This window comes from Aythya ferina, assembly GCF_964211825.1.
Source record: "Aythya ferina genome assembly, chromosome: 3".
In the NCBI taxonomy this organism is placed as follows: domain Eukaryota; kingdom Metazoa; phylum Chordata; class Aves; order Anseriformes; family Anatidae; genus Aythya; species Aythya ferina.
In genome coordinates this window covers 44,562,802-44,851,159 of record NC_140298.1, presented here as the reverse complement: position 1 = coordinate 44,851,159, position 288,358 = coordinate 44,562,802, and the positions used below count along the sequence as shown (strand labels likewise).

General features: G+C 39.5%; 5 protein-coding genes across 10 annotated transcripts; 3 read left to right on the top strand and 2 right to left on the bottom strand.

Moving 5' to 3' along the window:
• Positions 1–10,913: 10,913 nt before the first annotated feature.
• On the bottom strand, positions 10,914–24,314 carry DACT2 (dishevelled binding antagonist of beta catenin 2). The gene is made up of 4 exons (XM_084512789.1): positions 23,980–24,314; positions 18,891–19,023; positions 16,976–17,263; positions 10,914–13,524 (listed from the first exon to the last, which is right to left on the bottom strand). The coding sequence occupies exons 1-4, from the start codon at positions 24,226–24,228 to the stop codon at positions 11,735–11,737; spliced, it is 2,460 nt and encodes an 819-aa protein (XP_084368915.1). The 5' UTR covers positions 24,229–24,314; the 3' UTR covers positions 10,914–11,734.
• Positions 24,315–54,244: 29,930 nt separating this feature from the next.
• On the top strand, positions 54,245–67,554 carry LOC311433694 (sulfotransferase 6B1-like). Of its 4 annotated transcripts, none has more exons than XM_084513106.1 (8): positions 54,245–54,517; positions 61,626–61,731; positions 63,133–63,269; positions 63,941–64,030; positions 64,673–64,799; positions 65,632–65,726; positions 66,271–66,427; positions 67,108–67,554. In XM_084513106.1, the coding sequence occupies exons 2-8, from the start codon at positions 61,674–61,676 to the stop codon at positions 67,236–67,238; spliced, it is 795 nt and encodes a 264-aa protein (XP_084369232.1). In that variant the 5' UTR covers positions 54,245–54,517; positions 61,626–61,673; the 3' UTR covers positions 67,239–67,554. The 4 variants fall into 4 exon arrangements, with proteins under 4 accessions (XP_084369232.1, XP_084369233.1, XP_084369231.1 ...); XM_084513107.1 differs by having other exon boundaries at positions 54,258–54,517; positions 61,655–61,731; XM_084513105.1 differs by having other exon boundaries at positions 54,258–54,517; positions 61,488–61,731.
• A 2,756-nt stretch (positions 67,555–70,310) lies between these two features.
• LOC311433693 (sulfotransferase 6B1-like) lies at positions 70,311–75,760 on the top strand. Its single transcript, XM_084513104.1, has 7 exons — positions 70,311–70,589; positions 71,667–71,812; positions 72,268–72,357; positions 73,058–73,184; positions 73,604–73,698; positions 74,088–74,244; positions 75,436–75,760. The coding sequence occupies exons 1-7, from the start codon at positions 70,388–70,390 to the stop codon at positions 75,564–75,566; spliced, it is 948 nt and encodes a 315-aa protein (XP_084369230.1). The 5' UTR covers positions 70,311–70,387; the 3' UTR covers positions 75,567–75,760.
• A 15,318-nt stretch (positions 75,761–91,078) lies between these two features.
• LOC311433235 (uncharacterized protein) lies at positions 91,079–94,184 on the bottom strand (the record flags this gene model as incomplete). The annotated part of the gene is made up of 5 exons (XM_084512157.1): positions 91,079–91,221; positions 91,507–91,631; positions 91,790–92,022; positions 92,510–92,716; positions 94,074–94,184. The coding sequence occupies 5 exons, from the start codon at positions 94,182–94,184 to the stop codon at positions 91,079–91,081; spliced, it is 819 nt and encodes a 272-aa protein (XP_084368283.1).
• Positions 94,185–128,750: 34,566 nt separating this feature from the next.
• On the top strand, positions 128,751–275,621 carry SMOC2 (SPARC related modular calcium binding 2). 3 transcript variants are annotated; one of them, XM_084512787.1, is made up of 13 exons: positions 128,751–129,131; positions 172,454–172,625; positions 187,802–187,908; positions 188,996–189,095; positions 195,966–196,013; positions 200,063–200,113; positions 200,869–200,943; positions 230,696–230,906; positions 236,010–236,092; positions 267,358–267,460; positions 268,392–268,666; positions 271,035–271,078; positions 273,913–275,621. In XM_084512787.1, the coding sequence occupies exons 1-13, from the start codon at positions 129,057–129,059 to the stop codon at positions 273,934–273,936; spliced, it is 1,368 nt and encodes a 455-aa protein (XP_084368913.1). In that variant the 5' UTR covers positions 128,751–129,056; the 3' UTR covers positions 273,937–275,621. The 3 variants fall into 3 exon arrangements, with proteins under 3 accessions (XP_084368913.1, XP_084368912.1, XP_084368914.1); XM_084512786.1 differs by having other exon boundaries at positions 128,752–129,131; positions 200,030–200,113; positions 230,720–230,906; XM_084512788.1 differs by having other exon boundaries at positions 128,753–129,131; positions 230,720–230,906.
• Positions 275,622–288,358: the final 12,737 nt, after the last annotated feature.

The following is a 288,358-nucleotide window of genomic DNA, read 5'->3' as shown; positions in this document are numbered from 1 at the left end:
TCTGCAGAGATGCAATGGCTTTGTTCTCTCTTACCCTGCACCTGGCAATTTGGACTACTGCAAACAGAATATGAAACACAGCAAAAATATGAAGGAATTGGAATCCAGGCTACCAAAGACACTCTCTGCTTCCACTCATCAGTTCGATGCAGGCGGAGAACAAAGCTTTGTCCATGTCTTGGGTTTAGGTTTTGGGCAACCTTGACACAGCTGTAGATCTCTTTCTTCACGTGCTTTCATGAAGAATTTATACTGATTTTTAATTTTTTCTTCTTTTGCTCTGAGTTAAAGATTGTTTGGTGATTTAACTGTCATTCAGAGAGAAAGTCTCTTTTAGCTCTTTTGTCTGTGGGAAGAATGGAAGTTTTCACACCTTTGTCCTTGGAACAGTGGAAAGTCATATGAAAAATGGTCATTTTAAGAATCAGCTGAGCTTCTTGAAACCTGTGGAAAACCAGTTGTGTGCAAATTCTATTTGATTAGGTTTAAGTTACTACATAAGCTGCACAGGTATGGTAATGTACTTTGATTTTTAAACAGAACATTAAACCAAATCTTGAACAGACTCTTAAACAGAACAGTAACTAAAGTCCCAAAGAAGGAGGAACACAAGGTTACATGCTGATGTATAAAAAGGAAAATTCTGCAACTTTCCAGGCATTATTAGATCTTACTGTATTTTTGCAAGTCTGTTCAAGCTTTGGTGTCCTCTGGAGTAAAAATAATTTATCATCTTGCCGGGTCCTGCACCTGGGACGGGGAAACCCTGGCTGCATGTACAGACTGGGCGATGAGACGCTGGAGAGCAGCCTAGAAGAGAGGGATCTGGGGGTCGTGGTAGACAGCAAGTTGAATATGAGCCAGCAGTGTGCCCTGGCAGCCAGGAGGGCCAATCGTATCCTGGGGTGCATCAAGAACGGCATCGCTAGTAGGTCAAGGGAGGTGATTGTCCCGCTCTACTCTGCACTGGTGCGGCCTCACCTCGAGTACTGTGTGCAGTTCTGGGCACCACAGTATAAAAAGGACATGAAACTGTTGGAAAGTGTCCAGAGGAGGGCTACGAAGATGGTGAAAGGCCTGGAGGGGAAGACATACGAGGAACGGCTGAGGTCACTGGGCCTGTTCAGCCTGGAGAAGAGGAGGCTGAGGGGAGACCTCATCGCAGTCTACAACTTCCTCGTAAGGGGTTGTCAAGAGGCAGGAGACCTTTTCTCCATTAACACTAGTGACAGGACCCGCGGGAACGGGGTTAAGCTGAGGCAGGGGAAATTTAGGCTGGACGTCAGGAGGGGGTTCTTCACAGAGAGGGTGGTTGCACACTGGAACAGGCTCCCCAGGGAAGTGGTCACTGCACCGAGCCTGTCTGAATTTAAGAAGAGATTGGACTGTGAACTTAGGCACATGGTCTGAACTTTTGGGTAGACCTGTGCGGTGTCGAGAGTTGGACTAGATGATCCTTAAGGGTCCCTTCCAACTCAGGATATTCTATGATTCTATGATTCTATGACCTTTTCAGAAGAAGAAGAAGAAAGAAAAGCACAGGTTTAAAGGATTTCTAATGTAGCAATTTTTGACTGATAGATTCCTGTTTTATTTCTTTATTCTCAGATTAATCCAGGGTTTGGATATCACTTACAACCATGTCACAGCTGTATGCTGTCTATGTGCTATGGCTTGCCCTTGCTTGTACTATCTGTACGTTTAAATGCCGTGCCTATCCTGAAACTTGTTACCAGCATTACCAGTACTGTCTAAAATAACTCCTTTATAAAAAACAAAGTGTATAAATCCCCTTAAATTTCTTCTAACAATTCCTTAGGTATCTGTAATGACAGATACTAGTCAGCAGTGGCTACCCACACCCTCCGAAATCAAGTGTGTCTAATCTGATGTTACATATTCAAAAGTTTGGTATCTACTGAAGTGAGTCATTTCGGCTCCTTTGCTGTTGGTACTTCCCGAAAACGATTCAACAACTTATTTGGAGGGAGATAATTTTGCTGCTGGAGGTGCTACTCATTCTGTCCACTGACAATATGAGGTGCCTACAGGACTGGTTTAGCCCAGATTCCTAAATTCTAAATGCCTCACCATAGACGTAGCAAATTCCATCCTAAATCCATAGATATTTGCCTCTAAGGTATTGGAAGATACCTTTTTTTTTTTTTTTTTTTTTCTTTCCCTCACTGGGAAATTTTAAAATTCCTTTGTGGTTTAAGGAATATTCTCCTCTTTGAACAGAAATACAGTGTAGGAAACAGAATGAAAGGTAATAAACTCTAAAGCTCAAAAAGATTACAGGAGTATTTAGTCTGATCTCCTGCACAGTACAAGCCACAGACTATAAATGAGATGAAAAAGTTTTTTGTTTGTTTGTTTGTTTGTTTGTTTTCAGAATGACATGGAAAATATTGTTTTATAGCAAAAAGAGAATTCTACTGAAATAATGGAATAATTTCCAGTGAAAACAAATTCATGGCAAGACACAACTTAACTGTAATCTTCTTAATTTTTGATTAGGAAAAGCATTATATTCTTGTAGAGATTTGTTTTGGTCTGGCTTGAACTCATAAGTGCTTATTAAATGCTGGAGGTGAGTTTAAAACAAAGATATTTTGATCTCTGAGTCTCTTTAAAATGTTTCAAGGAAAATTTAATCATCTGTTTGCTTCTCCAGACATAGCTTTATAACTCCATAGATGAATATTCAAAGCAAACCACAATCGTTATGCATTTTTTTGTTTTATTAAAGGAATAACAGAATGTCTGCTAATTCAGGCAGCCAGGTAAGCCATAGAGAGTAGGCTCTGTGTTTCAGGGAAAGACCTTTAACTTTACAGGAAAAGGGTGCTTTCCTAGGGGTGTTTGAGTAAATGGGAGCAATTAAAAGTGATGTAGCATTATGCAGCCAAACAGGTCTGACCTACAACGGCTGTATTATACCTTACAAGGGATGCTTTATTTCTGTGTTCATACGGTGGGTTTGTCTTATCAATATGTGACTAATGAAGACAATAATTATCCTTGCTGCCTCCCTTATAGTCCTATTATGCCTGTTTATTTATATTACATACTTACAGTATAATCTTTATAGTCTGGATACAGACTTGGCCTTCTTATACTTGGAAAGTAGATGTGAACTGAATCTGTAGGGGAACAAGCAGTGACTCTGTTGTGAACCACATCATCACAGCGGGTTCTCTTACAGAGTGCAGTTTTATTGAAGGCAGACTGCTCTCAAGTTAGTCTTGGAATACACAAAAAATAGCTCTCTTCATCAGCAAATCATTAAGCAAACTCTATTGAGATAGAGGAGACTGTGCACTAGGACCAATGCACCACAAAAGGTGTGAAGCCTGACTGTCACAGGGCACATCATACACGAACAGGCTGCTGTGGTCATCTTGAAAAAGTCATGAAAGAATTGTAAGGGGGAAAGTGAGAGACATTAGCTCTGTAATCATATTACCTAATGATATGTGATGGTGTAGAGAAAAGTTTGTATGAAAATAGCCATATTTCATCTCTATTCATTTTCATGGCTGCTTACAGAGCTTTAAACGTATATCAGCCACACAGGCCTTGATCTTCCTCTTGCTTGTCAAGGTGAAACTCCTGTATATTTGTGCTGAGGAGCTAAAGTGATGCTGTGAGTGAGGACTCTGAGTGCTGGTGTGGTGAGTGGGGTCACTCACTCTGCTCAACGCAGGCTAGATGCAGCCTACCATGCGTGGTGTCTTCCTTGCATTGAAATGCACCCAAAAAAAGACAGTGGATCCTCTGTTTCTTGGCTTTTTTGATCCTCTGTCTCTTCTCTGGCTGCAGATGCAGTTCGCAGCACTTGGGAAAGTGACATGGGTGGGAGGTAAGGGACCCCCCAGCACCACTGGCTGGGTGTTTGAGGGTGCTGCAAATGCGTTCATCCCTCTACAGCACTGGGTGCTTAGCTCCCAACCCCATGTGTTTCCTTGGCACACGCGCCTCCCTGACAGCCTCACCGGCCGTACCTCGCGTGGGAGGCTGCTGTGGTTAGGTACTAACCACAGAGCTGGAAAATTATTAACCCCTCTGTAATAACCAGGCTTTAAAACATCCCTTTTTATCACTTGCCCTGCCTGTCTTGCAGCCTGTTTCTGTCGTCTATACTTATTTAACACCATCTGTGGAGGGCTTTTCCCCTTGGTTTGCCATAACTTGTCATAAGACTGTGAAATTGTTTTTCTCAGCTCAGCTCTCCTGGAACTCCTCCTAGTCCTGGCTTTATGGATTCCTTGCTTGGGAGTCCTCTTGTCCTCTTTCTCTCAGACATTTAGGCCACAATATGTGGTTTTCAGGCTTTTTTTTGATTTGTGAGCTCTGAAAAATTTGAAATGAGAGTTGATGCTGTGGTACAGTGAAGCTAAGCCTGCTGGCATTAGGCTTACTCTTCACAGTTACCTCTCTCTGACCTCCCAGAAGCAGACCGTGCTCTATAAATACTAGTTATAAAGCTGTGGCTGTAGGCATACAAGTATTATATCATTTCCAATGCCACAGTGGCAACAAAGGAGACTCAGAACACAAACAAAAACCACCGGATCTAAATGTAGCGTGAAGTACTAGAAAAGCCCTTCTACAGTCACAGTCATTTTATTAGAGGTACTTTGTACTTGTGCAATATATACCTGTCTTTTTGGGGCAGAGTTATCAAATAGGTAGTTATGAGTACACTTTAGGTGATTCATAACTCAGGCACATATCAAGTAAGCACATCTGAAGCTTCCCCAGACATCTCGACTTAACAAAGAACATCATGGAATTATTTTTTTTTTCAAGGAACTCAGCCCACTCTAATGTCAGATCAGAGACAACTCATTAGGTTCTGCAGGTGTGATTAAAAAAAAAAAAAAGGAAATGTTCACAGTACTAATTTTAATCAGCAGTATTTTATTCTCAATACCTGTCCTCTATTAAGACCTATTTTCTTTGGAAAATACAGTCACTCTGTGACAAGACACAGAAACAGCAACATAGCCCAAAGCCCTTTCTGCTTCACTTCCAAGACAATGTCTGTGAACATAATTGCATCCACCCATCTGCTGAACTGCCTCTTTTCAAATATCTTTGTATACGTCTAATGAAATGAAGATGTATGGCAAATTTCCATTTAAAAAATAACCTCATAAATCTCAGTCCTTACAGAATATATGTATTTCTATGCTAAGGTGAGATGCCCAGCAATCAGTGCAGCTGATGAGCTCTGTTCTTCCATTAATGCCACAATGAAATAGCCATACTGGGGAGCCAAGAGATACTGAACTGGTTACATTCTGAAGCATGGTAAGCCACAGAGTGAGTGAGCGCACTGTACAATGAGGAAAATCTTCTCTTTTCAAATAATTTCTCTTCACTATCCCTTTCCCATAAAATGCATCGCAGATAAGGCAACTGTTTAATTCCAATGAGCTCAGCATGGGAGATTTTGGGTATGCCCTAGCTATTAACTTCTTCCATTTCCTTGTTGTTGAATAAGTTTAAAAAATGGTTTCTGCACTACAGGTTTAAGACAGCCAATTTCCATCCTGACTGCAATTGTCTCTGCTCTTGCCCTTTTGCATGTCCCAGTGCATCAAGGCAGGGTTGAGTCAGGTGACCTTCCTAATGAAGAATGTGAAAATGAACTTTCATCATTCTTCATGTTAATAGGAAGGACTGGAAACTTATTAATTGCTGAGGGCACAAATTAAGAAACACATGCTGAGAACCTCAGGATTGAACAGATTTTGCAATGTATTGGTTTCTTTCTAAAATTGACCCAGCACTGTAGGCTGAAGTATGGTAGTTCCTAAACCAGCCTGTATTGGCTGAAGAGGTAATGCTTTTGCTTATTAAGAAAACAGAATAATTGTATTTTTCTTCATCTTCTGCCTTTTTCCTAAAGGTCTTCTTCTCTTTTCTGAAAACAAACTGTGAGAAAAAGTTTCCAAATAACTGCATAGAAGGATGGGCAGCTATATTCTAACAAAATAAGTTGTTTTTTAGCCTCTACTTTTACCTTAAAGTCAAGCTTAAGCAAAGCCTTTTGGAATATTTTAGTTATTTTTTGTTTTTTCAACTTCATGTATTTTTTCCTTCTCCTCTTCATTTTATTCTTTAAGGAAAATTAAGTAGAAAAGTGAAAAAATATGTATAAAAACCTATCCTGCTGTCAAATTCTGTATTCCTGGAGAGTTGTCAAAATCAAAGACTGTTTTCATAATTGAACTTTCTGGCTTTCATTAGTGAGTGAGCTACTAATCTTACAATAATGAAGGTTTCATTGTGTTTTATTCTGGACCATTGCAATGCAAAGTCTTAAACATTTGTACATTGAATAATAAAGCTCTTGGTGCTACATCTTGTTGTGTGGGTGAAAGTTTCAATTCTGGTTTTCTGATGAAGGGCACATGCAGTGGTCTGGAGACTAAATGTATCCATATAGCTCAGTCTTGGAGGTTGTAAAAGAGTTTCGTACAGAATCTTGAATGTAATAACTCACTGAGTCAACCTTTCACTTTACATGAAACTTTGGCTTTTTGGACTCTTTTTGGGGTACTAGGAATGGAGAGAAAGTATTGCATGTAGGAGTAAAGATTTACAGTAATACACATTTCTCAGAGCAACTTGTTAGCCTCACATTTCTGTCTTGGATGCTGAAAAGCAGGCACCAAGAGTGACTTGACAGAGCTTTTGAGCACATCCAGTCACTCAAGTTTTTTGCTGAAATTGCCATTCTTAATTTGGGGCTTGCAAATCTGCAGTTGATTTCAATATTGCCTGCTCAATCTGATCTATGCACTGTCTTCTCTCTCAAAATATAGCTTTACCGGGACAGGGATCACTAGATTGCTGATACTCTTTTCAATTTTTTTTTTTTTTTTTTTTTTTTTTGAATCCAGAGTAAGCATGAAAAGCCATTGCTGAACTCAGCCCTACTCACTGCTCCTGTTCCCCCACTAACACAGATGTACCACTGTAGTAGGATTCTCCCCAGGCAGACGAGCCACAAACACAGTTACTTCCACAGCCTGCAGCCCAGCCAAGAATGAAAGCAAGGTCTGAAATCCTCCTTATATATTTCATCTGTCACTCCCAATCATCCCCCTTGTTGACATCTTGAGAGTGGCATGGGGGTATAATGGAATCTGTGGGGTAGCTTCAGCGACTTCCCTGAAATTGTGTAATTCAATGCACTACATCCCTAGTTACAAATGCAGAGCCAGGGACAGAAAGGAAAAAGGCTGGAATGCTTGAAAAAAAATCAATACTAGCTAACAATAGTCTCCAGGCTTCATTGTAAAGATAGCACATGGAATTAACAGAATTGATGATGGCTGGACTTCTGCTCATTGCGGCTGTTACCTTGCTGATGTTCTGCACTGCCACAGTGGTTTTGAACCTGAAATGTACAAACATGAAGAAACTGCCCATAGCTGAGCATTTTCCTGTTGATTCCTATTCACCTGTAGTGAAGTACCACAGCAGCTCTCTGTACAGAAAAAGAGCTATTGGTGGCATCCCAGATGTCCCTCACATCTGTATGAGTTATGAGGCTAAATGCTGCTTCTGAAACATTTGGTCATTGTAGGTTTGCTTTCCTCACAGGCAAGCTGCAGAAACTGGAGTGCTTGTCTTCCCAGTCAACATATGTTCAACATACGCCAGGTGATTCCTTCAGCCCCTGAATGGTTGAGGGGGGTTAAAGGGGCTTGAAAATGAAAACTGCCACCATTGCATCAGAGTAAGAATTCTTCAGACCTTCCCTGGCAAGCTGCTCTCCTGTCCCCTGGCTGAGACAAAGGTCACAGATGCCTCGTTTTGCTGCATGCCTCCCTTGAGCCTTGGGTAATGCATGTGGACTAGAAAAGTTGAGATTGTGTCAAAGCCAAGGAGGCTGGTAATCATCCAAATTCCAAAATTATTAGAGTAATAAAAGGATTAATGAAGTTTTGAAAATCATAAGGCCGATCTATTCTGCAAATTGCTCTTAAAGTTTCCTTAATGCCCTTTCTATTCTCTCTCTCCCAGTTTCTTTTCTCACTTTTGTGGTTAAGGAGCAATTTGCTTCTAAACCAAAGCTTTATCATTGGTTTTTGACAGAAGAAAACTGCTGGTATGATGCACACATTTCAGCAGTGGATGATTTTGATTCACTAGAGCTTGGAGGAGCAATGATGACAGATGTTAGCTCCTGCAATGGGGACGCTGCATAAAGCTGTTTCTCAGATAGCTGTCAGAACTGCACACTTGCTAACCAAGTCGCAGCAAAAGTGCTAAACTTCTCACTCCTGAAGTGTGTCAGGTTTGGTGCTAGACTTTTAATTGAATCACCAACTGACATTTTTTGCATTCTTTCAGGCCTTTATAGTCCTTGTCACAGCAAGATAAAAGGATTTTGCGGATTGTTTCTGAAAGGGAAAATAGGTGGGGAACATTTTTGTTGTGTACTGCCATGGCCATCAGTAAGGTTGGGCATCCCTGATTCTCACTATTAGGCTGCATATGGAGCTGAAAGCTGTTTCTGTGATGTTCAGCATGCATATATAAAATAGTATTGCATCAAATTATTTACAGATATTTATTGTTTTTAAATATGTTTCAGATCTGTTTGCTTTGGAGGTAGGTATTCCTCAGTGCTGTCAGCAGTTAGCCCATAGTCTCAGATGGGCTGAGCACCAATAGGCATCACACTCTTACCCAGTTATTTAAATTCTTAATGTATGTGCCACCAAAATATACCACTTTTTATCAATGTATGGAGCCACAACTGTATTTTTTTTTTTTTTTTGGCCAGTATTGCTGCAGTATTGGCCATCTGAGTCTCCCACTTTGCCTTGTGCTGTCCTACTTCTTGCCTCCAGGGCTCAGATCCCAGCAGTTTCTGCTCCAGCAGAGGAAACCAATGAATTTCCAAAGGAAGTGCCAGGGAGAAGGTCCACTATCCTGGAGTAAGGTGGCTGAAATAGATCCAAGTTCCTTCCAAGGGACTTTGTTACCATCTCCACCACTGTGGGATGAAGCTCCCCAGAGACAGCACTCAGCCCCCCATTGTACCAAGAGCTTTGGGAAGCAAGAACAAGCAGTGGTTGGTGGGAAAGCTACTGTCCACCCTGCCCTGAACACCACCAGTGCCGTCCTTCCCAGAAAGCCACAGCTCAGTGGCATCACAGTGCATGATGAGGCATCATATATGATGATACCTCAACACGCAACAGCAGATCCTCTGCACAGCTGGGGTTCTCCAGGCTTGCTTTGGATCAAGTGTAGGCACATAATCATATTTCTGTCAAATTAGCTAGGGCATAGGATGATGAAGTTTGTGCCAGCTTTATGCTTTTATGCTGGCTTTTTGCTGGCTCTGGGAGGAGAGACGTTATCTGACCTGGCAGAAGGTGTGAGCAGTAGAGGCAGCGATACCTCATCTGGCATAAAACCTGTCAGTATGAAATTAAGTCATCATTTTTCTTTATTTGAATTGGCAGTGTGAGTTCACTCTGGATCAGCACTTTCATCATATGTCTGGCAGCATTTCTGACGGAGTATTAACAACCCTAAAGCAGGATTTACTGAGTTGTGTGATCACAAACTTATTGTTTGAGCTTACTCTGATAAAAAGGCAGGGAGCTACTGGGTGGTGATGTTTATTAGGTTTCAGAATGCTCCTACCCAGAGCAGTTTTCTAGTTAGGAACAATTTCCTCCCCCATAAAAAAAAACACCCTCCAAGTTCCCATCTAACCAGAAAACCCCACCCGAGCACAGAAAACCCATGGATTAAAGGTTCATATGTAACTTTTGACACACTCCCCCAAACCAAACCTTTTGTGTAAACGGGAAAAAGAATCCTTTTGTAGTGCAGAAAGTCAACATGGCATAAATCACTATTTTGTTTGTTCTGTTGCTTGACATGCTGAACAAGAAACCACCACCAGACCTGTGAAATTCTCCCATTAATCCTACTGGAGCAGTTACATCCAAGTATTCTTGGGACCATGAAAAAACACTTAAATGTACTCCACTGGCTGAAATATAACACTTCACTAGCTAAAATAAAGGATGGTGTTAGGCACTAGCTCCAAATATTTGAATTACTTCATGCAGCTTTTACTTTTCCCTATCTCATTTTCAAAACATGGTTTGAAAATAGAGTGGTTTAAAAACATAACATAGCAAGGCATTGGTTAAAAGTTTAGTCTTTCAATACTTCTGTTTGCTAATGAATCCTTGGAGTAAACAAACACTCTTTTACCCCCAGTTTCTGCTAAGGCACTTGCCTTTTGTTTCAGACCCAGTACATGGGCTGAATGAGGTAATGCCTACATCTCCTAGGCCAGGAATGTATTCAGGGTAGGAGGATAATACCTGATCTTTGGTAAACACGGGGTGAATTTCAGCTCAGCTTCCAGATTCCTGTGCTCGGAGGAAAGAATTAGGACTGCTTGTCTGAACACACAAAAAAAAATCACTTCATCAGTTTAGCAACTGATTCAAAGCCTCAGATAGGTGCCTTCAGATGTGTTCAAAATATGTTGTGTATACATACATAAACCTTTTAAATGAGGAGTGTCTTGTAGCAAAATTGCATCAATATAAGTGAGACAGTTAAAACACCACTCTGTCCTCAGTATAAATATTGCTTTCAGATTCACTCAGTCAGAAGCAGATGCTGAGGTAGGTTTCTTGAGGTAGAGGCTGAAAGGGCCCTGGTTCCTACAGAGCTATAGAGACCCTCTGAAAAATAAAACAGAACCCCTCTGGCACAGTGATTATGAAAATGCATATCTGCTCTACCAGAGACCGCTCCTCCTGCTTGCCTCATGCAATGTTAGAATATTTACATTTCCTCAGAATCATTTTCTTTAGACATGAAAGTCAGACAAATATAGCCTTTAGAAGTACATTAAATAGTATTTATTGAGTCTGCAATTTCAGGGGCAAAGCTATAATCTCAGTCCCAGCTATCCACACACCATGGTACTGAGCCCTCATGTTCTTTCACTCATTCAATAAATGAACAATAACATAGAAAATCATATAGAGAAGGGGTTGAAGGAAAAACCCTATTCTCTCAGTTTTGAAAACAGACTTAAGTCTTGTTCTCATTTACAAACATGTCTTTGCCTTTTGAATAAGCATGGTATGTTTCTATTGAAGAACAGACTTGTCCTCCTGTGGTTGGGAGATGGTACATGAATGGTTGACATGAAAGAAAGAACTACAGACAGCACTGAGAGCTTTTCCATAGGTGGGTGGTTAACGCTCCTTCAGACTGCACAGAATTACTTACAAGAGGGAGGGATGTTCCCAAATCTCCAATTGGAAAGAGCCCCTCTTCTTAGGAGGCTTTTATGTCTGAGACTGATACTGTGGGTGCATATGTACAAGAGACTGCCTGCAAAATCTTATGGCAGAGGTTGTTTGAACATGTCATCTCTTCCTGGCATTTTATTTTTACCATGGTGACCCTTCTGCATAGTAAAAAAAAGGCATCACACAATATACACAGATCCATATTTACAGAATAAATGGCAAAAGAGGAAATTAGATAATGTGACATTTATGTCCAGGCATTAACAAACAAAAAGATCCCTTGTGTTGACTCAGGGATTGTTAAAAGTTCGTTTAAACAGGTCCTTTTCTCTGCACATCGGTCTTCTTGTTTTGCAAATGAGAGCCAGCAGGATGTCTCAAGGAAAGAAACAAATGCTCACTCTCCCTTAAACCATGGTCATAACCTTCAGAGAAGCGGGTTGGAATCTCCTAATCTTCTTCTTTAGTGCCTTTGAAGCTTTGATGCGACAGATTTTGGGCACTGGGGGAAGAGGCCTGGATGAGACCTGGACAGTCCCTGATTGTCTGACTGAACCTTCGGGCCAAATCAGCTCACTTTCATCCCCCTCATCATAGTCAAGTGCGAGGCTGCTGCTGTTACTGCTGCCATCCGAGTCACTTTCACTGGATTCACTGTCCCCAAAACGGTTAGCTGTGAAATCGCTGACCTCCCCTTCGCTGGTCTCCGCGATGGTGGAGTGGAAGAGGGAAGCACACTCTGCAGAGTACTCAGAGTGGTCTGACTCGCTTCTGGCGTAAGCTCCGTGGTGATGACTCTTGGAGCGAGCCCTCATGCTGAGGGTGCGCAGGACACTGGCTCTCCTTGCTGGCTGCTTCGCTGCCCCTAGGCCAGAGGAGCTGGCCCCATGGGCCTTGGCAGAGATCTCCACCGTGGACTGCCACTTGCGCTGCTGCTTCTTCTTGTTGGCTGTGTCTGCAGAAGCTCCTTCGAGGGAATACAGCACGTTGGCAGAAGCTCTGTAGAGCTCAGACCTGGATGGTGTGGTGGGCAGCTTGACCTGTGCAGGGAACAGGCTAGACTCTGAGCACGACCTGCCACTCACATCACCAGAGTACGAAGGTCTCCGGATGAGGCTCTTCGCTGCGTGTGGTCTTTGGGGCTGATTCCACTCAGCAGGCGGCCTGGCAGCCCCATGAGCCCCTCTTGCCTTCTCCACACAAAAGGCTTGCTTCCCAGGACGTAGCACCTTTTCGCTGTTCCTCCTCTTTATCTTCACTGCTTTTGTTTTGGAGCTGGCAAACTTGACTCGGACTTGGTGGGATTCTGCAGGGACAAACTGGGCGTGAACAAACTCACCTCGTGCAGCTCGCTCATGCCCTCCAGTGCTACCCAGTTTGGCATTGCCACTTCTTTTGAGGGGCAGCTTTCTGGGAGGGACAGCTTTAGCATTCCAGTTGCCCAGGCTGGAGTCCTCCTGGCACAGCTGCGAGCAGGATGAACTGCACTCTGCACTGCTCTCCATTGCCTCTGCCAGCGGAGAGCCCCTAGCCGCTGACTTGGCAGGATAACAACTATTCACAGCTGATGGCTCTGTGTCAGGGAGAGTGGACGGCTGTTCCTCATTCACACAGCGCATGGTCTCCTGCTGCTTGGCACATTCCCCCTCAGGCATCTCTCTCTGCAGCTTTCCTTCAGCTTTGTTACTTTCCAGAGAACTTGCTTGTTTTTCCAGCTGGCTACCGCTGCTGTTAATTTTCACTCCACCAGCGCTGGGGGTTATAATGAGTCTCTGGTGCATTGTGGCTGGCTGGCTCTTTGTCGAAACCCGCTCACTGGCATCAGCTCGATTGTTCCCTTTGCATCTCGTCAGCTGCAGTAACTTATTGATGTAACCCCCCGGCTTGGCCTCAGCGGTTGGCCTAGTCCTAATCAAGCTGGGACCTGTCGCATTAGGCATGGGTTTGCTGGGGGAAGCCTGGAGGTCTGCTTCTGGGGATGTCCCCATCAGGGAGAAAAGGGGACTTTGTAAAGCCACCGCATGAAGGGGGCTTGGGTAAGGGTACACATCGATGCCATTCTTGGAGACCAGATCATTCTGGAACTTGGGGTCCACGCTGTGCAGCTGCAAGTCTGCATGGCACGGAGGCAATGAGGATTTGTGATCTGTCTCTGTCTGAAATCTACTGTCTGCTGGAATGAGTCTTTCCAAGTCACCTACACAGTGGATGAAAATAAATAACCTAATTAAATCACAGACAATTACACTCAAGCTGGCTTATATTAAAAGTGTTATTTCAGAGGGATGTGCTAACTTATACTAAAATCAGTAGCAGGAATGCAGAAAGCCTTTCAGTCCTCCAAGAACACTGAATTAGCTCAGGGCTCTTATTCACCTCAGCATAATGGAGATTAGAATGCCTTTTAACACCAATGATAAAACTGATGCCTTCGCAGGAAATTTGAACTGTGCTACTTGGATGACAGTAAATCTGTGTATATATAAAAATGTTCTCAAGCAACACAGACCAACAGGAATCCAATCAACCAAAAATAAGAAGTTGTTTTTATTTCTTAGTAGAGAAAAAAAGTGAATCCAATAGATTTTAAGCCTGAAGCGTCTAACCAGAATTATCCAATACAACAGATATATTTTTTTTCATACTTTTCCCCCAGGATGGGATAAAGACTTCCTCTGACTAAATAACTTTTTGTTTGTTAGCTTGAAAAAGCAAACAAAACCAAAACCAAATCTATAACTTAGAAAGAAATTCCTGGAATTTCCAGCATGCAAGAGTCTACCAAATAGTCAACAGTATCTTTATTGTTTTTAAAAGTGGTGAAATCTGAATTCCAGCTTCTCCTCCAACCCTTTTATATCATGCATTTTAGAAAAATCTACAGTACTCAACCAGCTTGTTTAAGAAGACTTGAACAGACACCAGGTATTTCTTAAACTCTTCACAGTTGCAAGCTGTAGCTGTGTTTTTTTTGCATCTTGCTTCAGTAAGGCATTACTGAACAGAGGCACTCAACCTACAGTGCAGAGACATTAAGACTCAGGTGTCTTGACAGGCCACAATGAAGTGATTCTACTTTTCCTCAACCTGAAATCCAATAAAACCTCCTAACTGAATCTCTAATTTTATTTGACAACATCACCAGTCAATGCCTTTAAGTCTCCAAACTTCTTGGAGCATTTAATTTCAGAACAAAATATTCTGAGCTTTTATTAAAAGGCACAAAATCATGTCTGCTGTAATTATGTGTGCAGATTTTAAAAAAGTCAACCTTAAGTGTGTAGAAAAATGGGCTAGAGAACCTTTTAATTTTGACAAAGAAAAAAAAAACCTAAGGACAAGTTACACCAGATTGCTGGACTTTCCTCTCAGGAACATCTGCTCTGTGAGAGCCAGGTTGTGTTTCATGAGCAGGACTGCTCCATCTGGACAAGTCAGCCGGTAGAGCACCATGGTGCTGTGTTACCTCCGATAGATACCAAGAGTGCTGGAACCATCTGCAGTCTGCTTGGATTTCTTGGTATGACAGTGCAGGCTGCAGTGTCAACAAATCCTCTGCTAGCTACTTTCCTGGCTACTTCATGCCGCCAGGAAACCCAAACATTAAATCCAGGAGTGACTGCCTCTCTCCTGTCCAAGGAAGCTTCTGGGAGACTTCACAATTTGGAGCTGTCAGCAGTTTCCTACCTAAGGCACTTAAAGAACTGCTTCAGCAGTTCAGGATGATGATGTCTCAAACAACATAAGTACAACGTGAAAATTCTTTAGGAAATTGGCAGTGTGTAGCAGTGTTCTCTTTTCCCTTTGCTTTTTACCTTCTGTGCACAGCATAGAAATTCCACAAAAAAGGACATGGTTTTACCACAAACTGATTTTTCCCCAACATTACGTTAAAAGGGAAGACACTCTAGCACATGTTCTAGCTCAAACGAAGGATGCTTTCATGTAACGGTAGTCCAGACTCATTATAGTGAGGTGAAAAAGGATCAGAATCACAAGCTTTTAACAAAAATCACTTATTCTACTACAAAATGAACAGCTATGCAAAAAATCAGTCAAAGGAGCAGTGACTCAGCCACCACAAACAAACCAGGAAGGGGTCAAAAGAATACTGTGCGTGTGTGGTGTTTTAGCAAGCTTGCCTTTTCTTTCTGTGGCAACAGGAAATCTGTTTGTACCTGCAGTTTTCAGCAGGGACAAGCTAGGGGGAGGAAATGAGAATTTTTTTCTCCTTTCCAAACAATGCTTTTTTGAAGTAAAATCTTGACTCACTTCTCTGCAACATTGCCAGCTTCACAGAAATTGTTTCTTTCTCCACAGAGGCAACAATCCCACCACTTATGGTTCTCACGCTGAATGAAGTAAGAGGTTGTAGCCAGGAAGAAAGGAGTGGGACGTATAAAAGGGGAAGGAGGACTAAAGGAGGTCTGTGCCCTCACTCCCACACCTCTTCTTAACATTACTTATCCCTTTTTCTGCTAATCTATCTCCATACCCTACACGCATAAAGCCACATTTGCTAAGAGCAAAACGTTGCACGTTTCTGATACAATACCAAGTCTGTAATCTGAACTTGGAAGCCACGGATCATTAAGATCAACACTTCTTCCTCCCCAGCATCTGAGAAGCCTTGAGAACAATTTGTTTTTATACTGCAATTTACCACCATTGCTTCAGGTGTGTCTGCACAGACTTGTACATAACAGGGGGTCTTTGTTTCAGCTCTCAGCAAGCCAGAGGTGAGCTAGTTCAGGTAAGGAAGGTGTGGGAATGACTCCAGAGAGATGTTGTACTTGAAAAGACGTTCTCTGTGACTCCACTGTTTCTATAATGGAACAGCAACACGTCTGACTGGGTCACCCTAAGAACTGTACTAGCACGAGGCTGCTCTGAGGATATGGAAGGACCAAAATGGAAAATAATATGATGGCACTTCACAGCTACATGAACAAGGGACTCAGAGAACTAGTAGGTTTGTCTATTATGCATAAAGGTGTGAGGCAAATTTACGTTTGGTCCAGTATTAGGCTCAAGAGCAGTTCATAGATAGGTGATTAACCTTTGGTGTCTGTTATCCCTAACTGTACATTTTAAAGTATGAAGAATATCGTGTGTGCACATTACTTTCAGTAAATATGGCTAGCAAACTAAGTCTTATCATGCTATTTTGGGGCAGATTGGGAACACTGACACTAAGTCTGGAAATAGCTTTTTCTCCTTCAAATTCTTGGAAAATCTTTCTCAGTAAAATGCAATAGTTCTAATACTGAATTCGCCCTATATTTTTCATGCATCACTGTACTTTTACATAAGACATTTCAAGTATGCAATTTTACTGATTTCTCAAACAGATAAATTAAAAAAAAATAACGAGACATTCATTACAATTTTACCTCATGCACTTAAGTACTTTCCCATCTCTAATTGCATACCTCCTCATATTTGCTATTATTTAAAAGTATCTGAGTCTGAGACAAGTGAAAGTTGTACAGTAAATGGCAAGGCTCTGTGGTTTCAATTAATTCTCACTTTGTACATTTAAAATGAATGCTATGTATTGATTACACTATTGGTGTACAAGGTTCTAAGAGTAATAGCCAGGACTCTGCCCTTCTCTTGAATGAGTACCCAGCTCTGCAATCAATTACCTGTGGAAACTGGCCTCGGTCTGGACCTGGCAGGAGTCCCAGAAACGTCTGTGCTCGCTGTAATCCGACATCCATCGCTGGCATAGGTGTCCTGCTGTTGGAAGCTGGTGGTATGCACAGTAGTTTCATCTGCAGACTTGGGTCGGTAATCAAACACACTGAGCCTTGCCTTAGGGTGTTGAGAGCTGGGCAAGAGACTGGTGTGGGAGGAGGAGATGGACTCACTGTACACAGAGGTACAAGAATTGGAGAGTGAGCAAGAACCACCATCACTCAGGTCGTAGAAGCCTGCAGAGGTGAAATAAATAGGAAGATATTTCCAACTTACAGTTACTAAATATGCTCTGTAGAAGAAACGTGCAGAGAATAAGATAAATCTCCATTTGCTATTTGCCCCAGGTCTAAATTTGTCACCATTTTTGGGGGGTAACTTTTGCAAAGGCATACTCCAATTCAACTAATTCAACTACCTTTTATTGGTCTTCTGCATATTTCCTTAGGCCCTAAGCCAGCTCAGGACAGACATGTGCACTTAGTTCTTAGCGTGAGGTGGGGTGAAGTGCAGCACCATCATGCTCTGTTCTTTATTGAAGAACACCTTTGGGGACTATTATGCAACTGGTGTAAAACAGCCATCATATGCTGTTGCAACTTGTGCTAGGTGCATACAAGCACAGCTCATTTGGGACAGTAGAGCAAAACTAGCCTGTGATCAGAGCTGCCAAGTCTATGATAGCTGGAATATCTGAGGGCACAGAGTGGAGGTTATCTTGTCTCTCCAGGTCCTACCATCATTGCTAATTAATTATGGAACTACGAAATAAGGCTCTGTGTCAGTTCAATGTGGGAATTTTTATAATTCTTCTCTATATAAAGCAAATTGAAAAGGATGCTGTTTCCTTTTAAACTGTGTATATGCCTAAGTGAATAACTCCTGAACTTAAACACTCATGGAAACTTGAACTTTTATACACACTGTAAGTATCATCCTGCAAATTTGTATGCATATCCACATAAACTGCATGTGGAACAAAACTGTTGGAAGAAGTAGTTAGTGGTAAGAAGCTTTATTCCTGCTCAGCTATTTGTAATGCTTCAGGAAATTACTACTATTCAATGTATAGATACAGATAAGACATAAAAAGATTTTCTCATATCGTACAAGCTTTCAAGATTCAAAAAAAAAAAAAAATAAAAATTCTTTCCTTGTATCAAGGTAGACTTAAGGCTTTTCAAAATTTTGTTTAAAAAGAGGTGTTCCCTTTGTCCCAGACTAGATAACAGAAACCGGTTTTAACAGACATCCCAGCTATAAAAGACTTCAGTTCAGCTCTCCCTGTGAATCACAACAGCAACCTGAAACTCCGTCTCTCTCTTGTCCATGAGAATGTTACTCAGCAGACTGCTGGAGTGTTGTTACTCAGTGTCTTTTAATAGAGCTTTATTCATTAACTCATTTTTATACAAATGATCAAACATTCGTTAGGTGAGAGCACTGCAGTGGTTGTGATCTTTAAGGCTTTACTGATATTCAAGACTGCAGGTTTAAGGTATTGGTCTCCTTCGCTTCTAGTAAGTACTTTAGACCTTTTGCCAATGGCCATTTTGCACTGAACATGGTAATTAATTAATAAATTTGTCTTCTCCTTCTCTTAGTTGCTAAAATGTCTATTTTTTAATCGAAAATTTCCAGAAAAAATCCTGTTGAGTGAAACAGCATTTTCCAATTAAATCCACTTTGCAGGTGAATTCTCACCAGCTCAGTGTGTGTGCTCAATGCCACATCACTACTCTCCACCTCAGCCCTGGGGCACTCTTTCTTACCAAACATCACACAGAGTTTTGCTCAGTGGTTGACATCCTTCAGTTCTACTGGGACCACACTCCTGGAAATAAAGGACAGGGTGCACGTTACCTGAGCTGGGGCGGCTGTCACTGTCCAGGTATTCACTGGAGGTCTTGCTGACATCCAGCTTCAGCTCGCTTATTCGCTGGTCAAGCTGGTCCAGGTGGCTTTTCAAGCCGACATCCTGTCTTCTTAAACGAGACTGATTTGCAAGTCAAGGAAAGAAAGGGAAAATGAAGAATAATCGCAGTTAGAATCTCAGCAGCAACACGTGAATTCAGGCCATCTGTGCCGGACAGATTCTGCACTCGTGAAATGTTTTGCTTAGCTAGGGACTGTTGCAAATGGATCTCTGTAATGAGCCTGACATAACAGGCAAGTACAAAACATTTTGTTTCTCAGCATATATTGCCTTCTGCCCAGCTGAATGTTTTCTCAGAACTTCTCATACTGAATATGCTACTTCAACTTCCCTTGTTTTGTTACACCTATAGCAGGGACTGTCTAACTAAAGAGGACGGCAATCTCCTGACTAATTATCACACTAATATATGCACTGCATTTTGCCATACACCGCCTCTGGGCAGAGGATGAGAGAAACATTATGGATTGCCTGAGTGAACTCAAAGATACGTTCTGATGAAAGGAAATGACTGTGTATAGAGGTATCTTATCACCACATGGAGCACAGGTAGCTTACTGCACTCTGCAAAGCCCTTAGCTCTGGTAGCATCTCTTTACAGTAGGAAGGGTACACTACATGAAATACACCATCTCTGCTGCTGAGAATTTCCCTTGCATGTCTCATGGCTAGCTGTTTCCGCACATTATAAGTAGGAAGAATGCGTCTCTTGAATTTTCTTGTGGAAACGTCTGTATTTAAAAAAAATGGTGCCTTCAAGCTTGCAAATAACCCCTCAGAAGCCAGCAACGAGGGCCTTTGCCTACTGTGGTCACTGACCAGACTGATCTGTGGTAACAGCTCCTGCAGTTGCTCCCCCCAACACTTACACGGACAGCGTAGGGGGACAGATGGCCAGGAATTAGGGTACCAGCCAAAGAACCACAGTTGCTTTCTGTCACCAACTTCTCACATGGCACTTGGCAAATTATGTAAGCCCAGCCGCTATTTAGGCAGCTTTTAATTATATCATGCCTAACCATGCATCCTACAATACTTCACAGAAAGGTATTCTCTTCAGGGTGGCTGTAAAGTTGTGCTCGCAGCCCTTGTGAGGCCAGGTTTCTGTTCAGTAACAGCGAGAAAGGCACTCTTCTTGAAAAAGATTCTTTGTGCCTACATTTCACATATAAAAGTGCAGCTCTAACAGCATTTCCAACCTCAAATAAATAATATTTAGGTCCCCTAACTAATTAAAGTATATACAACATTAAACAACATACACAAAATTAAAATCAGTATGTACATGTATGCATTTTCAGCTCTACTTTCCCTGTGTTATCATTATTCAGCTTTTAAGATCTGCATTTTTAGGGTTCTCCACAGCTACAAATACAAAATGCAAGGAAAGCTAAGATCCTGAGCTAATCAGTAAGTGATTAGAAACTGAAAATCAAAGAAGAGAGAAAAGACAGATGTTTCAAGTCTCACAAGACAACTGTTACGGTTGTTGGTGCTGTTGGGAAAACTAAAAGGTATTTCTAGCACACTGTTTTAGGGAACCGGAGGGACATATAACACACAAGAAGTAAAACCCCATTTTATCAGCGTTGCATGTCTAGAAATGTTTAAGCTCAGCAAGCTCATTACTGCTCCCTAGGAATACAGGTGGTGATTTTCACTCTTCCTGTTTCCTACAAACAAAAGGAAGACCTGGATAATAAAGGATATTTTCTATCCCGTCTGAATGATGAATGCATGACCTCCTCAGTACTTCTTTATTTCCTTTATGGTGAAAAAGCAAAGACATGCCATGCTTCCTTCAATCTCACCTACTCAGGAAATCACAAAGTTTTGTTTTCACGGCTGGAATTAATTGCTTAATGATTAATGTTTCGCCAGCCAATCCCTCAGTCTGTGGTTTCTGATTAATGACGGAGAGGCCACAAGGCTCTCAGGTATTCAAAGATTATTTATTATACCTCCAGGTTCTGTCTGCGCTTTCACAGCATTTTAACCAACACACATGATTTACATCATCGTTTTAACCCTTTTATGGTGCCTCACACCATTGGGTTTTCATGTTTCTGGCAGACTTCATAGCTTTGATCTTTCAGTTAACTCCTTCTGCTCTCCAAGACAACAAGCACGTCTCACTCTGGCTGGGTAAGGACAGGTTTTCCAGCGTGCTGCTTGAGGTTGTTATTGTTCCAATAACCACACTGAGCGGCACCCAGAACAACAAACCCCGAACACGCTCTTTCTCAATTCACAACATGAATTTTACATGAGACAAAACCTTGCAGGTGAAGCCATCTGTTTGCTTTGGGCAATGCAGCTGTGAAGACTTCTGCACACCGCACAAAGTAGGACCAGACTTCCAAATCAACTCATGCTATCGATGGACTATGGTTTCTGGGAGCCAAAAATATTGTCATACCATCCATTTTTCAGAAGAACACCCTCTGAAAAGCAGGTTCCTTTGAATCTACAGAAACTGGCACCCCAAAACAAGGTACCAAAAAGCACTGGTCATGTTTAACTACTCCGCTCTGCTATTAATCAGCTCACTTCAGCTAAAGAGGGTTTTGACGTTTCTTGCTGTGGTTGTAGAATGGCACCTGATAATTTTATTAATCCAACTGCATTTTGGAATGGACAAAAGATAGCACTAATCTTACCTAGGTCTGTGCATCTAAAATCCATTCACCCTTGGGTCTTTTTGTAACTGAGTCTGCAAAGTAGCCAGTTTCAGAGGAAGGTCAATTTCACCTATCTCAGACACTTATTCTGGTGTGACATTAATCCCTTCTGGAAGCACACGCTTTTCTCAGTTGAGAAAAAACAAACAAACAAACAAACAAACAAAAAAACAGCTGAGAAAAACTTTAAGTTATTTTAATATATATTAAAAAAAATAATCTCCAGGATGTAAAAGAAGCTTTCTTCCATTTAAAAATATTTAAAGGGGAAAAAAATCTGCACAAAAAGCATGGTACCAATCATTTTTTTTCCTCTTCAGTATAATTTCTGTCCCTTCTCCACATTTTTACAACATTGTAAGCCACACGAAAGCTTGCAAAGTAAGATCATTGGACTCAAATCAATGAGGTTTTATAAATATGTTCCCTGAGAAAACATGAACAATACTGTATGCTGCTGCCTTAGACATCTACCCACTTAGTGGAAATGTCATAGAATTCTTCCTTTGCCTTAGCCTGAATATGCATCTCTTCTTTGTCCTCTAGGTCACCACAAAAGAATTTGGCCGAGAGACCTGTTTAGCACCTCTGGGATCACTGAGGGTAGATAGCATCACAGCTCTGCTTCTCTTCCCAGTCTCTGCTACAGACTCGCTGCCTGCACTGCGGTAACTTGAAGCTCTGCCAGAAGAGCCCCTGGACACCAAAAAGAGCCACTGACTAGGGACAAAAAAGGATGTGCCTGCTAGGGGCAGCAGAAAGCCTGTGGCCTTGCTGCCTACAGCAGACTGCTGGAAAGGTTAGCTGCTGGCTGCTGCAAGCACCCGCTGCTGGGAAAGAGATTGGGATGCTGGAGTGGCATCTGCAAGTGGTCCCTAAAAGATTTGACGGCTCCACTCCACCCATTCCTGCTGGTGGCATTTGACACCTCAGGAAGCTTCTGTGCTTGTTACTCACCCTCCCAGCACAGAAGAAGCCTGGTGTGACTCTTATCTGTCTTGCTTCCACTGCTGAGAAGCCTCGAGCCAGCTCCATCTGATACAATTTCCACGTTTTATGTGACAAGGACCAAACTTGTTATGAATGCAGCTATGACCACACAAAAGCCTAGGGCTACAGCCCTACGTGAAACTTGGATCAAGATGCACTCCAAGGCAAAGCCACGTTTACATTGTTAATGAGTTTCTCCATCTGAAAGCCTATAGAGCTGTGATCACAGACTCTACCATCCCTGGGCCAAGAACAACACTGGTGAAGACACAACACTCCCTGAGCAATGCCGTGCTTTGCATTCTCTATTGCTTTTAGCTTTAACTTCACTTCCTGTGATCGTGAACACCATTTTCAAGGGGTTTGACTGCAATGTCCTGTTCACAAGGCACCAAGAAACTTTTTTCAGCCTGTGGTCTCTGAGTTCCTAGGACGTGTGAAATCCTACTTTGAAAAGTCTCTTTTCTCTCAGGTTTATTTTAGTCTTATGCAAAGCCGAGGTCTGCACCTATGCTTAAATATACGTCTGAAATTTGCAGGGAAGAGACCAACAGCAGGTATGCCCTGCTGGAAGGCTTCCAGCAGCCGCAGGTCCGTCGGAAGCGCGCTGTACCGCAGCTCCAGGCGCTCGCACAACCGCAGCGTGGCTGAGGATCCCGACCCTCGGTTTTACACGTTTCGGAGCCGTCCCTCGCAAGCTGCAGGCACCCCCAGAGGATGCTTCCCAAACCTGCACTGGCACCTACTGGTGAGACCCGTCCCTCTCCGCCGTGGAGCCGAGTTACTGCCGCCCTCCCAGCTCCCGCACGTCCCGGGAAATAAATCTAATCCCAGCCCCTTCCATTTTATCCGCTAGTTTCTCCCGTGTCCTTGAAAGCCTTCCGAGGTGCCAGCGAAGTCCTAACGAGATAATCTTCTATTTTCAGACCTTATTTGAGATGTATATAAACAAACCAGTAACAAAAGCACACCAGCTGACATAAGGAAGAAATGATAGCCGCTACGGCCAGAGGTCACCGGGTGCTGCTGTTAACCCAGTGGCCCCAGACCGGCAATAAACGCTTTCAGTTCTTTTTTTTTCTTTTCTTATATATACACCAAGCGGAGCCATTAGCTGGAATCATTACTGACAGCCAACCAAGCGGCCGGCAGTCCGCTCGCCGGCGTTTTCTATGCGTTTAACCATGTCCTTTAATCTCGCCATGCCCGCCGCGGCGCTTTCCCACCTGGTGGGCACTTTCTGCCAAGCCCCGCAGGCTCCGAGGAGCCCCGCTGTCCCCCACCTGGGCTGTACGGCTCCCCTCCGCACCCCGGGGGACCACCGGGACCCCGTCCCGTCCCTTACCAGCTGCTCCTTGAGGGCGCTGAGGGTTGCCTCCAGCCGGCGCTCCTTGCTGCGGGCGCACAGGGGCTGCTCGCCGGCGGCGGCCGGGCCCCTCTGCGGCATAGCCAGGGCGGCCCGCACCAGGTCCCGCTGCTGCTCCCGCAGCACCTGGAGCTCCCGCAGCCCGGCCAGGGCCGCCTGCAGCCTCTCGCCCACCCGGCCGCGGTCCCAGCCGCCGCCCCCTCCCGGCCGCGGGGCGCCCAGCAGCATCCTCAGCGCTGGGCCGCGGGCTCGGCCATGGCAGGGAGGCGGCGGGGAGGCGGCGGGGCTGCGGCCGGCCCCGGGGCGGCGCGGAGACTGCAGCCGGGCCGCGGCGGCTCCGCAGGTTTTGGAGGAGAGGTGGGGAGCGGGGAGGGAGCAGCAGGAGGAGGAGGAGGAGGAGGGGAGGAGGGAGGAGGGCTGCGGCTCCGGGCAACGCCGGGGCCACCTCTCGGGGCGGTGCGCTGCCTCCTCCCCGCGAGGGGGAGGCTCCTGCCTGCCCCTGCCCCTGCCCCTGCCCCTGCCCCATGGGGGTGCTTTCTGTCCGGAGCATCTCTGCAAATGCTGCTGGTTTCTGACGCTCTTCAGGCTGCTCAGATCCCTGCGGGCTGAGGACGGATCTGATTTACCCCTCTGCGATGCCCAAAGTGCGCCCGTGCCCGTCGTCGTGCTGAAGCCTCCTGCATATGAAGATAATGCGAGGATATTGGTGCAGTGAGTGCGCACAGGTAGAACATTTCCCTCACAAAAAATGCAGTTCTCTTAACGCTGTTCCTTCCCCTGTTTGCTAGTGTTTCATGTCAGACACACACAGGGCTGGCACTCTTCACCTTGCCCCCTGGAAACCAACTCAAGTGTGTTATCTAATCATGGCCATTCACTTTCTAGTGCTAAATTGTTTGTTGTTGGCTTAAAAGCATGGCAGAGAGTCATTTTGTGAGATCGAGGTGTGTCTCAGCCTCCCAAAGTCACTTGAAGGGCTCAGGATTTGTTTTAAATGGGGTCTGGAAATGGTTGGTCACAGAAATCCAAGGTCGTGTTGCTGTTGCTACCCAGAAAATGCCATTTAAAGCTTCCAAGACAGCTTCTTAGGAGCTGCTCAGTTATCAGGCAGAAAAGCAAAGTGAATACTACCAATATGTGAAAGTGAATATCCTAATATAATGAATATACTAATAAAGTGTATAATACTAATATGTAGTCTATAGTGATGCAAAGGGTGAGAAGAAACCCTGATACCAAGACTCTGGTGAACACAGTGGAGACCGTACAACACAAAACTAATATTCTTCTGCCTACACCAAAATAGGAAGCATTTGGATCCCACAGGTCCTCAGATCACTTTGTCACATTCAAGGAGATTCTAATAGTTTCAGGAGTGTGTATGATTCTCTGCAAGGCAATGTACACAAAGCATACAGCCCATCTGTCTGTGGTCACCTCCTTCTGCCCATTTGGCATATCCTTAAAAGCTAGCATACCTCAAATTGAATGCCACTTGACTTTGTGCTGGAATACACAAGTTGGGTGAGTGGGAACAAGTTGCTCTGTCATCTGTTCACCAAGTGCCTTCTTTCAACACCATGTGTGGGTGGCTGTTTCTGCCTCCAAACCTGCAGCCAGCCTAGCTTTCCTGGCTGCGGCCCCTGTAGGAGTACCAGATGCGCTAGTGTAATGTCAAAAACAGCACCTGCTGGGAGGCCAAGTTATTCATGTCCACCATGTCCACCAAGTTATTCATGTACACCACCTCCGGTACAACACATTATTTAACAGCAGGACCAAGCCTTACTTTCACCATATCACAGACTTCATGTAGTTTAATGGTTTCAGAACTGTATTTACCCTGAAAAAAAATGAACTACATCAGAAGGGGTCTAGAGAGATCCTGTTCTGGCAAGTTGTAAATATTCACAGTTCTAATATTCACATATAAGATGGAACTGCAGAACAGTATGACCGATGATCATGGTGCTTGGTTAAGGTGTGTAAGGGGTACAATATGAACAATATTATCTAAGGCTTTTTTTTTTTTTTTATTATGAATATACTTCTGCTGTTGCTTTCCCTATCCATCCCACTAAAATTCCCTGTGCAGAGCAATGCCTCAGAGCCAAGATGACTGGGCTCAACCTACGAAGTGGAAAGAAAAACTGCCTTCAAAAACTAAGATGCTTCTGAAGGTGCTGACAAAAGACAGCATGAAATACTGTCACCTCTTGGGTGGAGTGTGGCAGACAACCAGTAGTGTGCAGCATGTGGCAAGAATCTTGCAAAATGCCATGGCAGGTATGAGGAGCTGAAGCGTTTTTGTAAATCACTTGTCTTGGCACTTGTTAAAACAGACAATACAACACTGCTCCTTATTTTATTCAAACCGTGTTCTAACATGACCAAATACAAGTCACCGAAACAAATACCAGTTAGTATCTACTTGCTAGGAGAATTAGTTAATCTAAGGTCATATATCTTTCTTTTCCTCCTTCCCTTGCAAGGAACGGTTATCCCTTGCACTTTGTTCTTCCTTTTCTTTCATCTTTTTATCTTTTTGTGCATTAAATCCCAAATGGGCTATATCACAGCAGTATCTTTATTTTAATCAGCTTCCTGATTATCCCCTGTGTTGTACTGATTAGTTTTCCCCGGAACCCATGCGATGTCACTTAATCTTTTCAGATAACTCCACAAATAGCTTGTGCTATCTGATTTGTTGTGGAAAGAGTAAAAGGTATGAATTGCCACCAGTTTTAAAGCTATGGTATTATATGGGGCAATGGTAGTGATAAAGGTGAAAGATTCATAGTAGGAAATGGTCAAACTTCCACAATTCTTGATGACTGACAGAGAAGAATGTTCAATGCTGATGCTCTGTGAAGTTTCACTAGACTGTAGGAATGACTTGAAAGAAGGGGAGAAGAGTACAGGTAACACCCGATTTTGCTGCCTAGCTTTAGTACACTGAATATAAATGCTGAAACGTAACTTGCACTTTTCAGGAGCCAGAAGTTTTGACTTTTCACTTATGTTGCTTTGATTTCATTAATTTCAAAGACATTATTCTCTATTTATACAAGAGTCAAATTGACACTTCTGTTTTCCATCAATGGATTCTGAGGTCATGCATAAATTACATTGGAAGAGAAACCTGTAGTAAGGGAATTATGTACCTGCAAAATCAGACACCAAACCAGTAAAAAATAACAATTATTCTACATAATATTACTTTGGGCCCTGTTTTTTAAGATATGATTACACAATGTTGTTCCCCCTGTTAATAAATGTTGTTATTTCTCATTCAGTGTGAAAGATGTGTACAATGTAAGATGCGTACTCAGTGGGTGACTACTCTACACCCTCTTCTCTCATGCTCCAACCTCATGCCTTATTTACTGCAGATTACTGAAGCTGTGCACTAATGACAGAATTTCTTTCTCTCTCTCTCTTTTTTTTTTGTAATGGTAATTAGCATTTTAGATTGTAAGTACCTTACAGTTGGAACTCATAATGTCTTTATGATGTCCCAAAAGCTGTGAAGTTGTTTTTGTTTTCTAGGAGGGGACTTGAGACACTGAGTTTCATTTGAGAGATACTCACTCATTTTAGGTGCCCATTGGAGATGCCTTTGGTTCAATTTTTCCAGAGTACTTAGTATCGTATTGTCAATATATATAAATTGCAGAGTTCCCTTTGACTTCAGTTGCAGTTCTGAGCACTCAGCACTTTAGTAAATTGAATACTGCATATTTTAATTTGAATTTGAATCCCTAGAAAAATGAGGAACAGAGTTAGTGCTCCTCATATGGAGCTAGCTTGGGTGTGCCTTGCACCTGTGGTATAGAAATGCCCTCAGAGCCTCATAAAATACCAGAAAGGAGGCAGGTGTTATTTACCCTGTTTTGCAGATGTAGATATACAAAGAGGTTAACCCTTTAACCAAGGATCGAACAGGAAATCTGTGGTAGGACTTGAAAGTGAAGCTGCATCGTTAATTTGACCACAAAAAAATGACTTCACTCCCTGTTTTGTGGGTGCATATTAGCCAGTTTGTGTGGGACTAATGTTAATGGTAAGACAATTTGTATTGACCTCCAGATGTGTTTAAAAGGAAAATAGTTGAATATTTACTTTGGATGAAGTCCAGAGTACACAAAATACAGCGGTAATAACAGGCAGCTTCAAGAGTGAAACTACAGTTTGTTTCCCACATTTGCTTATGTTTTGTTTGGAAAAATCATTCAGAATCTTTCTGGCAGTATTACCATGTGAAGAGACAGAGTCTCTCTGTATAAGGTTTGGCTTGTGTATATTTTAACTGTAACTTTGGCCTGAGTTGGCACTAGCACGTGTAGCATTAGTTGAGGAAGAAATTCATCCAATGCTGTTTAGGACTATCTTTTGGCATGATGGAAACTCAGTGGGTGCACCAGCACACTCATGCTACCAGCCTTTCTATCCCCTTTTCTGTCCTGTTGTTCCTAGATGCTCTGCAAACCTCTTGCCATTGATCCCACTAAAGGTCTGATGGAGAGGTACTGCCTAAAGGAATCTTCCAAGCTGTTAACATCTGGCAGATGCTGAAGAGGTTATTTGGAGGATGCAGAGCAGTCAGACGTGGATTGAGCCAAAACTAACAGAAGCCACTATCCTAGTCATGATATGTGGAAGTGTAGTTCTTGTATCTGTGACCATTGCTCATTGCATACCCAAGAAGGCTTGTGCTGAGCATATCCTTCAATGGAGAAGGACTGAGGCACCACACAGAAGTATGGGGTTCAGCCGTGAAGTGGGATGGAGCCTTTTGCCGTTTTTTGGAAACATTAACTTCAGCATTAAGAGCATTCTGAAAGTTGATTAAACCCTCATGTTGCCTACGCTGGGCAGTGTTAGTTCTGTGCTGTCACTGCTTGCCAGAGAATGCATAGTATTGTGTGTGCCTCTATGAGGTGACTGTAAGTAAATTGCATTCATCCGGGCATTTTGCCTAATTAGCAGAGCAGCTGCTTTTGAAAACATTCTTCTTAAAGGCTGATATCTCAAGGATTACTTTAATTAGAAAGAAACAAATCGCTGGTGAGATGGTCTCTTTCTAGAGAGTTCAGAGAATTTGATTTGAATTGAAAAAATGACTTTTTGAACTATAGCTTACAGGGTAATGGATGGGAAAGAGGAAGCAAGAGTGCAGCTGACATACAGCTTCTGCTACAGAAAACAGATTTGAGTTGATGGTGGTCTTTAGAGAGAGGAATCTTCTGAAAACATGAGTAAAATCCTGCCTTCAGCTACTGGGGATTAGGAGATGTCCATCTGTTTTTGTGATTATTTCTGTTTATTTTTCGCGAGGCTGCAGATTGAGTCTCTCTTGTGATGCTCCCAGCACAATGGTGGGGGTTGTAGGGATGGGAGGAGGTTTCCCTCAGGAAACCATGAAAGCATGAAAGCATTCAGTCTTGCCTCTTTCCAGTTTATGCCTTCCAGTTTAAATATTCATGTCTAAAAGGCCTTATTTTGGACCATGTGAAAATGTTTGTTTGTTCATAAATCTGTGGATAGGCAGCAAATGGGAGAACGTGAGCAATTATTGCATAGATGCAGACCCAGGAACCACGAGCGTGCAGGAGAATGGAGAAGATGGTGGGGACCAGAAATCCAGGGAGGCAGGAGGAGTGGCACAGAATAGCTAGGATGAGTCTGGGGCCAGAAGCTTGAGAGTGAAGCCAGAAAACAGATTCAGAAAGAATGGGAGGTGTGGGAGCATAATAGAGAATGGAAACCAGGAAGAAATTTATACGATTTTGTGTCACTATAATGGCTTCTTTGCAGGGATCTTGAAAGCATTACCATCATTTAACCGAGAAGAAGCTGAAGCACAAGGAAATTGTTTCAACTACCAAGGTCTAAGTTTATAACAGATTGCAACCATGCCGGGGGGGCATGTGGTAAGTACAGTTGGGCTGGGGCCAGCGCTCAGTCACTGCACCTCCACCTGCTTATGGGACTGGGCACAAAATGGGTATTAATGCTCTTTGGAAGTAAGTGAAGATTTTCATCTGGCTTCTTTAAGAATAAGACACCAAAAGTAGCTGCTGAGTGCTTCTGCCATGGAGTGGAGAGCTGGGTCAGAAGACTGTCCCACAGAGCTGGGGTAGGGCAGTTCTTGAAGAAGGGCTATCAGTAACTTGCTGCTGAGAGGGGCAGTGACCCTTCCCCATCACTTCAAAACCTCATCTGTGGTCTGGTGGAAGGGGTCAGGCTGGCTGAGGAGAATAATGATTATTTCTCCACATCTTTTGGTGTGGAGAAATTTATAGCTTTTACTTTTTTTTTCCAGCAGAACCTTATTTTCTTCCTGTCCTCCTGATTTCTGTAGGCCCTGCAGCATTTTTTTTCTGCCCTCATTAGCATTCATAATGCTTAGCAATTTCATATCACCTGGAGATTTCGTTAAAATATTGTTAAAATCTCTTTTCCTGATCATTAATAATAAATGAGAATTCCATTCATTTGCTCTTCATTTTTACTTTCCCTTTACTTCCTTTCCCTTCAACAGCTTTTCAGCATAGGTGACCATGTTTGTGTATCCAAGCTGCCATCTTTTCTGTTTGTATGCCTAGTTATTCCAAGTTACACGTGATTCATCATTGGAGGGTCTGCTCCCATCCTTATAAGCTTCATTTATTCTTAAGTATGTGTCTTTCTGCTAATATTTAGTACATTAATATTACATAATATAATATAACATATTATATAATAATATATGTTTTCATATAATATAGTTATATAATAATATAATATTAAGTACTTCTGGACTGCAAAGCTGCCTTCTAAAAATATTTTGAATCTATGCTATTATGTTGTTTTAATCATTTGTCATTCTCATTTTCTTCTAGTCCAAGGGACCCCAATTTTCTCCTTTCACTTGTCCAGCATTCAGAATAAATGGAACCATCAAAGCCTTTAAAGTTATACCAATACGAGAATTGTGTACCATTGCTTCATATTTCACACTGGACACATCACATCAGATTTTTAACTAGCATTTGCATATGGATTTATCTTTTCACCATTTTGTTTGTATGTGTGATCTATGATCTTGCTGTTTTCAAAGTTCCATACTTTTCTGAAAAACAAAGCAAAAACAGCTGTGTGCAAGGCCTTAGCCTACTTCCTTAGCCTACTTCTTACTCTACTTCTTTGAAAAAGGAATGTATCTCCAACAGGAAAAACTGAACATCAATGTGCAGTTCTGCAGTATAAATATTCCTTCTGCCCTACTGCAGAATTCTACTCTGAAGTCCTATAAATGAAGGGCACTACCTATTTTTTCAGGGAAGATGAAAATTTAAAGTTTGTTTGTTGCAAAATAATCTTTTTTTTTTTTTTTTTTCCAGCATGAATAAAGCTCAATGCCAGGGAAGAAGAAGAAGAAAAAACAAAAACAGAAAAGCTGGGTCCTTTCATAGTAATGTATTGACAAGCATACTTAAGGATGGCAAAGATTTTCAAGACGTATGGTTAGAAAGGCACCAATTCAGCAGGATGCTTACACACTCATCTACCTCAAAATAGGTGAGCGGTCCCACTGAAGTCAATAGTGCTACTTCTGTGCTTAAAGTCAGGCAAACGCTGTAATATCTTGACTCACTACTTTTAATCTTGCCAAATGCTTCTGCACATTCTGGATCACAGCATGCAGAATGAAATGTCTTTTGTTAAAAATAGATCTGCTATCTTAAAGATATCCAGGAGGAACAAAGAAAGAAAGAAAAAGGAATTCATCTTAGAGTTTTACAGCATGCTGATATAGCTGATGTTTCTATTTATTTGCATTGGAGATCTGTGCAGGTAATGGAGGTTAGACTGCAATGCAGAGGATGACATGCTAATGTACTTTTATTGACTAACAGGAATTGAACGCATTCAGATAATGCACTCTTAGCTTGCTGGATGCTAAAAGGTCTGCTCCGTTTGGATTCTTTCAACAATAAAAAAACAACAACAACAACAAAAGCCAACAGCCTGCTGACTTGTGAGGGCTGCGAATTTCATTGGGCATCCTTTGAAATGCCTTCTTTTTTCTAGGAAAGAGCAAATTGGACGGACCCAGTTTGCTTCTCTGACATGTATAGTTAGTGGGAATATGTTTGTGAGTTTTGTAAGCTAACAAGATTTATATGATGATGTGTAAGAGTCATACTGAGCATTGTGGCAACTGGGAAATGTTTTCACTTAAATGACTTCTATTAAAAATGCAGCTCTGTGTATCCCCATAGAAGCAAGTCAATGAGATGGGAGAAAAAGCCTTATCAAATTCCTTGCTTCATTCCAATGATGTTAAATCCTAATTCCACTAGGATGGAACTGTATGGAAACCCACATACTGAATCCTCTGTTTCAGCCATTACTTAGCCTCTATTTATAAGAAGGAGACCCACTGTGCAAAACATGCCTTGGGGAGCATGCTTTCCTGCTGAGTCTACCCTGAAAGAATAATTCACAGAGCTTCAATTGCATCTCCATTTTCTGGTAGGTAGGTAGGTCAGTAATAAAGCCACAGCAGAAATTACTTCAGCATTGTAAATGGGCAAAAGTTACTGGTGTACATCACATCACTGCAGTATTGCTGAATGCATCTGTGGAGCAATATTATGGAAACCTTTTTCATCAACAAAGCCTTTGCTTCACTTTTCATGACTAAATAGGGCAGTAGCAAACTAAAAAATTATGGTTCTTTCACTTTTTTATTTACTATAAAGGTTAACTAAACCTAGCTACTTAATAAAATTGAATTATTTTACAGACAATGGTTCTTTGTTCATAGGATATTGCAGCTCTTGTCATTTGAAGAAGAGCTGTGCTGGCAGGAAGGTGGTGCTTATTGTATGTATCTATTTTTTCAGCATACCATGCAACACCAGCAGGTTTGCAAAACTCTTGGTTGCATACCAGTACTGACATCGTCTCTCATGCTTTGCCATTCACATGTGGAGTCTGCTAAATTCATCATTTGCAGCAGGGTGGTGATCAGGGGCAGTTATAAGTCATTAGCGAACTGTGAAAAACAAATGGAAAACTTACAAGCATGCTGAGATAGCGGCTGTGTGCTCAGCAATGGGATGGGCTAAAGCACATATTGCACATTCCAGGACAGAAAAGAAGAATGGGAGACACATAGCTGATCTCTAATTCCTCTGCTACTGAGGCTGTGGCGTTTGTGCTTTGTTTAACATTGCTGCTCACAAATTTTTCTGTGAACAGGATGTGAAAGAGCACACACATGCACATATGTTACCTATGCCCTCTGACTTCACCATGTCATCCTCACTTCAACTTACTGCTCTTCAGCAAATTTGTATTTATTGTCAGGTGCCCAAGAGGATTCCTTGTTTATGTTCTTAATTGCATTTTTTTAGACTGATTTGATTGCAAAGTACATTGCCATATGCACACCTGGGGAAGAAAGAAGACAGCAATTTGTAACCAGAGCATTTTATAAAATACTAGGTTCTTAAAATCACTCAAAGTAGCAGATGTCAATATCAGTAAACAAAGAGACAAAACAGTACCAGTTAATTGTGCATGAGATGATCTGATGTAAAATACATACTACAGTACATGATGTGTTCTCCCTTACCATGGCAGACTCATATGACCTTTCCACGTGCCTTTCTGATGTAAGAACATGAGCTTACAAGGCATCTCTTACTTGCCTTACTGTACTTTTGGCCGCAGTGATACAAGGTATTCCTTCTTCCCACCTGTGCCAGGCTTGGAAATAAGCACCTTGAGTCTTACCTCCTGCTGAATGTTCTTATACTCAGCTTCAGAGGTGTTGTGCAGGACTTGCTTGAGTGGACAGGTTACAAAAGCTTACAAAACTGAGGAGGGACTATGTGAAGTGAATGCCAATATAAATCTGCATAAAAACTGATAAAGCAGAGAAGTTCTCCCATGGGATGCCCCTCTCTAAATCCTGGAGAAGCACAAATAATACTAGAGTGCATTTCCAGTCATGGCTGGAAAATGTTGTGTTGTAATGACTCAGTATTTCCTACATATTAGTTATCTTGTCTATTAAAGCTTCAAGCCAGGGTCACTTCGAGTACACCTGAATCCAGCTTGAAAAATGTCCAGGCAACTAAGTTTGGTCTGAGCTTGACCTATTGCCTGTAAAACAGTCTCCTATGACTGGTAACAGGTTTTCTGGATGTCAGACATGCTTCCATTAGGAGCGGGAGCAGCACAATTGCAAGAGTTTCTACTGCTCTTCTTCCACTGACAAAGGGAATTGTGTGTTAGTGCAATGGGCACGTTTCTGGTCTTACTGACCATGGGATTACTGTGCCGTTCTGGAGATGTGGAATGAGCTGCTACATCGATGCCATTATATGTGCAGAGATGCTCCTTCAGGTTCTGGCAGGACTGTGTGAGTGTCACTGAAATGGTGTCCCTGAGCCCTTTTGTGCTGCAGCACCATTCTAGCCCACATTGTTTGGTACTGTGGTGCTAGCTCATGGCCCTGCATTGTAGCTTGGGCATCCCATGAGTTCATTGTGCAAGCCTGCCTGAAGGACACTCTAGCTTTCTTACCTCTATACATTCTGCAGCAGCTGTAGATTAAAGCGCTATCAAGAGGCACAGACTCTTTTCATCACTTTTGCTGAGCTGAAATTATCCATCTGGTTGTTTCCATTCCTGTTTCTCAGATTCTCCTTCCCTGCAACACTGACAAATTTCCTCTCTTTTCTGTATAGAGCCATTTTTAAAAGCTCTTTCTCAGCAAAGCAGATGCATGGTCTCAATGCAGAAATCCTTATCCAGAATTTACCTTGCAAAGCTGGATAAGTTAGTGCCCAGCCCCACAGCATGGTAGATTTCTTTTTTCCCTATTTCTCTGACCTTAAGTGAGACACTAGTGCTTATTTATTTATTTTCTAAACCTCATTAAGTATGCCAGAAGACCTAAAATCAGCCCTCTGTCCAAGCATCAGTGTGGATCAAGTTTTCTCTACTCTCTCTTGAAAAACAGGGGCAGCTGCTATACTCATTGTTACGATGAAGAACATCTGCCATCTCTTATCAGGAGCCTGAAACCTTAGCTGGCAGCTACCCTGCTGGATGTTTTTAATACCTGTAAAACAACACTGATCTACCAGCTGCAGTACAGATTAAGGACAAACACAGAAACATTTGCAAAAAAACAAGTATCTCCACATGTGTGGGCACCCAAAGAAATACTTCACAGAACAGGATGTTTTAAATTAGATGCTCAAATCTCCTTTCCTGCAAGCAAATTCTTGTGTAAATCCTGTAAAGCTGTTCCTAGAGAAAATTTGGAAGACTAGATTTGCTTTGTGTACATTTTCTGTTTGCTAATGAGCGTATTCCATTGCAAATCCATCCTGGCTAGCAGACAGTAATCCACCCCTCCCAGGAAATCGAATTAAGGTAGCAACAGGCAGTTTTTGTCTTTATTGTCCCCTGGAAGCAATGTTGAAGTGAATGGCATTGTCTGCTCTCCCCACCATGTAAGGTGACATGCAGAGATGGCAGGTGTTATTTTGTGGTGCCATAACAGAGACTGGGATCAAGTTCTGGTTGTTCCTTGGATTAATGTGGGAAACTGAGGAAATATGAGACTGATGAGGATGTTATGGAGGAGGAGATGCTCACTTCCCTTTCTAACATTGCTGAAGAGAGGGAAGATGGGACAAAAACCCATTTGCTCTCTTGCAAGCTGAGAAGACAGCTGCTCCAGACAAACCCTGTAAGGACACTAGCTGAATCATACAGCAGGTTTTCTGGAGAACAGCAGTGGTGCAACTTCAGCCATCCTTTTTGCATCATGTAGAGCAGCAGCTTGCCCCTTGTAATGGTGAAGGTGGTGGTGGTGGGCGGTCAGAAGCTGAAGAGTATTGGTATCCCACCAATGAAATGCAACAGCTTTACTTGTACCCCAAAGACCACTTCTCACGTGATGCTGGTCTCAAGTCAGTGTTTACACACCAGACTAGGCTTGGAACACATCAGTAATTTTCTCAGCTCAGCTCTGCTCCACCCTTGGTGTTTGTGTTCAGGTTTGTCACTTCATCTTTCTCAGATGTATTGGGAGCCCCCCAAAACAACCATGTGGTGTGAACCCTAGGAGCTTGATCTCTGCATACCTATCTCTGGAGGAGAGATAAAGAGTTGCTTTCATGGTTTCTGGGCTAAGTTCTCCAATGAAGGCTTTCATTTCTGGTCTGTGAACTCTCAACCTGGCAGTGCTGTGCTTCTCCCTTACTTACACACAGGGCTCATGCCCAGAACCCCCTTCCTTTTGGCTTTTCACCTGTGTGCGTAGTCTGGTTTCTTAGAAGATTAAATGCTGCTGCTGTCAGAAAGCAGGGTGTAATATATATATATATATATATATATATATATATTTATAATTCTCTGTTTCATTTAATTTTAAATTAATCCATCCTGTCTTGCTGAGATGTAACAAGTAGTCTGCCTAAAAACATATAAATATGGTTAGATTACAAGGGACTTAAAAGATGCCCCACCTTGAGCTGTTTGTGAACTGCTTAGAATGAGTGGAAGTACATGGCAATGGGCAAAGTGTTATCCCAAGCAGGACTTCTCCCTTTGGCTGAAATTCCAGGATGGACCACAAATGACACAGCTGTCTGTGTCAGCAGAAAACCTGGGGATAGTTTGAATTTGTCCTGTTTTCACGTGGCAGCTCTGCATAAAATGTCGTGGTGCCCTAGACCAGAGAGCTGGGAACATAATAAAAGCTGTAAAGGCACTAAGACTGTGATCATGCTGCCACAAGAAGTCAGTGTGTGTGGGGAGTGTTTCTCTGGATTTCAGCATCAGCAGAATCCACCCCACTGATGTGGGAGTGCTTTACCTCACCACTGTTATCTCTCCTCCAAGATCAAAGTTACCATAACTCCCCACTTCCCCTGGGGGAGTAGCAACAAACTGATGAACTGCTTTGCTGGTAACAACTCAGTCAAGATAAAACAGCAAACAAACAAACCAAAAAGACGAAAGGAAGATGAACTCATAAGAAGCGATGCAAGAATAGAGCAGTTAATCAGTTGGCTTCAGATCCAATCTACCAAACATCCCATTTGCTGGATTATTTGCCCTAGGCTCAGACACCATGCTTGGCATTGCCCTTCATCCCTCCAAGAGGCATCCCACGGCTGTGTTTTCTTATGGTTCTCTACCCCTGTGTGATTGAAAACTCTGGCCCTTAGAAATTGGCACTTTGTGGAATGAAAGGAGCACAGTACCAAGTTTGTGCTAGTTGAGGCCTAACTGGCTTTCCAGTACGTGCTGTTGTGTCAACTCAGCCAGTAGTCACTGAGGAACGTGAAGGTGGAGGTGAAGGTGTATGTACTGGAGACGGTCCGTGGATAAGGTGCAGCCTTGAAAGATGTATTTCCTATTTTGAAACTGTTTATTTCTGCTGCTGATGCTAGTTCATATACTTGGTCTTTTGCATGGTCCAGAGTGACATCTAATGGCACAGTAGCAGACAGCACCACATCTAACCAGAGGTAAGTGGGCAAAAAGCCATAGTTGCCTATCATTTATGCAGCGACAAGGGCAAGGTAAATTTAGTCAGGGGTGGAAAAAAAATAGATTATATTAAACTAAACTATAATGCTCCGTTTGTAGCCATACTTCAATATTTATTGCCTGAATAAAGCTGGTAAATTAAGTAATCTAAAGTTAGGAAGTAACAAAATTAAGTTGCCTGTAAAAATGTATTTCATATATGTTATCTTAATGAACTATCAGTGAGTTTACACATATGCTATCTTAATGAACTACCAGTGAGTTTAAACAATATGAAAGGACTAAGTCAGGGCAATATTCCAGAAATGAGTCAATCCAAATATTCTGTTTTGAGTAAACATTAAGTATATATAATTGCTTTTATCAAAATTGCCAGGGTCCTTCAATACAGTTTGTTTTGAAGAAAACAGCATATTCTAATAAAAGATATTCCATTTTCAATCATTCAGTGCTGTGTTGTGGCATCATTGTTTTGTACTATGAAAACTGTAAATCTGGCAAGTCTTACTAACATAAAAATACATTTGCATATACTGTATAAATTCAGTTATAGGCACCAGTAAAGGCACCTTTGCATGATTAATGTTGCAAGAAATATACTTTATGTGCTGTGTTCAAGTGTAGGAGGCTGGCATTTAAAATGCATAGTTCTAAATACGGGATAACAATAGCAAGAAAATCTGTGGAATTGCTAGAGCTGACTTTTTAGGGAAATAGCAGTTTATCTGTTTACCTTGAAATGAATGATTTTGATTTGCAGTAATGGGCATTGAATGATATTGCATTGAGAATAGTTTCAGAACTACAAAATTAAAAGGAAAAATTTAATATTATATGTATGTGCATATATGGCTATCTGATATATGTGTGTATATTGATACATAAAGCAGTTAGTAGGCTGTACATAGTACACTTAAAGAGTGTCAATGCCTAAGAGGCATTAGAGCACACACAGTAAGGTAAGTTTTAAGGTAAGTTTTCAAGTCTGCCCTGAATCCATAAAACAAAACCTCACCTAAAAACACTTTATGCACATTACTATGCATGTGCATAGTAATTCACTTTGGTTCCATCCTTAAGAAGGATGACCAGCATATGGTGAAGCCAGGGACAAGGTGGCTTTGGTGTGTTTTGCATCCCTTTAATCATGACGTGCTGGTAGCATGTTTTTCCTGTCATTCTTTAGCTTTCTGAATTCATGATAAAGGAATTAAATTTTGCCTTTTAAAAATAGATTTGTAAAAGGCATAATATATAAATATATATATTATAATAATTATAATAATATATATATATAATATAAATATATATAAATAATATATATTATTTTCAATTATTTTCTTTATGGGTTTTTACATTAGAAAGTTGAGTTTCTAGCGACACTTCTGCCTAGAAGTCTTTATAAGGTGATGGAAATACTATTGTGCTTGTGGTAGTGAAGAAGCAGTATAAAAAAATCCTTTTTGTACAATACAAAATTGAATTTAGGATCTCATTGCTGTGGAGACAAAAGTTCAAATACTTAGACAAAAGAGAATTAGAAAAGTCATGAAAGATTTGTCCACTGGTGGCTGTTAAATGTACCTGGAGTGCATCCATCATCTCAGGAAGCCAGAGCTGCTGATGGCTGAGGAATGAGAGTATAAACTGGGGAAAGTATTACTCTCTGATTGCACCATTTCATATGTTTTTTCACTTAGCATCCAGTATTAGTTACAGACAGAAATCTATTTCAGCTAGTTGCACTTTTGCTCTCTCCCCTATGGCTGTTGTGATAGTTTTTTTTTTTTTTTCCTCCCCATAAAGCGTTTTTTTTTTTTTTTTTAAAGTATTGAATATTAAGTATTTTAATTCAGATTGGAAAAGCACTTGTTTATCGTTATCAACATACAAGTGGGCTGCAGTTTTAAAGGTAAATGAGTTACCATTATGGCCGCATCACTTTAAGCTAATATCCAGTGTCCTGTATGATTATTAAGCAAGCAAATCTGGAAATGTAATGCTTTTGTTCATCTCAAGCTTCCTGTCACTGTGTATTGATTGTGCTCAGAAGGGGCTTTCAGCTGAACATCTCTACCCTTCAGGCAAGGAGCCTTTCTTTAACAAAGCATTTGGTATCCAGCAGCTGGAGGCCTACAGTTTTAGACACTGGTCCTTTCTTCAGCTCTAAGGAAGGTGTTTAATTATATATCATTTCACATCCAGGAAGTAGCCTGGGAATGCATTGACTACTTTGTAGGGTCTCTGTGGAAAAACAAAGAATGTTATTTTTTCATTGTGTTTGCTTCCTTAAAGACTTTTCCATCTCAGAGAAAAACAGTATGCTATTTGGGGACAGAAGTCATTAGCAACAAGGCATACTTTTTGGAAGCTGGGATAATTAAGCATTAGAACATTTTAAAACCAAAGAGAGTTGACTTATTGAAGGGCTGAAAATAGTTCAGGGAAATTCTGAATAGGCTGTAACCTACTGGAGGTCAGTCTGACTGTGATAATGGCACCTTCCATCAGCTGTAGGAAAAAGTGGGGTTCTGAGCTGATTGTTACCTCTCAGGAACGAGGTCATGCAATTATAATCGACATTTCCATAAAAACATCTAAGCAGCAGCAAGCAAAAAAAAAAATTGAGTTGGATGCTAAGATATGTGGAAGACAGTAGATGGCGCAAAGATGTAAGAAAACGTCTTGGTTTTCTTTCAGATTAGGGATAAGACTCCAAAGAGTTTTAGGGCGAGTAGGATAAGAGCAAAAAAGTCTCAGCTTTATTGCTCAAAATCCAGCAGGGATTGTGTGTGGGAAGAAATGAAGGAAATGCTATTTATACCACTGCATTTGCAACTATGAAGTGAAGTTTGCATATGCTATCTACTAAAGTAGATTCCAGTGTTTTACAAACATTCTGCTCCCACCTAGACCTTTGTAACTTTTTTCAGTGTGATTTTTGTAGCTGTCTTGTCCTTCAAGTTCGGACTTTTCTCACTCTACCCTGAGATAAAACAAAGCCTTTGGAGCCTTCCAGAAAGCAATAAATTACCATGCCAGTATTACCTGACACCCAAGCTATAAGAGAGACTATGCTTAACTCCTTTGTGTCTGATTTCCTATGTCATTTTTTTCAGGTTCTATACCTTGGATGTCCTAATCATTAGCCTGTTCAAGAAGGGCAGGTCTCTTTGTGTCTTTCGTTTTTAAATGTTTAATTCTGGAGCTGAGAAACTTTCCCTAACAAAAATGATGTGTGAATGTTTTGTTGCAGCAAGTGAATCTTTGTGAAAATTTATGGTGATCCAGAATTTCCCAACAAAAACACTCCTGGCATTTTTCAGAGCAGTGTGGCATTCCTCTGTTTTTGTGGGATGCCAAAGGTGGCATTCCAGCCTGCCTCCAGCTCCTGGCACTATCACTGTAGAGCTGTGGGTAATGTAGCTCCATGGACAGACACTAGAGCTATCATTAACCCAACCTAGTGCATCTACCTGATACACTGTGATGATGTGCAGAGACAACAGGTTGCCAAAATCATTGGTGCAGGATCATATCTGAGGTAATAAATCCATGCTTTGGCTTTCATGCTTACACAGCTGACCAAGGAATCACTGAGGCCTCCTTCATAGTGTGAGGTGGATCTCCTTCTCAGTGTTTGCTGACGGCTGTTTGCATGGCTGCAGTACAACCATCCAACCAGTATCAGGATAAGGGTTGTGTCATTGCCTGTACTCTGGCTACAGGGGTCAAAATCATTTGAACTTGTTGCAAGTCCTTAGAATTATCCATGGTTGATTTATAAACATGTAAGACTTTATTTATTTTTTTTTATTTTTATTTTTTTTTTATTTTAACTTACTCGTTGAGAAACAGCTAGCCAAAGTGCCCCTTTATGCTAGCACAGGCTCACACAGCCATACAGAAAAAAGAGTTATGGATTGAAAGAGGTGTGAAGGGTATGGCCACTGAGGAGAACATTGCTGTGGGCTGTGAGTGTAGCGTACTGAGATATCACCTTGAGACAGTTGCTTCCCCATGGTTTGTGTCAGAGATCCTCATGGTTTAGTCCAGCAACAAATCTTGCCAACTACATCTTGGTGAAATAAAATTAGAGAACTAGGTGACCACTGTCAGAAGTCCAGTCCACAGCAAGTTGTTGGTCTTAACAAAAGAAACTAGGTAAAATTCCCCAGTCTGTATAGGTGATCAGACCAGATACTGAACTGTTCCTTTTGGACTTAAGAGAAATGCATGAGTTTTATATACTACTGAGACTAGATTCGTTGTGTAGAAAAGGATCTGGGGGTCTTGGTTGACAGCAAGTTGAATATAAATCAACAGTGTACCTGGCAGCCAGGAGGGCCAACCATATTCTGGGGTGCATCAGGCACGGCATTGCTAAGCCAGTTGAGGGAAGGGATTGTCCTGCTCTTCTCTGTGCTGCTGCAGCCTCACCTCAGGTACTTTGTGCAGTTTTGTGCACACAACACTATAAAAAGGACATAAAGCTATTAGAGAGTGCCCAAAGGAGGGTTACAAAGATGGTGAAGGGCCTGGAGGGGATGATGCCTGAGGAGCAGCTGAGGTCCCTTGGTTTGCTCAGCCCTGAGCAGAGCAGACTGAGGGGAGGCCTCATGGCAGCCTGCAGCTCCCTCACGAGGGGAGCGGAGGGGCAGGTGCTGAGCTCTGCTCTCTGGAGACAGCGACAGGACCCGAGGGCACGGCATGGAGCTGGGACAGGGGAGGGTCAGGCTGGGGGTTAGGGAAAGGGTCTGCACCCAGAGGGTGCTCAGGCACTGGGACAGGCTCCCCAGGGCAGTGGTCATGGCACCGAGCCTGCTGGAGTTCACGATGTGTCTAGACAATGCTCTCAGACATGTGGGTTGATTTTTGGGTTGTCCTTTGTGGAGCCAAGAGTTGGACTCAATGGGTCACAAGTTGGACTTGTGAGTCCCTTCCTGCTCAGAATATTTCAGGATTATATGAACAGGAAGTCTCTGTAGAAATAAATAGACTCAGTAGAGACTAGGAGAAATAATGAGTACCTCCAGCAGTGGAAGGTCTGGGAGGAAATCAAGGGCTGTGGATGCCCCATCCCTGGGAGTGTTTGAGGCCAGGTTGGATGGGGCTTTGAGCAACCTGGTCTAGTGGGAGGTGCCCCTGCCCATGGCAGAGAGGTTAGATGTAGATGATCTTTAAGGTTTTAAAGCCTATAATTTAATGATAATACTTCTTTAAAATGAGTATAAAAAATAATTTACACAGATTGTTACAGCACAAACGTAAATGGCCTTCCTTGTTGGGAAAAACAAACACCAAGATGCCAGGTATTCACAAAGGATAAAATATATATTATTCAGTGTAGTATAAAACTAGAAGGACAAAGGGTTTTCAAACAAAATACAGAGAAAGCCATGTAGCCAATCAGATATGTCTTTCTCTATTTCTTTCTCCACCCCACCCCTGTCAAAGAAAAAAACAAAAAACAACTTTAGTAGTATAATGCTGCAATTATGAATTTTTACACCTAAAAGAGTTAAGAAAGGAATAGGTGAGTCCAATAGTAAAAATAACCCTCTTTATAAAACATACACATAAATGCAGAAGTGTGTGTAGTTCACAGAATGGGAGATACATGTTTCACACGTTTTTTCAGAAGTTTTCTACTGTATTTCCTTGGGGTTTTCTTTCTTTCTTTTCTTTCTTTTTTTTTTTTTTTTTAATATATATAATTATTATTGTTGTTATTTCTTCTGAGATTCTTCCTTTTATAGCTTCAGTTGTCCACAAAAGGAACAGGACGTCATTTTTGGGTCTCGTGGCATGCCTCTTGGCATGATAATTAAGTGTCTTCCAAAACAAGCAATGTATGAGGTAACTAACTGCAGTTGTTTTAGGGTTTTTCCCATTACCATCTGAAGAGGAAATGTTGGGTGTGTGCTGATTATACAGAATATCAGTATACTTAAAGCACAATGCACATCTGAACATCAAAATAACAGCCCCTAGATATTTGGCTGGTGTCCGTATGTGAAGTTGAAAAAATATATATATAGCTTTGTATTCCAGGCTTAAAGATAATGAGAGCTTTGAGACATAAAAAATGTGAGTTGGGGGTTGATGCAATTGTAACAGTCAGTCTTAGAGCTCTGAGTGACATTTTGTGATTGTCAGCTTGTACCATAATACCCATGTTGAGAACATGGAACATATGAACATGTCACTTCGGAAATCTTATTTATTGTGTCTATTTTTTGGTTTATTTATTTTTTAAATAATTCTTCTTACATATGAAGAATTCATATGTCAAGAAGGGGAAAGACCAGAAACAGCTCTCCATTGGGGGCAGCAGCAGATACAGAAATGTGATGTTAGCCAGGGCACTGTGTATAGCGAAAAACTCAGAGGAATAAGATGGGAAATACTAAAGTAGATATAATAATGAAAAAAAAAAAAGTAACTTTAATGTACATCATTGTCTTCTAAGACATTCTGTATTTGAGAAAACAGATGGCTTATCATTGAAAATATCTGCATAATCATGTTCTCCTCTATCATATAGAAACATCAATGTTAACAATACAATATTCGGTCTCCCTGTGTGTTCGGTACAGTATGAAAACTTCACTGATAGGAACTAGGATTGATTAATACAGGAAAAGAGGAAGTGTTCTACCAGGTACTAACATGTATCTGTCCTCCACAGCAGGAAGAAACTTTCTTTCTGCAGACACAAGTATTACCATAGATTATATAGCCAATCTGTAAGCCAATCTGTACATTATATGACCTGTAAGAAGTTTTGAACAAAGAAAAGCTGAGAATATTTTTAAAGTTATAATACAATATTCAATGTTATTTAAATATAGTTTATAAATAATCCTAAAATAAATAATAATGTTTAAAACAAATTTGGTTTCAAAACTGAATTTACTTGCAAGAAAACTGTAACATTAAAATTTCTTGCCTATTTTGCTTTAAATTTTGTTAACTATTTTTATAGCAGATTTTCCTCACAGCGCTTCCCTCCCTCAAACATCTACAAGCTGAACTTTGGAAAAGCTGTTCATCTTGAGATAGAGGAGTCTTCAGGAACTTCTCTGACTTCATTTCATATTCATAGACTAAGAAGTAGGACAATATTGATTGCTGCTAGACAAAGAGGTTGTACTGAAGTAAAGATGCATTTACATAGGAACACAATTTATTTCTTACATCAATGAATGGCCTATCAGGTGACCTTGGCTGAGTTTCCGAGTTGTGCTTGTAATGTGTGCTGGCCATCAGCTAGACTAGGTGGCACTGGTAACATCACATCGGTCACATCAGACTGTAATGGAGTCCTTAGAAAATTAACATATAGAATTGTAGCTATGCTATAACTCTTCATAATGATATCTACTGAAATTAATCTTTGTGCCTGCATCTTAAAGATGGTATAAATAGAAACTTTATTATACAAAGAAAGCCCTAAGTTTAACTCACTGTGGAGGGAAAACATATGCATGTGTCAGTTCTGGCCTATCAAAGGTTTCATAGCTTGAAGAAAATACAGTCATTTGCTCATAGATTGTCAGATACAGCAGTAGTAACTAATCAGATACACTTCTTTTCCTTTCCTTCAGTCATATTTTTACTATAGTGATGCAACTGAATGTAACAGATACAGAAACACATATAGAAAAAGTATTATGGCCATCAATAAGGAAGCACTGAAAAATGTTAGGCTAGCGCTCCGTAAGAGATGCTTTGTCTTTTATTGCAAATGATTTGTTTTCTAAATTTTTCCTAATTATCATCTTTTGATTAATGTCAAAGTGACAAAGAAAAATACTAGTGACCAGAAGAGCTTTGAATAAATACAGGACAATTTCTAAAAAGATGGATGTCTTTGTCATGGAGAGTTATGTGCTAAAGAACCATTTATGCTTTTGGAAGAAAAAAAGTCCATCCTCTCCCTCCGCTCTATTTGAAAGCAGTTCGCCACACAAGTCCTGTGGTGAGGAGCTGCTTGTTCCTGCTGAAGGACATGTGTGGCATATGGGATTTTTAACAGATACACTGAAACATAAGATAGATATCAGGGCACAAGAACTACCAGGTGGAATTCTGTGGCTGATCTTAAGCAGGGTATCAGACGTGGTGATCTCAACCTTTAGTCCTTTCTACCACTGACTATTTGATGATTAGAAAGGCAGAATGATAGAGTCACAGAATGGTTTAGGTTAGAAGAAACCTTAAAAAACAACTAATTCCAATCCCCCTGCTGTGGGCAGGGACACCTCCCACCAGACCAGGTTGTTCAAAGCCCCATCCAGCCTGGCCTTGAACACTTCCAGGGATGGGGCATCCATAGCTTCTCTGGGCAAAGAGAACACTTATCAGTTAGGATGTCTTTTGCTTGCTTTTCCTTGCCTGGCCTGCTCTACCCAAAGTCTAACTCATTAATGTAAATTGTTTATGGCTGTCCAAACTGGCCAAAGACACACAATGGTTTATCTGCCTCATGTCATCCAGATGACAAAGCTGTAAGTGACTTTCTTGTTGTGAGTAGCCCCAGCTGGAGGAGAAGATATGCATGAAATAAAGGAGTCACTTAGTTCCAGTCACCCAACATTCTGTCTGAACTCTAAGCTACTAGTCTTTGTTGAGACAGGAGATGGATGTATCCTATAGATGAATATATAGAATTCTGATGATAACAAAATATTTATTAAGAGGTTGCTTCACTGACCCAGTTCCATTTCTTCCTTCCTGCAGTCACCACCCTAGGCGACTGCACACCAATATCTGTTTTCTCAGACTCCTCATGAAAACTCATCATCTCTGTCTCTCTAGCATCAGCTATTCTCTTCCTTCCCTTGGGCATTGAGTTCAGTTTCACAGATACAGTTATTCTCCTCAGTCTCTTAACTCTGAGACCAACCCAGGCCTTGCAAAGAGGCTCCATTTTCATACATCTAACACAGATGATACCAAGAAAGACGAAAAAGGGGGAAGTCTTAATTTATTTACTTGAAGAAAGAAGAAACCAAAGTTTCTCTGGACATCAAGTATGTGTTTTTTTTTTCTGGTCTTCCTCTGCTGATGGAAAACCTTGGTTTGTTTCTGAAAAGGATGGAGTAAGATGTGATTGGCTTTGAAAATTCCTGAATGGCTCAATGGCTCCTTTAGTCAAAAAAAAAAAAAAAAGAAAAAAAAAAAGAAAAAAAAATAGTGGACAAGCAACTAGTTAGAAGGGACTTTATATGATGTAAAGATAGTGTTGATCTTGCCAAAATCCTGTCATTCACGAGACATTTGTGAGAAGTGTACTGGCTCTCTGTGATTTTCAGTAATGCAAACAAACACTCTGTGTGCTCAGCATTTCTGAGCTCCAGTCTGGTTAATATCTTGGAGCTTCTGTTTTCACAGTGAAAACAGGGATATGAAATGGGAACATTCAAACTACTTTAAAATGTTTTGGAAAGTATACTTGAATTTCCCATAACTCTGTTAAAGATATTTCTGGCATCAGACTGGTCCAAATACCAAGGGAAAAAAAAATATGTTCAATGCCAACAACTTTCAGTGTATCACCTGTTACTTTTTAGAAACAGATTCTGGGGGTCAAAAAATAGTTGATTTTTCAGGGTGTTCTTAATAAAAAGGAGATATATTCAGACTATTGCTGAAAATAATAACTTCTGGACTAGGAAAAAATGTTGAGAAAAGCCAGAGAGAGTATGAATATACTCTCTCTTCTGCAGACACAAATTCCCAAAGATACAACTGGCGATACATACCAGTATGTATCTGGTGAATCATACCAGTATGTAACTGTCTTCTTGAACATGTGATATTAACCATGAAGATGTTAATAAAATTAAAGTTTTTGGGACAGGATTTATTTCAAAGATGTGGAATTTTAAAAACACTAGTAGCAGTCTTGTTATTATGGTGTTCTATATAAATGAAGATGAAGAATATTTGTAAGAAGAAAGGTAATATTTTACTGGATATCCTTATTATGGATAAACTTTTGGCCAGAGGGAAAAAATGATGAAAACTAAGAAAGATAAGAAACTAAAATACTTTTTTTTTTTTTTTTTTTTTTAGTTAATGATGGAGTTTTATGTGTCATAAATATTTTGTCTTCATTGTTCCTCAATATTGGCTTCAGGGCAATAATGAGGTCAAACAAAATCATTCAACTGAATTAGTTTCCAGAATGCAGTGCAGTCAGTGAAAGGTTTTTTAGCCTACTTACATCAGCAAGGTCTAAAAATTATTCACTTTCTGTCAAGATGCTTTCATCAGAATTTTGTCTGGGTCCAGGCAGTATTCTCAATCTTATACCAGTTTACTTTTTAAATTCAAAGTGCCTGAAACTTTCTTCAGCCTCATAGTCTTCACTATGAAGGACAGGAGCAGGTATGGAGCAAACAGATCTGCTCTTTCAGAATAAAAGATTCATATGTGATCCACAATCTGTTTTTCCCTTTGCTTTCCTTTCAATTCTGTTCCATTCTGTTCTTAGTAATTCAGCTGATGAAAAGTTTTCAAGTAAGCTGGGTTTTCATAAAGATACATACTTTTTTTTTTTTTTTTTTTTTTTTTTTTTTTTTGTGTGTGTGTGTGTTAGGTGGTCCAACACTGGAATAGGCTGCTCAGAGAGGTCATGGAGTCTCCCTCCTTGGAGATATTCAAAACCCAACTGGACATGGTCTTCAGCAACCTCCTCTAGGTGACTGTTTTAAGCAATGGAGTTGGACCAGATGTTCTTCAGAGGCCTCCCCAAACCTCAGCTATGCTGTTACTGTGATAGAGAGTGGACAAGGCTAGCTAAAGAAAATCACAGAATCACAGAATTTCTAGGTTGGAAGAGACCTCAAGACCATCGAGTCCAACCTCTGACCTAACACTAACAGTCCCCACTAAACCATATCCCTAAGCTCTACATCTAAATGTCTTTTAAAGACTTCCAGGGATGGTGACTCCACCACTTCCCTGGGCGGCCCGTTCCAATGTCTAACAACCCTTTCGGTAAAGAAGTTCTTCCTAACATCCAACCTAAAACTCCCCTGGCTCAACTTAAGCCCATTCCCCCTCGTCCTGTCACCAGGCACGTGGGAGAACAGACCAACCCCCACCTTGCTACAGCCTCCTTTGAGGTACCTATAGAGAGCGATAAGGTCGCCCCTGAGCCTCCTCTTCTCCAGGCTGAACAAGCCCAGCTCCCTCAGCCACTCCTCATAGGACTTGTTCTCCAGGCCCCTCACCAGCTTCTTCACCCTTCTTTGGACTTGCTCGAGCACCTCCATGTCCTTCTTGTAGCGAGGGGCCCAAAACTGAACACAGTACTCAAGGTGTGGCCTCACCAGAGCCGAGTACAGTGGGACAATCACTTCCCTAGACCTGCTGGCCACACTGCTTCTTATACAAGCCAGGATGCTGTTGGCCTTCTTGGCCACCTGAGCACACTGCTGGCTAATATTCAGCTATCAACCATCACTCCCAGGTCCTTCTCTGCCTGGCAGCTCTCCAACCATTCCTCTCCCAGCCTGTAGCTCTGCTTGGGGTTATTGCGCCCCAGGTGCAGGACCCGGCACTTGGCCTTGTTGAACTTCATGCAGTTGACCTCAGCCCATCGGTGCAGCCTATCCAGATCCTCCTGCAGAGCCTTCCTACCCTCGAGCAGATCGACACACGCACATAACTTGGTGTCATCTGCGAACTTACTGAGGGTGTACTCAATGCCCTCGTCCGGCCCCAGCACCGAGCCCTGGGGAACGCCACTAGTGACTGGCCTCCAACTGGATTTGACTTCGTTCACCACGATTCTTTGGGCCCAGCTATCCAGCCAGTTTCTAACCCAATGAAGCATGAGCCAGTCCAAGCCAAGAGCAGCCAGTTTCTTGAGGAGAATGCTGTGGGAAATGATGTCAAAAGCCTTGCTGAAGTCAAGGTAGACCACATCCACAGCCTTTCCCTCATCCACCCAGCATGTCACTTTGTTATAGAAGGAGATCAGGTTTGTCAAGCAGGACCTGCCTTTCATAAACCCATGCTGACTGGGCCTGATCGCCCGCTTGCCCTGCAAGTGCTGCGTGATGACTCTCAAGATAATCTGCTCCATGAGCTTCCCTGGTACTGAGGTCAAACTGACAGGCCTGTAGTTTCCTGGGTCTGCCCTCCGGCCCTTCTTGTAGATGGGTGTCACGTTTGCTAGCCGCCAGTCAACTGGGACCTCCCCCGATAGCCAGGACTGCTGATAAATGATGGTAAGCGGCTTGGACAGCTCCTCTGCCAGTTCTCTCAGTACCCTTGGGTGGATCCCCTCCGTCCCCATTGACTTGTGCACATCCAAGTGCCGTAGCAGGTCACCAACCATTTCTTCGTGGATAGTGAGGGCCACATCCTGCTCCCCATCCCCTTCCACCAGCTCAGGGTACTGGGTATCCAGAGAACAACCGGTATTGCCACTAAAGACTGAGGCGAAGAAGGCAAGACTGGGGCGAAGAAGGCAAAATCTTTTTTCTTGAATGGGTTTAAATATCTACCTTAACAAAAACACTGTGTCAGTGCTCCCTTATTGCTTCTAGCTGTTTTTTCTTGCAGCTGAACATTGAAATAAGGACTCATTTTCCTTAAGAACTAAGTGTGAGATGAGAAATTTAATGTCTGATTGGATTGTAACTGTGCCCAACATTGCCAGGAGGCAGTGCTCAGCAGTTCTGCTCTTGGCTGCTCCCGTGCTCTGCAGTGCTCAGTGCTTTCATGCAATGCTCTATGTCTGATGGCAAATAATGGGGTCAAGTTTCTACTCCTTACTCCAGTAATGTACTTCAGCTCAGCTACCTAGGCAGGTAAGGCAACAGTGATTTATACTATGCCTGTTAAAGTCCTAACTAGGGCAAGGCTTGAGTCATGACTACAGTACTGAATATCTAGTCATAATGGCCATATTAAGGAAGAAAGAAACTATTTTCCTAACCATTTTTCTCATACTCAAAAGTGGCAAGATCATTTTCACTTAAAGTCTCATAAAAATATAGCCTTTGGCAACAAGTCAAATTCTTAACCTGTAAGTCTTTGGGATGATTGACAGTATTGACACGATTCATTCTACGTAAAATAATATGAAACCATATTCACAAACCCTACAAGTACATACATCAGTATGTATGGCTAAAATCCTCTGTTTTTAAGTATAATTGTCAGCTAAGCAAACAGAACCATGAAATAAAAACTGAAAATTGATCCTTTCATCAACTGCAACCTGAGAAAGAGCTTAACAGTGCACTTTAAACAAACATTGCATAACATAACATATATTGAAGCCGAAGACATATTTTAGATTAGATATTTTATTTGTCCATTACATAATAAATATTGGTTCTGGCCAGCCTCCAGTGAGGGGAGTCCAAGTTAAAATGAAGTCTTTAAAGAATATGAGACCCTAGCGTCCCATCCTAGAACAGGCCAAAGGTGCATTTAACTTCATCCTATGTACAGAAGTGGCTGAGAGAATATAACAAGAATAATGAGGGAATATTCAGCATATAATGATAATTACTCAAAATAGTTTCCCAGTCTCCAATGGTCTGTGACCTAAGGACATCTTGAATCTGGAAGAACAGTGCCGGAGAACTTCTCTTCCATGAACTTGATGGAAAGCTTCTCATCTTTCAGCATCACAGCATCCTACAGCAGGGCTTTGCTTTAGCTGCTTAGATACTTTGAAGATGAATCAAGACCTGTGGCTACTAAACTTCTAGCATGGAAATTCTTCATTTGTTTAACAGCCGGAATGATAAAATTGTGGCAGTGCAACGTATGTTCAGACCATCTGACATCAAATGAGGATGCTCTCAGATTGACCAGTTCTGAGGACCTCCTGCAGTTCATCTGGCTCATCTGAGTACTGAAGGCATACCTTTGGGAAAACTCCATAGTCAGTAAGGGAGTCTTCACTAGTCACCATTGCTCTTGGTTATTAAAAGTTATCCAATCATTATTTCCAATTTTGAGAGTAATACTGTCATTTAATAATAGAATGTTTAAGGATAAGAGAGTAGTGATAATAAAAACTCAGATAAACTGTAAATATCTGTATGTATAACTATGTTATGGTTAATATGCAATATTTATTTTGAAAAGAAATTATCCAGTGGATGAAATGTACATGGGTATTTTGTAGTAAAATGGCCAAGGCTAATCATTCCAGGTGCATTTTCTGGGTAGTGAGGAGACAACTTCTAAAGCCTTTTCTTGTGGAACAAGGGCATGGTGTTACTTGGACAGGAGTTCCTTCTGTAGTTTTCATGTGGGTTCTAGATTGGAAACCATGTACTCAGTCTTCACTAATATTTCATTGTGCAATTATCTGCTTTATTTTCATCTACTGCTGTGGGGGTGCAATTTTCACTGTCTTTGAATGAAACGCATGCTTTTGTCGATGTTTCTGTAAATGAGCTCTGCTCATTATTATAGGACTTTAAATATACACAGCCTGATTTGAGTAATTTGTTGAATTGTTGAACAGCTGTGTTCATCACTTTGTCATCAATGTGGTGCAAGAAGAGACACCCTGGGAAGGCTATGAGGAGGAAATTCTGTGTTTCATTGGATAATATCTACTATGCTACTTTTTTTTTCCCAACTGAAATACATATTTAAGAGTGATACATATATTTGATTCCCTTTGAATTAAAAAGACATTCATGCTGTTGTACTGGGGAGTAGCTTCCAATCTATGAAGATCTCTAAGTGGTATTTAGTGATGTTTTCTTGCATACAGGTGAATTTTCTAGCCATTCTGAAAACACTATTCTTAGCATTCCTGTCAAATAAAACAACAGAGAAATTTAATTTTCTTTTCATAAATATTAACTGACTATTCACAATGTACAATGTTGAAGAATCCAATAGATTTCCTAACTTGAAGGGTTATATAATGACTGTCTTACAACTGGTTTAGCACACATTTTTTTTGGACACCTTTATTCTTTTGAAACAGTATGCATCTGACTTGCCTAATTCTGCTGACCTGAGATGGGAAGAGCAAGGGAGCTGGTGATATGGTAATGACTTCTTTCCCCCTCTGAGGCTAAAAGAATGAGATCTTATCCCCCTGCAGCAACAGCAGATATTAGATGACAGCATGACAGGAACTGTCCAGCTATTAAGACCACTGAGTCCTTCTTCAAAGGTGGCATTTGCTTTGGTTTTGAAAAAGATTTGGGAGCTTTTTGAGGGCCCATTGGTTTTCTGGAAAGATTTTCTTTTCTGGCCATGAGTATCTGTAAGCCTTATTCTCCAGACTGTCAGTGCCATCTAAGGGTGCCATCTAGGGTTACTGGAGTAACCCTACAGTTACAGCTGTCATGGCAGGAATAAATAAGCAGCTAGTGAAGAGTTTGTGAAGTGCAACTGCTGTCCCCCTGGTGTATTAAGGTGTTCAAAAATCAGACCAGTTAACTTTATTTCACCTGTGTCACAACCCAGGAGTTAGTCTGTGGCTATTTGCTCATCTGTACCCCAAGACTGGGACATCTATTGCATATGTGAAGCGGAGAGCTGTTGACAACCACGTCACCAAGTGATCCCTGCAGACTGGCAGAACTCCTCAGGTTTAAAAAGAAATCCAATTTATTATAATTTAAAAGAGCAAGGAAAAACACTTCCTTGTCATGTAGAAGGATTTATATGATGCTTCCTGAGAAAATAAATACACTGAATAGTGTATCAAAGCATGTGCATTACATCTTGTAGTGTCAATACTGCTTCTTTGGTGCTAGTGACTGGAAGAATTTTTTTTTTTAAGGAAAAGCATGGTTGGTAAATCAACAAAATGTACAAGAGACAGTTTGCAGCAACCACTTTCAGAATAAGGTTAAAATATGTGTGTTGCAAAGCCTGAGAAATAAATAGAGCTGTTAAAGCAATCAGTTTCTGAACTCTGATCAGGACAGCAGTTGTGTGATATACAGGAGAAAAATCAATGTTGCAGATAAGTGTTATAATATTCATACTACAACTGTCTTTACAGTGATTGCAGTGTATGTCAGATTTTAATGTTAAACATAAGACTTTTGGCATACTAAGAGTGTTCATTTACTGGGTGGCATTTTAATTAATCTCATACAGAGTAATCTAAGGGCTCTGCTTCACAAGATGCTGTCTTAAAGAAATATTATATTTCCCCTTTTATTGTCAAATTCTCTTGGGTCTCTCTAGAAGGCTAAAGGGGTATTTGACACACAGAAACTGTATCAATTCAGGCCACTTCTTAGGAGAATGATTTCTGCATATTTAATCTCTCATCCAACTATGATTCAAATTAATGGATTTTTTTTTTCATTGAATTCCTTGGAAATTAAATTAAATCTGTATTAAGTACTGATCAGGAAAAAAAAAGCAACAATCAATCATCAACAACAAGAACAAAAAACAACCTCAACATATCAGACACAGATTTGTTTAAAATGTTCTTATCTTTTTATAGACAGTATATCAGACTCGCTCTCCACAGCTTTGGGTAATTTTGATGCATAGCTAGTGCCAATGTTTGCTTGGTAAACTCTGTGCCAGACTTTGTGCTTTTTTTATTTATTTTTCTTATCAGCAGAAATCTGAACCTTGTTAACACATAAGATGCTAGCTTGAGCCTCCTGTTTTCTTTTTTTTTTTTTTTTAGCCTGATAAAAATGGTTGTAATAAACCAAACAGCTCATGTTTATATGCACTGTTGTTATTGGTTTAGTCACTATACAGTAAAGCTACAGTTTACAGCTGCCTTTTTTTTTGTTTCACAGGTTACTCACACCTCCCTGACCTGCCTTGCTGTGAAATCCTGTTCTGATTTGAGAGAAGGCACAAGGGGCTGTGAGGAAAACAGTTGGAGAAGGAGGAGGTGAACCTTTAGCCATGGTTTTGCTGGTTTCATCACTGAGTGGTGTCCTTCAGTTACTTACAGGTAAGGGCTTTCTTGATAATGTTGGTAATATTTGCAATCAATGAGGGCTGCTTTACACATTAACCCACTACTGTAAGGAACAGAGTTGGAAAAGATGTTTACCTGACTGACCTGAGTGTGAAAAACTGATGGTTGGAAGTTCCTGCCTCGTTTTGGGTTTTAGTTACTTTTTGTCTCACACGTCTATTCTGAAGACAAAAGTCAAGCTCTATTCTCAAATTTGGAGACTTTCACTTGAGAGCTCCTGGTAATTTAAGGCACCTTGTTATGCCATGTCTGTGGTAGACAGATAACTTTTGTTGGAGGGATGTACCTTTGCTCTGGCTGTGGAAGTCTGCTGAGTTGTGGTCAGGGTATTAGCATCTGGTGTCTTTCACAAAAGCTCAGAAGTAACTTCCCAGCTAAACTTCAGTTACTCTTCCAGAAACACAACCTGCCTGAACACAGACTGTTTGCTAAGGGTTGGTACAGCAGGAACCATGGAGCCAGCCTGGGTCTACTGCTGCACCCAGAGCACTAGGAAACGCAACACAAACATCTGGAGAAGCTTTGCATGTAGACATCTCACGTTTTTTTCAGGGCTTGTTAGGTATGACGCTGCCAAAAATATTTATGCTGCTAAGCTTACCCTGGAAGCAGCAGAACAGTATTTATCACACAATGGTGTGTGTGAGCTTTTAACTCTTACTCTTGCACTAATGACCATTAATCTTAATCTGGCTAAAATGAACATAGATAATTGTGAACTGAGTATTTCTAGGGACGAGGTACCCAGATGATTGTTTCCCTCCCTATTTCCTTTCATCAACTCCCTCTCCTATATCTCCATACCCTATGATGATAGGGGGGCATGGACACAGAGACGTATCTTCCTCCATGTCTCAACCTTTCTTCCAGCAGTACACCACAGCCCTCATCCTCTCCAAAACACACAATATGGAGTGTGTTCAGCTCAGTCCTTTGGAGGGAAACAAGAGGAAAAAGAAAGTGGTATAGCATGGACTAGGAGTAAATAGGATGAGCTACTGCTGGTGCCCAAGTTGGCTTGGTAGCAAGCTATTCAGCATCTGAATTAGCATACAGATTGGCAGTTCATGTTTAAACTTTCTGAAGGATTAATTTTCAGTTCCAAAGATGTCTGAAGGATTAATTTAAAGTGTCATGACTGGGACCAAATTCCATGCAGAAATATGTTCTGAACAAATCAGAGAAAAACACTCCACAGTTCATTTTGCATGCCTTTCCAATTCTAATACTACAATATTTGAATAAAACTAAATGTCTTTGATGTTACATGAAAACAAAACAAAACAAAACAAAACAAAACAAACAATTAAAATATGATCTTCAGGCAAAGAATTTTTATCTCTGTCAAAATACACAATTTTGACTACATGTTTAAGACCTAAATTGCTCCCACAGGGATATATCCACTTAATCTCATATGTTCTACTGAGCAATTTATGTTTGCTTTAATATCCTGATTTGTATATTAGAATTCATAAACTGAAAATTAAAACTGTGATTTTTTTTTTTTTTAAGGATTGTTTTTGTGTGCATCTGAATAACCTGTTTCAATATACATCTTTAATCAGCTTTATTTCACTTCTATTACTTCTGCATTATATATTTGGCTTCATTTGTATTGCCACATTACACTTTGTTTGTATGACATAATTCGTTCTGTACTAAAGTTTCCAGAAATTTGACTACTTCATAGGCGTAGACCATAGTGGGATTTATAAAAGGTTTGCAGGAAGTAGGATATTTAGCTTATTACCCAAAATAAGAAAGTCCTCCAAAACATCAGGTAATGTTCTGTAAGTCTTTGATATTCTTCTTTATCCCCTTCTGCCCACTTCTTCCCCTTGTTCTCTTACTTTTAATGTCAAGTTGTATGGGTAGACAAGGATGTAATGAGTTACTTTTGTGTGTGTGTGTGTGTGTGTTTGTGTGTGAATCAGGTCATTGACTTGACTCTCCCTTCTACACATTTACTTGGTAACAGAGCTGTAGTCAGAGTTCTCCTGCTTTTCATTGTTTACTTATGTATTTTAAGTTAATTTCACCAATATCAATGGGAAAGATCAGACAAAACAGAGTAAACCTCTTCTGGTGATGGTTTGTGGACTCTGTTAACATACACCTTTTATATTTAGATTAGTGTAAAAAGATGATTTCTCCAGAATTGTGTGTCCTGAGATGTTCTTTCTTCTTACCTAGTGGAGTATTAACAGGATGGAGGGAATAGTTAACCTTTGCATCTGTACTTTGGCAACTAGCCCATGCATTAATAAAGATGATGAAAGCTGTGGAAAATTGCTTATTTCCTACCTTGTTCCAGAGAAGGGATTAGAGAGTGGAAACTCTCCAGAGACAGCAAAGCTGAGGCTGAAAAAAAGCTGTGAGACGAAAGCTTAAAAGAGACACATGGGAAAGTTTGGGTAGGGGAAAGATAGGTCTGGGTATACTTTTGTAGACTAGGAACTATTGTCTAACCTGGTGGTGAGACCAGCTTTGCTCTGTTGAGGAAAGGTAACTGTCACAAAGAAGACTACAATTCAGGAAGAAAACAAAAGGTGAAGGTGGATCCTAGATAATTTTACAGATAACACCCCAGCTCAAACAGCTTTGTAGAGTACTGAAGAAAACAAACCTGGATCCTGTACTGAGGATTAATTCTTTTTCATCTCTGTTTCAGTATTTTCCTGTATTTTTAAGTAAATAGCGATAGTGTCATGCAGTCTGGTAAATAGCCTGTTTTGTGTCTGTTCACATGTGTCTTGTATTCCTGAGGAGTGATACAGTTACCCAAAATATCCAGCCGGTTCATGTTTTGGGAGAATATAGGTGTAAACTATTGACAAGATCAAGAATTCAGCAAAAGGGTTCACATGGACATACCACTGACCCATAATTCCTGGATTTTAAAAGAGAGGGTATGGCGAACATGCATCTGGAGATGAAGAATGTTTCTGGAATCCCATAAAACTGTAAGGCATTATAATCTTTCGAATCACCAGAACTGATAAATATTGAGATAAGGAGATTTATACAAATTTCATAAGCTAATTTTTATCTAATTCTACACCTAATACATAGAAGATTATTAGGGAATTAACAGAATAGCACGTACATAGCAGCAAAAATATCATGCAGTTGCTAGAATAAGATACTACACCCAGTACACCCAGGTAAAAATGCCTTTGGGGACCCTGCTCTTTTGCTACTACGTTTGAGTGGACATGTAGAGCTGTGCATTTTTCTTCATGGTAGTTCACCAGACCTTCAAGGCACACTGACTAATATGCACTTTCAGCCAGGACTGGATGTCTGGAGATTTTGCATCTAGAAGTGCAGTTGAGTAAGGATGGCTGATTTTAACAGGAAATGTTATCTGTTTTACTGAATGAGTAAAAAGTGGTTTATTCTTGTGGTAGTCTCAACAATCAGCTTATCAGAAGGCACGCAGCACTCTGCAATCTTACTGTTAGAGGCACACATGCCTCGAGGTGATTTAACTGGCACATCCGTCTTGGCCTTTGCTAGCATTCAGACCCACGCTCATGCACCCGCACTTGCTCCAGATGCATAAAGGCTCTGAGCCCTGGTCCCAGCTCAGGGGCTGGCACTTGGTGCCACTTGGGTCTCCCCAGTTGCTGGCACCCATGCACATGGGTGCTCTGGCTCATGGTCCCAGCCCACTTAATTCGGATGCACTCAATCCAGATGCTGGCGCTCAGACACAGATGCCTTCCCACACAGGATCTGACCCCTGCTGCTGGCGCTCAGACTGCCCTACACACACGTACACATTTAATAGAGTCCCTTGCCCAGACAAAAAGATGGAAAGGAAATTAATTAGAAGACAGGACATACTGTGATGGTCAGGTGCAGGGCAAAGCAGACAAGCATTCTGACCAGCCAACAATTTACATGTAGCTGTCCCTTTTTTATCACTCATCCCTCTATTTTCCCTCACTGTTCCTCCCCAAACTGCCTAAATCCCTCCCTTTCCCTACCTTTGGTCCCCTGATGAATCCTGTCCAATGATGAAACCTTCTTCCCTCACAACCCTTAACGTGCCTATGTCCCCAGGCAGCAGCCCACCCAGCACCATATGAGCCCTGGATTTGGACTGCCTTTGTGTGCTCCTCTGTGCTTGTGGTGGTGATGAGCTGATGGCTGCTGTCATGGCCCTGGGAGTAGCTCAGCAGGACATTATTTGGGCTGCCCACCCCTGCCTGCCATTGTCTCTGTGCTTCTTTGTGGACAGGCAGACAAGCTTTTACCACATAACCTAACACATCCTACCACCCCAGTCGCTGTTTGGAGACTTTGACTCCCCTCAGATCTGGCACACACTGGATTATTCAAATGAAAAAAAATGACACAAATGGTGTTTCCATCGTAGAGAAAATTCTACTTGGGGCCCAAATTTTCATGGACTGATTTATAGGATCCCAGGAAACGTTCCCCTCTTGAGCTCTTGATTTTTTTTTTTTTTTTTTTTTTTTTTTTTTTTTTTTGTCATATTGATGGTCAGAAGGAGTTTAGGGGGGTACCTTCATAAGTGGACCAAGATCCCTTTTAGGTCATTTTGGAAGGCTGATTTACTGAAGCCTTTTCTAGAGTCTGAATGAGATAAATGCAGATCACAGGAACAGTTATGGAAACCCACCTCTTCTTACCTACCAACTGAGAGCACATTCCCTTAAGTTTTGAGGGTATGTTTGGGGATTGTGTTGTTGTTTCATTTAACAGGCAATGGCTCTGCACAAGCAGATCAGCTCATTGGGTAACTGTCAGCTGGTAGAGTCCTGTAGCTATCACAGCAAAGGTCACCAGACTCTTTCTGCAAAACTCCACAATCAGGAAAGACCAAGTCTGATATCTATGGGAAGTCAGAAACCTTTAGAAGCACAGTGGTGGTTTAAACAACAAACACCATTAATCTGGAGATTACCAAATCCTTTAATCTGTTTTTAATCTCCATGTTTTTAAAGCTGCTTTTTAGAAACTTTAAACCAACTAATGTTTTCCGTCAGTCTCCTGTTTCAGCATTTGGCAGGATCAGAGTCTTTCTTATGCAAGACGTACCGTGTGAGGTTTATGCCCCCTCTCCCAGCTACAGTGTCCTGGCAGATGGCTGTATCAAAGGCTCATGTTACGAAATCTTGATCCTTTTTTTTTTTTTTTTTCTCACTCAAGAAATTTAATTCCCGTCCAAATCCCTCCTTATGACTTACGTCTTCTAATTGGTTTTTCTTCAGTAATACTGTTTTTTAATTAATTTTTTTTTTTTTTTTTTTTTTTTTGGGGGGTGCTCAGTTTCTAAGTATAATACATGCCTCCAATGAATAAGTGCCCTGACTGCCTCCTCTGGCAAATATACACCAGAAATCCAATGGTTTTTCACTCTCAAATTTTCTCCGGACTGTTCTGCAAAGATTGAAGTATGGGAATGAATTATGTGCTTCTATTATGAAAACCCCAACTAAAGGAAAAAAAATAAGGCAAGCAGCTTTTGTGCTTTGCTAGAATAGCTGGTTACATGTTAAGAATCAGCAAAGACTCTATTTCATGGTACAGTAATTTCTAGCTAATGTAAGTGAAGCGATGCAGACGGTGCCAACTGGATGTGCTTTGGTGCAAGCTCTGATTCAGGAAATGGACTGAGCAGGAGTCATGTGGTGTCCACTTGGTTCAGCTGATGCCTGCTCACAGGTAGTCTTGTATACATGTATACTGACAAATTTTTACAGAAAGGAAGAGATGAAGGTAAAAGCAAAAAATTTCCATAGACTGAACAATATTTGCATCAAAATGCAAGAGCTGTAGGGCCAGGTGATCCTGTGAGTGCTGCAGGGTGCCTCAGTGCCTGGGTGTGAATTCACCAGGGCAAGCAACTGGCAGAAGCATACAGGTGTGCCATCGGTGGACCTCCTGATCGAGCTGCCCAATAGGCAGCTTTCAAAGATGGAGATGGGAAAGAATGGCATTTAGACACTTGGCACAATTTATTTTTTATTTTATTTTTATTTTTTGGGGGGGAGAATGGGGAACTATTTTCTACTTCCTCTCTGCCTTGTGATCCATCCTCTTGTCAAAGATGTTAATGTTAAACCTGGGCATTACTTTAATTTTTGTACTGAGATCAGTGCAGTCTGAAGTTCATAAATTAAAGTCCGTTATAAATAATAATCATTATAACTGAGGCTATATTTTTACTAAGTCAGTGATCATTGATCAGCTGTTAAGCAATGATTGAGCTCATTAAGGGAAGAACATGTAAAAGTAGTCATTTTCATGTAACCATCAGAGAGCCAGACCTTTCTGTTGCAATCCAAACAGAGAAGAACAATGATCAAAGAGCATGTTGGTCCTTCTGCCCTCCTGGGCACCAGCTGGAGGGAGAAGTTGGCCACCATTACAGGACAGCCACTAATGCACTAAACACTCTCCCAGTCCCAGTGCATTTTATCACACTTTTTTTTGGGAAAAAAAAAAAGGAGTTATATAAGAAAATATCCCAGCAGAATGAATGCTGAAAAGAGCAGAACAGCCACAAGGAATGTGCTTATGCCAGTTAAACCCTAGCCTGTAATCATGTCCTTCTTCTATCTTGATGTACTTTGTTTATAAATTTTGTGTTGTGATTATTTGCATATTTTTGGCATATGATGTTTTTGAGTTAGATAAACCCTTTAACCCAGGATGCAATTACATTTGCTTGTTTTTCTTGTTCAATTATGTCCATATTCTGTTGATATCAAAGGGTTCAAGTGACTTAAGGTCTTTGTCTGCAGTTAAGTTGTTTTTTTTTTTTTTTTTTTTTTTTTTTTCCAGTTTCAAAAAGAGTAGTTAATTATTGCTTACAAGGTCCACCCCCCTCCCACCTCCTCCTCCCCAAAACCCAAAAAAGTAAGAGCCCTATTAAAAGGCACACTGTGGCTCTCTTTCCATGTAGCATTTCTCACTGTGACGGAGCCTGTGTGTGAGGCAGAGAAGAATGGAAAAGCCCAGGAAGAAATTTATTGATGTGGTAGATAAGGCAATGGTTGCTGCTAACACAATGGATCGTGATGAACTGCTTTTTTCTTACAAGGGGATTCTCTACCCTGTTACTGTTTGCAGTCCTGAAGTGTTTAAAGCTATGGAGTCCCTTGAAGCCAGAAGTGATGATGTCATTTTAGCAGGATACCCTAAATCTGGTGAATATAACTTGCTTTCTTTGTAAATGAATTTGTGTGATATCAAATAAGTGGATTCTATTTACAATTTTTAGAGAAAAAAGAAAAGGTAGAACATTTTTTTTCTAAAAAAAAACAAAACAAAACACAACAAAGCTAGTTATGAGGACATTATATAGGAATTTTGCAAATGACTGACAGACACCTGATTTTCTTAGCTATAGCGTGTAAAGCTTTTGTTATCTTTAATTTTTGTAGTTATGAATTTATATGCACAAATTGAAAAGAAGAAAAATGTAATTCTCAAACTGGAGGCAACTAGATTTCCTTCTCTTGCAGTTACGTTTGTAAAGACAGTAGCTTTGTATTTCTACACAGAGTGAACCCATTGGTGCCTTCACATGCAGTGCTGCATATATATATATATATATATTTTTTTTTTTTTCCTCATAAATGTATAGAATATCTAAAATCCATGACTACCAAAAATTATTTTGCAACACTTGGCAGTGGCCACATGGATTTTTATTGGGAGATGGAGAGCAGTTCTTTTCTGGGGTTGCTAGTTTACCCTACATCTTTGCTGCATCTCCCTGAAAGCACTCTACGTTGGCTCTTGGATGTGTTACATATCCATTTTAATATAGCTATTTTTCTCCTTCAACAATAGGATTCACAGTGCCTTACAGCAGATAGCCAGAGCTGACAGGTTTATAAAGTTTTTGCTATTTTTTTAGCATGTTTTCTGTTTGAAGAAATGTTGTACACTAAAATGCAGTTCTTGAACTCTAATGACAAAGACATAGGAACCCAGTGTCCACAGGTCAGGAAATGGTAAACTAAACATGAGAGATCTCTATGGGTTCTCTTTTACATTGTGAAAAAAATATATCATATATATATATGAAACATTTTAGACTTTTTTTTATATACTACATATTGGTAAAGAAAATGAGCATACAAAGCACAATTTTTGGATCTAGTACTGCAACTATGCTAAAGTTCTGTGACCTGTCCTTCCACCCAAGATAATCCTGTGCAGCACATCAGGAAACATTTGTAATTTACTAGGTTTTGAGGTACAGGTTCACCACCCCTATTCCCACTTGTAACAATTAAAAATTATTACTTTAATGCATGTTTAGTGCATGCAGTGGTTTTTCTCCTTAATTAGTTATTTTACAATTTACAAGTTAATTTATGATGTATTTAGCCATCTAAGTTGGAGAAGTGTAACCTTCAAAGGTGCAAAGGTAGGGCCCTGAGAGGTGATTGTCCAGACAGTCAGCTGTGATATTGTATCACAAGAAAGAAGATCAGGCAACTCACCTGCTAGTACTACCTACTTCCTGGCTGCTGGCAGATACATTTCAGCTTTTTTCTCAAGGCTTTACAAGCAATTCTGTATTTTTCCCCTCCCAGGTACAAACTGGGTGGGTCAGATCTTAAGTGATCTGGTAGCCACATTTGAAAAGAAAACGCAGGATGAAGAAAGTGTTAATGATGAAGACCTAGAAGAATTCCCCTACCTTGAAGTTGGAGATGCTGGGAAATTTGAGGTGGGCACAGAATACTTATTAAAATTTTAAAAATTTGGTGCTTCAAACACTGAATATATGGCGTGTGAAATACTCCACTCTTTGATAAGAACTCTTCCATGTCTCTGTAGGCTTCATCTGGCCAGGCTGAAACTCATTTATGTTGCAAAATGCTGAGGGATAAAGGGACACTCTACAGGGCCTGAGAGGAGCACATACTCATTAGAAATACAAGCACTACAGAAATTCGGCATAGCATTTTCTATATTTATGAAGAGTTTCATGAAAAGTTAAATATTGAAAGAATGACTTTTGTCTTTTCTACTACCTCTTCTTTATCCCCCCTTCTCTCTTGGGATCATTCATCTTTCCCATGCTCCCGGTTAGATTCTGGATATTACCTTTCAGTTTCATACCTTGTCTAGCAGAACATATTAAATTCATTATCACTAAAGAGAATTAGTAATGGTTAATCTTCCTTCCAAATGTTCATTCTCAGGGGCTTTTGAAGATTATTGCTACTCAGGGTAGACTGCTAAGATCCCAGGATAACACTCATAAAGCATAAGTGTTTCTGATCAGCCAAAAACTGTTGATAAATTTAGCAAATTAATGTTTTATCACAGGCCAATGGAACAGAATACTTGTAGTAATTGAACTGTCTACTTTCCTCCTTCCAATTCTTAATAAAGCGAATGAACAAGTTACCTTCTCGAAGAGTTATATTTACTCATCTTCTTCCTGACAATCTTCCCAGGTCTATCTTCAAAAGTAAAGCCAAGGTGGGTGATGATTTGAATGTTTTGTAAGCAAACACTCCTACAAATGCTTTTGAAAGCCAATTTAGTGCTTTTAGGCCAAATTTCAAAATCATTCTTATACTTACATAGTGTTTAGCCTGGCCATTTTTACTTGACTGATAGCTACCATTTATCTCAGTAAGTCTCAGTTCATCCTTACTGACACATTTGTTTCAGTATCCACAAGGCAGGTGTGGGGGAAAACAAAACCTCCAGCAGTAAAAAAATGTATTTGTACACAACTTCCTATGGAAGGCTTTCCACAATGTTGTTACAAATGTGTTAAGTTCTGGAGATAATATGTATTTGTGTGATTTTTTTCCTCTCTATCTAAATGATGAATAATACTCGTATTGGGCAAATCATACTTAGATTCTGCATAATTAATTTGATTAATCTGGAAAAGATATTTTGATAACTATAGGCAATCATATTCACAAGGTGCTGAAGTGAAGCAAAATATTTCACTTACTGGATTTAGAAAAGAATTGTTACTACTGCAAATAGCGTATGACATACTAGAAATTCCCCAGACTGCAGTTCTAAAGAAGAGTATTGTTTTTTTTTTTTCATACTATGGTTTGTTATTTTTCACTGTAGAAATAAAATATTTTTATTTTGTAGATATTGCTGTTGATTCGCAATCCAAAAGACGTGGCTACATCTTTTTATCATTTTTCCAATGGCATGTCTCTTCTTCCTTCCTATGAGACCTGGGATGATTTCTTCATAGCTTTCATGACAGAGAAAAGTACAGTATATTCTTTTATGTTAATTATTCAATGTTTTGACTTTATCTAAAAACCTTGCATTTTGTAAATCAGATTCACTTGCATTTTTTTAGTTTACAGCAAACAAAGCAGTGATTAAGGAAAGAAAGTGAGAAATTTGCAGTGAATTTAACAGTATTTGTCTTACTGACTGAAGACAGATATTCATCAGAACTGCACTTACACAAACTGCTTTAATTTGCACAAACTGTTACTTTTGCTGGAAGAAGCAGTTCCTCCTTATCTTGCTCTTGGATCCCCTTTACCCCTCCTCCTCTCCACTGTCCATTATCCTGTGCTCACACAGACATCTGAACACCAGCTTGCCAAACTGGCCAAAAAAAAAAAATAATAATCCCACTAGTTTAAAACTGCATAAATTCTCCAGTTTTTGTGTTGCACAGAAATGCACAGAAATTTTGTTGCACAGAAATGGAAAGAAGCAGACAAGGTAGGTTTTGCTTAAAACTAGCCACACTAGAGAGGAGCGTTTCTGTGGAGGTGTTTGCAGAGGTTCTGAGCCAGACCCCCTGCTCCCTTGCTGGCCCTGGTGAGAAGGCAGATCCTTCAGAGCCACACTGGACTAGCTTTGGTCCAGAGACTATGACAGAAATCGGAACAGTCTGGAGCAAAACCCCATAGATCCCATAAAGAGGGATTTATGGGGTTTATCCCAGAAGGGGGTAAACTCAGGCATAAACATAATGGCTATGGTGGAAGGATCAACCCAAGGACAAAAAATTGTTTAATATCATAAGGAGCTTGTCTAATATTATTTTATTCTTCATCTTAGGATTATTTTGTTTTATTTAGTGCCCTGGGGATCCTACTTTAATTATCTTTCTGAATGGAACAAGTATGCTGCTGATGAAAATGTTATGACAATAACTTACGAAGAACTAAAAGAGGTGAGGTTACCTCTTGAGGTAACAAGTATTTTATACTTCAAAGAACAATTGTTCCTAACCAATAAACCATTATATTCATATAGTGTATTCAAACTGCATGATACATACAGTATGAGAAAGATTATTGTTTTAGGAATAGGGTAAAATGAAATTCCAGTTTAAAAACTTTTTAATATATATTTGTGTGCGTGTGAACATGATTCTTATTTTCTCTTTAGCTGCAGCATCAGCCCAAATCATTGTAAATCAAAATCCTCAGTAATTATTTTTTTGGAGCCGTTATAGCTCCAAATGGTGTAGATTTGTCTCAACTGTAAATTATACACAGCCTTCTGTAATCTATAAGAATACAGCTCATATCTTATCTGAAACAGTAATGGAGAATAAAAACACTAGACACCATTCCAGTCTTGATGAACTCTGAATACTCTATACATGTATATGCAGCTAACAGAGGCATGCAAGGCCATGAAAACATCTTGAAAAAAAAAAAGCAATGTAATCTGTTTGAATGTCATGTGGTATGTTGCCTTCCTCTTTTCAGAATCGGGCCCTGGGAGTGAAAAATATCGCTGCTTTCTTTGGGATTTCTCTGACTGAGGAAGAGCTTCAGGGTGTGGTGGAGAGGAGCAGCTTCCAGTCCATGAAGGAGAACTCGCTGAAGACCCACGGGGCGCTGGGCAGCATTCTCTTTCGCAAAGGTAGGGAGCTCCAAGAGGCCCAGAGGCAGAAACATCATGCTGTCAAGAACTAGTCAAGGAGCATTCGTGAGGAAGGGACTGCAGCCATCATGGGAGAAGCAACAGCATACAGCAAATTTTAGAGGCCCACAGATGACTGGCAGGAAGGAGTAGTCATGTGTCTGAATTACTTTCCCTCTATGGGCCAAGAGTCTTCCTCACTGAGTCTTCTTCAGCCACCATATGCTTACCTGGGGAGGGCAGGCGTTTTAAAAGAAAGGGGCCAAAACTCAGCCTAAATTTTTGGGAGAGTGTAAGTGCCCTGAAAGGGCCACTGTCAACCCCTTGTTCATGCTAACAAGTTAGAGAAAAGACAAGGATCCAAGAATCGGTAATAGAGAGAAGCAAGATAGTAGAAGACTACTTTTGTAGTGCAGTGTAGGTGATGCAGATATGAGAGGGCTAACCTGGTTGTCAGAATCTATTTCTACATTTGACATTAAAGGTGTCACTGGATAAAATCAGAAGCTGACAAGGGAGCACAAGCCCAGTTCTGCCTCCAGACAGATGATTTTTAATCAGTCCTTCCTGATCTTCCATTTTGTCAGTCATAATTGACTCTGGAGTAAAGAACTGCAGAAAAATAGGACCTTATGCTGTTTTTTCTTTTTTTCTCCAATAATTTCTTTGCTTCTTTGAAGGTGGTGTAAGTGACTGGAAGAGTCTTTTCAATGAAGATCAGAATGAGAAAATGGACAAAGCATTTGAAGAACATATAGCAGGAACTAAACTGGGGAGGAAGTTGAAGTATGACGAGTACTGCAAAGCCTGAAGAGCAATTAAATGTGGTTATAGGAAGAGCTTTCCACTGCATTTTCAGATCATCTGAATAACATATACTAGAAAGCTGGAATGATCCAAGAATCTTGGAATTATCGTAATAATCACATTAATCACACTGCATCAGCCTTTACAGCGAGAGTGATGAATAGTTGTTTTGTTGTTGTTCGTTTTTTTCTTTTATATGTTTGTTTATTTTTCTTTTAATGTTCTTTGGCTTGCTTTGGCTACATTTATTTGCTGAATATGATGATAACTAACTATATTCAAATAAACCTGACAGCCTTGTTTCAGTAGCTATCACTGGATTGAAATGGTCCTTTTGTGCTTCCAGCCAAACAGTCATTCTAGACTATTTAGAAATTATTTAGTATATGGAGATTTTTTTTTTTTCCAAAAATTCCTCAAGTTAGGCAACATCTTCACAACTAAGATCACTAGCAAAATATGGATCTGATGCAACCTTAAATAATGACAAAGGATATCTTTCCTGTGACTTCAGGACAAATGCGATGAAAGCTAGAAGAAATAGAATGAAGAAGCATGGAGATCAGAATTTTTAAGTATTTTAGTGTCTTTGAATGCAGAATTTCAATCTGGAATTCAAATTACAGACTGGTATTAACAGCCATGATCCAATCATAGGCACTGGTTTTACATATGATCACAAATAATTATCTCTGTAGAACACAAAAAAAATCCCTATTTTTTTTTTCTCATATATAAATTTGCACTTGGTTCACTGAAATCAATGTTTCTATCTGTATAAAGGTTAGTAAAAAGCAAAATTGTGATGTTAATATTTGTGTAATTCTGGCATCAGACAGGTTCTGAAATTACACCAAAAGAGAAGCAACTTAGATCAACAGATTTATAGCTTCATATGTAGAGATAGCAACTTAAATGGGTTATGTAAGGTGATTAAAGTACTGAGAGTAGATTTGAGTTCCTAGAAATCCAAACAACAGTCATAAAATGCATCTAGAGTCAGCAACACTTGCAGGAATTTCCACTTGTTTACATGGCTGTTATGAAACTAATTGCAATAGTTTGTTCAAGGTACAACTTCGTAAACTGGATCAGTACAAAACTGGGAGGACAGTTAAAGCAATATCCTTTAGTGGAGAGGCCTGGATGTATTCAACATTATTTTAACACTCTTGTGGACAAACTAGTATATGTATAGTATATGAATTTAAGTTATTTGATATTTAAGTCTGGGGACCAGAACAGAAATGAGACAGTATTGGGGAAAACGGGGAAACAATTCAAAAGATCATGACAAATTAAGAAGAAGGTTGGAAAACATAAAGTTCAGTAAAGGTAAGTGTGAAAATACAAACAAACCAAAGGCTGAAGTACTTAATGGGGGAAAGCCAGTAAGAGTGAATTGTAAGAAAAGACGAAGAATCACACTCAGCAAGGATTAATTTGGTGAAAGTGGGGGGGGGGGGGGGGGGGAAGTCAAACCTTATTCTGGTTTACAGTAATAGGAGGTTCATACATAACACAGAGGCAGTAATTGTTAAAGCCACTGGTTGCAGGTCATTCTAAACTTGAGAGTGCTGCTGCTTAGGGAGGCCATGAACTGCCTTCCTTTTGTGACATTTTTTCCTCAGTTGAACCCACACCAGATTTTAGAGTTACCTTCCTCATTCTCACTGGCTGAATCTTACAGTAGTTTAATGGCAGCTTTGGGGTTTTCAGACAGATACTGCACAAGAGCCTTGAGTTGCACTGAGACTTTCCAAGCACACAGGGATTTGAGAAGTAAATGTAAGTATCACATTTACTTAGTAAGGGGAAGCGGTTGAGCTTCAAATAGTATTACCATTGCAGCACTATTGGATGAGAGATTACGTATGTGGTTGTTATTGAGCCTCACAGGCTCTGAAAACAATCTCTGCAAAGACTGGGTGCTACAGTGTGCACAAGGGAAGCTGTATAGCTGCTACTCTGTTAAACTAATTAGATTAAAACTAATTTGAAAGCACCTGGTCTGAAATAAATTGTAGACATGCCCTTGCTTATCTGATGGAAAACCAGCCAATGACCTGTTTATGTAGTTTATCCTCTCCTGTGTTATCCCAAGGTTAGGGGTTCAGTTACTGTCTGCCCTTAAAATCTCACCCTATCTGTTTTATAGCAGTAACACTTCAGGTGCTTTTGCTTCATTAGAGATGCTCTGTGGGCCTGTGCATTCAACAGGGTAGGGATGTGTGTGAGGGGAAGACAGAGAAGGCAAGCAGCCATGTTGGGCAATGAATGTGGACAATGCGACTTTTTGCAATGATATAACTTGTCGAGATACATATTTCTCCATCTTAGTACTACTTATCTTCTGAAAAGGCAGCAGCCAGAATACCAATAACTCCCCCACTAAGAACGTTTTCACCCAAAGATTAAATTATGGCCAAGTATAGACACAAAAAGAACTAATGTGATACAGGTGAACTTGATTCATGTTAATGCAGAACCTAAGTATTAGAGTTTCACATGAAATCAATGCTTCTGAAGGATATGGTGAAGTAGAAGGTCTTGAATGTGAGTATTCAGTCATGAGAAGTATGGCTTAGATGGTACAAGTCCTTAGTGCTGAATATATTACCTGGAGTGATAATGTTACAATAATGGGCTGAAGATAGCACTGGCACCTGGAACAAAGTTGGACCCTTGGGTATGCATCCATTAGTGAAGTCAATACCAAAGTAGGCTGAGATCCACTGCCCTCATAGTTATGCTGGTTATCTAGTTTGCAAATTGTACTATGTAGCTCAGCAGTTAAAAATATTTAAAGTAGTATCTTACAACACTTATAGGTCTCTCCCTGATTTCATGCAATATTTTGAATGCTAGCAGTATTAACTGGAATTGCTGTCCCAACAGCAATGCTTTGCAGAGAACAGACTATTGTTGCTGGTATCAGGCATGGCAGAGAGACTCCATGTCACTACTGTGAGTCTCCTGTCCTGCAGTTTCGAAAGGAGGTAACAGAGTACAAATGGAGTTAATCAGTGACATGTATCTTAATCTCTGAGTGAATGCCCTTTCTGATTTCCTAACACACTGTATAAAGTTCTTCTGCATTGTGGAAAGACAGTCTGTATCTCTGCTTGAAAAGAATTCCACAGGGATACAAGCATGAGCAGAAATAGAGAAAGAGTCATTGAAGCAGTGGAAAGTTGCTTTTCAGAGAATGAAAAGACTTCCCCAGAAGATATGCTGTTTTCTTACAAAGGTATTTTGTACCCTACTGCATTTAGCAGCCCAGAAACTTTGGAAGCTCTGAAATCCCTTGAAATCAGGAGCGACGATGTGATTCTAGCAGGCTATCCTAAAACAGGTGAGTGTTCACTGGATAAATAGTTAAACGTGCAATGCTACAATCCAGAAGCATGTGCCTTCATTTAACGCAGCAGTAATACCTGAGAAAAGCTTATGGTGACACCATTCTCCATAGGATCATTAAATTAAGTTGTAAGGCATCTCTGGAGGTCTTCTAATCCAACCTCCTTCTCCTCCGTGCCTTTTTTTTTTTTCTTCCCCAGCCTGAGCAACCCAAGCCTTTCCATGTGTTTCACTTGCTGCAGCTCGCAGTGGTTTCAGGGGCTTTCAGCAGGACCCTCCTCTGATTCTCAAAACTTCTTCTGCTTCAGTGCATGAAGTGCATGCTGTGTGCAAGTGGCGAAATCACCAGTGTTGGATAAAGCACAATAATCACATCCCTTGACTTTCCGAATACAGTCTTGTTAGTACAGGAAAATATGATGTTACCCTACTTGCTGCAAGGGTAATACAGGGACTATTTCCTACTAACGAGGGCAGAATAGCAGTGTTTCCACAGATCTACTGCATTGCAGAATGCAAGTAATTCCCATGCATCTAAGTGGAGGAAAAAAGAATGCTACCAGGACTCTTAAGTTGTTTCCTTTCATGTGGACATTTTGGATTCCTTCACATTTGTCTCTAATCACTTTGGAGAGATACATTAACAGGTCATATACAGAAAGAGGAGTTGGTGATTCTTATTACATTGACTTTGAGTGCAGCCTGTAGAGCTGTGCATGGGCAGAAATAGTTTAGACGTGTGAGGGTCCACCTACACGTCCCAGAAGAGGTTAGATGAAAAGTGAGAGTTGGTTCTTTGAGCCCAGTGCCTCACATACCAGCTGTGGCAGGTCACAGAAGCCAAGACAGCTGAGCCTGGTGCAAAGATGCTGTCAGAGTTTGACAGTCTTTTGGTTTGGTTGAAGAACCCTTCTTCAGTCAGTTATGGGAGCCTAGCTGGGGGCTGGGTATGAGACCAAACTGCTTACGAGTAAAAGGCCGAAAACTGAAGCTCCTCTCAGCCAGGCTGAAAGGAAAAGGTGGAGATGTGCAGCCCAGGACGGACGTTCTCCTGGTGTCTTTATCATTTCAGGAACCAACTGGCTTGAAGAAATGGTGAGGGAGCTGGAATCAGCAGATGCTAAATATACAGAAGAAGAAATGAAAGAGAGAATAAATGCTGAAAAGGAGCAACAGATGTTTCCACGTCTAGAGTTTGGAGATCCTGGAATATATGAGGTGGGCAGGGTTTCGAAATACTGGCAATACTCTTGCTACAGGTAGTAACAGTTGAAAGACAATGTTTAATCTCAGGAGCAATAGACGACTTCAGAGTAGTAACAAGTGTTAGGGTCAGTGCAAACAGCATGTCCTATTGCCCCTGGTGTCCCAGTGCAAGGGTCTCAGAACACCAGCCAGTGTTGGAGGCCTGGGGGCTCCAGGCCTGGAGCCAGTTGGTTGGATCTGTAAGACTGTTCTTGTGGGTGTCCTGTCCTCAGACCTGTCTCATGTGAAGTGATGCTCTGTGGCAGAGGCTAGCAGAAGCCTACATGTATGCCGCCAGTGCCTGGGATTTCCCAAGGGATAAGATAACTCTCGTCTGGTCTTACATTTTCCTGTTACCCATGACTCCTGAAAAGGCTCACTTCACTGAATAAGCTACTTCTGTCCTATTTCTCCCACCTGCCTTAAAGAGGATGAAGAAACTGCCTTCCCGAAGAATCATTTCAACCCATCTGCATCCTCATCTCCTGCCCTTCTCCATCCTCCAAGGAAAGGCTAAGGTGAGTCTTCTCTTTGAGTCACACTGCAAAAGCATTTCCACCTCAAGCTAGCTTTCCTCTGCCTGTGTGAGATGTCTTTTTGCACTTTCACCTGTGCTGTTCAATGCATAGGCACATTTCCAAGGGTGAAGAGGCAGAGTGCTGCGTGCTGAAGTTGTGAATAAGCATCCTCTCCTGGCAGCAGTAGCTCTGCTGACTCTAATTTCTCTCGGTGGGCTAGTAGCCCCTAAGATCTCAGAAAAATGCTTCCAGATTTTTGTGTCAGAAAACTGAGCATGGCAAGCAGTTACCCTGTTTGGATAAGCTTAGAGGCTTGGACTTGCCTCTAAGACCAGTACTTGTCGAAAGCCCAGCAGGGCCTCAGGAGATAAGATGATCATTGATGAGAACTGCTTCAAACAGAAGCATGGGTGCACCCACAGCCTGTTTGTAAATCTTCTGGTCTGTAGCCCTTGAGCTCATTTCTTTGGATTGGTGCTAGTTCACAGCTGTGTCCCAAGGGCATCACTGAAAAGGTATCTCTTTTCACCTTGAAGCTGCCAGCAAGTGGTCTGCCAAGGCTCTGACTTCTTACTAAACCAAAGGAATTAGACTGGCATGTCATTGTCTGGTGGGTGTTTGTGGACTTGTGATGTGTTGAGAAGATGGTGTCTTGCTCAGTCACCATATCACAACCAAATCATGAATATTCCTCCTCCAGGTCCTTGTGCTACTTCGGAACCCCAAAGACACGGCCGTCTCCTATTACCACTTCTACAACAACATGCCAGTGCTGCCATCCTTTGCCTCCTGGGATGAGTACTTTGCAGCTTTCATGAATGGGAAATGTACTTTTCCCTGTGTTTTCTGGGATTTCTTTCCACCTAGAGTGCATATACAGGATTCTGGGCTTGGGAATCTTACCCCAGCATATCTTCCCAAGGCAGTCATGGGAAGACGGGCCCATGTTATGGATGAATAGCGGAGTAACAGAGAACTAGTGTTACTTTTGTCTCTAACTTAGAATGGAGAGATTGTGGCAAAGCCTGAATCTTTCTATTCCCGTAATAGAGCTGGTGGTTCAGTGCAACCTAGTGACAAGAACTGCGGGATCCTTCATTGACCTCAGCCAAAACAACAGACATTACCTAGTCCCCACTTCACCATTCTGGTGCCATGTTTAGATAGCTGTATGGGCTGACTCCTCTAGTTTGGTAAAGGCTGTTTTCACAGATATCCTGCACAACTATTCCTCTTTTCTTTGCAGTGGCCTGGGGATCCTACTTTGACCAGTTAGTGGAATGGAACCAATACATTGACCATGAGAAGATCATGATGATAAGCTATGAGGAACTGAAAGAGGTGTGGTACCTCAGCCAGTTCTTCCTTGATGGATGCACTGTGCAACTGTCCTTATATATGTGGGGGCTATGGGGAAGTAGAAACTATTGGGTCAAGCCTGTCTGTCCCTTTAGAAGAGCACGCTTTCCTGAGCTAGTCTCTTTTGCTCCTGGGCTGGCCCATGGGGGCTTAGGAGGAGAGCAGGCTTGTCTATTTGTGGAGGGAGTCTCATCTTACTCAGTTGCTTTTAGGGAGAAGAAAAGGCCTTGAACCGGAGGCCACCATGTATAGGTTCCCCCTCTGTGAGAGACCTTAGAATTCCTTGGTGACATCACTGGATGCTGGCTTTGTAACCTAGCCATGGTGCCCAGTCTTTTGACTTCACCTTTGTGCTGTGTTCCTTTGGCCAGAACCCAATACTGGGAATGAAAAAGATTGCTGCCTTCTTTGAGTTCTCCTTGGATGAGGAAGATTTTCACAGAATTGCCAAGAAGACCAGTTTCCAAGCCATGAAGGAGAAATCCAAGGAAACCCATGGTAAATTTGGGGACATCCTCTTCCGTAAGGGTAAGTCTTTGCAAATGAAAAATCTGCCTTCTAAAGTTGTCTTCTGAGAGTCACTGAGCCATGAGCTTGCTAGCCCTGTTGTGAATGGCAGGTATGGTTGGGGTGTCTTCTGTAGCATCCTGTACAGAAAGCTTCTGCCATTGGTGAGATTTTGGGGCTGTTTGTGAGTAGCATACCGGAGTGCCTCAGCTATCCATGGTCCTCAGCCATTGCTTCCGTGTTGCTCTCTTTCCCTGTGGCAACGCTGGTCAATTAGGCAAGTGAGGTGTACAGGTGGAGGCTACCATTACGTAGGTTACATGTATACCAGCAATTATGCACTAAATCTGCTTGGGCTGGGTGGTTTGTCTTTATGGGTGGCTGCTGGTGTGGCCTTTGCCCAGGAGTTGTGCGATGAGGCTGATGGTTGATCTGGAGGGGAAGAACAGTGGGTTGGTGTGATGTGGAGAAAGGCTGTTTCTGTCTTTGGAGTTGAATTTCAAGTAGGCTTTTTGACATTTCTGACTGCACGTGTCACTTCATACAAATTCTCTTTTGGAGGAGGTGTGCTAATGGGTCTCAGGAACATCATACTCAATGCTGTGTTGGCCTCCTGGGCATCACATTATTATTTCCTCACCAGGAGATAAGAAATAGTCTCAACATGGTTTCTCTCAACAGGTGTGCCAATAGTGGTGATCACTTATAGACCTGAGGCCAGGGCCGGGCTCTTGTAGCTCAGTTGCTCCCCAGTGCTCAGGAGTCTCTGATTTCTGACTGCTGTGGACACGGGCTTGCTTTAGCCCCTTCCCATTCCAACCCCTTGGAGGAAGAAGGATTTAACTGATCTCCTCTCCACCACTCACCCCATTTCCCCATATAACTTGACTTTTCAGAAGGAGGCATTCACAAATGCATATTCCCTTGTGACAAAAACAGGTTCATCTCTTTTCAGTGTAAACTCTGCATGAAACCACCTTGGAAATGCCTCTGGGGAGGGAAGGCGTGCAGGCAGCGCCAATTCTCTCTGTGGTCTTGCTCCAGACTTTATTTTCTTATTTTTGTGACCTTGCCTCTCCTAGGCAATTAGCCCTCTTAGGGGCATAAAACAGACGCTTCTTGCCTCTGTGTGCAGTGAGTCTGCATCACTGTTGTGTTATCCTCTTTCAGGAATAGCCACCTTCAGTCCTTGTTGCTTCTTGTTGTACACAGGCATTGTTGGAAGCTGGAGAGACCTCTTCTCTAAAGCTCAGAATGAAGAAATGGACCGAAAATTTGAAGACTCCATAGGGAGAACAAAGCTGGCAGCAAAGATTAAATACAATGTGTACTGCAAGGCCTGAAAATGAGCAGAAGAGCAGCAAGTTCTTCCCCAAAAATGATTCTCCAATAGTGGCCGGTCACCATGAGAAAAGAGGAAACCCTCAGAGATTGACCTGGCACCTCTAAACATTTGGGCTGTAATTCTTGGGCTTGTGCTGTGCCTGGAGCCTGGCTGTTGCTTAATACAAGCAAATAAAATGAGCGCATTTCTTCAGTGAGTGCCTGACATCCTTCCAGGAGAGAGATGGTGCATGGGCATCATAGCACCCATCTGGTGGTTTCGTTGTGGCTGCCTCATGGCCTGAGACTGTGAGGGAGGCTTCTGCAGTGCTCATTGGTAAGGGAGAGGAGTCTCCACATAGACCTTCCTCCCAGGACGCAGTGGGCTTGACTTGCATTTGTGGTGTGGGTCTGAACCCACAAATGACTTTGTAGAGAGAGAGCACATGGTGCTAACTGGAAGGGTGTCTATGTTGAGAGTTGTATGGAGGAAGACAGTCCAATGCCATCAGGTTGTGGCCATAAGCAGAGGCCCCAGAGGTGATCCTGTGTGGTACAGGCTCTACATCTTCTTGGGTCTTGAATGCCACAAGCTGTCTCATACACCTTGGCTGGCTTCATACTGAAGTTCCTGGGAGGACCGAAATCCTTTGCATCCTTTGCACTTCCTGTACTTGCTGCTCAGCATGGTAGGCGTTACCTGCTTTTTCTCACTCAGACTTCCCTTACAGACAGGGGCTGATTCTGGAAATCAATTTATTTCTTATCCCTTACCATCCCTTCATCACATAACCCTGCCTGATAGACTGCTCTGGGCAATGTAAATCCTTCGACATGGAGGTTCCACAGAACTATGGCATCCCCTTTAGTTCACTGAGGCTGACTCTGTGTTAGGTTATGAATAGTCAACAGACTGAAGTTGTTTGATGTGGAGTTAGGAGGGAAGCAGATGTCGAAGGGAAGTTTTGAAAAGATGAGAGGGCTGCAACCCTGAATGGTAACTCTATATTTGCATTCCTGATACAGCAAAGTGATTACTTGCAAGAAACATTTGCAACTGCTGTAGGAGGGACAGCAGAACAGGGCATAAGCAATCCATGAGGCTCCTGGAATGCACTGATAAGTTCTTCATCCAAGTGATACAGGAGACAAGGAGAAGTGCTCTGCTGAGCCTCCTTCTCAGGAACGAGGACGGGCTTATTGGGAATGTGAAGGTCAAATGCTGGCTTGCCTGCGGTGACCAAAAAATGGTGGATTTAAAGATCCTTAGGGCTGTGAGGACGGGACAAACACCGTGGTAAACAATTTTCACAAACTGTCACGCGTGCTTGTTTGAGTTTAAAGATTTTTATTCAAAGCATTGTGGTACAACTGTGTTGTGTTGAAAGGGGCAGCAGCCGCCTCCCCCACGTGTCCAAGGAAGCCCCCGAGGAGCGTGAGCAGCCAGGAACAGCGACTGGGTGCAGTATGGCAGTTTGACAGAAGGAGGGAGGCAGGAAGACTCATGGAGCCACTCCCTGCCTGCCCTGAGACAGCCGGCAGGCAGACAGGACGCATGATTGGAGGACTCCATATTGTTCCTGGAGACATAAAGGAGGGCGTCTGGACACCCAGACCGTGTCTCTCTGAGGCTACTGGACACTCAGAGTGTGATTTGGGATGTTCATGAACCTTTCTGCTGCCAGCAGGCCAAAAGAGGTGAACTTTCTCTTCTAGGCAGCACTGGGCAAACCGCACCTAGAGCACAGTGCCCAGTTCTGGCCCCCCCAGCATGAGAGAGACATGGAGAGACTGAAGGAGTCCAAGGCAGAGCCACCGAGATGCTGCAGGAGCACCTCTCCTGCCCGGAGAGGCTGTGAGAGCTGGGGCTGTTCAGCCTGGAGAAGAGGAAGCTCAGGAGGGATGACGTGGAGTTGCCCAAGCCCTCTGAGGAGGGCAGCCCCCCAGCCAGGCCTGTATCCGTTGAAACCGTTCCAACCCTTCCAGCCGAGGCTGGGGCCAAGACCCCTCTGCCGGGTGCAGTAGCCTGGGCAGGGTCACGCTGCCTTAGTGCCGGGGAGAGCCCCCAGGGACCCTCCCCAAGGGCCAGGCCTGGGCTTTCTACAGATCTGCCCCCAGCCCGGCAGCAGGTGGCGGGGTGAGGGCCTGGCCCATGGCACTGTGTGGCTGAGGAGTGTCCCTGTGGACATGTCAGCATCCACAGAGCTGTGATGGCTGCAAGAGCCCACAGCACCTACATGGAGGTCTGAGAAGCCCTGAGAAGGAAGCCCTGGGAGAACAGCCTTGCGGAGGCCCGTGGCATTGGGGCCAAGCCTGACAGCCGCTGCACACTAGGGAACTGCACAGACCTGCCTGCAGGGACGGGAACGTCCCCAGCAGTGCATGGGGCTGAGCAGGGCTGTGGGGAGCAGCCGGTGACCATGCAGCCACAAAACCTCCTCATTTTGTACTCTCACCCGTAAGCAAGGGCGCTGGAGCCAGCTGCCTTGATGGCGCCTCTGCAGCCCAGTTGGAGGCAAGGAGAGTCCCAGGAGCCTTCACAGCCCCCCAGGGCCCTGGCAGGCAATGTCCAGCCTCCCAACACAGCGTGTTACCCCCAGCCACCAGATGGGCCTACCGTCTCCCTGCAGCATGGACCAGCCCCAGCTGCCAGGGGGCTGGTGTCCCACTGAGCACAATGTGTCAGGGGAACGTTCAGAGCAGTGAAAAATGTCCCCGCGTCCTCAGCAATTTGTCCTGGGGCTTTCTCAGGCAGAAGGTGTTGCACAGCTTCCAGCAAGTCTCCTTCTGCCCACACCAGGCCCCTCGCAGGCCCAGCACGGCCTGGAACTGTCTCAGGATTTTGGGGGATATTGCGTCTCCATCTGTCTCCCTGCACTGGTGCTGGAGGCAAATGACACTAGCATCGGTCATGGTCTCCTGGTCCTCCAGGAGTGTGCCCCACACGCCTTGAAGGGATGTCTCACCAACCAGAGGGGATTCAGAGTGACCTGGATCCAGAGAGATGGGAAGTGCCCTGAGCCCTCCAAGGCAGGCGGGAACCCTCCATCCCATAGGGTGTCTTGTCCTTTTGACAACCACGTGGAACCTCAGAGCTCTCCTGTCTGTATCTAGCCCTCAGTGTGGAGGAAGAGGACAGGAGCTTTCCAAGGCCTTAACTTTCTCCAGCCACTAAACCTTGAAGAGAAATATGCTGTTATTGCTCAGGAAGGCACAGCAATGGGAAAACCGGGCAGGCTGGGTTAAAAAAAAAAAATCACACACAGTCACGAGGGCTTTTTTTTCAGTTTAAAAATTCTTGATTCAAATCATTGGGGTATAACTGTGTTGTGTTGAAGGGGGCAACCTGGACTTGGTTTACTCTTAAAGATCTGCCAGGAGTTATCTGAGAAGTCCCAGCAGATCTGAGTTGACGCTCGCTGGTGACTGGAAGAGAAAAAAAGGGGTCTGATGTTAGTTCGAGAGCAGAGCAAGTGTAAGAAATCAGTGGAAAAGTCTGTAGTGTGACAGGAGAGTGCAAAGATCTGGAGAGATGTGAAGCCAACTAAAGGGAAACAAAGGATGATAGGGACACACACAAAGCGAGATTTTTCATGTTTGACCATCAGGCCTTTTTAAAGCCCGTGATGGAAATTCTGGAGCCTGCAGCCAACCAATAATCCCATCTCTGAAAGACTTGGCTGTTGAAGAATGGAAGGTAAAGCTGCTTACCTGTGCCCAATAAGTCTTCTCCTGTTTTCAAGGTGTTTCTCAGAGCTGGCCTTGCAAGTGAGGAGTTGCTTGGCAGGTGCTCTTGAGGCCTTTCAGCACTGACATCTGCCAGCAAATTATTAGCTCTGGGAAAACAACAGAAGCATGCTTGAACTGCTGTGCATCCAGCGTGCGGACTGGATCCAAAACAGGGATGTTGGATGGAATAGCAGTGAAGAGAGCAATATCGTATAGTTTAAGATTGAAACAAAAATGAACAAACAAACAAAATGGTCGTACTCACCTATTGAACTTATTTGTGAGGCATCTTCTAATGTCCTTCTGCATCAAATACTGTTGGTCTGACCTGTCTAGTTTTGCTTCTACACGTGCTAGTTGCAGCAGAGTCTCCTGCTGCAAGCTTTGTGTTCTCTGCACTTCTGATTTCAGAGCTGCGATTTGCTGTTCCTGATACTTTCTAACAGCCATTTCTTGGATGTTGATTTGCTCTGATTTGGCTTGAGAGACTGCCGGCATCTGAAAGATATAATGCAACTTCAAGAACCAGGAAGAGAACGGCATTGCCGCCCCAACATGTCCACGCCACACAGCCAGTTCCCATACCCAATGGAAAAAAGACAGCCCCACTCAGTGAAGGAAGCATGCCTCCTCCCGACCAACAACAGTGTCGGAAACAACGACATGTTTTTCCTTTATTTTACTTCAGAAAAAACACTGTTCTTCCTCTTATTTTTAGGTGAAAGCTAGTATGAACAGACTTTCCCATCTCTGTATTGAAGGGGGTGAGGAGAAGGCAGCATATTTCTCATGCACACAGATCATGCGACGCACCCGGAGGCACTTTCATGCACCTATTTTCAGCTCTCTAGCTTCCCTATAGGGAGGCCAAAGTTACTGCATGACCAATGAGAACTAGCCGCCTAAAATAAAATACCTAACAACAATGACCCCAACAACAAATGAATGCAATGTTGATACAGATCCAAACAGTACATGAATTTACCGGAAAAAGATGACTGAGTTCTTGCTTCTGTCTCATTTCTTGGGTTCTCTCTTTACTCCATCTTTGATGGCGTATTCTCTCAACCACCCTAGCAGTCTCTAACTGAAGCTCAAGGGAAGCCACCTGCTCTTGCAGCTTCTGTTTATCATCTTCAAGCTGCAGCAACAGTTCATGATGCACTTCCAGCTCCGCAGAAAGATCACGTCCCTGTATGCAGTAGAAAAACAATCTCCCTTAATCAGAGCGCTCTAAGATCTCTACATTATGGGAAACTTAGACAGATGTATTAATGGCAGTCAGAGCCGAAATCCACCCAGGTTGTATTTCAGCCAAGGAAAAGACATCTAAAGTAAGCACAACTTTCAAACCCTTGCTGACAAGACTGCTCCGGTTTCCATCCTTACTTTCTTTCTAGAAAGGCCTCAAGGCAAAGGCACTCAACTCCTTCTACATCATTATACAGCTTCCGTGCCTGTGAAACACAATGATTCTCACTCACACACACCTGTGCGAGAATGTCCTCCCAGCGTGGGGAGAAGACACAAGAGGCTCGAGGCCTTGTGTCATCCTTACCTAAAGGGATAGCAAGCCATGCCTTACCAGGCTGCAGGAAACAAAAGGTTACTTCTGTTTCTCAAGAACTCCACTAACAGAGAATGAGGGCTTCATCTTTGTGCCGAGACTGAGAGGAGAAAGAACTTGCAACTAAAGCAAGCCCGGAGACGTTGTGGAGAGCGTGCCTTGCAATATCACAGAACAGCCAGCGGGTGAGATCATTGGAACAACAGCGAGTCTTGAAGGAGCACAAGCTGCTTCGTTCTTACTCCTCCAGATGCTACTCCCGACCCCACAGCCTTCTCCCTAAGTCTCAGAATGAGCTTCCTGAAGAGCCATTTGTTTTGCAAGGCAAAAGGGGAGAACGCAAGAAGAGAAAGGAGATCACTGGAACACTGCTCTAGGGCCTGAGTAGTAGGGTAGTAGTACTGAGTAGTAGTACTAGTAGTAGTAGTAGGGCTTCCACTCTGCCGTGGAAGCACGGTATCGCCTCCTACGCGTGACTGAAACCTGTTGGCTTTGTTGATGTTTCAGAGAAAAGCTTGCTGTAGTGGAAAATGAGTGTTAATGACAATGTAACTTTTAACATCTTCAAACAAATCTGTCTGGCATTTGTTCTCAGATTATTTCTTCTCTTGCAGTATTTAGAAGAAAAGAACAGCTTCACCTCTAATAACCTGTTCACAGATGGTATATACCTTAGCATTAGCCTTGTCCAAGTCCTCTTGCAATTTCGAGTTTTCTTCCTCCAGGTGACGGCATGTGTTCGTAGAAACAAGCAGTGATGTTTCTGCCTTCCACAGCTTTCTGGAAGCATCAGCAAGTTTTTCTTGCAGCTGTGTGACTGCTCCCTAGAGAAACAATGGTAGGAGGGCGTGAAGAAAAATGTAAGAAGCTAAAGGCTGTATTTTACTTTTACTTCCTAGTTCCTATGCCTAGTTCAGTTTTCTAAGTGAATTGCAAAGGGACATAAAACTGTAGAGGAGAATCACGTGATGATCCTCATCCTCGCCGAGGTGACTGCTGACCAGGACGGGCAAACAGGGTGTGGCACATCAGTCAGGACAGGGCTGAGCAGAGCAGCCCTCTGCACTCGGGAGAATCGCTTGTCTACCAGCTGTCTACCTATAGCTAAACCAGGCACGGTCTGCGCTAGGCAGAAAGCTCCTTCTAGAAAGTCTGTGGCCACCCAGACTGAGTGCCTGCTCAAGAATGCAGCAGTTCAGGTCTCTGGATGCAGGGAGTGCCTGAGCCTGTTGCTGCCATCTGAGGGCAGCAGAGACACCGTGTGTGTGAGGTGTGAGCAGGTGGATGGCCTGGTCAGCCTGGTGGCAGAGCTCAAGGAGGAGGTGGAGAGGTTGAGGGCTATCAGGGAGTGTGAGCAGGAGATAGACAGGTGGAGCAACTCCCTGCCAGGCCTGAAGGGAAGGCACGGGGATGAGAAACCCCAAATAGTGGTGGACCCCCTGCCCTGTCGCTGTTGGGCAGAGGGAGGGTTCCTTGGAGGTAAAGAGGAGTGGAAACAGGTCTCTGCTTGGCGTCGCAGGCAACCCCCCTCCCTACTGGCCCTGCCTTCCCAGGTGCCCTTATACAACAGGTTGGAGGCCTGGGAGCTTGAGAGACTGGTGGGTGAGGACGTGGCTGGATGAAAGTCCACCCAAGAGGTTGCCTAGGGCAAGGAAGTTGACTCCACACCTCAAGACTGCCTCTTTCTTAAGAAAGCAGAGTAATCATTGTAGGCGACTCCCTTCTCAGGGGAACAGAGGGCCCTATATGTCATCCTGACCCTACCCATAGGGAAGTCTGCTGCCTCCCTGGGGCCTGTGTCAGGGATGCTGACAGAAAGCTTCCCAGCCTGGTTCGCCCCTCTGACTATGATCCTCTTTTGAGAGTCCAGGCTGGCAGCGATGAAATTGCTGAGAGAAGCCTGAAGGCTATAAAACGGGACTTTAGGGGAGTGGGATGATTAGTAGAGGGAGCAGGAGTACAGCTGGTGTTTTCGTCTATCCCTATGGTGGCAGGGAGGGGTACAGACAGGACACGGAAAGCCCACCTGATAAACACGTGGCTCAGAGGCTGGTGCCAGCACTTTTTTTTTTTTTTTTTTTTTTGACCACGGGGTGCTTTCCTTGGTACCCGGCCTGATAGCTGCAGACGGGTTCCACCTATCTCTAAGGGGAAAATGGATCGTAGCCAAGGAACTGGCGGGGCTCGCTGAGAGGACTTTAAACTAGGTAAGAAGGGGCATGGGGATGAAATGAGGCTCATTAGAGATGAGCCTGGGGGAACACTGTCAGGGCTGGGGGAGCAGGCAATGGCCCAACTGAAGTGCATCTGCACTAGTGCACGCAGCATGGGCAACAAACAGGAGGAGCTGGAAGCCATCGTGCAGCAGGCAAGCTATGACTTGGTTGCCATCACTGAAATGTGGTGCAACCACTTCCATGACTGGAGTGCTGCAATGACTGGTGATAGGCTCTTCAGAAGGGGCAGGCAGCACAGAAGGGGTGGTGGTGTGGCTCCCTATATTGGAGTGTCTTGATGTTGTGGAACTCAAGGCTGGGAATGATAAAGTTGAGTCCCTATGGGTTAGGATCGGTGGGAAGGCCAACCAAGCAAGCGTCCTGGTCGGGGTCTGTTATAGACCGCCGAACCAGGATGAGGAGACAGATGAGGCGTTCTACAAGCAGCTGGCAGAGGTCGTGCAATTGCCAGCACTTGTTCTCATGGGGGACTTTGACTTCCCAGGCATATCCTGGAAATACAGTACAGCTCACAGGAAGCAGTCTAGGAGGTTCCTGGAGAGCATGGAAGATAGCTTCCTGGCACAGTTGCATATTAGGAAGAACTTATTTACGGAAAGGGTTGTTAGGCATTGGGTGCCCTGGGCTGCCCGGGGAACTGGTTGAGTCACCATCCCTGGAGGTATTTAAAAGATGTTTAGATGTAGAGCTTAGAGATACGGTTTAGTGGAGGATTGTTAGTGTTAGGTGAGAGGTTTGGTTAGGACTTGTTAGTGTTAGATGATCTTGGACTAGGTGATCTCTTCCAACCTAAACGATTCTGTGATCCTGTGAGTTTGGAGCAAGGATATGCTGGTTGCCAAACCATTCTGGAGTACCAGCAGAAATGGAAGAAAACAGAGCCAACCCAAGTGATGGCCTCCCATGCAGGTAGCTTATACCTGCTAAATTCTCAAATGTCAAATGACTTTGTGAGCTGTTCCCCTTTATGTTATTCTTTGTCTGTGTTCACTTTTTCTTTTTTTTTCCCCCACTTTGTCAGTCTTGCATTTTAAGACATTACTCACTGTTTCTTGGATGGCCTTGTTCCGCATGTCTTCCAGCTGCTGACAGAGTGAAAGGTTTGTCTTTTGGAGCTGGGACAGTTGCTCCTGCAGTTGCTCCTTCTCCGCAGCCTCTTTTTTCAATTGAGCTTTCTGAGGGCATAGAGCACGACATTTCTTTGCCTGCTTCCTGACCTCCTCTATCGTTCGTTCTGCTGATTGTAAAAACAATGTCTTCTCCTGGAGCAGTTCTTTCAGTTGCTCCACTTCCTTCTCAAGCCTACTAGCTTTTCTTTCAGCTTTGCTCAGCTGCTGAGACAAGCTCTTGTTGCTTTCTTGCATCTCAGAGATGTCGCGATAGAGCTTTTCTTGCAAACACAGCCATTGCTCATGCTCTCTCTGAAACATTTGCTCAGCAGCACTTTTGGAGGTCTGATGAATTCCGAGGCTCGGGGAGAAAGCGAGCAAGTCAGACTTTGGCTCCACTGTTCTTTCTGTGTCCTGTTCAAAGTCAAGGAATAAACATTGACAAAACTTAAGCAAGTCCACTCAAAAGAGGATATAATGGAAGCATTTTATAAAACCAGAAGACTGACACCAGCTTGACTTCAGACTCTAAAGCAGTTTTCATCTACACAACTCTGAATTTGGCATTATTCACAGAAAAGTCTTATTTTACACCAGCGCATAATATACACCAAAAATGAAGATGCTGATTTAAAGCCCTTGCTTTCACATACCTTGCTCCCAGAGCTTTCGCTACTATGCTGGACAGCTTCTTCTTCATCTAATGGCAACTCAGAGACAGCAGCCTCTGAGCGTAGATCAGGCTCTGAGTGTACATCAGGCTCATCTAGGTTAAAACCACATATTTTTGGAACCAGTGTGAGTTAAAACAACTTCTTGATGCCTACAGTGCTTTCTGAATCGTCATGCTTTGAGCAAAAATCTTATCACAGACACATGTCTCCAAGCTCATGGAATCTTGAAGACAGGACTATTTCAATACAGGCTCAAAATGCATCTGTCTTCCTGCTGGGAAGCTCTTTTCGTCTGGTGCATACTTCTTTTTCATGCACCAGGGAGATCACTCCAAGTGATCAGAAACAAGACAAAAGGGAACGACTGTCTAAAGAGCTCTGCTGCTTTCCAGGGACAGTGCCTAGCAGTCCATTTTTTTCTGAATTCTACAGCGCAAGACCTAATAATTTCCAAATATCATGTCTCCACTGTGCTTTAGACTGCCCACAGAAAGTGTACAGTTCTACGGGTGTAGCTATTAGCATCGAAGTAGACAAATAAATGTCCCCCTTTTGTTGTTGCTGTTGGTGGTGCTGGTAGTTTGCTTTTTCACAGAATCACAGAATCACAGAATTTCCTAGGTTGGAAGAGACCTCAAGGTCATCGAGTCCAACCTCCAACCTAACGCTAACAGCCCTCCACTAAACCATATCCCTAAGCTCTACATCTAAACGTCTTTTGAAGACTTCCAGGGATGGTGACTCCACCACTTCCCTGGGCAGCCTGTTCCAGTGCCTCACAACCCTTTCAGTGAAGAAGTTCTTCCTAACATCTAACCTAAAACTCCCCTGGCTCAACTTAAACCCATTCCCCCTCGTCCTGTCACCAGGCACGTGGGAGAACAGGCCAACCCCCACCTCGCTACAGCGAGATTCTCCCAAGGGGAATCTGAGAGGCAGGCCACGGCTCTCTGAGTGGACACTGAGCACACAGAGGAGTGCCCACGCAGCCTACCAAGCTACGTGTCTGGGTAGCAGCAAACAGGTGTCTTGTGCTGGCCCACTCAGCTCCTCCACTGAACACAAGCGTGAACACAGCAACCCACCACAAGGGCAGGTGACAGGCCTTTTGCCCATAGCCTCCTCCGTGCTGGAGAGTCCTACCTGCTCTCTCCAGAGTGGATGCACGTTGTCCGGCTTCAGCAGCTCCTGCCCCATGGCCAGCACCGGATGCTTGCGACCCTTTCTCACTGCATGGAGCAGCTTCTCTCTCATTTTCCTGCTCTCTGCAGCCCACGGGTTGCACGCAAGACCTGTGCCCAGAAAGAAAGAAGGCATGTTTGTTCAGTTGCACACGATGCCCATTGGCATTAATAATGGCCCTTCATTGGCCACTCTTTCCAGATTGATGGCAAACTGTGAAAGAGCAGCACACACTTCCTAGAATTAATTATCTTTCTCCTGTACACTACGGTTTACCAGCAAGCAGTTTCTCAAAGCAAGGCTGCTATGCAAGATGAGGCATTGACAACCCATTTCATCTTTGGCTGGAAGTCTGGCTTGCATTTTATTTATTGTACAGAACCCTCTAAGGACGCTTTACTCCCAGAGGTGCTGACGGCCCACAGTGGACCTAGGCACCCTTTTTGCTGGTTCCACTGGACACTGGCAAAGAGAGACAGGGGCTGCAGGGGAAAGAAATGACGTCCAGATCTGGCGCCCAGTTGTTCTGGGAGATGTCTGTGGGCAGCACAGGGTGTGCAAGGAGGCATCATGAGCCCAGCCGCCGTCCTCAGGGCATGTGCTGATTTTCCCTGATTTGTATGTATTAAGCACATGCAGCTGCCCTTGAGATCAGATACCAACAGGCACAAAAATAGGCACAAGAGGTGGGACACAGCTGAGGCATGTCCCAGCGAGTGCCTGCCTGCCCAGCACTGCCCCGTTACCTGTTGTCCTTGTCCTGCTGGGTGATGCCATGCTTCTTTGCCTGTAGCTGCACTAGGGCCGAGTTGCCACAGGCAGCCATGGGGTGCTGCAAGTCCATGTGCGGTGCCTGGACCTCATTCCTAGTATCGCTCCTCAGCCTGCGTAGCAGCCGCTGGATCTTCTTCATGTTTCAGAAGAAGAGGGCGCTGTAGCACCTCGCCTCGCCGCTGGGCTCGGCAGATGCTTGTGGGCGCAGGCGGCCAACAGAGGAACTGAGCCCTGGGGAGCAGCAGGGCCCAGGTCACTGCCACTGGCTGAACCTCCAGCAGCAGCAGCAGCAATACCACCACCAGCAGTAGCACCAGTACCTGCAGCACCAATGCAACCACCACCAGTGCCAACAGCAGCACCACTACAACGAGTAGCACTGCCAGCACTGCCAGCACCAGAAGGCACTGTGCCCATGGGGGCTGTGCAAGTGCCTCAAGTCCGCTGAGCTCTTTATGGCATCATCAGGGGCTTGGTGACATCTTGCCGACACCTTAAAGTGCCAGCAGGCTGGGCTGGTAGTGGCCATCTTCTCCTCGCAGAGGGGGCTATGTGTTTGTAACCTCTCTGCATTCACACGGGCCTCATGGCCAAAGGAGGAACCCCTCATGTGCCTCCAGAAGCACGGGGCTGCCCAAGGCCGCTGCTCCAAAACTCTCGGCACTCTGCATGCCCTGCAGACCCATCATCATCATCCCCTCCTCTCCCAGCATCTGTGCAGTGCTCATCTGCAGGGTGTAGATGGATGGTCTTAGTAGAGCAGGCGTGTGCTTGCAAGGCTACTTAGAGGCATAAAAGAAGGCACCTCAACAGCCACACCGTGTCTCTCTGAAATGACTGAAGACTCGGTGTACGGTCTGGGACATTCACAACCTTTTGATGTGTCTCCCCGTGCATTCCTGCATGTCAGGACAAGAGGCAATGGCTGCAAACTGAAATACAGGGTATGCCATCTAAACATCAGGAAGCACTTATTTACTGTGTGGGTGAATGAGCACTGGCACAGGTTGCCCAGACAGGCTGCGGAGTCTCCCTTCTTGGAGGGCTTCAGAAGCCTTCTCAATGTGGTCTTGGACAGAGGTGGATCTAAGTGGCCACGCAGCATAAAATTCTGTTTCTCCCTCCTGCCCTGTCTACCAGCCCTCATGTAGCCCTTCCACATGCTGTTTGGAGAGACCATCCAGAGAAAAAACTGTACTGTCAGAAAGCTCCTGTATTTGGGTGCAAGTCCAAGGAGGAATGCACGACCGCTTGGGTTTAGACACACCAGGACTTCCCTGGTACTGACATTTGTTCTGCGAGGCCAGAAAGGCCTTTGACACTTTGCCAAAGTCCTCACTTTGCTGCAGGGTGACAATTCTGGAGGTCTTACGGACCTGTCCTCTTAAGTAATGAACAAACACATGTTGTCCGGTGTTTTGCCCACACTGGGGACACAGGCAAGTGGGAAGAACCATGACACTTGACTGGAAGGCATGGGGCAAAGAGGCCCATGATGACCCCATAGCTAAACTAATTAAAGCTGTGCTTTTCTACAACAACTGCATTCGTGCTGCGTAGGCTTGGTTTCCACACCCTCCTGGCTGGTGCAAATGTCCTTGCTACAGCTGTGCAGAGCATGCTGCATAGTATCTTGTCACAAGGTAGTATCTTGGCACGGTGCTCTCTCCAGGAAGACGGCATACACCCAGACCGACTGCCCGTCCAAAAATGAGGCAGTTCAGGTCACTGGATGCGGGGAGTGTCTGAGCCTGTTGCTGCCATTGGCGGGAGGCAGAGAAACTGTGTGCGTGAGGTGTGAGCAGGTGGATGACCTGGTCCGCATGGTGGCGGAGCTCAAGGAGGAGGTGGAGAGGTTGAGGGCTATCAGGGAGTGTGAGAGGGAGATAGACTGGTGGAGCAACTCCCTGCCAGGCCTGAAGGGAAGGCACGGGGATGAGAAACCCCAAATAGTGGTGGACCCCCTGCCCTGTCGCTGTTGGGCAGAGGGAGGGTTCCTTGGAGGTAAAGTGGAGTGGAAACAGGTCCCTGCTCGACCTCACAGATGAGCAATCCATGAGGCTCCTGGAATGCACTGATAACTTCTTCATCCAAGTGATACAGGAGACAAGGAGAAGTGCTCTGCTGAGCCTCCTTCTCAGGAACGAGGACGGGCTTATTGGGAATGTGAAGGTCAAATGCTGGCTTGCCTGTGGTGACCAAAAAATGGTGGATTTAAAGATCCTTAGGGCTGTGAGGAGGGGACAAACACTGTGGTAAACAATTTTCACAAACTGTCACGCGTGCTTGTTTGAGTTTAAAGATTTTTATTCAAAGCATTGTGGTACAACTGTGTTGTGTTGAAAGGGGCAGCAGCCGCCTCCCCCACGTGTCCAAAGGCAGCCCGCAAGGAGCGTGAGCAGCCAGGAACAGCGACTGCGTGCAGTATGGCAGTTTGACGGAAGGAGGGAGGCAGGAAGACTCATGGAGCCACTCCCTGCCTGCCCTGAGACAGCCGGCAGGCAGACAGGACACGTGACTGGAGGACTCCATATTGTTCCTGGAGACATAAAGGAGGGCGTCTGGACACCCAGACCGTGTCTCTCTGAGGCTACTGGACACTCAGAGTGTGATTTGGGATGTTCATGAACCTTTCTGCTGCCAGCAGGCCAAAAGAGGTGAACTTTCTCTTCTAGGCAGCACTGGGCAAACCGCACCTAGAGCACAGTGCCCAGTTCTGGCCCCCCCAGCATGAGAGAGACATGGAGAGACTGAAGGAGTCCAAGGCAGAGCCACCGAGATGCTGCAGGAGCACCTCTCCTGCCCGGAGAGGCTGTGAGAGCTGGGGCTGTTCAGCCTGGAGAAGAGGAAGCTCAGGAGGGATGACGTGGAGTTGCCCAAGCCCTCTGAGGAGGGCAGCCCCCCAGCCAGGCCTGTATCCGTTGAAACCGTTCCAACCCTTCCAGCCGAGGCTGGGGCCAAGACCCCTCTGCCGGGTGCAGCAGCCTGGGCAGGGTCACGCTGCCTTAGTGCCGGGGAGAGCCCCCAGGGACCCTCCCCAAGGGCCAGGCCTGGGCTTTCTACAGATCTGCCCCCAGCCCGGCAGCAGGTGGCGGGGTGAGGGCCTGGCCCATGGCACTGTGTGGCTGAGGAGTGTCCCTGTGGACATGTCAGCATCCACAGAGCTGTGATGGCTGCAAGAGCCCACAGCACCTACATGGAGGTCTGAGAAGCCCTGAGAAGGAAGCCCTGGGAGAACAGCCTTGCGGAGGCCCGTGGCATTGGGGCCAAGCCTGACAGCCGCTGCACACTAGGGAACTGCACAGACCTGCCTGCAGGGACAGGAACGTCCCCAGCAGTGCATGGGGCTGAGCAGGGCTGTGGGGAGCAGCCGGTGACCATGCAGCCACAAAACCTCCTCATTTTGTACTCTCACCCGTAAGCAAGGGCGCTGGAGCCAGCTGCCTTGATGGCGCCTCTGCAGCCCAGTTGGAGGCAAGGAGAGTCCCAGGAGCCTTCACAGCCCCCCAGGGCCCTGGCAGGCAATGTCCAGCCTCCCAACACAGCGTGTTACCCCCAGCCACCAGATGGGCCTACCGTCTCCCTGCAGCATGGACCAGCCCCAGCTGCCAGGGGGCTGGTGTCCCACTGAGCACAATGTGTCAGGGGAACGTTCAGAGCAGTGAAAAATGTCCCCGCGTCCTCAGCAATTTGTCCTGGGGCTTTCTCAGGCAGAAGGTGTTGCACAGCTTCCAGCAAGTCTCCTTCTGCCCACACCAGGCCCCTCGCAGGCCCAGCACGGCCTGGAACTGTCTCAGGATTTTGGGGGATATTGCGTCTCCATCTGTCTCTCTGCACTGGTGCTGGAGGCGAATGACACTAGCATCGGTCATGGTCTCCTGGTCCTCCAGGAGTGTGCCCCACACGCCCTGAAGGGATGTCTCACCAACCAGAGGGGATTCAGAGTGACCTGGATCCAGAGAGATGGGAAGTGCCCTGAGCCCTCCAAGGCAGGTGGGAACCCTCCATCCCATAGGGTGTCTTATCCTTTTGACAACCACGTGGAACCTCAGAGCTCTCCTGTCTGTATCTAGCCCTCAGTGTGGAGGAAGAGGACAGGAGCTTTCCAAGGCCTTAACTTTCTCCAGCCACTAAACCTTGAAGAGACATATGCTGCTGTTGCTCAGGAAGGCACAGCAATGGGAAAACCAGTCAGGCTGGGTTAAAAAAAAAATAAAAATAAAAATAAAAAAATCACAAACAGTCACGAGGGCTTTTTTTTCAGTTTAAAAATTCTTGATTCAAATCATTGGGGTATAACTGTGTTGTGTTGAAGGGGGCAACCTGGACTTGGTTTACTTTGAAAGATCTGCCAGGAGTTATCTGAGAAGTCCCAGCAGATCTGAGTTGACGCTCGCTGGTGACTGGAAGAGAAAAAAAGGGGTCTGATGTTAGTTCGAGAGCAGAGCAAGTGTAAGAAATCAGTGGAAAAGTCTGTAGTGTGACAGGAGAGTGCAAAGATCTGGAGAGATGTGAAGCCAACTAAAGGGAAACAAAGGATGATAGGGACACACACAAAGCGAGATTTTTCATGTTTGACCATCAGGCCTTTTTAAAGCCTGTGATGGAAATTCTGGAGCCTGCAGCCAACCAATAATCCCATCTCTGAAAGACTTGGCTGTTGAAGAATGGAAGGTAAAGCTGCTTACCTGTGCCCAATAAGTCTTCTCCTGTTTTCAAGGTGTTTCTCAGAGCTGGCCTTGCAAGTGAGGAGTTGCTTGGCAGGTGCTCTTGAGGCCTTTCAGCACTGACATCTGCCAGCAAATTATTAGCTCTGGCAAAACAACAGAAGCATGCTTGAACTGCTGTGCATCCAGCGTGCGGACTGGATCCAAAACAGGGATGTTGGATGGAATAGCAGTGAAGAGAGCAATATCGTATAGTTTAAGATTGAAACAAAAATGAACAAACAAACAAAATGGTCGTACTCACCTATTGAACTTATTTGTGAGGCATCTTCTAATGTCCTTCTGCATCAAATACTGTTGGTCTGACCTGTCTAGTTTTGCTTCTACACGTGCTAGTTGCAGCAGAGTCTCCTGCTGCAAGCTTTGTGTTCTCTGCACTTCTGATTTCAGAGCTGCGATTTGCTGTTCCTGATACTTTCTAACAGCCATTTCTTGGATGTTGATTTGCTCTGATTTGGCTTGAGAGACTGCCGGCATCTGAAAGATATAATGCAACTTCAAGAACCAGGAAGAGAACGGCATTGCCGCCCCAACATGTCCACGCCACACAGCCAGTTCCCATACCCAATGGAAAAAAGACAGCCCCACTCAGTGAAGGAAGCATGCCTCCTCCCGACCAACAACAGTGTCGGAAACAACGACATGTTTTTCCTTTATTTTACTTCAGAAAAAACACTGTTCTTCCTCTTATTTTTAGGTGAAAGCTAGTATGAACAGACTTTCCCATCTCTGTATTGAAGGGGGTGAGGAGAAGGCAGCATATTTCTCATGCACACAGATCATGCGACGCACCCGGAGGCACTTTCATGCACCTATTTTCAGCTCTCTAGCTTCCCTATAGGGAGGCCAAAGTTACTGCATGACCAATGAGAACTAGCCGCCTAAAATAAAATACCTAACAACAATGACCCCAACAACAAATGAATGCAATGTTGATACAGATCCAAACAGTACATGAATTTACCGGAAAAAGATGACTGAGTTCTTGCTTCTGTCTCATTTCTTGGGTTCTCTCTTTACTCCATCTTTGATGGCGTATTCTCTCAACCACCCTAGCAGTCTCTAACTGAAGCTCAAGGGAAGCCACCTGCTCTTGCAGCTTCTGTTTATCATCTTCAAGCTGCAGCAACAGTTCATGATGCACTTCCAGCTCCGCAGAAAGATCACGTCCCTGTATGCAGTAGAAAAACAATCTCCCTTAATCAGAGCGCTCTAAGATCTCTACATTATGGGAAACTTAGACAGATGTATTAATGGCAGTCAGAGCCGAAATCCACCCAGGTTGTATTTCAGCCAAGGAAAAGACATCTAAAGTAAGCACAACTTTCAAACCCTTGCTGACAAGAGTGCTCCAGTGGCCATTCACAGGCCACTTCTCCGTCAGAGTTTCTGAACTTCTCTGCAAAATGTGAAATCGCCCTGTACAAAGAGAGTTGTTTGTTGAACCTGATGACTCTGTGTTTGTAGGTTTTCATTCCCAAAAGAACAGAACTTCATCTAAGTCTGGGCTTCCATGGATGAAAAGAGACAAGTCTCCTAGGAAAATTATTTTAGATCAGCAATGCTTTTTTTCTACTCTTTAATACATGTCCTTTACTATTTCCTGAAGTGGTAACATGAAAAGCCAGCTAGATAAGATAAAGCAGTGTGCATTTCAGTGTCTGCAAGGAGACTGTCCACAAGGGGAAAGCCTGACCAGAAATGGGGAAAAAAATGCTTAAAATATCAAAGAAATGCACCTTAGGATCTTGTTTTGTTTTGTTTCTTTGTTTGCTGAATTCCCCATCCCTGGAGGTGTTCAAGGCCAGGTTGGATGTGGCCTTGGGCCACCTGAATTTGTGGGTGGCATCCCTGCCCATGGCAGGGGGATTAGAACTGGATGATCTTTAAGATTCCTTTCAATCTTAACCATTCTGTGATTCTATGATTTTATGATCTGTCAAAGGACCTTGTGTTGTCCAAAGCTTAGAGGTGAACCAGACTTGATCTTTCCAGTACAGTGAACACACTGGAATCACACAAAAGGCTGTGAACTTCTAAAGGCTATGCTTAAGTATAGCTAAACGAGGACAATCAACTTTTAAAATACAGAAACTGATGTTCTGATTGAGAACAGAGTAATATGACAGACCTTTAAAGCAAGCAACCTTTCTTCTCACATTTTTTCTTTGTCTCAGTCCAGCAACATCTAGTGGATTTTAGGTTGCAGCAGGCTCATCACAGGCTGAATATTCCTGAGAAATTTGAGCTAGTGGTTGCCCCAAAGGCTAGGCTTACTTCTTTGTTCTGACTGTACTTGCCTGATCCTTTTGCCCTAGCTCAACTAGAGCTTGACTGACACTCACAGCTTTTTGAAGCAGCACATAAAATACTCACTTTTGGTGGCAGCAAGCTGTTGGATTGTCCCAGCTGTCTTGTGCAACCTCAACCCCAGTGCCTCTGGGTCTGTAAGAAACATTTTTTCTGTTGATTCAGTAGCTTGGCTTGGTCATTTGCTGGTGCTTTCAGGCATCTCCTTGAATTTTTACCCACCGCAGGCTCCCTGCCTGCTGGGTCGTGCACGCTCCAGACAGCTTTCCCAGCTCAGGGCTATCCTTCAAATGGAACAGAGCAGGCACAGAAAGGCAAAGCGGCAACATTGCCCCACCATTGAAAGGGAAAAGGGCTGACACAACACACTGTGTGTGCACTGACAGCATCCTTCTGCCTGATACCTGGAGAGTGGCAACTGTGCTGGCCTGTTGTAGATCTGGTAGAAGTTATAGCCTCTTAGCCTGAGGGTGGGGAGGGGAACTGGGTGTGTTTCTGTAAAGGGAGCTTTAGCCCTAAGCATGGCAATAATAATTTAAGGTTTATTGCATTTTTTTTTTTTTAAACTAGAAACTCATTTATAATTTGACAAATAATGAATGTATACCTTTGCTATCAAGAAGCAGGGAAGGCTGGACTGAAACATCAGGATAGGCTGGACATAGTCCTTAGACATCTTGTTGGGCAGTGTTTTCTAGCTTTTATTTATTGCTGATATATTTTTTTATAATCTGGACAAAGCACAACATAGCAATCACACTGGTGCAATTGCCTGAAGACTTGCTTATATTGGGAGAAAAAATGCTAGCTGTGTATGATTCAGTAAAAGGACATTAAAGTTGTGGTATTAAAAGGGAAAAAATGGCCATTTAAAACTGGTTTATGAGTTGGACAGTTGCATTTATTTTCTTTCCTTGTAATATGGAGAACATACCTATCCGGATTTGAATACCTATTCAGATTTGAAGAAAGGTTGTTGCTATTTGTAAAACAATTCAAATGCGAGGCATGTCGAGTACTAATCGTTTGTAAAATGGAGTGGCAAAATTGTTGACTCATGTTTTTTGGAGGAGAAAAAAGGGATAATGTGTCAGTGAGACAGACTGTTATGAAAAAGCTCATATTATTTTCAAAAATAGAGATAGCAAAGGTTCTGGCAGAACATGTATTTATGGATATAAATGGCTTTAATTACCACATGCATGCATGACAAAACACTTGCAGAATCAAAATCTTCCAAAATTTAAATCTAATAAAACTCTCTGAGTATCTCCGTGCTATATAGAAAATCTTTCTTCCATCTTATTCTGCCATAGTCAGTAAAGAAAACTAAATGCAGCTAAGGAGCTGGAAACAATTCAGAATTTTGTTATTCACCCCAGATGAATGCTTGGACATTACGCTTCAGTGGTCTTCTGTCTCTTTGTCATTGAGTCACAGTCCAGGTCCCTATTAAATATAAACCTGAAGTCATGAAAGGAAGGTAGTGGTGAAAAAGAAATGCTTTCTGCTTAACATAATGCACCTTTACTTTCACTATTGCTGAATACTTTTTTTCTCCTTGGCAGTGGCATGGGAATTCTCTCTGCAGCTGAATGAAACAAGTATTTCAGTGATGAATGTCTAAAGTCAATAAGGCATGAGGAATCAAAGGAGCTGAAGTTAATGCTATTTAAAGTAAAACATATTTCACCTTTCAGTCAGTGTATCAGTGAAATTAGGTATAACAGGTCATAATGACCCCTTAAGATCAATTCAATGACTCTTCAAGATAGAAATGGTAAGGAAATTGCTGATCCTGCAAGTGGAATTAAAAGACTGTTATTTTAGCTGTATGTTTATGCAGTATGGTTGCTGGCTTCTATTGAAACCTGAAATACCAAAACCCAGTTTTGGAAAAGAACTGGAACATTTCGCATAAAATTTTCTATTCAGTCAAAAAGCCCTTTTCTTCTTGGAAAATATTGTGTCAGAATCTCTTACCATATACATTGAAATATATTTTGAAGGACTAAAAAATGAGTTTGAATATGAAATGGTTCTAGTGCAATCCTTTTGCACAGGAGGACTTCTGCCAGCTGTGAAGAAAAATGTGCTAAAGAAGCTAGGCTTCACAAACACAAGCAGCTTGTATGAACAAGGCATAGGTCCAGTGCTGTCCATAATGATCCCCAGCAGCCAAAGTCCACATGTCTGCACAGAGGTGTAAATCTCCAGTCTTCAGCAAAATCAGGACTGCTCTTAGAGGTTTGCTTTTGTTCTTAAGTTGTCTGGACAATGTTGGCCATGAATGAATAAATTCAAAATTCAAAAAAAAAAAGGCCCAATATGTTGTCATGGACTTTAAACTGCCCAGGACTGAACTGAGGAGTTAACTGTAACATATAAATTCTATAAATGGAATTGAAAACTGCATTGCAGTAACATGAAATGTTATATATTATATATTAGGCCAAAATGTTTAACTAAGCTTACATTTGAAAAGTAAGTTCTTCACACACTGTCAGATTATTTCCACATATCACAAAGTACACAGAGTTTAGCTGAGAAGCTTAGCTAGTGTAAATGTGATACCAACCACATACATAATAGTTTAGGTGGGGTAGAGCTCTTTTCAATGGCAATCTTAATTTTCCTGAAATGAAATACATTGATTTTAAATAACTTTTTTTTTTTCTTTTTTTTTTTCTTTTTTTGTCTTCTTTTTTCATACATTGGGTAGAAGGGAGAAGGAGAAGAGAAATCTCTATTGGGTCTTTAGTGCAAACTACATTTGGTGATTTCTGTGTCATTCAAATTACTAAATTATATCAAACAGGTTAATCTCACTTTTGCCTGACCTTCACTGTGGTACTTTGCCCCAGACTCATGAAGAACTTTAGGGATTAGAAGTGTGGTAGTTCCAGCAGAGAACTTCAGATATCTCCAGCCTTGCAGACATGCTGCTCACCATCAGCCAACCTGGGACTGCAGGGAAAACAAGGTTCCCTAAACTCCATGTGCCTCTCACTCCTCATTACTTATATAGTGTACTATAATGAAGCCAAGGTTCTTGTTTTCTTTTCTTCTTTTCTTTTCTTTTTTCTTTTCTTTTCTTTTCTTTTCTTTTCTTTTCTTTTCTTTTCTTTTCTTTTCTTTCCTTTCCTTTCCTTTCCTTTCCTTTCCTTTCCTTTCCTTTCCTTTCCTTTCCTTTCCTTTCCTTTCCTTTCCTTTCCTTTCCTTTCCTTTCCTTTCCTTTCCTTTCCTTTCCTTTCCTTTCCTTTCCTTTCCTTTCCTTTCCTTTCCTTTCCTTTCCTTTCCTTTCCTTTCCTTTCCTTTCCTTTCCTTTCCTTTCCTTTCCTTTCCTTTCCTTTCCTTTCCTTTCCTTGTCATGAAAGGTACACATTCACTTGGGCTTCTGAGGCTTTTTGGCATCCCAAGAATAGAGTTTCCCATGCCTTGAGCTACCCAAGGTTTCAGATCTCTAAGTGTTCAAGATGACAAGTTTCTAAGGCTTTCTGTCACTAAAATGGTTGGGTAGTTGGTACCCAACTCTGAAAGCAGATCCTTGTCCGGGTTGCGAGGCCTCTGGTCTGATTTTATCTATCACTCCTCATTCAGATGGGAGGCAAAGACACAAGTCAGATTGGAACTGGAAGTTCAGAAGCTCAGCCACTACTCATCTGGGAAAATGATGATTAGAAACACCAAACCCCTGCTGTGTTGAAACACAAGAATGTAATTTCAGCTTTGTTGAGACGTCTATGAGACCAGTCTCAAATTGGTCTTCAGATTAAAAATGTCTTCAAAGCATCTTCTTCAAAGTGTCTGAAATAGATAGGCATGTAGGAACTGCTACCCTGCTATTAGACAGTCTGCTTCCTTAGCTCAATATCTCTTTGTCCACTGGGGCTGGTTACCCAGGACATGCTCTTTCTGCTCATAACACCATATCTTCCCAGCACACTCACTCTTACAAATATGGATTCAGAAGCTGTGTCAGCAAACCTGTTAGAGTTGTCTGGAAGCTAGTGTGAGTGCAGTGGGGCCTATGTGTATTGTTTTGTATGGCAAAAATAGCCTTGCATGAGGAGGAATCTCTACGCACTGCTTTCCTACCTATTCTACCTCTTAGATCTCCTCAGTGGAGCTAGGACACAAAAACACTTCACAGGAAGCCTACTTGGGGAAAACTTTAAAGCCTATAGAAGGCACCTCTACCAATAGTACAGAGAAATATAATTCTATGAAATTTCTATATCAGATGCTGGGAATGAGGAAGATAGATTAATTACCTGGGTCTTCTTGAGTGATGGAGAGTTTCAATCTCTTCAGCTACAAAGATAAACAGTTTGAAAGCTATGAAAGAGACATCCAAGGAAACCCCCCAAAAAACTTTTTTTTTTTTTTTTTTTCCTGGAAAGGTAAGATGATATTTCTTTGTAGGTAGCTGTAGAAAAAAACTATTCTAGCTCTTGGTACTGATAATATCTATCAATCAGAATTATGTTTAGAGATCTCATGGTATATAGCAAAAAACTTGTGTATGTATTTACAGAATGATATAAGGTGGTATTCAGGTTACCTCAGTTCAGCTACCTAAAAGTTATGTGTTTAGGTTAAGCTAGTTGTCTAGGTGTCTTCCTAGTCCACAAAGAGATTTCTTCCAGTAGAAAGTTCATTAGTCTTTTGTTAGAACTCTGTCTTGGTATATTACCTTCTGGGGGTACCCATGCTTTCCTGAGACTCTGAGGACGCCTCATTTGAAAATAAGTTATTCACCACTTATTTTTGTGGAAAATGGGCCGTATTTTAAAAGATGTTGTGAATCATAGCATGTCAGCTGATCAGTACTGATTGCACACTCCTCATGGTGTTAATCCTAGGTTTTCTCACCAAGGCTAAGCAGATGGTTTATCTTCTCTAAGTGCAGGAGAAATCTTGAAATCTTATGATTTTGCTTGCTGATAAATATGACACAAAGTTAATATTAAAAAAAAAAAAAAAAAATCACTTGGATTTTTTATCTCCTGGTGAGAAATTCCATTAACTCCATGAAGTTTATGTTTGTTTTCAGAAGAGGCTGTATATGACTTACAGGACACAAAGTATTTAATATCTTAAATTGAGTTTAAGCAAGATTTAAAATACACAAATGTAACATTTTTCATCCTGTAAACCACTGCTCAGGTGCTGCCTTACACCAGAGGTGAAATGACTCCATTATGTCTTAAAGGTCTCTAGACACCCAAACTCTGCTTCCAGACATGTCCAAGAACTCTTCTGTCTTAGACTCTGAGCCCTGGGGCTTCTTGAAACTATGTACAGCTTGTTTGAACTTCACAGTCAGATCTCATCTTTCCCTCATACTCAGCACTTTTGGAATATGCAGGCTCTTTACGAGTCTCCATCTGGGCCTCTCCAGATGGAAACAGCTGAAAATACTAATCATTTTTACAAACCTTTTGCAAAGCTAGAATATATAGTGTTGATTCTCCAGAATATCATTCAGTACCATAAAATACTTGCTAATACTGGTCTGCCTACACAAGGCCAAAAGAACAATCTTGGTTTTACTAAAATTTTATTTTTATCCTGTCACTTTTAAAATGCTTTCTTCACCTCAGAATTTCTTGCAGCTAAATGGCTCAAAACATCCCTTCTGGTAATTGCAACCCAGCTTGGAATTTCTGGCATTTCTCAGAGGAGAAATGTGCCAACCTGGGAAGCAGGGTCTTCTGGTTGCTTAAGGGGAAATGTTGGCAGGAGGCTAAGACACTGTTGGGAAGGTGTTTGAATGCTAATGGTGTACAAAATAGTTGGTTAATATAATGCAGCATAATTCTCTGTGCTCTGTGCAAAATGATTCAGGGAAACAGAAAGAAATGCTGATTTCTAACAGCTTATCTGTGCTGAAACTCAGTTTAGTGACTTCCCGTAGAAACATAATTTAAAAACCACTTAACTCTATGACATTATGAATGCCTGCCTACATTTTATATATAGATGTTTGTGAGAACATTTCTTCAGCTGCTCCTCATCTGGCATGCTGAGAGGTGCTGGGCACTTCCACATGGGAGTCCCAGTTTCATCCCAGTTAAAGATTGTCTGAGTAACCTGCACTGGAGGCAGCATCCTAAGCCTTCTCTACACTTCTTTAAAAGCAATAAATCCCTCTGGGTGACAAAGGTTGAGTCTGATTTTAGATGGGTTGAATCACCTTTTAGTCTCCACTGGGGCTCCAGCAACTGTGCTCCTACTTGAGATTCTGGAGAGGTGAGGAAGATGGGGATGGAGTGTGCCAAACTGCTCTGTACCAGCACTGGTACAGAGCAGTCTCTGTCTTCATCCCATTAGGAATGATCAATTCTGAAGTGAGTGGGTTAAAACTGCTGAGCTGAAAGAGAAAACAGTCAGGACTCACATGTGTAAGAGGGCAGAACTCCAGGAAGTTTGCTGTCATGAAACCAGAGGTCCAAGCTTCATCTAGCAATAAAGGCTACAACCCCTACACATCCATGTTAGGACTATGCCCCCTATACATCCTTGTCTTCCATGTTCCTGTGTGGCTTTTTCTGCAATTCATCTCTGAAAACAAATCACTCTGAGCAAATCTTACCATTCATGTACTTATTCTCAACTTGTTGGGCAGTATGGTCCTGTCCTACAGCAACACAGAGTCACTGTTTCACCAGCAGCCACTAAGATATTTTCAGTTTACCACTAGAAATGTGCCAAGTTTTCTGCCGTCTTAGGAGGAAGAAGGGAACAGGTGAAATATCCTGCAGGTTTCAGCAGATGGTCAATGATGGCTCCCAGCTGCATAGCAGATCAGGGGAAGTCAATGTTCAGCCTGTGTAATGTATATGCACACACACATGGAGCAAACAGTCAATCAGAGACAAGTAAACTTGGCTGAAGAATCAGCTGGAACATATTACCTCAAGAAACTTTGTTTTGAAACAGTCAGTTTTGCACCACTGCAAAACCACCTCTGGTGAATTGTCTTTGAAAACTTCTAGTGTATTTGAGACTGCATGAATTTTGTCAGACACTGCAGTTCTGTGCTTCAGTCTGCTCTAGGGACACTTTATGCAGCCACTGAAAGCCTGCTTGTCATGTGTGCCTGCACTTGGAGCTAAGAGGCAGCATAAGAACTTACAGGCAGTGTATTCTGAGAGGAAAGACTTGATCAGATGCATCAGATACAGCAAATCTCTGTCGCTACAGCATTGCTTTGCAGTGGGTAGGATAACTTGCCCCAGGACATACATCTCCCTGGACATCACTGAATGGTGTTCGGCAAGGGATCACTTGTGCTGGAGCTAGCTTAGTTCTAAGCAGCTGAAGGTGTCACCCGGATGAATATTTGTGTGGTACTATGGTAGTGTGACTCCTAGCTGGAGTCAAGGGCCTGGGAAGTCTCTCCTAACACCACATGACAGTTTTAACCTGTTGTGCCATCCTACAGTGCAATCCCAAAGATAGGAAGAAACCACACTACATAGTCTCTACTCAAAACGACTGAGATATTATTTTAATACCAGTGTTTAAAATACCTCATGTTATCTCTTCATTTTTTCCAGGTAGGTTTCATTTTGTTGGTGCTATAACTATGTCAGCTTGTTAGCTGAGAGCACTTATGGTACTAATAAATCCATTTATTAGCAGAAGAGGATGGAATATTTAGACTATGGCATTTTTGTTTTATCCCAGTTTTAAAAGCTGATGGTACTGACTGAACATAGAAAATGCTCATAGAATCTGATAGAGATGAAACTAAAAGTTCCCTAAACTAAACAGGAGAGTTATACAAGTTATTGTAAACACACAGGGAAATATATCCTCTCCAGAGTCTTTGTTTTTTAAAATGTCTGCCACAAGAAATCCTGTAACAAAAACAGAATTTCCTACTAAATAGTTTTTAAATGTTTACTTGTAAGACTTTCTTATGGTAGACAAAACACAGAGAAGCAAAAGATTTTTTAGCTATGCTGAGCATATACAGCTCCCACCACCACTGACAGTGATGGGGGCAAAAGCATGCTGGGGAAATCAGCCCATTAAAATGGTTAGCCTATGGCTCAGCCAGGCAATAGTGAATCAAGCAGATACAACTCCCATTTCTACTCAGAAACAGACTACTCATTTGTGTCTCAGGGATCTACATTGCTTTCATAAAGGCAGAGGCAGAGGCCTTTACCTTTAAAGGTAAAGGCCTCTTTACCTTCCCTCCAGATCCTTTAATAAGCTGTTGCACCTTGATTTCAGTAAGGCTTTGCCTTCAGTATGCTCCAGCAGTAGCAAAATAACCATATACAGCTGTCAATGCTTTTAAGAAACATTCTCACGTTCTTAAATCATTTGCTGCAGTATTTCAAAAGGGACACCAGAGGGCAAAAATTATTAACTGCTGTTCAAATCTAGGCTAAAAGGAGTGGGGACACAGAGCCCTGCCTGCCCAGGTGTGAGGTGCATTTTGGGTGAGGCTGCTGGGGCCAGTGGGGTTGTGCATATGGAAAGGCATTGCCAGACCTGGTTCTGCAGCTCCCTCGGTACTGCTGCACTGAGACTGGGCCTCATCCTCCTGACCAAATGCAAACCAGATGGTACCTCCTGAAGTGAACAAAAGTTTTGTTCTTTATGTAGTGCAATGGTAATCCGTACAAATGTTAAAAATGCAGAATATAAAAACTGGCATGATAAATATAGTTCCATGTCGAAGAATCACCTGACTATGAAACGACTTGTTAAATATATCTTGATAAACAACCAAGAAGCTTTAAAGATCCTTCCCCCTCTCCCCCCCCCCCAAAAAAAAAAAAAAAAAAAAAAAAAAAGAGAGAGAGAACATTTTCCCTTTGAAGTTTGTCAAGTGTAGCAGATTGCATTATTTTTACTAATCTCGCTAAGTATTTAGTATAACCTTTATTCGCATTTTTTTTCCTCCAAAACAGCTGTGAACAGACAGCATAGCTAGTCACTCTTTTGGGTACTCTGCAGAAAGAAATGTTGGAGAGGTTTTTGGATATGTTCTCCCATTGTCTTCTGCACTGCAGTGCAACATGTGGGTAGGATTTCCTGTGCCAAAAGAAATGCGAGGACTCTCTTCTGTGCTATTATTATCACTAAGAAATACTTCTCGATTCTGTTGTAGCAATGAAAAACATAAAATATCAGCCATGATGGGTCTCATTTTTTCAGTTTCATACTTCAGGGTATATGTGATGAAAAATTGTGGCCACATCTGATTGTCTTATAAAGCATTAAGTGACAGAAAATGCAGTGCTTTATAACTCTGAAGCACCTAAAACACGTGTTTGCTTGGCAGGCTGGTGGTTTTACCCTGCTGGGCAGCTGAACTCCACTACAACCACTCTTAGTCCTCCTCAAAGGAAAAGGGGGAGAAAATATGATGGAAAGGGTTCAAGAGTTGAGATAAGGACAGGGAGATCACTCACCAATTATCACCACGGACAAACAAGACTCAGTGCAGTGTGATTAATTAATTTATTGCCTATTACTAACAGACCAGAACAGTGAGAAACTAAAAGCAAACTATAAACACCTTCCAGAGGAGCGGGAAATGGGGGCTGTGGTCAGTCCCTAGCACTTCATCTCTGCTGCTCCCTCACGGTCACTCTCTGCCCCTGCTCCACTTGGGGTCCCTCCCACGGGATGCTGTCCTTCCTGAAGTGAGCCTGTGGGGGCTGGCCACAGACAGCAGCTCTCCAAGAGCTGCTCCCACACGGCTCCGTACCACCGGGTCCATCCCCCAGGAGCAAACTGCTCCAGCACGGGTCCCCCACGGGTGGGCAGCAGCTCCCCCCAGGCCCCCTGCTCCTGCGTGGGCTCCTCTCCACGGGCTGCAGCTCCGGCCCGGGGCCTGCTCCTGCGGGGGCTCTCCATGGGACGCAGCCTCCTCCAGGCCACCGGGGGCTCCTCCACCCACGGGGGGGCTGCAGCGTGCAGATCTGCTCCATGGGGGACCCATGGACTGCAGGGGGACAGCCTGCTCCACGAGGGGCCTCTCCACAGCCCGCAGGGGAACTGCTGCTGCCTGCCTGGAGCACCTCCTGCCCTCCTGCTGCACTGACCTGGAGGGCTGCAGGGCTCTTTATCTCACATTTCTCACTTACCTCTCCTAGCTGCTGTAGAGCAGAAGTTTTTGTTTTCCCTTCATTAAATCTGCTCTCCCAGAGGCCCACACCGCATTGCTCCCTGGCTCGGCTCTGGCCAGCAGTGGGTCCCTTTTGGAGCTGGCTCTGATCTGACATGGGGCAGTTTCTAGATTCTTCTCACCGATGCCACCCCTGCAGCCCCCCTGCTACCAAGCTCTTGCGATGTAAACCCAATACAGGGGGTGAGACCAGTTTCCTACAAGTCAGACTTGTACCCTCAGAGGCTGGCAGCTGGCAGCTCATAGCTGGAGCCTGCCATTTGTACTGCCTGTTCAGCCAAGAGCTGAGAAAGAACATCATGGATGTTGTTTTTCATCTCCAGACATTCTGTGTGACAGCTCCTTGCCACAGCTCAAACAAAGTCCTTTGAGGCCAAAGCATGACAATCTAAAGGAGCACAGCCAAATATATGAAAATGTGCAATGCATTCTACAGAAATTCGAACATCTGTGGTGCTCAAAGAAGATTTCATGGAGCTCTGTAAATATTGTTACATGTAATTAACTTCACAGCATGGGTGCACTATTATCCTCAGTTTATGGGTAGGAAGATTGGCACAGAAAAGATAAGCAATTAGCCCTTGGGAAACAAAAACATTCTATACCCCTGAGGGAAGCAGAACCCAAGCCACTAGAACAGTAAACCTGTCCATCTCTTATTTTCCTTAGTACCATCTTGTGGAACTACTGTTTCTAATTTGGATGAGACTACAAACAACAGTGCATGCTTATGAAGTACTGTTGTGCTTTAGAACAATAAAATGAGTAGAGGAACATGTCCCTTATCAGATTTTCTTCTCATGGATGTTAAATAGCAATTGACAATTCTAAGCACAGAAATCATAAATTTGTGTAAGTCATGTCTGTCTTCAAAAAGGATAAGATTGTCTGATTGTCTTAAAAGCTTTTTTTTTTTTTTTTTTTTTTTTTTTTTTTTTTTTTTGTAAAAGTGTATCCATCTCTTTGGTTTCCAGTTTTTGATTCTGTATGATACACACAAAATATATTTTTAGCTTATGTCAACAACCACTGCAATTAGAAGCATCACTATTGTTGAGAATGAAAGCTGAAATCCCTTTCAGATTTTTTTTTTCCCCTGAAAAAGGCAATTTCTATGAAGGTAATCATGGTCAGAGATGGCCATCTGGCTTAGTATCACTTTTGCTTCCTTTGAGCCAACAGCTATCCGTGTCCTACTAAGTGCTACCACCAGAAAATGGTACCATCAACAGCTGGTTGAGAGACGAAGGCATTTACAGACATAAAACAGCTTCATGGAGCTAGTGGTCAAGGCATGGGGCAAAAAAATCCCTCCTGAAAAGCCTGGCTCCAGCATGCGCCCTGTTTTGGTTGTGAACTAGTGTGTATGTGCCAGCCCTTCTCACAGCATTAGGAAGGCGAGCAAATGGTCTGAGCACTGGTGATCCACTGGAGCTACTGCCTTGTAACCTACATTATAAACTGCATTAGAGATAGTCCAAATACTTCATTTCATGCTATTAGCTTGGATACTTCTTTAGATGCTGCAGTCTTTGAAACATGGTGGCCATTATGAGACCTTCATGACCTTCATTCAGGTCTTTATACAACTAATTGCAAGTCTAGACCTGGGCAGCACTGGTTGGAAAGCCTCCTTAAGCCAGGAACCCAGATGATGCTTTTTTTTTTTTTTTTTTTTTCCTCACATCATGGGTATGTGACAAAACTCCTGTTGCCCCTGGCCCCTCTTAGCCCAACACTGCCAAAACAGACTTTCACACAAATGTTCACATTAAAGGAACTCCAAAACACTACAAACACTGTGGTGTGACTGCATTAACAATCTTGGCACCATTATTTGGCATTGCGTACTAATGAGAAAATATTCAAAAACTCACAAATCAAAGCCACAGGCTAGTCTTGCTTTAAGGATACGAACACTAGGTGTCAGTGCAGTCCAAGGGAAAGGCTTCATCATGGGGACCCCAGGAATTGCCAGGGAAAAAGTGTTTTTTGTATTTTATTATTTAATTTAATTTAATTTAATTTAATTTAATTTAATATTTATTTATTTTTATTTTTGAGTAAAAGAAGTTTTTGATGATGGCAGAGAAATTAAAAAAAAAGGCAACCATATTATAAATATAGATGTAAGTATATATAAATGTAAAAACTGTATGTGGACAGCATATTTTATTAGAAGGGGAGCGGATGATGTGTACTGCAAGTTGCAGTCTATTTCAGGATGAACTTTTCAGTACACAGTGACAGAGTCCCCATCTTCTTTCAGCTGAAGAACCCCATATCGAAAAGGTTTGCTGGACTGAAGCTGTTAAATGCTATTTCCCTACTCAGCATCAATTTTAGATACCAGCTTTCACATGATTCAAGATAAGTGGGATATGGTGGATTTGAGAGCACTGATTTGTAAGTACAGAGCATACTAAAGCACAAACAAGCCTATGGAGAAATCATCCATACTTCTCTAACACCTCAAATATCCTTGTTCACTCATATTTCTTATTTTTTTAAACGTCTTTTTCCTTATTCTTTTCCCTCTGTAACCTAAATATCTTTATCTCCTCCACTCTTTCAATCTAAATGTGTTCTGAAATAATTGCAGACATTGAGAGTTGAAAAAATGAAAATGACAAGTAAAAATACAAATTTACATTCAGAGCCAATGAATACTTGTATCCCTTCATGTCTGGATTTCATCATTTGCTGATTTGTAATTTAGAAGAGCAGTGTGAATGAGAAACAAAGTTCTGGCTTTTTTTTTTTTTTAATTATTTCTCTTTTTTCTGTCTTTTAACAAATGATGGCTTCTGTCAAAATAACCCCCCATAAAACCTTACATAGCTCCCTTGTGAGATCTTCCTATGCCAATTAAGTTCAAATGAAATGTAGTGGCTTTTTATTTGCTTTTTTATTTATTAAATGTGTCCAGACAGCCTTTGGCTACCATTAGAAATTTGCTAATAAAACAGACGTCTTGTTGAACTGTGTCAACTCAGTGCAGAGTCCCCTCCAGGATAAACTAGACATGTTCACCACCATGTTCTTAGGCAAGGGCCTGAGAAAACAGATGAGCCACACATCCTGCCCAGAAAATCAACAGGTTGGGATACTGGCAAGCCAATCAAGGAAATGAAATTCACTGGTATACAAAGCTCCTGTCAATGAGTTTGTGACACATGCTGAAATGTCTCTGCTAAGAATGACAGATAAAAAAGAATATCCCTGCTGACCTTTTGCAAAAAAAAAGAGAGGTGGCTCTGGAGGTAGTCTGGTGTCTGCCATGCCTTCTGCCAGCAGTGAGCTCAAAGCTGTACTCTTCAATCACCCACTGCCAGGAGTAATTTTCACTGAAAGGGGTGGATTATATACATCAACAAAGGTTACTTGCACAGGTGAAGCTCAAAGGTCTGGGTTGTTGATTATGCACTTACAAGGAAAGGATACAGATTCAAGGCCGTGAGAGTGCTGCTCTTGACCCTGCTTTGAGCAGGGGGGCTTGACTAGAGACATCCACAGGTCTCTTCCTACCACAGCTATGCTATGATCCTGAAAGTCTTTTCCATTTCTAATTCCTAAGTTCATAGGTTATGTTAGAGAGAAAAGGCAGAGAAATTGTGATTCTGGTCTACACTTTTGCAGAGGAAAAAAAACAGTGAGTTCAAAGATGTTGTATTAGGATCAAAGCACTCTAAGAAAAGAATGTGACCTCATGGTGGCCTTCTGAATTTGCTGTAGTTCAGTTTAGAAACATCATCTATTTTCACCCAGGCACTTCAAGCACAAAGTTATCCTGTTAAAAATGGGTGTTAGCAGGTTAAAGAGCTGCAGACTGATAAATGCAGATCTCCTCGATCAAGCCTGATGAGAGGCAGTTACATGCCACATGGGCTGCCAACAGGACAATCTATCAACTCTGTAGGTGTCCAGACCATAACTGAGGTAAGCTGGCAGATGACAGGCAATTATTCACAAGCCACAAATAACAAGATGTTTGACAAGCAGCTGGTATTAGATGATGTCTTTTCCTTGTTGATGCTGTGGAAAAAAAAATCCATTTAAAGGTGAGCTGAGGTGAACAGTAAAGGTGTTTTTTTTGTTTTTGTTTTTGTTTTTTTTTTTTTTTTTTTTTTTAGGATTTAACAGATGTGTACATAATTACTAAGTGAGAAGAGTGTATGGTTAAATGAATTTAACTTAAAACAATATTTTGGAGAAGCAGTTGTGCTGTAGTTTGCCAATGCCTACATTCAGGGTCCAGTTCCCTAAGTAAACACCACATCTCGCAACCAACTTGAAAACTTGACACAGAGAATTTTGCTGAATTCTCCTTCTGACATCATTACTATAGAGTATAGATACACTGCTTTCTTCTGACTGACTCACTCGCAGCAAAGTTCACTGTTCCTATGTCAATCCTCGTGCTGTTGTTACATTACATATCATCCTATCATCTTCCTTTCTTCTGGCTTCTGTCCTACATTTCCTCTCTTCTCAGCTCTCTTTTCTTCTTCATCTGGGCACATTAATATATTTTCCATAACCTTCATGGACATTTTTGTTTTTTCTTCTCTCCTAAAACAAAATTCTCCTTCATCAGGGCCAACTCTATAAACATCTGAGTCTTGCTGAATCATTCATTAGCATCACTCCCACAGACTTCTCTTGAACAATCCTATTTCCAATAGCACATCAGCCCATGACTGCCAAAGAAAGATCTCAAAGAGAAACACAGCTGCCACTCAACATGCCCAGCATGACACTAACACATGTGATGTCATTCCACAACCACAGGACTTGCTGTTATTCTGTTTTTTTTTTTTTTTTTTTTTTTTTTTGTTTGTTTGTTTGTTTGTTTGTTTTTTGTTTTTTTTTTGTTTTTTGTTTTTGTTTGTTTGTTTGTTTTCCCAGATTGATACTAGACTAGCAACTTCCCAAAGAACAGTTATTTAATAGCAGCTCTGCAAGCCAGAGAGCCTGAGCTAGCAGCTTTAGAAAGGCAGAAGCTGTGCTTTGGTTTCAATCTGGCCAGCTTGCAAGTCAACGACAAAGGACCTCTGCTATGTCACAGGCCCAGACAAAGAGAGGGCATAAAACAGTAATTTCACAAGAGGAACTGAGCTTTTATAATAAGCTTAGGAACCAAAGGGTGAATAGCAAAGGCTAAGGAGAGCATACTGAAAGACAATGCCTACTTCTTTTCCAGGATAAGAGGGAAAATATTTGTCTTCTTTCCTTGAGCTTGGAGTTCAACAGAACTTTCTCCTTTTTTTTTTTTTTTAAATATATATTTTTTATTTTATTTATTTATTTATAATTAGGTAGGCAAATCATGTGGCAAATCAAAATATGGAGCTTCTTTTTGGCCATAAATTAGTAATCCAGATGTCATTCCTAGAAGTATATTCCCCTTCTAGCCCACAGCCAGCCATCACTTTAGCACTGCCATACACTGTACATGGTAGGGTATTTAACCTTATGCCTTTTCAACAACATCTAGCACAGCTGCTTAGAGAAGATCTTGCAAAAGTGGCATGGCAGAGACATAGAAAGAGACATAGTTCTCTTCTGGCTTCTCTAAAAGAAGAAATGAGAAGAGACTGTCATGCTAACTTTGACAAGAAAAGAGACTGTCATCAGTATTATCCACTCAAGCTAAAATTCAGGGGGATTAAAATTGCAAATTCAACACATTCGTCTTTGTGGCTTTCCATAATTGAGAGACATATCCCTGTCTATTTGTCCTCTACCCATCAGGTAACCAGACCTCTCTATCTTTGTCTTGCTTATTTTGATCCATTCTCAGCAACACGTGGCAGGTTTCTTCTGAGGAGCTTGGTCACGGGGTGTAGTCCAAATAAGACTCATCTGAAGAAAAACTAACAATAAGTCTTAGGTCTCCCATCTTCATCAAATACTCGTCCTTCCTGAGAGACAACAGGGCTTTACTTGTTGTACATGCTGTACTTTAGGCTCTGCTTTTGGTCATTCGGTCTACCTGCTGACTTGTCTTGCCATGGTGCTCTGTGAGGAGAGCTGCAGAGAGAGGTTAAGGGAGGCCAACCCTGTGCTCTGACATTGCTGAACATGATACTCCTAGATCTTATAATAGATTGAAACTACAGTGACAGTAAGATTTCACACATGCCCCAGGCATGCATATGTATGCATGATGGAAGGGCTCCAAAAATATTCATAAGTGTTTCAGTGTTTCCTCTAACACTCAGTGTTTTTACATCCTTGCTAACAATTCAAGATATAAAGTATGTATTGCTGTGAATATCATTTTCAATTCTCAGATAATTCCCCTCTGCCCCCTGCCACCCCCCTCCCCTCCCCCCAAAAAAAAACACATTAATACTTTCCTCCTGAATATACTTCATATATCTTCCTTCCATATATACTTATATATCTTCAATATACTCTTGTAGTGTTGTCAGTTCACAAGATTTAAGCTTTAATATCTCTGAAGTGGGTGCTCTTCTGTAAAGCTGGAAATTGGCCTGTTTGTAAATCTTGGGGTGAAATATCACCGCCATGTTCGGAAGTGACCACTGCATGCACAAGTGCAATTTATAGAATTTCTGCAGGGACACAAATCACCCAGTCGAGAGTGGAAATGTTATTAGATGACTCAGTTTCAAACCAAAGGAACCTAATAACAAGTATTTACAAGCCCTTAAATAGAGTACATTCAGTATGTTAGCTTTGGAAGCAGAAGTGTTAAAATCACTGGGTACAGCAGTTGCTGTAAGCACTGAAGACTTTAAAAAAACCTCTCAGGAATGATTGCTTCAGAAAACTGTGTGTGATGTATTTCTTTTCCCTCCAAGTCAGAATAAAGGTAAGGGGGAATTTAGCACAGGGTTACTGTGATCCTTTAGTATAAAGACACCCATCCATCCTTCATGTAGAAGGTCCACTGCTAGAGCAAGACTTCAGCTAATGCACCTATACACTGGACATCATGTTATTAATGGTCCTGCTAATAGTTGGTGACAGTGAGAGAGTGGATTTCCACAGTTCACAGCCCTTAGTAAGACTTCTTCTGGAACATTTCTCTCCACTATCATCACCCCGACTCCCCCTCTGACCTCTTTATCAGTCAGTGAGTGGTACCAGAGGCTTAGGACACATAATCACAGCAGTGTGCCATGTGTGCTCTGCAGAGCAGCACAATGCAGAGGGAAAAAAAAAAAAAAGAAAAAAAAAAAAAAAAAAAAGTATTGCTTCAAAAAATACAAGTTCCTGTTAATATTTCATGCTGTAATAACATGATTTTGTTTCAACTCCTCCTTTTGCATTTACTAACTTCACATGTATTTTCCCATGTCAACTTCAAGTGAACCTTCGTATTTATAGTTATGCATCATGATTTAAAATTCACCACGGTCAGTGAAAGTGCTGCTATTGACTTCAGTGGACTTTGGATCAAGTCCGTATCTACCTTAGACTTCTGCCTCCCTTGACTCCTAGCCATGAATCCAGAGGCTGAACCAGGCTTATGTACATAGTCAAGGAATTTAAAAGTACAATTAAAAGCGAACACTATTGTGTTTGCTTCCACTTTTGCCTCCCTTTGAAGAGAAAGAGAAATAGCTGCTTGTTTCAGTACATCCACAATTAAAGTTAAAATCAGCAGCTACAGGTTAGTTTAATTCAAGCGTGCTTTGTGTTCAGCAAACCACAGAAAATGGAAGCTTTGCTCTTGTCTTATCTCAGACCAAGTGGTTGAATCTATGTTGTTTGGTAGAGAATATTACACACATGCTGAAGCACAGTACTGGCTCTTGGACAGCACTCGGTGTCTTCAGGAGCACCTGGAGTCTTTCAGGGCCTTCAAACCTCGCACTTGGCCTTCCACATAAATATATCTAAACATTGTGATGCTGTTGTTGGCTGTAGGAGGAAGGGCGCCTGTAACGTACTGTTCCACCTGAGGCAGCAGAGGCACTGAATCTCACTACACTCACTGTATGTTGAAATTGCCGAAGCTTCTCCTTTGAGACTCTTCATTTACCATTTGCAATATTTGTGGTTACTGTACTTCCACAGAAAGCCTACATGTAAGTTGTAAGGTGGGCAAAACCATCATTCTCCCTAACACTGAATGACCCAAGAACAATGGTAAGTACTTGACTGTCAGTTTTGAATAACTTCTAAAAACTTCTTCCGACTTTTTTTGGAAGTATTCTTCAAACTTCTTTCGACTAAATTTGCATCTGAGTTGTTCACAAAGGTTGAAAATATTCTCTCTCTCTTTCTTTTCAGAAACAGCAATGTTTTTGTATTGTGTACCAGTTTCCTTAATTTAAAGATCAGTGATGGTGTTTTCAATTCTTGTTTACAGGAGAAGTAACTTCAGTCTTTCTGGAATTCCTTTTGGTGTTTCTCACTTTGCTAGGAGAGTGCTTGAACATATCACTTAAGGTATGTTAAATTTTTTGAAATAAGAACTCAAAGAACTCTTCTAGTTGGCTTGTTTCCTTAAAACAAAATAGGTATATAACTCTCACTCAAACTCAGAAAAGATTAGATTAAAGCAAAAAGCTACCCCAGTTTGTGCAGTATGTCTGAGGGCTGGTCAAATGGAAAGAACTTACCTTTTATTTTCCTTTTGTTTTGCTTTGCTTATTGATACCAGTAGTACCTTTCAAAAATCTCTGACTATAGGTTAGTAACTGTGACTGCTGGTTTAACCATTTCACAGCCATGATTTTAGGCAGTTTTATGCCTTTAGTGAACAGCTGTATGGAGTGTGTTTGGGAATGTTCTCTTTTTTTTTTTTTCTTTTGCTTTTTTATTTATTTATTTTTCCCCCTATCTTATTGATTGCTGTGTAGTACTGTATATCCTATAACACTTACAGGACACTGGACAGTTATAACCTTACTTATAACCCAAGCACATCCCTCCCAGGTGTTGTTTTCCCCTGCTGTCCAGAATAGGACCATGCCATTATTTGTCTTTTTACTCCGCGACATTAAAGGAGCAAGAGGTCCACCATACATGCTCTCTACCCTAGGTCAGTGTTTCCAATTCTTGCAAACTTGGGGTAGTGAGGAGGTAACAGTTTTTTAGTTTTCTTTCCCAGAAATCCCAGCACATAGAATCAGGTCAATATATGACACACTCAGATTAAAGACAAGCAGGACCTAGAAGTCATTCTGTACACACTATTGCTAATACTGCCTGGCTGCTCAATTAACATGTCTGATCATTGAAGATGCTTCTGAGATTGCAGCACTTGGAGAATCCTTTGGATCTTTGTTTTAGCATGTCTTTCTAGTCATCTACTTTAAAGAAATTTGGAGGATCTTAATATTCCTGGAGATTGTTATTCCTCCTTCAAACTGACTAATAGATTCAAAACAGAGAGGCGGGAGGACTGTGAGACACAACCCAAGCATATGTCGACCATGATACATGGCTCATTTCTTTAGGAAATCAGAGGGGAAAACAGCTATCATTTTACATTTTAAAAGGGTTTGGATTTCTGCAGACATTTATGGGCAGCATACAGTTCCCTGGGCTGGACTGGCAGGGAGAAACCCAAGGTGAAGAAGGTTTTCAAGTCCAGGGAATGTCCTTCTCAGCAGCTCCACAAGGAGATATAGACAGCTGCTCTGATCTGGCCCCTCCTGTGCCCGGGACTAGACCTTGCCAGGTGCTGCACATGCTGGCCCCACTCCAGCAAAGCACTTAAGCACATGCTTAACTTTCAACACATCAATTACTCATGCAGAAGTCAAGCCTGGAGAAGCTGCTGCAGAGATAGCAGTGAAAAGGAAGTGGGGAGGTGGTGACCTTAGTGCCTCTCTTTCCCAATGGGCCTGTCTGCAGACATCATTCAGGGCCTGGGGTAAAACGATCGCAGAGGCTAATAGGTCAGTGACCTGCTACTCTATTGCTGGCCTAGCCCCAGCCTTTGCAAAAGAGAGGAGAAAGGAGGGGGGAAGATCTGTACAGTTTGTCAGATGTTATCACTGTTGATACGACAAAGCTTTGCTTTCAGGAATTTTCCTTTCCTGGTTTGCTGTGTAAAAAGATGGCAACCCAGAGAGCTGTGGTGGCAGAGAGGAAATGCACAACCTTTTGTTCTTGCTCTGCCACTCACATCTGTGACAGGTTTCCTTTCTCCCTTAAGCTATTCCAATTTCTAGCTCTGCGTGCGTCAAAGTAAGTTTCCAAAGCAAATCACAAATGTATGGGGTAATTAGAGCTGTCATTTTGATGTCAAGGCAAAACACTCCCCTTCCCAAGAAGAGGTACACCTCCTGCTCAACAGCATGTTGCAGTGATGATGAAGGATTTGGCATTTGTCTCTCTGTAACTGTTTTCAGGGAGCTGCTTTATGGTTCTGCCACACCAGTCCTCCTCTGTTTCAAACTCTTGGAAAATGCTGCTGAGAGGGAGACAACTATGCATGAAGACTAAAACACACAAAAGTTACCCTAGTGTCACCTCTTCAAAAATATGGATATCTACAGAATTAAAAGAAAAATTAAAATATATATTCAAAAACAACAATTGAGAAAAAAAAAAAAAAAAAAGAAAAAGAAAAAAGAAAGAAACACAGGAGACTGAAAGATAAGGTCCATCCCTTCAGATCTCCAGCAACTGAAGAACTTTTTCTTTTGAACTTTTTGGAGAAGGATCTTTAAAAAGTACTGTGACAGCCAGGCATGCAGCCCACATCCTCACTCATCCAGAGTGACCCTCAGGGACACATCTGAAGCTGCCTTCACAAACTGCCACAATAATGACATTCTCACTAGGAGTCTACTCTATACTCTTCTCATAGTTTGTTTTTATATGAGCATGTTGTAATAACAGCAATATATATGATGATAATTATTTCAAAGACCCCCCTCTTCTCTTTGTGGGAGTTTAAGTGCATACAAAAATGAATTACTTTCCAAGCAAACTGCCCTGGTTTAGTTCCTGAACTCCTGTGCCATACACATCTCCCCCGTTTTGTAAAACTGCAGCTTGCTCCCTAGTCTTTGCTCCCCAGATGCTACCTGCAGTATCTCAGTTACAGGAAATTTCAATCAGAACTGAGTCAAAGCTATGCTTTAGATGTGGAAAGAGTGAAAACAATTGGAAAGCTATCTAAAATGCAAGACAGGAAGAAAATGGGCTTTCTAATTGAGATACAAGACACTTGCATTCATTATTTGCTCTCCAACTAGTGTCTGATTCGCTTTTGGTGAGTCATTTGCTCTCCGTGTTTCTGAGTCCCCAGCTCTGCAGAGGGAAACACTACGATTCCTTTCTCCCATCTTTCATGCATTTTCTTAGCGTGCAGGGAGGTACTACTGTGAACCACTTAAATCAGAGAGGGGACTTGTTTGTGATGCTGTTCAGTGATGTGGTTTACTGATAATAGTTTAAGGACTGTCTGTGTACTGCAATTCACTGTCCTGTCAGTTGAGCCGCTATGATTTTTTTCTGGGAGATGCTGAAACCAGAGCAGGAAACTTATCTAGCTAAAAATAAGTCTTGCCTGACCAACATCATTTCTCATTCAGGTCAATGTACTGATAAGTACAGTGTGATCCCATCAAAAGGTCCTAGCACAAGTGGACTGTGAGACATAGAACAGGGGTGGGAGCAAAGACTTAGAGATTTCTCAAGCTAGTTTATCCAGCATTTCATTTCACTGAAGCCTGAATAAAATATTTTAGGCTAGAAAAATATCAGGTATGGTTTCTGAGTATCTGCTATAACTCCATTATGAAACTTTGCCCTTCTGCAGGACTTGCATTCAAGTACCGCAGCAGCTCTTTGCAAACATTAAGTGCTGTGTTCCTACAACACACCTGGCAGGCAGATAAAGTATCCTCTTATCAGATGGGCAAAACGAGCAGCACAGTGATCACCACTGGCTCAGCATTGCAGCACGAGTGAATGTGAGAGGTAGCAAAAACCACGATGTCCTAATTGCCAGACTGATGCTTGAACTACCAGGCTTCTACTGGAAACTGGTGGCCACTGGCTGACACTGCCAAGAGAAAGATGCTTCAAGCAACAATAAGAATGGGGTGAGGAGTAACAACGATATGACTTGCAGATGGCTTTCATTAAATGGAGGTTTTTATTGGATTAAAGACACAATTTGGAGTCTACAGTAGAACTGCCTGAAATACTTTCATCTAATCTTGAAGAAGCTTTTTGACCAAATCAAACATTTTGCTGGGAATTTTTCAATTCCACTGAAATTTCCTGGGGGATTCTTGGTTTAAAATAACAACAACAATAAAAAGTAATTTCAAAACAGTCATGTTTTATAGTTTTATCACCAAATATGAAATATACTTTATATAAAATATATGCTTCTGAGAATAATTGTTATTTTTGCCAGCTCTTGCCAGGAGAAGCTTTGTGGTGGATTATCATGATTGACTGACTGGGCTACAAATATCGTAAAAAGTGAAATACTTTTATGTGTTAAAGAAATAACATTACAATACTTATTCCAGTGATGAAACTAGTGATGAAAGTTTCCCTGAAAGAAAACTTCCTCTTATTCTACTCAGTGTTTACCTTTAACCTTTAAAAAACATCCCGTTTTCATAATAATAGCAATTATCTTGTGACGTTATTTTGACTTAGGGTTTTGGGATCAGGGGATAATTGCATTTAGCCAGATGTAACCATTTTCACACAGTTAAGGAAACCCATCAGTGTGCAAATTACATTGATTTGATCAATCCAAATAGAATTATATACAAATCCAAATAGAATTTATAAAATCCAAATAGAATTATATAGATGCTTACAGCTCTATGTCCTGCCATATTCTAGGCTGCTAACATAATACTTTCTGTACCTTTTCTTTTCTTGGGCAATTCCACATAGGTAACCTTATGGATAGATACTGACAGTATGCATGAACAAGAATAAGTCTTTGAGTAGTCAAAGGAAGTGAAAGATTTGCCATACTTGTTTTTTGAGCCTATCTGTGATTGCTTCAATAAACCAACTGAAACTTTAGCCCCACTTTCCTTCTAATTTTTCAACTGTTTGAAATTAGCTGTGGACCTCAGGCTCCAGTACAAACAGAGCCCCAAACCCCACCTAGACTGACTCCTCAAATGCCAGATAAATCCTTTCTGATTATGGTTCTTAAGAAGAAGAAACATTTATAAGCATGGAAAATAATATCCATATTTTCATAAATAATGAGAACAAGTGGTGAGGGAGGTTAAGGGAAAGGATGCAGATTGTAATTCTAAACCGAAGGAACAAAAAACAAATCCAGCAACCCCCTGAAAGATTCAGAAGTCCCATCAGACCGAAACCAAATGTTTTCAAAGTCTGCAAAAACCTTCTGGTGTGAAATAATATTGAGTCTCAATGAGAGTGTGGTTAGCAATAAACTATAAATCACTGCACAGAGAGCTTTCTAACTGGCAAGTGGCAAACACATGAAGGCTGTTTCTCCATACATATGGCTTATTTGAATATAATTTCTAGGTTGTGCATAAGGAAACAAGATTTATCTAATATCACTGTATTTCAGAGCCCCTTAAATCTCTTCTGAGCTCCACTGTCTAACTCCAGCCCAAGCTGACAGAGAGCTAGAGGCTTGGTTCTAAAAGCCCTGTAAGTGTCACCAGCAGACACCAGAAACAGTAAAGAGGTGAGACCCATGGTGAACATACCAACAGCAGGGACAGCTGTGGTTGAAGCTCAGAGCCATGGGCTTTTTCAGCTGCAGAACTGAAGCCAGAGGCAAACAAGTTCAGCTGCTCACTGAACAGCAATATTTAGGGAAAGAGCCTCTGCTCAGACTCAGTTCTCCTCTTATATTTGTTTCATAACTTTTCTCTCCTTTATCTTCATATTGAGAGAAAACTTAAAGAACAGGTGCTGAACAAAGGCCCCTGAGTATGTAGGGACTGAGGCAGACAGCCTGTTTTCTAACACCTGGTGTATCTCTTTCTCCTTCGCCCTCCAGAAATTTTTTACTCCACAGTGTTTCTACCCACCAGGTAAACAACAACAACAACAACAAAAAGTCTTTCCATGGACTGCAGCAGTCACTGCTCCAACAGTATTACAAGAGCCCCTAGTGAGTCTCTTCTATATGGTTCAGTGGCTCCTCCTGGGGACAAGGCTCCTGGAAAAATGTTCTTCATAGTCTTCCTCTCTCTCAGTCTTCTGTGATAACATTTCAATCACAGGTAGGAAAAGATTTGTCTTCCCAGCAGTGGATCCACACCTGATAGTGGAGGGAATGGAGAAAGATGAATGAACGAAGGGCAGTAATGATCCGTATTTCATGAGCCTCTGAGCAAAGGACTTTTCCATAAGGCCCCATGAAAGACCAACTTCTTCCATAATACCTGGTGAATCACTTTTCTGATGCAATTTGTACATCTATGTCAATGAAACTCCAGTTTGAAGCCATTTTAGTTGACACCTGCTGCATGGCACAGACAGGACAGCATTCAGCACTGGCTAGCCACCTGAGTGCTTAACAGCTTCTCAGCGGGTTTTGCAAATTTTATTCTGATTCAGGAGCCCCCTGAAATCTCACTGCCACATGCGGTGGTTGTGCCTATATGGTTGGGTGTGACTTTGTGGTGTTGGTAGTAATGGAAAGGCATGGCAGAGCCCAGGAGCCTCAACCTTGGTTCAACCTGTAATGACCTTAGCAGGCTGTTCAGAAAGGACCTTTATTTTTTTGGAATGGGAATTTGCTGCACAGAGGAAAAAAAAAAAAAAAAAAAAAAAAAAAAGCTGTCTGTGTGTGCTGAAGGCAGAATTAAATGAGAGCAAGGAGACAGGCAAGAGAATGGATACTCCCCAGGAGCATTCAACTGGAGTTGTGTATTGGGGGACAGAAAAGAAATGAGCCAGCTGAGCTTGATGTTGGAGAATGAATGTGATTTGTCTTTTATTAATAAAAGAGGTCTCCCCACAAAGGAAATTCCCATCTTGGTCTGGTGATGTAGTGCTAAGTGGTAATTGATACATGAAATGCCAAAGCCTGTAGATATCTAGTTACAGTGGAGTAGACACTCTTTGGGGCTTGTAATTACAGGGAGTTGGCAGACATACAGATTTCATCTTTGAGAGAGAAAAGGACTTTCTACTCTCCTGCCAGCTGGGATGACTAAGCTCAGTGCCAAGCTGGACATACCTTCCAGAGCATTTGTACAGAAGTGTTCAGTTCTACCTCAAATTCTTTCACTCTTGTTTTCTGAAAATGAACTAATAAAATATTTGTAATGGCACCTGCAGTTGTGAGACATCTTGGAGAGAAAAGCCAAGTCCTGACTCCCCATCAGAGGAAGGCACAGTAGAGAAAAAGCAGTATCTTAGAGCTGTGTAGGGGGGGGGAAAGGAACAGTTTCATAATGTCTGGGGCACAAATGATGTGCCCCACTGAAGGCTCAAGGACAGCTGATATTTCTATTCACTGCCCTGGCTGCATGCAGAAGCCTGCTCTCTGGAGCTGTCCTAATGGTGTGAATTAGGCACTGATGTAGCAAACCATGGGACAGATGTGGTTTCTCAGGCACTCCACCAGAGGCAAGCCGCCCAGGGGACATTTGCAGAGTCCAGACATGTTGTAATCACACCTGGAAAGGTAGACCTGCCCTCCGTTGCTCTTTTCAGACTATCTTTGCATATTTTCCCTCTAATTTGCAGTATTGAGATAAATCATATCAAGTCTGTTCTTGGGATCTATGCTGGCTGCCAAGGTGGCAGATGATCAGCTATTTGATATGTAGTTAGACATCTCTACATGAAATATGCATAACCTGTGAGAAAAAGAGCAGTGCTAATATTTTTTGGTCAAATTCTGCTCTCAGTTGCACCAGAGGAATGCAACTGAATTCAATATGATTTACAAGAATTAAGGGACATCACTTTATTATTATTATTAAGATGACATTTAGATTTTAGTTGCAGTTAATAGGGTTGACCAGCGACAAATCTCAAAGAAAAGTAACACTGTTGTTTGTTTTTCTTCTCTAACTGCAGTGCCAGCCCCAGTTTAACAAAGCACCCTATAATATTTGCTTAGGCACAGAACTTGTTAGCCTAGCTTATTTTTACTGTTTATCCCATGTTTCTGTAAAAATGTGCAAAAAAAAAATGTTAATGCCAAATGTTCTCAAATACCGCCCCCCGTTTTTTTTTTTTTTTCCACTCCAGAGGCATAGCATATGCTAGGAAGAGTTTGCAAGTATATCTATGCTGGAATTTTTATATCAATAAACCCCTAAGGGGTGGTGCAACTCCCAGCAGTGCACTGCTTCCAAGGTTCCAAGGATGAAATAACACATCCTGGCAACCCGAGCATTTTTTGCCAACATAGCTGCAAGGATTTTTTTTTTTTTTTTTTTCCTGAGAGAATACCAGAAAAATCTTCTCCTGAGAAACCAAGCGGAGACTCCACATTGGCCAGCTGCTTTGGACATTCACCTGGCATAAACATTTCCTCAGCCCTGGCACTACTGCCTGCCAAAAGCTTACTCTGTCCCTCTACACTCATCCATCACAGCTGCTGCAGGACAGTTTGATAAACTGGTGATTACAATAGAAGGTGGAAGAACTGGGAGTCAGTCAGGCAAAACAGGAGCTGGAAGCAGGTTCTCCTGTGCCTCAGGACAGCTCAAACACCAGCTTTTCAGCTAGCCTCAAAGGCAGAGCTCTATCTGATTTTCAGCAGAAGCATGTGTTTGGGCCCAAGAAGTCTTTACCAAGGAAGATGTTTTTGCAGCTGATACGCCTCTGCGAAGAGAACAGCTTTTAAAAATTGGCTGTATTCTAACAGAAGCACATGCACAGTCACATTTGCCTGAAGAATTTCTGATCAGCTCTTGTTGTGAGCTCAGGAAAGGCCAAATGACCTAAGGGTTACAAAGTGCCAGTTACAGATAGTGTTTCACATTTTTTCTTAGAAAAATAGTTATGAAACTACTGAATTTTTCTCCTGCTTTTTTTCTGTATGTCTTCCAATGCAAAATACTTTATTCTCCCAGTGGAAACCAATCATTTGCTAAATATTTAGTGTAATTCATATCTCTGTCTCTCAAGTGGGGCAGTGTTTACACTTCAAAAGCAGGAATCTTTCTTCTTATTCCACAGTCACTCCATAGAAATAAATACAAACCACAGAACCCGCACAAATCTTCGCTAAGGCACAAAATTTTAAACACCTTACAGATTAATGTTTATGGAGCCTGTCAGAGATTTAAAACCACAACCAGAAAGAAAGGTTTTCTTCAGCTCTGAGAAACGAACTTTTTGCCTCATGTCAGCGTCATGCTGAAAAACCCTGGGCAAGTTGTTTGTCTAAGCAGACAGGTCCTTATTCAATTGTTCACAATGTCTTTGTACTTAGTGCTTGCTGTAAATTTGTCTCTTTGCCACCCTCTTTACCTCTGCATGCCTCAGAGACAGGGGCAGCCAGCAGCTTACCACTAACTCAGCCTAAGGGGAAATGCTAGCAACAAAGACCAGTCTGCCAAAACCCATAAAACCTTCTGCTTTTTGCCTTGCTTTAAAAAAAAAAAAATATAATAATATTGTGCTTTCTCTAAAGTGGTAAAGAAACACATGCCCAAATGAGTTCTTGACATTATGTTACAGGATTTTTTAAGGGTTTTGAAGAAACCTTGGCACTTATCAACATGTTCTCCAAAACACATGATTGTTAATTGGTTTAGTAGTCAGCAAAGGTAACAAACTGGTTATAGAAGGTGCAGCCAAGTAGCTCTTTGTGAAGCCCATGAAAATCACAGCCTCTGAAATACCAAGTAAATCCAAACGGAAAGAACTGATTAAAAGCAGAAATGGAGCCATATCCACTGCCATGATAACCTGTTGTTTCACTGCCACCACTCTATGAAAATGTACCTGTTCTTACCCACTGGGAAAAAACAGCCAAGGAAAATCATAAAAAAGAAATGAAACAAACATTCTTAACAAACTGTGGTGTTTTCCTTGAAGGCTTAACTGAACTTCTCTCTTTGCTTGTCAGTTTTGTCCTCTTTCAGACAGGTAAGAAAATATGACTCTTAATGGACTAAAAGCCACTGTCACCCACTGCAAAGAGCTTGAATAGGTCAAGCATGGCCACTCTTATACAGATCGCAGTGTGCTACTATCTCCTGAAGGCAACCAAGACCTGTCTGTGGCCATGTACTGCAGATCTGCTGCCCCACAGGCCTTACGGGGATGTCCCTGTAAGACCACAGGCCTGTGATGGAGACATTCCTGCTCCCCACTGATTGTAGGGTCCTCCCCACCCTCTTGATCATGTTTCCATCATTTCACCCCTGCAAATGAGAGTGTTGTTTGTAGCCATGAGCTATGTTTTCCCATTCAGCACAGCTTTTTGGCCCTGTGTGCCTGTTATAGGGAGGGGGCAGGAAGGAAGGGGAGGTGGGATGAGGGGGAGCCACAATCTGCCTGTTTGCTTCCTATTTCCTGCTTTCTTAAAAGGCATTAATCCTTGAGCAAGGTGCCACTATAGCAGGCCTGGAGCCTTAAGCCCATGTTTATGTACAGATGGGAAGGTGCAGGAATGGGTGAGGGAGGCTTCCCAGCGCTCTCAGGCGGTTTCGCCTCCATCTTGTCCTGGGCTGATCTCTGTCAGTGGTGACAGTGTGGCTCTGGCTCTGGGCCCACTTAGGCTTTGGTGCCTGGACTGAGGCTGCTCGCTGTGGTGAAGACTTCACAAACACCTTGTTCCCACAGGAGACTGGCTTGGGACCACAAAGCTTGCTTTACACTGGGCTGAGGGAGAGGCTGGCGAACATAATGGGTTTTGGGTTACTATGGGTTTCCAAATCTGAAATAGCAAGCTGGTACACAATACAAATGTCAATGCTGGGGACTGGAAATAAGAAATACTCATACACTTTACCTAGCTTTTTATTCCACTTTTAGGACTGTACGAAATTTCCACTGCTAAAATACCACACTTTTCCTGTGAAAGCATTTCCATCTATCCCCACAGTAGAACTCTTCCTGTCCTGAGAAGCAGTGCATAGGGGATGGTGAAGTAGCATATCTCTGACAGCTGTCCAGGATATTCCTGATAGGAAGACTTATATCTTCTAATTCAAACTGTTCATTCCTTCATTTCTATCTGTGAGTGGAAAGAACTTCCTCTTCAAAATGCTGAGCCATACAGCCAACAGGTACAGCCAGAAAAATAAGTCTGGTCAAGGAAGGGGAATAATATGAGATAAGCGCATTTATTTGTGTGCCAAAAGATTTCAAAGTTATTTTGTGACTTATGCATTTTTCTACTGCATCCTGTGTTGCTTCAGCTATTCACTAGCACTCAGGAAGGCATTTTACCGTCAGTATATCACTTCATGTAATACCCATTTTTTTTTTTTCTGTATGATTTTCATTCTTGGTGTAAATCTAGTTATAAGCATTGTGGATACATATATCCCTCCTCAGACAGAGCTCCTCTCTCCGATAGTCTCCAAACTATGTTTTTTTTCCAAGACTCTGAGAATTGTGCAGAATCCGTGGTTGTTTCCAGATGATCGGACAGCAGACTGTTTGTCAGCACCATTGCCAAAAGGCTATTTTTTTTTTGTTCTTCCCTCTATCAGCACTCACATTCTTTTTGCCATCCCAGGTGTTCATCTAACACAGGAGCGAGCTGTTTTTTCAGGGTTTGCTCTTGATCCTGACCTCACCATCCTAAGGTCTACATTTGGGTGAAAGGGGAGCACTCCTGGCCAAAGAGCTGTGAGGGATGATTTAATGTAAGGTGAGTGAGTCAGCAGCAATGCCTCTCTCTGCGTTACAACAGCCAACATCTTTCAGAAAAGCCTGAAGAGCATGCTCAGCTGGGAGAAGCATGGCAGAACTGTGGCTCTGAGAGATGGGGAATGTACTAGCTCTGCTCTGCTCTCACCCTACAAGATGCAAAGCATGATTTTGTGTGTGTGTTGTTATTGCCTTGAAGGCTTAAGTCATTTTCCTCATACTGACTGCTCATTAAAGTGTGATAAATCCCACACTGTAAGCTCTAATCATGAAAAATGCAACATGCTAATACTGGAAGATCTCACCTAAGGATGACACTTTTCAAAGCTATCTGTGTTTCGCAAGCAAAACTAGTCACATGTGGGCCCATTCCTCCTACCCACTCACAATTTTGACTTTACTCCTACATTCTGTCCCCATTTTTAAAAGGCTGGTTTCATGGCTTTATTTTTAATGATCAAATAACGTGTGGGCCTTGGTGTTTTGGGATTAGGGTTTGGCTCACCTATGTAGCTCTCAAAAACAGGATCTCAGCTCCTGGTTCCCATAAACACTTTTAAAAATTCCACTCTACATTTCATGTGGCACAGAGCACAGCTCAGTCATCAGCTGTTTGCTCATAGCTGTGTTAAAACAAACTGCATGTTAAAGTTTACAAAGATAATTTTCTACTTTCAAAATAATGAAATGAATAAATCTTTTATTTTATTTTATTTTATTTTATTTTATTTTATTTTATTTTATTTTATTTTATTTTATTTTATTTTATTTTATTTTATTTTTTTAGATAAAGAAGATTCAAAACATCCTACTTAACTCTGGGACTCTATCTTCCACTACTCACAGCAAACACAAAGAAATAAAGCATCAGAGAGTTTTATTATTCCTTTAAACTAGACATACATATCTATTTTTTTTTTTGAACAATTATATGTCAAGAATATAATTATCCCTGTGGATACAGTATAATGATACCCTAAATATCGTAGGGCTAGAATCTGGGGTCACTGTTTGTGGGCTTTTCATTTATATCCATATTAAAAGCATGGGAGACTTTCCATTGATGTCAGCTGGATTTGATTAAGTACCTTTGTTTATAAGAAGCTAATGATAATACTTTACAAATTAAAAAACAAACAAACAGACAAAAAAAGTTAATTACCCATTTTTTGTTATTATTTGTGCTTCTGCAGTCCCTATCAGTCTCTGTCACTGACTTGGACTTTATGATGTTTATATGATTTAGTGGAGGACTTGTTAGTGTTAGGTCAGAGGTTGGACTAGGTGATCTTGGAGGTGTCTTCCAACCTAGATGATTCTGTGATTCTGCAATGTAGAAACCTAGGAGAAAGAGGTATGCCATAGCTATACAGAATAGAAATAACTGTTCTACTCTTGTTTGCACATTTATAGGTGCACGTATATTCTCTAAGTATTACAAGAACTATTTGCTTTAATTTTAGTATTATCTCCCATTATTTTTCCAAACTTAAAGAAAGAATCAAACATTTGGTATACCTCAAACTGGCTGCAAAATATATTCACTGCTTGAAAAGCAGCACACTTGAAAAGCAGGTGAGAGTGCAGAGTTTGCCTGCTAATTCTTTCAAAGCTAGTGCCAGGGACCCATAAGAAAAAAAAATAAAAATCTCTTTCTAAGAATTGCGCTATCTTCTGCCAAACACCAACTGATCCTGCAATGGGAAGCAGACTCCTGAGCCCTTACGTACCCCAGCCAAGGAACACATCTCTGCTTGGATCTAGCGGCCCATCCCTGCAGGCACAAGCGCTGCACTGAAACTTACTTAAGAGGATTTATTTTCTGTAGTCTTGATACTTAGGAGCCAGACAGTTCTTCCTTTATCAAAGTCAGAATTTCCAATATCCTTATTGGAACATTTCTGTTGAATTTAATACGGAATGGTCAACTATATACAGGATTGCAAAGCAGCCTGAACAATTCTATAGATGAGGTATAATTTCCTTTTGCATTTTCTGACCTAATTAAAGGTATTAGAGGAAAGCTCTCATGCTCCAGTAAGTTGTATCAAGTGTTTCCTGTATAATTCTAACCATTGCTGTAAAACTGTACAGGATTGCTCTGTGAAGTTCACTCATTTAAGCAACTTGAGTTGCTTTCTACAACTTCCTGAGCACACAGTTCTGGAGAGACTGAGGAAAGAGGAGAAAATTTGGGTCTTATTATGAAAGAACCCACATAGGACTTCAGATTGTACTTCAACTGTACTTGGGTACAATTCCTGATGTAGTACAAATAAGTCTGGACATGGTGCTGGCATGGATGAAGAGGTGGCTGGGTCAAAATTCACCATGACATGACTCAAACATTGTGGGAGAAGGCTGTGCTCAGGATAAAACCACCACTGACAAACTAGAGCAAGAAGTGGAAAACATAAATTTCCTTTCAGTGATATCCATGGAAAGGGGACCCATGCATTCTTCTGGCGATATGACCCCTTTTTAAATGGGAGAACAACACCTGTGAAGAATACTGATGTGCCTGTCTTATAGTCTTTCCCCCACCTTTAACAAGGAATAACATTTATTTCCCTTTTTGTACTCTCATCTAATCTGACTGCAAGTTTTTGGAGGCAGGTAGTTTTCTTACCACCATGGTGGTGGCTGGTAGCTCTGCCTGTTAAAATCACTCTGCCTTTTACATTATAAAACACTATTTTCAGTTGCTTGATCCTTGACAGTATTTTTATCACTTGGTCTCACATTTTCCTTTAAAAATATTTTCGTTGGGCTGAATTATCTTCTGGGATGGGGGGCAAAGACAGGGAAGAAGAAATTTTAGGCCGAATAGACAAATATCTTTCTCAAAAGAAACGGGGGAAATGACAGTAGACAAAATAATAATGCATATTTTGGCAAGGGGTCTTTATTTTGAAACCATAATGCCACCAGTTTCTGGACTTCAGACTTCTCATTTTGGTCTCCTGGCTACTGTCACCTCTGGAAATCCACTCAAATCTGATGAAGTCATAAACCCTAAAAAACCTGCAGCTTGTTTTTATTAGATAAATTTCTCATCTATTCTGAGCTTGGATTTTTCCTGCAATGCCAAATCCAAACTGCCGTGCTGTTTAGTTGAGGGACTGACTGCTGCATATTGCCTTTGCCTGGCTGAACAGCAGCAGTGCACAGAAGGACCCTGAACTGAAGACAAAGGGGCTGTGGAGTTAGCAAGCTCCAAAGAGCATGGCAGGTGGAAAGGCAGCCACGGGGCTGTAGGGCTGCTTGGTGATGAAGGAGGCCTGGGCCGGGACAGGGAGATGGACTGGGATGGACTGGTGGAGAAGGAAGGAAGAGGACTGGGAAGATGATGACTGCAATGACAAGGCAACGAGAGGCTTGATGACAGGGGAGTGGGACTAGGTCCACACGGAGAATAACTCTGAGGGATAGAAGAAGTAACACTTAATCAGGGTATAGCTGGAGGGGACACAAGCATGGATGGCTGGAGGCATGGTCATGAGGATAAAATCTTCTGGTTCTGATGGGCATTGACATTGCGAAGGTTCACCACCTCCCAGCTGTGAGGAAATGGCTGCAGAGTCCTTGCTGGAAAAAATGTCCTGCTTTGCCCACTGCAGCAAATGTCAATCTGCTGTGTCCATGGGGGATGCTGCTAGCTGGAGACTGATGAGGGTCTGTGTGGTGGAGTGAAAGGTCCTAAACATGCTCTGACCCAGACAACACCTGTGATAGCTTCCTTATCCTTTTTTTTTTTTTTTTTTTTTTTTTTTTTTTTTTTTTTTCCAATGGAAAAGTCGAGGAGATATTATGAGCACACACAGGCATGTGCACACATACTTTATGTTCACAATGAAGATGTTTAAAACCAAACTTTAGAAAAGGGGAGTCTTCAAATTTTTACTGCTCTAGGTGCCCAGTTGAGATCTGTGGCTGGGTTGTTGGCTGCATGCTCTGAACATCGCAAGATCCAGATAAGTCAGCAGTGGCTGTCTCAAGCAGGGCACCCAAATCTGTCTTAGATTAATTTCTACTTCTCCCTGCCTCTCTGGGCTTGAAGCTACCGCTCCGGGGAGCGTGCTCCATGCCCAGCCCTGGCAGCCAGGGTGTGCCCAGCCGCTGAGGTCGGGTCTGGGGAATTGTCACTTGGGTGCGTGCTGCCTCGCAGCCTCCCCAAAGCCCTTTCAGGCTTGGGTCCTCTCCTTCTGACGAGCACAACCCTAATAAAAAAGCCCTGGTCGCTTCGGACCCCCTGAACCGCGGGGATCTCTGCGGGCTGGCCGGGAGCCGTGGGGCTCAGGGGAGGAGCGGGGGGCTGCTCCAGTGGCAAACATGCACTTAGAAGGGCTTCTTTCCGGCGCTCCGAGCAGAGGAGATCCTCCGGCGGTTCGCAGCGGGGAAATAACAAAACTCCTCCGTTTGCCTCCCGAAACATCAGCGAGAAAAGCGCAAAGCCGGCGGGAGGGAGGGTTCACCTGGCGCTGTACCGCATGCGGAGCGGCAGCCCCGAGGCAACCTGTAGCCGCTCCCGGCTGTCCCTGGCCCCTGCCCGCTCCCCGGGCAGCCCCCAGACCCCATCCCACATCCCGCTGCTCCCGGCTCTTGCTGTCCCCATCTAGCAAAGTGGGGTGCACCGGGCTCGGTGGGCCGCGGCCGCCTGCGTTTGTACCCGGTGGTGCAGGGGGAGGCGGAGGGGGAATGGGATGAGCCCCACGGGGAGGGGAGGGAAGGGGAGGGAAGGGGGGCGATCCGGAGTCCCCCGGGAGCCTCGGGGAGGGTTAATCGGCGGGGAGCTGCGGGTCTGGGAGGAGAAAGCGGAGGCCGGGCCGGGCAGGGGGGAGGATAAGAGGGGAAGGGAAGGAGCGGCGAGGAGAGGTCGCCCAGCGCCCGGCTCCGCGGCTGCGGCTCTGCCTTCCCGCGGCCCCCCGCCGGCGGCGGACAGCGGTGGGGTGGGGTGGGAGGGTCCTCCCTTCCCTTCCCTCCCCGGCTTTTCCTCCCTCTTCCCCCGCCGAGGGGGGAGAAGGGGCTGGAGAGGAAAGGAGGCGACCCTCGGGGCTAGGCGGCGAAGGGGGGCGAGGCTGGGGAGCATCTCCGAGCGCCGCCGGACACGGAGAAAGGGCGAAACTGCCGGCGCTCTGCCGTGCGCCCCAAGCCACACTTCAAGGGGTGGGGGCTAAAAAAAGAAAAAGGAGAAAAAAAAAAAAAAAAAGCGACTGAGAAGGGAGTAGAGCGGGGCAGCGACGTCCCCGGGAGGGTGCCCCAGCCCCTGCCGCCGCCGCTCAGGATGTGGGTGCCGCTGCTGCTGCTGCTGCCGGAGCTGCTCCCCGCCGTGCCGGCCCAGAAGCTGTCCGCCCTCACGGTAAGGCCGCCCCGCCGCGGGATGCCGGCCCCGGGGCGCACCTGAGGGCGGCGGGGGGCTGCTGCCCCCGGCCCGGCCCGCAGCGGGACCCCCAAGCCTCGCCGAGGGTCTCCGCAGAGCCCCCGGGCGAAGCTGGTGGGTGATGCCCGCCTTGATGCTTTTTAAAATCCCCCCCCCCCCGGGGAATAACGCTGCAGCGAGGACCGCCTTAGGTCGAGCGATTTCTCTTTTTATTTCTGCTTCCAAAGCGGCGTGAGGCTCGGGCTATTCCGGGCTCCGCGGTGCTAAACATGGAGCTCTGCGCGGAGCTGGGCGAGCCAATTCATTAGGCTTGCTAAATAAGCCATAACCACTTCTCCAGCCAAGACCTGAGGTTTGCAGCTAATAGCTCGGTTCAGCCTTCTCGCAGAGCTCGCAGTGTTTGCAAAGCTATAATTAATGCAATCTGGAGAAATAAAAACATTTTCCTTAAATGTGTTTTTAAACAAGTGCTTGAGTAAACATAACGGGCAACCAGCACCCCTTTCAAGCTGTTTTTAAGTGTTTGGGTGAGGGCTGTGCCCCTCGGAGTTTATTATGCTGAAGTTACAGACAGTTGCAAAGTGACATAGACCCTATGTCACCTCGCTCTTTCAGAAAAATTATGTAAAATACTGAGCGCTCTTTTCTTTCTTTCTTTCTTTCTTTCTTTCTTTCTTTCTTTCTTTCTTTCTTTCTTTCTTTCTTTCTTTCTTTCTTTCTTTCTTTCTTTCTTTCTTTCTTTCTTTCTTTCTTTCTTTCTTTCTTTCTTTCTTTCTTTCTTTCTTTCTTTCTTTCTCTTTTCTTGTCTTTCCTTTGGTGGTGGTGGGGGTTAGGGACAGCTCAAGGAGAAGCAGTGGTGGGGGACGGCTGAGCTGTTCATACCTGAAATTCTTCAGGAGAAGTTTTGCCTTCTCATTTTTTTTTTTTTTAAAAATGATTTGTAGATTAGAAGCTGCTAATTGAAAACCTTAAAGGAGTGAGTTTGCCCCATGAATTTTATAGCGTGTGACATTTGCAAGTGCGGGACAGATAAAGTCAAGTGATTTTTGATCTTTTTAAGAACTTGTTTGAAGCACCCACAGACTGCCAGGTGATGTACTATTCCAGTTAACAGGTTAGCATTGTAATTTAATTCCAAGTTCACTTGCACAAATATGTAAAAGGAATTTGCAAGAGATGACATGTTATATTATTTCTCCAGTACGTAAAAAAAATCTGAATGTCAGCACGGAAGTTAACTAGAGATGCTAACAGAAATAATCCAAGTGTGAAATAGGAGTGATTGTGACTGCTATATCATCTTAAAATGATACAAGGATCAAATGGTGCTAAAGCCTTTAACAGATGCATATCAATCACTGTCAACGTAACTGGTGTTTATGAATGGTTGCCTTTCTAAAGCTGAGGGAATAAAAATCTGGCCAAGAGCACTTATGAAATCCCTTTAAAAATAAAATGGCATAAACTCATGTGAATGTATTGGACTTCAGCTAATTCTGAGAGATGTCTGAAGCCTCTCTGTTCTCTCACCCACCCAGAATGTGTATTGTTCATTTCTGCACCTTACAACAATATGCATCTTTATGAGCTGTGATTAGAAAAGTCAATCCTGGTGGAATCCCCACCCTCTCTATTGAAAGGGCAATGACACTGGAGGCTTTAAGCTTTCAGTCTCCTTAAACCCAAATGTTTTGGTAGGGGTGGCTGGATGTGTCACTGCTGGGCTGTGGTCAGCCCATGCTAGTTTTTCTGCAGTCTGTGCTCATCTTACAGAGATGGTGGCACATACAAGTACATTAGAAATCCTTCCATAAAATGGGTAATGAGCTGTCAGAGACCCGTGGTAAGAGAACAACGCATACACACTCATGTACACATACTTTTTACTTCTTCCCACAAGAACTCTGAGTTCTGGTTGCATGAGGCAGGTTTATTTCTGCTATGAGTGTACTTCCCTATTTAAATAAAACCAACATCACTGTAACAGCAACAAATACCATGACACTAAATCATTCTTTACTCCTGCAGTCAATTTGCTTATAGCAAAATGCACAGACTGCATAATCCCTTCTCACATGTACCTTTCCCAAATACTTGTGGGTAATATCTGCACAATTATAACAACAAGAAAACCCACTACCACAACCACCACTACCACCAAAAAAACTCATGCTGTGAAGCACCAAGGAAATGTATAACTTTTTTTTTTTTTTTTTTTTTCCACCTGCTCTGACCTTGTGTTATGACAGAAAACTACCTTTTTTTTTTTTTTTCCTTTTTTTTTTTTTTTTTTTCCTACACATCAGATGAAGGTTTTCCTTTTATTTGTGCTTGGAAGAATAACAAAGACAGACTGATGTTTTTAAAAAGAAGCAGAAGCCGTGGGGACAGAACACATACCGTGGACCTGAGTTTCATGAAAACTGCAGGATGATCACAGGGGAGAGTGTGCAGATCCCTGATGGTAATACGCTGCCAGTGGGATATGCCAGGTGGTGGCAATAATGGCTTGGGCATAGGCTCCTTAACCACAGTGATAAATCTGCCATAAGGTGAACCTTAGCAATGTTGTGATAGTAAAATTCACTATGGGCAGTGAGAGGGGCACCAGCTGTTTTTAATGTTGCTGAACAAACTTCTGGGCTGTTTTAACTTGACATCCTTGCTAGCTCCAGAAGTGGAGCAAGTATTACTTTTGGACAAGACTTTCAGCAGTTTATAGAGCTGTATCCTTGTCTAATTAGGAATAACGTTTTTGCATTGGATTTCTCTCAGGCAGAAAACCCCACAACCACCTCTGAATATGTGATTTTCAGATGTTGAAAGCTTTGCAATAGTCCAATAGCAAGAAATTACAGAGTTTTCACAAAACTTAAGCATTCCAACAGATTACTGTTTGCTTAATGGCAAATATGACTGCAGGTCCGCAGGGACTGATGAGCAGATGGCTTCCTACAACCTTGGTAATAACCATCAGATCAGTATCTGGCATCCAAGTAGTCAGCAGGTAGCTGAAATGTACCAGGTGGTCTAGTTTCTGGTCCTCAGGTTCTCACAGCTACATCCAAAATGAGTTGTAACTTGTGTTGTAACTTCTTCCTCTCTGTCCAAAATATGGACCCAGCCAGAACATGCATGGGTCCCCATCTATATGCCAGAGCAGAGGAGAAACATGAGGGATCAGCAGTTGCACACCTGAATCTTTATTGGGAAGCCAGGATGTGCACCAAGAGTTTTGAAGTTTTTGTGGGTTCACTAGCTTAGACGCAGCCTGAATCTACTTTGAATTTGTAGCAATCTTGGCCTCTTGTGGTCAAAAAATACTCTTTACTAAAGTTGCTCCTGGACGTTTGTCTCCTGAGTAGAAGCATATTGCAATAATAGGGAAAGTGAGGGGAAACATGATATTCCAATTCTGTATTACTAACTGAGCCACAGGGATAGATGGGGGAGGAGAACATTATTTTGTGTTATATTTACTGTTATTTCAAATAAACAAACATTGGCAACAGAACAATGGCTTTCATTTTGGGAAGGTAGGCTGAGAGCTGTCTCATAAGAAACTGTGAGATCTGGAGGGACTGTAGCCAATTTGGCTGCTCCTGGTTTTTCCTCCCCTTGTGTCAAATACTAATGTAAAACATTCTTACTTTCCACAAAATATCTTAAGTAACCTTGTCTTTTTACCTTGTTTATGGAAAGTCAGGTAATAATCTGCAATTCCTGTAGCACATTGTTGGAACGCTTTCACGATGCTGTGTTTTTATTCTGCTCTGCGATATACAACCATGCTTTCTGGACATATGAAACTGGTGAGAGCAGAGCCTTATTGGCATATTATCTTAGGGGAATAGTTATATCTTGAGGTTATAGATACTTTTGTTTTGAAACACGGTGTTTTGAAGAAAGCTCAGTCTGTTCCTAGAAGAAGTAAGTTTAAGATCACGGCACTTATCGCCACACTTACTTTGGCATTGTTACGCCGTATTTTTGGAACCATCAGCCTAGCTTTTATCTCAGTTGCAGTGTTGTGTGTGTGCATGTGCTTGTACAAACAATAGGACACAAGTGTTTCTTATTTTAAAATCTTGATGACTTGTAACATACCACAAACTATTTAATTTTATGCTTTCAAAGCCTTGCTGAACCATGTGTCCCTCTGAATATAATATTGATCTTAGATCTTATGAAGGAAGAAAGTTTGCTTGAAATCGCTTCTTGAAATGAACACCTCTGCCTGTTAAAAATTCCTTTCATCAGAAGCTGAATATTTCAGGGAACAATTGTTTTCTTTTTCTCCCTTGGCACATGCTTTGTGAGTATTCAATAGCATTTAATGCCCTGGATAGCTTCCACAACACTCACCAGTATAAGATGGACCACTAAGGTAGTTCAGTAAATGGAAGCTAAACACAATCAAAGCTTTCCAAGTTAAGGACCCATTTGGATGGCGCCTGCAAACCCAAACATTTCAAAAAGTTACTCTAATTGTGATTCAAAAACCAAGACCATAAATAAAACTGTAAGTGGCTCCAGATCCTAATAGCATTGTTACTGCAAATGGGCATTGGTACAACCAAGGGTACATCAGCATTGAAAATAAAACACTTTCAACAATGCTTCCTAGCAATAAACTCTCTCTCAAGACACTTCTCATTAAAGAAACAAAAACAAAACCTGTGAGGGTTATTATTGAAAGAGCCAGCAATACTTGTGATCAGAGTTAAAAGTCCTATTTCTGCATGCAGCCAACGTACACCATACCTTATCATGTGAAATACATAATGGAGATGGCAGGTCGACTGCACACCCTTAAGATTTTAAAGCTAAAACTGAAGAGTAGAAGTGATTATGGGTAGGGAGGGAAGAGCAGGACAGAGGAAACTGAGGTAAATCATGCATACTTAGGCCAGTTCTGATATTTTCATTCTTCCCCTATTGCCCTCTGAATACCTTGAAGAATGGCCATGAGTATTCCTTGAGAGCTGGCAAACCACAGGGTTTGGTTCATTCTGAGAAGCCTCCAAAGGTTTAGCTGCTATCCAAAACCTATCTGAACCGTGTTGGTTTGGAAATCAGGCTACAAGTCTTTTCAAGATCTGGCTCGCTCAGGACTTTGCTAGTGTTTCCACTTCTTCAGCCAGACCAGAGTTACCACAGGCACAGCCATTTTCATGGTATTTTGGTACTTCCATTTCCTGTTGGGCCTGAGACCGGGAAGGGCAGAGGCGCCTGAAAATTAAAAACTGAGTAAGAAAGAGTTGAGATCAAAAATATATTTTTGAACAGCAAATGCAGGTTTGAGTTTGGTTCAGGAGCGGTGTTTTTATCTGAACAAATTCCTACGATCTTGGGGAAGCTGCAGGGTTACATTTTGCAAAGGACTCAGACATTTCCAAGTGTTTGTTTTTGTTAGGATCAAACCCCAAATGTTTCTAAATTTTTTTGTGAAGGAAATGCTTCAGGTTGATTCATTGTTATGTTTGGAGGTAGATTTTTAGAAAGTTCAGATACCAGGTTCCCAATGAAGGCCATTTGACGGTGCAAAGCTGGAATGCTTTCTTCAGAAAGAATGTCGGAATTGTTTTTGACATACCACCCTCCCCTCCTCTTCCTCTGTACTATATTCTACAACCAAATTCTGATGATGCCAGTCATTCTGATCTCAATGGCCCTGTGCACTCTCCCAGGACATGCTTCTGTTGACATTTCTGTATCAAATTCTGGGTATTAATCTATATTCACTGCCTTCATTTTTATCTGCTGTGGTAGATAAGATACTTTCCAGTGAAATTCCAGCTGGGAGCCTGAAAAGAGGAAATTCATTAGGAAAACAAACAAACAAACAAAAACTATTTACAGTATGCTGATGTTACACAGAATAATTGGTACCAAAGGAAAAAGAAGGATAACTTAAGACACAGCAAAATATTGGCCATAAGCAATATTTGGTAATTGTCTTCAGGAAAATAATGTTGACTGAGCAGACTGGTACAGCATAAAGAACTGCGGTTTTTTTCCTGCATTTGATTTTTGTCTAATTACCTTATCTGCACAGGTCTGAATTGAAGCCATTGATGTAATGCAGTGGTGTGCATAGGATGCAAAAATGAAAACTTTGGTTACAGGATGATGAAAGCTGCCCAAAAGTATATTGACTGGGATTTCAATTGGTGTGGGAACACGCGGTAGCAGACGGTTTCTTAATATGACTGTACCAAATTATGAATATTCTTCAAAAAAGCAACATTAACACAGCATCATTCCTTAACATGGACCAAGGGAAATAATTGTATGTGGAGTTAGTCTTGTGAACTAAAGTATTAGCTGGTCTTGGCAAAAGAAATTGCCGTGATGAGTTAGTAACTGCCCTTCAGTGATTTTTTTCCCCATTCTAATTTATTAGTTTTCAGAAATGACCAGTAAGTATTTCATCAGCTGTTGAAAATCCAGGCTAATAGAGAATACATCCTAGACTTTTTGTCAGCATGGAGAGAGAAAACATTTCCTCCAGGAGATCCAGTCCAGCTCTCTCCCTGGCTCCAGTGTGTTGCTAGAAATCTCGCTCAAGAATGTTTACCTTATACCTATCCAAAACCTAGTTGATTTTTTTTTCTTTTTTTTTCCTTCATTTATTTCAGGTTGCCTATTCTGTCATCTTCTGAGGCACCTAGTAACACTTTTGTGTTACCTTAAACTTGTTCTGAGGATGAAATAGTATACTTTCCTGACTTTTAGGTGTTCACTTTCAAACTGTATACAAATTAGCTGTCATACATGTGATATAAATCTTCAACTCTCTATCCTAGAGCACCTAAAGATTACTTACATGAAAACAAAGAAAAAAATAATCTGGAATGTGCTTTCTTTATTTATGCCATGGCTGCATGTTGTATTTTCCAGATTTTTGGGATACAATTGCTACTATAAATTGTTCACATTTGGGGCAAGAATTCTCATTTATTTGTCACTACTCTGACCTTTGTTCGGTATTCAGATAAGATACCGTGAGTGAATAAGCAGCATAAATCATCAGGAGAGGTCAGTACATTTTTCAAAATGAAAGTAAAGGCAAATATAAAATCATTTTAATGATAAGCAGGATGGACTCACTGTGATCCACACAGCAAGCTGTGGGGTGGAGAAAACCTGCAGATCGTGGGCATATGTGGAAGTCAGGGAGGGAAGGCAATGACTCAGTTTCATTATCTTTCTCCTGCTCTTATCCTAAGTAAAATGGAGGAGTAGTGGAGTTTAATCTTAGTAAAAGAGTCTGCCACTGAGTCTCATTGGTGCTTTGAAGGAGTGGGAGAATGGAGGGTGAAATTCTGGTGGATATACAAGCTATTTAATATATTTTAACCATAATATGACCATGTGAATAGAAACACTATTAAGCCAGACCAGCTCTTCTAAAGTATCTGAGAGCAGAAAGTTTGTGATCTGCCTGGGATCTAGATCATGTGATCTAGAGAATGGATTCCCAAACCTTTTTCTTTGCCAGGTGCTGCTATTTTTAACGGCAGCAGGTAGTGCCACTGGCAGTGGCATCTTTCTGTTGGTGGTAGAGTTAGGGTCAGGGACCCCTTTTGGAGAATACAGAGGGGGAATATGGAGGTGGCAGCACACCAGAAAGTTGGTGCTATTAAAATGAGAGAATCACCTTTTGGTGAGCTGATAGGTGCATGAAATGCTGGCTGCAGTGCACTTGCCTTGCTTCTGACTTTGTACAGGCATTCAAACACACTGAATTCATATTTGGAACTGGGAGGTGGACCAAGCACTCTTAAAAGGAGAGTTACTATCAGAGGAAGGCAGGCGTTGTAAGGACATGAGGAATATGGCTTTCCTCAGTTGTCCAAGTTAGTGCATTTGTCCTCATGGCCATCTACTTAGGTGAGAATTTCTCAATGTATTTAATTGCAGTGTTTTTATTAGTTCTCATTCCCTTTAGCATCCACGGTAATGGATAAGTGAAGGCTCTGCAAAGTTGTGTTTGTCAAATACTGCTGTCGCTGTGTGCCACTTTTTTATACCAATAGTGTTGTGTAGCACTGTTCAAGGCCAGAGAGTAGCTATCCTGTGGCCTGATGTTCTCATTAGAGAGAAAAAGCACCGTGACATATGTTGCTTTTTAAAGTCATGATTTCTATCAGATAAATGAAATAAATAAGTGAAACCTGATACCAAGTATGCTACCTTGTAGAAGCAGATAGCACAAGTTTTAAATGTGCCCTTTCCCCACAAGAGGGAATTAAAAAGGTATGAAAAAGACCACCATCAAAGAAACTGTAGAAGAGTCTGCTTGAACTTATATTTGTTTGTTTAGTAAATTGTCTCAGGTCTGTTGGATGAATGACTTTTTGGAAACAGCCATCAAAGACTTAAGAAACTTAAGATAAAAATCAGAGGGTGGTTCTATACATGTCTTTCTCATGTCTGCTCCCTTGGAGATACAGCCCAGTGGCATCCCTTTTGCAGCATCGTCAGGGGCAGGGAGCTCACCTGTCTTCTTCTATGAAACTTTCGGGATCCACCACAGGAGGGAGTGAAAGAGTAGCACGGCCTTCTCCGTCACTTCTGGGAAGGGCTGACGGTAGTAGGAACCCTTATTTCTCCACCCCGCTGCCTAAATTAGGAAGAGGGATTAAAATATGGAGAACTTAATTTTTGCAACACTTCTTGTTCTGCTGTCCATCAGGCAGACCATCAAATGACAATAAATAAATAAATAAATAAATAAACAAAAAACATTGAAAGGTAGAATTCAGGTCTTGGTGGCTTGCCTTCCCTTGATTAGTTACTCATTGGCATTGGTGGGAGCTCCAAGTAGGTTGGTGTGAACAAGAGGGGAAACATGCCTATATGCTGCTCTTTGCTGTGAGGCTCCAGGAGGATTTCAGCCTGTGGAAAGCGTATGTCCTGTTCATTTCATTACATGTATCCATATGAATTCTTCTTGCAGCATTTAGTTACAGGAATTCTGGTGAGCAAGATAAAATAAAGTGGACAACTTATTTTCCACACTGTATTTAATAGGATTATGTTTCAGAGTGCGTGCTCCTGGGAAGGCAGTTTTCAGGCATGTCAAATTTTTGATGGATTTCAGCCTGAGTTGATTCAGTTGCAAATCTGAACTTTGTACAGGAGGTTTTATCTTTCCATCATGTTTCCTCCTTGAAAGCCTTCATAAATTACATTTCTGAGAGAAAGGGAAAGAATTTTTGAAAGGAGTGTTCATTTGGTAAATTACTCCTCTGTTTAAGTTTTCCCTTTCCAGGTGCTGAATGACTCCCAAAGCAAAAGTTCTGTCACTGCTTGGTGACGGACTTTCATTAGTTTACAATGAAATTACAAGGCAATATTCATGCACTGATAATTGATTTCTTTATGAAGGGAAGAGGGCAAAAAGCAGAGAACTCAAATGCCTATTTGTGTGCATCTAGTGCAGTCATTTTCTACAGTGTAAAATCTGTATACAGTGCTTCAGTTCTGAAATGTTAATGGTTTACATTCACTAGACACAAAATCAAGAGAGATACAAGGTAATGATGAGAGAGCCAGATGAGAGTATTTCCTACTAGATGGCAATTATCTGATACCAAGATGAAATGGCATGAATGCTATTGGCAGAGATTGCTTTATGCACCCAGGTGGCTGGTGAGAAACACACAGCAGACAGAGCAGTGCTGTTTTTTTAGAGTAAATGGTGAGAAAACTGCAGTCACAATACATGTAGCATCGGGTTAAATCCAAAGGAAAGAGCTAGCAGAGATCCTGCAGGTAGAAGCAAGCTCAGAAGAGCACAAAGCTGACAACTTTGTGACCTGTTGTTTTGACTAGGCTGTCTCTGTCCTGTGGAGATTTTGATCCAACCTTCTCCTTCTTCATACCCTTGACATTTCTTCCTTAGAATATCTTCTTTCCCAGTGTGAGCATGCCTTGCCTAGTTATAGACCTTAAGCTCTGTGGGTTTGTAACATGTTTCAGGAAGAAAAGCCTCATTCTTGGCTGGCCCACTTGCTCTACCATTATTAGAATAAATAAATGTCCTGAATGACACCTGGTTACAGACAAGATCGAACACAAGTAATGGAGGGTATACAAATAGAGGAGTTAAGCAGGCAGTCCAATTCTTTACATCCTTTGGCTAGTATGCAGACTGATTACTTTCCTTTTTTTTTTTTTTTTTTTTTTTTTTTTTTAATATATATTATTTTGAACTGCATCTAACTTTGGAAAGAACTGGAGCAATAATTCACCACTGAGGGAATACATGACCAAAGGGTCTAGTCATGCCGCTGGCCAAAGGGGATCTGCATAGTGCAACGGGCCAAGTGTCATCTGCATGGTATTTCCTGACTTGTGAGAGCTTAGTGTTTCAACCTTATCACAGCCCTAAAGCTGGGGTTCTCAAGCTGTGGTATGCATTTCCTTTCATGGTGCAAAACTTTCTCAACTGATGGAAAGAAAGGCCCAAACCCATACACCTTGGTCTGTTCACAAAGAATAAAGGGAGTGCCTGGGTGCCCCTTCCTACTTATACATGTAGCTCAGCACAGTGCTGGGAGTTTCATGAACCATTATAAGGGTTCATGAACCATCATGAACCCTTCCTACCTATTCTTAAGAGAGAGAAGAAGATGGGTCTGGTGCAAGATACATCCATCCTGTGGAGGCAAACCAAAGAGCTGAGAGCTGTTCTTGCTGCCACCCCAGCTGGTGACAGTGTTCTCATCTTCTACACTAGTAGCATCAAGAACCCTTTGGGAAACCTGGCCCAAAGGCTCTCTTGACAACCTCAAGGAGGTGTCAAGTGTTATCAAGGAGCACTGATCTTCCTGCAGGGTACTTGGGGCTTCAAAATGTTATCCATCCACAGCAATAAATTCCCTAGATAGCCATCTCATATCTTAAGACTGTCCATGTCAGCTACATATGTGTATAGAGAGGTGGTCTTTATATATTCCCATGAAAAGCTTTTCCTCCTTTTGTTTTCCAAGGGTTATTGGGAAACTCCAATAAGGGCCTAAAGCTCTATAGGTGTAAATAACCAAAGTATCATTTTTTCCCCCCTGAAGTTTATTCAATTTGATCTGAGCAGCTTGATCTGAAACTTTTTTGTTTGTTTTGGTCTAAGAAAGTGGAGGGTGCATAGGAGTGTAGTGTTAGCTTTCATTTGACATGATTTCTAAACTTGTTAGGTTTTGACATTTCTGGAGATGCTGCAGGTCACCTGTATTTGGTAGTTGATAAATTTGTGGAGTTATTTGAAAACTGAAAAGAAGTACATCTTCCTTCAAATCTTGTATCAGGTCACTGGTTTTATGCTAGTAGCTTCCTTGACTATCACCCTACACTACGAGAGAACAGAGGGAATTTTTACTGCTTGAATTGCTAATTATTACATGACCAATAAAAAAGTTACACAGTTTTTCTCCTTGACATCAAAGTAAATCATTTCTTTAAAATACCTGTGCTGAACCTTCTCCTCACACCTGGGGCTGAGGAAACTCAAAAGTGAGATGCATTTTACAACTTTGTCAGGAAATCACACACATTTACTACAAGTGAGGAGCAACCAAAAGTGTTCATTGAAATTAGGTGGTTACAAATAAGACTAATCACATGTAAAAACTCATTAGTTCCAGCTGACAGCAATTAAGCCAGTGTCAGAGATGGAATGAAATTCCCTCAAGGGATTTCTGTATAAATGACACAGTTAAGCATTAGAAAGAGTGTGTATGATGGATGGAAAAGCTTAAGAGAAATGACAAGTCTATCAAAGCTGAAAGGGGTCACAGTTCATATTCTACAGCTATTTTGTGGTATGCAGGATGTCTCTCAGGAAGAGCCCTGCAGCTATCCACTGTCAGCAACAGCAAAGCAGGTGTGCATGTGTCTGAGAGAGGCAGAAATAGCTGCTTTCTATTTTCTGTGCCTGATATTTCTTGTTTGAAAATACATCAACACCTTTTAAAACTTTGCCTTTTTTTTTTTTTTTTAAAACAAAAACGCTTCTAGTTTTGCTAGGACACTGCAGTTTAGGGGAGTGCCATTTAGATGTTAACAAAGTATAATTGCAACTGATTACTTAATTTCATATCAGTTCTTTGTGAATGTAAAACAGCCTGAGGGCTGTATGTGTCATACACACACGTTCTGAGTCCTGCCCTTTTACCAAGCATTGTTTAAAAAAACCTTTGGGATGTGTGCCAGGTGTCTGCAAAACAGTTCAAACTGTGGAGAAGTGTGTGGATGAGGGGAAATGAGAGTTTGCCTCGGTATGCTGTTTTGAGAGATCAGAAATGATTCTGCCTCATCATGCTACAGTCCTTCCCAGTTAAGAGGGGGTCACAATTGCAGCTTCTGTCCTGTCCCTCTGGAATCTCAGTTTGCTCTTGTACACCCTCACGTGACTTGAAAAGAGACAGGCATTCCACAGAAGTTAGGAGCTCTCTGATTGTGACATGGATAGAGGAGCTGCAGGTGCAGCTGTACATGAGCGCCAGAGGGTTTGTATGATGGCAACTCAAATATTCCAAAAGCTTGACAGTGGACATGACCAAACTTCTCCACTAGATCCTTCTGAGTCCAGTGGGAGTTTGGGCAAAGTTGGACTTGTACTAATCCTCTTGACTCTGTGAACAAGGGAAAATTTATTTGTTCCCCTGAAAGGAATGAGGGAGAATAAACTTGACTATGGACCTCCCATACAAGGGCAGAAATGTCCAGAGGAAATTGGAGATGGTTACAATGCCTGAAACTGATACTGTCAATGGGCATGTTTGTCTGTGAAGCTTCAGAGGTGCGACAAAATCTCTGTCAGTACATGTCTGGGTGGTGGGGCTGTTCATGCCCACATCCCTTGAGTAAAACAGGAACTTGTCAGCCTTTGTACATATAGGCAGAAGGTGATCAGCAGAAGGATACCACTGGACATTTACTGTGCATCGGAGTGGAACAAAATCACCTCTCCCTGCACTCTGCTGCTGGTATCCAGCTACTTGTATTTAATCTCTTGAGTCAGTTTTGTTTTAATGTCCATGTTTTTTACAAATTGTTAGCAAATGCATGTGACTATATAACTTAAAGGTCCACTAAAGCAATAGAAAAACACTCATTTGTGAAATGAAAGTTGTTAAAATACTCTCACTCCATAAGGCAAATATAGCTCAATCTCTTGATAAGATGGGGCTAAATCCCACATCTGACAGAACCATTATCACAGGAATGTTGGTCAAGTGTTTTGGGTGAAAACTATGGTTTGACGTTGGCAGCAAGGGAAGAATTTTTTTGGAAACAACCATTCTTAAATTTTTAGTATGATATGCTGTGTCCATGCTCCGGAAACTGTTCTGAGGGACAAAGACTGGAAATATCTGAAGGAGGTGCTGGCAGCAGTTCAAGTGAAATAGAACAGGTGAGCAGAATCTGGAAGAGGCAGTATGCAGGGGCAACAGAATGGGAAGCTGTACTCATGCCAGAAGTGTGAAAACTCAGATCTTGCTATTTTTTCTATAAATAAGGAAGAAAAAAAGGCTATGCTTGTTCTTGAATAAGATGGGATATAATTAAAATGGAGTCATACTTACAAAGTTATTTCCTTACAAGCAGATTATAAAACAATCTCTAATGGTTTCATGTTACATCAGTCACATGCATTATGTAATAGGACAAGGAGTAACGGTAGGACAAGCAGGAATAGTTTTAAATTGAAAGAGGGTAGGTATATTTAGATTAGATATTAGGAAGAAATTCTTTGCTATGAGGGTTGTGAGGCACTGGTACAGGTTGCCCAGAGAAGCTGTGGATGCCCCATCCCTGGAAGTGTTCAAGGTCAGGCTGGATGGGGCTTTGCCCAGACTGATCCACTGGAAGCTGTCCCTGCACATGGCAGGAGGATTGGAATTAGGTGATCTTTAAGGTCCCTTTCAATCCAAACCATTCTATGATTGTTTGCATGAGAAACTTCATAAAACTAGAGCTAAGGGCATGTATGTGTGTTGTTGTTCATCAACACGGTCACTAAAAAAGTTCAGGGAACTTGGAGTGCTGAGATACCTACTATTCGTTGTGACTACACAACGAATATAGGCATGTAGATTCAGGGTGCATTGGTTTCACAATACACCGTGTTTCCAAAGCTGGCACCTTTCCGTCAGCCCCGAGTTCTGCTGTCCCATGGCTGAAATCCTGCCTGAGCTTGATTAAGGCACATAGGTGAGGCTCCCCTCAAGCAAGGTACTTACTTGCTGCCTTAGCTGAGAATCTGCATTGTTGTCTAGAAGCATTTGAGCATTGTGTTAAAACTTCTTCTGCAGATTGTATCTGACAGCATGCATGACAGTTTGTATTTTCAACAGCCAGCCTCTGTCCTAATAACTGTATGATGCATGAAACTAGTTAATACTGTTATTTCAGTTAATGTGGCCAGTACTCCCCCATGTCCATTAACTTGAAGTTGTGAATGGTGCTATAAAATGAAGGGCTGGTCTTTCAGCATTTGGGTCACTCTCATTGTTGTTGCAGCACATTGATCAGGGTTTTAAGCTCTCTCAAGCTCAGAGATCTCTGCTGCTCACTGTTTTGCTTTCTCAAACAGCTGTTGACTGTACACTGTCTCTCAGATAGACTTTTTTCTTCATCACACTTCTCATGTCAAAGGTGAACACCATTGCACTATTGCTATTTCATTTTCCAAATTGCATTAGGATCTGTGCCATGGGAATCCATTTAACCGTTATGGTGTTGTTCAAATACACTGTAACTTGAATTGAACAGTTGGCAGATTTAGCCTGATGGGCTGTGAATCCAGATGTTATCCTTCTCCTGCTCATCACCCAATAAAATACATATCCAGTACTTTGTTACCCTAGGGATAATTTATCAGCAGCACTCAGATTCATTATGGACCATTCTCTTACCCTGAGGAGGATTGTGGATCTTTCCAGTGGAGAAGTGCAGTTCCACAATATACAGGTCATTTGGGAATTTCTCCTGGGACCCTTTCTCCTAGAAAGTTAGGGTTTGGAAGCTACAGTAAGAGTTGATCAGTTATTTCTGTTCATTAACGTCTGCAAAGTATCATTCTTAAGGAGCCAGTGGAAACTGAGCTCATGAAAAGAATGATTCCCTCACCTACTGAAAGAGCATTTGTCAAAGGCCAAAAAGATATTGGCTATTAGAGGGGCTAAGAAAACAGGGAGAAATTAGTCACATATATTCAAAACTAGGTGCATAAATATTCAAAGGATCAAAAAAGCAAAGCACAAGAGAAGAATGTTTTAATAAATATCGTATACAAGATAGCCATCTAGCTCCAGGCAGTCTGGAGAAAACGCTCCCCTCTTGCCCAAGTCATGTATATGCATGTACTTTCTCTATTTTTTTTTTTTTTTTTTTTTTTTTTTTTTAAACTGGTTTCCTTCTTTTAGGGATAGATAGCTTTTTACTATCTGAGATTTAAAAATAATTGTTATCAATAATAAAACAAATGAAACCTCTGCTAGCCAATCTGATAAACTGAATGGCTAAATGTTTTCTTTCATGATAAGAATTGTGTAAGCAAACCTACAAGTGATTAAAAACTATATTGACATAAAAAGGGAAGGAACAGAGAAATTTGGGCAATTTTTAATACTTTTTTTTAAAAGGCAATTTGCCTATGAAACACTGCATTTTTAAAGAGAACAGTTCTTAAACAGCTCCTCTGTTTGAAAGTTTTCTATAAACGTTGTGGATTTTATTGAAATAATGGGTTTATAGCATTCTTAAAGAGACGGCGCAGCAGTCATTATATTGTACTCTAGAAATGTATAGTAATGCAAAGAAGTTTTGTTTCCTAAAAGAGCTGGCAGAAGATAAAAGTGCAGGAAAACTAACAAGTAGAAGGGGGTTTTAATCAGAAAAAACTTCAGGCAGCTGTAGTATTTTGTGCGTAGTGTGACATGGAGAGTTTACAGGTTACTCTAGTTATGTGTATGGTTTTGAGGTGTTTCAGTAACCATAGCTAAACTGGTTCTGTGAACATCTTCTAACGTCTTCTAACCTGAATGGTATACTGCAAAATCTGAAAACTCATCAGCTTCTCTCATGTAGCTCGTTGTTAGTTGCCGTAATATCTTATTTCAACCCTGAAGATTATAACAGTCGTATTCAGTGTTGCCTGTTTTTGCAATTACTCTTTCTTCTTTTGAGAGTCCATCTACCATTTTTAAAATGAGAATAAGCACTTCTGATAAAGGGTTTTGTGCATGTCAAGATACAGTTAATTTTAAAACCAGTATATCAAGTCCTCTCTTTATCAGTCTGTAGCCTCCAATACAAAGTGACAAAAAGGTCCAAGGATTTTCACATTTTGCAGAATACTTTTCAGCCTTGAAATGTCATCCTATAATGATCATCAAGACAATATCTTATAGACTAAAATCATGTTCACGTTTTTTTTTGTTTGTTTGTTTTATGTGTTCCATACTTTACGTGGCACATAAGATCATCTGTCAGTGTTTAAAGACGTGATTTTGGAGATGTCTCCAAAAGTCCATTCTCCATACATGCCTTTGAAAAATCCCAAGCTATTGCAGTTATGTATTTTTTTAAAGCTATGGTTGGTGTTATATAGTAAACTAGTTTCCAGGTTGCTTGTTTAATTGGTAAAGCAACAATAGTTGCTTTAGAATTTATATCACTTGTACCATCTTAGTGTCACAGTAACCTTACCAATATCAAAATCGTCAGTGTCAAAATAATCCAATCTTACAACTGTCTTCTCTAATTACCCTAATTACACAGTGTCAAAACATCCCTATAACCCAGTCTAAATATGTTTGAGTCCAACAAATTAACACATGTAAGGCTTTTTTTCCTTCATATTATCCAATTAAAAATGATTTCCCCTTCCTCAGTCCAAAGCAAATCATTACACATCTCTCTCAGGGGACCAATTCCTTTCTACTTGCACCAGCACAGCTGCCAAAAACCTCTTAATATGGTAAAAAAATGTGATTTTAAAGGCAAGCAGTCTACATTAAAGCATCAGGCCTTGTAAAAGAACCAGCGGGCAGGAGCAGTGGGGGCTCCCCATGGACAGCTAGGGCCTGTCCCACCACTCTGGCCAGGAGCAGGGCAGCTGAAGGTAGCAGGAGAGCTACAGCCCCAGGCACCAGGTACCTCCTTGGGAATGGGCTGATGTCAAGCTGGGAAGCCAGCTGAGCCCAAGCTGCTAAACCTTCATGAGTTCTTAGGACTCTTTCACAAAGACCCAACATGACATTTAGGTGTTAAAATCCAGGAGGCACCCTAAAAAATAGGTGTGTAATCCATGAACTAGTTCTTCTGATGAAAAATCCCAGCAACCAGATTTTTGACCAACCCAGAAACCAATTTAGGACAAACAGAATCCAAGCTGTTTTTGTAGTTTTACAGGACAGAAACTGCTGGTCAGTGGCAGTGTAAGGACCCTCAATGAACCACCTTACTATTCTAGTACGTTTCACATTTGATAGCTTTAATTTACTATGTAATACATAGACAATTGAGAAAATAAACCTCTGATTTGGTAATATTCATTATGCTGAAGTTGGTTTGTTATTCATGAGTGAAAACTTTCCACTTGGAGGAGAATCACAAAGAAGATAGCAGGATACCAAACCTAAGCATCTCAACATTCCCTGGGTCATGAAAACAAAGACCAGACTTATGGAAAAACCTGGGGAAATGAATCCCTACAATGCGAGTGTATGAGGCTGTAAAAAATGCAGACATCTGCACAGAGGACTGTCTTGGACAGACCATGGAAGCAATGTGTGTCCAGTGGTCTTACAGCTAATCAAAAAGTATGTCTGGAGAGAGATAGTCTTTTTAGGTTCCCACATCATATTGACTATTTTTGCCATACAATAATTACTAGACTGTTGAGCACTCACGTTACTATATGTGACATGATAGCCAGCATACAGACACAGTTCTCTCATCCACAATTTCCTCTGGTGTGAACTGGAGCAAGTTACAACAGGAAATGAATAAATTACTTTCCACATTGTGTTCTGTGCTTTCTACACCATATAAACTAAGTGCAAGTATGTGAACTGCAAGCTTAGGAAAGCATGGATGGATTGCCAGAGTCAGAAGCTGCAGAGGGGTTGTGTCTGTGTCTGTTAGTGTGCATACCTGTGTACATATATAAAGGTGAAGGAAGCAGGATGGGTGCTTTGTGAGTGTTTCTGTGGTGCAGAGCTGAGTATTGTGCAAACACTCCTGGCTTGTAAGAGACCACATAGCTCAGCATGACTGTGTTACCATGGTGCAGTGCCCAAACTACTCTGGCTTTCAGAGTCGTGCAATACTGAGTAAACATACCCACCTACATCATCACTAATGTGGGAGTACAGTTCTCCATGGGGCAGTGCAGAGATGTCATAGGTTACTATGCTTATAATCGTCAGATATACTTAATGTTTTCAAATTTCAGAAGATGACTAAACAGAATAAGCAAGTTGCAGTTATCTAACAGACATATGAACTGCCTTCAGATGTTCATGCTAGAAGGGCCTTAATGAGATCAGTTTCTATTATCTTGAAAGGTCTGGTCAGAAATAGCTTTGGGACCACAGGACCTTATCTCATGTTGGTGGAAGATCAAATTTCATGCCTTGTAGCTGCAGTTATGAAACAAAATGTTGCTTGCCAGCATCAGCTTTTCTGAGACAAGAAAACTCTAATAGACACTTCACCACCAAAGCAAGACAAAAAGAAATAATTACCCATTTTTTACTTCTTACTTTAGAAAAAATGGTATTTTTACATTTGCACTCATCTTTCAGCACACCAGGATTCTTTTTTTTTTCTTTTTTTTTTTTTTTTTCTTTTTTTTTTTTTTTCTGGACTTTCAGAGAAAGGTTAGCACTGAAAGCATTTGCAAAGTAATTTGGATTAATGTCATATCTCACCATAAGGGCAGATGCTAAATTAGAAAGATTTAGGCAGATTAGACAGATTTGCAGAATTTCCATTCATAGCTCATCTTTTAATCAACTTGAATGAACTTAAAATCAACTTAAAATAATGGGAAGAAATCTCACAATGTCTTGGAAATTTTCCTTGCTAGCTAGCATTTTTTTTGGGGAGCATAAAATACTTTGATTTGATTGACTTACCTTTTTGATTTGATTTTGATTTAATAGACTTCCTTTCATGTATTTTTCTGGAATAGGCATTAGCTCATGAATCAATTTAAAGGCTTCACACAGGAGCTGCTTGGTAAGAATATACATGGAGACAAAAGCACATCAGTAAGTTATATCTGCCTTTACAATAAATGCATTAATCCTGAGTGATCCATCCAGTTCTTCACTGAGATTGTCTTTAAGTCACGTAGATTTTGACATCTCATTTCAACAACCTTGTTTTTTATCATAACTTATTTAGATCTATACCTCTTTGTCAACACATGTTCTTGAGTAGCATTTTGAATGGAGTGATGATATGGATTTAATAGCAGAAGAAAGAAATAAAACTTCTTCCCATTCACACCAGCTTCATCTGATGAAGAACTGTTGCAGCTGTGCAACTATCTAGCCCTCCCCCCTCTGTATAGCAGGTGGTGCCTGGGGTGGGGAGGTCTGATATATTAGCCTGGGATGGGCCTAGGAGAGATGCTGGTAGAGGTATGGTGTAGGGATGAGGCTATTTTTTTTGTGTTTGTTTCCCTAAAATGCTGTAGAGTCCTAATACTTAGTTGCATTTTACAGTGTGGCTAATGATAGAGGCTGTTTAGACTGCTAGCTCACAAGGTGAGAAACACCTCACTGTATGACGCTTTCTTGCCATCCGGTTACCTTCTTTACTTTCTGAAGATCTGTTGAAAGTCACTTGTGTTGCTGGTGGTAGCCTTAAACCTCAGTTTTAGGCTCTGCAGAAGCTTTGGTGCTGCTAATACTAAAATCTGTATCTGCTTCCTGGCCTGTACTGCACAGGTGTGTTCTTGCTCTAGTTGTTTGTTTGCCACGAGTGAGCTTGATGTGTACTGTATTCTGTCCTTCTATAAAACCAAGAAAACATATCTCTTGGGAAAGCTATGAGGCTTGCTTTCCTAGGACTCTTTGGCTTTCTTCTCTCCAGGAAAGGAGCATGTCTTCCTTCTGTTCTCCAGGGCTGGAAGCAGTCTGGGTACTGCAGCAATCAACAGTAGTCTCCTGCTCCTTCTGTACCTTGTATGCCTTCTGTAGGTGTTGCCTTTACTCTGTTGTACAGCACTAGCAAGCTGTTATTCAGGGAACAATTTTAACTTATCTCAAGCTGTCAGTAGGGAGGGGGTTCAAAGGGTCACAAAAAGTAGAATGCTTCTATCCTTTGGGAGCCTTGAAAATGTAGGCTGATATCTTGGATGGCTAAATCAACTCTTCCTTCTGGTGATGCTATCCAGTGTCTTTCTAGCCCTCTATTGTGTAGTGGTCTCCCTGAGGAGAATGTTAGTTTAAGTGGCCTCTGTCCTTTTGCTGCTTTTAATCTACAAGCACTGAATGACTACCAGAGCATGCCTATGGCTTGAACTGTCCTTGTTCTCTTTTATGTAAAGAGAAGGCCTCCCACGCAGTGAGGTTTTATGAGGTCCTAGACCTCCCTCCTACCTGTGCTTTTAATGCCTCACAGAGGAGGAGCTCCTTGGTCAGCCCTCTCTGGAGACCCATTGCAACCAATGCCATGCCCTGCCTTGTTTGCATTGAACAACTACTCTGAGGCCTTTGCTCTGTACCTGTGTAAGGTAAGGCTCTCAAGTGTGAGGCTGTGAAACAAACTCCTGGAAGTGTTGTTGTGAAGTGGCCTGTGAAGTCCCGCATGGTAGGTGAGGTGTCAGGATGCTTGCCAGTTGCGTTGCGTGGTCTAATTTAACCTGATGGAGGGAGTTGTTGAAAAGGGAAGCTGTTGTGCTAGAGGGAAGTAGAGGAGAGAGATAAATTAATTGGAGGGAATAGTTGAGAAATATACATCCTGTTAGGGAGGAGTCTTGCAAACTAAATGTGCCTCTCAAGCTGTTTTGGCCTAGAGGCAGCAGAAGCCTGTGGCTAGCTGGCAGGAATGACTAAATTTTTCCATGTCTTGTTCCAGAGGAAATTGAAATTCTTCAACCTCACAGTTCTTGTTTATATCTGAGAAAAAAGATCTACCACCCATAGTACTCCTCCATTGGGAGAAAGATGAGATGAAGAGGATTTGTTAGGCAGGTAATAGTGTCACTTAAGTTGAGTGACAACCAGGAAAATATGACAGTGAGGTGAAAAAGGGCATGAAGCAGGACATCAGTATGAACTTGATGCCAGCTTGCGTGCTATATTCTAATTTTGATGCTCAAAGCTTTGTGTAAGCACTCAGAAGAGGGAATTTTCCCATACTAGTGCTGTGTGGGATTTGTTCCACAATTTTGTGGTTGGAGGACTAAATCTCACCCTCCTTTCTGGGGATGGTGGGGAGGGGAGTATGTCAAGAATGTTGAAAAGATGCTCCCTAAAGCACTGTAACAGAAACAATGAAAAAGGAAGAGTTACTGCTCAGGCCATTATATCTCCTGTGTATATTTCTTTGAGTTCACCACAAATTGCTGTGCACACAGAACTAATATTCCTAGCTCAAGATGCTGCTGTGTGTTTAAGTCATGTGGTCCTTGTACACTAGGACATCCAATATCAATGAATTTTCAGCACATCTCCCAAAAAGGAACTCTTGGTAATTCTGCTGAGTGCTTTCCCCCCCACCCCCTTTGTTTTCTGTGATAAAAACTGTTGTTTGTGTACATTATATAACAGTAGGAAATTACTTTGCTTTCTGTGAGATACTGCTTTTTATTGGAGATGATGGGCAGCATTTATTCAGTGATTCTTTGTGCCTAAATTATTCATCAGCATTCAAACTGTTTAGCTTCAAGGATAAAAGTATATTAGTTTAAACATCCTGGAAGGTCTATGTTGATTAGGGACTTTAGCCATAGGAAAAAATGTATAATAATCAAAGGTGTCTGAAGATGAAATGTGCACCTTTCCTGAAAGATAGACGCCTTCCAGAAAGACAACATGTTCTGGTCTCTGCTTATTTTAGGATTGGGAGAATAAACCCTACTGAAGGCTGTATTATAAATGGGTACTTGGAAGCATTCATCAGCCTCTTCAGTATTTTCATTCATTAGTAATAGAAGATACCTACATCCAGCTGGCTCCTGAATGCATGAAGAACTTACCTGTTTCAGAATAAAGGTACTATTGTTAGCAGCACTTTAGTGACTCCTGTAAACTGGATTGAATTCACTAGTTGAGAAAAATGCTAAGATTATGACCATGGAGCTTTTCTATTAATAGAATCTAAAAGGGATAAAACACGGGATAAAGTAGTAAATTGTTCCTTAGTCTCTTAGACTGCTAGAAAAAAAATCCCAAAGATGAATATTTTTGATGCAAATTCTATTTCCAGCCCTAAACTATACTAACTGAAATGCCATAATGTAATTCAAGTAATTTAAAACTTCCTTGGGTAGGCCTACAGTTCATAAAATAAAATAAAATCCTGGTGATGTCTGGCTTTTAGCAGTAGTGGCAATGAAGATTTTCATGGCAGCTAATAGAAATCAAATGTAGATGGGGATGCCTATCTAGATCTACAGTTCAGAGAAGGCTTTAATCCTAAACTGAAATGATGCATGTAATTCATTGTGTTCAAGTCTGGTTTGAAGTGAGTGCAGGGTGTGTTGCTAGTGGTTTTCCCTGGTGAGCGTAACCAGCAGCTATTGGTTGGGTCAAAAAACCTTGGGCATTGATCTCACCTGGAAACCTGCAGCTTCTGACCTTGGAAGTAAATGTCTCTGACTTACTCAGTCCTGAAAACATGTTGTTTATTCATCTTCAGTTTATCCCTATGAGTGCATTACATGAAGATGCTGATCCATCTAGCTAACAGTTTATACTTTAGCAAGTCAAGTGAATTTAAAACACAAGCTGCAGATCTCTCTAGCCGTATCTGCTAGGTAGTTGTATTTCCACTGAGACAATAACACAGTGTAGGGAAGGCTGTCAACTTACTAGGGTAAAATGCTCAGGTCTGGAGGGTTATTTTCAGTGCTGCTTATCTGAATTAGGTAACTTCAAGAAAAACCAATGTCCCTTCCAACCTCAACCATTCTGTGATTCTTCAGTACTGCTTGCTGAAGAACAGGATCCAAAGTTGTAGGACTACAGTTCTATGAAAAATCTTCAAAAGACTGGATTATCACAGCTTGGAGTGAAAGGGGAAATGAAGGCTTATTTTGCATAGTCCTGATATTTCTGAATTGTCAACTTGGTTGGCAGCATATACCACCTCTGAGAGAAAACATCTGTGTCTGGAGTCAGTGGACCGTTAGCTTAATTGGAAAGTACTTTCTCAAACTTGGGATTCCCGGCCTAGACTCTAGGAAAGAAACCTCTTTCCCACAACTAACTGCATAGCTGGCATATTTTGGTTTGGACACTGATTCTCAAGAGTAGGAAGATGAGTTTGTTTTATTACTTGCTTAATTCTTATACAACCAATTTCAGTATATACATTAAAAAATGCGTACTTTCAAATTCAGAAATATATTAGGATATTAGAGAGGGAATCATTAAATACATCTATGTATGTATTCATAGATAGGTAACTCCTGACCTCTTCATTACTAATGTGTAAATCCATCTGATTAACTTATTTAAAAAAAAAAAATGAATAATTTCTGAGTTTTTCTAACTTCATCCTCAAGTTACTGGATCTTTGCCTCTGGATGTTAAGGCAGACACATTGAATGAGAAAATATTAAGCAAAATATCTGTGAAGATTGTTTGCATTTAAAGTGTTTTCACAATAGATAAGTTTGGCTTTCTAATCTTTAAGTGATCAGTGACTTGTTCTATGGAAGGAATTGAGACTTTGCTATGTTTTAGCCTAGCAGGCAGCTCAGCACCACCCAGCCACTTGCTCACTCTCCCCTGGTAGGGTGGGAGAAAGAATCAGAAAGGTAAAAGTGTGAGAACTGATGGGTTGGGAATGAAGACAGTTTACTAGGTAAAAACAAAAGCTGGGTGCACAAGCAAAGCAAAACAAGGAACTAATTCTCTGCTTCCCATTGGCAGGCAGGTTCTCAGCCACTCCCAGAATATCAGGGCTCAGCTTGGTTTCTTGAGAAGACAAACACCATCACTCCCAACATCTCCCCTTCCTCCTTCTTTCCCCACGCTGTTGTTATTGCTGAGCATGGCACTACATGGTATGGGACATTTCTTTGGTCAGTTAGGCCAGCTGTCCTGGCTGTGTCCTCTCCCAGCTGGTGGTGTGCCACCAGCCTGCTCTCTGGCAGGGCAGTGTGAGAAGCTGAAAAGTCTTTGCCTCCATGTAAGCACTGCTCCAAACAACTAAAACATCAGCATGCTATCACTGCTGTTTTCATCAAAAATCCAAAACACAGCACCATAAAAGCATCTATGGAGAAAATTAACTTAGTCCCAGCCAAAGCTATGACAGATTGCTAATGTTAATGACATTAACAAAGTGCAGTTGGTTCCCCACAATTTGAGCAATTTGATGGATAGTCTTCATAGAAACAGAGTTCTAACCTTTAAGTAGAATATATTTTTGGAGCCATAACTCTTTTTTTCATGCTGGAAATTCTTGTGTTCCTACTGCTGTAACTGTTTGTACTGCTCCACTCTGGGATAGGTTTTGATTACCACATATTTGCTGATATAGCAAATTAATGTTCTCATCTGAGTCATGGACAATGGAAGATATTTCAATGGAGCATCAAGTTGGCACTTGAGTTGGCACTCTTTTATTCTAGACCAGTAGTCATTACTGTTCATGTTCCACAACTTGTTTTACCAGTTACCACAAAGCCTGTAAAATCCAAAGTAGGTGCTGATCTGTTCAGTGTAATGTATTAGTCTAAATCACAGCAAATTATGAATTGCTACAATTTATATAGACAAGAGTCTGAATCAAAATTTTGGATCTAAAACACCCCAAGCTTGAGGAGGATTTGGATTCAGATCTAAACTCTGTGGTTTGAACTTTTCTTTAATCACATGGTGTTGCTAACATCTATTTCATGTGTCTAAACTGTCCCAGCTGTGCGGAGTATTTCCACGAACATGTTGGACTTACTTTTACACAGATGTAAATCAGGAGGAACTTAGCTAAAGTCAGTGCAACCAGTGCCAGTGGTTGATGTGTGAGGAAATGTCTAGGCTTTCCATAGAATGCCTTTGTATGATAATATAAAAGGGAATGTGTTCTTTGCGGTAGCTTTGGGAGAAACACGTCTGCAAGCCTTTGCACGTACATGAGCATCTTGCAGATATACTAACAAATAAAATACATCATGGAGTAGGAATGACAGTTCTCTACTATGGTCATTTGCAACCTTTTCTTCAAGGTGAGTCTCGCTGCCCTTTTATCCTCCTTGCTGTCCTCCTTCACTTCACTCTTCTATGCTCTGATACCACCAGTGCTTTGTCTTCACACTTCGTATTCCTGCTGCACCCTATTGATAGCACAGGATTTGTCAGTGTGCCTTTTATCTCAACTTTAAGGCTGCATCAGCAATTAAGTATCAACATCATAGAATTATTTTAGGTAAAGAGAGAGCTGGATCAAGTGTTGATTTTCACTCCAGCTTTCCCTATTGAATTACGTAAAGGTTTCAACAGAAATTAAGCTGTGAAGTAACCCATGTTTTCTTTAGGTTGGATGGAGCCTGCAAAAGTCTTGTGCTTTTGTGTCATCTCCTTTCCTTCCTGTGTCGTGTTGTTTACCCCATATTCTTGTATGCATATCCTTTTATCCTGTTCCAGACTGAAGTGTAGCTGTTCTTGTGCTATATCTTGTCTTGGCCAGATGCAGGAACTCCTGGAAACATTGCTGCAAAAATTCTTCTTTTATCAAATGTTTCTGTGTCATTTTTTCAGTCTCATTGCAACTGATCTGTGTGTTTTCATATTTCCACTGGATGAAAATACATTGCTATTCCTTTACTCGTGTCTTTATTTGGATGCAATTGCTACTTTCCTCTCTCATCAAAGGAGGATGCTTGGCTTATCTGTCCTAGTAAAAGTGGTCTGACTTGCACTGTATTACACCAGCAAGGAGAAACTGCCTCACAGATTTTCATTTTCCAAAGACAGCATGTGGTCTCTGTACAGCTGCAATTCCCCTGGAGGAAGATGGTCAGACTTCTCATTAGGGGTTGTTCATTCTTGCCTATTCCAGCCAAGAACAATATAAAACAGGGTGAATCAAGGGTAAGATCTATGCAGTTACCAGACACTGTTCACTAACACTTAGCATTGAAAATGTAGTCCACTAAGGGAGCAAGAGAGAAAACAGTGAGGCCCATGAAGCTTCATGTTGTGTGCTCTATCAGATAGAAGGGACTGGTACCTCAGATAGCTCTGGGCCAGTAATAACATAGTGCAAAAAAAAAAAAAAAAAAAAGGAAGACCTACAAACCCTTGTTCAGCAAAGTATTAGGTCTTGGCTAAGGAACACACACATCTTGATGCTTCCTTTTAAGTTGTCATTAAGTTTGAGGCAGGCAAGGATGAGCAATCATAGACTGCCTCCCCTTAAGAATGGCAGTATTTTAAAGCCTTGCAAAGTGTGACTCCTGTGAGGAATGTCTTGTGTCCATAAAATACATGTCTGGTTAAAGTCTTTAGAGAATGTAGGCTAGCTCTGTAGCAGTTATCAGCTGAGCTTTCAGTCTAAGAGCAGCTTAAAAAGGCATCATAGAGAAGGCAAATCTGCCTTGGTTTTATTTATTTATTTTTTATATCCATCATATGCAGTTCATCAGGGATGGATCATATTCAAATGGATATCGGTTTATGGGGTCAGAACTTTATTTAAAGTGTTCAGTTAACATATTAAACAGAATGAGAGCTAATCTGGGGAAGATTCAAAGGTAAAAGAAGACCTGTAGGATGATTGGGGATAACTTATATGGCCCTAACATTTAAAGATAGGAACTCTTACAGCGATTAGTTAATGGTGTATATTTCCTCAAAATGGTAACTGAGGCAATTTGAGTTAGGGAGTAAAGGTTTAAAGTAGAAGACTGTTCATTGCTGAGAACCGTGTTTCCCCAAGACTTATCACTCACTCTCTCTACTGATTTTTTTTAATGTTTAGGTGTAGATAACTATTGGAATCCATCCCCTTTCTATTGGAGGCACCAAGTTACCTACTTCTTTATCTGTAGTTCAGAATTTGGCTTAAAAACTCACATTTGTCTATACTATTTCTGCAGAGACTGTTAGATATAGTCTTACAATTCACTTACTATATTTATTTATAGCACTTTTTTCTGTTTTAAATAGTCTTCTCTTACTTCTAAGGTTGAAGTTTTAATGTTTCCAGGATGTGACTTTATTACGGACAAAGAGCAGGACCTTAATGTGATTCTCACACGAGGTTATATAAAAGAGCTTGGAGTATCTCTTGACAAGATTTTTAGGCTTAGAAATGGGAGGAAGAAAGGAGAATGATTGGTAATGGGGAGCAACAGCTTATGAAGCAGTATATCCAATACAGCTACCACATGGAAAAAAGCAGTATATCCAATACAATTGCCACATTTTATGAATACTGCATTTGTCTATTATTTTTTAGGGTGTTCTGTACCTGTGAAAACATATGTTTTTGCTTCCATCTGCATAAGGCTATTATGATTTTGAGCTAGGGAGGTAGGAATTGTACAACAAATGGAGCTTGCTACAGCTCTTTGTATTTGCCTTTTCTTGAAGACTAGGATTGGAACACTCTTGCAAGAAGCAAAGCCTTGACTGGATTTAAGCAGTAAGAGTGAGCTGTTCTTTATCATATTAATTTCAGTTGACTCATGTCATTTCACCTCCCAAAACCAATGATGGTTGGTTAAGATTATATCCAAGCCAGTCATAAATTACCAATGAATCAGTAACAGAATGTTTTGGCCTGTATTGCAAAAACATCTCTTGCTCCATATTTAGTTAGCTTGGATCCTCCTGTGGTTCAACAATATTTTACAGAAACAAAACATTCCCAACTTCAAGCAGAGTCTAGTTTCCTTGATACAATTTGTAGTGCAAGGAGGGCAAATAATTTAGCCAGTTTGCAGCTTCATTCCTCTTGAAGCAACTAACAAAGATGTATCTTGAATATTAAATATTCAAGAATTTCCACTATTACTTAATCTGATAGATGTGCTGATATTAAAAGCATGGTATGCAGTAGATAAATCATGATAACAGCTCCTTTCTGCGATAAATCTCTCTACGTTTCCAACTGGGAAAAGAAAAAAAAATATTTGGGTGTAGAATCCATTTAAGGAACTTCCTTTAATGGAATACTTGCTATTTTTCTCAGGTGAACTTGTAATTTAGTTGCAGTATTGCTGTTTAGAAGCTCTATGGTACAGCTTTTGGTCAAATTGTTATGGTGCAAGGACTGAACATTGAGAAAACCTGTGGAAAATGCACGTATACCTCTGCCTTAACTGTAATGGTGTGCTATAGAAGTGTTAAGGTATCGCATCTATTTGATCTATTTTGTGTTTTGATGGATATAACAATTATGTCGTAGTTTCTAAGTCTGATAGCTACACACAAGAGTTATCTGAAAACTGAGGTGTTCCTAGAGCTATAATACCAATAACTAAATAAAACACTATGTTAAGCTATCATAGAAAATCCAAGTAATCTATGCTCAGCAATTAATAAGCCCCAGAGAACTGAAGTGCAAGTCAAGTCTGTGGTCTCATTCAGAGCCTGATCTTGTGGCTTTGGCACTTACATAATGTTTTGCTCTTATATTCCATTCTTCAATCATGGTTTATGAAATGTTTTAGAAATACAGGCAAGTACGATAGTCTTTCTTTCTTTTTTTTTTTTTTTTTTTTGGGGGGGGGGATGGAGTGGGTGAAGGGGTGGAGGAGGGTATAGACTGAAGAAATGCCAAGAGGTAAAAAGGCTTGTCTATGATTTAGTCAGTTCATTGCAGGTAGGAATGGTGGAGTCCTGACTCCAATTACCTGTTTTTTAGGTAGACCTGGTTCTTTTAAGAAGGAACTTTGCCAGTATATAGCTCTTAGAAACTAAATGTTACTGTTTTCCTATATTCTTCTAGGCTCAGAAGTGGAGGAGAATTGTGTGAGGCCTTGAATTCAGGGCGTGCCCTGAAAGAGCTCAAACACCAGTCAGTACCACACTGTTTTTCAAAACAGAGACTTAATGGCGTGCAAGCCAAACAGCTCAGCCCATGCTTTTCTCTTGGAACATCATCCAAATCCCATTAAAAATGACCTTCAACAAAGGTTTTTTTAAATGGAAACAAAGAGGATCACAATTTCATTTACAGAACGTCCTCAAGTGTTTTTTTAACAAGTAAATATACGTGCCAGTTTTGAAGGATTCATAGAGTTTCTCTTACTGAATCCTTGCTTCATTAATGAGACAGGCCTTTTTCAGCCATGACTAAATCTTTTTGTAGGAAAGAACATTTGGAAAGATGACACATGGTTGAAAAACAGAAATGAGTTTTGAGAATCTTAGGTTTAATTCACAGCATTGCCACAGACTTTCTCTGTGACTTAATTTACTGTCTGTAAGCTGCTGCTAGTGGAATTTCTCTTCTTAGGGGAAAATTTTGAAGATAGGTTAATTAATCAAGATGTCCTTATAATGAAAATAACATAATAACATTAACTGAAGCTGTAGAGAACTTAGATTTTTAACTTTGTAAAGTTGAAGTTTTTCTAAAATGTATGAATCCAAAAGAAGTATTTAATTTTGATAATTCATTTTCTATGGGTTCTGTTGATAATGGGAAAATGCCATGTTAACTGGAGTCATTTGTATCATTAATCTGTGGTACTTTGGCACCTCCTTCTGTCAGACAGCTTCACAGCTGAATGAACTTCCTTACTTGGGAGCCAGAGTCCAGGCAGTTGACAGCAGAACTATGGCAAATGTGTCAGAGTCAAGTAATGATGCTACTTTGAGCAAGTTGTGGCTGGAGCTGTGGTGTATAGAATGAATTAGTGATGGGCCTCAAGGGACTTTAATAAACAATAAGGGCCTGTCCCTCAGCTGCTGTAAGATGTGGCTAGGCATATCTCAGCCTAGTAGATGATAACCAAAAGATCAAGTGGTAGACTGAAAATACAGAAGAATAGCTTAATTGATGTGTTAAAGGCAATCTTTACTAGATCTGATGGGGGACAAATTCTGTAGTTTCCCAGGCCTGAGTCTTAACTAGAAGACCTCTCCAATCGTAAATATGGACACACTGAATTCACATAACTTTGTTCTTCTGTTTTCTGAACAGTTGAAAAATGATTTATATTTGCCAAGGACCCTGAAGAATATCCTTGTTCAAGTAGTTCAAGCTATATTCGAGCTGAATATGTTTAAATTGACATTTGTCATACTCATCAAGATTGCTTTTTAATGTGGTCAAGCACTGTCCATCAGTAACCTGGAGTGGACAGTTTATAATTCTGCTTAATAGAGTGCAGGAAGTAAGATTAAGCTTTCTTTCTTTCTTTCTTTGCTTCTATTCTTTTCCTCCCCCCATGACAATGAAATTTGATTGAAATTAGCCATCTCACTTTTGTATTTCCACACAAAGGAGAAACAGCTGTTCCTATGCTTGATCTCACCAGCAACAGAAGACAAAATATGATTTGTAAGAGCCAGGTCCCAGACTCCAAGAAAGACAACATGTAGACAGGCAAGGAAGAGAATGTGGAATTGATAAGATGGGTATGCCTGTTAGAAGGGGATGAACTCTGTTAAATACTATTCAAAATGCTAGAATCTGTACAAAACTGTAGCAGCCAGCTATTTTCTCTAGTGAAATAGTAAAATATTTCATAGGTGCCACCCCTGTTCCTTTTATTTTCCTTTGTTGGACAGTTCCATTGCTTAGAAGCAATATCTGTATCATGAAGTAATAGTATGTTCCCAACAAAAATAATGTGAGAGGATAAGCTCCTGCTATTTTTCTTATATGACTAGAAGCTACAAATATACAACATTGCTTCAGAGACTTTGGATTCCAGAAATCTTCATCCTTGTATTTAGAAATATAATGTTTAGATCAATTCTTGGTAAGAGCTGGAACTTGTTGGGCCTCACTTCATCCACTTTGGAGGGTGAGAGAAAATCTGATTGACATAGCTGTTCTTCAGAGCTCTGTTTCTTTCATATGTCATGTTTTTGAAGTAGTTAGAAGATTTTTCTTACCATTAGTACAAAGACTTTCTAAACTTCCTTGAGTGTATAATGAGACTGTAAGAATTGTTTTTGACTGCATCCTATTTCAAAATCTTGAAAATATTCAAAAAAAGGTGATTTTTTTTTGATTGAAGCAACCCAATCAACAGCTATGAGCTTGTTCTGTCTGTTCTTAGCTCCACTTTGTTCAGAAACTGCACTGATTTTTTACTTCTGGACAGTAGTATCTTCTATTGTTGGTGTTTTACCCACAGTACCATATATGTGAATGTCATTTCAGCTTCTGTGGGGATTTTGTAGGTATAATGCCTAATGTAGTGGGGTCTTTGCTCACTGAATTTAACTGGAACTGGTGCAAATGCTCCTCAGATTTCTCATCCCTAATGCTTCCTTTTGCTATTGGGAAGTCTCACATATATGTATCCACAATAGAAAGAGACTTAATGGGCTGAACTGCTAGTAGCACTGGATTCTTTAACTTTCTCTGGTACTGTTGCATATTCTTTTAGGAAAGATTTAAAAGCTAGTGGCCAACTGGTGTGTAAAGACAAAGAACAGCAAGGGAAATGCATTCCGCTACAAAGAAAGCGGAGGCTACTTATAATGTGACTCAGAACCTGGATTTTTTTTCTTCTGCTGGTAAATTGCCTTTGTTGGATCATGATTTGACATCCCTGCCCCACTAGCCCCCCCCCCCCCCCCCCCCCCAAGATACACACAAGATTTTGTTTTTTATATATGAGTGTTTTCTTTTCCAAAAGTCCTCATAATAATTAGAAAATAATGTCTCCTTAATGACATTTTTCCATGCAAAACAATGTTTTAAATTAAAGGAAAAAATGTTTTTGCCCAATACACAAGCAAACATGCAAGAGTTCTATAAAACCCCAAAGTTGGGGGGAAGTAAAAATGCCAGTGGTTTGAGAAAACCACAGCCAGGTTCTTCTGTCCTTACAGAAAGTGTTTTTTCTCATTAGGCTGGCTTGTTAAACTCTGGTATATTCCAAATGTGTGCTTTAACTGTTTGTTTTTATCATGATTTCTTCTTTCAAAGATGACAGTATTTGAATCTAGCAATGTGTTCTCTTAAGATCAACAGTTTAACAAGAATAAAATCTGCCTCTCAGATTCAGCTGCTTGCCTTCCTCCCAAAATGCTTTGTTCTGAAGAAACTGGTGGCAGTGATAAATGTAAGAGAGTTAGAGCTCTGCAGTTATTGTCAGCAAGTTAGCTTTATGGGTCGGGGATCAGACCTTTGATGTCTTATCAAGTTTCTGCGCTGCGTGAATCAGTTGCTTACTTGATTTAAATTATAAAAAGAAATGCTCTGTTGTGATATTGTCTCATACTGTGTCTTCGTCATCTGAGACGCCCTCTGTGTTCTTTAGTTCCCCAGGAAGAGAAGGCAACCAGCCATATGGAGAGTGGCCAGTTGCCTGCTGATCAGGATAGGCATTAAATAGAGTTGCACAGGAACTCAGATGTAGAAATGCCCCATTTAGCAGAGCCTTTCTGTCCCCCCACAAAGAGAGATTGTTCCTTACCAGTCTGTAGCACAACGTTCAGTACTGTTTCACCTTAGGTGTTGAGAGGGGGGGGTCCCTCATTTAAAATCATTTAAAAGTAAATCATTTCAAAAGCTAATGGAGTTCTTCATTAGGCTTTTCTCTTGATGTCAAGGAGAAAGATATAAATCATATTAAGTGGGGAAGAGGTGTGATTTTGGGGAGAGAGGGGAGAACTTGTCTAAATAGGAAAGGCATTTGACCAGACATAATTTTCATGCACCTTCTGCCAACTGTACCAAACACTGATCATCAAGATAGCAGATTCTTATGAATTTGTCAACACCCCTCAGTATAATTGCTGCCGGACTGGTGTGGAGAGCTGGCAGCTTCCTGGGTGTGTGGTGGGAAGACAGCAGAGGTAAGCTGGGAAGGGGAACTCCATTTCATGATTGCAAGGAAAAATAGCACTAGAACAGCAATATCTCACCTAGGAAAAGACAGTGTGAGAGAACCTAGAAACTGATTTTCAGGGTTTTGCATGCCCTATGTGCTGTACCAGTGAACAAGGAGGTTTCTGGCTGTTAGGATAGAGATTCAGCCTAATGATTCTTATTTTGACTTATGGAACATTGCGTATCGTTTTATTGTTTTAAGCTACCTCAGACACTTTAAGTGTGTGTGTGGGCATATTCTTTAATCCTAAAATAAAATCCTCAAATATAGAAATGCTGATCTGGCTCAGATTTTATTTGCATTTTAAAATAGCATTTCAACATTTTAGAAGCCAAAATATTTTTCATATGAGCAGCCTTTGAACCAGATGAAAAAGTAAAAGGTGTCTGTTTTCCCAAATCCTAGCTGCGGTTATTACAGACACCAACCAGGCAGATTAGTTGTGTGTGAAGAAACTGGCTAACTGGATGGTTGAGCTAGCCCACTTGTATTCTGAAAGCTGGGTCAGTCCTTGTGAAAAGCTTGAGTAAACTAGAGGATAATTCAATACATAGACAATGCATCCCACTGTTTCTCTGTTTATTTTCTCCCTGTGTGACTTCTGGCAACTGACAAGAAACACTATAAATGACAGCAACTTGCCAAAGAAAAGATTATGAATAACAATACCACAAGAACGAAGGGCATAAAGTTACCAGTGACTTGGGAAAAATGCAGAACACTGGACACATGACACATCAAAAAAATAGTGGGTTGCAATACAGGCAGAATAGGATACCTTCAAATTTGAGACCATTTCAGTTTGAGTTTTGGTATAAATTGGTTGTTTTGTCTCTGGTAATCCAAGGTCTGTTTATGTGTAGGTGTTATGTAACTCTGTTGAACCCCTACACTTTACTGATAATACTCCAAAACCAAAGGCAGTAATGCCACTGGAAACAAGAAACAAAATCTATGTATTTACTGAAGAAACTAAAAGAAAGATCTTTCTGTTTAGTGGTTGCTCAGACATACGAAGGACACCACTTTCCTGATAAGCGTTGTCTTTTTTTCTTTACCATATCTTAAACAGTGCTACTTTCAGTGCTGTACTTAAAACTTAGTCATGCTTTCTATCCCAATCTACATTTCAATTTTCGGGCAATACATACAGCAAACTGGTATGTGGCTGGTCTACCCAAAGTTTGGATACCTTTTAACTTTTTTTTTGATGGTGCAATATGAAAGAAACAAACTGTTTACATTAAACTGGAGTTCAAAATAATTATAATAAAAGTAACAGGAAGATTTTTTGATCTACGAAAAGCCAAGTAAACTATTTTTGGGGAAAAAAAAAGGTGCAGTCCATTTGTCCTTGCTGTGGTGCCCAGTTATTACTTGTAAATATCTACAGTATTAAATGTGTGGGCTGTTTTAATCTATGGTGAAAACACTAGGCTCACTTAGCAAGAGTGAGTGTTTAAGTGGACTAGGGAAGACTCCCAGTCTTGGAAGTAAATGAATGTAGTCAGATAATGGGTGTTTTAGTGTCACTGTCAATATTTATCATGTCTTGAAAATTAAGACCATTAGTTCATTTTTAGCTGTATGGGGTCAATGCCAGTGTTGGTTTTGATGCTTAGACTTTGCAGTGTCTGGCAGGATTCATTTGAAGGGAGTGCTTTGTGTTTCCAAAGGCTGTATTAAAGGAGCATTCAAATGAAACAGTGAAAGGTCCTTCTGAAAGGATAGTTCATCAGGACTGAGAGCTACTCTTGAACCCAAGCCTACTCCTATTGAAATCTGTGTGTTTATCTTACTAGTGATGGAATCAGATCCTCTAATTAAGCTATTCAAGAGAACAGCCCTTCGAGGGGTATGATTGCACTACCTTAAAGTTTCTTTTCAAGACAAAACCAAATGGAGAGGGGAAAAAAATAAAGATTTGCACCTTTCTTTCTTGTAGTGTTTCATCGGTTTTCCTGGTATACTATACTTAGAATGCTTAAACAGCACAGAAAAAAATTGCAGTACCTTCTTCTAAGCCTCTACAGACAAAAGCAATTCAGTTAAATTTGATCAAAACTATAATAAATAGAAGAAAAATCTGCTCATCTGGGACTTTTGAACCCCTTGCAGAGTTCGCTTTCTCTGCCTTTCCCAACCCTTCTCTAAATTGGTTGTGGTTCCCTACTTCCCTACAACCCCAGAATAATTTCTTCAAAGTAGATTAGAAATATTGTTAGTTATAGAGCCACCAAATTCACCTCAGCTCTCTTTAAGTCAGTGAGCCATTGGGAGAGACTTTTTTGTTGAGATTGCAGGTAGGATAAATGGATGTCCATCCCTTCTTCAAAACAGGAAAGAACCTGTGTCACTCTTGAGTTAATTTCAGCAGTCATTCCTAGTTTACATGGATGCAGAACTGAGATGCTTTGCCTTCTTTAGTCATTCATGAGGCAACAGCAGAGAGAAATTATGGATGTGCTGACATTCAGCCCCACCATCCATCCATCAATAAAGCATAGTAGAGCTCACTTAACAAAATACCTGTTAAAGCAATAAACATTAAAAAATTACATGCTAAAGCCAAACATGTCAATCAAAGCACTACCTTGTTTAACAACCATTTTTCTGTGCTGGCTGTAAAAAAAATGATACTGTAGTTTAGCGTGTTTTCATATTCAGCAGATGGCAGTGAGTCTCCAAGAGCTCCGCTGCGCTCCAGACACCAGGGAGTAAAGCAAAACACTGTCCTAACAGATAGGTAATTTGGACCTGACTTCTGGCACAGACCCAAGATTGCTTTTCAAAACAACAAATAACAACCCAACAAAAATGTGTGCGCACACACACAAAAAGCAAATCCACCTTCCCACTCAGTGAAATTACATAATCTGATTTATTTATTTGTTTTCCCAACCATCACTGCTACAGCTGGTAAGAGGTATGATATGTTACACACGAAAAATCACATGAAATATAATGAGGCAAGGTGGGGAGGTCTGTGTTCAAGAGTTTAACAGACTTCTTTGCAATAAAATGACATCTCAGTAGACGTTAGGGAAAATTGTCCCTTCTGTGTTCTCTCTGCAGATCCACAAGCAGCTCCTGGACATCTTTGATAAATTTCTTTGATAAGTTTCTGAAACCTAAAGCCCACCTTGGTTTTAACCATCTCGAACCTGAGGTTTTGTATGTTTCTTCCCCTTTGCTTTTCCTTTGGCACTATACTCTGAGTTAATCTCACAGGACTCAAAGGACTTCAGCCATTTACAGGGGAGCTAGTTGAACAGACTCTCCAGTTCATAAAGTGTAAGAAACATTTCTAGCCTATGATGATCCATTTTATCCTAAGTCAGATGAATCTTATCCCCCCCACCCCCCCAATCCAATTTATCTTAATTCCTGAAAATGGGAGTCCATGCAACTAGTTCCACATTATAAAATCATGACCTTGACTTGCTGTGTAATATTTAGCTGCCTTGGAGAGTGCTGCATTATTGTAACTGAATATATATATATATTCTAATTACTATATATATATATAACAGAGATAAATAAATTTCAAGCAACAGATGTTCAGTTTTAGATAGCCTCACTGAAATCAGTAGTCTGCTCACTTGTCTAGTAATAGAAGATAATGGAAAGTTTCTGTTTTACGTTGAGAAACTTTACTGTTGAGAGTAGACACAGAGATGTTTTGGTGAGGTTCGTTGTTACAAGTGCAAATCTCCTTGCCTAGTATGGTAGAGGAGATGAGCACATTCTAGCTCATCAGAGTTATTCTCTGATAAGGCATGTATGTGATGCCTTTCTGTATAAATTCTTCCATGCAAGCTTAACCTCAGTGGTAATGTCCTGTATGTCCGGACAAAGAAGGTCACAATTTGCTGTAGGCAGCTCTGGGCTTTGTCCTGGGACAGTCATGAAGGATTGCATTGCTTCACTGGGACAGTGCTAGATGAACTAATCTGTTAAAGATACTTTGAGTACAGCAGTTAAACTGAGTTGTCATTTTGAAAGTACCATTTAGTACTCTTCCAAACCACTCAAGGTTAAGGAGAACGTAGGTTTTCCATAGATTTCACAACTAGGATGGAATGCTTTTTCATAACATTGGGATGACAGTAGGATTTGTTCTATAAATGTACCTTCTGCTTTATTCCTTAGCAAAAAAATGATGAAAGAATGTTGAAAAAGTGTGTTTTTTTAATAAAGCGATTAACTGAGGCAATCTAGCTGGTTAAAGTGCTCTCAAAGGCAGACTGTCATATTGTTAGTTAAACATCATTGCCTTTGTCTGAAATACACATGCAAATATCACTTTACTTATTATAGCCTGCATGTGGGGGTAGATATATACAATGGTGTGTGTATACACATACATATATATATATACACATATGTATTACTATTGTCTAACTCATTTTCCCATTGTGGATGATCCCAGAGGGAACAAAATATTCCTAGCTTGGAGGTTTCCACATCTGTCCTTCAGGCAGCTATCAGAAAGAAACAGTGTGGCTACATAAATCACTGCAAATCAGCACATTTTTCAACAGCACAAAGCCCTAAGCACAGAGCCACTTTATAGCATACTGCTCCTTAGTTTGTTTGCAGACCTCCCATGCCAGCAGCAGGCAAGTCAGACCATTCTGTTCAACATCTTACAGTAACCAGATGCGGGATAAAAAAATTGCCTTTCAAAGCTGTAGTCTGCACTAGGCTGTTCCAAGCAAAACAGTGATGACTAGCATCCATCTTTTCTCTTCTACTTGTCTATCAGGACTTTTCAGCCTCAGACCCCCAGCTTGAAATACTCTTCTCCCATGTTTTTTTTTTTTTTTTCTTTTTTTTCCCCCAAGCCAATTTAAACTGCATTTTAGAATCATAGAATCATATTAGGTTGTGAAGCAGTAGTTTTCACTTTTTTTGGGGGGCGAGTCTGTATATCAGTTACAAAGGATTCACAGAATGTAACAGTAAAAAACTGTTGTCAGTTTTTAGGTTAAAATAGGTTTAAGTACCTACTGTCAGTTAGGCACCTACTGGGGATGGATGATCGTTTGGACATGTAGGTATATGTTGACTTTCCAGTCATGCATTGTTTTTCTCGTGGTATACTATATGATCTGTCTAGTGGAGAGTGGTTAATTGCTCTGCCCTGTAGATGGTGGCATCCCAGATCTGTGCATTGGAAATGCAGAAATTTACACGTAACTCATTTTCATCTGAAAACCTTTTTTTTTTTTTTTTTTGGCCATAAAGATGACAAGGAGGCAGGATACAGACCAGAGGGAATGAAACCAAATCCCTGCATAAAAGTGGATAATGTAAGGTAAAAAGAAGATACATTTTATGCCATGGTAGTGAATGATTTTATGGACATGTTATCTTGATAAATGGTTTAATAGCTCTGTAAGAATAGGCAACATAATGCCTATTCTTGAGGTCTGGACTGCAGCATGTTGCTTGTGGCTGAATTTAAAATCATCCTGATTTTCCACAGCCCAGATGTGGGACAAATGACAAGAACAAAGCTGGAAGTTAAAGCAGAGCAGAAAACACAGCTGTATAAATAATTTTCTCCAGTATAAGCAAGGTTTCTGGTACCAATAACTTCATAATCTGACAATGCTAGTGTTACCAAACTCCAGTAATGGAAGGATGAAATGACACTGGGACCACTTGTGCTACAGGAGGACCTTATTTCACACGGTATTAAGAGCCTTTGCTGTATGTGACAGTGAAGGAAAATACCAGAATTCCATGGTGCCTGAAAGACACGATTGTAAAAAATATTTTATCCATGCTCATATCTTTCAAGTGGGTACATGCAGCTTATATTGAATTTTGGTTTCATTAACTGAGGTAAGTTTAATCAAGAAGTCTTTTGACATGGTCCTGTTACTGTCCTTTCTTTCACATAGAAATACTGTGTGAGAGTTTAAAACAGTGCCTAGTGTAGAATAGTAGGCCATTTAAAAACTGGATATTATAAAATATAATGCATTGAAAAGACTGAAACAAATTGGAGGCTATAAAAATATTCTGTAATATTAAATATAAAGCAGAAGACAAGTAAATGTCAACTCCACTTAAGGACTCATGCCTATTAGTTGGTAGCATAAGTTCAAATTTGCTGTTGAAAACAATTTCTGAGACTTGACTAGGCTGGTTTCTTCACTGTTAGGGACAGGAACACCTCTCTATTGAAAGTGGTTTGCATTTTAACAGGGTTTAGTCATAACTGTCCATTTTTTGCCACTTGTTCAGAATAGTTCCACCTCAGGTCAATCAGCTATTGTTGGCTTTATCTCAGTTGCTACCAGCAAGCAACAAAAATACTGCTTTAAGCTTGTCTTTCTGTGAATCATGTGTTTTTAAAACAACAGATTTGTTTGTTAAATGAACTTAAATATAGAAATAGATGAGCCAGTGTTCAGGGTGAGCAATGTTCAGGTCCGTTGACTCACATTTTGAATTATCTTTCTCTCTAAACTCTCCTACTTTAAGCTAAAGGAATGTATTCACAGTAAAGTACAGCCCTAAGATGTACATCAGTATGATTCCAGTTTCTGTGTTACTAACTCTGCTTGTTTCTGTTTAAACATATAGCAAATCCCATGAGAAATCTCCTAACCCTTGCTTATTTCAGTGTTTTTATTAGCTTTGACATATTTATCTATTCTTTTGGCCACGTGAGTAAGCAATGCTGGTTTCAACTTGTATCATCATATGCTGCTGTAGTAAAGATGACAATGGAGTATCTTCCAAATGCCAATCACATAATTTTTATTTATTTTTATTTTTATTTTTTTTTTAAGTACAGTTTCTAGGCTCTTTTATATGCTATATCTTTCTTGCAATTGCTTGCTTTTTTGTCCTTCCTGCTCTTAAATCCCTTAGTTACACTAGCTTGGTGGAAATTGTTTAAATGTACAACCCAAATTCTCCACTGAGGTTTGGCTAACCAGCAAACTATTCAAGTGGTTTTGTCTCCTGGGTATGTCTTCATCCTCTGCTTTTCCAGGTTGCTTGAATATCCATGAACCCATAATTTACCCTAATCTCCTCTAAGGCTTTGAAATAATAAAATACTTAAATAAAACCCTTTGGATAAATGCCCTTTAAAATATAGTTTTATCTGTGAACTATCATGCTCTCAGGGGAGTGAATTTTGTTCCTCAGGCAATTAAGGGGATTTTCTGTCCACTGTGTTACTGTGGTTTGTCCACTGTGATCAGGCATACCCATCTTAACTCCTGCATCAACTCGGAACAGGAAGGATGATGAAAGTCTGGAAGAAAAATGGGACAGAATCTAGCCTGTTTCTCTGTATGCATTTTTTTTTCCAAGTCCTGTGTTCAGTTTCCTGATCTACCACATGGTATTTTGTGGGTCATGAAACCTTCCTGTGCATTTGAAAAATAATTCTTTGCCCAACAGGGACACTGCTGAGGATAAATTAGAGATGGCAAAGTGCCTAGCCATTACAGAGATGGAAGGAGTAGTCTTCTAAACAGAGAAATCCTTACTTCACAAAATAGGAAAAGGGAGATTGCTTGACTTACCATCACTAAATCTACCAGGGACATTTGAGGCAGAGCAGGGAGCTGGATTGAGTTTCTGTGCAAGAGGCCCCATGTTGTCTATTTTTTCCTTGACAAATCCTTTTCACAGGCCTGGCTAGGTCTAAACCTAGAGTCCTGCAGATGCTCCAAGGTTGTCCCTTCTGACAGCTTGTCTCACACACGCAAGAGAGAGATGCTTGGAGGGCCTTACCAGGGCCTTTTGCAGCTCATCAGGGCACCTGGCCAGGCCCTGGAGACCAGCATCATGTGGAGATTGTTCAGAGACACAGGACACTGTCTTCACTGTTGCTTGTTTTTCACATAAAGAGAGACAACAGTCTTCCCACTGTGCTCAGCTAATTATAAATTCCTGTCAGCAAAATGGATCTGCAAAATAGCATTGGGGTGGGGGTAGGAGTGGAGACGGACATCTCTTTCCCACTGCTGAAGCTCTAGAGCTAAATTCCAATAAGAAAGATTAGAGATTTCTGTGTAATTTCTAAGTAATTTTCTTTTGAAGCTAATTAATGTTAAAAATGAAGAATTGCTCAAAAGTATCAGGAAAAGGAAGCTTTCATCTTTATGTTACTTTGCCACTAAAATATAAAAAAAATCTGGTCAAATCCCAACCATATGATTATTATTTTAAAGTGATACTTTTGAGATTGTGTCTCCATTTTCAAGCATACTCTCCAGAAAGGCATCTGTATTTCCTCACATTAAGTGCTAGGAAATGCAAACAGACCAAAGTTTAAGTATGAAAATTATGGAGATTTATGACTCTCTTTATACCTTTTTTTAAAAATCTTATTTTATTTTTAATAAAACTCAGGGAAGCTACATGTAATAACTCTTCTGATTTTCTGAATTTATTACCTTGTACTGCTCTTTGTTGCTCAAATACCACTCTGTCACTTTTTTTTTTTTTTTTTAAATCTTCTTCCTAATAAACTTTGTAATCTAAAGTTTAAAATTTTCTGTACCTGCGGTTTATGATGGTGAAACAGCAGCAACGAAAATGTTTTTTCAGCTGGATGAAGACCTTTTCTTAGGTCCATTACCTTGTACCTCATGATGCTTGGGAGAATGATTATCTCCTGGTAGCTATATGCCTTGCATAACTTTGTGCTTATTCAGAAACAGAAAAATGATAGAGAAATTAATCTGAGGTCTCAGTGGTTTCACCACCTTGCTCATTCCAGCCTTTTGGGAGCTTAGAAGATAAAATACTATCACCGGCATGCAGCAAGCAACTGATTAGGTTTTTGGCAGCATGGTTCAGGGTGAGCAGCTCCTTCTCAGAGTACCAAAGATGACACCAAGCTCCATTGGTCATGCTTGTGGTTCAGTGTAGCTTTGTGGCAGAACTAGAAAGGGGTGTGCCTGCTGAAATTCCTAGTATAAATCCCTATATATATATTCCTATACTCACTGTCTTCTAGAGAAGATGAAATTTAATTTCTGAGAATGGGAGAACCTGTGGTGTAATGGGCAGAACTGACAGGATTTGAGTAGCAGGGGTCTTGCAGGGCTCTCTTGTATGAGAGGAGACCATGAACTGCTCTGTGCCAGTCCAAAAAGTACCCACCCCAAATCTGTAGTCCACAGGTTACCCACACTGGCTCAGGGATACCCCTGATTGACTGTGGCCCATGGACAACTTGTGCCCAGACAGGGACATCCTTAAATGACTGAAGCTGTGGATGATCCATGCTAGAGCTGGGACAGTGCTTAAAGGAGCAATAAGAAGTTTTTGCTGCTGGGCAGCAACTTCAATACAATTACGAGTTGAGATGCATCATGCAGCAGATGGCCTGTTTCAGGTTTTGTCTTTGTAGCAGGCCCATGGTGGGGGAAGACATGATTGTGTCTATACAATCTGCATTTCCCTATTCAGTCTTGGCATGTTTTTTTATAAGCAAGCATACACAGAAATAGAAATGTATGTATAAAATGTATCTGAAATTTTTGAATGTATGCGTTTCAGGAATAAATGATCTGTTGCATTTCGTATGGTGCTTCATATCATTCTCATACCTTACTTATTTTCTCTTTAGACCTCTTGCACTGAGGCAATTGGAAATATTACGGGTATATTGATTTAAAAAAATCTTACTTGGATCTTTAGAACAGACTTTTCAGCTTGTTATTGTAGCCTAGTTAATCTGTGGCAAATAAAATAGAGAAGTTTCCATTGCTGTCTCATTTTTCTCTGAAGATTCCACGATACTGTTTTAAGCTTCACAATGGTTGAAGGAAATTCAGAGATTTCCTAATTGCAACAGTGGATTTATTGTATGTTACAGAAAAGTTGCAATCACTACCACTTCATAGCAGGAGCTGAACAACCCCACATATGTTGAATCAACTATTATTTGAATAGACTAAAAAGACAGAGCTTTCTTTTCATTTTTTGGTAATATTTGTATGTGTTCCTTGGGGAAGGGGATCATGAAACAGTTTTCACCTGAGAATAGCGTTCCTACAGCATTAATATATATATATATATTTTTTAGTTTCTAAGAGTGGACCAAGACAAAGACAGAGAATGCAGCCTGGATTGTGCAGGTTCTCCTCAGAAATCCCTTTGTGCATCTGATGGAAGAACATTTTTGTCTCGGTGTGAATTTCAACGAGCAAAATGCAAAGACCCTCAGCTGGAAATTGCATACCGGGGCAACTGTAAAGGTGAGCAAATCAAAGCTTTCCAATAGTTTTCCTTGATCATAATGCAAAGTAATAGACTTAAAATAGCTTTTGAAATTTAATGAATATTGAGAACTAGTAGTGCTATACTTGCAGTGATGTACAGCTGACTGAAAGCAAGTAGGTTGAAGTTTGTCCTGTCAATTCTGTAACAATGTGCTGCATGAAGATGAATCTATCAGCAAAAATATGACTCCCTCACCCATTTACACTTTAAGTGACTATTAAGGAAATTGTATAGTTAGGACCTTATTCCTGAAGAACCATCTCATTGGCAGACTCAGAGTAACTCTCAAGATTGTTGTCTCCTGAGATTTCTTGTCTACTGCAGTTTAGTATTTTGAGTTAGAGTTAGTTGAATTCAGTGTATGTTTCCTAACTGCTATTGTTAACTCAAAAAAAAAATCTAACTTGTTGATGTTGTTTTGGTTTGTTTCAGAATGTAATCCCCCCCAACATAGTTGTAGAATTGTGGGATTTTTTTCTACAAAACTGAAAGTTGTGTAAACCCTCAAATGGTGTAAATCTGAAATTCAGTTAAATCATTTGTAATGCTTAGAGCCCTCACAGGCCATACCTAGCTACATCATCTACTCTTTTACTTCTGAACTCTGAAGAAGCTGTGCAACATGCGACCCTAGTGCTTCAGTTCCAATTCTTTTAAAGTATACACAGGTTAACCTTTTCACTTTAGAGTAGGCTGGTGCTAGAGATTTCAGTTGACATGCTAAGAGAAACATGCCATAATTCCTCACTGAAGTGTTGGGTGATTCCCAACACAATTAACTACTTTTAAAATGTAAGAATAGCAGCACTCATAAAGATTTACTTTCCCTTTCTCTCTGTCCAAAAAGAGCAGGTGGGAGGAGAGAAGGAAACCCCAGGGACCACACAGGTTCAACCTCTAGGAGGCAATTTTCCACATCATCTTTCCCCATTAGCTCCAGAAAGCCTCTGAAGCATCAGGACTGTTTCAAAGAGACATTCTGTCTCATCTTCTGCCTAGATGAAACACTGTGCTCATTCTTCAGCCCTTTAATAATAAGCCATTGTATTAGCTGATGGATCCATTTACTTATGTGAACAAGGATAACATAATGAAGCTACCTGAGTCAAAGTTTTTGTTACTTTTATGAACAACAGAGAGAATTATTTAAAGCTTTGTTCATTTTGTACATTTAGAGCATTATACACTTATGCAGAAATGAGTTTTCCAAAGTGTTTTTCTTTCTGCTTTTATTTATTTTATTTATTTATTTATTTATTTTATTTAATGTCATCTTCAAGATTTTTTTTTCCCCCCATAGGGATACATTTAATCACCTTACCCAAAATGTATCCAGAAATGCTGACATTTTTTATGCAGTCAACAACTACAATTTGGAGAAGTGCTCATTTGATTTGATTTTTTTTTTTTTATTAACATGCAGCATGTCAATATAATTGTAGACTTGGAATTAGACACCTTAGGCAGCTTAAATGTTTCTAATAACAAATTTTAAAGTGTCTTTTTTTTTTTATTATTATTATTATTATTCCTACTTGTGCCTGCAATCATCAGAAATATTTCAAGCTGTAACAAACAAGTTTTATAGAAGAAAAAGATGATTCACTGGCCTAGCAGCAGTTTCAGTCTTAGCATTACTACTTTTGATAGTCCCATCAAACATTTCCTTACAAGAGCTGAGAAAAGCCTCAGATTAAGACCCCTTTTGAGACAGTTGCTTTTGTGTGGTGACTTTTGTTATTGCAGGTGATGCTTGACCAAAGAGGAAAGAGTTGTTTCAGTAGGGTTAACCAAAAGATGATGGTTCAATTCCAGGGCAACTTTCAAGGTTTCATCATTTGTTTTCATTCTGTGTTGCAATGAAAACAAATTCTTTTGGAAATGTTCATCCGTCCGCCTGAAAAACAACAAAAATAATACGTTAAAACATTGGTTTTGAATGAAGTTTTGAAGTTGTTAATGTTAGCAATGTTAGTGGAAGAAACATGTATGTTTGCCTGTGGAAGTTATGAATGGAGAAAAGAGATGAAGTCATCTTTGGTCCCTGTTATAGGATTCACAACTTTAAATCTTCTCATCCATCATTGATCAGAAAGGGCCATCTTAAGTTTAGATCTGCTTTCTCCTGTCTTCTTTTCAGGTAAAAATCTCTGTTCAGCCCCCAGAAATCTTGTCTGAAAGGGAATGCTTCCAGGGACAATTTAAATTAATCGTAAACTTTGTGACCAGGTTTTTGTGCAGTTCAGTTTATTCACTACAAATCTAAACACCTTCACAATATATGCCCAAAACTTTTTGGAATAATTTTGAGTCCATCTTTTCTTTTTTTATATATTGAGAATGTGGATTTCATTTTACATTGATAAAGGAAGTAAGCTTGAACCACAATTAGATTGATGCCTGCTTTCTCCCTACATATATCTTTTTTCTTTTGAAAGCCATATTTGGATTGGCTATCTTTATTCCTCCTCACTAGTTCTCAGCATTTGTCTGATCTATTTGATTTAAATGCTGAAATTACAAAGGGATAGTTTTGTTTAAAGATGTCTTGTTTCCTTTCTCCTTTATACTTCTGAATTCAAGTTTTGTTCACAGCCAAAGTAATCAGCTCATGTAATACTTTGGAATTACAAAGGAAACAATTTTTTAGGGCCCGAATCTTGTAGCTAAATGATAAAAAACAGTGGCAGAACTTTATATGTTTTCTTTTCTTCTACTGCTGTCTTTCTATTTCCAATAGCTGTAGCAGGGACTGAAATAGCTTTAACAAACCTGAAAATGAATAAGCTTTCCCCTCAGTTCTGAAAATGAATTCAACTTTGACAAAACAAGCATCACAAGTGACTGCTTTCATAGTGTATTTCTTCCTTCATTTCTTCATTCCTTCCTTTGTTCCTTCCTTCATTCCTTCATTTGTTCCTTCCTTCCTTCGAAGTCCTCACAAAGTTTTATATTTCTTTTTTTATTCCAATACAAATATATATATATATATATGTAATATATAATATATAATATATATATTTGGATTCCAGGCAGTGATGAAATCTGTTGCTAAACTTGGAAAAGTTAAAATAAGTTATAATCTTGCTAAATTTCCAGTCTGCTTTTGCAGTTTGAAGGGTTCAAGTAATCTTTGTAAACTGTAGATGGACATTCACATTTTTGGATACTTTTCCAAACAAAATCTGAACTCTGAAGTTCTGGAGTTTTGCCACTTAACTTGACAGAGAAGTTTACTGTGCAACAAGATTATGAATCTAATAAATAAATGTATGTTGACAGTTGAGAAATATTATTTGTGTTTGGGGGACTGTTAAAGTATCACCTGTGACTGCGAACCACTCCACACACACAAATGCTTCACAGTAAATCGGTCCCTGCATACCCCAAGAAACAAACCATACAAGAAGTGAGAGAGCAATGTGCTTGCTTTTATACAGTTCAGAAAGACACAGAGGCTATGTCCACACTACTAAATTAAACATTGCCAGGACACAGTATGACTGTCTTCTTTGGTAAACTGGACAAGAGATTCCTGCTGCACTTTGAGCATGGGCCAGCTAGTGTTTTCCACAAGACTTTATCTACAAGGCTTGGGAATTATCATGGGCCAGGGACAGTCCCAGGCAGGCAACATGCACAGAATCACTTTCTTTTAAGGATTTAAGGCAATTCAGCCTGAGAACTAAGCTAGCTGTTTTTACTGGACTGCCCTGGTACATGTCAGGGTAGATCTACTCCTGTGGCTAGCACAACCTTGGGCACGAGTCCTTTAGCACTTAGCCTTTTTCCCTCCACTACTACTGGTGAGGACGGGACTGGAGTGCTCTGGATGTCACACAGGAAGGCTTGGTAAGTTAGAAAGCTGAGCCTTCAATACTCTTTGTCAGAGCATGTGAAAACTACAAGACAAGTTTCTTACTCTTGAAAATAGAACCAATCATGCAGAAGAACCATTTCTGTGAAGAAAAAAAAAAAAAAAAGAAAAAAGAAAAAAAAGGTTCTAACAGTAAAAAGAAAATAACTCCTTTAAGTTATATCCCTGAATGATGCAGCTGCCCATTATGAGCAGAGTTTTGCCTGTAGGACCAGTAGCTACTGTCTTACAGTTAATGGAGATTTTACAAGATTTGGGACATGGCAGAGGTTACCCCAGAAGGCTTTGCTTGTGTGGAAGCTGAAGCACAGAAGATATCAACTAAAAACAGCTTTCCCGTCAGAAGTAGGAGACGTATGCTCTGGAGACCCCTTGTAGCCTTTGCAGAAAAATTCATCTCGGATCCTTGAAGAGGAAATCAGTGGGGCCCAGGCGACACACTATTATTGCCTCTATCTCCTATCAGTGTCTGGTGTGTAGGAGAGGTTGTCATGGCATAAAAAATTCCTCAGAGTGGGGATGTGATGGAGGAAGGAGAAGAGTCCAGATTACCTCATCTCCATCAATGTCCAGACAGAGGTTTGTATCATTATGCCTGACCTAGCACTGCTTTTCCTTGGGTTTATCTTTTAAATTGGAAAATAAGGCAAATAAAACTCATAACAAATAGATACTATAAATGTGTTTTGCCTTATGATAATGACAATGCAGAATAATACGTTCATCCTATTTAAGGCATCCTTATGGCATTGATGGACATCAGAAGTTTAAGTTTTGATTTGATTTAAGTTTTGATTTGTTTTCATACTGCTTAGGTATGCTTTACATACTGCTTAGGTATTCATCTTTGTCACCCTTTTCATTCAATATTATTTTGAGGCTGGCTTTCTGGTGACTAACAAATCCCTGAAAGCTTGAGGTTTGCCCTACAAGCTATGTGCATTTTAGCTGGTGCTCAAACACATACTGTGCTACAGCTAGAGTTTGAGTGTCCTTTTGAGGCTGTGCTTTGGTTAATTCCCATCTTCTTGAAGACAGAAGTACTGCCCAGTTAAGAAAACAGGGGATGTGAAGTAAGGCCTTCCTGAACCCACCTCACCTCAAAGGAGGTTATAACTCAACTCTTCTATACATACCACTTACCATCTTGGAACAAAGCTTTGTGAAACTTCAGAGAACCTTAGAAGAAAATTCATATTGTCTTCTGAAAATTCTCAAGTTTTAGAACATACTGGCTTCAACAAATTTTGCATAAACAGTCTGTGCAGTTCAGACCATCAACAACATACAGGAAGAAATAAATTAACACATCAAATGTTTAGGGACTGACACATATGAAATAAGGCCCTTGAGCCACAGAATGGATAGTACAAACCTGAATGTGCACAGAGGTGTAGTCTTGGTAACTACTGCATGTACTCAAACTTAACTACACGCATAATTAGTGTGTACTTTGCTCAGTGAGGACTTCCTTCTTAATCTGACAAATGTAAGGCTGAATGTGTGTCATAAGTCATGATATGGGACTACCTGAAACAGGGGGTTTGTTTAGGTTTTGTTTTTCATGGAGTATTTTGTATATTCCATTAAAAAAATCTTTTTTTTTTTTTTTTCTTTCCCCTGTGTTTAGAATTACTCTGTAAAATTTAGTCTCATCACTGTAGAATGCCATTGTACAAAAAAAATTCAAATTTTCTATTGTCATGAGAATTTTGCTTTATAGATTAAAAAAAAAAAAGAGAATGCGTCAATAATTCGTAGACTCTTGTCAGTTTCCTCAATGCTAAAATCAATAGACTTTTTTCTATATATATATATATTTTTTTTAGCCTCTGTATTCCCAAAACTGAACAAGTTTTTTTACCCGTGAACTTCCAAAAGTGAATTCATATTTTTCCTGCGGCAGTTTTCAAGTAATTTTAGGCTTTTCAAGTGGTTTTCCATGACATTGAATAATGTGTATTAACTTTTAAACCTGAAATTATGATGCTGGGTGGAGTTGAGTGGGACTGAAGGTTTTTTTTTTTTTTTTTTTTTTTTTTTTTTTCAAAAACAAAACAAAACCCTGTGCTTCTTTTCCCAGATTTTTATTTTTATTTATTTACTTATTTTAAATAGCAACAAACTTAGTCCTAGCTAGGTTAGTGGAAGATTTGGGATCAATGGAGTTTTTCAGAGTTGAGGAACTTTGAATAACTCAGTTTCCATTGCACAGCCTTTCACCTACCACCTCAGCAACTTCAGGTCTCCAGTGTACAAATTCTATTAGCTGACTGCATCTTCAAAGCAAGCTCTATCTATAACAGGAATGTCTGGTGGAGAGAACACAGTTTTTCTCTCTCTTGGATCACCAAAAAATGGTGACTAGCTGCCAGCAGCAGGTCAATTGGCAGTTTTGCTGATGGTGTGAGGGTGAATTGGAAGAAGTAGCACTTTAGTTCATCTGGGTAGTTTGAACTTCAAGCATTTAAGTTACTTACATGGATGTGTGCTGAGATTTAGGCAGTTTGTCAGGAGGCAGCTGAAAAGCATATTCAATGCCTGTGACTGAATTTTAGATGTCTGTGGCATTCTCATTTTGGCTACTGAGAATTTTTTGCCTGAACAGCTAAGCCTCCATCTCCCATGGAAATTTCCCTCTTAGAGTTAGCTGAGGGGAGTTCCTGCTTAAGTTTGCCCTGAAGGGCACTGAAAGATAATGGATGCACAATATCTTTTTTCCTTCTTCTCCTTCTCCCTTCTCCTTTTTTTTTTTTTTTTTTTTTTTCTTCTTATTCTGCAAATAACAGTAATGAAAACTTGTTCCCTTTGTTTTTAAGTGAATGTACCATGCCCACAATTGGGGTATTAGAGACCATTATTCTGAATCTATTCAGTAAGTAGCTCAGTAATAATATTTGGTATTCTCATGTTGTAATCAGTGGAAAAACAAGTTTATATGTACAGTCCTGTCAGTATATTTCAGCCCTAACCTAGACTTATTGAAACATTCCAGCCAAGGAGCTTGGATTTGTTGTCCATAACATTTCTAGATTCTTTACCAATACTTAATAATTCTGTAATGGCTAGAGGTTTGATATAAATTGTTCCTCACTGTAAGGTTGCAACTGCCAATTTGCATCACATTTCCCTACTTCACTGTCATCATGTAGCAGCAACCTGAGTTTTCTGTGAACTGTTGAACTGGCCTGGGGACCCATGTCTGAGTGGCTCATACTCAAAATAGGAACTTATGTAGCTTTACACAGAATGATAATTTCACTTGTGAGTAGCTTGGCATTTATTTTGGCTGGCACACAGGGTATGCATTCAGAGGTAGCCCCAACAAATCTTTGCTGCTTCCTGAGCACCAAGGATAGCTGTCACAGACACCAGCATTATTGGTATTCTATAGCTATGGAGACCCTCTTTCTCCATTGGAAACCCTAGATAGCTTATGTTTAGCTCAACTTATTTATGGTATCTTAAAGAGCCTATCTGTTTAAAAATGCCATTCTTTTATGGGCTACCATAGACATAACAAAAGGTACTATCTTCATTCTCATGATTCACATAAAGAACTGGAGCACATCAAAATATGAGTGGAATTTCCCATAAAGATGTATTTTACTATTTACTATTTGCTTTACTTAGAAGAGAGAAACACCCAGCATTTCTGTTTTGTTAAAACAGAGCTTTTAGCAATAATGCAAAGTTTCACTCATTTGAATTATTAGTTTGGTGAATGAATTAAAGATATGTTTGAATGTTATGAATTGATATGAATTAAATATCCAAGGACATTTCTGTCCTTGGATAAATATGCAGATATGATATTCCCATTTTGAAGAGAAAGGATTACAGTTGTTTTAAGCTTGTAAATAAATCTCGGTCCCATAACTCACGAATGTAAGCATCCTTTGTGGAAACATTCCTGTTGCCTCATAGCTAAGGAACTGCGTTGTGAATGTTGGACATGGTTTTTGAGTGCACACCTAATCTCGTATTCCCTTGGAGTCTTTCTTCCAGCTCAGGTTTGCTTGCAAGCCAGGTGTGAACTTGACGTGTGCCTGCAGTGTCCAAACACATCAGTTAGGTCAGCGTGTGGGCAGAGACATTGGCTCGGCCAGCCCACCTGCTGCCTGGAAGGAAGCCTTGTGGGCTGCATTTGGGAGCCAGACTGTGCTCCTGAGACGTCTCGTTTGGAGAGGGAAAGTCACAGTGACTAGGTCTATTTTTTTCCCTACCTCCAGTGAAAGTGGGACTGGACCAAGATGTCAATCTATGAAGTAAACCTGAACATATAGTGAAAGCTTGCACAGTCTGCATACTGAAAGCAAAACAGTTTTCACTTGTTCTCCTCGGCTCTCCATTTTCTCTCTCTCTCTCTTTTTTTTTCTAATGTTTTTGAGGAAAAAGGAGGAAAAAATTTGTAAGTGATATCAGTAATATCAGTACTTTTTTTTTTTTTTTTTTTTTTTTTTTTCCCCCAAAATAAACCCTTTCCTTAGGAAAAAAAAAGTTCTGGGCGCAGATTTTTATCTTAAAATACTTTTAACTAGGAGCTGTCTCCTCCTTTTCCAGACCTATTTTCTCACTGTGAATACTGCATTTAATCTGTAGGATGACTGCAAGTTTCCAGATGCACTGCTGGCAGTCCTGCTAATACAAACCCTGTTCAACTCTAACCTCACTATAGCTTGTTGAGCCTTCATTTATGCTGTGTATCAAGCTACTGTAGTGAAGTGTTATTTCAAGAAGAAATACTCAGCATCTTGGTGAACAAAATGTATCTATACAGAGAAGATATGATTTATGTGGTCACTGAAAGCAAGAGGAGATGGCTTCTGATACTGCTTTCTAGGAGGTATTTAAAATGGGGTGGATAAAGTTTTAAGTATGTGTGGAATATTTTTGTGGAATATCCTTTGCTTTTTATATGTGTCTACTGGCACATGGAAAATAAGACAAAAAGCACTGAAATATTATCCAAAATTTGTTGGAGGTGGAATTTATCTCTTATAAAAATACTGAATTTTTTCTTGATTATATTTCTCAAAATGGAATGTGCCAAAACCAGACTGTACAGAAAAAAAAACATAAAAGAGCATTCTTGGGCACAAAAAGATTTTTTAGAACAAAAAGAATTTTTAAAACAAAAAAATGCAAAGTCATATATTTTTTTTCATTTTGCAAAGGTTTTCTTTTTCCAATCATGTAATTTCAATTTAATTTTCTGTTAAAATATAAAATTAAATAAATATAAAATGAAAATCTTAAAACAAGTGAAGTAGAAACAAGTAGTGCTAAAGCAATAATACTGCACTGAAAATTTGAAACCAGAAATAGTTGCAAGGCTCAGATTTTCAGTGCAAGAATTATAAATTGGCCCATATTAGGCTTAGTGAAAGTATTTATCAACTCAGCGTTCTGTTCAGAAAGCCTAGTCTGGTCTTTGTTATGTAAAATATCAGAAATCTGTAGCTTCAGTTTTTTTTGCAAATATTTGATTCAGTTCTAGTCAGAGTGTATCTCTCCAAATGTGACTGTTAGCAGATCAGGAGAAATATTATTGTGCTAAGAAGACTTCCAGCATGACATTCCTTATTTTATCTTAAAGCTTAGCCATCTGAATCACTGGGTAGTTGGAAAATTAAAAAAAATAATAATAAAAAAGTCAACAAAAATGCTACACTGTCTGCCTGCCACTGTTGGATGCCAACAGAGGAGAGTGCAGGCCAAGATTGCTTTGCTGTTTTGTTTGAATCCAGAATGCAGCAATAAAAATAAATAGTGAAAGAGTCAGCTAGCCTTTGTCACAAGGCAAGCCTTTTTTTTTTTTTTTTTTTTTTTTTTTTTTTATGGCTGTCAGGCTACATGTCTGTGCTGACATCCTTTCTAATCCAAGAGGCTAATAATCTCTATCTTTGAAACTGAAACTTTGAGCACATATAGCTTGTTGTGTTTCCAATCACTAGAGATTACTGCTATTTATATGTTTTGTTAGTACAGACAAGATCAGTTCTTTGAAATATGCATTGATTTAAATCAAATATCATAGAAAATTTTCATGTTATGAGTTGTTTGTGCCCTAGAAACCAAACTGTTTTCTGAATAAAAAAAAAAAAAAAGGTGCTAAATGAGCTACAAATGAAGGTTATTTGATTTTTATTGTATCTTTATTAGCAAAAGGATATAGCGGGAAAGAAACATGGTAGAAAAAAGCTCACTAATTGTTAGGACAATCCAGTAAAGTGCTCAGCTGGATAGCTAACTTTAAACACCTTGAGGCACTGTGTATTTCTAAATTTAAGTATGTGTATAGGTATTCTGGCATAATGGAGGGGCAGTAAGGGAAGCCTATGGAGAAACATCAAGAGATATTTGAAATTACTTGTGTCTAAACTAGGTCTGTTTGTTCAAATCTTTGTGACTTTAGAAAAGCTTTCTCTATACCTTAGGAACAGCTAAGTATTTATGGAAAGCCCTCAGGGAAACATTTTCTTCAAACAATTAACTTTAACCACTTTATAAGTAGTTTTAACAAAGTGGTAAATGTTTCTGAACTGTTCAGTGGCATATTCCAGCTACAATAAAATAACTAAATAAAATGTAGAGTGTATTTTATGCATAAATACCTAAGAAGCCTGTGTCACACACAGTAATCTCTTTTAAAGTATGTGACATCTGCTTCAGTGTATTGCTATTGGGAAAGGTACTTTATAGCAAACCAAGAAATACTGGATGAGCTAAATCAAAATCTTTTCCGGAGATTTATCTATTCTTCTGGCAAGCTGCTTACTTTTCCATGAGAGAATCTGGGTTAGATCTCCCTGTGGAGCCCCAAAGTTGCTGTAAATTCAGTTGTATTAAATGTTACTTTAGAGATGGTGTTTACACCCTTGATGATTTTGTGTCATTGTTTTAAAGATAAACTTCTACTCTGCAGTAATAAACTTCTTTCTATGTGGTATATTATTCAAGGGTTAGCCAGTAGAGTTGAAGTAGAGGGATTGCATTTATTTGTTCATTTATTTATTGAAGCTTAGTGTTTTAGGTGCTATACTGTCGGAAATTAAACATAAAATTAGATAAGTTCCAAGTCAGTCTTGTGCTGCCTGTAATGCTAATTCTGTTTTCAGAATTTCCCTTCCAATTTTGGATCACCTTTAGTGTTATTTCAGAAAGTCCTATGTTCCTAGCACTGATGTACACCAGAATCTGGTTTTGGATGCTGCAGCTGCATACTGGTGCCACTTCTGAGATGAAAGCTTTCTGTCAGCCCTGTTTGTCAGCTAATAATGTCCAAGTGAGCTAATTTAAAGTAACCTCCTGCATCTTCATGCTCAGTTGCTATGCCAGGAGAATTTTTTTTCCAGCAAGCTTCTAAGATGTAAAGACCCATTTGCTTGGAGGTAAGAGGATAAAGTCTCATTAACTTAGCCATGAACATAATTCAGAATTACAGTTGGGCATACATATCTGCAAAATTAGTTTTTCCCCTTGTCTGAATATAGGCAAATAATGTCGCATTTCAACAGGCTTTTCACAGGTCTTAGAACCTGTCTCTTCACCATGTCATTCACTGCATTCCTGCTTGAGCCTGCTGGCTTCAATATTAATTCTTACACTAGGGAAATAAATACAGAATAGGGGGGATTCTACCACTAGACGATTCCAAAAGTTTAAACAAAAACATATTTAAAGAGAAAAATGTTTTATTTTTCTTTCTCTATTTTCTTTTAGAGGTAGAAATCCATTATAACAACAATGAAATGAGTCTTTCTTGTTCCAGTGGTGCACAGCATTGCCCAGTGCTTGTTGTTCTTCCAACACCTTGCAGACTTGGAGACCCCTCTGCTCTCAGGTTGTTTGTCACCAGTGTGATGTCATTTACTTGGAAAGAGTTCAGCCTGATTTGGCCAGGTTCTGTGATGACCAAAACCAAAGTTGTGGGCTGGTTAATCAGCACAGATGTACCAAGTAACCCCCTCACCTTTCATTCTTGGTCTTTATTTCAAAGCAGATCAGAGTCCATCCCATTCTGAATTATTCCACTTGTAGATAAAGAGGCAAGTTGAATCTCTATGTGAGAGACTGCGCTGGGATCCCCGTAGCTGTCAGTATTCCTATAAGCCTCCTTCCAACAAGCCACTTCTGCCTATTCTACTACTTTGATATGCTTATGAGTCATCTTCATTATTTTCATTATTACTTGTGTGAGGGGCACAGAGGGGATCTTCAGCAAGAATTGGCTGGATGCGCTCATAGGACTTTGCACAGTGAGTCCTGGATTTGGCTTTACTGAAAGAGTGTGAGCAATGGCCAAGTGGCAGTTTAGTTTCCCTATGGATTATGGTCTAATGTCTCACTGACTCTTGCCTTTTAGGATCTGCAAGATCTCCCAACATCTGTCTTGTCTGATGCTTTAATGTGAGCTCATGTTTCATTTTTACTTCTGGTCACAGCAAAATTTATTTTCTTGTCCTTTTTTCACCTGTTATTTTATATAAATATCTAACCCTTAAGTGTCTTGAATTTTTCCTTTCCTTTGGAAAATTTTGGTTGAAATCAGAAAATATTGCAACAAGGACAGAAAATCAGATAATCAGATACTATAATCTTGCAAATGTATCATCAAAAAAACTATCATAACTTCTTCTGGCTTCAGTAATATTTTATTTGAAATGAATTTAGCTCCTCTGAATTAATAACCTAATGTTCATTAATATTCTCATAAATATTCTATTTATATGTCTTTTTATTTTGACAACCCTATTACATTTCTCCTGTCAGGTTTGGACTGCATCTCCATGTCTCATAGTTATTCTCCTATGGTAATTCCTTGGTGAAATAAAAAATCAGAATTTGGAATAATATTTTGGCTAGATACAATTTCAGATGCTTAGCTTGATAAGAGAGCTTCCTCCTGGGTTTATTTTTGGGTATTTTGAAGCATAGTAATGCCCAACAGCTTTAAAATGTTTCCATGGTTATATAACACAAAACAATACTTCAAACCTGAATTTTATATTCCCCTAAATGTGGTCATTGTTGATTTTAAAGCATATTAGATCATCCAAAAATAGGAGGGTTTCAGAACATCGAGCTGCTTAGAAACAAGTGGTGGACAGTTTTGGAGAACTTCTCTTTTGCCTTGGCATGTTTTTAGGATAATTCATATACTGGAGATAATTTACAACCCTGATGGTACTATTGCAGAGACCTTATGTGATGGAATTTATATCACTTTTCCTTTCAGACATTTAAACCACATGTCATTCTAGAAAAACGAGGACAGAGGTCCAACAAAGTGATTTATTTTCAGTTAAAATACTAGCTACATTAAAACCACATGTTATTAGGTACTGTATGACCAAACCATGCTCAGAATAAGGCTTACGACACCAAAGCTTACTTAAAATGTTTTTTTTCCTTTTTTTTTCTTTTCTTTTCTACCACAAACTTTGGCAGTGCATGCATTAACAGATTTTACCTGAGCTGCACAGTACATTGAGTGTAATTTTTCCCTTGATGAAACAAGTTGTTGAAATACCAGAGAACAAATTAATTGACTTCCTTATTATTTTTTCTCACATTTCTAGATGGTTGAACATTTCTGTCTGTTTTAGGTGACGGCATATCACTGTGATTCTCTCTCCTGAAACCGCATAATATGATTAAGATCAATTAAGACTGAAACTTAATTTTTCAGAGTGAAACAACATGTACTTTGGGCACTTCACCAACATGAACAGTATAACTCTCATAATGCTCCTGAGAGATAAATAACATCTTACTTTACAGAAGAATAAACTAATCCACAGAAGTAATGCTCACAAGTCCAAGACCAGAAAGGAAATCAACAAGAAGATTAGAATTAAGGGGGCTCAGTTCTGTGTTCAGGGTACAGATACTGAGGACTAGTTTCTGTCCATAATTCTACACTTTCCAACCAGATTGTCTGGGACCTGAAAGGAGTTTTTTTTTTTTTTTTTTTTTTTTTTTTCTTTTTTTTCTTTTTTTTTGTGTGTGTGTGTGTGTTAAAGTTGCCAGGTGAGTTGTCCACAACTTGGTGGAGATGACCAGGCAGTTGCACCAGGCTTCTGTGCTGGCTCTGTGCATGCATGGCTAGATGATGCTAGCATAGGGAGGCAAGGTGCATAGGGGAAATGAAACTTAGCTGTTTCACCTGTATGTGACAGAGTAACTCTTGGGGACTGTTAGATGATTAATGATGTCAAGATACACTGGTGTCTAATCGGGAATGGAAAATGTTCTTGCCTCGTTCAGATTCTGTTCAATTTACAACTTGCATGCACTAGAAAACCTGTCCTGTAACTTTATAAGAATTATACAGACATTCACTAATTAACACAATGCCCATGTCTTTGTAATTGCTGGGCAGTTTTCATCCTAGAAGGGAACTGGCCAGTTACTGTCAAACAATCTTTAAACAAAGCAGAGATCAGAAGTAGCAAATTTCTCAGTTTGTATGCTTGAGATCATTCTAATTCAGATGATCTCTGAATCACATCTTGAAATCATTAATACTTCCTTAAGCTTGTCTGGTATTCTCATTTGTCTTGAAATTGCCTAGCTCAAGCAGATGCTGAAGTACTGATTCTGCATCAGCAACATGCTAAAATTTGTAGTGGCTTTAGACAATAAAAGGTACAAAAGCTTATGTTATGTGTCTTTTCTCAGCCTTTGGTTGCCTAATTGAAATATAATATCTGTATTAGACAATATAGCATTTTAGGCAATAGAAACTACTGAATTAAAGCTGGCTAATTTACTGCATTGTCTTGGATGGAGACCAGTACCGGGTAATAAAGGAGATGGTGCAATGAACCACACAGTGGACAAAAAAGGCCTGTGTGGTAGGCTGGCTTGACTAGCGCCAAGTCTAAATCATAAGCTGTTGCACTAAATTTTAGCACAATATGAATTATGTCAAAAATGTTGTTATGTTAGGCGAATTAAGACAATATTGCCCTTAAATTATTGTCTTCCACTGGTTTTCTTTCTTTGTTTCATAGAAATAATGCAACTAATGTTAAATTTTCCCTGATTATAATTCCAGATCTCTTTACATGGACCTCTTTACAGGTGTTGGGCATTACTAATGCCCAAAGCTGTTGGGCGTTACTATGCTTCAAAATACCCAAATTCCAGATCTCTTTACATTTACAAAGGAAGCCTTCTTCCTTTCTCCCTCTCCCACCTTAGGTTATTGTTTATATTTTCTTTACATTGCATCATCCAACTGACTTGTCTTCTCCCTTTCTCTAGATGTTTCCAGATGTGTGGCTGAAAGGAAGTACACCCAAGAACAAGCTCGAAAGGAATTTCAACAAGTGTTTATTCCAGAATGCAATGATGATGGCACATATAGTCAGGTTGAAAATTTTTAATTCAGTATCTTGCGTGTCTGGAAAATTAAAATATGTGTCTTTCAAATATAATGAAATGAAATTTGATTTCAAAATGAAATGCAATTTGTACTAGCAATTATGTTAAAAAATAGAAAAAAAATAATATTTTGTGTCAGCTGAGTCCTTGTTCTTTTTTTTCAGAGTTGGCCAGCAAAAGAGCCAAACATTACTGTTGTGCATGTGATACACTCCCTATTCTTCTAGGCTGAGGCAGCTGAGTCATTCTTGTAGCCCCCTGAATACTCATCAGATGGTAAAATATTTGGAATTTCTGATCTATTACTGATCTAAACCAGAAATCTTGTAACCAGAGTCCATATATTAATGCTAATAGCATGAATCACACAGGATTCTTCCCTATCCTCAGCTGAATTTCTGCACAAGTATATGGTGTGAGGCTAATTAGGTTAGATTATAGAATTTGGAAAGGGCACAGCTAGGTGATTACCCTGTGATATATATTCTGGTCAAGGTTGCCTTCTGCTGCCACTGTACTGCAATTCAGTTGTGGAGTTGTGCAGAAGACCATCCTTCTTGTTTTAAGAGGGAAGTGATATTGGCCCTCAGGGCATATAATGCAATTGATTTCTAAGAGGAATTCCAAGAGTTTCCTTTTTGACATCTTGGGATATGAATAATGCTGGCAGAAGCATTCTGTCCTGCACTTTCAGTGGGTGGAACAATATGTTCTCTGTGTGGACAAAGCTCAAGACTGCTTGCTTCATGAATAGTTTGTGTGTCCCTTGAGGAATTTTGTTGTGAGGTTTTCAAAACACCTGCACCTCACTCTCCTGAAACAGGACATAAACAACTGGATATTTCAATAGTTTTCTCTTCCATTAGATTCTGAAGGACCTACCTCACTTTGCTTGAAAGAAGCTCTTCATAATGCTAAAAAATCATGTGTATGATGGAGATTAAGGTCCATTATGGTTTGTCATTCTAGGTTTTGCCAATATAGTTTGCTGGACACAGTACTCATGTCATGAATGCTGCAGGATGATAGACTTATGTCTGACAGACTGCACGTGGTTCATGTCATTTCTGACAGGTTCAGTGCCACAGTTACACTGGATACTGCTGGTGTGTCACTCCCAATGGTCGTCCTATCAGTGGAACTGCTGTGGCCCACAAAACTCCCCGGTGCCCAGGTAAGATTTGTTCAGCTGACTGGCTTATGACATTGTCTTATGAATATTAGAGTTTAGTTGAGGCATCTGAGTAGACTTAAGGAAAAAAAATCTTCACCAGAGATGTTCAACGCAGGAGCAGATGCTTGTGGAAGCAAGGGACTCTTCCTTGGGGATTAGCAAAATTCAACTGCACAAAAGTTGGTCTAGCTTTTAAGCTAGCTCTGCTTGAGTTCTTCCAAGGCCACTGCCAACCTAAATCTTTCTGTAATTCTATAATCAGTCTACTTTATTTGTATTATTCTCTAGCTATTGAAATGTTTTTCTGCAGTGGTTATTTGTATGATAGTTATGATTCACTCTGTGAAACCATGCAACAGACTTGCAGAGGCAGTTCTTTATATTGCAACTTTCATGCTTGTAAACTCATTGCAGAGTTTCAGAAATTCCAGAGGGCTTTGCCATTTTGATTTTTTAAGTATTTGGCATACAGAAACAAAACAAAACAAAAAACCACTCCCAATCGAAAATAATGACACTGACTTGTAACATAGTCCAGTGAAAGAACTCCCACAGCAAATCTCATGATTGGCCAAATCCAGAGATGAAATAAAAATGAAACAAAGCACTAAGAACATAATGGAATAATTGTCTGTAGAAATTAATTGGCAAATCAAACTCACTTGTCTTTCATCAGAACAATTACCTGTTTTTCAGGAATTTACTTTTGACCTTATTTCATTTATGTTGATAACAAAGATGATGAATTGCCAGTGTATGGACAGTTGCTGGAATTGCTGTTCACCTTGCTTGAAGCTGGCATAATTGCACCCTTTTGACAGATATAGCTCTAAAAAATACTTGAGCTGTATGTATTGCATTTCTGCTTGTGTTGCAGCACCATTCTCTGTCAGAGAGTAGAAAGAATAACTTAAAACTTTTTTTTTTAAAAAAAAAAAGCTAACTGTAGTATAGATAAAGCTGAAAGAAGTGATTAAGATCTTTGAGGGAATTCACCAGGCTTTATCTACTCCCATTGTTTGAACAGAGTAATGAAATTTTTAAAAAGTACATGGAGGGAAAATACCACTATGAAAGTTTCAACAAAGATTTTAAAAAGTTAATTCATTTTTAAGGTCTGTCTTGTTTAAGTGGTTTGCAGAATCTTCCATGCATGTTGCCTGTAGGTGAACTTCAGCCAGAAAGAATAATTTTCTGACTAATCTGTTTGATCCAGTCTGAGAAGTCTCTCTGGCATGACAGTGAATTATGAAAATTAACATAAATATTCAAAAGGTTTAAAATACATTAATGCATGCATTTGTTTTAATATAATTATTGTTCATAGCTTGAATATATCTTCATAAGACATAGGTTAGGATAGTATTTATGTGTTCCAATGTACTATTGATTGTGGTGGTTTTGAATGTCCTTAGCTAGGGCTTCTCTGAAAGTGTGCTCTCGTTGCTTCATAGAATCATAGAATGGTTTGTTTTGGAAAGCACCTTAAAGATCATCTAGTTCCACCTCCTCTATCATAGACAGGGATGCCATCCTCAAGACCAGGTTGCCCAGGGCCCCATCCAACCTGGCCTTGAACACCTCCAGGGATGGGGCATTCACAGCTTCTCTGGGCTTCTTCTACAATATCATTGTGTGTCATAAAGCTTTGTAGCTTCCTTTCATCTTCTTTCACTAACATCAGTGAAAAAGGGCTATACTTATGCTGTATCACAACAAGTGGCATTATTGTTGGCTCAAAATTTTGCTGATTTAGTTACTGTATATTCACTTTTTTTTTTTTTTTTTTTTTTTTTTTGTAATATCAAGGAGAAGCTGCAATGTAGTTCCAGTTTTGTTAATAGATTGATGTGAGAGTTATCCTACATCTACAGGAATCGAACCCCAGTTTCTCTGAAATGTCTTCATGTGCCTAGCAAATAAACTGCCAGATTGATTCAGTTTATTTTGGAGAAGGGAAGTTAGTTTTCCAGAAATGTTAAGGAGAAGGTCATAGTAACATTCAGCTTCAGTCTAGTAGCTCTGAGGTCAATAGACTGTTCCAGGGTCCAGGTGAGTATGTAGTCTTATTCTGCTCCATGAAAAATCATGGGTAATTTTCCAGGTGTTCTTAGATCCTTTGGGACTGTCTTTGCAGATTTCCTACCCTGCTTGTATCGCTGCTCTTATGTTTCATTGCTGACCACTTCTCCTTTGTCTCTCAGGAAAGAAGTCCAGCTACAGCAGAGTTCAGAAATAGATTTGAGAAGCTAGGGGATTTTTCAGTAGTGGTGGCTAAGAGCTCTGTCATGAAGAGTCTGGAGAAACCATCTCACTCAGCAGAGAAGGCAGCTACAGATTATTCCAGAAAGTTATGTGGTATAATAAGGCAAACATTTGCTCTTACATTGTAGACTGAAAGCCTCAAGCACACCTGCATCCCTCTTTCATTTCCCAGAATATGTTCAAAATTGCCATCTGTTTAGGATAACATTTTTTTTTTTTTCCCAGAAGGACTGTTGATGTTTTCCAGATCACTTTTGATCCCCTTTTATATTTACTCTTTAGTTCCACCATGCACAAAAATTATGGTCAAAATATTAGTGGGTATACTGAAGCTGAGTAGATGTACTACTGTCTTAACTAGCTTAACTAGTGTTTCAGGGATGCCATTACTTCCAACACTGTAGTCCCTACTCAGTCTGATTGTGTGGTTACTTGCCTCTTTGCAGGCACTGTCTTGTTCCTTGATGCCACAGGCAGATCTCGTAGCAGTAGTATCCTGACAGCATCACATTTATGTATTTTCACTTCTGTGTATTCTGCAGGCATAATGCTATAACTATTTCAAAGACATTTATACATATTTCTCAGTTTGAATATATCAAACCTTTTTTCTCTCAGGATCACTTTTTGATCTTTTCTCTTTAGAGTAGGATGTACACAGACAATCAAGACAACAGGTAGAATCAATTGTGAACATTCATTTGGAAAGATTTTCTCACAGAAAATGTGATTCTGTACAGCGTGTGAAAAAATCTCTTTTTAATGAAAATGTTCAGTGCTTTTTTTCAATTCCAGGTTAGTTATGCAGTAATGTCAGATTTGGTTTGAATATGAATATGAACAATTGTGCAGTTCTTAAATTATGGGATAATATCTTGCATTTCATTTCTCCAAGTAGAACCACCTTTGGCTTTGGTGAATATCTAGATATAGGAAAGAAGAGCATGACAGCCTGGAAAAACGTGGATTTTAATAGAGGAAATACAGAATAAAATTTAGGACAGGCAGTTTCCAGTTCCATTTACTATCCATGATTGCGATATTGGATAACAATTTTAAAAAGTAATGTCTAATTTTATTTAACTGTTAATATTGGTTAGCTGCATAAAAGTTATCTTAGGTCCTGGGATAGAAAAGTATCACATACATATTTTTTTAAGTATCTACAATAGCTGTTTGAAATTTTGTTCTCATTCTACTGTTCCAGTTGCTCTTATCAAAGATGTCTTTTATGCTAGAGACAAAATGTATGGAAGCATGAAGGCTATAAGCAGCATTAAAAAGTCAGGACTCTCCAACTGATTCATGTAAAACCTTCACTTTAGCTACTACATCTTTACCTGAAAGAGGCTCCTCTTCCATCCTGTCCAGTTATTCCCACACCAACACTTGGTTCTGCTAAAAAACACATGATAAATCTCAAAATGCCATTCCACTCCATGGAAATAATCTCCACTGCTGCAGGAACAGTGGTGAGAAGGAGAGTAAATCAAACACATTCCCATGAGAGCATTAAAAAGAAAGCTCCTTAAAAATGATGAATGTCCTCCAATCCTTTCACTAAAGAACACCAGACATAAAAAAAAAAAAGACATTTTTACAACTCCCTGTGTCTGTTATCAGCACTGCAGGGAACTGCAGAAATTCCATACACACAGAGTCCTGGGAAATGGTGCAGAAATTGAGAAGCAGGTGTTAAATTGTCATTGGAAAACACAGTGTTTTCCTACTGTGGGGTTTTTATGCCATATTAACTCTTTTGCGCTTCTGCCAGTAAGATTGCAGAAGTATGACCACATGTTTTATTGTTCTGTGAGGTAGTTTTGCTACCTCATATTTAAAATGCCATTATATTCTTTTAAGGCCCAAATCAAGTACCTTTAAAAATTCAGGACTCTTCCTATCTGTATAATATTATCATCAGATAATATGATGAAAATTAATATATTGGGGAAGGCAATTAACTTTTTAGTTTGTACTGCATTGTTCTTGTTAGTTGAGAAAATTATCCATCCTCAAGTTATCTAGTTCTTTGTCCCCATATGTAGTATTTTTTCTATACGTACACAGCTAGATGTACAGATATGTAAAATGTAGAGCAGCATGATAAATTTACTTTCCTGTTTCCTGCTATTTGCATTAAGTGATAATATATCAAGTATTTGTTAGCAGGAGATGAGACATCATTATATAAGCTAAATAAGTAATCATTCACTTTCTCTTTTTCTGATTATATGTGATTTAAAGCCCAGTCACATATGATCAGAACTCTATGAAATGTATATGCTAAAATCATAAACCACAAAACTCTCATTACATTCCATGGAAGATTTATTGTGCCTCAGAAATTGTGTGACTGAAATTGGGCTGAATTGTGGGTTTTGCAATAAGCTGAGGAAGCAATTTCTTTAAGAAAAGGATCATCACGATCATTAGTGGATCAATTGTTGAGTGAATGGAGGGGGTGATCATACACAAGCCAGAATGGTACTAACTTCATCTTGATAAAATAATGTTAAGTCTAATATGCCTCCTTTCCCTCTCCCCTTCCTGAAATGTGTTTTTATGGTGTTTTGTTTGTTTACAATGCACTGAAAACTTGGAACCTGACTGTATTCCCTTTTACAAAAGTTAGATGTTGCTAGTTCTATTTCTTGCCTGGCTGAAAATGTGAACATTTGTTGTGAGTATTGAAGACATAATTTCCTAGAAATTTTCAAATGCAATTCCTATCACCTCACAGTACTTTAAGCTCAAATATATTCAGAAAATGGTAGAAAAATATTGATATAAGCTCAACAACCTTTCCACCTCCAACTTAGAACAAACAAAGTTTTTGACATATAAATTGAAAATTCTAAGTGAAAAAAATGTGAAAGGTGAAGATTTCCCTTTTTAGGAAGTTCTGTGAATATTGCTGTTAGTTTCCTAAGACTACAAAAATTGTTTGCCCACAGAACCTAATTTTCCTAATGTTTTAATTTCATAATGAAACTAATTTCACTATGATAAAGTTAACATTTGTGAATGCCACTATCTTCCTCCATCATCTTTCCTTCAAAATTTAGAGTAAATACAAGTAAAACAGAAAAAAAAAAAAAATCAAATCTGATGTTGAATTTACATAGAGACAGAACACTGTTCTCAAAGTGGAGCTTTACTCTTTACTGTTGTGCAAAGGGGCTATTGGTAGAGGTTCATCACATGTACCCCACCCATGCCAAGACTTCATTTGTACTCACAAATTGTTGTAAATCACTTTAGTGTGTATGAGAATGAGATATAAACTATCAGTATTTACAACAGATTTTATAATTATACTCCTGTACATAAAAATTAAATTGAGAAACCACAGAGTTAATTGCAACTGGATGAAATCTGAGAAAAGAATAGATCACTGGTCTTTAGTGCAATTAGAAAAAAATGTAATTTTATACACAGTACTTTCTAAAACCGAAACATCTTGCTCAAATTCAAGCTGCCTGTCAGGAGATTCAAGTCAAGCACCCAAAGGCTCAGACCTTCAGGCTTCAGATAGCATTAAGGCAAGTATCTGCCTCCTCTTCATGGTGAGTAATAGGGATGAGTATTGCAGTACACTTAGAGCAAGTTATCCCAAACACTCTTGGATATACTTCCTTTGATGATAATGGCATTTTTTTCCTGTCTGAATTAATGCCAATGCATTACAAAATATATTGAATTTCTGGTAATTCAAATGTGATGCAATAAAATTCATGAGACATGGATATGATGGATATGATGACAGGAAGTGACTAGGAATTACAATCATACAAACCGTTGTGATAATCAGATATAAATGAGAAATAAGGCATTATTTCTACTGTAAAAGCTAAGGCCAAATATCTCTTGTAAAAACTACAAAGAAAACAAGTGGACTCTCCATTTCTTGATGACTTTAAATCAAGACTGGCATTCATGCTGGTACAGTAAGCTGTTAAAACCCATTTCCTGCAGACTTGATTACTCCTTTCCCACCACTGCTGCCTCCTTTCCCAAGGGCCCCAGGTTTGAGGAACCAAAGCAGGTTCAGGCTTGTAAGGCTTCCTCATTTCCATTCCACACATTTCTATACCAGCATAATATTTCTGGAGGGCCTTGCATGAGGTTTTTAAAGCAGAAAGGGGCACCTTTCAATCTGAAGAAGCCCCACAGAACCGCTGAGGTACATAAGCAAGACTGTGTAGGAAGGCTGTTGTCCCTCACAAGGAACCTCAATGGAGTAGTACTGGAGAGATGCACTTCATGGAGGACCTGGCCTTCCTAGGTTGGTGGGGAAGGGATGCTTTGAGTGTGCTGCACACAAACACGTTCTTGCACTTCTGTTTCTGTAGTGTTTAATGTTATCTCTTTCTCAGGTCCTGTGGTAGCCAAGAAGTAGCACCTGACTATAAATTGATGGTACACAAATGCAGAAGTCAGGCAAAGCTAAAATCCTTGGTTTGCAAAGGAAGAAATTTCCTGATATTTTTTTTTTTTCTACAATAAACAAAGATGAATCATTACAGTTAAACTGTGCTTCTTATAAAAGGTTTTAAAAATGAAAATAATAGTTTTCTGGTTAATTTCTTTCTGTAATTACAGGTTCAGTGAGTGAGAAACTGCCACAACGAGAAGGTGCAGGAAAAACAGGTAAATATCTTAGATGGCCGTTAGATAGAAAATAAAATATATTTTAGTATACTGTGTGTACTGTGGGATAAACCACCATGATTTTCTGTAGGTTTAAATTATCAATGAATGGTGGAATAAACTTTGCTTCCCATAGCAGTACTCAGCTATTTTCCCATACTGCTCTCTCTCTTGCCTTAGAGGACAGATTATTCTGTCTGTTTGATAAAGCCAGCATTCTGCAGTCCCAAAATCTTGGAAACTCTAGTCCTCACTTTATGTCCATAGCAGCCAGTGCTTGAGTCATCTTGGACCCAACACTTTTTTCTATAATGTGATTAATTCAACTAATGGGTTACATTCATGGCCAAATGATTGTTGTTCTTAGAGATAGATCATAGCATATATCGTTGGCAGGACAAAATCTGATGCAACTCCAACATAGCTGGTAGATTTAAATGAGAGAGATATCTGTTCTTTAAACAAAATTAGAGCTCATGCTCTCCAAACCCTTAAAAGAATATTAGATTCATCTGAAAATAACACACTAAATATTTCTGCCAGTTGCAGTGGGATAAATTAATTTTAAAGAAGCTAACTCAAATTTGTGCTAATATTAATGACTATCCAGTTTATTCTGCTGTTAATATAATTGATATAAGTTTTACAGTAACTTTTGTAGCTTTGTAATATACTGAACATTTAAATAAACTAATGCACCATTAGGTTAAGAAAATCAGTACTTCTTTAAAGGCTAATAATGACAAGGTACATGAATCAGCAGTGGAAAACTGTTCCTTCAAGTCTTTCTGGACAAACTGTGGTTTCCACTAACCTCATTATGTTCTGGGAAAATTTGCTTTGGGTCAGGACTTTCATTTTCAACTTTGAACTATATGAACTATCCCATATATAAAACTTGTCTGGGTCTTGGAATTCTTTTTTTTTTTTTTTTTTTTTTTTTTTTGACTGTGGGGGCTGAGTTGCTGAAGCCTGAATAGACACTCCTAGAACAAGAAATCACATATATTTGCATCACATATATTTGTGTCTAAAATGACACAGTTGTATTTCACTCATGCCTTGTTTTTATTCTCCAGCCCAAGCCTGCAGTGCAAAGGGCCGATGTCCTGGTTCTCAGGTGGTTCCTGGCTCTTCTCAGATACTGCTAACATCTCCTCACCCTTCAAAGTCACTGCCTTATGCTTTAAATAAAATAATATTGTCAGTGATATCACAACCTCTTTAAGACTATCACAGAGTAATGAACTTGATCTGCTATTTGAGTTAAGGATCTGTTCTCTTGCCTCATTGTCAATGTAGTAAAAATATTTTGTAGTTCATGTGGCTAGGGCACAGAGGTAGCTTTTGGAATAACCATAAATTTAGCATGCACCCCTTCCTGCCCATCTTCCTTCTTCATGTTGCTGTGGACTAACTGGAGGTGCCACAGGTTGGGGTTCTGATATTGTTACACAGCAAGCTTACGAAAGTTGATGACATTCTTGCTGCTACAAAAGCTACAGAAGATGTGCCCCAAACTTGAGTGGTCTTGGTGACTATACTGTCAAGAGACAGTATAAACGTAGCCTGAGGCAGTCTCTTCTTCCAAGGTAAAGACAGACAGACATCCAGTGTGGAAGACAGTTCTTCCACACATACTCAGAGAGAATAACATAGAGGGCCATATCTGTTTGAGATGTGCAGCTCAATGAATGAAAGCTCAATGAAAATTTCCAGTCACAGATTTTGGATGTCAGGAGCACTGTTTGTTTGTTTGCAACTTTGCATGTGAACTCAAACAGCAACAAAGCTTAAAGGATACTTCCTAACATATCTTTTCCCTGTGCCACAGTTCCCACCTCTAGCCAGAGAAAGTATTCAGACTATCTGAAAAGCATAAGTGTTAGGCATGGGATTGTGCCCCTTTTTCTTAGCTGACTGCAGGACTGTGTTCTTTTTAATGGAACTCTGATAATGGAATGGTTTATTTACATGTATGTATGTATGTAGTGGTATGCAGGTGCTGGCCAGGAAGTCCTATGAAGTTAACATATGAAATACCTGAAATGAAGATGTACTGCAATGTAGTTGTGGCAGTGTATTGGATTTTGAACAAAAAAACCTCTACATGCTTCTTCATACTTAATACAAAAGGTTTTTATGAAAAGAGAAGACACTTTCACAGAGAAAATTAATGCCATAGTCCTCTTTCAGATTAAGCGTAGTTCAGGAGCTGTTGTAGCTCCTCCAGTTCTGAAATGAAGTTAAATTAATACAGATTTCCCACACCAAATGTTTGATTTGATGGAGATCAAAAGAAAACCTCTCTCTTTCTTTTTGTTTCCTGGAGGACCTGTGGCCAGTTTTACGATTCAATTGTTAGGTACCTTTTTTTTTTTTTCTTTCTTATTTTTTTTAGAATATATATTCATATTAATAAACTGTGTCTTAAAAGTTGTGCAGTAAATGCTGTTTAAACGAACAGAGTTTGTTGTCAAGAGGATAATTTTGATTGGGCTGATAATTGTTAAAATTGCAGCATTCTATCTGTATTTCACTTATTAATGTAAGAACAAATGCATCACAAACTCAAACTGTATACAGAAAGATGATGATAGAACAATGTCACTTAAGTCCCAAACTGATTTTGTGGCAGAGCTCTTGGCAACATTTACCCATCTGAAGGTACAATCTAAAAGTCAGTTTTTTTGAATTACATACTAATTGCTAATCTAAATGCAGGTTTTCATTTTTAATATGCTGGGATATTTGATGTCCTCTCTGAAATTAGTTAATGATCTTATTCCACCACCCAGAGGACAACACAAAATTGCTAGTAGAACTAATGGGAAGTGACAGTCTGTCATGCTATTCGAACGAAGTATCCTATCATTGCATGGACATGAAAAATGAACATTCTTAAAAGAAGTCTCCTTATGGTTTGGTTAAAATATTTTGCAATGAAAACAAGTTTCTGTTGCTGCTGCCCTGCTTTTGTGGAAAGCATGCATGAAAGTTTTCCAGAGTATTTGCTATGAATTAGACTGTAGCCTCCAAAGGGGAAGGTCAGAGTACTTCCAAATCCTCTATGTGCAAAAGAAAGCTTCAAAGTTACCTTCATTTCTAGCTTCTGTGAAAATGTCACAAAAACAACCTGGAAACTATGTTGGTCTGGGATCCAGTTGTGAAACTGCAAGAAATGTTCATAAAACCCTTTCACAGAAGATGCTGTTTACCACAGAGTAACTTGGAGTTAGCTCCATTCTAAAGGAAACAGCAGCTAGAAAATAAGTAAAAGGTGTACTAGCTCATTTTTACTCAGTATCTGAAATCATTTTAAATAACAAAACCATAATGAGGTGAAGGTGGGTCTGTCTTTCTCACAGATTGCTAACTTGAATTTTTTTCATACTGAATTTTTCTTTTCCAGTGCTGCTTCTACTATATTTTACTAAAATTATCCACATTCTTTTATCATTTCATCCCTCTTGTTTTGCAGTAAAGGTTGATTGTGAATGGATGGAGATGGCTGACTAAAGGATAAGGATAATGCAAAGAAAAATCTGATTCTTTATGAATCTTACCAATAAAATCATCTTGATTGCTAAATACATTCTGCTGTACAAAAAGAAACTTTCCTTTCATTTTAAGGTGTCAACATATCTGCAACCACTTCCATCTCAGACTGCTTTTGCTTTCACAGGACTTACCCCTTTGATGCATTTACTGAATTTCTTCTTTATGAATGCTTATTTGTTCAATTATAATCTATAGGAATCATTAAAATGAAGAACTACTGTCTGGGGAACAACTTGATCACTTCATGCTCTTCAGAGACCCTGCAATCAATTCATCAGCCATAATCTTAAAAGCCATACATTTATAATCTATAGTGTGCAGACGTAATATGTCTATGCTGTACAGTACATATTAATAATGCTTAAATTATTGTTTGTTTACCGGCCGGGGCTATGTGCAAATCATTAGCATCAATCACGTATGTACACTTATTTAGCTTACTCTCATAATTGTAGTCTCCTTGCAAATCTTTTCCATTCTGAATTCAGATGATGTCTCAGCTCCCGCGCTGGAGACTCAACCTCAAGGTGATGAAGAAGGTAAGCATCGACAGGAATTTTAACAGTGCGATATTAAATTAATGCAATATAGGCAATATACCACAGCATCAAATGCTACTTTAGAACTAGGGCACCTGCTGGGGCTGATCAGACTTCCTGAAATTGCAAGAAATTGAAAACTTCTGTACCCTTTTCAGGATAAAAACAGAAGACAGTCAAGTCTTAAAACTTAAAAACAATGAATTTCATGGGGGTAGTATTGAGGTGACACTTCAGCTATGGACTCTTAACAGTAGCAAATTTATTGCGAATACTCAGGGTACAGACAGGTTTTAAACTTGAGCCACAGTTCAGATTAAAACTGTATGACCAAACAAGGAATTTAAAAGCATAAATTCTGTTCTCAGCATATTGTCTAGCAATGTAAGGTTAGTGCTTTTACAAGCGTATTTGGATCTGGGAAAATTCAGTGCTCTACAAATAGAAAGCTCAAAGCCCATATGCAATGGTAGTTCTATACTGTGACTATCTTACCACCCAGAGTATATCTCACTGATTTAAAGTTACTACACATTTTGGATCTTTCAAACTTTTGTTTGAATGGAATAAGAAATGAACTATTTATGCCTTTGTATGAATAAAGATTTTACCTGTTCTAATACAGATCAGTATACCCTCTCCCTTTTTAAAATCCACATATCTTTAATACTGATAACTCAATATTATTCAGCTGCTAGTAACTTTTAAAAAACTGTAACATTTACAAACTTTTTTCTGCTGTATTTTTTTTCTAGATATAGCTTCTCGTTATCCTACATTATGGACTGAGCAAGTAAAGAGCAGACAAAACAAAACCAATAAAAGCTCAGGTAAGAAGCTGTGGTGTCCTTACTTTGCAGAGGTCCTGTAAAGAGGCACATTAAGCCTTTTTAGAGCTGAAGCCATTTAAGCAAAATTTGTTTGAGTAACCATTCTGCTCCCACTCTTATCATATGCTAGTGACTGATGATTTAAATCATGATGATTTTGTAGGCTCATGTGGCATGCATTCCTTGTGTATGGAAACATTTTTGGCCAACATTTACTGGGTGTAAATTGCCATTATTCCACAAAGGTCTCTGGCTCACAACTATATGCATCTGTGAGTGGATCTGATATTTATATTTCTTTTCCTCTTTGATTATCTGTATTTTTATCACCTACTTGTATTTTCCTTCATTGTTCTTTTTTATTTTTTTAATTATTATTATTATTATTATTTTGATGGTGTGTAACAAGAAGGTACTTGGAAATGGACAGTGGAAGTTACATACATTTGGTGCTAAATCTTAGGAGGCAAATCTGAAAAGAAGTAAGCTCCCATCAGAAACCAGTTATCAGTTAAAAGGAAATCGGAAAGATTGTGTTATATGTGTTTTGCTTACATAAATTATCTGTTATTTACAAACTGATTACCAGTTTAGTGTGGATGAATTATGTTGCCTCTGGAAAAAAAAAGTTTAGTTTGAAAGGAAATATTAATGATACAGACTGTTGCTCACTAAATCACCCAAAAGCACACTTCAAATCCAGTGGAAACTGAAGCTGTGCTTTACCTTTAGTACTGCGCTTAAGTAGTTTACTAAATTACTAAACGTCAAACAATCATAAGAAAGACATTTTTACTAAGAGGTTTATATATTCATTTATTAAGCTAGTTTTAACAACAAAGCCATAGTTATTAATACCTTTCCCTCTCCTTGATGCTCTAATAGGCAGCTAGGATAAGGATTATAAACAGATTATAGACAAGAAAAGCAAACGCTTTCCATGCTGGGGATGTATTCTGTCATTTCCTTAGCTGGTTTTAGCAAGAACATACTTCCTTTGGGATTTCTGTCTGTAAAATAGGTGCATAGAAATATGTAACTTACATGAGCGTTTCTTTCATTTTTACAGTGCTAGATGTATTAGGTAGATCTAAAGCAAGAGTTCTTGAGTTTGCAGTGCTGCTGCAGGAAGTGAAAGCTTAAACGTGCACATGCATAAAATGTTAGGGAAAGAACAAAGAAAAGGTGGGTTTTATTACTGGGAACTTGTAACCTCCAATCTACCTAAGGACATATTTACAAAAGAAGAGACCAGTAGTGTAGTCTGTCTGTATTATGATTGCTAGCTATATGGTCCATTAACATCAAAAGCATGACTGTATTGTATTTGCTAATAGGACTTGCTCACAACAAGTGTAAGATCTCAGGAGTGTTTGCACATGCTATACCCACAGAAGTCAGCAGACACTACATAGTGAGACTTGCTTTTGTCTGTAGGCATATCTGGTACTCCAGAAGGGCTCACCACTGTCTCTTCCATTACTTCTCTTACGTATTTAATACGACATTATCAAGCCATATGAATCTAAATGCTAAAAACAATGTGATAATCAGTTGTGCTTGGCAGTATCTCTCTCATGGATGTCAGAAATATACAGTGAGTCATGTGGCAATATAAGTTGTTTTGATGGCTGAACCTCACATATTCTGTAATCAGGTCTTTTAAGGTCTTGAAAACATTAGGTTAGATTTTCTCCTTATTACCTGTCAGAGTGGTTCCAAGGCTTTGGGGAACATCCACAGAGAAGATTTCTGTGCTGCTATGTGTGTAGAATAGGAAGGACCCCATGAATGAATACAGTGGGTTGTAAACTAACCACGTTCAGATACCTAGGCTTAGGTATCCGATACCAATCCAAGGAATAAATACAGATGTCTTCTTTACTCAGTTTGCTTAGCAATTCAGGTGTGGATATACAAATACAAGAAAGATTTTTAAATGTATTTGTCTGAGAAAAATGAGGAAAATTTATCTGTGGATGTAATATGTTTATAAAACAAAAGATGAAACCCAATTTATTGGTAATCTTCCTTTTTTCTTCTAGTGTAATCCAAATGCTTTCAAAGAACTTCTGGTCCAATTAACACAGTAATTTAGCCCTGCCTGTTAAAAATAAGCAACGTAAGATGATAATGCTAAAAATTTCATGCAAACTAAAAATATCCTATTTAAAACTGCCTACATTAGTCTGTATTGCTCTTACTTTTTTTTTTTTTTTTTTTTTTTTTTTTTTTTTTGTGTGTGTGTGTGTATGTGTGTTAAGAATCACGGATGACTACATTGCATTTATTGCACTCATCTGGAGTAGTTTGGTTTTGCAACTCTATAACTAACCTATAAATTATAATGAAACGATAAAATTAGTGTAAGATTTTAATTTTTGAAGGGTAAAAAATAATAGCTCAGGAAATTCTACTTTATATTAGTTATTCATTGCCTCCGTTTGATTTAAATCAACCAAAAATAATTTAGTACAGAGAAATGACATTTGGAAAATGTACAGATGAAGGGCATGAAATTACTGGATTATATATCCATATTGAATAATGATTTCTGGTGCATATTGTGTTTATTGGTTCAGAGAAACAGACCTTTGCTGCTTAGTAAAGCTAAGTAAAAGTACAGTGTGGTATTTAACCTATCAGATTTTGATGACAAAATGTTACCCCTGGAAAACAAACAAACAAACAAACAAAAACATTATTGTTGGGCCAACAATAGCTCTGTTTATAGTGGTGGATTTGGCTGTAAACATCTGACTTTCTCTGTTTTAAAACTTTTTTTATTTAGATTTTATTTTTTTCTTTTTGGTCTTTTCAGAATTAGAAAATGTATATACTGGTTGCTAAAATAATACAGTATTTGTGGAGAATATATTATGCATATATACATATGCCTCTCTGTCTTGGAAGGTATTTTAAGATTTTTTAATTTCTGGACTTCTTTCTAATCTTACACTCCTCATTTCTTCACCCATTTCACAGAAGATATTTGTGTTTTTGCCACATCAGATTGACGAAAATAAGAATTATAGCAACAGCTATCAAAAATAAACTGGAGGTGTTAAGGTGTTAGAAGTGTTAAAAATAAGGTGTTAAAAATAACACCTACATTCAGATGAACTAAATATTGTTTATATATACCACCACAATATCATTTGAAAATCTAGGTAGTGTGCTTTTGGAGCTTTTGTATTTTGTAAAGAACAGAAGACAGAAGGTCTTTGGATTTGGAGAAACCAGACATTTTGGATTCAGCAGTTGTCAGTTACATTAGCTTCAAGGCTAGGAGCAGCCAGAACATAGGTGTAGGCAATGCAGTACATGGCAATGCAGATACCTTCCCATCACCTAACAGGGGATACGGTTTCCTAAGGAGTTTCTCTAACAGTTTGTTGTGGTATCTCTTCCATTGAAAACAAATAGGGTGAGTTTAACTTACAATTATGTTAGTGCTTAGAAAATTCTTAAAGTACTGGATGATTTCTAATTACAAATCTGTCCACCACACAAATGAGAATAAATAATGGCAGTATAAAATTTCATAAATCTTGCAAATGCAGGATGCAAAAACTCAACCATAATATGGAATATACTTACATATGTGCTTAAGATGATTCTGATGATAATATAATTCAAATTAAAAGAGAAAGGGTCAAGTAATGTATCGTTGGCTAAGATGTATTACAGTCGTATGCTGTTTCCTCAAAAAATTATTATTGTGGCATTACTAGCACTAAAAATGTGTGTGTTCATTGATTATCTGTATAGTTTATTTAATGAGCATTGTAAAGAGTGATTGAAAAATTTGGGATTTGTTTTGTTGATAGTCTGGTATGACCTAGAAGACAGGAAGAAATTGTCACATTTTTTATACTTCACCAAACTTGATTCTGATTTGTGTGATAAATTTTAAACACACGAAACTGGTGAATAAAAATTGAGGACCCCTGGCAATCCATGGCAGAACTTCTAGACCATGGTTCCACAACCATTCATGCTTCGTCTTCATGCTACTAGTACACCAGTCATTCACATTTCATCTGGATCAGGCACAGACACGTGATCATATGATGTGTTATCATAAAGCTGGCATGTGTTTGTGCCAGCTTTATGTTTATCATCTTTAAGCAGGTGCTGAAAAACAATCTGTAAGTGATCCAGCATAAAATAGGGTCAGCACAGAGTCCAGCTGTTAAAATTAACACATCTGTGCAAAAAGTAGTGGGTCATGTGATTATGATTTTTTTTTTTTTTTTTTTTAATAATCCTAAATCAGAATTTATTGCCTCCTCAAACTATGTCTTTATTGACTTTGAGAGTGTCAACACTACACCTGAATCTGGATGTACCAGTAACATAGAATTATCTTTAGCTTAATTTTTGGCTTTGGCTGTGCACATGTGAAAGCAACATGGAACTTTTTAAAATTTTAAACACAGCAGAGTACTGTTTTACTGCTCCCAATTTACTATAGACCATCAGTTTCAAATATATTAAAATACCTATGACAAGGTATTATCAATTAGCTCAAGAGGGCTTGATCCAACAGGATTTTCATTTTCAAAACATCACATGTATGGATTGCACATACAGTAATTTAGCACAGTATGACTGCACATACAAGTGAAAATAGTACAATGTCTACTGTGAAGATATTCTTAAAATAATAAAATAGGAAATATACAAATCCTGAAAGTGTTTAATGTAACTAGCAAATTAGGTATTTGACTCCATCCCAAACTGTGGGGCCAGTCCTCTTTAATATCTTTATCGATGATCTGGATGAGGGCATTGAGTGCACCCCCAGTAAGTTTGCAGAAGACACCAAGTTAGGTGTGTGTGTCGATCTGCTCAAGGGCAGGAAGGCTCTGCAGGAGGATCTGGATAGGCTGGAACAGTGGGCTGAGGTCAGCTGTATAAAGTTCAACAAGGCCAAGTGCTGTACCTGGGGTGCAACAACCCCAAACAGAGCTACAGGCTGGGAGATGAGTGGTTAGAAAGCTGCCTGGCAGAGAAGGACCTGGGAGTGATGGTTAATAGTCGGCTGAATATGAGCCAGCAGTGTGCTCAGGTGGCCAAGAAGGCCAACAGCATCCTGGCTTGTATAAGAAGCAGTGTGGCCAGCAGGACCAGGGAAGTGATTGTCCCACTGTACTCAGCTCTGGTGAGGCCACACCTCGAGTACTGTGTTAATTTTTGGGCCCCTTGCTACAAGAAGGACATCGAGGTTCTAGAGTCCAGAGAAGGGCAATGAAGCTGGTGAGGGGTCTGGAGAACAAGTCTTATGAGGAGAGGCTGAGGAAGCTGGGCTTGTTCAGCCTGGAGAAGAGGACGCAGGGGCGACCTTATCGCTCTCTACAGGTACCTTAAAGGAGGCTGTAGCGAGGTGTGGGTTGGTCTGTTCTGCCACGTGCCTGGTGACAGGACGAGGGGGAATGGGCTTAAGTTGCACCAGGGGAGTTTCAGGTTGGATGTTAGGAAGAACTTCTTTACTGAAAGGGTTGTTAGGCATTGGAACGGGCTGCCCAGGGAAGTGGTTGGGTCACCATCCCTGGAGGTTTTTAAAAGACATTTAGATGTAGAGCTTAGGGATATGGTTTAGTGGAGGACTTGTTAGTGTTAGGTCAGAGGTTGGACTCGATGATCTTGAGGTCTCTTCCAACCTAGAAATTCTGTGATTCTGTGATTTATCTGCCCATACAGTCTGAATCTGTTGACAAACTCTGCCAGTGAGATTGATTAATATTTGAACATTCTAATATTTGAACACAGTTTTTATTGCCGCCTCATCAGACTGCTTTAAAGCACTTGTACATAAGAGTTTTCTCACATGGAAATTATGTTGGTTGCCAGTGAGGTTTCTGTTTTGCTAGCTGTTTTGTTTCTCAAATGCAATTGTTCCAGTGGGATCCATGTGCCCTGATCATTCTCTGAAAGTCACCTTCTTGCAAGGGACAAAGACAAATCTTGTTACACACTGTAGTGCTCATGTTCATGACAAAGCAAACCTGGATAATGTCTCTGGACAGTGCCTATCCTGGCAAAACTCAGTTCTAAAGTTAAAGTCTGCATGAAAAAAGCATGCATTTTCTTGCAGTGGAAATTAGTGTAAGAGTTTGTGTGTGTGCCTGATCACATCAGTTCTCATAGCCGTTCCTCTCTCAGCATAGGAAAATGAATAACTTACAGACAGGAAAATGAGTAACAGCTCAGTGACTTTGTATTTATTCTCATTTATTGTTGCATTTTCCAGATGTTGCTCTTAATATTGACTCAACAGAAATTATGTGCTGTTGAAGATGTGTGAGCAAGCAAGAAAAAAAAAAATAAGATCCGTTACACATTCCTGGTTACAAATGTATTTACAATCTAGTTAGAAGCTTTCTAAAACTATTTTGAATTAGTCTAAATTTCCAATCTGAAGATTTGAGGTATTAATCCAGTTAGGATTAAAAGGTTATCACATGCACACACACACATACAAAAAGAAAAAAAAAGATAGAGAAAAGAACACAGGCAAGAGGGGGAAGAGAGTGTCTTAAAAGTTTGTTGCTTCCCTTTTTAAAGCTGAGATTCCTAGCAAGTTGTGTGCTAGTGTGCAGTAGCCTGGCCAACATTCTGTTCTCAACTTTGCTTGTATTCATCATGAAACGAGGGGGAGGTGAGGACTCTAGAGCAATATGTACAGATATGAGCAAAGAGGTATACCCACTCTGAATGCTTTTACACCTGTGCTGGACACAGAAATTGTGTTTAAATGAATATATCAAGTAGATTTGCACAGGAAAATAGCCTGATTGGGAGTGGTTCATTCATGGCAAACCACAGAATTAAAGAATTTCTTCCCTGTTATCACCTAATTTCAGTCTTAAGGACAGCATTTCATTGCAATGGTTGGTGAAGGAATCAGCCACACCCAAATATGGGACTTACATTCCCAGACTGCATTGTAAATACAGCCATAGCTGTTGCTGGAGAAATGAATAACATGGGAATAAGATGCTAAAACATAGGCATCTAAATCCTTTTCATGTGTCTAGACTATCTGAGATATCTGCATGGACTGGGAGATAAAAAAAAAAAAAAGGAAGTCTGTTCTCTTCTGGCATGTAGGTTTGATAGTGCAGAGAACCTGGAATGACATTGAATTGAGCCCAAAGTACCCAAATTCAAGCCATGAAAGGTAAGCAGAAGGCAAAGCCATTGATTTTAAATAAGTTTTCAAACATATCAATTTGCTAGTAAGTCCACACAAGAATTCTGGCAATGGTAGCTCAGTCCATTACAAATTAGTTTAATCCCCACTGGCAGTCTCTGCCCAGCTTTGGACAAGTTGACATCCAGGTATTAATGTGAACTGTATAACTTGGGCTTATTTGTGAGTTAATTCCCTATACAAGAAAAGGCACTGGCATTTTCAGTATGACATCTACAGATGAAATATGAATGTTTTGTGATGGCCACACGCCTGGCTTTTAGGTCTTGTGAAACTTGTGGGTGTTGGAAGACATCAGCTGGTAGAATATTTGTTGTTTGTCCTGTTATTCCAAAAAGTTGTGCATGGAAGATAAAAAGTGATGAAAGTGTGAGGATGTTGAGTAAGAAAACATGATATAGCTGAAGACTGGAAGCTTCCAGGCTAACGGTATTATAACCTCCTCAGACTCTCTGGATTGTCTCTGGTTGCTAACTCACTAAATGTTTGTTTTAGAGTTCCTGAATGAACACAATTATTTGGAGTGAACTATAATTTTGGTTTGCATTTTACTATAAAAACAGCATTGTTAAGAAACTGTTGGGATGGAGAAATGAGAGATACTGTCACGTCTCAATATATCACTTATTGTATTAGTTTTAAATCTTTTGAAGACTAGGAAGTAGTTCTGTCTTTTTATTTTTTATTTTTTTTTTCCTCCTCCATTTTTTGCTATTTTTCTGTCAAGAATCAAAACAGTTTCAGAACAGAATTCTTTAGGAGATGGTTTCGAGATGCTCCCTGGCAGCTGAAAAACTGGTGGCTTTGGAACTCATGATTGTCCACACCACTGGGGCCAAGCAGTAAATGGTAGACATAGTTCTTAATGGTGAATTTTTTCTTACTTTTCAGAAGCAGTCTTTAATGAATCCTAGTTTTGATTTAGTAATTACAGAAGGAGAAAACAGTATTCTTCATCTTCTTCATCATCTTTAGGTCCTCCTTTGCTCTGTTTCATTTTGATTGCTGTCTTCTTTCTTCTTCTTTCTTCTTCTTCCTCTTCTTCTTGTTCTTCTTGTTTCTCCTTCTCTTCTTTCTCCTCCTCCTCCTTCTCTTCTTTCTCCTCCTCCTCTTCTTCTTCCTACTTTTCTGCTTCATTTTTTCAAGACCTAAATTGGTAAAGGAAAATTACTGTTTTCTGTCTGTTCTTTCAGCCTGTTCCAAAAAGATAAACTTCTCCAGACCGCCCCACAGTGCTTGTATATTACAATACATTCTTAATTTCCAGGCTGCTGGATCATATTTGTAATAGTACTGTCATATCTTTAATAATCCTTTTTACAAGCTTTTTCATTTATCTTTATTTTAATTTTACATATTAGTACAAAACTTTTATAAACATTAAGTTCTGGCATTTTCAGTTTTTTACTCCCACTGCAGGGAAAGATCCTCCCATCTTAAACCATTAAAAAGTAGAGTTCTGTTTTACATCCAGTTGATGTTCTTTATGCTCTGGATGTTCCAGGGTTTTATTGGACCCCCACTGTGAAAAAAAAAATAAAATAAATCTGCTTTATGCAAGGTTGATAATTTTTATTTTACTGCATGTATTAAAATTTGATGCCAAAAGATACTAATCTTCCCCATTTTTAATTATATCATATTACTTTCTGCAGAAAGTAAATGACACAACAGTCATGTCTGAAGTTCTCCTTTAATTTTCAGACATGCACTCCCCCACCTACACATAGCTTTCCACAGTTTACCAGACATCAGATTGCATAATCATAAAAACATCAATAAGCTCCATAAATCCAATATTGGACATCAGGCTAACAGTCTATATTTTAACAAAAGAGGAAAAAAAATAGAAAATAAGTAAATCATGTTAATGCAGAGAAACACGCTGGACTAGATCATATCTAAAGACGTAATCTTTCTGGGAAATGGATAAATCTTCCAGCCTAGAGAGTCTGGATCTGGCTTTGGCTGTGCTATGATTGCAGGGCAGTATATGTATAAGATAAGCCTTTAAGTGGTTTCCAAATTTTTCAGGCAACTAGAAGTCCATAAGGGTCAACAGCAAGAGATGACAGGCTTTCCATCATCATCCCAATAATCATATAATTATGAGGAAATGCTGTTCAAGCTATATGCAGAGGTACCTTCCTTTCCCTGACTCCTCACAGTCAATAACCCTTGAAGCAATGGGCACAGACAGTAAGATTTGCATACCTTTGTTGGTGTGGTGGAGGCCAACTTTTTATTGATTCGCTTGCATTTTCTTGAGACAGGGGTGAGCACATAGAATTAGGCATTTCAACCTACAAAATGGCTTCAAAACAATTGTCTTGATTTTTGCTGAAATATGAAGAATACAATACTCTTGAGGTTGAAGTGGTTAAAAATAAACCAACAAAACAACAAAAAAAACAACGCACAAAACAAAACAAATGAAAGAGATGCAAGCAAAGTCAGAGAACCCTGAGAGTCATCTTTTCAAAACTTTAGTAAATTTGTGGTTATGCTCTTGAACAAGAAGAAACCCTGTTAGGAATACAGAAGGTAAAGAAAGTTATTCCATTGCTCTAAGTATATTCATGGAATTCTACCACATTTTGCAAGACTAAAAACTCCATACGTGCATGGAGATGCTTGAGCGGGTTCAGAGAAGGGCGACGAAGCTGGTGAGGGGCCTGGAGAACAAGTCCTACGAGGAGCGGCTGAGGGAGCTGGGCTTGTTCAGCCTGGAGAAGAGGAGGCTCAGGGGCGACCTTATCGCTCTCTATGGGTACCTCAAGGGAGGCTGTAGCGCGGTGTGGGTTGGCCTGTTCTCCCACGTGCCTGGTGACAGGACGAGGGGGAATGGGCTTAAGTTGAGCCAGGGGAGTTTTAGGTTAGATGTTAGGAAGAACTTCTTCACTGAAAGGGTTGTGAGGCACTGGAACAGGCTGCCCAGGGAAGTGGTGGAGTCACCATCTCTGGAAGTCTTCAAAAGACATTTAGATGTAGAGCTTAGGGAAATGGTTTAGTGGGGACTGTTAGCATTAGGTCAGAGGTTGGACTCGATGATCTCGAGGTCTCTTCCAACCTAGAAAATTCTGTGATTCCGTGATTCATCTCTGAGATGAAAACCTCTAGAAAACGCTAACCTTACGGTATAACAAAAATTTAAGTTTCAATTCTAATTTTAATCAAAGTGATCCAGTATTCTGGCAAGATTATTTTGGTTTTATAAAGCAGATTAGACTGTTCTGAGGAAAACAGTTTTCACTTTCTTCCAAATGGATCAGTCAAGTGGCTAACTGTACCATTAATTGAGTGAAAAAAAATGTTTAAAAAAAGCCCAAAACATTCACAACAAGATACACCATTGTTAATATCTTATGTGAATGTGCAATTCTGTATGTTCTGGCTGTTCTGTACAAAAGAGCTTTAACTGCTGTTAATGGAAATTCTTTAATGGAAATACTGCCTATAAAAGGACTGGTAGCCATGTAACATGAATCAGCCCTGGCAGTTGTAGCCAAGTTTTCCTGACGTCTATGTTTCTGACAGGCTAAATTCATTTCTAGATGTTCCCTTGTAGATCAAGTTAAGGGCAGTCACAGTGGTTTAAATTTGGAGGGATTTTTAGTGAGACCATTTATCACGTATAACTTCCAACTTTCTTATTTGCCAAGCCAAGTATGTCTGAACAAAAATCCTGAAAAGATTGACAGCTTGTGCTACAGTTCATGAACTGCTTAATTATTTTCAAACTAAATTATTGCCTTTTTCCTTTTTTAATGCTTGAAACATTTTCTGAGGATTCATCACTAATGCTAGTATTTTCCATTTGGTATAAAAGCAAAAGAAATTCAGCTTCTACAGGGAATTTTGTGGGAGGAGTAGAATTCACCTCAAAACCTGTGTGCTGGCCATGCATCTGCAATTCAGCTATTATATCAGAACAAGACTTGTCTACAGCATCTACTTTTATAGGCATTTAAGGGCCCAGGTTGATGCCATCATCCATGGATCCTTTCCCCAAGCATGCTCTTATGCAATGGCTTTTCTGTTTGTGACTGGTGTTGAATCTCCTTTCCAAGCAAAGCTACACCAAGGGTCATATTTGGCATGAGAGAACTTGTTCCAGTCAAATTGCATTATTAAAGTACATCAAACTACTTTGAGATCTTTTAATCTATAAGGTGCTGTATATACCTCAAGTATCATATTACGACTGGCTTGCTTCCCTCTTCACTCCACTCTGTCTGTCATGCTCTGTCCTCTCTCTAATAGACTATTCCAGATAAATGCTAGACACCATGTTTTTCCTGTACTCTGCACTGCTGAGAAATAGCATTAGGTATTGTTGCCATAATGCATTAGATTTCTGTGTTACTGGAGAAGAAGCAGTGGTTGAAGAGACAGACCACTGTTTTTCATTAAGCTATTTTTAATACCTGTTTTAGTTTAAGAGCGGCAGGCCAAGTATCTGCATTCAACCACAAATAAAACTGTGTTTAAATAAGATTAAGGCTGTAAATTAAATTTTAGATCTTAGATTCTCTTGGTGTGTTACAAAACACAAGAGAAAAAGAGAGAGCTAAGCTAAATATCCCAAACTAGCTGAAAACTCAGCCTTCTTTGGAAATAATCTGACTTCTTAGGGCACTTTTTTTTTTTTTTTTTAAATGCACATTTTAGCTAAAAAATATATTTACAAGTTGAAAATTCAAATCATAAAAGCATACCTTCAAATAGCTGAACAGTTTGTTTTGTCACAAAACTCAAAATTGTGATTTTGAATATATATATATATATATATTTTTTTTTTTTTGGTGGTGCTGGGGTCTCCAGGCTTACTACACATCAGGATATAACAGTCTCCCTTTAGAAAAGATGCAGAGATACCTTAGAGGAGTTATAGACATCTTGGATCATGTGGTTCCCTGGGAAGTTCCACACAAAGAAACAATTGTTTTGGGTTTTTGTTTTTGTTCTGTTCTCATTGAAAATCACTTTTTTTTTTTTTAATGAAAAGTAAATGCTTTTCATAAAAAACGTTTTAATTCAAATACCTGGTTTTCCATCAGGCAGTCATAATGAAACATAACAAGCTATGAAAAAATTGTTATCAACACTTAAAACAGTGAGTTACCTTGTTCCATTGTTTTCCAGTGCTATTTAAACTTACCATTTTTGCCATCCCTCAGTGAGTAAAGACAGCTTATCAAAATGGAAGGACTTTTATTGTCCTCTATTTTGATGACTGCTTAAATGTAGCTTTTGTTGGACTGTAATGCATAATAAATACATAATGTCCTCAAATCTTTATGTTTTAAACCATTATCAGAATCCATTTGGACATGTCCCTGTTTTGCAACACACATTTGGAACCAAAACCAAGAGGCTTTCTCTTCCTACCAGAATGAATTAGGGGTTCTTGTCTTTTCTGGAAGAGCTGGTGATATTACGCAAGCAAATAAGGTGACTGAATAGATGACTTCCTTACTTTTTCCTCTCTCCTCATCAAGCTTCCAGTGGCATTCCCCTTCTGACTGCAGTGGTTTCATTACGTGCATTGGTGTGAGTGAAAAGAGGCTTTGTCCCCACTGAAACCAAACCAGCCTGTCCTATGGTCATTTGCTATTAAAACACTGAGCAGTTTAGTTCAAGGAATGATCTGTGGTATCTGTGACTACTTTAGAAATCATGGTTTCATCCCTCCTCACTTTTTCACCCTAGGCTCCATGTGCACTGAGGCAGCCATAAAGCTAATATGTAGTTAGGTTCCTTTAGCACAGTATCTTCTACAATATCCTGTCCCCTGTGATGAGCAGAAAGGATATTTTGTTGTTGTTGTTGTTCAGGAGGATGCTTCTGTGTTTACATGACAGGTAATGACCTGAAATACCCTTGAATTGTTTCCAAGTGCACCTAGTTAGAGCAGTGCATCAGACTGATTGGTGTTTCATCTGGGAGCAGAGGAGTATAAAGTCAAGTTAAATCCACTTGTGCCTCCAGAAACTGAGATACAGTTTTTGCAAGAAAGCAGAAATTAGTTCAAGGTTGCAAGACCTGTTCAGGTTCAAATCATAGGTCGAGGGTCTGCAGTTCTCCCCCTCAGTCACTAGGCCAAATCTTCAGATTTGTGTTGAGGAAAGCTTCCACTGATGTACAGGGTGGATCCTATCTGATTATGTTTCCCTGTTATTTAATAAATCTACCCACAGACTCCATTACAATGTAGACTCCTAACAGAGGCAGAGGTGTGATTAGTTGTAGAGGTTCATGTCCATCACACTTTGTCATCATACAGCTCACCCTGCTTGCACAAAAGCACTGTGACCAATTACTCTGGCTGGCAAGGAGGTGGGGACCCTTTCTGCTTTACTTACATAACTGGTTCGGAGAGAAGATATGTAAGTACTTTGATCTTGGACATTTCCTGTCTGTTTTTTCCAAATCTCTGACTGTCTAGCTGAAGCCATAATCTTGATAGCTGTTACAGGCCTGAAAAAGGTAACGAAAGAGTTATTCTCATTGCCCTCCTGTTTGGCCGAATAAAGGCCAAGTCCTGCCCAGCTTACAAGACTTATGATCTTAGTGTTGTCGCAGTTTCTAATCAGGTTTTAAAAAACAGTTTAAAATCATTTTTAGGGCATTATTTTTAGTGCCTCTGGGTTGATTCAACAGGGAAGCAGCAAAGCCAAAAATATCAGTATAAATGTCAGTGGTTTGAAAGGTCACTTTTCTCTTTCTCTACCAACATCCCAAGTATGACTTCTAATGTAGTCACACATCCTGTACTTCATCCCTTAAACTAAATGTTTCATTATAATAATAGCAAATGACTGTAGGAGGATATGCTTTAGTTTTAGCAGGCATGAAGCATCTTTTTACTTAGACAAGTGTACATAGGAGTAACTCCACCGTAGCCAGATGGGCAATGCCACTGGGAGCGTGATGAGGAGAGAAGAGAATCAGGAATCAGGCCTATATTTTTTTTCCCCCTCTAAATTGGGACATTAGTGGTACAGGACTGTTGATGTTATTATTCCCTGTCTTGGAAATACAGTGCCTACTCATTTCATTTAGTAGCTAGTATGTGATACATCTGTCTGCCAGATCATTGATAAAAGGATGGTCTACCCCAATACGGCTGCTATTGCATAGCTGGAATTCCTCTCGACTTTAATGGATGTACTGTCAGCGGAAGAGCTGATAGTCCACTTGCATTGCCAGCTGAAAGAGTGAACAAAGCCTAGTATTTTCTCTTTGTTGCTTTGCTGTACAACTTTATTCTCTGTAGACGAGGTGATTTTGGTACACTGAAGTCTTATTCGGGAGTATTGAATATTCAGGAACAGCCTTGTGTATTTTTTAGAAGACTTTGTTAATGGTATTGTGACTTCCTTTAAAAGAAGTCCTTAATCCTGTTAACAATACCACATAGTCGCTGCTAACATCAGCATGAGTGGAGGTAACTGGGTCAGAACTTACGGTTTCCTGTCTGGTCCCATGTTTTTAGGGAGACTCAAGGTTAACAATAGTCAATAATTCTCATCATACTAGTGGCAAAGAGCCAAAGAAGAATGGAAGTTTGTTATGTTAGTTGTATGTGATTTATCCAGCACATGGGATATGTAGAAAACTTTGCAAATCTGCAAAGGAGAAGACAGTGTGATGAGGAGCCATATAAGGGTCTAGTTGTGCAGAGACTCACTATTGCTCCTGAGCCTCTAATCATCAGGGGTTGGTGCTTAACTTTAGTTTCATGGATTTTGTATAGTAACAAGCATCTAAGAAGGCTTTGTGATGTTTATGGTTTGATGTAGCTGCTGACAATGCAGCATATATAATATCACATAAGTAACAATAGTGCTAGCCTCAAGGATGTTGTGGTGCAGTTACATTTTCTATATGTTTTTCAAAATGAGCCTGTGTCACTTTTGTATAGAACATCCCTTGTTTAGGATCTTTTTTTCCCTATTACAAGTGAGTAAGAAAATTTGTGGGTCAGAATACTACCTTTAAGCTTAATTTGTTGTTTTTCATTATCTATCTTTATTGGAATGTTATGAAAATTTTTCATCATCTTTGTTATCTCTAGTATAATTAATTATCCTCACCATTGGTTAAACAATTAGAATCTACTGTTTTGCTTCCAGTCCTTTCTTTGCTGCCTGTTTTGTCTTCTGTGAATAGCTGATCTTGAATCATAGAATCCTAGGATCATAGGGTTTGGAGGGACCTTAAAGATCATCTAACTCCACCCTCCTGCCATAGGCAGGGATTCCACCCACAACTTCACTGTGAATTTCTCCATTTTTGCCCAGGCATCATTCTTCAATCTCAAATGCTGCTGTTTTGGGGTTCTCCTCCAAAACAGATTTCTCATCTTTCTATTCTTCTACCTTCTCTTTTTGACTGTTGCAGCTAAAGGCAAGAGTGGATACCATGGAATAGGTAGGTCATGGATGTAGGTCATGCTACAAGTTTGCAATCAAAAACAAGCTGATAGGTCTTATGAGCAACCACCTGAATAGTGCAGTGCAATGGATAGGAGAGATACTTTGACTCCTAGATGGAATAAACGTAGAAAAGTGTCATTATCTGTCTACGTAAGATGTCAGAGACCATTTCAGGAGTACCTTATTCAGTTGTGGGATCAGAAGTTGTGCAGCAGTTGTGGTATCCATACTGCATACTAGAAGGATGCCAAACTAGGTGTTTGATCCTGAAGCTAGTGGAGTACGTGCTTATTGTTATAGCATTATCCACAATCAATCATTATCCACTATCAGCATTATCCATAATCAAGGCTGTAAGGGTTTTTGTTTGTTGTTTGTCTTGGGAAGGAATCTTCTGTTTTTTAAATAAAACTCACTGCAAGTGTCAGAACATCAATGGTGTTAGTCTGAATGACTAGTGTTATTACATTCTTGGCCTATATTCTGTGCCAATTTTACTTCCTCAGGATGTCACTGGGGAGATGTGAGCAGCCTACAAAGCATTGTATATGAAAGCATCTGACGTCAGCTACAGCACAGAGACAGCGTGGCTTGATTGCTTACATTCATGGCAGCTAGCCAGTGGCTCCAGGGCTCTAACCCTGACTCTGCTTCTGGGAGGCCTGCTGTAGTCTGGACAGATCAGTGCCAACAGAAGCAAAGGTTTCAGCAGAGATATGCTTGAGATAGTGTCTAGTGCAGGTCAGCTGAATACAGTCAGGAGCTTTACGGACTAATATAGTATAAGAGGTGGAAATCAAGAAAAATAAGCAGACCAGTGGAAATAGTAGCATTTCTGTAAATGAAAAGCCACAGCCTAACTCCTTTTTCTCAGTTTCGATTTTGCATCTAGACTTCCTGCCTTTTGTTATTTTTTTTTTTGCTTTCTTTGTTCCAATCATGTAAATCGTGCCATTGGGTTTTCACTCTTTTTTTTTCCTTTCAACTGATTTGAAACTTCAGAGATTGTTCCCTGTCTTTCTGCAAACTGTACCTGCCATTGTATGGTTGCAATAAATATGTATGTAGAGCACAGATAAAGAGAAAGGATAACCATGACTTTGGTGTAAAAGAGAGCCTATATAAAAACTTACCCCTGCGTTATCCCTATTTAAATGAACCTACTTACATGAGCCAAAATTACGTGCCAGTTACTGTGGGATTGTGCCACAGTTATTCACAACAGTGACACGTGGAAAACAGGTTTGTAAATACACAGGCTTGTCCACTCCACATTAGCCTGTGTTTGTTTCTCCTGATGGATGAAAACAGTCCCACTACAGGCCCTTTTGGACTTAATTAATTATGCCAGTGGTTGATTGGTTTGGCCCAGAATGCTTTATAGACAGATTTAATCAGCGATAGCTCCAGTTACAGCAGCTTCACAGCCTCCTGGAAGCATCATGCACTGTGCTTCATTTTGCATTATTTTCAAGCATCAAGTAACAAAGTAAAAAGAAAACAAAGCATACGATATGTAGAAAGAACAGCAGAACTTTCTTCACACAAGCTATAATAAAAACGTTTCCTTATTAGGTGACTGAATGCCAACATTGCTGTTTCCTGTGATGCTGGTTATCTAGAAAAGTTAAATATTTAGAATCTGTTTTATTTGAACAGTTCTGCCAAAGCCTATCCTTTGGATTTTCTCTGTTTGTCATAGAGAGCTCCAAAATAAATGAGGCTTGAGGTAGATATGCATGAGTGTGTGTGTGGGGAATAGTTCTGAAAGGGATGGCAATATTTGTGGGAAATATACTAAGCAAACATTCCAAAAAATAACACTTTCTGAAGCTTTTTATTCTCACACACAATAAATTGTTGAGAAGTATTTGTGTAAGGCTTTTTCCATTGATATGGGTCATTTTTGTGGTAAGTTGAACACTTAAAACTAATCATCTTCTGATCAGACATAAGATACTTCTGATTAACCATAAGACACTGCTTTGTAAAGGATTAAATTAGTCACACTTTAAAATTTTAATTTTACTTGTTCAGAAAACCTTTGACTTTGCTACCATGTGTCATTTAAGAAGCCTTTAAAATTGATCCGTGTATACAACTTTTCTGTTGGTGATCCCTCCTGTGTACAGTGGAATGGCTCCTGCTTACAGGACCAGAAATTATGACCTGGGATTTTCAATATGCTAGGGAGTTTTCTATCTTTCAAAAGCATAAGGGTGTTTCACAATCACACTATACTTAGCATTATATAAACTTCAGAGAACTTTTTCATTTTGAAAACAGAGATGAAAGTGGGGTGGAATTAACATTTTTATTTTTAATTCACATTCCCCTTGTTTTTCTCCAAAGTTTGAAAGTAGAGCCAAGCCAAAGATTTGGCTTTACTCTTGAAACCAAAGCACAAAGCTGAGACTTTTAACCATAGCCATATGAGGAGAAAAAAAAAAAAAAAAAAAAAAAAGAGCTACATAAAACTATATTAAAAAGTTTCTGGAGCTGAAATAAATAGTATTAGAATATTCTTACTGGCTATTACTCTTCCTTGGCTCATCCTCTTTATTGCACATGAAATTTGTCCAAAATCAGTAAGCAGTCTTCTATCAGAATCCTGTATCTCTCCTGCTATGAATACTGACTTCCTATGTGCTATAGTGTGTTTTAGATATAATGTGCTGAGAGTCAAAGCAAGACCTGTACAGCATTTAGTTTAACATGAGATTCAGACATGTGTGGGGTTAAAGCAATGCAGTTACCTTTAGAATAGGGTTCATGTACACATTATTTGTCTAATCTAATGCTGAGAATAAGAGTTAATGCATTCTGGGAGCAGTGTGACTCAACAGATGATAGCACTTTACAGAATTTGCTTCTGGGTCTATTCAAGGACTTTTCATTGCACAGCACAGTACCTTTAATTAGAGACATGAGCAGTAAATATGCATGCTCATTTTCCACCTGCTTCCTGACATCTCTTTGACAAAGTGAAGAGCAAGTCAGAATAAGAGTGACCAGTTTTGATTCATTTGTCATTTTAATGGTGTAAATATATTCACAGTATTTGTACAATTTTTAAATGCTGGGATGAAGTAGATTTGAAGGATATGTACCTGAGAGACCCAGGGTTGGAATCATTCTACTTAGCCACAGAAGAGGAAGTGGGAACAATAGTAGCATAAAATTTCACTTTATGGTTGTCAGAGTAGCACTCCCTGAAGCACTCACAAGAAGTTAGAATTTCCATTTGAACAGTATATTTAATCTCTGTTTAATCTCTGCTCAGTCTCAGAAGCCCAAATCCTTACCATTTTGTAATGCTCATCCGGTCTGCTATAAACAGGCAGAGGTTTACCAAATATTTACCATTTTTGTAAGATACATTGAGATACGCAGGGGAGAACTACTAGATGCAAAATAATATCTTATTTTTGAATATACCTGAATACTTCTTATGTGTCCACCTCAGACCACATTGCCATAAAACAGCCCAAAGTCCTCCCATCTCCTCCTAGCTTCTGTGGCAGTGACTAGGGTTCATGCCCCTCAAGCCTGTGATTCTTGCAGTGAAATCTGAGAATATAATGATCAAAAGTCCCACTGTAATTTGTCACTGAACCTTCTTCTGCTGCCTATGAAATGAGACAGTGTGGGGGGTACACATAGGCAGGCTGCAGAGTACATGAGGAGGTTGCAGAGGGTGCCCTGTTTTCATAAAGAGCTTGCACAGGACAAGCCCCATGACTGGGGGCTCTAGGGAGGTCTAGCTCAAGTTAGGGTTATGCTCCTTTCTTTTTGTGAAGAAACCTTGCCAGAGAAATATCAACTTTGCTTATGCCTTTCCAGGATTTGCCTGAGTAATTGGGTGCCTTGGGAGTACAGGGGGAGATAACATCTGTCATGTACTACTGCATGACAGAACATGATTTAAGATGATTGCTTCATCCTTATGTTGATGCTGTTTACATCTTAAGTATTTCACAGAGCCATAGAATTGTTTGAATTTGAAAGGACCTTTAAAGATCACCTTATTCCAGCCCCCCTCCCATGGGCAGGGACAACTCCCACTAGACCAGGTTGCTCAAGGCCCCATCCGCCCTGTCCTTGAATACTTGCAGCGATGGGGCATCCACAACTTCTCTGGGCAGCCTGTGCCAGTGCCTCACCACCCTCACAGTAAAGAATTTCTTTTGAATATATGATCTAAATCTGCCCTCTTTTAGTATAAAGCCATTACTCATTGGCCTTCTTATGCTGGGGTCCATGTCCTTCTTATGCTGAAGGCTGCAGAGCTGAATGCAGTACTCCAAGTTTGGTCTCATGAGAGCAGAGCAGAGGGGGAAAATCACCTCCCTTGACCTGCTGTCTGCACTCCTTTTGATGCAGCACAGGACATGGTTGGCTTTCGGGGCTGCAAGCACACATTGCTGGCTCATGTTAAGCTTCTCATCAGCCAACAGCCCCAAGCCCCTCTCCTCAAAACTGCTCTCAATCCATTTTCCACCCAGCCTGTATTTGTGCTTGGGGTTGCCTCAACCCAGGTGCATGACCTTGCACTTGGTCTTGTTGAACTTCATGAGGTTCACACGGCCCCACCTCTCAAGCCTGTCCAGGTCCCTCTGGATGGCATCTCTTGCCTCCAGCATGTCAACCACACTGCACAGCTTGGTGTCACTGGCAAACTTGCTGAGGGTGTGCTTGATTCCACTGTCCATGTCATTGACAAAAATATTAAGCAACACTGGCCCCAGTACCAACTCCTGAGGAATGCCGCTTGTCACTGGTCTTCACTTTGATCAAACTGTTGACTGCAACAATTTGAGTGTGTCCATCCTTCCAATTCCTTACCCACCAAGTGGTCCATTCATCAAATCCATGTCTCACCAATTTAGAGTCAAGGATGTTGTGTGGGATAGTGTCATATGCTTTTCACAAGTCCAGGTAGATGACAGTTGCTCCAGGGTAACTGTCCATCAGGGTAATTCCCTGTAAGGGAGTTGGAAATAAACTGATACTTAGAAAATAGAGCATAAATGGAGCACAGCCGTCTCAGCAAGGAGTTAAGCAATAAGGCTAATAAGGCTGGAAAACACTGCACAGTGCCAACAGCATTATCCGTGTGGATCAATGGCAGGAATATGACATAAACTGCAGGCAGCAATGCCACTGGAAACCTCTGAAATTAGAACTATTTAGGTACCTAAGGTCTAGTACCCAAAGTCATATCCAGGCACTGATGTAAGCTTCTCAGTTTCCCAAATGGTGAACAGAAATCACTCCTGTTTCACTGAGGGGAAACACTTGGTTGATAAACATTCCTGTAAGCTGCTGGCTTTTTTAACTGCCAAAACATGAATTTAGGCAACCCAGTTTGCACATTTTGTCTTGTAATTTTTAATAAAGCCATTCAAACAAGTGCTTACTCTCAGTTCACCTGGCAAAGATTTTTGTTTTCACAGCTCTATGGAAAAAGTGAACCAGCTTTGTTTTCACCTCAACTATTTCTTAAAAAATTAGAGATTTTTCCACTGGCAGAAAAATATCATTTGCTGGTCAATATACTCATAAAGGAAGAATGGTAGCCTTGTGCAATTTTGTTTAATGAATGAGCCTTCAGATTTCTATAGCAGACTGGCCAGCTAGCCACTGTGTTTTTGAGAAGTCAGTGATTTTCATGTGCTATAATTTTGGGTGGTGGCTTTTTGGTTTGGTTGGTTTTGCAGTTTGAAGGCTATGGTGCTGCTGTGCTTTGACAGTGTGATGCAGTCATACCTAACAATAATAGGAACTGATATTTCCCTTATGTCTCAGCTTAGAGGAAAATCAGGTTTCACCCTATTTTGCAAATGCTGCTTTCAGTTATGTCTTTGCAGAATAGGGCAGTCTTTTGTGCCATGTCTCTCTTCATGTTGGGGAAGCCAAGTCATCAAAGTCAAGCAGAAGCAGTTGGAGATGATAATCCATCCTCTGTGCAGTCTTGTAACTTACTGTACAACCTCAACTCATTAAGCAAAAGGGGCTTAGGGAACTTACCTCCTAACATGGTGTCATGTGAATAACCATTGGTTTAAAAGTTTTTATTTTATTTTTTATCTTTTTTTTTTTTTTTTTTTTTTTTTGTGTTAAGGTTGCACTCAAAAATCCAGAGTGGAGTGTAAAGTATATAAAAAATCCTTGGCTTAAGCCTGTCTAAAGAAATCTACTTTGCAAATGTTTGCTATTATTTTTACACTCTGCAGTCAAAGCTTTAAGAAAAATGTGCTACTCTCGGTTCAATGCTCTTTCACGTTTCATAGATGGTATAATAAATGTTTGACTCAGGATGTTCAGGATAACATTTAGGCTCTAATGCTAAATGCATCACTGAAAGAACTCAGATTTATAATCTAATTTATATTGACTTCATGTTGCTCTGTCATTTATCTACAGGAGAATTAAATGCTAATACTTAAGCATTTAAAGCCAGATTCTGTCACACTTGTAGAAGAAGACTAGCTTCTCTGTAAGTTTTCATCAATTCGGTGGACAGATCTGACACTACTGCTTTGTTCAAAGTAAATAAGAATACCAAAATTTAGAGTTACGTTTTGTAGGAAAACAAGTAGCTAATTTGGGCCCTTATAATTTGTACAATGGCAATTTGAGAACCCAGTGAAGGAGAAAAATTGGTGTAAATGAATAATTAAAATGAGTAATTTTAACGAACTGTAATTCTGTGGCAGGATAAATTGGAATACTTACATAATATTTCTCATCTCTTTAACCAAGAAGCTGGACTAAAAATTAAAACAATTAAACAAACCAAACAGTAAAATAGCAGGCTGTTGTGGCAAAACAGTTCTTTTACTTTTACAGTATTGTAGCAACAGCCTTTCTCACTGTACTTTTTTTGCTTTTCAAATGCAAATTTTTCAATTCGCTTTTCAAATTTTAAGGAAAAAATAAAAAAAATGCAGAGGTGTGTGTGTGAAACCTTCCTTCAAACAGAAACTGTGGGGTCTGTTAAAAGTTTTAGTAGACATGTGGGTCTGGATTTTGATTAAAGAGAAAGTCACCATATTTAAATCTGACATCTTTTTCTTATGGGCACCCAATTTTTTTCCTATTTCTAGAAACAGAATTTGTGTAGTCTTGGTTTAACATTGTGCTACATAGGTTCTCAAACCCAGGGTAAAGGTGGAGATAAAGCCGGTGTATACAGGTAGATTGGAGTCACTGTGGCTGTGTCCTTTTCAGGTAAAGCTAAATGGGTCTGGTGCTCTCTGTGTTTTGGCTTTTTGTTTCTATGAACTCAGTGAATTTCCAGATGATCATCCTTATTTATTGCAGTGTCTTTGCGTATGAAACCACATAGATAAATGAGAGCATCTGTTGGTGATTTATCCTGCTTTGTTTGGTGGAGTGAAGTACATAAATTAATCCATAGAGCTTTGTTGAAGCCATGGGCTTTGTGTTTGGCCACAGTCATCCACTCAGACTCCAAAAGTGCAAAATAGTGATCAACAGTACATTGAGAGTAGTCTGCAAATACACACAAGGGCCTGAAATATTTGGTTCCCACAAGTTTTCACAAACAAGAATGAGTATGGGAAGGAGTGTTGCCAGCTTTCTTCAGGCCTTGAGAACCCTCATGCTGATGAGTATCTGAACCTAATGTAAATCAAAACATGTGGCGCCAGATAAGTACTAATACCATAATTTAGTCTTAGCTTTTGGTTGCAATCTAGATGTTGGGACTAAGTTTGATTGGATATTAACGTTACCTATTCCTTCCATTCAGTACTTGGTCCATAAGCAAGTATTGGGTTTAACTGGAAACATACGTATATGGGAGTATATTCAGCTGAAACCTGATGTATTGTTCACTGAATTTAGCGGGTATTTTTCCACGGATTTCTGCTGGGGGAAGATGGGCGACAGACGTATTTCCCTTTTGATTTAGGTTTATGAGTAGTCTCTATAAGACACTAGTAGCATGAGAAAAGTTGATCCTTCATTTGTTTGTTTCACTGAGTTGCACTTAATTTCTGTTAGATATGAATTTATTTGAAACAGTCAAGAGAGGGCAAGCAAAAAATTAAAATTCTTATAAATTCTTATAGGAGCAGTGTTTCTTAAGAAAGATTAGTGTGAGGTGTCCATACCATGGCCATAAAGGATGAGAAAAATAACTTTATATACCTAAAGGGTATGAAGTTGTCATCTTAAACCCCATTATAAAACCTCATGTGCCTCTTCACAGAAGGAATCTGTTGTGCTAGAGGAGGTCTCAATGCAGGCTGTAAACCCCAAAAGAACATTAAGCCAGGGAACTTACCTCTTTTTCACTAGGGTGAAGTTATTTAGATAATGTTTGTCATTTATATTACCTAACATACTTCATTGACTTCCTTGGATGCTGCTGTTCTCTTTATAGCAGAACCAGGTGTCATGGATTTTGAGTGATGAAATTGGTCAGCTACAGGTAAATAACCTGCTAGTTTACCCTGAGGATGCATGTTTGCTAGAGGTAAGAATACTGCTGTGATAGGCTGTTTTGTTTTCCAAATCTGCCATCCAGTCAATGTAAACTCTTCTGCAGATTGGAGTTAGCTTGAATAGAGATCATCACACTCACTACTGCCTTTCCAAAGTGAACGTTTTGGTTATATGTGGAAATACAATTTGGTGTAGTGTAAGTGGAAATCTATTCAATGAAACTTGAATACTAAAAAAAAACACTATTTGAAAATACAAAAACACATTATAATCATTTTCTTCTGTGCCTGTTCACTGGCTGTAGGAGGGTTCACCCTAAGCAAAAGAATTAAATTCTTATCCTCATGAGATGTGAATTTGTTGGAGAGTTGCAGGAAGTCAACAGGATAACTATTTAGCCATACTAATTATTATGATTTTGAAATGAACTAGCAGAGAACTTTTATAAATCAGTATTTGAAGTGTTCTGAAAATGTGCCTAAATTAGTCTAAATTAAGTAGAACAGACTGATGATTTTGATAACATTTTGATTAGCAGAAATAGTCACAGAAGTTAAAGCTCTGTAAACTGAAATTTGGACACGAATATATTCTATCTGTATATCCTCTTAGAAACACTGCAGTCCTCCAAAGCATGGGTATCACTTTTCAGAGTATTTTTGTTCAAAAGCTTCTTGTTACTTATTTTCTGTAGAGTATGCTGAGCCTCGAGGTCTGATAAAAGATCCCTTTAAATTGTCCTTTCATGCCTCATTATGGTAATGAGAAAAGGACAGAGAAGGAATCAACTGAAAATAGATTTTTTTTTTTTTATGGATTCTGTTTCTGATATAGATATTGTGGAGTTAAGGAAATTGAAAAGAAATGTATATGTAGTGGCAGGAAATGTTAAAGTAGTGAGCAGAAGCCTTTGTAATTTTCTGCAGATTTGGCAGCTTGTTTCTGTAGAACACACTGAAGAAACAGCAATTCACATTTAAGCAAAATAAAAATATCAAAATTATTTTTAATCTTGAAAAATCCACATGTTGGGAGAAGTTGTGATAAGACATGGCACAACAACTAACAGAATTTGTGAAACAAGTGGCTAAAACATCTCCTGTTACCACACTAACACACTTATTATTATAACTTACATAATGTGGTGCTTGGTGTTTTAGATATGCTACAGACAAATGCACAGGTATGCAGTTGTTTTCAATATGATTTTCCCAGAAAAGCCACCTCTTTTTCTCCTCTAGGATATCACCTAGTAAACATTAATAAACACTTTAAATAGCCCATCAGAGAGTAATAAACATATTCTCTCATAAATAATGGTTTGCAGCATTATACCCTTCTACTGTTTAAGTATTTTTCTGTTCATGAAAATTAACTTGAGTCATTGAAATTCAGACCTTTTTTTTCAGGGAGAATTGCTTGTTAGCAGCAAGAACTGACTCAGGATTTTATACAAAACATGAAACTTCTCCACATTGTTTGTCATTAGCTGGAGTACCTTTCCAATTGACAGAAGATGAAATATTTCCACTGGTTATATGTAATGGACTGTGAAGGCATCTTGAACCAGAATGGGAAAGTATACTTGAAAATGAATGTTTAAAGGAAATAGGGAAGAAATGGAATAACAATGTGATGTATATTATATTTGAAGCAGGTTTTTAAACTCATTCTTTGTGGTGAACAAGAGTTTAACTTTGTCTTTCAAAAAAAAAAACAACTTTCTCAAAGTAAGTAGGTGGTCTTGTAAAACTGTGAAATATACTTATTTTGTTACATGATTGAAATTTGCATGTTGAATGACTACAGCTTATGAACCTGGAATAAAATAGAATTTGGGATAGAAACTGTAGGAAGGTTTATCAACCTACAAAGTATCCCAGGTGAGCTACGGCATGGCTGGTGAACATGGTAGACTATCTTGAAAGGAGTTTTCAGCCGTGTTCAACTATTCTATTGAACGAACAAGCACAGAAAAAAAAAAAAAGTTGTTTATTATTATTATTAATATTAAATTTCATTATTTATTTATTTATTTATTATTGCCGTCAAGACAGATATAAAATAACTAAGTGCGTAAGAACAAGAGCGTAAACATAGTCTGTGAAAAGAAGAAGCTAGAGCATCAGTGCTTTCCTGCTTCTGGGAGGAAGGTAGTGCATAGAAAGTTTGACGTATTTTAATAACCGCTGCACTTATTCTGCTTTTATTGTAGCATAGATCCTTTTCCATACTGTTCATTTTATGAACTTCTGGCATCCATCTGTTACAGTTCCAGATCATAGTTGTCAGATTGTTTGGACAAACTGTCAGGCATTTTCTAAGTTAATGACATTTATCACTGGTTCTCTTGGGAAATGAACGTTGGTTAACCATGATTCTTCTGACATTACAAAGGCAATTATTCGCAACAGTATGGTAGCTCTGTGATAAGAGCTCTTAACCATCACAAGGCTACAGTTGAATCTTTCCAGTGCTCCTGTTGTAAATAATTGAAAGAAAAGTTTGAATGGTTCTCAGAGAGGAAATTACACAAAGGACTAATGTTCTGTTTCTGGAAAAATCAAGCAGGATTATAGGTAAACACAGTTTTGCAGTACTTTACGTAAGAACAGTATTCTCATAATGAAAACAAACAAGGAAATAGTAGTGGTGGCACAAATGGTTGTGTTAAAAGTATACAAAAATACTAAATCTGAGGAAATAACTTTCTTGATCAGTCAGTAAACAGATTGGCTGATAGCTGACCTGAAGATTGTTTGCCTTTGAGTAAGGAAGAGAAATAACAAACTATTATGCACTTTTGATGAATAAAATGAACAATCTGGATTCAGCAGATTTGTCATTTGGCATATACAAAACTAACAGGCCTACTGTCCATCACACTGATTTATATTATTTCCAGTTTGTCTATTATAATCTACCTTTTGTCTGGTTAATTTTTTCTGAAAAGTAATTTAGGACTACTGATAAATTCCTCTTCTTGGTATGATCTTCCATCTGTAGGAGAAGGGTAAGAAACCAAAGGTTGTAAGAAGGGGAAGTCCTTCCTGGAAATACCATAGCTTCCTCTACATGTTTTTTGGTGTTGAATGCCTGTGCTGCTGCTGCTCTTCAAAGGCATATTTTTTCATCACTAAAGTCTTCCAAGTTACAAGGCATTTCCCTTAGCATTTGGTATGAATCCTGCCTTTTTGTCTGTTCTTTCCAAGATTTCTGCCATAAAGGCCTTTTTAATCTTAAAACTTCCATTTCAGTTACTGTCACTGTCCCTTGTAAAGCCATAAGCCACTTTTGCAACCTGCCTCTGAAATGTGTCCCATATTACTGTGTCTCTCTACCTTTGAGACTTAGAATCAGAGAAACAACCAGGAAAAAAAAATAAAAATAAAAAAATAAAGACTTCATGCTTTTATTTTAGTGCTAAAATTCTACCTTGAGCAGTAGCTTCTTGAAAACTCTCCTTGGGAAGTCAGTCAGGAGCATGAAGTCCATTTATCTAGGTCTGTAACACCTGTTACCAAATCACCACAAAGCAGATTTTTTCCAGTGGCCCATGACTCTGGTTTTGAATCAGGAATTTTTTTCTGGTTGTTTCAATCAGTAGAAACTGGAGTTGCCCATAAATTAGGTGGCATTGTACATACTTACAGCTGAAACTGTCCTTATCTGCTTTTGCACTGGGAATTCTCCATCACACTGTCTCTGTGCTTTCTGTTACACTTTTATCTGGATGATCTGCCTATGTAGCCTCCAAATTTTCTAAACAAGTTTGAGAGGATGAAAATGTATTGTTCCTGTGGGTTAGCAAGAGGTAATCAGAATATATGAACATCTGCCAGATTCCGTTGCTAGTTTACAAAGATGTAAAATGAGAAAAGGTCTCAGGAGCTGATGGGATGATACCAAGGTTTATCAGTGTGAATGAGAAAAGAATTTACTGGATTTTAAAGAGGAGTAATGATTTCCTCCTCCCTTTCACCACAGCTGTTTCACCTTTTTTGCTCCCTTTTGCTTGATTATATACAAAATATAAAAAGTGATCAAGTTAAAAGTTATGTGCTTTCCAGCGTTGTTCTATTTTGTAAGTCAGTAACAATCATAATCCAGATTTACCAAAGAAATTATTTATTTTGGCTACTCTAGCAGGACGTTGGCGATGGATTTCCAGTTTATGACACTATAGCTATTTATGTGAAGGTTTTAATGTAAATAATTAACTATTTGTCTTTATTAAAGGATCTTTTCTCACTACACTGATTCTTTAATTATAGTTTATTATGTAAACACTAGTGTTTTGAGAACTATTCAATCTCTCATTATGTCCAGGGGCAGACAAAGACAAACCATGCAAATTTTATCAATTTGTCTAGCTGTCCTACCATATGAAACAAAATAATAATAAAATATCAACTAAAGAACTAACTAACTAACTAAATAAATTGTCTTATAGTCAAGTTAGCTTGTTTTTTAAACTTTTAACATACATTTTTACATATATTGGAATAAAATACAATGTTGTAGAAACCAGGCTATTGTATAGATGCAGTCATGTGCTGTTTAAAATATGAAGGTGATTAACTTCCATCGTCTTTTCCACTGCACCAGAAATCTTACTGTATTTGCTCAACCACATCTGCAAGAATCTGGTTTTAACTGAACAGATTTTCTTATTTATTGAAATTCCAATAACTTGAGATTTTCTTGTCATTCATGTGTGTGTTTGTAGAGAGGTTATTGTTATCGACATTTTAGTTTTTCAAATATTTAAATTTTGTTCACTAGAGTACTTTGGAATTATGCAAACACTATTTTATTAACCATCTAAGTTTCACATGATAGGAGACTGATTTTAAAAATCCTGGAGAAAGAAATAGCTTGAGTAAACAGTCTATCGCCTAATTTTTTATCTCCTACAGTGCCACATATACCAGTTTAAGAGTGATAAAAATTCATCAGCAGAGGTGTTTTACTAATTGGTGTGAAATGACTGGCACTCTCAGTTCCTGGGGCTTCTGCTCTTTGCCCCTGGTTTCAGTTTCATATAAAGGCCAGGAACATGTATACATATAAGCTTTTCCCGCATTCAGAAGAGATCTGAGGCATACTGGTAGGGCAGAGATAAAAATGTATTACTTTTTCTTTGGGGTGTTAAGCCTCCAGAGCAAATGATATATCATCAATACCAGAAATACCAGGAAAGGAAGTGGAAGAATTTTCACCATACTAATATGTTTTTCCAAAATATAAAGAAAATAAACATTTATATGAATTATAAGGAATCCTAAGAAGTTGGGTTTCTACTGTTCCCTCTGAAAAGAATCAGTAGTTTAGGAACTGTGGAGTGGGGGAGAATTTTTTAAGATGGCAGAGAAAGTACTCGGCTATTTACAGATTATATCTAGTGTAGGAGTTGGGGTGTCAGGATAGTCTTATGACTGTATTATGTAGCAGGTGTATGAAAAGGAAACTAAAAGTCCTAAAAGTATACAGCATAAACCAACTTGGGCTATCTCAAGCCTCTTCAAATACATTCCTTATATAAATCAAATAAAGTTATAAAAACTAAAAAATTGTTCAATATTTCCAGTAGGTCTTTTCCACATGGCTTGTTTAGTATTTTTTCTTTTCATTCCAAAAGCATCATCATGTGATCAAGAACTTCAGTCAGCTCTAGAGGAAGCTAAACAACCCCAGAAAGACAATGTGTTCATTCCAGAGTGTGCTCAGGGTGGCCTTTACAAACCAGTGCAGTGCCATCCTTCTACAGGCTACTGCTGGTGTGTTCTCGTGGATACAGGACGTCCCATCCCTGGTACATCAACAAGGTAAGGGAATGCATGTTCAGTGCTCAAACCTGCAGTGAGTAGATGCCTTAATGTGCATGTAGTAATATGTAGTTTCCTATTGCTAATTGAATGATATCATGTAGATTTATTCCACTATAAAGATTAAAGTGAAATAATTCTAAGATCCATTGGCCATAAGTCCAGATGGCCAAAGACTGATACACTGCAATGCCATGGGCAGTATGCTCCCCAGATCCTTTATTTTATATTTTTACTTTCCATTCTTGCTATTTTATGCTGGGAAGCCAAGGCTTGAAGCAGATAATGAATCATCCCAGAGGAAACCTCACACCCCTTATCCTGAACATGGAAGAACCAAGTAAGATGGTCTATGACAGGAACCACATCCAGCCTCAGAAATGTTCAGTTATTTTTCCAGCAACCTCCTCAACTATTTCATATGACTTGCTTTGATGGAACAATTGCTTGGGAACCCATAGAGAGGAAGTATCGTTTTAGTGTGTTATTAATAGAAACTTGGAGTTCAGTCATGTCGGCTGAGCCGGATGCATGGTAAAGCATTGTGAGCCACATAGAGCAGATGTAGGCAAGGCAAATATCAGATTCCAAAGGATGTTATTTAGGCTGGTTATTGAGGTTTGGCCCTTGTAGTAATGTTATAGAAGCTCATACAAAGTTGGTGGGCAGTATGGGTATCTTGATGCAATTACAAATCTTTTCAATCTTAAGTAAAAATCATTTTTGATCATTTGCCTAATATTTATGAAAACTATCATAAGCCACTTGCTGCAATTTATTATATTCTTGGGAAGGAGCTTTCACATATTCTTCAAGTGCTGATTTACTTACTGATACCTGTTTACACCATAGTCTATACCAATTACAGTACTAGATTAAATGAGCATGGAATAGTTACCAGTAATCTACTGTTTCTGGCAAGCTGAGATCCGTAAATTGTCAAAATTAAATATTATAAAATTGGTCTAGAAAACCTAAGATAAGTGCAGAGATTCCAGAGGTTCATTTCTATTCTTCCTCTGTTCTCCACTCCTACATTTGTTTACTGTTCCTTGTTTTTAGTGATCCTTCTTTGAACTATAATTTAAATCATTTTTTGGAGCCTTAGTTCTCATTCTCTAAGTTGAGTTGAGCATCCGTTTTTGCTGGTGAAGTAAAAGGACTTCTGCAGTTCTTAGGAGTGTCCATTTCATCTTGTCCTTTCACTGGAGATCATTGTGGAGAGTCTGATTCAGGCTTCTTTCTTTTCCCCACATCAAATATTGATACACATTGGTATAACTTCCCGGAGCCTTCTCTTCTCCAGATTGAACAGTCTCTGAACAGGCTCACTCAGACTCTCCACTCTCCTTCTTGTGTAAAATGCTCCAGTCTCAATCATTTTAATTGTCCTTTCCTGGACTCATGCCAGTATGTCTGTCTCTCTTGTCTGGCTGTCCCAGATCTGGATCCAGCACTCCAGATGTGGTTCACCAACGGTGAGTGGAGGGGAAAGGTCACCTCACTTGGCTTGCTGGATGCATACTTGATGATCCTTGTGGGTCCCTTCCAACTTGGATATTCTATGATTCTGGAACTACACAGTATCTCAGATGAGGGAGCAGAGGTGGCAGAGATTCTTTCACTGTGCTGCCTATCTTCAAAGTTAGAACACTGGCAAGTTGGATTCAATCTCATGATTTAGACACAATTCTTTTTGCCTCATGGCTTATACTGAAAATATCAGATGATTTGGCCTTGATAATTTCTAGTATGTTCAGCTTTGCCAGATTTATGGGGAGTCCTCAATGGAGAGTTTATGAAGTTCTGAGTAGAAGTGCTGAATTATATGGGTAACTAGAGTGCTTAATTTTATGAGTTTTATACTAAAAGAATGCATGGTAAATTTTGTCATCTACAGTCCTAGTAAACAAGCAGGTGGGATTCCTGTCTGGAGTTTAAGAGGAGTGTCTAGATCTCATTTCTAGGCAAGATTTATGTGGGATGGAATCCCATTAATTATTTTTTAGTTAAAAGTTCCTTTCAGTATATCCGTATTGATAAAATTAAACTTTCTCCCCTAGCAAGGGGAGATAGAGATCAGAATATGATGAAAAAGAAGCAGTTATCTTTTCTTTAATTCATAGAAAAGATGAACATGTGAGTCTTTCCGAGTTTAATGTCTCAGGGGCAAAGTGGTGTATGCTATCTTCCAGCTTCCCATTGCAAAAAAATAAATTAGATGAGTAGCTATTAAAACTCTACAGCAGGATCTGATAGTACTCATGGTAGAAAGATGGATGCATTGCATCTTGGAATCTTTGTTCTGCAAATCTGTATTGAATCACTAGGGGACAACAATGAAAGAATGCACATATCATGGAAACTCTTGCCAGAACAGCTTAGCATTTTGCATGTTGTTTGTTTTGAAAACATTCATGAGGATGAAATTTGTCATATAATCAGGCTATGAATACCACAATAATAAGTAGTCCTGTTAAATTAGACCCACAAAATGAAGGGAAGTTATTAATATTCATTGACCTTCTAATGCCCTGTGATCTGAGGCAAAGATAAATCACTTGTCAGTGAAGATATTCCAGAGAAAAATAATAATTCTAGAGTTAAAATAAAGATATGTGAATGAAGAACCATTCTAGGACGTGTAAAACAGCGAAACATAAAAGAAATATGTGATGATATGGTATAAAGCTGGATTTTATGAATATCTAGAGGGAATATTCATTTGACTAAAAGGAATACATGCAGGATACAAACAACTGTTTTCCTGAAAATCTTACTAGTAGGATCTCTACCAGCTTGCTCCAAATACTTTCTGGACATAAGAGCCTCAACAGGGCCCTGAGTCTCTGTTCTTGCCTGTGACTTTTGAGCAACTAGGATCATAGGCAAAATAATTGTCAATCCACTTGCACAAGATTCTCTAGACTCAAAAAAAAAAAAAAAAAAAAAAAAAGCAAATCAGCTACTTTATAAGGTTGCCCACACTGTGGAATTGTCTGCTTGATTGTCTGCTATTATGCATGCCTCAGTAACTCTCAGTGCTTCCAAGCAGACTGGTCAGAGGTATAAAGCAGCTGTCATAAGCCCTTGCTAACTCTAGATACATATTTGGTGCTTGGGAGTTTTTGCGTTTTAAAATTCTAAAGAGGAACTTCGTATGTCTTGACTACATTATTTTTACCTGACAGTGCTCCATTCTGATACACAATCTCTTTCCCACTCTTTCCCAATGAAAACTGAGTCAAGTGTGTTTTTCTTATCAGTTCTTAGTGTGGCTGTGTCTGCATGGCAAATTTCTGATGATTCGCTTTGTCTTTCTTCAGTTGCTTCAAAGAACTAAAAGCATACTTTTTACGTTACTGCACTTTAGCAGGTATTGTGATTTAATAGATTTATTTTATATATGGTGAGCTACATCTGTATCTAAAAAAATAGAAGCTGAAAGAGTAGAAGAGGAGAGATGAAATAAAGCGTAGGCATGGAGCAGTAACAACGGAAGAGGACAAGGGGAATGCAGAGTTAGGTATCAGATTAATCAGGGACCAGGCTGGTTGCCAGATACTGCATTAGTGAGTATTGCTCAGAGATTTCCCTTTCACTCTTTTCTTGTCTGATTGAAGTGGTCATCCATCAGGTATCTAAATCCCAACCATGCTATCAAAGCAGCTTCTATTTCCACCGTTCTCTATGGAAAGGAAAGTGTCTGTGGCTCTCATGTTTGTGAAACAACACCATACCTTCTTGCAGCAGCCAAAATTAGATGGAGCTGTGGGCAGTTTCATCAAGTGGGAAAAAAATTAAGCACTCAAAGGAAAAAAAAAGATAAGTTTTCATCCTGACTGGTAATTAAAATCTGAACACTTCCGTGTTGTTTTTAGGGGCAGTCTGGTCTAACCCCAAGACATAACCACAGTCTAACACTTTAAAAAACAATATATTCTTAAAAAAAAATCACATTAGTATATTTTGATTAGACATTTTAGTATGCCTCTCAGTAAATATGATTTTGGGGAACCTAGAATGGGAGCATTTCAAAGAAAGATGACCAGTTACATAAGGTGTGAAAGAACCTAGATTGAATTAATAGGTATGTATGTGCACATGCATATATATGGACACAAGTCATATTAATTTAGGCCTGAAATTTCTCTAAAATGCTGTACATTAAATTCTGCACCTTCAAGCTACTGAGAAGAATGAGAAAATAACATCTCAGATTGTGTTAAACTGAGTGAAAAACTACCATGCAATAATAGTGGGATTGTAAGAAACAGAAAAACTCAGCAGTAAATGCTCCTATGCCTTCAGTCTTGCAAGAATGAAATTGCAAGTGATGTTGATACTAAATATTTTTTGAAACAACAAATATAGGGTTTCTTGTTACAGGCTAACAATTTAGCTTTAAGTAAACATAATATGAAGAAGAGAGGAATCAGCATACTCATGTAGCAGGTGAAGAATCAGTCTTTTCCACAACCAATTTCAAGCTATTTTAGTCCAATTCACATCTTTCCAGAATCCCTATCAGTTTTTTCCTCTTGTTTGAAATGTTAGCTGTTCACAGTTAGCCCTTCTTAAACTAACATTCGCTTTGGAGAGGATAAAGTGGTAAATGCACTTAGTGCTGCAGTATTAACTAACTACAGTACCTGCCTTGCTGTGAAGTTGCTTTTGTGGTGTTTTACATTTACAGAATGAATAGTGAGTCAGATGCCAAAATTTATTATGCTGCTTATAGCTTTTTGATCTTGCACGTGGGAGGAGACTCATCTTTACTATTATTATATTTTTATTATATATTATTTTATGGCAATCCCCCATAGTTTTCTTCTTCCTCAGTTTTTCTCCCTGTAAAACGGACTTTGGAATAGATAATAATTACTCAGTTTGGTATCAACCATAGGAAAATAAACATGTTCTGGCTTCCTTGAGGGAAGTGGAAAACAGGCAGATAAATCTGCATTGCCTCTTCTGAATAAGAAATCAGTTTCTTCCCTGAAAAAAGGAGGAAAAAAGTTTAATTTGAACTACAAAATTGGAAATAAATTAGTTCTAAGTTAACTATGGCTGGTTTTTATTCTCTCCCTGTTTCTTCTTTAGGTATGAACAACCTAAGTGTGATAACAGTGCCAGAGCTAACCCAACCAAAACGAAGGATTTGTACAAAGGACGCCAGCTTCAAGGTCAGTGAAATAGATATATTTGATTTCATGCATTCCAGTGTTTTGTTTTGTCACTGCAGTAACTTATAAAGCAATTCCTTACCTTGTATCTAAACAGTTTATCTTTTAGATATTGCTAAATTGAATTGCCACTGACTGAAGGTTTTGGCTTTGGAATGGTATGGTCTTAGGATATTGTCAGAGAAAGTAAGAAACTTTTTTTTTTTTTTTTTTTTAGTTTAGTGTTTAAAAGGCAGTCACAGCTACTTCAGAAATCGACCTTTATCTTCAGATCTATGTAAAATATGTATCTACTTACAGTTTTTGAAGAGCTAACCCTTCAATTTACCTCAGGAAAAATAATTATTATTATTCTCTGTTGTAGGAACACTATTTATTGATGAGATTTTTTTTTTCTGACTTTTTATGACTGTGAGACACCTTATTTCTGGGTAGCTGAGCTATATAGAAGTCAGTAGATTTGATTCTTTTTTGAATTGGTCTTTTAAGGCCAATGAGGTTTAGTATGTTTTAGTGATATTGCATGTAATGAGAAAATTATGACTCACTGTCAGCTATTGTAAAGAATCAGAAACAAGCAAATGATTTCAGCAGATTTTATGTGTCATGAGAAATATTTTAGTTTAGCCACCCAAAGGAATGTATAGGCAATAATTTTGAACTGATCATGTCCACTAGTGTTGAAACTCATCTTGAATGAAGCAGACGTTAATGTTTTCTGTCATGAAACAAATGTAATTACAAGGGATAATATGAAAAGAAGTAAGAAACGTGAAAGATGTGTTATTATACCATATATAGTTATATGTTGTGTTCTATGCAGAAATAAGTCACTCATAGCATTAGCCATAAGCCATCCTATTGCTATCAATTAAAAAATGCCAAGCATGACCCATAGACATAGCTATCTAGGTATGATGGGACATACAGACGGGAACCGGACTGTCAAGATAGACAAGGAAACATTCATGCAATTTTAGACACACCTATTATTTTCTGGATTTTATCTAAAACTGTGGGATTTTCTGGATTTCATCTAGAACAAAGCCTTTGCTTTGTTTAGATAAACAAGGCAAGGTCTAGAGGTGCTGTTGTTCCTCTGAGACCATGAAGAAGACAAACAGAGCTGTTTTCCTCAGTGACAACTTTGCACAAGAACAAATAGGTACAAACTACACTGAACGTATGTCACTTGGAAATTGCAAAGTGTTTTCCAATGATTAGAGCAGTGAGGCAAGTCTTCTAAAGGACTAGTAATGGGGCAGAAACTCTGGTTAGGTTTTAGGTAGCTCTTGATCAGTTTATGAGAGAGGCAGTGGGAAGGAGAGGGGCATGGCTGAGATACTTGCTCTGCATTGTCTCTTATTGCTTAAAATACTGAATATACACGCAAAGAGATGAAAAGCTGCTTTACCCTAAAAATTGACTTGGGAGTATGAATTTCAAAGATCTTTCCAAACTGTCTCAATTTCTTTTCATTTGCAAATAAGAGCCTGAACATGCTTGACATGCAGTTGTGCTGTTTAGCTCTTCACAGAGTTCAGCAAGAGCCATGTGTACCACATAAATCCTCAGATGTGTGAAATCTAATGGTAAATACACCTCTGTTGACAGTCAGATTGATGATCTTTATTCACCATTTCATCAGCCAGTACTTGCTTACTGAAATTACTTACTGCTGTTGTAACATCAGAGAAGTTAGCAGGTATTTCAGGGATAATTTGGGATATATTTTACAGTCCTAACTCCATGAAACCCAATGCAAAGCTGACCACTAATTTCTGTGGAAATAAGATCAGGCCTGTTCTTCCTACGTACTCTAGTAACCTCCAACAATTTCTGTCAAAACAGCACTTGTATAGTTATAGGCTAGTATAATTACTTGATTTAACGTGTGCCTTTTTCTGTGTGAAAAGAACATAGACTCAGAAGAGAGTATAACAGAGTCAAAACTCAAGAAACAAGTTTGGCACTTAGTTCTGTAAAAGACATGAGTTGTTGGTCACGTCTACCTTTAAAAAAAAAACACCTGAAAAAGCATTTGATTTTATTTGATTCTCAGAGGCAGGATGGGAAGGTGAAGATGAGTAGGTGTTTTGAAACACCTACTTCTTATCCAAACCAATAGTGCTTTTGAGCAGTACAGTAATAAAGATTTATCCCGAGTCAGGATACTTTACTGAGGAAGCAATTAACAAGAACTTTCCATGCTGTAAGCTCTTTCCTGATCATTTCATTTTTGTTAAGTTAGGCAATGGTCTTTTGATTATCTCTTTTCACTTCCAGTATTTTGCACTATGTGATCTTTAGTCCAACAAACCTTTGCAGCAGTGTGAGCTAATAGCTATCATAAATTTTATCCATGATACTGATTTTATCGCCAAAGTGATTTTATTGCAAATTTTTTTTTTTTTTTAGTTTTTAGTTTGCTTACCCTCGAATAACCTTTGGCTTCCAAATGCTTTAAATTAGTTTAAAATAAAGCAAATACCAAAATTTCTTAACATTTCCTAAATAGTTAGGAGCTATCTAGAAAAACCTTCTTCTACACTGCAGCAGCAAAAAGTACGTACCTATAGAAGTAATGGAAGGAGGAGCTTGCTTCACAGTTGAAGCTGTGTTAGATGTGTTTATTGTTCTTTCACTCTCTTAAGGTTTTCTCTTTTCCCTCTCTCAGCTAGTCTATTAAATACTCAAGATGTCATCACTCACTTGACAAATTTCTCTCTTATCAGCATAAAATGCAAACACTACATTAAGTAAAAATGAATTGAGTTTACCTTAGATAGTTATTTTGAAAAGAGGATGTGGAAAGAGGATCTTGCACAAATATAGCTAGTTGTTAACAAGTAACAGGTAAAATCATACAAATGGTTGAGGCAATTCTACTTTTTAATAGGAATGAACCACTGTTGCTCAAAGTTTCTTTACTTTAAGCAGTGTTGCAAAGGCATGTTTTCATTTGTGTTGTCTACATTTAAGTACAGCATCTAATTGTTGAGTGGTGCCAGGACTGAATAAAATATGTAGGTTAACCGTGTGCTGACTTTCAAGGAATAATACATTTTTGAAAGGATGGGTTTGTTTGATTTGCAGCTTATACCCACAAAAATGTAGTAGCCCTGGGTAAAAACACTGTGACTGCTTGCTGTGTAAAACTAGAAAGATTTTGAAATAATTACTTTATTAGTCTGAATGATCTTAAATAGGATAAGATACAATGATACATCCTCAGGTGGATTAAATTGGCATAGTTCTGCAGTTACACTAATTTATACCACCTGAAAACTTGAACCTACTACATGTTAAGCCAAATATTTTTAGCAATAATTTGCAAATAAAACACAGTGCAGTTTTTTGCAAACACTGATACCTTGTTAAGGCAAAATTGTAGAATGTAATGGCCCATTGGAGTTTATGGCAAAATTCCCACTGATTTAAACTGAGTTGTGAGTATATCCTCACATCCTGAGAGCAATTTAATATAAAACATCTAACATTGAAGGCTAATCTAATGTTTTTTTTAAGAATGATCCAAGCCACCTGTATCTGTTAGATTGGGCTGGAAGTTGAATAATAATAATTCTTCCCATAAGATTTCTAGTCTTCTATTTTTTTTTCCTATTTTATTTATTTATTTATTTATTTTAAAGCCAAAGAATCTTTCTGATTCTTTCTGATAAAGCTGACGTTACTTGTGGTTTTAGTTCTGTTTAGAAACTAGTTATTCTTAGATAATGAAAATGAACTCAGAAAGGAGTATAGTGAAAGTCTCACACTGGACAAGTTTTTTTACTTTTCTCACAATGTTTTCAAATGTTCCTATTTTGACCTTTTGTTCTCCACTGTGTTATACAGTAAAATGGAATGAGCTGTGATGAGCCTGACATATTGTGATATGTGATGAGCTGACATATTCATCTGTAATCTTTAATGCTTTATTTCAGACTTTTGAATGACTGGTGTGTTAAACCGAAAATCAGTTTTCTGCAGAAGCTGTTTGAGAGCATTTAAAAGGATATACTATGAAGGCTAGTTAAAGCTAAGTCTATAGGATGATGGAGTAAGATGTAGGTGCTGCTGTGTTTTTATGAACTCATAAGTAGTAGTAGGTCAAATTCTGCCAAGCTGGGGAAATATCACTTTTTAGAACTGAATCTATACTGTCTGGGTGAAAGAGTTATATATATTCTGTAATTTTAATAGGTGAGAATAATGTCAGGAAAACATCAGTTTAGTGAAGCTGATGGACTTTTCTGAGCAAAAAATTCTAAATAATTTAAAATTGTACTTCAGGTCATCTGGTGTTTATTTAATTTCTCTGCTTAATTTAGTAACATGTATTGTATTTGTTGGAGAGAAGATGTGGGATATTGCCAAAAAATAAGGAAAATTCTTATGCAAATTTCATGTAAAACTATCTGTGAGAAGACTTTCCCATGTGCATGGGGTGGTCTCTCCTAGGGAACACTAGGGGATTCCATATGTTGGGAGTTACATTTTATATTACTATTTATTTCTAAATTCTTAATAATATGTACAACATAAAAGTAACGCATTTCTTAATCTAGTCATTCTATCAAACTTTGAAATTCTTGAATCGTGTTGAGCAGATGACTTCCCTGTAGATTGGGTCTTCCAAACTAAGGTCTGCCTCAAATTAGCAAGGTACACAACAAAATTAGGCAGAGGGAATTGAAGTCAAGCATTTAAACTCATATCACTTAAAGTGTATTCTAGGTAACATATTTCAGTGTTTTCTTCACTGAGTGCCACAGACAACATGTAGGCATATGAATGTTTCTGTACCCAGGAGGGAAATCTCTAGTTTTGGAGCCCATACGTATAAGTAAGGTACGACTCTGTTCTGTCTCAGGGTGGTGTAGGCTAAGAGGATGATGGCTCCTGACCATGACCAGTCTTTGCAGAAGGCAGCTCCTGACCACAGAGAGACTTGTGAGGTCACTTAGGTTGTAAGAAGTGAAGTTCTCATACCTGCTAGCCCTCCTAGAGGGACCTTAGATCAGTGTTCTCCAAATTTAAATACATTATTAAATATACACAAAAACATACACAAAAATAGAAATTAGAGAAGGATGAGATTAAAATGACATAAACAAAATTTCAATTAAAAAAAATATATTTATTAGTGGTATTTTTTTTTTCCTGCACCCCAATTGATTCTTTTGCAAAGCCTCTGGGGAGTGCACACAGCATTTTGGAGACCACTGCCTTAGACAATGGGTAACTTATGTGTTCATAAAGCTAGTCTTGCCTCTGTTTTAAGCACCTGGAAGAAAGGGATTTGTCTATGCAAGGGAGTAAGACATGATAGTGTAAAGGGAGCGTGACAGACCATTCAGCTAATTTGCCTCAAGGGCAAATATTTTTCTTATTAGAAAAGTATGCATCAAATGTAAGAAAGATCTATTTTAAACTCCACTGTGTGTGAGGGCCAGAGAAACTTTGGACAATCCTTATATAGTTATATAAGGATATATAGTTATAATTTGGATAACCCTTAGTATAGTTATAGTGTATTGTTAACCTGGGAATTATTCTTGTTACCAAGACCTGACATTAGAAATATAAGTGAAAAAAATTGAAAAGTATTATGGGAAATGTGATTTTGCCACCACAACATTCTTTAATTTGAAATACCATTATCTTTTGTGAACCAAAAATAAAGAAACCCAAATGACTGGAAGACACACTAGCATGAGAGAGGGACACAATGTCAAGCTGGATTTTCAGTCTTAACTGGGTTTCTATGGTTTTGTGGCTTTATGTCAGACCATTAATTTTGTTTATCTTTCATTTTGGTTTGTTTAAATTTCTTGTTTTCTTTACTGCAGTATGTTTTTTAAAGTTCCTATAGTTGTGATACTTCCTCTCTATACAAAAGGATAATTTGGGAGGGCAAACTGTAGATTGGAAATGACAGTGCTATATACACTACAACTGTAATACAATCTACTGACTTGGATGAATGTGCAGACTCAGTAAGTCCATATACTAAGAGTCCTGAAAATGTCATTTTTTATTAAAAAATAAATAAATAAATCTTTACTTCTACATATTTTCTTTTCCTGAGATGCTGTTCTCAATTAACCCAGCTAGAATCCAGCAAAAAGCATCAGTTGCATTGAAGTTCCAGTAGATTTCTACTGGTGAAATAAGATTAGCATTTCACTCTTATTTTTTCTTTCCTGGTAATTTTGCAGCTCTCCAAAAAGCCTCACTTCAGATGTTTCACATTAATTTTTTTGATCCTACAGCATTTCTGTAAAAAGATGAGTATTTTGGGGTTTTGATATCACTAAGAAGTATCTGAAAGGTTTCTGTTTTTAGTAGTTGAGGTTTATTCAGTGGCAAAATAAGTGTCCAAATTAACAAAATTGTCATCTTTGCTTGCATTGTGAGCCAGATTTTGAATTCTCGAATTGGACAAAGTATGGATCACTGCCCTTCCTCCTTGCAACACCAAACCAAAAAACTGCTTTACATCCAGTGCCTAAGGTCTGCCGATCACTGTGTTTGTACTCTGTCGGTCTGTGGTTTAAGGCGTGCTATGAATTTTAAGATTTTACTTAATTAAAATGTCTTGATGTATGTCTCTTGTACAGTCAGTCAATTTACTTATGAACAAGAAAAATCCCTTAGAACTCTTGGGTAAATACAGTTTTGTTGAATTCACAGTTTGTTTGTTTTTTTTTCTTTTTTTTTTTTTTTTTTTCTGGTTTCACAGTCTACTACTGACTCAGTTCACAGCTATTGTTTTGTCCTATGGATCTTCATAAACTTAGTTTAATTTTTGCATTTAAACATTTGCTCCCAAAAATCATGCATGAAAGCTATTTAACTCATATCATTTATTTCACATCCATGTGTTTGTTAAGAGAAAGGCAGTTTTTCTAACTGCTCAATTTTCTCCTTATTGTAATGGCTTTATTTACTGTTCCAATGGGATATTCAGCACTGACGCTGAACAGTTTATACTTTGTGGAGCAAAACTCATGATTTAAATTATGGGTGAATTGTGTGTGGATAATTACAGTTTGCTTTTGGTTGTTGGCTCTGCGTCTTCTTTTTCCAAAGTTAAAGAGAATTAATCAGAAATGCTCAAACCACGATGATGCAAGACCCACAGCCAAACAGCTATCATATAAAGTGACTTACTTCAAAGACATCCTTTTAAAAAAAGTAAGTGATAGAGGCTTAAATTGCTTTTCCTTTTGAGGTATGTTTCACTATACTGTTACAGTTACTCTGCCTCTGACCTGAGCACCTCAGATTTTGAAAAGTACCAGACTGATTCCTGGCCAAAATATTGAGGTCCCACTGCTGGTCTACCTGATCTTGCTTACTGTAGTTTCATATTGTTCTTTGTTTCCTCTATGGAGTCTAGTGCTGGTACCGAGTAGAAAATAGTCTTATCTTACCACACATTCTTAGATGCTTAAATTATTAAAAATTTGCTTGTTTTTAAAAGTATTGATTAAATAATTGAGTTTTTCTGATTATAACATGGATTATATGCCTTCCTTCCCATGAGCTTCAAATTGTTAGGTCAATTGGTATGTAACTTTCTCCACTGAGCTGAGATTTAAATGGATTATATTTTTATGATGTAAACATCTTTTTGGCTGGATGAGCTAATATTTAAAATATCCCCTTCTGTTATCAGATATTTAAGCTTTGGGTTGCCTAGTCTGAAGTCCACGAGTTAAAAAAATATTTGAAGTTTCTGGCTGATTTGGCTGAGTCTGTAGCTATCATGCTGAGCCCTTTACAGCTTTATTTACTAAGAGATACTTGCCCAAAACGCTCTATACTAAGACCTGCTTAGTTAAATGCTATAACTGTGATCAGGAATTGTCAATGCAAAGCTGGTGCAAACCTCCACAGCAGTGATGGCAGAACTGAGTAAGCACATGGATGAAGGTCTGCCTGGAGCCTGGCTCCTCCTGCAGCAAGGGTGGGAGAGGTGATGCTTAACTTTGAGATGCTGAGGGGTGCTGCAGGGCCAGCCTTGCTCCCATAATGCTGGGGAATGCTTACTTCCCTTTCCAAAGCAGTAGCCATGTCTTCTAAGGTATGAGGCTGTAGGAGGAAGCCCAACTTCTTCCTGCATCTCAAGATAGCCTAAGCTATCTGGAGTGGCCAGATATCTTTCCACTACCAGAGGCTTCATTTAGGTCAGTGACAGCTCGGTGAAAGACCCTTTCCACATATCAAAGTCCATTACAGTTATCCTGTGCTGGAAGCTTGAGCATCATCTGTGGGGGATGCTCACCAGGCAAAGATTCGGTTGTCAAAGAAGAGATCTGAGTGACTGTAGAGCAGTAAGGTTCATACAACACCAGGGCATCCGATGGATGGGATGAGGGGTACAAAGCACAGACTGGTATTGCATGTGCTGACTGAGTAAGGGTACCCACGCTGTAACACAAAGAATTATTTAGCAATGACTAGTGGTAGCTTAGGGAGGACATTGGGCTAAGGCAGGACTTTTTAATGACTGTGTGTATCTACTGGTCAGACCTCCTTGTGAAGAGGGAGTTCTGCTGTAATTAGTCCTGTATTTGCTGACACCACTGCAATAACTTCAGAGCAGCAGAGCACAGAGGATTCTGTCTCTTTAACCTACAACAGTCTTCTTGGGCTTTTGGATTTAGTAACTTAAATATTATTACCCTATTGTCTGACTACATGATTATATTGTAGTCTCCCAGTAGGCAGCTTTGTTCCAGAGGAAAGAAGGCCTGTGAGTTATTTTTCAAGGCTCTGCAGATCACATTTATTTCCTGTACAGTCCCTTCTGTCCATCTCCCCATCCTGTCTTTAATTACTAATGGTCTGGTAACAGTTAGTCACATTTCTTTATTCTTGCCTCAATTTGTATTTATTTCTTAATGAAAGAATGTCTTCCCCCCAACCTAAAAATTATTAATAAACAAATACTAGTATCTGGAAGAAAAAAAAAAAAAAAAAAAGCTCAAACACATAACTAAAGAACAGCCTTAGCTTCCAGTTATGAGTGAGTTTGTCCAAAAAAATTACAGTGGAAACATTTGAGCTACTAGTAAAGTACCAGTGAAAGACACAGCTGTGTCACAGCTAGCAAAAGAGAAAACCTGGCTAATTAAAGGTGATGCTACTGGCTCAGCAATAGCATTTCATTCATTGCTGTATTTAATATTAACCTATAATTTAATGTTTATTTTAAAGGGCTATATTAGGACTGATAAACACTGACTTAATTTGCTTCTCAGCATTAAAAAAAATGCTGGAGGCTATGCCAAAGAATATAAATTCTGTCTCTCACCTCACTTGTTGCTATCCTCTGTTTTCAGCCAAATCCGTTGTTAAGTGCAGCAGCCATGCCTGCTGTGCTGCTCTGTGCCACTGGGTCCTGCTTTCAGTGGAAGATGAGAAAGACCCTGGAGCAGGACACCTCCAGGGGTCCCTCCAGAGAGAGAGAATGTTCTCCTGTGTTTGACTGGCTTCCCTGAGGGCTGTCACCCAACAGCTGTATATTTGAAACATCTGGAAAAAAAATAAATCATGGTTAGAGCTAATTTAAAGAGGGTTAATATTTTATTTGTCTTTTACTGAGAAATTTCTAACCACTATAAATCTCTGCTTATATTTAGCAGTCCTCTACCTTCACACAGTTGCATGGATATCTCTGAAATGTTTATAGGAAGGAGCCCACCCATTAACAAAAATCAGAACAGTGAATTTTCTACCTAAAAGGAAATGCTATCTTGCAATACAGTGAAAGTTTGGACAGACTTGGTAATGCCATAGTAGATTAGCCTGTAACAAGCAGATGTATACAGCCCTCCTGGATGAAACTCAGAATACATTACTAGTCAAACCACACTTAGCAAACAGAGTAGGGAAATCTGTCTTATCTTTGTAGTCATCACACCAAAGAGGGGGAAAGAAACCCACACAGCACTCAATCTTCCCCATCAAGCAAATGGTCATTTTTATAATTAGAATATTAGGGATTTTTAAATAAAAATATTCAATGAGTTCATATATATATATATACAATCATAATAGAATTATGTCTTGATGTCCCATTGGTATCTTTTTTTGGTTGTATGATGTCTTTCTGGAAATGCCAATTTCCATTGACTGTAGAGAGAGCATGTATGAGCAACATCAGTAGTTGAATATACTTTGATAGTTCAAATTAAATAGTGTAATTCACACTTTACCTGAGCAGTTCATGAAAATGAACAGTTGTGCTTTTCTCCAGTCAGATACAATTTGGCTTTGTCTGTACTGTGGTTGATAGTATTTAGCTAGGATTAAATCATGCTGCAACATTTCTTTCTTGTGCTGTTCTACCCGGAAGTACTTTTAGCACAGAAATAAGTTTAAAAAATACTAGTAGGTTATAAGAGCACCTGTTTGAAAAACATTTTTTTTTTTTTTCAGATATTCCTTTATCTCATTTAACAGAAGTATTTAGAATTTTACCTACACTGTGGATATAGTGGGCTGGTAAGGGAAGGAGCAATGACTAGTGGCCTCCTGAAACAAATTTAGTCTGATGAAGTCTTGAATTTCATTCTTCTTAAACTTGCACTTCATATAGACTGCTCAGACCTGCTTCCTGTTGTCAAACACCCAAGCTGCATGGATAAATGCTTTGTACTTCAAGAGCTTTCTGTTGATCAGTGATCAGGTGCTTAAAAGCACACGGTGTTTAGCCCTCCCTGGGGTAACAGAGATGCTCTGGAATCAAGGGCTGTGAGCCCTTTCTTTCTACTTAACATTACATTAACTATTTTTATTTTATTTTATTTTTTCCTTTTTCTAAAATCAAAGAGACAAAGAGGGAAATACTTTCTTACAAAATATTTCAATGCAGCCATTCAAGTTTAATATCTGAAAGTGTAAACAGTGTATGTTAAACAGATTTGTTTCTTTTAGAAAGGACTCACAGAAAATATATCTGAGTCAAGTCAAGATAGTTCTTGCCTTTTAAAAGGAGTCTGTAATTTACAATGAAAATACCTCAGACCCTTTTAAAGCAGCTGCTTGTAAATACATGACTATAGATAGTGAGATATTGTCCGTGCTCTGTATAAAATCCTAGCATAACCAGAGTGAACCTTTGATCACATTGGAACCTGAAAGGGATTAAAATACTTGCCCTCATTAAACAAACATTGACACTGTCTTTCTAAAGCTACTAAGCTTCAAGAAATGCATTAACAAAATCTTGATATAATTTCTGGTACAGTGAAGACATGGGAGAGGTATCTCATAATAACTAGGGGCAACTGGATTGCAATTCTTGGGTGAGGAGTAGAAAAAACAACACACAAAGATGGGAAGATTGATGTAGTATAAATTCAGTGTTTTCTACCAGAATGCCTGCAGTTATCATTTTGCAATCTGACAGATGGCAGGAAAAAAACTCATATGACTGAACAGAAAAGGTGAAAATCTTTTAGTCTGCCAGAGCTGTAATCATAATGAAAAATGACACCTGAACCTTATCGTGACAGTGAGTAGGAGTCACATAATAAGGTATTATTTCCTTTAAGAGGCATGGTATGGGCCTTCTCCTTTTCCATCTGATAGAGTATATACTGAATGAAAACATGCCATTGATTTGTAAGGTTGTTCCCTGTAAAATGGATGTCTTGCACTGTCTTGTTTTCATTTTTGGATACAAGTCCTCCTTGATTATCCAGCAGAAACAGCTCTCATGCTTAATCTGCAGATAGGGAGAAATAAATATTTTCATTTCTGAATAGATGGATATCTACAGCTATATTTTCAAGAAGGGATAGCAAAGTTTGGGCACTTATTCCTTGCATGTAGTCACTTGGAGAAATGTTACAGTTTTGAAACAGAATAAGTACTTAGTTCTCAGTGAGTTTGGTGGGATTTTCAGTTCCCAGAAACTTTGCAAATATCCTGTACTGATAATGAACCACCCTAGTAATTTTGTGTTTTGTATCAAACCATGACTTGCTGAAATCCAGGCAGAGTTATGAGGTTAGGGCTTATGAAATATTAAGCCAGTACAAGACTTCCCAATTCCTAATGTTTTGTGTAATTTATAATGCAGATGTATAATACAGAAATGACATCAGTTTTGGCTTCTGAGTAATGACTGAAAGTGTCTAGCAGTGAGTTTAGCTCACTTAACAAGGAAAATGAACAAGATGAAGTCAAAACTTTTGATACTCTGATCTCAGATCAGTATGTATATTTTTTCTGAAGCAAATGTTTAGATTTTAGCCCGCTGCATAAATCTTTTTTGTTCACTTGCTTTTGAGGAAAAGGCTGTCTCTGACAAAGAGTATATTCAATGTTTGTGTTTTCTAGACACTAGCATGGCTTGCATGGAAAGACCAGTGACAGTTTGTGAGAGGAAGTCCAACATATGACATAGAATAAAACAGTACATCAAATATCTAGTGATTACAAGATTTATTTAGGACAAATCTGTATGTTGCATGTACTCTGATGGAGATTATCCATGGACCTACCTAGGTCCTAATGGAAGATTGCTTTGACACTAACCCATCTGTCCAGAAAGAGTTTGTTGCTGACAGTCTTTCCCTTCTAAATATATCTTTGAAACTACCTGAAGTATCAGAATGGGACACTGAGAAAAAGCACACTTTATTCCTGTGACATAGACTAGAAATGAATTTGTGAATGCTAATACATGTTTTGAGCTTTCCTGACAGTGGAACTGGTTAGCAGTGTAAGGGACAAAATAAGTGTTGAATGTTGTCACCGAGGCTGGCTTTACTTTAGAAAGCAAAATATCAAGCTTAGGTTTGCAGCCAAGGTTCAAAGGTTATGTCCTCCTAGTCATGTAGTTACAAAGGCACAATTGACTGTATGTGTTGTATCTTGGTAAGGAAGTGCTTAAAGCCTTGTCACAGCCACAGATAAAAGAAGGCATACCTGCCACTACTGATATGGAGAACCTGGGAACAGAAAAATGCTTGGGAAGTCTATGTGCTTAGTATAGTTAATTATTTGTACCACAGTATTTTATAGGAATGCCTTGTGCAGAGATCCCAGTGTTCTGAGCACTATACAAACAAAGAACAACAAAATGATCCCTGGAAATTTTACAGTCCATCTGATTGTAAAGCCACTTGGACAATGGGTGGACAGATGCCATCAATTGAAGAGGCAGTGAAAGTTCCTGCCAATTCCTCAAAGTGCTTCAGTCTGCCAACATGCGTCACCTCTATTTCACATTGACTCAGCTTAAGCCAGCTGGCTTTTCGCCAGAGCCCTTTTTGCATCAGGTATTTAGACAGCAGAGAATGCATTTATTTGGAATCAGTGAGGAGATGTAGACGTTCATAAAGATGAATGTATGCAAGACTATCTCATTGGTTTCATAACATATAATGTTATTGCTTGTGTTCCGTACAACTTGTAGGCTCCCACAACTGAGAGCCCTCAAGGAGGAAACAAAATTACTCCATACAAACATCTGGGAATTCTTTCAAAGGATTCAGAATGCTTCACAAGATTCAGAAATTTGCTTCTCTATAGCTCAGCAGGAGTGCTACTGTTATAGATTCCTGATGTTGGCATATGGCAGAAATCCATGAATAATTTTGGGAAATAAATTATTCACTAATTTTGCCCTTTATGCGTGTGAAGTTTTTGAATTTGCTTGCTATCTAGAAATTTCTTCTGGTAAAAACTCTTGCTCTGTATGTCACCCACAAGCAATTCACCGTAAATATTCCTAAAATACAATTCACGGTCTGCCTAACCCTGATCCTGCAAAAACTTACTCACATTCTTGTTGTGATTAGTCCCGTTAAAATCAAAGGAACCTTTACATGTGGTTGTAAAGTTAAGCCTAGCCATAAGAGTTTGTAGGGTGAAGGTTTAGGTTGGTTCCATAACCCTTGACATTCGACATGCTATGTAGTCTCTGATTGCAAAATGAGATGCAGGCACTCAGAACCTATAGAAAGTTAGGATTTTTCAGTCCCTGGGTACCATTCTTATTCCCTAAGTCAAGATTAACAGAATCCACCCATACGAATCTGAATGAGTACATAATTCAGATTTGCTGATTTGTGATCCAACTTGAAATCAGCTTTGGAACACAGCAAAACAAATGCAACACAAAGGTTATTAAACCCAATTCATCTATAAATCAGAATGAATACTCATAAACTTTTGAATGATTTATTCAGCACTATAGAACCCTCTATACTGTGAACTTTACAATGGTTAAAAACACCAATAAGCAAAGAGTTTGTAGGTTTTATGGCCATCCACAGTAACAATAGAAAATATGTACTAGAGCTAGGCAGATTTGTTCAAAGAAAATAAAACCTTAAGTTTGGGAAAAAAAAAAAAAAGTTAACTGAAGAAAAAAGCAGCATTTAGGCATAGTTATTGAGTGGCACATTCACTTATATATTTAGCTGTATTATATGTATTATATAAGTAGTGGTGAAAAGAATATACTGCATTTTGTATTTAAGTGATAAATTGCATTTGGGATTCAGTTCTATGATCTCACTTGCCTTTTGCTGTTATTCCCATGAATTTTCAACATTTCAAACAGGAAATCATAAAAAGCAAATAAACTCCATTAGTTGCTTATGGTTGTGTATGTTTGTACATTTAAAAAATCACCAGTGACTAAAAAGAGTTACCATTCCATGTATGCTGGAGATTCCATCCTCACAATTTAAATTCAGAGAGGTTACTTTTAAATAGTCATGAAACAAGATCTCTGAACCACTGAAAAGAGAAGATTCTTGTCTCTCCATTAAGATATACAGCATATATTTCCACTGTTGAAAATTTTTCAGAGTATCTGTTATTTGATCCATTAGACTTTGAATGCAGAAAGTCAATTTTAAGTCATTTAGAGAAGTATTTTATTATTATTATTATTATTTTTTTTTTTCTTGCACTGAGATCTGTGTAGGCAAATTCACAGTATCAGAGAAAGAGGAAAGAGCTGGAAGGATATAAAAATAGTTCTTATAAAATGTTTAAAACTCTCTAAAATATTTATAAAAAAGACTTTTGGATTCCCCCCCCCAAAACAAACAAACAAACAACAAATATCACCACCACCACCAAAAAAAAAAAAAAAAAAAAAAAAACAAAACACCACAAACAAACAAACACCATGTGGCTTACACAGCATTTGTGAATGTGAACTGGGCTATGAAGTTTCTACTGAAATTTCTTTGGGGTGATATGTGCTTGTAATTTCACCACTCAGCAATAATGTGATTCTGATTTGCACAGATTAAAAGCTTTTATACAATAGATTACATGGCCCTGTATTTAAATCTGTATTTATACTAACCTGCACATGCACACATACACATTCTCTTACACCTCTCAACTCACCTTCCTATGGAAAGGTCTTAAACATGTTCTACTTGTGCATAGATTGAAGTCAGCTCAGTGAAGAGTTTTCTCATGTATTGAATTGAACTGATTTAAATCTAATTGAATTCTGTAAACTGCATGCTATTTTTGCTGCTTGTCATTAGTTGTTGTGAGATACTTTAGAGAAATAAAATTTTATTTAGCATCATTCAAGTTAACTGTACTATTCAAATTTAAGAAATTAGTGGTTTTGCTACCAAGATTTTTTACTATGTTAATTGTCATTTTCTTAAGAATTAGAAAAACAAGTAGATGAATACAGTGCTAATAGTTCTTCTAATATTAGCTGATATTATCCAGATGATTGTATAGGTATCTGCTTGAAAATAGCTTGTAATTGACTTGGTAAATTGTGGTTTATTGGTATGCTTGGTAGTTGCTATAAAGAAGCTTTATTATTTTATTTAATATATAATACTATAGATCAAAATCTGCCCCTAATTCCTTGCTTTGAATTGAAAACTGTAAAATTCTCACTGTGAACTGTTTGGCTAGTCAGGGTTTAAAGTGGAATAAATGACAGTGATAAAAAAACTGAACAGAACATCTACCAGTCCCTACATAGAGCTTGATATGAATTGGAGAACTCTGATATTTTTATTAGCATTTTTATTTCATAGAATGGAAGAAATAAATGAGGTTCAGTAGCAAGAATTGTCAGAAGGTTTCCAGAAGTGCAAGTGTTACAAACCATGGATCTCTCATTAACCCTGACTTTTGCTGGAGAGTGGTGCTGGGACTTCGATTGTGGGTGTTATTGTCTTCTGCTCTCCAGAAGTCTGAATGGAGGTCATTCCTCCATATCTGCTCCCTGCTCAGATGCCAGACTCTGGAGGGGCTACAGGGGATGAGGCCAGAGTGACATCATCCATCTGCACCCCTGTGCTGAGATATGTTGGCTAGTTCCTTCCACGTGGCAGGGGCCAGCTTGCTCAGGCATGAGGCTGGGTTGGGGGAAGATGTGCTGAATGACATTTTAAAAAATCTTTTCCTGCTGTGAGACCTAGCAGGGGTTTTAAACTAGTCCTTTATCAGAAGTGAATTATGTGGGCCAGCCTACATTTCCCACAGGCACATGTATTTGCCTTCATTTTTTGCATAAAGGTTGCGGTGTGACCCATTCCTTGTGGTGGGGATGGAGTTCCCCTATGTTGTGTTAGTGACCTTGACAGCCTCAGGTGATGTCAGGTTCACTACATATATGATGTGATACCTTGGGTCTACCCACACTTCCCATTTATCAATGATTTCCAATCATTTTGGAGGTGTTAAGTGGTAGTTTAACATGTACAGTTGTTGAAATGGCTGATTGGGCCACATTTATTTTTTTTTGGTACCAGCTTTTCATACTTATCTTCCAGATTTTTCATGCAGACCTATTAACAAACTGGAGTCTACTTTAGGATGGGAGAAAATGTAACTTTTCAGCCCTTACAACTATAACTGTCTTGACATCTTTTCTCACAAAAAGGCAGGAAAATTGCTTCTGAAAAAAATATGGTTGATGTATCTTATGCTGTATATAATTCAAAGGACTACTTTCTGTATACAATATTTTTTTTTTCCTAGTTAATTAAGAACTTTTGGTAAATATCTCTTTTCCTCCTTAATCATTTAGCAGAATCCAAGTTTTCAGATCTGCTTGTGCAAAGCATACTTTAGTGTAATTAGAAGACCAGCTGGGCTGCAGAGGCTGAAGTTATCTAAACTACATAAACAGCACCTACAGAGAGTTCATGTTCTGGATGTCACTGATATGGCTGTATCAATTTGAAACAAAGTCGTGGATAAAAATAATTCATATTAGATATACAATCCCAATGTCAGATTTTGAAGCAAATCATTCTTTGACTGAACTTAGTTCAGTTCCTACTGAATCAAAAGAAGCTAGTGTCTCTGATAGAAATTACTTTTGTTTCCTGAATTACTTTTTTTTATTATTATTATTATTTTCATAAAATTATGAGCTTTTTTTTTTGTTGTTTGTTTTCAAACACTAAAATGCCAGCCTGCTATGAATTCTTTGAAATAATATTCTCTGATTTGAATGCCCACTTTGACACAATACTGACTTCATCCTTTGTCTACTGTGCTTCTTTCTCCCTTGCTCATGCTTCGTGATTAAAAATTCAAGGCAAACTGAGCCACAACATCTGTGTCTCACATGTTCTCACATGTTCATTACTTCTATGAGCTGTGCAGGATTTCTCTGTAGGATTTTGTTCACTAGATGCGTTTTTCAGTAGGGATTACAAAAAACCCTACTCATTTGAAGTTCCTATAAAAAATCAATTTCTTGAGATACATATTTTGACCTCTGTATTAAAAGGGTGCACAGTTCTCTTGGATCCAAGCTTGTGGTTCAAGGCATATATCATACAATCTTATTGCAAACTTGGCAAGTGAATCAAGCAAATAGATTAATGTACAGTGGCTGGACATGTAAGGTCTAGAAATCAGGCTTTAATCTACAGTTCCCCATATGACTTGGTGAAAAAGAAGTCATACTGCTGTGGTGCTGGCATTTCCGATGTTTGGAAAAACAGGGTCACTGTTCATCTTGAGCTGTTTTTACTTATGAAGTTCATTAATTTCCTTGACACAGGCAGGTGGCTCAGTGAAACTAGGGTTATTTGGGAAATCTTCTGGGAGAGTGAAAACTGTACAGTTTATTCTACAGTGAAACCTTGTTTTGTCAAATTCCTCCGCTGCTTGTGCTTTAAGCTTGCAGACCTAGCTAAGCATTTGGGTGAATGCTTTATTGTTGCTAGCTCTCGTTCATCTCTAGCTGTGGGGTATCTTGTGGGCAGGCTTTGCTTGATAGTCGCCTCGTGTGAAAGGTTGGAGGGGGAAGGGGTTATGTGAGCAGATACACACTGCTCTGATTCTTTGCAATTGGCCCAAGGAAAGTCACCCTGGGAAGCAGGTCAAAAACATTTTTTTTTTCTTTATGAGAAGAGAGACATGCATTTCTTATCGTAAAACTATTAAATGATTAAATGAATGAGTCTATTAAACCTGGGCTCCTCATTCCAAATCAAACTTGTTCTGGAGAGAGGGTGAAAAAAAGAAAATATCTATGCTAGATTTGATTCTAATTGTAATATTATGCTATTTTCTTAATTCAGAAAAATATGAGTGATATATAGCAAGTGAGCTCACTGTGGGACACAGTGAGGGAAGAGGTTTTCCCTCCTTCTACAATGGACTTTCAAAATTGTTCAAGTGCACAGAAAGATAAGGGCACCTTTTATTTCTTATATGTCAGATGACACTCATGAGTGAACGTATTTTCAGTCATAATACTGATGAATGCATTTATTTACTTGTTTGCAAATTTATTAAATCAAGGATTCACGTCCCGGTACATAACCTCAAGTCAAGTTTCTCCTCACAGATTAATTTTCCCAGTCAGTTGTTTAACTTCAGCACTTTCCCTTAGTAATATATGTAATTTGGGGACAAGTAGGATTTAATTGGGTTTGTCTGTAACTTAACCAAAATTTGAACTCCTTTCTTCAACAACGAAGTATTCATTTCCCAACCCTGCTGTCCCCACTTGCCTGGTTTACATTTTATCTCAGTTTACAGATAAACCAGAATGCTTTAAAACAGGAAAGATAAAGTGAGGACATTCTATACTCATTATATTCTCAGTAGAGTCTACAGATAAATGCTTGTCATAAAAAGAAACCACTGCAATTCATTCTTAAAATCTGTACTGACAGCCATACAGTTCCATTCTTGATGGGTTTTTCCTGATAACCATTTCCCGATAACCAGAACACATTGTCAGTATTAATAGAATCCCTCAAGTACATGAGAGATTAAACGTAATAATTTTTTAATGCAGGAAAACAGAAAAACAAAAGGTCATCAAAAATTGTTGTGAAATTTGGAGTTCCTACCCTCTCTTTTCTTGATAATAGTTTCTATGTTTATATATCCATGAAATGCTTAAACCATATTGGTCCTGCTCCAGAAGACCACAGACATTTGAACAACCTAAAATGCACTTAATATTCAAGATAATCCTAGATACTTTACTAAGCCATGTCATTAAACATAACATTTGGTGAAGTTTGTGAAGGTATTCTGTAGGAACCCTGAGTTCTCCTTTCATTTAAAATTTAGTAAATTGAATGGAACATATTTCATGACAAGAAAGAGGAAAGACAGCTGAAATGAAGATTACACTATGTGTTTTGAATGGAAGCATACCTGTCAAATTGAGACTTCACCAGTTAAGTACCCTATATTATATTTTGGTTATATGAATGATCTTTTTTTTTTGTTCTTTTCCTTGATGTCTGAATGTTTGGTTCTCTCCAGCTCCCATATTTTTTCCACTGAATTTTATTTTATCAAAGAAATTTTGTTTTCTTTCCTCTTTATGTCTCCTAAGTGTAACATTTATCTTGAATAATAGACAAGTTAAATACTCAGTTTTAAATAGAATGTATTTATAGATAGAAAATTAAATCCAACAGACTTTATGAATTCCTATATCACACAGGCTTCTCATGTGAATAAGCAGTGCTGGGAAAGAGACAAACAAACAAACAAACAAAAACACGACTTCAACAACAAAAAACCCAACATTTAAAAAGTGTCTTACAGAAGGAAAAAGTCCTGCTTAATTGTCAGTTCCCACACCTCTATTGTTTGGTAAGGCAGAAATCATGAATCCAAAACATGCAAGGCAAAATAATTACTGAGAATTCAACTCATCAGAGTGTAAAGTGTAGGGGCTTTGATCCAGCAAAGCACTGAAACACATGCTTGTCTTTAAGCTTATGCTTTCATCTGATTTAGTGAGAGTACTCTGTTATTCTACTTGCCAGGTTTTTTGGAAGATGTTTGTTGCATTTCTCTACACCACACAGGATTAAACCATAACTTAACGAACATGGTGTCCAGTCTGAAGCTATTGTTATTTTTCTGGAGAAAATGTCTTAATGTGGCAGTAGAATTAATTTCTGACAGCCTTTGTTCTGAGAAGTTTGCTCACAACAAAAGGAACCCTTCTGTGGACAGACAATAGCTTGATGATTAGAGCACTCAGCTGAGGAGGAGAGGACCTAGGTTCAACTCACTGATCCAAACCAGACAGAGCAGGGAACTGAACCTGACTCTAGTGTCAGAGATTAGGGTGTTCCACTGGGATAACAGCAAGCCAGGTTCAACCCCCTGCTCTGTCTGGTTTGGATCAGTGAGCTGAACCTCAGTCTCCCCCATCTCAGCTGTGTGCCCTCATCAGGAAGCTATTTGGCCAATGGAATGGGGTGTTTTGCTCTTACAAAAAAAAAAAAAAAAAAAAAAAAAAAAAAGTTAATTCTGCACCAGAATAAAATCCAAATTACCCAATCCTGACGCTTTCCACATGATGGAATTGTTTTCTGGCCAGGCCGAGAGAGAGAGAGACTTTGTGGTCACATACTGGGGGAGCCAGAACCAATAAGATATAAAATCTCTTTGTCTCTGCAAATGCAGCTAAATGCAAAGAGATTCAGACACATTATCTACATGGCTTTGGCAGCAGCAGGAAAAACAAAACCACCAGAAGCATCCTCATGGAAAGCCAGAGCTGTCTCAGTGACCTACAGTTTTGTTTGGAGGAGAATGGTGGAGGAGGATTTATCTTCTATCAGCATCAGTGCAGTGGGGGTGTCTGTGTCAGGGCACAGGCTGTCTATGAGAGTTCACCTGAAACTTCAAGTGGCTATTTCCCCCACTGTTTTCTGTGCCTCTCTTCTCTCCCTTGGTTTTCTACCTGATTCTCTCTAATTTCTGTGCTTGTCTCCTCCTTTCACTGCCCTTTCTATATATTCACATCCTTCTGATTCCCTTAAATTTTGAACTTCTCATGCAAAGAAATTTGCTTAAAATTATTTTTTATTTTATTTTATTTTATTTTATTTTATTTTATTTTATTTTATTTTATTTTATTTTATTTTATTTTATTTTATTTTATTTTATTTTAATTTTTTTGTAATGGCACGTGTGGTTGATCCCTGGCACAAATCCCTCTGTGACTGTGCTCATATCAGCTGACAGAAATGGATGGGTTTATCTTGTCCTTGTAATCCACACACACATATCGAATTTCTTAATCTAATCCTAGGCATTTTTAAAGGTTTAAACATCTTTATTCTCCCTATCTTATCTTCTGCATTCCATTTCTAAACACGCAGTAGAATTTCTTTTTTAAAAAAATAAAATAAATATTTTTTATGAGACTTTAGCATTTCAACCCTTTTATAGTCATCTATACGTGGTTTAATTACTCTAGTCAGATGAAGTTCATGGACATAACATCTTTATCAGTTAGAATTTGCAGTGCTGTATATCTCTAAGCATGGCATGTGGACCTCTGATTTTGAATGAGTGCACTCATTCACTTGAGATGGAAAATTACCACTACTTACTACATCAATATTGGAGTACACACATTTATATTGAAGAAGTATTCACAGGAGAGTTAGAATGGAAATGTAGAATGAATGAATTGTAATCAGAGACATTATTTCAGTTCCATTCACCCATAAGCAGCCACCTGCTGTTGCAAAATACGTCTGGAAATCATGTTTGTCTTGTTTCCATCTGTCTGCATTTATGCAGCAGCAAATATCAAGATGCCAGGGAACCCCTTTTTTATGTTGCTGTTGTTGTGTTGTCAACAAATGAGATTTCATAGTCTGCTCCAGAAATAAGACACACATGTTCCTATACTTGTGTACCCATGCTCAATGTTACATCAGTTCCAGACAGTCCGTATCATGTCAGCCTGTGAATAAAATGGGGTCATTTTTTTTCCAGAACAATTCCGTCTGTTGGAGAGTATGTCTCTGTATCTTTGTCCCACAATTAGTAAGCCTGAGAAGGTTTTCAGTTTTCAATACTCTCTCTTTTCAGCCTTATTGGATATTACTTGCTAATACTAAATGACTGACTATGGGCAACATGATTATCATTGTGCTAAAGGTTGTAGAGTGGGCTTCTGCACAAAATGTAATGAAATCCAGGCCTTGACAAGGCTGCAGCTAGGTTCCCAAGCAAATCTAGGATGTGCAGTACACAAGGGAAACAGACCACACTGTACACAATGAAACTAGCGTACAGTGTAGCAGTTCAGTGAGGAAACCACCCTCATAATCCATAATGGAGTGCTATCATGTAATTGGATCTCCATGGTGTAAGATGACCCAAGGCACTTTGTAATCAAACCAAACGCCGCTAACTATTTTACATGAAGTCAGCTGCATTGCATCCCTCCTGGCAGACACTTTAGAACCATAATTACATTCATCTCCATATTTAATTTACTCCATTGTGCTTCTGTCATTGCAAGATCTTTGCTACCAAGCACTATGTGTTCATTTCTTCAATGCTTACTGTAAATGGCAAATTAAGCGTGGCATCAGTTTTAACTCTGAATTGCCCTACTCTTGGTGGGATGAAGTCAAGCTCATAATCACTTGAATATTAGTTTATTGTGGTTTAACGGTGGACACAGTATTATATTTGGCTTGGGGAATCCATTCCAAACAGATGCCAACTTGCAAAGAAAGTTTGTTTGCAATCCTGCTAGAGGTAAAGAGCTCTCTGTCAGTCCTGGAGAAGTGAGCTGGGTAACAGTGAATTAGGAGTGGATCTTCATTTTTAAACTAAATGAACAGTCTAATTGTTAAGGTCTGAGCCTGCAATTTGTCATAGTATCCCCACTTCCTTCAGCAGGAATTAAGGGTGTTTCATTCTTGCATAATACCATACCTTGTAAAAATTTCATACTGAGCAATTGTGAGGATGCATTTATGCTTTTGTATTAGTCATTTTACAGCTTTTTTATTTAGCAAAGGATGAGGCAGTGAGATTTGAAATGTTATTTGCAGAGGAAGTCTGCCATGTTTAATGGAGAGTATCCAGGAAAATAACAACTGCCAATCTCAAATTAAATACTACATAAGAAAATTCATAGATTTTTGTGATGCCAGGTTTCCAAGGACTGGTTCATTCTATAGTGTTCAGTAATACTTTAGTGGTTCTTGCTGACTCTTGTTTCACTTCAGTTACTTCCAGAATTTCCATTTTATAAACCTATTTTAATCACTGCTGTAAAAAAAATAAATAAATTCTGAGTTCAAATTTATTATATAATTAATGATCCAAGAAATAGCCATCCCTGCCTCTCCTTATTCCCAGCTCCCCTCTGTGTTTGCAATCCAATTTCTAATTCTTTTATCTGCAATTTATGGAAGTGAGGGAGAAAAATAATCAAATAATTGATGAAAAATTTACTTCTAATTCAAGTTCAGTTATTGTAGGTTTCTGTATAAGCAAAATCTAGCATGGGTGAGATTCTGATAGTTCACCTGACTGCTTGCAATCTATCTAGATCTTCTGCCTCCGTTCTGTTACCTCCTTCCCTGTCTCCTTTTACAACAATATGTTTTGTTCCCCTGTAGCAGTGTTAAATGGTGATAATTGGTGGTTCTGTCACTGCTTTCATCTCCAGGGTAGAGACACACCAGATCACTGCATCTTTAGGACTTCACACTTGTTAGCCACAGGTAGGGTTGCTCTTTATCATGTCTACAATTGGATTAAAAAAAAAAAAAAAAAAAGGCAACAAAGCAGTGTTTCAGAGGTGCACCTATCATGTATGTATGACCCTTTGAGGTGTTGAATGGTGTCTTTAAGGAGTGCTGTCTTTTACATCTCCATCTACCTCATGTTATGACAGAATAAGGACTGCAGAGTAGCATGAAAGCTTTGCTTTTCTCTGAACACCTGGTACCACACTGTGGGAAGGGACTCTTCAAAAATAGCTCTCAAAAAATTGTGCTTCTCGGCTGACTGAATTTTAACTCAGCTCTGAATTTCCTTCATCTTTTTGCTTTAATGACCGTAGCTTTAATTTTACTTTAATGTTCTTAGCATCAGAATAGAGAGCTTTCTTGTGGCATTAGTTGAGAATGAATACTTTGGGAATTTTTAGTTGATGCCTCCAATGATAACAGTCTCAGTAAGAGATATCCAGAAAGTTTTGTAGAAAAGACTGTTTTTCAGGCACATTTCCAAGGAGCAGGCTGCTTAGATTAATTAAGTAATGTAAAAAACATCCCCACTAAGTAAGTCCCCATAGTTCAATTTTTCCAGCAGGAGACCAGAATCATACACCTTATTTGTGAGGTCACTTCCATAATTGCAACAACATACTTCTTTTGTAATAGCTTTTCCTTTTTAATAGATATTTAAATAGATGTAATTAAATATGGTTATTTATACCCATCTCCTGAGAGGTAACATAGCAGCACCATAAAAATACAAGTAAATTAGAAGTAGTAAATTTCTGTTAAAAAAGATTACATTTTGAATCCATGAGTAATATTGGTTGTTAATTGTTAAGACTCTCAGAGTGATAACGTGGAGATTCAAATGCCATACCATACTATACAAAACTGGATTTCAAAATATTTAAATTTAATAAGCTATAGTAGAAAGTGTTACTGCAGTCAGAAATACCATCTGTACATGTATATCTCAGGGACAGGTAGTCATGAAATATTACATATTTGTAAGGCAAACTTTTCTGAAAGTTGTATCCAGTTGTTTTTTGCTTCTTGACCTTTTTGGGTGCCCATTTCTAATCATGAAGCTCTTCTGTCTGTGTCCTAATCAATGGGTGATAGTCATGGTGCATTTGTGTCATGGTGCAAACACCATCCAAATACGTTGTGTTTCTTACATGTACGCTGGAACTGGATCCACACAGCTATGTTGCAGATCATGTTCTGGTGGCAAGGTGACAAGCATCTAAAGGTTAGGAGTTTACATTGGCTCAAGCTGAACATAAATGTTCATAATTTCAAATTCTCCTCAACATACTGAAATGTTTTTGGCCTCCTAAACTGGCATAGATAGTGTATAGGTAGTGACTACTTAATAAAAACATCATCTGCTTTGTGTCCAGATAGGCAGCAAAGGAAGCAAGACCTTCTTATCGTTTGAGTTTTCAGACCTTTTTCCTGGACTTAGTCAAAACTAGGAAGGTAGAAGTCCACAAAAAATGTTTAAAAAGGCAAATAAAATCCACAGACCTTCTCAAGTTCTGCTTTGTATTTTGCATGGCATTAGAGAGAATTACAGCTCATCTCTTCCTGTTTTCACAATGACATCCCTGAACAGTTAGAAGCAAGAAATTTGCTTCTTAAATCCCTTTCAAACTCTTACAGAGGAACACTCAAATTAACAAGTGGTAGTCAAAAGTTAGTCATTTCATATTGTCTGTGTTATGCTATGACATTCTGATTTTCTTTTCCTTGTTTAATAATAATATTTAAAGAACTGAAATAAATGGAATGAGCTGCTTTTCCTGTCACCCTAGCCCGACTTTGTTATTCAGTTGCCTGCAAAAACTGTTTATAGGATCTGTTTCTGTTATGAACATTATCCCTTCTTTCCACAACATTTACCTGGAAAATAAGAGTAGCTTGATCCTAAGTGAACTTACAAAACAGACATACAGAATTAATCACAAGCACCTTTACATCATCTGAGAGCATAGGTTAGTGGTCTAGGCTTCCTCTGTAGGGAAGAAGAGATACATTTTGAGGGAGATCCTATCCTATCCTGTTCTAAGAAGAAGTCTAATGGGATGAATGCCTTCTGAATGTGTTCCTTTATACTGAGCTTAGATAATGGTTATGGGTGAGACATCTCATTTCAGTAGACATAAATTCAGCAAATCCCACTCACTGCACTTTGGTATGACATGAATGTCTGGGATTGTAGGGTAGGGCCCTGAAAGAGCATCCTTTGCTGACTCTTCTGTTTCTCCAGCCCTGAAATTCAAACAGAAAGATCATTTTAAAATAGTAACAAAAATAAAGTTAATAAATAAACATGGAGAATTGAAATCTGATACCTGCGCTTTTACAGAAATAATACTTCTTCCCTTTAAGACTTACAGCTCTGTGGCTACAAAGCAACAGACCTGTAGCTAACATCCCTTCCAGCTAACATCCGTTCTGTCCTACTTTATTATTTTTGTGCTGGTCTGTTCAGGACACAAAAACCTTGAACACAGTGCTACAGAAAAAAAACACAATTGTATTCTTCCTCAAGACTTGCCATCAGCAAGATCTCTGGTCAGTCTTAAGGTTATAAGAATGGCCTTGTCTTGGCTCTCTGAAGCACAGGACAATTTAAAAAGAAATTAGAAGTAAGGCTAAGAGAAGCTGTAGGGAGAGGTGATATCTCATTGCTAGGCCAAAAGAATACATTTGGAAGAAAAGAACCACAAAATTTGGATAAGCACAGATATGGGAGAGTTTGGCTCTGAGTTTAACTTAATTCTTTTAATGTGTAAGAGTACTCAAGAAAAAAAACAAACAAACAAACAAAAAAAAAAAAAACCACCAACAACAAAATCTAATACCTGAGGGATGTTAACAAGGAGAAATGATGATGTCCTCAAATCCTGTAGGATAGAGAGAGTAAAAGGGAGATAATTACTGTTTGTGAGAGGTTACCCAGAGGTGCAGTAAGGGAAAAAACTGTAATGAGCTATAAAACCACTGACTCTGTTGAGGTCATGATTTTAGTCTCCAGCAGAGTTACAAATTTCAGTTCCCAGACTCATCTTTGGAAGCTTTTATTTTTTATTTTTTCCTTCTGGAATAGGGCTAAGGCATAGCTCAGGAAGTCCTCCATAAAATGAGGAGGGCTCTGTGCATAACTAGACAAACACAAACTTTTTGTGATTTATATAGGTCAACAGAAATAAAGTCCTGAACTTTACATATACATTTTTATAGTGTAATAGTCTAAGAAAAAGTATTTTTCCTGCACTTTCTGCTATCCAAGCATAACCATTAGCACTGAAAAATCTTGTTAAATTCAGTTTTTACTTATACCACTCTTACAGTACAGTCCAAGCTGCAAAGGAAATATCAGTAGTTGTGTTCATTCTGATTTCAGGCAGATCAAAACTTATTTATAATCTACAGAGATATTTCAGTGTTTGAGCAGACTGCTAAGCCTGATTTTCATATAAACAAAGAGGAAATGAAAGGGGAATTTTAGATTTGGTAGTTAAAAGTTGCCATACTTTTAGTTACATGAGTGACCAACTCAAGAGAGTTTCCTCCATTGCAGGAAGATTAATGTAAACTCCCTTTTAAAATGAATAATCTTACCTATTGTATGAACATTAAAAAAAAAAAAAAATGAACAACGTGTGTTTCTTGCTGTAACTTCAGATGTTCAGTATAATATATTCTTCCAAGATTGGTAGTAATAGATTATTATCAACCAAGCAGGAAGCTCCAGCTTCAGAAGACTTACAGGTACCTGTCCACCGATTAACTCCAAAAATCTATTATTCATATTAATGTAAGATAGATTTATACAGACATGTATATATAAATATGAGTTATATAATAATATAATGAAGATTCTTTGATTGCCTTTATGCTGTAGTTGAAATGAGGTGCTTGTGTATTCTCTCCATTTGTGGTATGCATTTGTTGGTCTAAGGTTTACTCTGAGTAAAACTATCCTTAAAGCAAACACTCGATTCTATGCTACATCTCTGAACCTGTAGGGCAATTTCATGTGGTTTCAACTTCAACACTTTGACAACAAATATTATTTATGTAAGCTGTGAAATCCACACAGGACAAGCAGCTGCACAAGAAAAATTTGTAACACTTAAACCATAGTAAGAAACATAAGGCTCCCATAACAAACTATGCTTTCACTTTCTCTATTTAGTCCACTAAGAGTGAATTATTCTTTATAATCAAGCTAAAGCTCCCCTAGTCTTGCCATTTCATCTGCAAGTTTGTTGAAAATTAAAGCTCAGCATGAAGCCTCCAGAGAATTATTCTGAGTTAATAACACCTGCAAAGAACAGAGATTTCACTGTGAGGTAAATTGCTGTGTGATTGCCCACACATCAGCAAAAATTATAATTGGGAGAAACTGAATATTTTCTCTGTATTTAACTGGTGAGGATTTTGTGGGGTGTCATTTTACATTAAATAGTAGAGTTATAATTTGGAATGTTTCACAGCAACAGATAATGTTTGTTTTAACAGCAAGAGTTCTTTTCTATGAGATTTCTGTTACTGTCAGCTGCTATTTCAACTTTATGCAAAGCACATTTAGAAACCTTTCTTAATCTTAGGGAAAATTATCAGAGATCGGCTTTAAACTGTGTGTTTTTTTCCCCCTGTGATTTCTTGTAAATTGAAAAGTTAATTCTTTCTCCTACCTAACTCTACCTCATAAATATTAAGCTAAATAATGATTTTGATCTCTACATCTGTAGCATATGTACACACAGCAGCTCCCTGGACAGCAATGGAAACTACCCAAAGCAAACTTTTTTGTTTCTTACAGATGATTCAGGAATACACTAATAACTGACATGAAAATGTCAGATGGCGCTCCTAAATCAAATTGGATATTAACATTATCATATAGCCCCAAAAGGAAAGAGAAACAAAGAAAAAGTCAAATTATCTTGTCTCCATATTGTCCCGCATTCTTATACACTGAGGTATTACTGTCTGCAGTTTCCAAGAGCCCTCTATCAATTCACAACGCATGTTTGGAGTAGGATTCAGGCTTGTGTTTTATGACAGTGACAACCCCAGCAAGAAATGGATGAAGCTTGTATCACTCACGACAGTTCTACATGGGCAGCCAATTTTTGCCTGCACTTTGAAGAGAACCAGCTCTGGTCCTCCGGCAGAGAATCTGTGCTGGCAAGATGTTGGGCTGAACTCAATAGATTACTTAGAGACTTGGTTGCTTTATTCAGGCACATTGCCATGCAGCATGGCTGGACATGCCTTCTGGATTGGAGCAGTTTGGGCTCTGTCTGTTCATCTTTGGGTGGAAGGGTTTTTGTGTCTTTCAAAGTTACAGGGTTTCATTTAAATCACAGTGCACAACATAGTTTGAGCCTTACTTACTAGAAAATTCTTTGTTCTAAAAGAATATACTTCTGAATTATGTACTGAATACTGCCAGGAGTTTGTAGGTACACTCCTCTGTCCCTCCCTATTACTCTCCTGCCACCTTTGTCATTTATGTAGCTGACAGAGATAGCTCAAGAGCTTGTCTCACTGAACTCAAATTTAGGACTGTAATCATAGCAATGTCTTTGTGTGTTTTTGTTTTGGTTGGTTATTTTTGTCCTTTTTTACTCCAGTTGTAGCAGAAAAAACAAAACAAACAAAAAACCAACAAAAACAAACAAACAAACAAAAAAACAAACAAGAAAACAATATAAAACAAACAAAAACCACCAAAACCCTGGTTAAAGACTAAAGGAAGAGGAACATTTCTAGGAGAATGACATCTGGTTTCAGATGTGTACTTTTAGCGCAGTAGAACTTGCTTCACTGAATTCCTGTCATATGCCTTTCATAGTTACTCAATAAAATATCCCTGATGCAGAAGGCTAACTCATAAGAGACAGGGAACTCATAAATTCATGAATGTGTTGGACAATAACATGTAGTGGGTGCTGCTGCTGGTATTCAAAATAGCTGAGTTATTCTTACTGTAACACAGCTTAGTGCTAATATAACACAGGTTCATTTCCTTGTATCAACACTGGATGTATTAAAAAATAATTTGCTGGGCAAGATGAGGCTTTTCGGGCACAGATAATTCTACTACCTGCTCCAGAGGCCACTGAGAAGTTTAACAAAATAACAAATACCTTCTGATTAACTTATCTTCCTTTCCCACAACCCTTCAGAGCATTTTCCTTTTTCGCTTCCAACAAGAATAAGTGGGCTTCCAGCACAGAATCACCTGTGAATGGTGGCCTCCAGCTTCAAGCTTGTGATGTCTGTGTCACTGCTCATGGATCATGCTAGAATTTATCTCAGCTGTTACAGGGCTAGGTGAAGACCTGGTGTATGGCTCAGGGCTATAGGGAAGAAGAGAGGAAGCAGGTGTGCTGTATAAGCATATCTCCATGTGTCAACAACCATTCTCTTGTCAGATGGATTTATCTGCTCCAGCTGCACTGCTCTAAGAGTGGATCTTTCAGTATATATTTATCTAATGTATTATGTGTATGAAATATGCTGTCAGTTTCTTTCAGATGAGAGTTTTGTAGCATAAGGAATGTAATTATGTGAATGATCTAGCATCACCATAGGTTCCCACAGTATGATCCAAAGAACCATCTAACAGCATCCTATTTTGCTAAGTACTGTATAGTGGTAATTAATCCCTAGAGAAAAGCGAAAGAAGAAATGAGTTGATTGCCATTTTAAATATCAGAAAAATGATACACTAAGAGAATGTATGTTGAGAAAACCACTGGTAGTTCAGAGAAGGAAAGGTGGAAAAAGAAAAGGTGTTGTGCTGTGGGTTTCTAGTCTATGTTTCAAATGTTCTGTGTGATGGACAAACTTCTGCTGTTTCAAAGCTGCTCTTTTCAAAATGGGAAAACGTGGATAAAGCATCTTAAAGAGGTAAGAATAATGCCCCATCTGAAAAAGAGGACTCCAAGGTATACAAACCACTTTACTAGATGTAAGGGGATGTAAAGGGATGTTTTTCTATTCCTGCTCTATGATACAGATATATGCCTGAATTTAGGTGCTTTTCTTTGGATTAGGTTCTAAATTTGTGCACCATTTATGGGAGTTCTGTGTACATGAGTCACATCTATCTCTAACTTTGAAAGATTCTTGGAAGTTAAATGTCATAAAAATAGGAGACTAAAAAAAAAAAACAAAACAAAAACAACAGCAACAACAACAACAAAAAATCACTGTTGTTTTTTCTAGGTTGTCCTGGGGCCAAGAAGAATGAGTTCCTGACGAGTGTTTTGGATGCACTGTCCACAGATATGGTGCATGCAGTCTCTGATCCATCATTGTCTTCTAGCCGGTGGGTTTCAGATCCCGTTTTTTTTTTTTTTTTTTGTCTTTAAAAGGACTCTGGCAGTGGTGAATGAATTGTTAAAAACTTTGAGAAGTAATTCTTCTCCTGCCTTCACAAAGGGTAAATTTCCAAGAATCTATCTGTCTAGGATAGTTTACTTCAAATTTACCACTGTGGAATATGTCCACTAAACAGAGATACACCTGATGGCTGAGTTCTCATCATCATCAGAACTTAAATTTATCTGTAGCTTCTGGTGCAACTGTGCCTTGGTCTTTCTTTTTCTTGTCAGCCTTTGCTTGATGAATATGTGTTGCCTTCCTGATTTATGTTTTGCCTACTTGCTACTAAAACAAATAAATGCTTTCAACACCCATAATTAAAAATACATAATTAAAAACACATAAGTGTTGGCAAACTTTGGGCATCTGCAGGTCAGGTGCTTACTACCTGAAAGGAGGGGGCATTTATTATTATAGCTCACCCTGTAATTCAGTACATTTTGGTGTTTTATCTGAAAGCATCCATCATGGGTTGTAATTGAGTCTAGGTATTTGGTGATGTTGACTGTTGACATACTTCAGTTATGTATATTATGTGTTTTCATGTTCCCGCCATGTCTGTCTTTCATTTATTTCTCTCTTCAGTTTTCTTTGTTTAAGGAAATGAAAGGAGAAGGCGCAATGTTCTGAGAACTGTGCTGACCTCAATACAGCTTAAGAGAATTAACTAAAAGGAGATTATAGCCCTTTGGGTAAAATTTAGCATGCAGTTGGCCAAACTGAAAAGAGAAATATTCACTGCAAGAAACTAGTAGCCAAAAGCAGAGAGGCTCATGTAGCAAAACATCTAACAATGCTTTAACTATTCAGAAGCAAAGGAATAAACCAAGGTTTCTGTATTAGAATAAAGGCTTAACACCTATTTTCTGTTTCAGGGTTTCAGAACCTGATCCAAATCACACTCTGGAAGAGAGAGTAGTCCACTGGTATTTCAAACAACTAGATAAAAATTCTAGTGGTGACATTGGAAAGAAAGAAATTAAGCCTTTCAAAAGGTTCCTAAGAAAGAAATCAAAACCTAAAAAATGTGTGAAGAAGTTTGTGGAATACTGTGATGTGAACAATGACAAGTCCTTGTCAGTTCAAGAATTAATGGGTTGCCTGGGAGTAACAAAAGAAGAAGGTAAAGCAGAAACAAAGAAACGCCATAGTAAGAACCTTTTATATCTTTTTGTCTAGATTTTTCAACCCATAGCTTTTGTTTAGGGCAGATGACAGGAAAGCAGCTTCTGGGTATGCAAATTATCTCTTTGTTCTGAGAGAAACAAAAGCTTTCCAGCCCAGTAGATGCTTGTTTGTTGGAAATATGCTTCTGCATTTAGAGCAGGAAACATGAGGATACAATGCCATTGACATGACATCATATCATCATTGAAAAGCCTGTTCAATGTCATTATTGTAATGTGTTCTGAATGAGTGCAAGTATCACACTTGTGCTTTCCTGGATTCCTGCTGGGAGGAAAAAACATTGTTGAGCTTTCTAATGACTTATTTCTCAAATGTGGTTTAGAGATGATGTGAGGAATGTGGTCATCTACCAAACAGGTGGGACAATTGTCAGTTACTTGCTACAAAACTTAACAGCCAGTTACTTGCTGCAAAACTGATAGAAAGAGGAACAATTAATTACAGTGTATAATGGTCCTTGCAGAATTCAGTCACACAATTCCTGAAAACAAAGAAGAATCTAAAATACTTTGTAAACAATAGAAGAACATATACAGTAACTCCATACTGTAAGAAGCTGTAGAAAATTAATGTGGGCAAATTGTTCTGTTTGCTTTGGACACTAAAATGAAGCCAGGAGAGTAAAATAAAAGAGCCATAGGAAATGAAGAGCATGACAAGTGGGAAATGGTTATATTCAAGTCTAGAAAGGTTGTGTTGCAGAAAGGAGGAACAGCTCTATGTTGCACTAATAAATTGTTCATGTCTCATGGAAATGGATCTCTCAAAACAAACAAGAAATCAAGATTTTTTTTTTTTCTGATATTTTGTGGACTTAATAATAATACCTTGCAATTTTCACTTATGCAAAGGTAAAATACTGTATATGAAGGTGGCTGAATATTGTTGTCTTTGTTCTATAAACGTGGAAAAAATAAATGTAACACTTTCTTTTTCATTTAGACTGTTTGGTAATCCAGTGTCTTAAAATGGAGGCCACTATAGTCACTTCATATTTTAACATCCACCTCAAAACAATTCTATCCTGCCATAGCCAGCACTCTTTGCTTTTATACTAGGTGAAATTGGGTCTGACATCATTGTAAGTTTTAAAATACATTAAATTATATGAAGATCACACACATTTTGCTGAAGCAATAATAATTCTCATGCAAGATTTTTAACAGTGTTTCTCTCCCAAAAACCTCATAAATATAAGAATATTTGTTTTAAGAAGGAAAAAATACTTTTGCACTAAGAGTATCCAGTTGGAAAACATTTCTAAACTAGATCATTTGGTTGACTTCCTAACAATGCATGTTTTTAAGACAAGACCATAAAACAGCTTTTATTAGAATATCTTTTTTTTTTTTTTTTTTTTTCTTCCCTCTCCTGCTTTGGTAGTTAAAATTTCCTTACTGATAATCCTTTCACTTGGGGATTCCATTCCAAACAAAAGGATTTAATCACCACTTTCCTAGGGCTAGAGTTATATTTCTAGGAATAGGTGAGACCCTGTCACCTGAGGTGTGAAAGCTGAGATAAGGAGGTAACTGTGTCATTCTGTGTTAGACCCAAGTGTCTTGTGAGAACCATTTGAAGCAATGTAAGAGACAGAGAGATGCAAAACATATATTCTCAGGGGAATGGTAATTTCTAAAGCATTTTTTAAGGTCCTCTTTAGTTTGTCTTCGTCTGAATGCAGGCTAGCAAACTGACACAGAAAACCAAGATGCTAAGTTCTGCCCTAGCCTCCCAAGTTTGCTTGTGAAGTTGAATGAATCAGCAGACTGTTATAACTGGTTTACTTTTATCAATTTTTATTTTTATTATTTCTCTCTTCTTTTAGAGGGTATCTTGGATTTTGACACTAAGCAGAAACTTAAAAACCAGCAGCAATAATCTTGCTGTTTTACAGATTAAATGTGAACAACGTATTTGGCTGCTAGACCTGTTTCTGTGCAATATCTTTAAGTAAAGTGAATACTTCCAGACAGTCTTTGCTTTTACATGCTTCTTTCCCACAGGTATAATAGGCTATATTTACCCCTAAAGATTTAATAAGTTTGAAATACTCAATACTGAGTAGGTGCAGTCTGTCCAAAGCAAATGCCGTGTATTAGCTGGCTAGAAATGCTGTCATTCAGCATTCATATGAAAGAAGCAATGCTGGGACTGAGAAAAGGGGAAAAAAAAATAATAAATGTTTCAATTAAAGATTTTTTTTTTTAAACTGCAGTTACCCTGCTCTAAAAATTGCTTTTTTTTTTTTTTTTTTTTTTTTTTTTTTCATTTCTTAGGATGCTACATATAACTTGCAAGTCATATTTATGATGTTTTCTTTCTTTTAGCAGCTCCTAAAACCAACACTGAGAGCACTTCACCTAGCAGGCAGGTGAGTATTGAGGAGAGCAAAATCTCTATTTCTGTTATCATTGTAGCTTCAGAATGCATTAGTCTGCCATTCTACAAGAAAACACAGATCTGTGTCCTAATTAACAAATCTTGGTTTTGTATTTATCTAAGAAAAGTCATTCAGTCAACTACAGGTACAGAGTAAATGTACCAAAATGCAAAGTAGAATAGGACTGCCTGTGGATGTTCCTAGTAAAGTGTACAATGACATCCAGGCTAGTGATAATTTGATGACTGTAACTGAGCCTTCACATAAGTCTTCTGCATTCCTGAATGACAGCATTCCCACACACTTTTAAAAAAGTGTCCTGCATTATCTTCATTTACCTTTTGCTTTAACTGAATTCTGTTAACTTTCCTGTGTCATACTATAGATGCAAACTTACAGTGATTGAAATTACTCTTTGTGCAACACGCCATGTATTTCCCATACCCTATGAAAATCTATATATTCTGTGAACACCACTGAATTGCTCTGTGGTGGTTTTAGATACCTTTAAAGATCTTAGTAGAAAGAAAATAGCTGTCATTTTGAAATGCCTTTGCTGACTCTGTAAAATGATGCTAGAGAACATAGGATTTGCATCAGTCTGATAATGTATGCTAAAACTAAAATTGGTTTGGTCTGTGGAATGATTGCAACAAATAAAATGTCAAGTGCCCTGACAACATAATCCATGATCTGTTTTTGCATCAATTTTCTATAAAGACTCTACCTTGCCCTTCTGAATAACACCAGTGTATTTCACTCATAGAGTTTTGGTTACACATGGCATTCAGAGCTAAAAAGACACAAAAGTAGAATTTTTAAATCAAGGTAAGTTAGACATTGACAAAGAGAGGCTCAAATGGAAGATAAGGAAGAAAGTTAAAAAACAAAACTGACAAAAAACATCTTCATATGTCTTCTTTATATCTATTTTTGTTACAATTAATCCCTCTTCTGGACAACATGGGCACAACTTTGTGACACTTTTACATGCGTCTGAAGAAAGACTTGTGAATCTGCCAATTATTTTAATAATTTAGTAAGATAATCAACTTCTTACTGTTCTTGCCTCACTTTTGTATTCTTTAGAGAAATTAAATGGTTAATGCCCACAAAAACATCAGTGAATCACAGAATCATAGAATATCCCAAGTTGGAAGGTACCCATAAGGATCATCCAGTCCAATTCCTGGCACCACACAGGTCAACCCAAAAATTCAGACCATATGACTGTGCACAGTCCAAATGCTTCTTACAGTGTATTATAACATCAGCTCAGGTGATCCTGTATCTGGGAAAATAGGAATTTGGTTAAAAATACCTCATTAGTTGTGGTCAATGTCTTCCCATCTATCAGAAAGCTATATTAATTTATTAAAAATTGAACCCAGGGTGAACCTCCCCACAAGCCAAAAAAGCCTTCCTGTCATTGTTGCTATCCAATTTGTTACTTGCTTTGTCTCTGATTTGTTTGATGTTAGGTTTGCACTTCCTAAGGCAAGCTCAACATTGGTTGTGGGTTTTACCAAAGACCTCCTACATACCTTTGAAGGAATATAAAATGTTCTCGCAGCTTGAGGGATGTGATAAGTTTCTGTTTGTTTAAACAAATGTTTGTGGTCTTAACTTTTCAAGTTCCCTCCACAAATCACTTACGCTTTAAACAAAGCAGCCTGAAAACAATTATCCTGTCGGAACTGAAGAACATTCAAAGGGGTTATTTTAATTATATAATGGCAATTACTGGCACACGTGCATTACACTTGAAGCATGACAAGCCCTCTCCCCTTTCTTGTAATCTGATCCTGACTTGCAGAATCTGTAATAAAAGTGTCCTAGAGCTTCTATTTATTTTTTATTTTTTAATTTTGTCCAATAATTTTGCTGAATCAGCACTAATTATTTTAAAAGCTGTTGCTGACAAATGATAGCCTTGAATTAAGGCTGGCTCAGCAAACCATCTGTTGCCAGTTTCATACTTGAACAATACAAGGCTGCAAATACAGAAGGTGGCTTTCATCACAAAAGTTTTCACTTGAAAGGAAGTTATTAGAAAGAAACTGGACTGGGAAGCTGGTTAAAAGAAACCACTCATCTGAGAAGGAGTGATCAGATTGGTATTATTCAGGAGACGGGCATTCAAAAGCTCATTTTCGACTAGTGCATTATAGTAGTTGTTATATATGTTTATATGTGCTTATGCATGTATTGCTGAATACTTTTTTAACATATGGGCACATTGAAGCTTACAGAATGAAGGCAGATATAGATGTACTAATGTACTAGAAGCAGTTATTGTTCTAAATGAGGTCAAGTACATGATGGATCTGACCCAACTGAGGCAGCAGCCAGGTGTATTTCCCTTTCTCAGCTCCACCCTGTCCAACAAACACACACATGTACTCACATACTGTCAATGAGACCCAAAGGATCTTTTGCAGCCTAGCCTAAAGTTTACAAGGAAACTAGAGAATGTTCATAAGACTTTGGCCAGCAGCCCGTTCTGTATGCATCGCATGCCATAGAAGGTTATACTGCACCAGGGACTTGCCTAGGCAATTGCTAGAACTGTGCATTTGATATGTATACATTTAAAGCAGCCATAGGTAAGAAATGGTAAAGATGTTGCTCATACCCTTCATATATGCCATGAAAGCCTACAAGGCAGCATCATTGTATTTCCTATATATATGTGTGTGTGTGTGTGCAGAGCTCTTGTCCTGACAGTAGCATGTAGATACTGCTGAAATACAAAGAGAGAAATGTTTATACTTGATTATTTGAGGACATCATTAATAATGAAAAATTTTTCAACTGTCTTTCAGCAAGTTTCTAAGAAGCAAGGGTGAACAGCTTACTGATCCAAGGCAGATCTCTGACATGTGGGAGATTTCCTCACCAAAAGGCAATAAGAACAACTGTAGTATTTGCACTTTGTACTTAAAATGTAAATTCACTTTGTAGAAATGAAATATTTAAACAGACTTTTTTTTTTTTTTTTTTTTTTTTTTTTTTTAATCTGTGAAAATGTAATGGCTAGTTTTGAAAAATTATCACATACAATGTATGTGGATTCTTCTGTTGTCTGAAATATGTAAAACGTGTTGGAGATGTAAAAGTTTGCATTTAAACTTTTTTTTTTTTTTTCTTTTTTTTCTTCTTCTTCTTCTTTTTAGTAGTTCTTTGGCAAATACTAGCAAAGAAACCTGATTCTATGTATTTTGGTTTCAACAGTATACTTTGTTTTTCTTAACCAGTACTGTCATTTAAGTAGAGTTACGCTGAAAAGTCTACTGTATTCTCAATTTTGTCCAAGCAATGTTGGATGCTTCAGATTTCCATAAACTGAGGGAAGTGTGTAAAATGCTGTTGACTTGTTCTTGCAGTTTTTAACTAAACAGAGTTTTTCACCCATGGCAATATTTTGTTTCATGTAGTGTTTATTATTACCAAAGATCATGCAATGAGAATGCAACCACTAACCGATTCAAAGCAGTTATTCTACAGTTAAGATTTTTGTACAAAAATGTATCAAAATGTATCCTTTTATCCATTTTTTTTTTTTTGAGGTGCCTGCTAATATAAGTTGTAGTAGTTTTTTCTTTTTCTTTTTTTTTTTTCTCCCCCCCCCCTTTATTTTTTTTTTAACACAGCAAACCAAGAACAAGTAAGGTGGATAGTAATGTGACTAAAGTCTGATTCAGCATGATTCTGTGAAAAGCATAGAAGATTTGATACGGATCAGAATTGTAAATCTAACTCTAAAGAGACCGAGAAAGCTAAACGGTTTTGTCAACCTTTTCTTCTTCTACACCTGGCTCTCCCCATCAACTCTTTGCTTTGCCTTGGGGCCCACTAGAGGTAAAGCTGAACAAATTATGAAGAGTTGCCTTAAGGAGGGGCTACTCACATCACCCCTGCCTGAGGGTTCCTTCTTGCTGTCTGAAAGAAGCTGTCACAAGTTTTCATACCTTCTCTATCATTTCCCCCCCAGCTCCCAACATTTTTGTATGTGTGCCTGAGGTGAATAAGAACTTGTGTGTGTGAGCAGGAGACCCAAGTAAATAAAGGTTCAGCTCTTAAACAGCTGTGAGTTACAAGGAGCTGGGTTGATCAGTGCAGTGGTAGATGGACTGCTGGCATCTAGGAACTGACATGAAAAATGGAAAAAAGGAACGTTGCAACAAGCAGTGATTTCATTTTGGTTCGTTTAAATAATGTGTGGGATCTGACAAGTGACTAACTAATCATAGTAGCACCCTGGCTCAAGCTTTTACCTGGAAAAGCTATGTTGCAAATAAAAATGTTTCATTTTAATTCAACATATGGATATATGCTGAGGTGATAGGAAATACTGTATGCATTGGAATTGTACCCCAGAAAATATGTACTCTAAGCTTTGGTAACAGGAGGAACTAAGTTAGAACAGTGTGTTATCTTGTATTTTTGTTTTAAAAAGTATTTGTTATTCTTTTATGATGTTAAGCTTTGAATTTAATCTTCTTTATAGATTAAAGCTCAGTATGTTATCAAACTATGCTAGTGGTTTTCTTCTGTGACACGGAGAATTTTGGAAACAGGTACATACAATTATGACTTCACCATTGCAATAAGTTTACAAGAAACCTCATGACCTCATATTGCACTTATCTTTTGTTCGTTCCCTGACCCCTTACTGTCTTCTTTCCTTAGGTTCATACCTTATTTTCTCCTGAAACTCACACCTTATTTACACCACTACTTTCTCAAAATAGTGATTTTGAGGCCAGATTCTTTGTTGCTGCCATCTCTATATAGTTTCAGCTTGTTCTTTTGCCTCTTAGTGAAGTTCAATGTGGGACTTTTCCCCTTGGTGTAACTGTAAACTGCCGGGCAACCTTCAACCAGACTGGAAATGATGAGCAGAAAAAGGCAGAACATGAGGAATACTCAACAGGCAAAACATGAGGAATATTCAATACCTGAATAGTTAATAGCAGCATTTTGTAATTTTAGATTTTGTAAGAATCATCTAATTCTATCACTGTGGCCTTTGGACACAATACAGATGTGTGCAATTAAATATTTTGCTGTCTGTGAATGGAAGATGAATGCTATGTCCATGAATTTGAAGTGGCAGCCTATTTAAACTGGAAAGGTCTGTGGGGAGGCAAATTTTAACTAGCCTTCCTTATTCAAAGAATAGCCTTAAGAGCTTATTAAATCACAATAAATGCTACATGAATTCTCTTGGATATCCAAGGACTTCTGTAACATTGAGTCATTTGATGACTCAACAGTGATGGAAGCTCAAAGTATGTCATCTTTGTGCATGTTTTGGTATTGTCACATAGTTTATGGTCCATATATTTTAGCGATTAGACCATTTTGCTACAATCAATACCTAGTTCTCATAGTTCTATTTAGAGTTCTGATCCTTAAATGGAACACATTTGAGAGCTTGGTAAATTTGCTTTTAGTTCCTATATCTCCTTTATACACACCTGTGTGTATAGTGAAACTCAGAGAAATCTTGGCTCTTCTAGTTGTAGCGAAGCATGGCCTTGATATCAAAAAGTAATCTATGTGGATAGGCCCTCAGGCTCACACCAGAGTACCAGTGTTTATTTAGTTCCACAATAATTAATTAGTTCTAGCTTTTTCCCCATTCAAGGAATTGCTACAATTCAGATGCAATTTTAATTCAGTTCTTATTGAAAACACAATGTATGTTCTGGTTCTCATGGACTATTATTTGTTCTAGTTCCAGCTGTTGCTGAACAGATTTATTTAGAGCTTTTATAAAGTTGTAAGTAGAAGACTATTAACTTCGTAAAATGTCTATGTGTTCAATGATTTGTCCAGTCTGTTGCAATGTCCATTAGTCAACAGGCCACACAGTAAGAAATGTTCCATGTTTTGTCAACACTTTGGATAACTTTCTCATCCTGGTCCCACCCCTAGAAGTAGGCCAACTTCATAGTTCCAGTTTTACCAAAATCACTTAATTCTCATTCTTCCAGTATAGCTTTCAGACCCTCATTTTGTAGAACTGGACAACATATGAGTACTTGGAATTACAGTATTTCTTGCTAATATAATTTCAGATAACAAAGGTAGAAGAGAGCAAAAAGCCATCAGTTCATATGAGCATAAGGGAGAAGACTTAAACTACATTTTCTCTGCATATACATCAAGTGTTACACTTCACACTTTTCTCACTGGGACCAGGTTTTTGACCTTCATAAGTGCCATAAGCCACTGCAGAAGCAGACATTCCTAGAAAACTGTAAGGAGGAAGAAAAATATAAACTGCTTCATTAAAGATATTTAAGTATGTGCAGGCTTTGATAGTTTTAGGTAATGTTTCCTTTAATAGTAGTAATAAAAGGTGGATTAAAAGGGGTTAAGAAATCTTCCCTGGCAAGGATAATTTAGCTATCCCTTTTAAATATTTACGTTAGTGTATTGTATAACTAGGATTTACGTTAGAAACTGGTGTGAAAGAGTCTTTAATGTCGAAAGTGAAAGGTTTATTACTTTTGTTTTCTTTGGGATGGCAAATTGATGTCATTTTGGAGTAATTACTTTGACGTTAAATAGCAACTAGCTAAATTTATTGATGCCTGAAACATTAGAACGATTATAGTAAATTACTGATACAAACTGTACTCTTTGTCCCATTTAATTATTCCAGTTCAAGTTTTATAAGTGAAAATATGCCCTTTGTTTAAAAAGCATAAATATTGCATGTTATTTTTTTCTTTAAACAAAAGCGTATGTGGAAAGCATTCAGAACAACACATTTCTCTAGAATGTCAAATGTGGGGGGTAACAGGGAGAGAAGCCTGTTTTTCATCTGGTTTAGCATCAGAAATATTTGCAATCATTTGCCTTTTCTACATTCACCTTCCCTGTTTTGTCATTTGCTTTATCCCCTGACTCACCTTCCCTGTTTTGTCATATGCTTTGTCCTCTTACTAATGTTGCTGCTGGAACACAATGCCTGTTGGAAAGGAAGACAGCAAAATGAGAATCAGTTCTCTGCATTTGTACAATATTTCCATAAAATACAGTCAACTGAGGCATCCTTTCTGTAGGGTCTCTATTCTTGACATTAATTCAATACAAAGAATATCTTACTTCTTATCAAATACAAAATACTTCATATTGACATAGAATCTGTTCCAATCTGGAATGAGTACTTTATAAAGAAAATAACTCATAAAAGTCTATGAGATTGTAGGCAGAACGCTGCAATTGTATATTACACCAGAAATAACAGTTTATAAACATTCATAAAGCTCACGCAGTACCTGAAGAACATCCATGAAGATGCCTGTATCTGTTCTAGGCAGTTACTTGGGAAAGGAAAAAAAAGGTAGTGAATGATCATTATATTCACTAAACCATGACTGGCCAACATCAGAAGATTGAGGTGATTGGGATAAAATTTTGCTTTAGAAAGGTTTTTTTGTTTGTTTGTTTTTGATTTAGAGTTTATTTTTATGTTGACATGTCCCTTCCTTTATCTAAAAAGCAAGAAGTGTGGACTTCAAAAGGGGCATTTTGACATGAATTTTATCCCAAAATTAGAGGTTGTGAAAAGTAGCAACATTGTTATTCTTCCTCTGAACTTGAGATTATTTTTAAAAATCATTTTTGTTTGAAAAAAGACAGGTTTCTGACCATTCATTTCTCATGCTTCATCTGAGTCTCATTTTACAGTCTCTGTGTACTTTGTTATCCCTGTATGAGTCAAAGAAATGCTACATTTTCATTTAACAGGTTTAGAGCCTAAAGATGGATTTAGCTCTCTATGCACTCAGAAGAAGAAAATCGTAATATGGGTAAGGGTATTTATCCCAGTTTATATCTGCACAACACAGTTGAAGCAGTGAAGCCATGGCAGTGTGATTTAGTGACCTGCAGAAATATATATGGTACTATCCTGCTTTGCAAAATAAGTCTGCTGTGGGACTGAATGCAAACACACTTAAATCTAAATTAATATCCTAGCATATCTTGATCATTTACCAGACAATTCATCTAAATTTGATGCTTGCAAAAACCCATTCTGACTACTACCTGAGGAACAGCTCTAGTTCTGTCAGCATGCAGCTCCCAAGGTAGTCTTCCTGAACCCACAGCTTGGGTTCAGTCGTCTGAAATCTGAGGCTGGGACATCAATGGGACTAAGAACCAGAACAAAGAATACAAGAAAAACCACAATGACAGAAACTGTAAATTACAGGATATTACTCCATAGCTGAGATTTTATTACCCTGGTGGGTTATATCCACTGGAAAAAAAAAAAAAAAAAAAAAAAAAAAAAGGCTGAAAACCCCTGCCCTGTATCATGAATGACAAGCCCTAACTACTTGCTTCTCAATCCATCAAATCCATCCAGAACAATCAAGATCAATCCAGAACATCATGCTTCAGCTGTGGGGAGTCAATGCAAGTTTCAGCTAAGGGGTATTTGAGAAGTACCCTGTCACCCATTCAACAAATGCATATGCTCAGTTAACTCCCACCTAAGAATTCCTCTTTATTTTACAGCACCATATGATGAAACAACCTCTGCACACACCAGCTTCTTAATGCTCTGCAGATGGGAAGTATGCTTCTCTCAGTCTGTAGCATATTTCTTTGTGTTAAACTCTTAGCATTGAGTGAGGAAGCTTATTCTATAGGCCCTCTCTCACTGTTCTCCCAAAAGCCAGAATCATACTGTTGCTGCTTTATATAGAATTCAAGAAGTATTTTACAAGACAAAATATATGAAAGATGAGGTGCTGAAGTGAAAGACAAAGAAAGAGTCACACTCTTTCTTTGAGATATACAGTTTAAAAATAAAAGACTACTAAAAATAAGAGAGAGAGAAGAAAAAATGAAGTAGAGGGACAGAGAGAGGAAAGGAATGGAAGGAGGATAATGGAGATACCACAGGGAAACTGCAAGGTTGGCCAGAGCTGTGTGTTAAAGGCACATGTGGGAGTGAAGGAGGAGCAGACAAGGAGACTAAACAAATAAGAAAAGAGAAAGTTGGTAGGAATGAGAGGAGAAGGTAAAAGAGGAGAAATGACAGAGGGAAGAAAGAAAACAAAGCACACATAGAAATGCTAGAGACAGAAGAAAGCAGAACTGCCCATAAGATATGGATACGGAAAGAGAAAGTATGAGGGACTTTGCTTGGAGGGAAAAAAGAACAAAGGGGACACAGGTGAAAAGGACACAACTTCCCTCTTTCTGGAGACAGCTTGTCACTCAGATACTGCGCATCCACTTTCTGACCAAGAAAGAAGGTGCAGCCTGCCCTTGAATCACTTCTCTGTCAATACATAAGGTCTGAATTTGGTCCTCTGTATCTTGGTGGCTTGGGTTCTTTGTTCCAAGAGACATTTGTTTTCATGACCAATCCTAAGGCTTTCTTTAGATCCAGGAAGTCTAAGCAGCATTTAAAGAAAATGTGAAAGCAGAAACCAGCATATTTCTAAATTAAGAGCAGATTTGAGAAGGATGAGGAAATCTGAACCACAACAAAGATAAATTTTCTTTTGTATTTCTTATTCAGTAAAGATGCAAGCAAAGTGTAATTAGATTTATTTATTTATTTATTTTATTTTGTTCATTGTACCAATAGATCCTCTACAGGCTTGGCTGATACCCTACAGTTCAACTTTTTCTTTAATCAGCACATTGATGGCAAAGGATTACAAGAGAGTGCTGGCTTCTCATTGTCTTTTTTTGTGGTTGCCTTTATGTTCACTCTTGGGGTGGCTAAAACTAATTATATAAATACTTCTCAAAATCTTTAATCTTTACTCTGAAGGTTTGTAACTGTGTGTGAGAGGGAAAAAGACAGAGAAAGAGTGAAAGAAATATGTTCAAGAGAACTTTAGAGTCTATGGAAAATGTAACAGGTTCAGACTGGAATTATGTTCAAGGTACCAAATGTCATGATGACCTGATGACAAGCAGCTTGATTTCATTAGACTTGAATAGTCATCCAGAAAATGACTTGGATAATAGCTAATGAGAGGAAGTGCCTCACATTTCAGATTTTCAGAGGTGCTGTAGAGAAGGTAAAGGATCATGTTCATCATATGCTGTCCTAATGCAAATAGAAACAGACATACCCTGAGCAGCTGGGAGAGAGGAGAGTGCCAGTTACATGCTGACATAGAGTTTATAAGTGGATTGGGGGGAAAGGATCAGGTGAAGAAGAGGATGACCCTGAGGGTTGCCAGCCATTCTGGTTTACAAACAGTTCCTGCTGCACTCCTTTAAGCCCATAGACTTCTTAACTGTCAAGAAGGATGCATCCTTGCAGCAAGCAGCATAGCCTGTCAGTATTGATGTTCTCAGAAGAAATTCTGCCTGGAAGCTTTTCACATTAAGCCAGGCAGTACTGCCACAAAATGACAACGGGCACTGATTCACCAGCTGCTTGGAGTTCACGTGAGGGTGTGTGTGTGTGTGAAAGAAATGTGTTTTAGTCTCCAGAGTCTCTGCTCTATTTCATCTTTTTGAAATAGAAAGAAAGAATAATTTATCTCCTGAAATCTATGACATGCAACTTCCCAGTGCTCAGTGTCCTCTTCACAGTGAGAAACAGAGATCAAGGCACCAGTGTGAGCAAGTTTCATACAGTCCAAATGCCACATCTGTTGAGTCAGAAGCATTGAGAAAACACCTCTCTAAGCATTTCCCAGCCAGGCAATATGCTGACTTTTGTGGTACATCAGAAGTTTCATATCCTTCTCATATTTATTTTTTTTTTATGTATTTATTTTTAAGTGAAAGAATTTCTATAGCTGAGAGTCAAAATATCTGCTTTTCTTCCACAATAGTATTAAGATTGCAAAGTGTGCCTTCTGACAATAAAAACTACTTTTCAAATGTGGCATTGACAAACACTGACTAGTAGCTAAACCCATAACTGAGTACTGGAGTGTAGGGATTCAATCATCACATTCTTCCTTTTATTTCCAACTTTGTATTTTTTTTCTTTTAATTTTCAACATTACGTTTGATGGATTTTGCTTAAGAAATTTGTCATTGTAGTCTGAGCCATAGAAATGAAACTAACAGCAACTACTCAGTTTGAGAGATATTTTCACTTATAATTCTTGCTGTAGTTGGCATTAGTTTCCAAACAGAAAATATATGCCTTGTCACAGAGGTGAAGCCAGTAATGGGCACAGTCATAGCCTTGGCTGATTGCAACTGATAGTGTATCTTTTTATTTGTTTATTTATTTATTTATTCTTGTGGGATTCCAAAAAGTCTTTCACACCACAAAACACCCCACTTGTACCAATTGTTGTCTATATTGAATAGTGCTAATAGAAACTAATAGAAAACACAATGGAGAGAAACCTAACAGGTCAGCTCCTCCAGCATTAATATATTGGTGATAGTGCTTTGCTGAAGGTGTTTTCGTGCTTTGTCTGTCATGCACTTAAAATATATTTAGCTCATATCGTAGATCTCTCAATTGGTATTTGAAAATAAGAAACAGTGAAAATGATTAAATATATATATATAATTTAGGCATGACATTATGCTAGTGAAGTAATTATATTGCAGGGTTTGTTAATGTTCATAATCTTTTACACACAATTCTAGGAGCAAAATTTGTCTTGCACTGATCTACTATGTGGTTCTGTCATGCTACATGATTTCACAAAAGAAGGTTCCCATTTCTTGAGTGTCTGCCATAAATATAAGGGAGTTGACTGTTTTCATCTTAACCCCCATGTGTTTGTAGTACATCATAGAACTATGAGATAATTGGATGTGGCTGACAGCCTTTGTTTGAAGATAGCAAGGAGTGGAATACAAATGATCCAGGTGGAATTGTAAAGGCAAACCTACATGTGGAAACCTGTAAAATGCCTTCTTGTGCTATTCTTAAACTTGCCTTCTGGTGAACTTTCAACTCTTTTTTTTTTTTTTTTTTTTTTAAAGAGCAACATTTAATATCAAGTGATGTTACATTTGCTACAGGAAGATGCATACAAATGTTTCTGCATAAGAAGATAATGCCCCCTGTATAATATCCCTTGTGAATTGCCTCCTATAAACAGTCAGTGCTGTGGTTAATAGCAAAACCTATGTTTATGCAGACAACATAACTCACAGGAAGATTTCTGTTACCACAAAAAGATCTCTACCTTTCTTTAAAACTCTGTGCAGATCAGCTGTGTGCTGGTTCACTGGGAACACTGAACCATTGTCCAGATCAGCTGCAGTAAGCAGATTTGAAGAGTAAGGAAGATCTGAGAGGAGAATGTGGAAACATCAATTTATCATGTTGTGTTCCTGTGAGAGTTAACATGTAGATGCTCTCAAAGGTAGTGAGTTAAGGTACTCTGAAATACAAATATGCCCAGTTCTTTGAAGGCAAGGGCTGACAGTGTGATGGATGCAGGCTTTGAGCTCACGTTTGCAAAGTGAAGTTACCCTTTCCCTTCTCACCTCATCCTACAGTGCAAGCAGTGTGTTACTCTGTCATAGCCCATACACTGTAGAGTAGCCATGCTCTTTGCCTTAAAAACCTGTTAGGACTGTGTGCTGTGATGGACTAAATGCACAGCTGTCTAGACACCAGATTTAAATGTGGTGCTTGGGTACATTACAAAGCAGGGCTCCAATGCCATTACTTTAGAACACGGCTTTGTGGGCTCAGCTGCTGAGCGAGACTCCAGACAAGCCCCAGCAAGAGCCATCCCCACAAACAGTGCCAGGCTTACAGCAGCCTTTCCGTCAGGCTTAATCAGCACAGGCATGAATAAACAGATGAAACAGATGGGACCTACTCTGTATTGCAAGAAGTGTGCAAGGACTGGCTTCCATGAACAGGGAGGAGAAATGGTTGTTTGCCAGCAGTAAGTTAGGGCAACAATAACTTCAACTTTAATTCACACTAAGACCTCAGACTAGGGCATAGTTGGCCCCAGATACAAAGCAATGTATCTGGGCTTATTGGCTGACTTTCTGAGTAATAAGTATGTGAATCCATGGTGGGGATTTTGAGAACAAGGCGGTGCTAGTATTACAGACCAGACATACATGTATTTTTTCAAGTTTAATCTTATGTTTTTCTCATAGGTGAAGCTAGGATAAAAGTATCTAATGTGTAATCCAGACATCTGTACTGATGTAATGGTTTAGGCCATCATTAGAAAGAAAAAATGTTGATCCATGTATTGTGAAAAGTCAGCAAATTGTACATTTCATATTGAAGTATCTTAAGAAAGTTGAGTCAGAAGCAAGTGCATAATCCAAAGTTAAAGGGTCAATCAACATATTAGGTGTTTCTAATACAGAACAAAATCTGTCCTGATAAATAGAGCCATAGAAGTTATGTGCACTGCTTATATCCCAGCTGAGTTTTACCATTCTTGTACAAGTCTTAGAATTCTTTTGCAGTAAAAAAACATGGTTGGCAGTCTAGTCTATACATACATCTGTTTCCAGGTGCATGGAAAATCTACAGATTGCATCAGAAAGCTGGGTTACATATGCTCTAGAAAGCCTTTGGAACTGATTCTGAAGAAAAAAATACATACATACATATACATATAAATATGCATCTTTCAGCTTTTCATTTATGTGTTTATTTATTTTTACCCTGAAAACAGATACCATACTGAAATTCTCACCAAATGTGGAGAGACTGAAAGGTTGCTAATATCTATTTGACTGGACTAAAATTGGCACGAAATTTGTGATGAATAGCAAACCCACCCCCAGAAAGGCTTTACACAAATTTTGGTCAGATTTGACAAAGAGCGTTTGCCAGCAGAAGGCAAAAAAATGTTTCCAGAAAGTCAAACTGAAGGATTATTAGTTTATGTCTCAATTGGCTCAAAGCAAATTTTGTTTGTTTGTCCACTTGACAATCAGATATCTCACAGGGGAGATTCATGTTTGGTTATATTTTCCTCTTGTGGTCTGGGAGTGACCAAAATACAAGATATATAGCAGCAAATTCTAGATAACTTCCCAGGTCATGAACTGGGGTGAAACCTTAAATCTGTGGAAAACACTGGAATTTTTTTTAAACAAGGTTATGAATGCAAGCAACACATGCAAAAAAAAAAAAAAAAAAAAAAAAATGAAGCAGAGACAATGTATTGCAGTGAAAATGTATTTTCTTTGCAAGTTAGAAGTTACACTTGCCAATTCTACCACTTTGGACAACAGACTGACACCCTTATTGCTAATCTATCTCCCTCAGCTAAGGCAATAATCTACATTTCCACACATAAGGCAATCCCCACCTACTATGGTCACTAGGACCACTAAACACGGGACATAATATAGTTCAATACAACACTTCCAACACCACACATGGGATTCTTTTGGCTACTGTCTAACATCCTTCTGCCAGCAGGTGTGAAGGTATTTTTTTTTTTTGTAATCCTTCTATGTGTATATTTTTGTTTCTTTGTTAAATCTGCAACTATTATATTATTTTATATTTATTTATATATATTTTATATTTATATATTATATTTTATATTTATATATTATATTTATATATATTATATTTACATATATTTTATATATTATTTATATTTATATATTTATTATATCTGCAACTATTTCTCTTCCATTTGTCTCAGCTTGTCTGCTCTTTCAGTAGTCAATTGTCCTATTAATTTGGTAATGCAGGAAACAGGACAACACACTCCTAAATTACTAGTTTCTAGCTTTTTTTTCAATTTGTAAATCTTCTTGTAATTGTTGTTCTTTAGTTGGTTGGTGTTTTGTTTTGTTGTTGTTGTTTTGTTTTGTTTTGTTTTGTTTTTGTTTTTGTTTTTTTTTTTTGTTTTTGTTTTTTTTTTTTTTTTTTTGTTTTTGGTTTTTTTTTTTTTTTTTTTTTGAAGGTGTTTTCTTCACTGGAGTCAATACAAGCAGCTGACAATAGATCTTTAATTACCACCTTTTGTGGATTCCTCAGAATCCACATGGACCATGAGCAAATTCAGTTCATCATTGTTATCAGTGTAGTCATCACCAGTGTAGTCAGAAAACACTGGTGGTATGGATAATACTAGTTGTGAAACCAATACAAATTATTTTCATCTGCTAATGCACATCCTTGTACTTTGGAAAATAATTGATTCTGCCACAAGCTATACTGGAAAATCTGATATCTCACAGTATGCAGATCATCTGATGCCACAGCCTGGTAAATTTGCTATTTTGTGTTCTGGTATCTGTACCAGTGCTGCCAATTGCCTAGTTTAGAGCCTGCATGTCATTTTGAATCTACCTGTGGTCACATAAAATTAAGTTACTCAGAGGTCTAGAGAGCAACTGCTTCATCAAATAACATCACTGCAGATTCCCAACATGGAGATGTGCAAAGTATATATCACCAGGTTCCTTTGTACTTTGTATTTGCTAAAAGCCTGCCAGAGCCAAACTAGTTAGTAATTACATAGGTAAGATCTGGGGGTGAGTTTCTGTATCCTGCTGTGGGGACAGAATTTCACTTTTTAAATCAAGGTTGATGTTCTCCTGACTCCTCCAGATTGCTGGACCTGGAGCAGTAGTAACTGAGTGAGGGTCTATGCACATCCACATGGCAGGAGATCAGACTATGCCTTCTTGGATTTCACAGCTTGTGAATTTCAAAACAGGTATGTATAATATAGAGGAGGAAAGGGGAAGTGCCTTTAATACCACTTGTTTAAAATGAACTTTTTAATATAAATTTTAATTAGAGGGAAGATTTTCTCGTAGGACACAGATCTGACAAACTTTACTAATATTTGTTTTCCAGAGGGAAATATTGGCTCCAACACATATTTTCAGGCATGTTACTTTAGATTTCATGTTTTATCCTCTCTTTACAGTGAATGAAGATTAATAATTCACACAATCTTGTGCGCTCAGTTGCTACCAAAACCCAATAGCAATTTTTTCCTTGTTTGCTAAAAGCCAGAAGTGGAGAAAAAAATACTAGCCATTCTTGTTTCAATTGATACTATGAATTTTGGGAGTTGCTTCTTCTCATTTTGTCTGCCCTTGAACTATGATATGTAAACATAGGTTGTGGTGAAAGGTTTGAAAAACTGACATGGGACCCACCAACTGACAGACATGGAGTTAACCAATGAAACGTCACTTAGTCCCTTGTTCCCTGCCCATAAACAGTCAAAGTTGTACAGGACCCCATTGCAAGCTACCTATTGCTGCAACTCAGCATACCAAACAGAAATTTACTGAAGCACTTGCTAAGAGGAAGACTCTGGGCAGGGCCCACAGACGTCACAGTTGAGGTCCTAGAGGTTGACTCACCCATGTTTGGCCGGGTAGGAATCTTGCCCAAGACCTCACATTAATTTGTTTATGCATTTCCTAGGAATGCAAAGAGGTCCTGACATTTATGGAGAAGTTTAAACAAGTTTCATGAAGCTAATTATGTAAATATGACAAGACATAGAACAAGGTAGGTACAGAAAAGAGACTCAAATAAAAAAATATTTATGTGAAGGTCCTGATTTCTGATGGCTTGACATCTGTGATTGAATTTCCTGGTATTTAATAACTTTTAAGAGAGTTGTGCAAACAATATCTTGAAGATCCTTACTCCTTTATCCTGAAGTTGTCCACAGGGTTCAAAATTTATATGAATACAAATAACACATCAATCACTCTTGCTTAGGAGTCCTGTCTAACAGTCCATAAGGAACAAAGATTTTCAAACTTAGATATTTTAAAACAACTATATAAAGGCTGCTCTGATGCTCAGGTTTTCTAACCATTTCTACCAAACACATAATTTAGTACTTTTTAAAAAAATCAAATCCCTTGTGGTGCCTAGCTACAAAAATATGAATTCCTTGTTCCAAAGCATGGCTTACATTCACTGATTGATTTTATTGGAAAATATCAAAGCTCAGCTAGCCAGAGAGTGCTGATAATAGCATCTTTGAAAGCTTTCCACCAGATGAAGCATCTGTCCCCCCACTGTTGTCATTCTGTCTATAAAATGCGCTATCACTAGCTCACAAAGGATTTTTTTTGCCTAAAATGAAACCAGAAGTCTGTTGTGTTTTAGATTATTGTTTCATTTGTTAATATTAAGTATAATTTCTCAAACAGGACTATTAAATGAGAGCTGGGCTTGGCATTATATTCTAGGTTGCAGTTTTTAGTGCTGTAGGGGAATAGTAACACAGCAGTTCTTCAGAATTCAGTCTCTCTTCAAGCTCCTTAGATTGTTATTTTAAAACATAAGATTTGCAGAGGTGTTTATATTATTTT

What these genes read in the sequence shown, in the direction of transcription:
- SMOC2 (XM_084512786.1), top strand. Translation starts at nt 129,057, where the DNA reads ATGTGGGTGCCGCTGCTGCTGCTGCTGCCGGAGCTGCTCCCCGCCGTG. An exon ending in AGAAGCTGTCCGCCCTCACG is followed by an intron (nt 129,132 to 172,453) that starts GTAAGGCCGCCC and finishes TATATTTTTTAG; the next exon opens with TTTCTAAGAGTGGACCAAGA. An exon ending in ATCCCTGGTACATCAACAAG is followed by an intron (nt 230,907 to 236,009) that starts GTAAGGGAATGC and finishes TTTCTTCTTTAG; the next exon opens with GTATGAACAACCTAAGTGTG.
- LOC311433694 (XM_084513105.1), top strand. Translation starts at nt 61,530, where the DNA reads ATGGAAAAGCCCAGGAAGAAATTTATTGATGTGGTAGATAAGGCAATG. An exon ending in GAGATGCTGGGAAATTTGAG is followed by an intron (nt 63,270 to 63,940) that starts GTGGGCACAGAA and finishes TTCTTAATAAAG; the next exon opens with CGAATGAACAAGTTACCTTC. An exon ending in AGCTTTCATGACAGAGAAAA is followed by an intron (nt 64,800 to 65,631) that starts GTACAGTATATT and finishes TGTTTTATTTAG; the next exon opens with TGCCCTGGGGATCCTACTTT.
- LOC311433693 (XM_084513104.1), top strand. Translation starts at nt 70,388, where the DNA reads ATGAGCAGAAATAGAGAAAGAGTCATTGAAGCAGTGGAAAGTTGCTTT. An exon ending in TCCTCCAAGGAAAGGCTAAG is followed by an intron (nt 72,358 to 73,057) that starts GTGAGTCTTCTC and finishes TTCCTCCTCCAG; the next exon opens with GTCCTTGTGCTACTTCGGAA. An exon ending in GCTATGAGGAACTGAAAGAG is followed by an intron (nt 73,699 to 74,087) that starts GTGTGGTACCTC and finishes TCCTTTGGCCAG; the next exon opens with AACCCAATACTGGGAATGAA.
- DACT2 (XM_084512789.1), bottom strand. Translation starts at nt 24,228, where the DNA reads ATGCTGCTGGGCGCCCCGCGGCCGGGAGGGGGCGGCGGCTGGGACCGC. An exon ending in GCGCCCTCAAGGAGCAGCTG is followed by an intron (nt 19,024 to 23,979) that starts GTAAGGGACGGG and finishes CTTGCAAATCAG; the next exon opens with TCTCGTTTAAGAAGACAGGA. An exon ending in ACCGAGGCCAGTTTCCACAG is followed by an intron (nt 13,525 to 16,975) that starts GTAATTGATTGC and finishes TCCACTGTGTAG; the next exon opens with GTGACTTGGAAAGACTCATT.